The sequence below is a fragment of the Macrotis lagotis genome, chromosome 1 (assembly GCF_037893015.1).
Source record: "Macrotis lagotis isolate mMagLag1 chromosome 1, bilby.v1.9.chrom.fasta, whole genome shotgun sequence".
Lineage (NCBI taxonomy): Eukaryota > Metazoa > Chordata > Mammalia > Peramelemorphia > Peramelidae > Macrotis > Macrotis lagotis.
The window spans coordinates 679251830-679540187 of NC_133658.1; the positions used below are offsets into that span (position 1 = coordinate 679251830).

At 35.4% G+C, this 288358-nt stretch overlaps 1 protein-coding gene, 1 long non-coding RNA gene and 1 other non-coding gene across 4 annotated transcripts; all 3 read right to left on the reverse strand.

Annotated features, from left to right (window-relative positions):
* Positions 1–3330: 3330 nt before the first annotated feature.
* LOC141507683 (uncharacterized) lies at positions 3331–30968 on the reverse strand. The gene is made up of 4 exons (XR_012474239.1): positions 30920–30968; positions 30494–30656; positions 5246–5341; positions 3331–4636 (listed from the first exon to the last, which is right to left on the reverse strand). It is a non-coding gene; the product is annotated as an uncharacterized LOC141507683 (long non-coding RNA).
* On the reverse strand, positions 25378–25540 carry LOC141510592 (U1 spliceosomal RNA). The gene has a single exon (XR_012475047.1). It is a non-coding gene; the product is annotated as a U1 spliceosomal RNA (small nuclear RNA).
* A 90813-nt stretch (positions 30969–121781) lies between the features above and the next one.
* Positions 121782–220052, reverse strand: UBE2E3 (ubiquitin conjugating enzyme E2 E3). Of its 2 annotated transcripts, none has more exons than XM_074215574.1 (6): positions 219947–220052; positions 218014–218232; positions 216075–216125; positions 127000–127132; positions 123749–123896; positions 121782–122419 (listed from the first exon to the last, which is right to left on the reverse strand). In XM_074215574.1, the coding sequence occupies exons 2-6, from the start codon at positions 218205–218207 to the stop codon at positions 122322–122324; spliced, it is 624 nt and encodes a 207-aa protein (XP_074071675.1). In that variant the 5' UTR covers positions 218208–218232; positions 219947–220052; the 3' UTR covers positions 121782–122321. The 2 variants fall into 2 exon arrangements, with proteins under 2 accessions (XP_074071675.1, XP_074071674.1); XM_074215573.1 differs by lacking the exon at positions 219947–220052 and adding an exon at positions 219477–219722.
* Positions 220053–288358: the final 68306 nt, after the last annotated feature.

The following is a 288358-nucleotide window of genomic DNA, read 5'->3' on the forward strand; positions in this document are numbered from 1 at the left end:
GCAATAGACTCTCTACCTAACTGAAGATCTATAGAGCCATTGACTGGACAGTCTACCAGCACCAAGTCAGGAAAATGAGTCACTTCCATTTAAATTGTCTTCTGAAAATCACCTGGCAGGAGAAGATACCAGACACTGAGGTCCTTTCTAAAGCTTAACTACCTAGCATTCCAACATTACTACAGAGAGTGTAACTTTGATAGGCTAGTCATGTTGTTAGAATGGCATATGTACACTTGCCAAAAAAACTACTTTATGGAGAACTCCCAGAGGGCAAGCATTCACAAGGAGGTCAGAAGAAGCAATACCAAGACACCCTGAAAGTCTCAATGAAGAACTTTATAATTAATTATCCAGAATGGGAAACAATGGTACAGGACCACCCAGCATGGGATGCCCTCATCAGTGAGGGTGCTGCACTCTACGAGGAAGGCAGAATTGAAGCAACTCAAAGGAAACATGACATCCCACCTCAGGTGTTCACATGGACTATTTGTGCCCAACCTGTGGTAGAGCATTCCAAGCTTGTATTGTTCTGATCAGCCACAGTAGGATGCGCTGTAATTTGTCTCAAACATAGTGATGCCATTTTGGTCTTCTTCAATAACGATGGACAAGAATCAACCAATGCCAAGGAGACAGATGATAACCTTAGAGGGTTACAGTGGAATAGTTCTATAAAGCATACCACTAAGAAGTCTCACTGAGAAGACTGAGAAAGATAGCCAAAGAAGGCAGCATTTGAGATGGTAATTTAAGTGATTCTGAAATGCAGACAAGACAGAGGAAAAGTCAGTGTAAAAAGCCACAAAATGGAAATTTCGATTGTGTGTATGTGTTTGTGTTTGTGTGTGAATGCATATAAAGGCAAGAAATCTAGCAGAGCCGGATTACTGAGTGCATGCAAGAGGAATAAATAATATATAAATCAAAAGAAAAATAGGAAGGAGTTGTGTACTACAGCAATTTAAAATGCCAAACAAAGGATTTTATATTTTAGTCTGGAGATAATAGGCAATCCTAGAATTTATTCAGTAGGGAGAATGGTAGGATCAGCCTTGCTTTAGGAAAATTACTTCAACAGCTGAGTGGAGGATAAGGATGCATCAGAGTAAGGAGAAACTTGAGACCAGGACATCAATTAGAAGATAATTTTCATAGTCCAGTTAAGAGGAGATGAGGAGGGGCAACTGGGTGGTGCAGTGGATAGATCACCAGCCCTGGAGTCAGGTGTACCTGAGTTCAAATCCGACCTCAGACACTTAATAATTACCTAGCTGTATGGCCTTGGGCAAGCCACTTAACCCCATTTGCCTTGCAAAAACCTAAAAAAAGGGGAGATGAGGAACTGAATTCTGGTGGTGGCTGTAGAAGAAGAGAAAAAGAGTCCCCTGTGACATGAGCTATGCTGAAAGAAATTATAAAATTTTGTAACTGACTATCCATATAGGATGTGTGAAGAAGATAGTAGAGTCAAAAGGGAAGTTCAACAGCTAGGCAAAAAATTACGAGTTCTATTTTGTACATAGTGAGAATGAGAAGTTGAAAATATATCCAAATGAAATGTTCAATAAGCAGAAAGTGTAGGACTGATACTCGGGAGAAAAACTAGGTTTAAATAACTAGATCTAGGAATCATAAGAATAGATATGATCATTGCATTTGTGGGAACTGATGAGATCACCAAATTAAAAAGTATGTAGAGAAAAGAGAAGATATAGGGCAGAGCCTTGAGGAACACCCTCATTTAAGTATGAGTAATATAGATGAAGAACCAGAATATGAGATGGAGGCAGAGAGCAGGAAGGAAGAGAACTGAACTGAGAGATAAGCATCAAAACATAAAATTCCAGAGAGGAGAATATATACAGGAAGAAAAGGCTGAGTCAAATAGAATCAAATTTTTGAATAGTGTTTAATTTTTCCAATTATATGTAAAGATGCTTTTTAACAGTCAATTTTTAAAATTCTGAGTTCCAAATTTTCTCCATCCATTATTTCCCAGGCCCCTTCCTAAATAAGTCAGAATTTTAAGTAGATTATATCTGTGCAATCACTTAAAACATATTTCCTTATTAGTCATGTTATAAAAGGAAAAATAAACCAAAAGGGAAAAATCAATAGAATTTTTCCACCATGAGCCCTTTGGAATTGTCTTGGGTCATTGTATTTCTGAAAAGTTATATTATCCATAGTTGATCATTGTGCAATGTTGCTAATAGAAAGTTAATGTCAAATTCTTCAGAGAGGTCAAGAATGATATAGATTGAGAAAGGACAATTAGATCTGTCAATTAAGAGATCTTTTTTTTTTAGGTTTTTGCAAGGCAAATGGGGTTAAGTGGCTTGCCCAAGGCCACACAGCTAGGTAATTATTAAGTGTCTGAGACTGGATTTGAACCCAGGTATTCCTGATTCCAGGGCTGCTGCTTTATCCACTGCAACACCTAGATGCCCTTTAAGAGATATTTTAAAAATAATTTTTGTAACATCATGGCCCTCTGTGACTACTGCAAAAAATCACAGAATAGTAGAGTAACAAAAGAAAGAAAAATATTTATGTTAGTATAACTGAGCAAAGAGATGTATATTTTTGTGTTTTGCAGAAAAGACTGTCTTATGACAGTTTTCAGTGAGTAACCATCATACTGAAATCAATCATATAGGTTACAACTGTATTATATTTGGAAAAGAAATGGGAGAACAAAAATATTTTACTTTATATGATAGTGGCAGCTAATAAAGGTTTATGATGCAGGTATTAACCTGGAAGTGAAAGCAAGATCTTTGTCCTGTCTTTATTCGTGGAATTGCACATCATAGATGATTTATAAAAGTCCTGCCTCTGACACCTAGGAATAGGATACCCTGGGCAAATCATCTAACCTCTCATTGTTCTTGATAACTCAAAGACCAAATTTCAGAAAAGATACTAAAGTACAGGAGAATTAGTACAGGAGAATTCCCTCACCTGGGAATTTCATTACTATTGAAATCATAGGCCAATTCCCTATCTATCCACTTGTCATTTCTTTTTGGAATTCATGTTGTAATTCAATTTCACAGACTTTTACTAACCATGTAGTTGTTGGTTATAATTCTACTCTATTGGTTTTGAGGCCAGCTCTCTGGTCATTGTCACAGGCTGTCACTCTAAGCAGGCAGATGTGTTATTCAAAAAACAAGCAAATCTCTAGCCTCTTGAGTTTTGTTCTACCACCACCCTAACTACAAATCTATTTTCATATGTACTTTATGCTTTATCAAAAATCGATGTTTATTCACAATAATGATAATGAGGATGATTGTTAAAGTGAAGAATGCCATTTTATTTCAGTGTCAAAAAGCAAAAATCATAATGCTTTACATTGGAATAGTTTTTTATATTTCTAAAAGTTTTTCAAATCTCTAATCCCATTGATTTTCACAACACTCCTATGAAGTAGGCAAAGTCCATATTATTATCTCCACTTTACAGAGGGGAGGCTTAGACTGATGTACCCAGAGACACAAATCATATAAGTGACAGACTTGGAACAAGAACTCATGTTTTCTGATGCTTAAGACTGAGCCCTTTTCATTACAACAAGTTATGTACAAAAAAAGGTCTTATACCAAAGAAATTGAGAGTTGGAGGGTAGTTGAACATATTTATTATTTGTTTTGTTTATTTTTTCACTTGGCTCAATGGTAAATACTCAGTTTAGAGAAAGGGATAATATTGGGAAAGAAAGCTGGACTAGAATGGAGGAAAAAACATGCCTCGAATATCTTGTTTAGTCATAAATTTAGTCATAAATTCCTGCCTTATTCATAGATCTGACAGATAAATGATCCCATGCCCTTCTAATTTGCTTATGGTGTCACTTGTTATGTGTACATCATGTACTGGTTTTTAGTTTATCTTGGTTCTCATTGTAAATGCTGTTCTACACCTAGTTTCTGCCATACTATTTTATAGTTTTCCCAGCAGTTTTTGTCAAATAATGAGTTTTTGTCCAAAAAAGCTTAGCTCTTTGGAATGCTCAGAGCATTATGGTCATATGGCATGCTGCCTTTTTAAAATTTTATTTTATTTTTCCAATTACATGAAAAAAATTTTTTAACATTTATCTATTTTGATCTGCTGTTTTTTACTATTTTAAAATTTTCTTTCTTTTTTTGTTCAAGTCTTTTTGTACAAAATGACTAATGTGGACATTTTTTACTTTATTGAACATGTATAACCTATAATGAATTGCTTACCATCTCAAGGAGGGTGAAGGAGAGAAAGAAAGGAACAGATAAAGTTTGGAAATCAAAACTCAAAAAAAAGTTAAATATTGTTTTAACATATGATTGAAGAAGAAAAAAGAAATAAATAAGAGATAGACTTTCTTTAACATCAAATGCTCAAATTTTCATGACATCAAAGGAAACCAATGAAGTAAACAGATTATCCATGAGTTGATTTTTGACCCTCTATGTGACAGGTCAAACTTCATTTTCTGTCATTCATTACTTTGATTTAAATCACTTCTCTTAAGAAATTCTTCTTTTGCAGTTTGCCAGTTTCCAGCACATACATCTCCATTGATGATGTCTTGAAGAGGAGGAATGGAATTAGGCCATTGAATTTCCAGCCTGAAAGGACTTATCTAAAACAGAAAGACAGAAAGAAAATAAAAAGGCAAATGGAGGAAAAGATAAGAAAATACAGGAGAGGAGAGAGGAATAATACACTTTCCTTAGTCTGGACTATAGTCTGAATGTCTTATAGTTTCTATAACTACTGCCTACAGAAAGTTAAGTCAGACTTTGGACCTGATAAAACTTTATCGGTCTCTAAAATTGGAGCTGGCTTCAGTTACTTCCTTACCATTGTCACTTAGGTGAAAATGATGTAACATCTTCCTGCTACAAGGATGTGCTCTGCCTCTCTTCTCCCCCATGGGATCATTAGTTACTCAAATAAATGAGAGATAGACTTTCTAAAGAGTAAAGCAAAATTGTGGAGAAGGGAGTTTTAGATGGTTTTAGAAGGGGATAGAAAGCATTAAATGTGATTGCAAGTATTGTGTAATTTTAACATTAAATACCCAAATTTTCCTGACATCAAGGAAAACCAATGAAGTAAACAGATCATCCACGAGTTAATTTTTCCCCACTATGTAACGAGTCCAGTTTCCTTTTCTGCCATTCATTTCTTTGATTTAAATCACTTCTAAGAAATTCTTCTTTAAAGTTTGCCAATGTCCAGCATGTACCTTTCCACTGATGTCTGGTGATCTTCAATTTCAGTTCTTCGGAGATGATATTCCTAATTCGCAGTCATAAGCATAATATTGAAAGATTATAGTCATCTAGAAGAACAATGATTTTTCAGAGAGAAGTTTAGCATCATTAAAGCATTTTTCAGTCTCCCAGAGTCAACTCAGCACACTCTCCCCCCCACCCCACCTCCAATATAATTCTCACAGCAACTGGTCCATTTGCAGTGCCTGTCCAAAATAGTCACACTAATGCATGAACTCTGCAGGTTACCTATCCACCTGCATATCTGTTCAACAATTGTGTTAATCATAAAAACAAAAAAAAATCTCACCACACAGTTAGCAACATTAGTTTCAGTTCCTGATTTACATAGGTTAAGGCAAAACAATGTTCTATATATAAAAATCTAAATGTGCTTAAAAAGACAATTTTCCCAAATGATATTCTTTAAGGGAGTCAAAACTGCTTTTGCTATTTTGAAAAATGTAAGATGGTCTAAGAACCCTGAAAAAGGACAAGGTTGATATGAAGTGATGGAAATTTTTTAAAATGTTGGAGAGAAAAATGGCTGGTCTACCCTTTTTTTTCCTGAGGGATTTGAATATTTTTAACTCAAGGAATGGGTGAGTCTTTTTTTTGTCTTGGACTAAATTTAGTTTCATCTGAACCAATATTTTTTTCTGTTCCTTTTAAAATTTATTTCTCTAATTAGCTTTGCTTAATTACAAAGGTAATGTGAAAGCCATTGACCTAGATCTATTTCTCTAACATAAATTACAGAAGCATTTAGTCCTTGAATCACAATATAGAAACAATTTCATCCCTCCACAAACATCTCTAAATCTAATTTCCTGGTTTTGCTTCTTACCTCTCTCCTCAGATCTCTGGTATATGAGACCTGCCTTTTCATAGTAAGGGATCAGTCTTACTTTTGACTTTCCTGGACATCATCAAAAATTAATTACCAGTCTGGATGTGGTGGTACATGCCTGTAAATCCATCTACCTGAGGCTGGCAGATCTCTCCAGTTCAAGAGTTATAAGCAGCATCAGCCATGGCAATTGAGTGTCTGAACCTAAGTTCAGTCTTAATATAGTGAGCCTGGGTGTTGAAGAGAAGAAGTGGAAAATTGCATTTTTAGCCTGAGAGGACTTATCTAAAAAAGAAAGACAAAAAGAAAATAAAAAGGAAAATGGAGGAGAGGATAAGAAAAGAGAGGAGAGGGGAGATGAGTAATCAGCTTTCCTTAGTCTGGGCTATATTCTGAATGTCTAATGCTTTCTATACCTACTACCACAAGAAAGTTAAATTAGATCTTGGACCTGATAAAACTTTATCAGTCTCTAAAATTGGAGCTGGCTTCAGTGATTTCCTTACCATTTCCACCTAGGTGAAAACAATGTAACATCTACCTGCTACAATGATGTCCTCTGCCTCTCTTCTCCCCCAAAAGATTATAAATTACTTAAATCTATAGATCTAGAACTAGGAAGAATCTGATAAGTCATTTACTTTAAACCCTTCCATTTGCCTATGAGGAAACTAAGATAGATCCCCAATCATACATATAGTGTCTCGATGTAGGCTATGAATCCAAAATCTCTGACTCTAAATCAATTAGCACAGAAAGGATTACTGAATAGGAAAAGCAGGTTTAATTTTATTGCTCTTCCACCATTAAATAGTTATCTTTAATCAATCTGCCATTAAGTTTTTCCATTTGAACTGCTGATTGATTTTCTTTAGACCTGAGTGAAATATTCATAATCTTCTAATATGTATTTATTGGTCTTGTAGCTTTATACCTACTTCACCTCTGGGTTCAGTCTCTACTCTTCTAAATTTGGGGATCTTTGTGAATTTAAACACCATGGAAAAACTGTTATTTGCCTCATCATGACTTCTTCAGAGCTTTTGTAGAAACTAATGACATAATGATAATGTTCTCAGACCTATATTTTCTACTTGATAAACTAGCAATTATATGATTAGAGCATTTTTTATAAAGCCACATTAAGTATATAATACACCAGGAAACCAGGCCATCATATAATTATAGAGGCAGGAGAAATGATTTGCATAACTGTAAACTATTTGAGCTCCTACTGCTCATGCTTAGAACAGGATTTTTTTAAAGACCATACATGTATTTGAAATTGAAAGCACTTCAGTGAAGATAGAAAGAGAGACAATAATTATTTTCACTCATATTCATGTGTTCAATATATATATATAATCACTTGAAACAGGTTTCTTTCTTTAGGAAAAGGTGACTCTCATGAAATCTACTGAACATGACATTCTGGACAAATTGGACAAAAGCAGCTGAAGGGAGTGATCAAACATTTTCTGAGTGTCTTCATTGGTAAGGTACTCTTATTAAATAGTTAATTGAGTCAGTTTTTTCATTTCTGATGAAGACCATTTTTGCAAATATCATCACAGGATGACTGTGAGGATCCAATGGGATGCTAATAACAGAAATTTGAAATGTGCTTTAAAGTTTGCAAAGCACATTATGTAGTAGTACATTGTCTAAGTTGATCCCCACAACAACCTTCTGAGGTAGGTACTGAAAGTATTATAATTCCTACTTTATAGATGAGGAAACTGAGACTAAGTTGTGTGCAGGGTCACACAGAAGAAAGGTTTAAAAATAATCTTCCTGACTTCCTGTCTACTTTTTTTATCATCTATTATTACAGGCCTTCTCTTTATAGGATAATGAAGGTGAAAAATCTGGGAAATTAAAAGTTGCTATAAAACTGCAAAGTGTTGCTGTTATATATCTTTAAATGGAATTTAATCTATGTGTTTCAATTTCCTTTGTATCTTGCTCTACATACATCAGCAATGGAGTAACTGGCTTCCTTGTTTTTAAGATGAAAAGGAAATTAAAATAACCTTCAAAAGTTCAGTTAGAATGAGAGAAAACCCAAAACCTAATTTTAAAAAGAATTTCATTTTCTTTTTTTTAATACAATTTGTTAAAGTATGCAAGTGTAGTTTTCGTTCAGATACATTTGTTGTTCAGTTGTATCTACCTTTTGTGAATTCAAAGTTTCTTGTCAGAGATATTGGAGTGTTTTGCCATTTCCATCTCCAGTTCATTTTAGAGATGAGGAAATTGAGGCAAATAGATTAAGTGGTTTGCCCAGGATCATACAGTTAGTATCTGAGATCAGATTTGAACTCAAAATGAGTCTTTCTGCATCCAAATATTCTATCCACTGAACTGCCTAATTACCTCCTACTCAGATGCATGAATATTTTTCATTCATGATTTTTTTTAATTTTCATGAAAAGAACTGACTTCTGAAAAATATGTAAAATTCTATCTTAAAGTACCTTCACAAGATAAATTCCCCACACTAGGTACATAATTTTGGCTACAGGTTATTACACTGAGGGAAAAATTAAAGTGTGACAAGGTAGAAGTTAGAACTAGGAGGTGAGGCTGGGGAGTGGGTAAAAGACATGAGTGTAGAAAACAAGCACTAGGGTGGAGTCAGTAGCAGCAATGCTGTGACAGTTTTACTAATTCACAACCTCAAAAGTGGAAGTGGGAAGTTCAACTCAAACTGAACTACAAATATTAATTGTCTTTAGTTTATTATTTTAATCTCTAGATATAAATAAATTTCTAATTTAGTAAAAAAGGCAAGGCAATACATCTAATTTTATGTTAATAATAGCAGTTCCCTTTATGAGGGAGCTATCCCTCACATAGAAAGGTGTTCTTCCCACCTGGGATTTCAGGCAAACTTTGTGACCAGTTGACACTATTCACAATTTTTTAGCAGTTGATTTTGTCTTTACTGTTACCCTTATCATTAGATTGTATAAAATCACTTAGTTCCAGAAAATTTGTTAACTAAAGCAATTTCTCTCATTGGATGAAGTAGAAGGAAAAGCCTTCTCCTTAGTGGCAGGAATTATGTTTGAATTTCTTCCAGTCAGATAATCAGCATTTATTAAGCACTTACTATATGCCAGGCAATGTGCTAAGTACACAGAATACAAAGAAACTGGAAATAGTCTCTTTTCTCAAGAAATTCACTTTCTACAACAATTCACCTATGCCTGCAAATAATTAATCCTTAAACTTTATTTAAGTTGTGGAAATGAATTGAACTTATCTAGGAGTACTAGATTATACTATTAATAAAAACTAGCATTTATATGATGTCTGACCTTCCTTCCTTCTCAAAGAAGACCATAATTTCAGTTAGTTGATGCCATGACAAGCACATGAATTAGATTTGAATGAGGGAGTGCCAGGCTAAGTCACCAGCCTCACTTTCTCCTCCAGAATCATATGGGTCCAGAGACCAGATATGAATCAGGAAGACTGAGGATGGCCCTGCATGCAAAGCAATCAGAGTTAAATGACCTGTCCAAGGTCACACAGCTAGTGTCAAGTGTCTGAGACTGGCTTTGAACTTCTGTCTTCCTGACTCCAAGGCCAGTACTCTATCCAATGCGCCATCTAGCTTATGGTATGCAAAGCACTCTACATTTGTTATCTCACCTGATCCTCAGAGGTGTTATTATGAGGGAACTGAGACTTGCACAAGTTGAATGACTTGCCCAGGGTAATACAGCTAGTTAACATCTGAGGCAGGATTTGAATTCAGCCTTCATGACTCCAAGTTTCAATATCTAGCTACTTAATATTAGATCTATTATAAATTAACTCTGGAAACTTGGGCAAATTATAAACTTTGGTCTGGAGTTCCTGCATGTAAAATAGGGAATTAGATAACCTCTAAGGTACCTTCTACCTCTGAGAGTCTATGAGGATGAGTTTCATTGGCAGCACCCATTCAAACCCTCTAATACTAAGATAAAAGTACTATAAGGGTATTATTCTTAGAACAGCACCTGGTTTGTGCTTTTTTCCCCACTTTTCATTCCATCAGCTTCTATGGGTTCAATCATTATTGTTTTGCAGAAGGGATCGTCCTTTCTTCTTTTCTTTCCTTCTTTCCCTTTCTTTCTTCCTTCTTTCCTGACTCCAGACCCAATTACTCACTACACTATCTAGGTGCTCAACCATAAGGAAATGGTAAATACAATGAAGAAAAACTAAGGTCTGAGAGAAACTCAAAAGATAAACTCATAATAAGAGAATAAATCCATAAATCCAAGAGATAGGATGACAGAGTCAGAGACAGAAGGACAGAAAGAGGTAGGGACAGAGAGATAGTGATAGGGAAGCAGAAACAGAGAAAGAAGAAGAAAAAGAAAAAGCACATTCATTAAGAACTTACCAAATGCTTTGTATTATGCTAGGGTAACAAATGTAGGGATATATTATGTAGGGACACAAATATAAGCAAATAAAATGGTGTCTATCTCCCATAAAAGGGAGAAGGAAAGGGGAAGGGCTGTGGGAAGTGAGCAACACCATGGTTTGAAGATTGTTAAGAAGTGGCTTTAAAGTTTGATTTTGAGAAAGACACAAAGAAAGCTGATCTATCAGAAACTAGTTTCCTGAAGGGCAGAGTACAAGATTTTAGGTGAGGGAAATGAGAATGTTGACCAGAAATAGTAAACATAGAAGTACCCTAAAACATACAAAGAGTTAGTTATGTTAAAGGAGATAATAGCTAAGGAACTTAGAACAGATCATTGAAAACTCTATCCAAAAATTGAGAATGGGTCAAACATTAAGCCACAATTATATAAAACAATGAAAAAATACTAAAACCAAATCAAAATATTGGGGAAAATAAGAAAATATAAGGTATGTAATATCATAATCATTTGAACTAGAAGATAAAGGAGAAATAACTTAAGAATCTTTATGCTTTCTGAAGGTCAAAACCAAAATGAAGTCCCTTGATAATTTGATAAGCATAATTTCAAAAAAAATCAAAAAATGAAAACAGTCCATATTTATTAGATTCACAGGTTAACATGAAAACATCAAGAATCCATCAGTCAAGGGGTGGCTAGGTGGTGCAGTAGATGGAGCACTAGCCTTGGAGTCAGGAGGATCTGAGTTCAAATCTTACCTCAGACACTTAATAATTACCTAACCATGTGACCTTGGACAAGTCGCTTCACTCCATTTGCCTTGCCAAAAAGAAAAAAGAATCCATCAATCATATCCTAAACGAAATACCAAAATAAAAATTCCCAGGAATATCAAACCAAAATCCTAAGTTTCCAGCACACATCAAAAAACAATATTCAAGTATCAAGGAAACAATTAGGATTACACAAAACTTAGAAGTTACTATATAAGAGAGAAGAGTTTGGAATAAGATATTATAAAAAGCCAAAAGGAAAACCTTACAACTAAGAACAACCTATTTGTAAAAACTGAATCTAACCATAGAAGGGTAAAAACCATTAGTGAAATAGAGAACATCTAAGCAATCTTAATTAAAAGTCCAGAATTAAATATAAAATTTGGAGTAAAAATACAAGAAACAATTTAAAAGACAATGATAAATGCATATAATGAATTGGATGGGACCATATAATAAACTCATTGCCTTCTAACAAGGAAAAACAAATTAGTATTCTTTCCCTCATAACAAATCTCTTCAAAGACATAAAGTTAAATAAGACAGAGGATCTGTGAATGTTTTTATTTTTTCTAGTATTCAAAGAAGAAAATGGGAAGGAAGAGGAATATTCTAGAGAGAAATAAAGAACAGGAGGACTCTAGCTATCTCAGAATATAGCAATTGGCATCACATGAATTTTATTTTCATCTGAACCAAAGGAAGATTTTGTGGGGTGAGAAAGGTATTAAAATGAACAGAAAATAGGTCAAGAGGGAGAGGGCTAAGAAAAAGAAATGATAGGCAAAGAAACAGTGATAAGCAAAACAAACTCCAACATCAGAAGGTGGGGCTTAAAGGGTAGATTAAAGAAAACAGAAAGCAACCTGAGTTCAGGGACAGGAAAGAAATAAGGCCAATAGAGAGGAAATAGACTGCTCTAATTATAGATCACTAAGGTTAAGCAACTTCTCTTTCATGACCTTCTTTTTAAAGCTTTAAATAATTGCAAGAGGATAAAAATGGAGAGAATTAAAAAATTAACAATCATAATTGTAATTTTTAATTTAATTAATTCACATATAAAATGGAAATGGATGGCTGAATGGATTGGAAAGTAGTCTAAAGCAATAGTTCTTTCAAGAAATGTACTTAAAACAGTTTCACACAGAGTTAAGGGACTAAATTAAGAGACTAAACTAAACTGGGGGCTTAAGTAAAATCTGTTGTTTTAGGTAAACAAACAAATAAAAATTATTATCATGATTTCAGACAAGTTAAGAGTAAAACAAAAAAATACACACAGTTACCCCTGGGAAACTATATTTTGATAAAAGAAATCAAAAACAACAAATCAAGATGAATATACGAAATGCCATAACAACTAATATGTAAAGAAAAAATGACTCACATTACAGAGGGAAAAATAATATAATTATAATAGTGGAAAACCCCAATGTACCCTTTCAATATTTAAAAGAAATCTAATAAAAGATAAATAAAAAAGAAGTCAGGGAACTGAACAGAATTTTAGGGGTTAAAAAATAAAGGTATAGAAAGTTGGTTGTTAAAGTATGGGAACTGAAAAAAAATTATATATTCCTCAGCTGTGAATGGTACTTTTACAAACATTGACCATATGTGAACCATAAAAATCTCATAAATAAATGCAAAAAAAATTTTAAACATAACTTTCTGAATATAATGAAACAAAAATTATATTAAAAGAACACTTTGAAAAAAAAGATTAAAATCAATTAGAGACTGATTGAATCCAAAGCAATCAATGAAACAACCAATAATAGAAATAATGGAAAATTTCATCAAAGAAACTGATAATAAGACAATATACCAAATTTTTTTGGATTCAACTGAGCAAGTTACAAAAATAGTCCTTAAAGAAATTTCTATCTCTAAATGTTTTGATCATTAAATGAGAAATACAATTTTAAAAACCTAAAAAAAAATCAAACAAAAAACTCCAATTTAAGATCTAAACAGAAATTTTAAATACAAATTAGACAATAACAAAAGTAAACTTATTGTTTATAACAATAAAAGGAATTCAATTAATATAACTGTGATTTTAATAAAACAACAAAACATAAACAGCTAATTTAATAAAAGATAAAAAACAAATTTTCTATATCAAAATTACAAAAGAATAGTTAATAACAATTGAAAAGGAAATAAAGAAAACTATCAGAAACTCTTTGCCAATTGCAATGCAAATAACATGTGAACTGGATAGATGTTCATAAAAGTATACACTATTTCGTTTGAGAAAAGTTGAAAAATGTTCATCTAATAACATCTGAAAAATAAATAGAACACATTCTAAGTGAATTCTCAAATGGAAAAAATCAAGATCAGATGAGATTTACAAGTATATTCTATCAAATATTCAAAGACCAGTGAATTTAAATATGAAAATAAGAAAAGATAAGAAATAAATAATAGAAAAAATAAGAAATAAGAAAAAAGCATTCTAAATTCTTTTTATGAAAAAACATTCTTGATATTGGATAGAGAAAGAAAATTATAGATCAATATCTAATAACCATCAATATAAACATATTAATAAAGTATTAGCAAGTATAATATGAAAGTTTATACAATTTGGTTAGATTGGATTTATATTAGTTATGCATGATTGTTTCAATATAAGTAAAACTATGGATATAATGACTTTAAAATTTATAGAATATAGATTAAAACCATTCAATAATGTAAGTGGATGCTGAATAGCCTTTTGGCCAGATGTGATGGCTCATGCCTGTAATCCCTGAGGAGGCTAGAGCTGGTAGATTGCATGAATTCCAAGTTAAAATAGGATTAAATATAACTAAGTATCTATATTACATCTGGTACCAATATGGTAAGCAACCAGGAGCAGTTGGCTAGATCACCATAGGTGTAACATGATTCAGATCAGAAATACAGCAAGTCAAAATTCTTGTCCCTATCAGTAAATGGATTAGACTTATAGTGCCCCCTGTGCTTTCAGGGTTGTCAAGATAGAAAGACCCAGTCTTTAAATAATAACTAATAATAGGGAGAGTGGAAAATGATGACAAGAAACATCCATTTCTGTTAAAACACTAGAAAGTATAAGAATAAAATTAACCTTTCCTCAATATGATAAATACAGTAAAGATAACATTATGATCAATGGGAAAAGGTAAAGTCCTTTCCAATGAGATCAAAAGTAAAACAAGCATGGCCATTATCACTTAGCAATATAATTTAACATGTTTTCAAATATATGTGTAATAAACATAAGACAAAAAGAATCAAATAATTAACTTTGCTGGTCATATATTGGTCTACCTAGAGAATCAAAATGATAAAACTGGATTAATTGAAAAAGTTAATAGCTTCAATAAAATTACACAGAGGGAAAATAAAACTCAAAATCATCAGCATTGCTATATCTTAATAACAAAATGCAGCTTGAAGATATGGAAATAAAAATTCCATTCAGATTATATGCATTGTATAGAATATTTAAGATTATATTAACCAAGACACATTCAGCAATTTTAACGATCATGGCTATAATATAGTTATTTAAATTAAGAAAAGCATAAATTGGAAAAATGTTAATTGATTATGGTTAAACAGTGCTAAGAAAACAAACTACTAAAAAAGCTATTTTATAGAGCTACAAAAATTAATAGCAAAATTCATATTGAGAAATAATATATTTATAATATTGAAAGAAATAATGAAAAAGGTGGGAAGGTAGGGAATCTCCTAAGACAAAATCTCAAACTATACAAAATAGTAAAATAGTAAATATAAAATATTTACAAAATAGTAAATGATATTGTTGAGAGACAGAGATACAAAGAGAGACAGACAGACAGACAGACAGAGAGATTCAGAGAGAGACAGAGACAGAGAGAGAAGGATCACTAGGTCAGATTTATAAGTATAAGAACCATTCAGAAATGATTCCCCAAAAGATAAATTGTCAAAGATTAAGAGGTAAGTCTCAAAAGAAGGAAATAGGCTATCAGTTTTATTTCATATAGCCATAAAAAATGGAACTGCCACACAGTGCTAATAAAGAAATGTAAATTGAAATAAAGTAACTCTGAGATTTTACCTTATATCTATCAAAATGGCAAGAATTGCAAAAAAGAAAAATAAAAATAATTGTTTTAGAGGCCAAAAGGAAACAAGCACATTAATATACATTAGTAGAGATGTTATTTAATTGGTCCAACCATCCTGGAAAACAGTTTGGAACTATGCTCCCCAAATCACTAAGTTAGACATTTCCTTTGACACAGTATTACAACTAGTGGACCTATATTCTAAAAAGATCAAGAAATAAGGAAAGGACTCATATATATAAAAATTATTGTAAACAGCTTTTCTATAATAGAAAAGAAATGGAAACTGAAGAGGTGCTCCTCAATTAGAGAATGAACAAACTATTGTATATCAAATTAAAAAGACTATCTTTGTACCATAAGAAATAAGAACAGGTACAGTTCCAGAGAAACTAAGGAAGACTTTATCAACCTATGGAAGAAAAATAAGTAGAAATAGAATAAAAATTTGTACAACAGCATTATAAATTTATACAACAAAAATAATTTTAATAGAAAAGAAATGGAAGACAAAGTTCTCCTCAGTTAGAGATTGATCGAACAAACTATTGTATACCAAATTAAAAAGAATATCTTTGTACCATAAGAAATAAGAAGAGGTATAGTTTCAGAGAAACTAAGGAAGACTTAATCAACCTATGGAAGAAAAATGAGTAGAAACAGAATAAAAATGTATACAACAACATTATAAAGAAAAGTAACTTTTAAAGATTTAAGAACTTTAAGTATAACGACCAACTCAATTTCCAAAAAGACTAATGATGAAGCATCCTATTCACCTCCTAACAGAGAGGTAATGGCATTCAAGATGCAGAATAAGGCCAATGTAGAAGTTTGTTTTTCTTTTTTATTCAATTGGAGATTGAAGACTAAGAAGGAAATAGGAAAATAGTAGCTTCCCTTTCTCCCTTCACAGCTGACTACAAAGAATAAATAAGTCAAAGCACAGTTCATCAAAGCCACTGGGATAGGTTGTTCCAACATAGTTCACTTTCAGGCCAATATGTATCAGAAGAGAGAGATCAAGAAAATTAAGGGAGGCTTCATCATAGCAAAATAGCATTGTTCTAGAGACCTGCTTTAAGGGGATGGCTTTGTCTATATGGTTGTGTTTCTGTCCTCCTGTGTGGTGAAGACTGGAGAAGACTGGAGAAGTGTGGACTATGTTCTGGACTTAGTGACTTGAAATCTTTCTTGCACTCTGAAAATATTGAAGGATTAAATAATGATGATTCTGTATCACTAAGTTATTAACAACTGTGTCCTTGATAATAATTTCCTAGCCTTTCTCTACTTTCTCAGAGATGATTGTACTAGATGTTATGGAAGCTTTGTAGTCAGAGGTCATAGGATACTGTTATTCTGGAACCTAAAATATTTCAGAAAATCTTGAGAAGACTATTAATAGTAGACAGGAATTTCCATATGTATTTTAATATTTGAGCAAACAAATATCATTCTTCCTGTCAATCTTAAAGTCTCTCTTCTTAAGGACAATAAATTATATAGTAAAGAGGAGAAATTAGACTTTGAAATATTTCTATTTTGAAATATGAAATATGAAAATAGATAATTTGTGACAAATCAGATAAAAAGAGTAGCAATTCCTCAGAATTAAATCCAAAAAAGGCAAATGTGTTCAGGACAGCAAAGCAGCCGAGACACCATCTGCAACCTAACAACATGGCAGACCCAACAGCAACTCCAAAGCAACCAACAGAACCATCATTGTCATTTGCCAAGAGAGCAGCTGCAGCCTAAAGAAGAATACCTTCCATATGTTGACATCTCTACTTAAAAGAGTTAAAGTGTTGTATACAATAGTCCATGCACCTGCAGTGTCCCTGACATCATCAATATAAATTTTATTAAAGCATGCAGACAATATACCCAAATATGCCTGTGTGTACATATGCACATGTACGTGCGCACATGTGTGCACACACACACACACACACACACACACACACAAACACACCCACCCACACCAGATCTATATGGAAAAATGAGCTGGTTGGTCTCAAATCAAGAACTGTTTCTCACAGAAAACAAACAAAAACAAAAAAAAAGAATCTATGTTAGATTTCTATTGCAGAGTGACATGTTTCCTCACCTTGAAATAAGCTAATCAAATCATTGGCAGCCAAGCTTCTTCCCAAGAATAAAAGTGAGACATTAATTTAGATCACTATGCCCACCAGAAGTGAAGGTGCTGCAGGGATTTTCAATTACACGCATGCAGATTTGGGACTGTGCTTAGGTGTCACTTGGCTGCCAGTATCCAAGTGTGAGCTGTGTAACACTCTTCTGTCATAGAGCTCATGTGAGAAAACTATTCTGTTGTTTAAGAAATGGCACACATCTTGGAGACCTTCCCAGTTATACAAAAGGGCATAATTTCCACATTATCACTAGGCATACCCTCTGTGGTGATAATTCTATGATCACTTCATGTGCAAATTATATATACAGTTTGACTAATGAATGGCTCATGGGCTTCTTTATTGGTGGTAGTGGTGGTGGTGATGAAATCAAATTTATTTGGCAATGTCGACAATATGACCCCTAGAGTGTACACATTAATCAAATTAGGCTGTTATGGGGTTAGATGAGACAGAGAGTAAATGCACTTGGTTATTTAGAATAATAGGAAATTTAGAATGAAGTTTTTAATCTTACTTAGGCAAATGAAGGACTTAAATTAGTCTTTTAGTTATAAGTAATAGATACATTATACTTCAAACATCAATGCTCATGAATTATACTTGTTTTGATACTTCTACAAATATTCAGAATTAAGGAATGATTTTATTTTCATTACTTATTTAAGAAATGTGATTTCCAAAGATTAAAACTATGAATTCTTTAAAAAGTATTCATTGGTTATTTATTATCATGCAGTTTTTGAGGAGGAAAAGTTTTTTGTTTGTTTCTAATGCATTCAACCATTAAAAAAATTCAATCTAGTCAAACTATTTTTGTATACTTTGCCTTAAGGTAAATATATTAAGAAAGGAAAATTAAGAAAATAATGTATAATTTAGAACTTTAAAATTTCCTTTACCTGAAAATATTTAGATATCCTAGTCTTTATTGATTTCTATTTTATTACTTGTTATGACAGACAATAAAGAATTTATTTTGTCTTCTTTTCTTGAAAGTTCCTAAGGAAAAAGAGTAAACTAATTCTGTTATGGCTTACATTTAGTCATTACTAAATATAGATTATTTATTTGACTCTTTTCCCACTTCAGCCTGGTGTTCTATTGTCAGACTTTTAAAAGGAATGGCCTACATTCACAATAAGGCTAGTCCTAAGGATCACTAAAAAAGTGATTCTCCTCATGAAAATAATCCATTGGATCTTTGTCTTTAGTTCCAAAGTTTTTACCTTTTTACTATTATATAAACTTCACTGGTTAATAAGTCCTTATTCCTTCCCAGGTCCCTGACCCTGCTTGACCCTCTTCCTTTAGTTATTTTTTGATTTTCTACTCAAAAACCTATTTAAAGGGGTGGCCAGGTGGCGCAATGGATAGAACACCAGCCCTGGAGTCAGGAGTACCTGAGTTCAAATCCAGCCTCAGACACTTAATAATTACCTAGCTGTGTGGCCTTGGGCAAGCCACTTAACCCCATTGCCTTGCAAAAACCTAAAAAAAAAAAAACGTATTTAAATCCCTATTCAGCTGCTTCCATTATCCTAGACACCCTGATCTAGCATCTTCCTCCTTCTTGCCTTTCTCTTCCCTGTACCTATGGATAAAAGACCATGTGAAAATATTTCCATGGCTTACTTACAAGGGAAATCAAAATATGTAAATCCAGAAATAACACATGAGATAATTTTGCTGTTGTAATAGGGATCTGAGAATTCATCTCTGCTAGTACAGATTGGTACTTTGTTTTTAACCTTTACTTGAACCTATCTCATTCTGACTCTGAGCCTGGACCACTATCCATTATGGCATACTGCCTCTCTGATAACTAAACAAAGAAAAGAAAGCCACTTAGTAACAGACTATATAGCACTTGTAATTCCTATGATATTCTGTCTAGCTACAGTTTCACAAACCTAGCTGTTAACTATCCTCCCTCTGTCTACGTTGAGATGCATTGATCTCCTTTGTGGACCCCATTGAAGAATGGTGTCTTATCATTCCTAGACTGATTTGAAATTTTCTTACTCAGATTCCCTGGATTAAGCTCCTCGATTTATAACACAAGTGTAGGTTTACTGTCATCCAAAACAAAAACTTCTTCACTATGATGGCATGGGATGGGGTTAGTGGCTTTCATATGTCTATGTAGTCTCAGATAAAAATAACTGTTCTTCCTTCTGTCCTTCTTTGGAAACAAGGGAAAAACAAGACAATGCAACACAAGACAAGTCTAGGTTGCCATACCTTAGATTTCCAATTTAGTCACTGACAGTTGGACACAAAAATAAACACATCACAACCTGTTTCCTCTTCTTCACCATTCACTTTCTCCTTAATCTTTATGATCGACTTTTATTTTCACTATTCTACAAAAATGGCACTCATTAGTCATTAGCCACAAAATCTGCTGGTTTTTCAATTCTTTTTTTTTTCTTGTCCCTCTCCAGCATTTATTACTGTTTATACTATTTTTTTCCTCTAAAACCAATCCTTCCATAATCTTTGTGACATTCCACTTTATTTTCTTTTTGGTCATTTTTTTCTCCTTCAATGGTTACTTCTCCTCCTTTCCATTCCTAACATTGGAAAGTACCCAGGTGTATTTCGCTGTCTATAGTCCACTCTTCCTATCACTTTTGTTCAGTTTTAACTGTCCAACTAGGAAAAGAAATGGTATAAAGACAAGTAAAAACATTATCAGTAAAAACAGGAAACTAAACTTCAAAATACTGAAAACTTTAGGTGTATATTACCCTATTTTCTGACTTTTTTCATTATTGCTTGTGGAATTATCAAAAGAATTAAAACTTACATCTTACCAAGAAGAAACAAAGATTTTCAAATAAATGCTTATCAAATACCATATTCTGTTTTGTGATAGGAACTTTTAGTAAAAAAATCAGATTTTTGGTACTGAGATACCGAAAAAAGAGATAGTGATAAAAAATGATGAAACCATCTACATACTTAAAACATAATTAACTCCATTCTTCCATTCAGGTTTGCAAGGAGATACAACGAGCAATACAAGAAAGAAATATCTCCATCTTCCAGGTACCTTCAGGTAATTCTGCAGGATTTCTTAATCTGGGGTCTATGAATTTGTTTGTTGTCTTTAAAATATTTTGTTAACAATATTTCAATATAATCTGTTTCCTTTGTAATCCTATATATCAAAGACTCCATAAATTTCACTAGTTTTCCAAAGAGTTCCATTTCCAAAAAATAAAATATTAAGAACCACCTACTTCAGTCTCCTAGTAACCTAGTTTCTGACTTAAAAGTCAGAAAGAAAAAATATTAATATTATCATTATTTAGTGAATCAAGCATAACATATGAAGTCAGAGTAGAATTTTATTTTTTGGAAATGGAACTCTTTGGAAAACTAGTGAAACTTATGGAGTCTTTGATAGAATGACATTACAAAGGAAACAGATTATATTGAAATATAGCTAACAAAATATTTTTAAAACATCAAACAAGTTCATAGACCCCAGATTAAGAAATCCTGCAGAATTACCTGGAGTAGAATTGATCTTATTAAGGTCATGTTTCCTAAATTAACTGAGAGAAAGAAAATCAGAATATTTGACATAATTTATGAAAGTATATAAGGTCCTGAAATGTTTTTACTTTTGCAGTTTAAAAGGGAAACACTGAGGTATACAAAAGATAATAAATCTTCAGATAATGAGAGAATGGATGTTTTCTAAATATAATGCATATATTCAAAAAGTTATCTAGGTATAGCTACAGACATACATAGATAAAATGGTTTCATACTTCTTTTATACTCTAATATGCTCTGTTTTGGAGTGTATTCCAAAGTGATCATACAGAAAATTATAAGTAAAAATTAACCTTTAGTTTACTGTAAATCCAGTTCACCAAGCTCCCAGGCAGCCAAGCTTCTAGCATCACATTTTACTCTTCCCCTTCATTCTTCTTCAACTACCATAGCTAATTATTTACCAAATTTCATGCATTCTACTTCCAAAATATTTTCCAAGTCTGTACCCTCCTCATCATTCACTGTTATATCACTCTAGGTCAGGTTTTCATTTTCTCACTACTGGATTACTATAACAATCCCAAACTGACCTTTCCCACTATGTTCTCTCCACTCTCTAATTCATCCATAACAAAAGTGCCAAAATAATATTTTTAATGTATAACTGTAGACATATAAATCCCAGGTCAGAAACTTTGAATGCTCCCTACTACCTAAAGATAAAATACAGAATCTTTTGTCTGTGGCTCAGAGGTCCACATGTGCATTTGAAAGCTTATTTCACATGATAATTTTTCATGCCCCAAATTACAATGATTCTGCTATTGTCTTTCCTGACTGCATGTACAGAATCAGTTTTGAACATATTAAAGATTCAATTTTCAAGTGAAGGATTACTGGATTGGTTGTAGTGGGGGGGGAAGGGAACTGATGTTGGGAGGAACAACCATTAATCTAAGTGCTTGTTAAGCTATTGTTACTTCATAAGATGAATGATTGAATTATATCCTTGAAATACAATGCTATTAAATGGATGGTTAATGACAAGATTGATTGGGTCAAGGCTACTATAGATCTAAGCTACTCCCTTGGACTCCTCTCTAAAAAGGAAGCAGATAGGTCAAACATGAAACCAAATAATGATATTAAGAAGCCTTACCACCAACCATCAACCAAAATGGAAGCTTCTCCATTCCCAGAACCTTGACTTCTGGGAGAACATATGTACTAAATATATATATACAAATACATACAAAAGACAGAAGCAAAAATAGACTGCAGAAAATGACTATAAAAGAATAGCATGTTCTTTATAAGACAAAAGTGTCAAAAAATCTAAAATTTAGAATGAGTCTAGTATGACAGCTAAGAACATCAGAAAGAGTGATCTTATTGTTTTATTTTGCTACATATTTACTGCAGTGAGAAAAAGGATGCTACAAAAAGGGGACAAAACTTTAGCTTTGAGTAGACTTTGGAGAGATATGATATTATCATAAGTATTGGAAGGATTGTCCACATGGGAGATAAACTAGAACAAAAAATTTGAAATATTTAAGAACTTTCATCAACTACATAATCAAACAAGAATGCTACTCACCTCCATGACAGATGATAGAATTACAAACAAAATATAGACATTCATTTTTGGATATGACAAACATAGGGATTTATTTTGTTTGCGCTGTGTTATACAGGGTTTTTATATTCTTTTCTTTTTTTTCCTTCCTTCCTGTCTTTTCTTTTAGAGAACAGGGACAGATAACAGGAAGGAAATGATTTTGATATATATGAAAAAAGAATAAGAAAAGCTTCTGCTTGGTCACAAGAGCAAATTCAGGAATAATAATGTGAAAGTTTCAAAGACAAGTTTGTGATTGGACAGATCAAGAAAGAAAAGATCTGAGACAGCTAGGTGGCACCAGCCCTGGAGTCAGGAAGACCTGAGTTTAAATTTGTTCTCAGACACTTAATAATTACCTAGCTGTGTGCCCTTGGGTAAATCCCTAACCCCATTGCTTTAGAAACCCCTCTCCCCCCCCCCAAAAAAGAAAAAGTCTTTGGGAAAGAATTCCCTACTGATATACATATGCCCCCAAAATTTCTTTATAAGACCAAGGACATGTCTGATTTTAGAGAGGACTACTTTTTCCTTTCTTCCTTGTATTTTGAGATGTTAAAAGTATAAAAAGTTAGAATGGTAGATGATAAGAATCCTGAGGACAGAAGCAGTCATCTTCTTTACCCCACTCCTGTCCCCACAATTCCACAGTAATTTGAACAAAGTAAATTCAAATGTAATATCAACAATATCTGTTAAAAGTGTTAAATAGGGGTGGCTAGGTGGCACAGTAGATGGAGCACTGGCCCTGGAGTCAGGAGTACCTGAGTTCAAATCCGGCCTCAGACACTTAATAATTATCTAGCTGTGTAGCCTTGGGCAAGTCACTTAACCCCATTGCATTGCAAAAAAAAAACTTTAAAAAGTGTTAAATAGATTAAATTTTGTGATCTATAAAAATGAAATTATTTTGAACTTTTTCCTTCTTAGCTTCATGTCTGTAAATGTGTCTGTAAGTGATACCAGTAAAGCAATTAAAGGAGTGGTGGGAGGTGACTTCCTACTTAACATTTTTGAAAGTACTTTCACAGACTGGAATCTCATCAAAGTTACTTTATTCTGGGGAGAGACAAATGCTAATTATACTGGAGGAAAGACAAGCAGGAGGAAAATATTTCAACTACATTTACATAAATACTGACTAAAAACAGGTGACTATTACTGAACTCTGGACAAGGAGCTTGTCAGATAACTTTTGCATTCTAGAAAACCACTTCCTAGGAGCTTTCTGAATCATCTCTTAATGGTAGAGACTCTGTGTTGGGCTCCAAATGTATATGGTGAAAGTGTATTTGAAGTCAACAAAGCTGCTTCTCTCTCTCTCTCTCTCTCCCTCCCTCCCCCCAAGATCATGCTAATTAAAATGCATCATGTATTTGTACTTTGTACTTTAAAAATCTGTAAAAGGATGAAAATTCTAAGTTTCTCTATCAAGAAAAATAATTATAAAAAAATTTGAGCATTTATCTACCTATAAGAAATACACAAGAGCTGTTGCATTGTCTTCTAATAACTTAACTGAAGGTTTATTAGAGTGTTTTTCCTAATAAAAAGTAAATATTTCAACAATAGTCCAAATTTGGACATTGAAAGCAAATTTCTCGTAACTCATATCATGTCACATACATTTGTTACAAAATATTGCACTTTCCATCTTGGAAAGGTGTCAAGTACTATCCCAGTGACAAATCATAAGTTCATTATCTGAGGACTAAGATAAATTGGAAAGTTTGGTAACCTGAATTGTTTTGGCCCCCACAATTACTTATCCCAGTTAACTATGAAGCATTGCCTTCAAGAATCTGTAGGAAAATAACAAAGAAAATATTTTTTCTTGTTGATCCCAGAAGGTAAGAAATTAGGAACAATAGGTAGGAGTTGAAAAGAGGAAAAAATTAGCCTTGAAATTAGGAAAATTTTCCTAACCATTACAAATGTTCCCATATGGAATGGACTGCTTCCAAAAGCAGTGAATTCCTCTTCAATAGAGATCTTCAGAACTTGAAAATCTGGATACCCATTGAAGTAATTACTACAAGGACAGCTTACATTTAGTTACTAAACAATCTCTGAGGTTCCTTTCTAGTCTGATATTATTTGATCTTGTGATTCTCTGACAGTTAAAACCTTCAAATAACATTGTAAATGGTTTATAATCTAAATTAGTGGAGTAAAAAGCTAGAATGGTAAAATCTCAACTCTAAAGAAGGAAGGAAAAACCTAGACAGTCAATGTCATATTTATATTAAGCAACAATACAGATCAAAAGATCTATGTGTTTTCAAAAAAACTGTAGCTTAATAAGCCTATCAAGTAAAAAAGGTAGCAGCAGCAGCAATTGTCCCGAGTTCATTAATTATATAAATCCATAATTATATAAGTTCTACCTTAGCATTTAACTAAGAATACAGAAACATACACCTGTTTTTTTAAGGATATTGCATCTGTCTTCTCCTTGTATGCATATCTTAAAACACTCAAAGAACTTGTTTTTCAGAAACATGACAAAGAGGAAGAAGCTTTGACTTAGAGAAATATAAAACTAACAGTTCAAAAAATGAGTGCCCTGCATTCTGGTTCTGATATAAAATTCTCATTTTCTTTGGTCATCTTTTTTTTTAGTTAAATGCTATTTTTTTATCAGTAATTTTTTTTTTCAAATTTTAAGTCTTTTATTTAATCAAAGAAAATCAGGGGAGAGTGTGAACACAGTCCCCCTCTACCACAGATTATGCAATCTAGTTTCCTTCATTTGGGAAATCTCAGTGGCCAGCCCATCCAGAGTGCAATGAATAAAACTCACCCTGGGGAAACCACCTTCATGATCATGAAATCACCCCTGCCAGGTAAGTATCAGTAAAGTTTTAATAATGCCTATAATATTGCTCTTGGCCCAACTGTGACATACAATGCAGTACAATTTCTTATCTTATTTGAGCAATTTTTGACACTGTTCTCAAATTATGCCAATCCTTTTCATCCTGACAAAGACATCACTAATCTGGGAACATTCTAGGGAGAGAAGTAGAAGTTTGGGAAAGTAAATAAAGTAATAATCTTCTAAAATGCTCAGGCTGCCATGAGATCTTCCTTTTTGTCATAATCAAGTTTAGGGTTAGCACCTCTGGATAATAAGTTTAAATTGGATCATTTACAATTGAGGCAGGTATGGGTGTGTGTATGGAGTTTCTATTCATGTTATACACACACACACACACACACACACACACACACACACACACACGCAGAAATACAAGAAAACATAACTCAAGTAGAACAAAAGAATCACAGAATCTGAGAACTGGAATGGACTTCAGAAGACACCTGACCAACCTTTTAAGAAACCCCTCTGTAATTAGCTAGCAGATCCTTCTATCAAGACTAGGAGGAAGATACTACTATGAGCTTCTTTTACAGATGAGGAAACTGAGGCACATAGAGGTTAAGTGGTTTACTTACGATCATACAGCTAGGATCATGAGGAAGGATTTGAATTCAGGTATTCTTGACTCCAAATCTAGCTCTCTTGAAAGAAACATTTTCTTGAGAAGTTCCAGTGACAAGAAATTGCCTACCACCTGATGAAGTCTATTGCACAACAAAAGAACTCTAATTTAAAATTTTTTCCACAAGTCTGAATTTCTTTCTTTTTAATGCCTATCTATCACTCCTGGTTTCTTTCTGGGGGTCAAACAGAGTAAGTATAATCCTTTTCTCTTCCCATGGTCCCCTACCTCCTCAGTTGTCATTCACATACTTGAGCTCCTTTCCCCAAATGAACAGTACTATTCAGATTATTCAAAGGTCACAATTGAGTGAATGTATCCCTTTTCTCAGAAAATACATTTTCTAGCTGTGAATTATACAAATGTTAAAGATATCATTCATATTTTGGACTCTGTCCACATCTTATCTTCCTAGGTTTTCCCACTCAGCACGGGTATGTTGCCAGTGTATTCTGTGACTGATTGTTTATTACCCCAAATTTCAGTCAAAAAACCTCCCCAGAGTAATATATATGTTTGTGGGAAATGTTCTCATGAATCACTTGCATTATGATGACAAGCACACTTCCCTGTGAACCTGATCTACTGCCACAGTTAACCAGGGCTTTCAATTTAATTTGATTCAGACATCTTTAACACACATTGCTTTCTTCACAACTTACTATGAGATATAGTGCATTTTTATTCCCATTTTACAGCTGAAGAAATTGAAGCTGAGAAAGGATGAGCAACTCATCCATGATAACCCAGCTGATGAAGGTTAGAGCCAGAAGAATGGTTCAGGTTACCCAAATTCCTCTGAGGCCAGTCTTCTTTCCAATACTCAACACTGCTATTGTTTCTGCTTCAGATTTTGCTCCTGGCACTAACTTGATCCAAAATCAAAACTGAATTTCAAGGAAGGTGTTATTTATGGTGGAGGGGAGATAAAGATTTCAAAATATTGAAGTTGTTACAGAAAGAAATTGAACCCTCTATCCTTCATTTAACAGATTCCTGGGCAATTCCTCTTCATTGTTAATCTGGTTTATAGTCCAAGAATTCAGTCTAAATAATACTACTAAGAAATGCATCCTGGAGTGAGTAGGACCTGGGTTCAAATCTGTCCTCAGACACTACTTGTGGGTTCCATAGCAAGTTATTTAACCCCTATTGCATTACACTACCAACCCCCCCAAAAGAAAAATAATCATTGAGGTGACTGCTACAGAATTAATGTCATAAATCTAACACTAAAAAGAAAATGATTTTATTTTATCTTCTTTGGGGTATTACCAGGGTCACTCCTCACCTCAATAACTACAAAAAATGAAATTTTATTTGCTTATAATTGAACTGATACCTATAATTTGAGAGCAAAAGTTCCTGCTTTTTTGGAGAATTGCTATCTCCCAGGTATACAATTCTGATAAAAGCACAGGAAGCAGTATGATGTGGGAGTATTGTACATAGTGATCCTAGAAATACCTAAGTTCTGAACCTTTATCATCTCTAAAGTTCCAGGGTTCCTTGAAGATCAGATCCAAAGAGACTCTAGTCATGAGGCCATGACTAGAGTTACTGCATATAGGCCATGATTAAGTTTTAAAAGAATATCTGCTTGTCATTTATTGGATCTAATTTAATGATCTTTGATTTTCGCATTGGATGATTCAAAATAATAATATGAAAACTTGCAGCATGATGAAATGGAAAAAGCACTTGATGCAATGATTAAAGATGATTCCATGATGAAGCACACACTCTACTCCTCTCAGTGGGAGGAGCATATGTTAATGTGATGAACATTGCAAATGCTGATAATAAAGAGAATTAGCAATTACTCTTCCTGAACTACTCTTCATTACAAGGGAAATTCCTTGTGTGTAGGCAAGAGGATGGGGAGGGCGAGGCAAAAGATTGATAAATGATTACAATGGGAAAAAAGACATTAAGACAAAAATCATAAAGAATATTTTACTTTGAGTCAGGAGACTCATTCAGTTCATATTCACTTAATAGCTGATTGACCATTCTCTGAGTTTTGGTTTCCTTATCCTAAAAATGGAAATAAAATCTTTGTGCTATTTATCTTATGGTATTATGGGGAAAATGTCATTATAAATCTTAGATGCTATATAGATGAGATTATTATTATTGTTATTATTATTATTATTAATAATAACCAACAGAACTGCTTAAAGGATTCAGTTGACCTTATTCAGTGAACAATTGTGAAGTATCTTCTGCTTAAACAGAGACATACTGGATGCTACAAGAGACAAGTGTTTGATCAAACATGATTGCCTTGTAGAACTTAAAGTTTGAGAAGGGTTAATCCTTACATAAATAACCAAAATAAGGTAGGATTGACTAATAAAAAAATGTCCAAGTGAATTGTTTTAAAAGACCCTATTGTAGAAATATCAACACCAACTAAAATTATTATGGAAGTTATCTGGATGGGATAGCACTTGAGTTGCTTTTTTAAAGAGATCATTTCTATAAAAACTTTACAAATTCAAGGAATTAAGATGGGTATCTACTATAGGTGACTCAATCTAAAGAGTAAGTAGGTTTGAAAACTATAGGGTTTGAAGTAGCAGGAGAGAGACTGAAGATTTGAAAGAAAAAGAGGATGATTTGGGTAACTTTCCCTCTATCTCTGCCTATTGAAACCTCTTCATTCAGATCTCCTCCATGAAGTCTTCCATTATTCTCACAAATAAAAGTGATCTCTCCTTCCCAAATTTATTATAAAATGTTATCTCTCTTCTTTGACTTTATCACATTATACTTTGTATCATTCTTACTTATTCAAGTATCATTTCTTCCCTATTTGGTTGAAAATGTCTTGAAGACAATAACAGCTTCATTTTTCATTTTCATACACCAACCCCCTGAACAATGTCTTGAACTTTGTGAAGTGGGAGGGCCTCATAGGATAGCAGGGTCCAAACTTCAGATTTCATCAGTCTAGGAAACTCCTGTTGTGAAAATAGTTTCAGTTGCTTTGGGGACTGAAAGACCATGTTACTTGCCAATGGTTATGCCACAACTACATGTCAGAGGTGATAGATGAACCCTGGTCTTCCTGACACCAAGATTAGATTTCAATCCACTTTGCCATGTTGCCTAGTAAAAATTTAATATATGTTTATAGAAATGAACTGAATTGCAATGTTGATCAATGCATAGCATAGAAACAATGTAAAGATCATCAGATCGCTTTCTGTAGGGGGAGGGAGGATGGAAGGGAGGGGAGAAAATTGTAAAATCCAAAACCTTACAAAAATGATAGAAATTACTATAATGGTATATAATTGGAAAACAAATACAATATTTCTATATTAAAAATACAATATTTCTATATTAAAAAAAGAAATGAATGAGCTTTCTCTTGCTTCTATCTCTGAAGAAACTAGGAGAAAAATGCCAATAATCATGGAAAGGGAGGGAGAGTAGAAGTAGAAGATAAAAAGTTCTGGATGAAAAAGAAAAAAATACAAGACTTCAGTGGTGAGTGAGGCAACATGAAAGAGAACCATATCTTTCCAATTTAAACGTGCTTTCTATGAATACCTAAGGACAATGTTTGACCTAATATTAATTGATATATTTTATAACTTACATTTATTAAGGAGAAAAATCACTGAAAAATCTCCTGACAAACATATTTTGCCTTAACTATGTGTTTTTTGTTCCGCTGAAGAAGGCATAATAACCAGTTTTATTCCCTACTCAAGTGAAAACTCTCAATGGGAAGAAGGTCCCAGGAGGCATGTTATTGTAGCAAGACCCCTATTATGTTGGAATCACTAATTTTAATCATGTTTTAATGACCATCTTATACTCACAAGACAGACATTAAAAAGTAACAAAGAATTTGTGTAAAACCCAAAACAGACTGTAAAGTTTCAGTTTGATTTTTCCAGCCATCATTTTGACTTTTAAAGTCCTGCTAACCTTCCCAAAGAACCCAAGTCATTTCCTCTTGTCTAGACAACATAACTTGCTTCCTTCTGTAGACAGGACATTTGGGAACTCCCTTCCCCCCTCCCTCTCCCTCTCCATTCTACAAATTAATTTTGGTTCATAGTCATTCTGAACCTGTGCTCTGTCTCATTTCACAAACATGAGGTTGAATTCAATCTAAAACAGGACTGTTTCTACAAAGCCTCCTCCCACTCACTGTCCCCTTACTCGAAAAAGTCCTCTATGCTTGGATTTATGAACATTTCTCAATCAATGCCTTACAAATTACTTTTTATCTATGGAGGTGCCTTCCACCCCCCCACCCCCCCGTTGTCTTTCTTTCTCACCAAGTGAGGTGTCATGGCCGACTGTCTGACAGTTGTTTTCCTGCAGACTACAGAGAAGCGATTGCGTGGTGGTTAGAGAGATGGTTTCCTGTGGAGCTGGGGCAATGCTGGCAATTGGATGCCGCACACCCAAGTTTTGTGTCCTTGGAGGTCAGGTCATCATCTGAAATAGTCAAAACGAGAAGTCACAAAGAAGTCAAGAGAAGGCAGTCGAATAGTCTCAATGCACCCACACAAACAAAATTCAAAGCATTTCATCTGCTCAGTTTCCCTGAAGCACAGACATTTGCTTTTTTAAAACTTTCCAATGCAGTCTCATAGAGAGTATTATTGAGAGAGAACCCCTTCTTTTCCTAAACATAATAGCAATGGGTCTCTAGAGATTAAATGCTATGTCTTATTCTCATTCAAATTTAAATCACTTACATATAAAGTAGTAGGCTTAGAGCTAGATTGAAGTCCTGCTTCTGACACAGACTGGCTACACATGACCTAGCCTAGGCAATTAAGAGGAAGGAATAGAGAAGATGCTGGTCTTCATCAGGAATGGAAGATTCCTCATCTGGGAATTCCCCATATTCATGTAATATTAGGTCTATCTGCTAGCTCTGTCTTAGCAATAAGTATACTCCAATAATCCAATGAATCTGTGATGCCCCCATCAAGGGTATATCAGTCCATTTCTCCCCTCTCATCCCAGGGGATTCTTTTCTATTTCTTCCAATAAATAGAGAGTATCCATCCTAAGTGCTAAGTGTCTCAATTAGAGGAATATACTCCTCCTACTACTACTATTCCTGCTCCTAATCCCACTACCACCATCATCACTACTGCTGCACTGCTGCTGCTACTAATGCTATTGCTACTTCTATCATACTACTAATAATAGCTAATATATATATATATATATATATATATATATATATAATATGTATATGTATATGAGCCTGCTCTGAACCTACTATGAGCCAGATACTGTGTTAAGCACTTTACAAAAATCATCTCATTAGATCATCATAACACCTCCTCTATATGTGCTAGTATTATCTTCATTTCACAGTTGAGTAAACTGAAGCACCAAGAATTTAAGGGATTTGCTCAAGTTTACACAGCCACAAGAATCTGGATTTGGACTTGGATCTTCCAGGTCCAGCAGTCTTTCCCCTGAGATACCTAGAATAATGCCTTATTGAACCAATATTCTCTATAAGTCTTTTTGAAGAAAGGGACATAGGATTGTACTTTCTGTATTGAATCAATTCAATAATCATTTATTAAATACCTGCCATGTGCCAGATTCTGTGGTAGTTGCTGAGGATAAAAGGTCAAAATGGAACAACCTTTGATACAAAGGAAAAACAACATGTATTCAAATAAAGAGCATTAAACAATATGCCTATGAGATACATTTGGAGGGAAAGAGGAGCACTAACAATTGGAAAAATCACAGAGGGTCTCTCATTAAGAAGTGGAACTTGAGTATGGATGAAGTGAGAAGTTCAAGAACTGACACTGAGGAGGGAGGACATTCTAGTTCTAGGGTCACCATGGCTTAAAGATAATAGAGTGAAATGTCAAGAAAACCAGTCTGGCAGATATGTGCAGATCAGGAAAGAGGAGTAATGGGAAATCAGCCTGGAAAGACAGATTTGAACCAGGTTGGGAAGGGCTTTGAATGCCAAGCAGAGGTCTTGATATTTATTCTAAAGGAAACAGGGAGCCCCTGAAGCTTCTTGATCAAGAAAGAGAATGATATGTTCACTTTAGAATTATCACTCTGGGAGCTACAAGAAAGATTGGAGAAGGAAGCAACTGAAGACAGCAAGTCTAATTGGGAGGCTATTACAACAGTCCAGTTAGAGGTGATGATTTTGAATTATGCTTTTGAATCTGTGAGTGAAGATGGGAACTAGAGACAGTATGAATGCCTAATTTGATTATTTTTAAATGTCCAGGCATGATGTGAAATAACTGCCAATTTTCTTTTTTTTAATCTTATTTATTTAAGGCAATGGGGTTAAGTGACTTGCCAAAGGTTACAAAACTAGGCAATTATTAAATGTCTGAGGTCAGATTTGAACTCAGGTCCTCCTGACTCCAGGGCCAGTGCTCTATTCATTGTGCCACCTAGCTGCCCCTTAACTGACAATTCTCTACAAAAAAAAGCCCTCAATGGCTTGCATTCAAAAACAATTACTTATTTGACTTATTTATTCTATTACAAGATGATAGTTTCTTAATTAGTAATTCTATACTTTTTGAAAGAAAAAAATCCTTAAAAATATTTCTTTTGTGGCAGCTAGGTATCCTTAGTGGATAGAGCACTGGCCCTGGAGTCAGGAGGACCTGACTTCAAATCTGGCCTCAGACATTTGATATTTAACTGACTGTGTGACTTTGGGCAAGTCACTTGACTCCATTGCTTCACAAAAAAAAGAAAGCAAAAACATCTTTCCATATCTCACACAGCACCTTGCAAAATAAATGCTTAGTAAGTATAGAATTGAATATTGATGTTTAAGTTTAAAAAAAAGACAAATTTCCCTTTAAAAACAATTAAAAATTAAAAATGCTATTTTTAATTACATATTATATATGAATTGTCCCAAAAGTTAAAGTGATGTTTTAAGTTTTAACAACTTAAAAATACTTGAGAATACTAGATTAGACATTATCATTCAATAACCTCATGCTAGAAAATATGTACCCAGCTTGGACCTAAATTTTGTAACCACTTATTTCAATGAATAAGTCAAAGACACTGGCTTCTTGAACTATCCAATGAATTCAGCATTGCCTCAGGATAGGCCGAATTAGTTTCCTGCTGCCCTCTCCCTCTTCTTCCCTCTTCCAATCTTGAGGACATGAGGTATCTTTGTCAAATGGGGTCATGGAGAGTTGTACACAATTGAAACAATTTAACAACATTGTTATTATTATTGGATGGAATTTATGAATATATATTTTTTATAATGTAACAAGTAATCTATAAAATTGTATACTGTAACAAGTAATTTATAAAATATAATAAATGTCATATATAATAACACATTAATAACTTTACTAATAAATTATTTATTATAGATTAACATTCAGTTAGAAAAGCAGGTAATATTATAGAACTGAAAACTTATAAATGTCCAGAAGTAGCTCTGAAAAGAGTCAAGCAAAAAACCTGAATCTTACCATCTTTCATCTGGAAGCAAAACTAACTTTAATATGAAGTGAAACATAAAGAAAACTGACAAAATGAGCAATGCAAAACAAATGAAAATATGATCATAGACGATTGTTATGGTGACAGAGAGATCAAATTCAACCTCAGAAGAAGGCAATGAAATTAAAGCAACTACATTCAAAACCTCAAGGAAAATTTAAATTGGTCTCATGTCCTAGAAAAATCTCAGAAAGGATTTTAAAAAATCAAATAAGAGATGTGGAGGGAAAATTAGAAAAAGAAATGAGAGTGTTACAAGAAAACAAATAAAAAAGAGTTAACAGTTTGATAAAGGAAGCACCAAAAAATGCTGAAGAAAATTATATCTTAAAAAACAGAATAGGTCAAATGATTAAAGGGTTATAAAAATCCACTAAAGAGAACTCCTTAAAAAGTAGAATTGACCAAATGAAAAGAGGCACAAGCACATTGAAGGATATACTGCAATTCCTTAAAAATTAGAATTTATTAAAATGGAAACTAATGACTCCATGAGACATCAAGAACAAAAATCAAAAGAATGAAAATAATTGAAGAAATGTAAAATATACCCACCAAGGTAAATTGGAAAAAACAACTGACCTGGAAAATAGAATTATTGAACTACCTGAAAGAAATCCAGGATCAAAATATAAAGAGCCTAGAAATCATATTTCAAAAAAGTTACCGAGGAAAACTAATATCCTAGAACCAGAGGATAAAATATAATTGAAAGAATCTACCCAATCCCTCCTGAAAGAGATCAAAAATATGAAAATTCTCAGCATTATAGTCAAATTTCAGAACTTACAGTGGAAAGTATTAGAAGTAGCCAGAAAGAAATGAAATTCATGAAGTTACAGTCAAGACAACACAAGATTTAGCAGTTTCTACTAAGAAACAGAGAACTTGGAAATGATAATCAGAAAAGCAAAAGGTCTAAGATTATAAACAAGAATTATCAAATAGCAAAACTGGACATAAACCATTAAGACATTTAATGAATCTGGGGACTTTCAATCATTCCTGATAAAAAGACCAGAGATGAATAGAAAATTGATTTTCGAATACAAGATTCAAAAGAAGCATAAAAAAAGATAAAGGAGAAAGAGAACTAAAGGTTCAATAAGATTAAATTGCATACATTCCTATAAGGGAAGAGGACACATGTAACTTCTAAGAACTGTAACTTTTTATGGCAATTAAGAAAATACATAGATAGAGGGCATAGGTGTAAATTAACTATAATGGAATGATATCTTTAAAAAAAGATTAAATTAAGGGGTAAGAAAGAGGAATGCACTGGAAGAAAGGGGAAAGGCAAGATAGAATGAGGCAAATTATCGCATAAGAGTTTTTATAGTGGAGGGGAAAATAAGACGTAGCAGGCAATTCTTGAACCTTAGTCTTATCAGAACTGACTCAAAGAGTTAAAACACATTCATTTGGACAGAATTCTATCTTATTTTACATTAGGGGTGGGGAACCTTTTTTTCTGCTAAGTGCTATTTGGATATTTATAATATCATTCTTGGGCATAGTAAGTCAAACAGTAAATTAATCCCCCGTAAAAATCTCTCAGATTATTAAATTTCAAGTCCTGCTTGCAGTTGCCTTGACAGTACTATGGCCACCACTGCTTTACATGGAAGTAGGGGAGGATAATTTAAAAAGGAAGAGACCAATAGAAAGGAAGGCAGATTGGGAGAGGCAATGAGAGAGGCAAGAAGCAAAGTTCTTCTGAGGAAGAACTGAGTGAAAAGAGAGTAAGAAGAATAGGGGAGGGAAAGAAGGATAAAGGGAAATATATAGTAATAATAATAATTGTGAATGTGAATGAAATGAACAAAACCATAAAATGGAAATAGATAAAAAAGTGATTAAAAACAGAATCCTACAATATACTATTTATAAGAAATACACATGAAGCAGAGAGACACAGAATAAAAGGTAAGGAAATGGAAAATAATCTGTTATATTCAGCTGAAGTTAAAAGAAAACAGGAGTAACAGTCATGATTTAAAAAAAACATAGATCTAATTAAAAGAGATGAGAAAGAAAACTACATTTTGATAAAAGGTACCATAGACATGAAGTAATATCAATATTCAATCCATATTTACCAAAAGGGTATAGTGTCCAGATTCTTAAAGGGAAAGTTAAATGAGTACAGGGAAATAATGAATAAAACTATACTAGTGGAGGGACTTCATCTGTGGAGGATCCTCTCAGAACTATATAAATCTTACTGTAGAATAAACAAGAAAGAAGTTAAGGAGATGAATAGTCTTGTAGAAGAGTTGGATATGATGAATCTGTGGAGAAAATTGAATGATAATTAAAAAAGAAATAAAGAAATATACCATGGAACCTACTCAAAAATTGACAATATTTTAGGACATAAAAACCTCATAATCAAATGCAGGAAATCAGTAATAATAAATGCATCCTTTTCAGGACAATAAAAATTACATTCAGTAAAAAGCTTTGGAAACATAGATGAAAAATGTGTTGGTTGTTGTCCTTCATTCTCAAAATGAACCAAAATGGCATTATGTAGGGGTCAAGATACAGTGAGTATAACTGTGATTGATCAGACTAATATGAGTTCAGAAGACTACCACAAATCAGGTACAAATAGTCCATATTAATATTTAGACTGGGGATGTCTCTAAATTTGTGAATTTCATGTTTCTTTTGAGTTATTACAATTGTTTTATTCATATAGAACACTACCTTCTTTGTGGTGGGCATGACATGCTGGGGGGGGAGGTTCCTTTGCTAGTGTCTCCCATATTACCCAATTGATTTTAGAGAACTTGAGAGTGCCCTTCTTCTGACCTCTATGTGAGTGCTTGCTTTATCTGAGTTCTCTGTAAAATAATCTTTTAAGCATACATACATTTGGCATTTGAACAACATGGCCAGTCCATTGAAGTTGGGCTCTCCACTATAGATTTGTTTAAGTTTTTTTTTTTTTTTTTGCAAGGCAAATGGGGTAAAGTGGCTTGCCCAAGGCCACACAGCTAGGTAATTATTAAGTGTCTGAGACCAGATTTGAACCCAGGTACTCCTGACTCCAGGGCCGGTGCTTTATCCACTGCGCCACCTAGCTGCCCTACCACTATAGATTTTTGAAGACTTGGCAGATTAGCTCAAGAAAGGATCTCATTGCCCAGTATCTTATTTTGTCAAATGATCTTCTGAAGACAATTCAAATAGAACTAATTCAATTTCCTGGCATGGCACTGGTATACTGTTCAGGTTTCCCAGGCATCCAACAATGAGGCCAGTAAAGCAGCTCTGTAGACCTTCAGTTTGGTAGATAGTCTAATATCTCTTCTCTCCCACACTTTCCTTTGGAGCCTCCCAAACACTGAGCTAGATCTTGCAATATGTGTATCAACCTCACCAGCCACATATACATATGCAGAAAGTATACTGCCAAGGTAAATTATTCAAAATTTCTCCATTTGCTATAAACCAATGGCCCCATGAATGGATGGTGTGGTGCTAGTTGATAGTTGCTTTCTTGGTGTTAATTGTTAGGTCAAAATTAGCAAAAGCATCAGAGAATTGATCCATGCTTTGTTGCATCTCAGTTTCAGAGACTGCATTGAGTACACAATCATAGGCAAGCAAAAATTATCAACTCTTCTTCCACTTTAGTCTTCTCTTATAGACTTTCAAGATACATAATTTACCATCAATATGGTAGCTGACCTTGATGACATTTTCTTCCTCATTAAAGCATTAATAAAAAGCATGGAAGGAAGCATACAGTTTTGCTTCACTCCATTAGTAATTGGGAAAGCTCAAGAACATCATCCACTATCCAGAAACCACACAAACATGCTGTCATGAAATTGATATATAATATTAATGAACTTCTCTAGGCAACCAGATTTGGATATAATTATCCTTATCCTTATGACTGAACATATTAAAAACTAAAATTGATTGATTATTAAATAATATCATTCTAAAGAATGAGTGGTTCAAAGAACAAATCATATAAAAAAAATTTATTAAAGAGGATGACAAGCCAGCATCCAGATTTATAGGATGTATAGCCAAAGCAGTACTTAAGAGGAAATACTGTTAAAATAAAGAACAGATTGATGAATAGGGCATGAACTTTAAAAAAACTAGAAATAGAACAAATTGAAAATCTCCATTTTAAAATAAATTGAAAATCCTGAAAAAATCAAAAGAGAGATTAATTTTGAAATTAAGAAAACAATTTTAATCAATAAAACTAGGAGCTGCTTTTATAAAAAAAAGATAAATTCATGGTTTATTTGATTTAAAAAGAAAAAGAAAGATCATTACCAAGATCAAAATAAAAAAGTGCTTTTGCCACTAAAATGAAAATGAAATTAAAATTATTTTGTCCAATTGTATGCCATTAAATCCAATTATCTAAATGAAATGGATGAATATTTACAAAAAATATAAATTTCCCAGATTAATAGAAGAGAAAATGGAAATTTATATATCTTATCTTAGAAAAGGAATTGAAGAAGTATTCAATGAGTTCCTTAAGAAAAAACCCCCAGGACCAGATGGTTTCACAGGCATATTCTACCAAATATTTAAAGAATTATTCATTTCAATATTATATAAATTATTTGGACAAATTGGCAATGAAAGAGTTGTACCAAATTTCTTTTATGACCCAAATATGGTGCTGATACCTAAACCATAGCATTATAAACTAATTTCCCTGAGGTATATTTAAACAAAAATTTTAAACATAATTCTAACAAGGTGATTACATCAATATATCACAAAAATCAAACAGTAAGACCAAGGTAGGATTTGTAGCAGTAATGTAGGACTTGCTGAATATTAAGAAAACCATCAGCATAATTTACCATATTAATAACAAAAAAGAAACAAAAATTATATAACTCAATAAATGAAGAAAAAACTTTTATTCCTGTTAAAATACTAGAAAACATAAGAATTAATGGAGGTTGCTTTAAAATGATTAGTATTATCTATCAAAAACCATGAGCAAGCATTATCTGTAATAGGGATAAGTTAGACACAATTCCAGTAAAATTTTAGTGAAACAAAATGACCTTTATCACAATTATTATTCAATATTGTACTAAGTCATGCTAGCCATAAGACAAGAAAAAAACTGAAGGAGTTAGAATAGTCAATGAAGAAACAAAACTATCATTCTTTGTAGATGACATGACAGTATACTTGGAAAGTCCTAGAGAATCAACTGAAAAGCTAGTTGAAATAATTAATTTATTAATAATGAATAATTATTAATAATTAATTATTAATTTCAACAAAGTTGCAGGATATAAAATAAAACTCTTATAAATCATCATGGACTCCTATCTCAATTGACTTTCATGTAGTCTTATGTGTCCCCTCCACTTTCCCAGAGGCACACAGAAACATACCAAGACTTAACCTGCCTAGGTTACAACCCTTGCTCCTCTAGCTGGTTATATTTATGGATATCAATAAGAAATTATATAACTTATCTGATTTAGTCAAATTGCTAGAGGTAATGGCCACAAATAAGAACTGGCCTGAAGGTAAGATAATTAAATTTTTTTTAAAAAATTTATTTATTTATTTTCATCAATATGCACATGTATTTTTTAAGTTGCAAAATTTCTTTCCACCCTCCCTTCCCATTCCCCTCCCCTCAGTTAGGTTAGCATTGTACATACAGATTTTGATAAACATGTTTATAGAATAGTAATTTTCTTTTTTTTTAGGTTTTTTTTTTTTGCAAGGCAATGGGGTTAAGTGGCTTTCCCAAGGCCACACAGCTAGGTAATTATTAAGTGTCTGAGGCCGGATTTGAACTCAGGTACTCCTGACTCCAGGGCCGGTGCTCTATCCACTGCACAACCTAGCCACCCCAGAATAGTAATTTTCAATATGAGGAATTGGGATTAAGGAAAAGAGATAAATAAGAGATCATTTTTATAAAGTGTTCATCAGATTCTGAAGGGTTGGGGTTTTTGTGAGTTCTGTTTTGTTTAATGATATAGCCAGTCTAATACAGTTGTTCTAGAAGCTAATTAAACTCTAATCTGGGAGTGTGAATACAAAAAGGAAAATATCTTGGCTTGTTTGTTTTCGGGGTAGAATGAGAAGAAAGTTAGAAAGCTTAATAAAATATGACCCCTGACCACGGTCACTTAAATAATTCCACAAATGATATGATTCCAGATTACTTAACCATCTTGATTATTATCTTCCAAACCAGGGATTCTGAACTATTTTATCCTCATGTTTTCACCTAGATACACTACTTTGGGGATTCTCTAACTTCTCTACTATGCCCCAGAATTAGAAAAACCTCATCATCTTGCAATAGCTCACCAGTCTTGGTACATGCCCCTCTGAACAAAGCCAGAGCCATGAGCTTCAAAACTTCAATTTAAAGAGGAAGTTCAAGGGGGCAGCTAGGTGGCACAGTGGATAGAGCACCGGCCCTGGAGTCAGGAGAACCTGAGTTCAAATGCAACCTCAGACACTTAATAATTTCCTAGCTGTGTGGCCTTGGGCAAGCCACTCAACCCCATTTGCCTTGCTAAAAATCTAAAAAAAATTAAAAAAAAGTAAAGAGGATGTTCAAGTCAGATTGAGGAGACTGGAGACACAGTGTATAAAGAGCCAAACCTAGAATCAGGAAGCTTCAAGGTAAATTTGGTCTCAAACATTTTTCCTCTTCTGTGTTGTCATCTCCAATTAGATTATAATATTCCTGAGAACAGAGACTTTTTCTTTCATATTTGTATCTCTAGTACTTAATACAGTACTAAGCTATTCTGTCATCCTTTGAAAGTGAATAGAAGAAAGCATTCATTGGACTATTTAAAGAGAAAGAAGGGCTATTTCCAAAACTAGTTTAATAACATTCGTGTCTTTATGCAATTTAAATTGCTGGTAAGACAACAATGAGACTCAAGTAAGCCTCCAGTTTTGGGGATGGAGGCTGCTGCATGGGTTAATCTGAAAAGAAATTGTCTTGATATGGGTTTTATGTTTCTTTTCCTGGTTGACAGGAAGGCAGTCAAAGAAGAGTATGTTGTCTGTTTTCCATGCCACAGGCATCTGGTTCCTATGGTAGTTTTTGAATGATTCCTAACAGCAAGGGGCAAAGGGAGTTAGGGAGAAAGTTAATCTTCCAATAAGAGCATTCTCTGAGGAGTGTACTTTCAAAAGATATATTTCTGGCATTGAAGCATCTGGAATTCTTTCCAAACACCCTAAGAATACATTTAAAAACCAAAATTTAATACCTAATTTTATAACACAGAGCTTAGAAGAGTTTTGAAGTATTCAGTGAGACAACTTAGAAAGATTTCCCCAAGATAATACTAGACCCCCCCATAGGTCCAAAACAAAGATCCCCCTAACTACAAACTCACCCACCATGGGGCAAACTCATAAAAGTAAATGCATAAAACAAGAAGACATACTTAATCCTTTCTGGAAGAGTTGAAATGAAATTTTCCTCTATAACAGAATTGAGTCCCTTTCCAATCAGAGTCACCCAGATCAGGTCTTCCCATTTTGACCTCGCACAGGATTTTTTCTAGCATCTTTGCTCACTCCACCTTTGGCACACAAAGTTCAAATGGAGCACACAATAGACATTTGCAATATAGCCCATATCCAAATTCTATTCGGATGGGAAGCTACCCCAAATCCAAACTTCCCTATTTCTCTTAACCTAGTATCCTCAGAGTCTATCACAGTTTTCAAATGTCCTATTAATGAAAGGAAAAGAATAATTTTGCCTCTCACTCACTGAATGTTACAAATTACAAAGATTTGATCAGTCATTCAGAATCTGACTACAGACTAGAAGTTTCTAAGAAAGGTAAAGTAGCAATATAAATAACTAATAATAAAATAATAAATAATAAAAATAAAATATAGCAACCTGTTTCTGAACCAGTTCAAAATGATTAACAAACTGACTTTCTCATTTTAAGATGACCAGTTACCTCCTCCTATCTTCTACATCAATTCATCTAGCTAAAGGTCACCTCAAGTTTGTTTAATGGTGAGATGAATACAAATGAAAATGTCATAATGAGGTACCTGATTTTGCTTTATGCTTTTGTTTATTTTAAACAGAGTCAAAGTAGATAGAATGCTGGTTTTGAAACTGGTATGACCTGGATTCAGATTCTACCTTTATCACATACTATGTGTTATAAAGAAGACAAATCAGCAGGCTTTTTATAAAGTACTTGTTTTGTTTCCAGCACTGTGTGAAGAAAATAAATAGAAGCAAAAAGAAAGTCATTTCCTACCCTTGAGCAACTTAGAATCTAATGGAAGGAAACAATACAATAAAAGAAACCTGAAAAGAGTGGCAGGGTACAAACTCTAGAAAAAGTGATAAAGAAATTATTCCAGAAAGTCAGGAGCTAAGGAAGAAGGGGTCAAAAATGAAGGAGTGATTAGTGGGGGGGGGGGGCTTCCTTAAAATGGAAGTACCAGGAGGTAATAGCCAACCAAAGAAAGAAGCAGCAAGGACAATGGTATCATCCAGATGAGGAGGCTATAGGGAAGAGTTACTTAATTAACATCTCACTTCCCCAGACAATTTTTTTAAGACTGAAAGTTATATGAGATGCTTATTTGCATCAATGGAAGGAGTTTCCCCATATCAATGAAATTTCAAGGAGAGAGAGCGAGAGCGAGAGCGAGAGAGAGAGAGAGAGAGAGAGAGAGAGATGGATAAGATGGATGGATGTGGATGGATGGACAGACGGATGGATGGATGGATGGCTATAGGAATAAAGAAATAAATAAATAAATACAGAAATCTATAGAAAAGACAGATAAAAATATAGAGATAGATAAATAGAGATGGATAAGTACAGAGAAAAATAGAGACAGGAAGATAACCATAAACCTACATATTATATGCTGTATTAAGCATGTATATATAAAATCCAATGCAAATAAACTTATTTTCTTTCTTTTGTGAATTTCTGGAAGAAGTAAAAGATAGGTTCATTTTCAATGCAAATCATGAAATTTCTACTCCTAGGTTTATGGAGAAGTCAGTTTTATTTTATCATTTAAAAGTACCTAACAAAAAGAATAATCAAAACCAGGGGCTTTGGAAAAGACCAAATTTAAAACACTATCTATAAATCCAGTGTACTCCTAATGGAAATTCTGTAAAATATCTTTGTGTTTTCCTGTGTTTCCTAGTGATCTTTATTAGTGTGGTTGGATAACATGACTGTACATCCCTACATATTTTTACTCAAAACTGACCTGTGTGGATTGGATTAGAAGCAGTCTTTCTCCCTTACCATTCCTGACAGCCTGAAAGGGATCTAATTAGAGTGGAATATTAGGTACTACACAGATTAGATATTCAGCCAATCAGATTTTCTACTGACATGGTGGTTATTGCCACTTATACTCATTTCTGGCAGTATTGTTAGGAATTAAATCATGGCATTAGAGGGCCCTGCTTGGCTAAGAAAACCTAATAGGTCATCATTTTATGTCCTGACCCCCTAGACGAGTGGCAGGTGGAACACGAAACATCGGCTGCTGAATGTAGAGAACTTGATGTTCAGCCTACTAGATGGGTGTTTATGCATAGTTTTTTGGAGATTTAAAAAAATCCATCATGCCATATGCTGCCAGGCTCATATGCAAATAGACAAAATTACTAATAATAAAAAAGAACCAACTGTTTTAGAGGTTGGCTATTTACTATCAGCACTGCCATATTTAATGAAAGGAATTGAAGATGCCCAAAGCTATCAACCTGAAGAGGTAAGCACTATCAAATCCAAGCTTCATTCAACCCATGTTCAACCTCTGCGTAGGGGTAATTGGATGCCAAGTGTCTATTTGGCTGAGAAGGACAGTTGCCTTCCCTTCCAGCTGGCCTGAAGGTTGGGTTAGCTTTCCTAATACTCAGTGCAGCTGAGGCCCATTGTCCACTGATTTGGTAAAAGAGAAAAGGTTAAGTCCCATTTCAATTGGGTTGAGTTAGAGTTCCTGGATTTGTCAGATTCAGACCCTTTAGACATCAGATAGCTTTCATGATAGAAGGGACCATTTAATGCTATTTGATATTTTAAATCACAAGACAATTAGCTTTTGTAAGCTGTTTGCAAACATCTAACCTTTCAATATCAAACAGGTTAAAATCAAAGCAGTCTGAAATTTCAGAAAGAATATGTACTTCTGATTTGCTATTAGAGACAATTATTAGCAGGTTTCCTAGACTATTCCAAAACAGAATTTCTCTCTCTCTCTCTCTCTCTCTCTCTCTCTCTCTCTCTCTCTCTCTCTCTCTCTCTCTCTCTCTCTCCCCCTCCCTCTCTCTCTCTCCCTCTCTCTCTCTCACACAAACACACACAAGTTAAATTCACACATTTATTTCTCATTTTGAATAATAATTTTTAAAACCATGCAACCACCAATACCACCATTGTAGAGTTGATATGTATTCATATCTCCACATGTGCATAATATAAAATTATTCCATTTTAGAAATGTTGTGCTAACATTCATTTGCACCTCAAACAGGTCATTGAGAGAACGTGATTTGCACCTTCTTAAAGGAAATTTAAAATTATTCATACTAGATGAATATGGAAGGTGCTGCAGCTTAAAGAACTGTCAAAATACAGAAGTCATCTGAAAAAATATAAATACACATATGCGGGTGCTCTGAAAAGGTTGTGATGACAGTCCCTTTCTACATTGACTGCACACGGCACGAAAATCGGAGATGATATGTTATCACAGGCAACAAGCCAAGTACTTTGCAGGTATTTGCATTAGGAAAAAAATGCATACTATTATCCTTCCTGCTTCCTCTACCTTGTCAGGAAAATCAAATGTTCCTTGGGTGTATCAATCTGGATGGTTTTGTCTCCTGGTCAATTTAGCGATTGGAAGGGGATAAAAAAGAGGCAAGTCTGTTAAGATGAACAAGGACTTGCGTTAGCTGTCAGTAAGTGGTTTTTCTCAGACAGGCCGAAGGGCAAATCATCTTGACAGGTGGAAACTGTTTGCCTCTGACAAACTGCCAGAAATGCTCCCTACCAAAGCCCAGTGGTCATGGCTCAGCTTTAAAACCAAGAATGATGTGACTACCATTCTTAGTTAGAACGAACACACAACTTATGAACATGTTTGACTATTCCTCACAAAAGAAGGATCTTTAAGAATCAGGTAGACACCAAAACATCACCTTTCATGTTTCACTTAACAAGGTGTTACTCAAGAGTCTGGGGACTCCACAAAGGAAACCAAGATCTGTTATCACTACCATTATAATTTGCAACTTCACATCTGTATTAATTGTCCCAGTTTTTAAGAGAGCAGGTTCAGTCATAAATGCCATTTCCTTACAGAGAAAAATCTAGAGTAAATGTATTCAAATCAGCCTTTACTAAAATATAAGTTGGAGCCAAGAGTAATTCAGTCAGTCCTGGAAAAATAACTGACAACTTTTGTCAAGGGTTATATGAAAGTAAATGAGGTGTGAAAGAGGGTGTGAGTTTCCAATCTCTGTGAAAGAAAACCAAGATAAACACTCCTATATTTTCTCCACTAAGATTTATTATTCACAACTGCTACTGAGGATAAGCATTCTCTCAGCTAAAAATTCATAATGCTAACAGGAAAATTCATTCACATAAAATAAGCTCATACCTAATCGACTAATCTATAAGCATTTAACAAGCACCTCCTTCTTAAAGGTACAATGTAAGTATGAAATAGTCATTGCCCTCCTGAAGCTTATATTCCATTGGGAGTGGGAGAGATAGTATACATATATATATATATATATATATATATATATATATATATATATGTGTGTGTGTGTGTGTGTGTGTGTGTGTGTGTGTGTATATGTATATATGTATATATATTTTAAGCATGTATAAAGTATTAATAAAAATTCACCATCATAAAATATATCTTAAAACAACAATTTTGTTGCTTTAATTTTGTAACCATTCAAAAATAAAGTGGGAGGGACTGTATTAAGAGATATTATGGAAGATATAATGGAAGCAAAAGAAATAAGATTTAGCTACCGAATAGATATGTGGGATGAGAGACAGTGAAGAGTCAAGGGTGGGAAACTAGAGGCATAGTGATATTCTTGATAGAAGCAGACATTTCAAAGTGCAATGGGTTTGGCAGAAAGACAATGAGTTCTACTTGAATACACTGAGTTTGAGTTGCCTGTGGGACATCTAACTGGAAAAGTCCAATGGATATTTCATGGTATGAGACTTGAACCTACAAGAGAATAAGGGGTTGAACATTTAGGTCTGAAAGTCAAATGAATACAGAGGTTAATCAAATCTAAGGAAGCTAATGACATCACTATCAGCTAATGATAAAAGAGCTCAGATTCTTGAGGGACATTTACATACACTAGTTAGGGCTGGAATATGGATGATGGAGCTCAGAAAGAATGGTCATACAGGTAGAAGGTAAACAAAGAGAATAGAATATCCAGAAAGAGAGAATGGTCAGTAGAGTCCAGTGCTACAAAGCAGTTAAGAAAGAAAATGTGCTTCGTTTGCCTCAGTGTATTTATCTGGAAAATGAGATCTGTAAGGTTCCCTTCTAGCTCTAATGCTAATATTTCTCAATTAAACTTCAATTCCAGTTTTCATGCCACAAAAGGATAAGGTAAAGTTTAGTGAAAAGCATTACTAATAGATATTCAAGGTTTAGGTAGCAGAGTGGATAAAGTGCAAAGACTGGGGTCAGGAAGATTCATTCATCTTCATGAGTTCAAATCTGGCTTCAGACAGGTAAAATCCTTTTCCTCATCTGTAAAATTTTAAGAAAATGGTAAACTCCTATATTATCATTACTAAGAAAACCAAAATAGGGGTTTTTATTATATTCAGGTGTGAGGACCTATCACTAGTACAATTGGCATAGACTAATATTGATTCACTGATCTTTATGTAAAGGAGGATTACAGTACCAGAAAAAGAGTAACGTTTAGCAACAACCAAAGGAAGCCTGGAATATAATAAATGAATCACTTTGATGGCTGAATGGAAAAAGATGGGGTGGAGAAACAGAATAACCAATAGTCAAGGGGAAGGGACATATAAGAGAAATGTTATGAAACTGAAATCTACAGGCCTTGGTGTCAGTTTGAATGGGTTTGGGGGAATGGATCCAAGAGAATGAGGCATCAAGGATGATGCCTAGGCTACAAACCTGAGTTATTGGGAGGATGATATTGTTTTCAATGGGGAAATAGGAATTTTGGGAAAAGAGGAGGTTTTTTAAAGTGAGTTGAGTGGGGGAAGATAATAGAACAGTGATGTAAAGGAAACTACCAAAAAAATATATATATATATATGGACAATAAAGAAGAAGGGAAGAAGGGCTGGTTATCTGGTGAGACCATATGGTAACCATTTTATAAATCATGCATTTCATTGTGTCAAATGAATATGAACAATCTCCTTCCTATTCCTATCATTTTGGAAGGATCTTCTGTGATATACTTATTGATTAGAGTCATACAGAATGAGCAGGCACAGATGAATTACAGTATGTATTGTATGAGAAAATATACAGAGTTGATAAGATCACAACCTCACTGGGGTGTGTGAAATAAAAAAAGAGTATGAAGTAGAAGAGATGTGGATAATTAAAATGAATCCATGTGCTTCCATGGTTAATGTAAATTCTGGCCATATAAAAGATGTAATAAATTAATAGGGAAGTATTAGATACATTTCAAAAGTATATAATTGCCTGGAAAATTTGCCCCATCAGTACAAAAATAAAAAAAACTAACAGGAAATTGGATATTCTCTCCTTAGTAGTGTTAATGTATGAGGTCATTGTAGCATGGAACCCTTCTAGCAGATGAGGCATCACTCTCCTATTGGCAACCTCAACCCCTTGTTGCACATGTGTGCAAGTCTCCAAAATATCCCATTATATCAAGTGGTTCAAAGAAATTTCATAATCCTAACTTCTATAACAAGCACAGATAATTAATAATTCTGACAGTCTCTTATTTTTACACTCAAATGCATCACATTAAAGTAACAGACAGAGGTTATGTCAAGTGTGACGTTTTTTCCACGAGTAATCATTTAAATGGATGCTGCTTATGATACCACATTCCTCTCTTCCCTCTTCAATGCATAAAATTGGAATGGCATGTCATTCTATGGCTAAAACATAAGCTCTCTGTTTTTCCTTAATTGTAGAAGTCATATATAGTCATTTTCACCAGTGGAAATTTGATATTGACGTAAAGTGGTTACAGTGGAAATAAATTTTTAGGAAAAAAAATTTTCAACAAAGTCTTAGAGCTGAAACTCTTTAAAACAAAGTATGTTCAATATTTATGATAAAAATGATGACACAAATTTGATTATGACAAAAGATGAAGGCTAGAATTATATTTTCCCCCTAAATTAAGTGTATGGCTCTATTCTCAAAGTCAAAAGAAAGTGATTGATACATTACAGTGTGTCAATCTTGAAAAACACAGATTTCAAGAAATAAAATTTTATCTTCATATATAAATTCATTTCTATGCATACCTAACATAGATATTAACACTAGATTCTTATGACAATTCTTAGTATGCATGAAAAGTCAAAAGAATTGTAACTCATTTCTAATGAAATGGAATATGTAGTGTGTATGTATGTGTTAGAACAGTTATATAAGTATATGATAAAAAATTTACATAGAAGATATAACTGATTAAAGTTTAATTATTTTTACTAATTTAGGTTATATCATTTATAACATATATGTGTAGGCAATTAAACATGTCCAAAACCAAACACATTATCTTTCCTTCTAAACCCTGCTCCTACTTCTACAATCCCTCTAGAGGGCTCCCAGATCTTCAGACTAACAGTCTAGGTTTCATCCTCTATTCTTCACCTTATTCTCTTCCCACCACTCTCATTTCCAATTTATTACCGAAGTCTACCAATTTCACTTTTTTATTTTTTAAATTTATTTTTATTAAAGATATTATTTGAGTTTTACAATTTCCCCCCAATCTTACTTCCCTAACCCCAACCCCCACAGAAAGCAATCTGTCAGTCTTTGCTTTGTTTCCATGTTGTACCTTGATCCAAACTGAGTATGATGAGAGAGAAATCATATCCTTAAAGAAGAGAAAAGAAGACTAATCGGTAACAAGATCAGAAAATAAGATATCTGTTTTTTTTTTCTAAATTAAAGGGAATAGTCCTTGAACTTTGTTCAAACTCCACATCAACTTATCTTGATACAGATGGCACTCGCCTTTGCAGACAGCCAAAAATTGTTCCTGATTGTTGCACTGATGGAATGAGCATGTCCTTCAAGGTTGAACATCACTCCCATGTTGCTGTTAGGGTATGCAGTGTTTTTCTGGTTCTGCTCATCTCATTCACCATCAGTTCATGCAAATCCCTCCAGGCTTCCCTGAAATCCCATCCCTCCTGGTTTCTAATAGAACAATAGTGTTCCATAACATACATATGCCACAGTTTGCTAAGCCATTCCCCAACTGAAGGACATTTACTTGATTTCTAATTCTTTGCCACCACAAACAGGGCTGCTATAAATATTTTTGTACAAGTGATGTTTTTACCCTTTTTCATCATCTGTTCAGGATATAGACCCAGTAATGGTATTTCTGGGTCAAAGCGTATGCACATTTTTGTTGCCCTTTGGGCGTAGTTCCAAATAGCTCTCCAGAAGGGTTGGATGAGTTCACAGCTCCACCAACAGTGTAATAGTGTCCCAGATTTCCCACATCCCTTCCAACAATGATCATTATCCTTTCTGGTCATATTGGCCAATCTGAGAGGTGTGAGGTGGTACCTCAGAGAAGCTTTAATTTGCATTTCTCTAATAATTAATGATTTAGAGCATTTTTTCATATGGCTATGGATTGCTTTGATCTCCTCATCTATAAATTGCCTTTGTATATCCTTTGACCATTTGTCAATTGGGGAATGGCTTTTTGTTTAAAAATATGACTCAGTTCTCTGTATATTTTAGAAATGAGTCCTTTGTCAGAATCATTAGTTGTAAAGATTGTATCCCAATTTACTACATTTCTTTTGATCTTGGTTACAGTGGTTTTCTCTGTGCAAAAGCTTTTTAATTTAATGTAATAGAAATAATCTAATTGGTTTTTGGTGATGTTCTCCAACTCTTCCTTAGTCATAAACTGCTCCCCCTTTCCATAGATCTGACAGGTAAACTAGTCTTTGATCTTTTAATTTGCTAATAGTATTGTTTTTTATGGCTAAGTCCTATAGCCATTTGGATCTTATCTTGGTAAAAGGTATTCGGTGTTGGTCTAATCTAAGTTTCTTCCATACTAGCTTCCAATTATCACAGCAGATTTATCAAAGAGGGAGTTTTTATCCCAATGGCTATACTCTTTTGGTTTATCAAACAGCAGCTTACTATAATCATCTCCTGCTTTGACAGCTAGTCTATTCCACTGGTCCACCACTCTATTTCTTAGCCAATACCAAACAGTTTTGATGACTGATGCTTTATAATATAATTGTAGATCAGGTAAGGCTAAGCCACCTTCTTTTGCACTTTTTATTTTCATTAAGCTCCTGGAAATTCTTAACTTTTTATTTCTCAATATAAATTTACTTATAATTTTTTCTAACTCATTAAAATAATTTTTTGGAATTTTGATTGGTAGGGCACTAAACAGATAGTTTAGTTTGGGTACAATTGTCATTTTTATTATATTAGCTCTACCTGTCCATGAGCAGTTGATATTTGCCCAGTTATTTAAATCTGATTTAATTTGTGTGAGAAGTGTTTTGTAATTGTTTGCAAAAAGATTCTGAGTCTGTCTTGGCAAATAGACTCCCAAGGATTTTATATTGGCTGAGGTTACTTTGAATGGGATTTCTCTTTCTAGCTCTTCCTGCTGTATCTTGCTAGACACATATAGAAAAGTTGAGGATTTATGAGAGTTTATTTTATATCGTGCAAGTTTGCTAAAATTGCTAATTTTTTCCAGTAGTTTTTTGGATGATTTCTTGGGATTCTCTAGGTAGACCATCATGTCATGTGCAAAGAGTGAGAGTTTTGTCTCTTCCTTCCAAATTCTAATTCCTTCAATTTCTTTTTCTTCTCTAATTGCTGATGCTAACATTTCTAATACAATATTGAATAGTAGTGGTGATAATGGGCACCCTTGTTTCATCCCTGATCTTATTGGGAATGCCTCTAACTTCTCCCCATTGAATATAATGCTTGTTGATGGTTTCAGATAGATACTGCTATTTATTCTAAGGAACAGTCTATTTATTCCTACACTCTCTAGTGTTTTTAGTGGGAATGGATGCTGTATTTTGTCAAAAGCTTTTTCAGCATCTATTGATATGATCATATAATTTCTGATAGGTTTGTTGTTGATGTAATTGAGTATAGTAACAGTTTTCCTAATATTGAACCAACCCTTCATTCCTGGAATAAATCCTACTTGATCGTAGTGTATTATCCTAGTGATAACTTGTTGTAATCATTTTGCTAAGATTTTATTTAAGATTTTCACATCTATATTCATCAGGGAAATAGGTCTATAATGTTCTTTTTCTGTTTTAACTCTTCCTGGTTTAGCACCATATTGGTTTCATAGAAAGAGTTAGGCAGAGTTCCATCTTTCCCTATTTTTCCAAAGAGTTTATATAGAATTGGAACCAATTCTTCCTTAAATGTTTGGAAGAATTTGCTTGTGAATCCATCAGGCCCTGGAGATTTTTTCTTAGGGAGTTCAATGATGGCTTGTTGAATTTCTTTTTCTGAGATAGGGTTGTTTGGGTATTTAATCTCTTCTTCATTTAACCTGGGCAATTTATATTTTTGTAAATATTCATCCATTTCACTTAGATTATCAAATTTATTGGCATAGAGTTGGGCAAAATAATTTTGAATTATTACTTTAATTTCCTTCTCATTGGTGGTGAGTTCACCTTTTTCATTTATGATACTAGAAATTTGGTTTTCTTCTTTCTTTTTTTAATCAAATTGATCAGAGATTTATCGATTTTATTGGTTTTTTCATAATAACAGCTTTTTGTTTTATTTATTAATTCAATAGTTTTTTGCTTTCAATTTCATTAATTTCTCCTTTAATATTTAGAATTTTTAATTTGGTATTTAATTGGGGATTTTTTGATTTGTTCTTTCTCTATTTTTTTAGGTGCATGTTTAGTTCATTGATTTCCTCTTTCTCCAATTTATTCATGTAAGCATTAAAGCTATAATATATCCCCTGAGAGTCACTTTGAATGAATCCCATAGGTTTTGGTATGTTGTTTCATTATTATAATTATCCAGGATAAAATGGTTAATTCTTTCTATAATTTGTTTTTTCTTCCACTCATTTTTTAAAATGAGGTTATTCAGTTTCCAATTTTTTCTGGGTCTATATCGCTTTGGGCCAATATTGCATATGACTTTTATTGCATTGTGATCTGAGAAAGATGTATTCACTATTTCTGCCTTTCTGCAATTGATCATTAGGTTTTTATGTCCTAGTACATGGTCAATTTTTGTATAAGTTCCATATACTGCAGAGAAAAAGGTATATTCCTTTCTATCCCCATTCAGTTTTCTCCATAAGTCTACCATATCTAATTTTTCTAACACTCTATTTACCTCCTTAACTTCTTTCTTATTTTATGATTCGATTTATCTAGATCTGAGAGTGGGAGGTTGAGGTCTCCCACTAGTAGAGTTTTGCTGTCTATGTTTTCCTGTAGTTCTTTCAGCTTCTCCTCTAAGACTCTGGATGCTGTCCCACTGGGTGCATAAATATTCAGTATTGAAATAACTTTATTGTCTATGTACCTTTTAGGAGGATAAAGTTTCCTTCCTTATCTCTTTTAACACTATCTACTTTTGCTGCTGCTTTGTCTAAGATAGGATTGCTACCCCTGCTTTGTTTACTTCAACTGAAGCAAAATATATTTTGCTCCAACCTTTTACCTTTACTCTATATGTATCTCTCTGTGCAGAGTGTTGTAGGATTCTGGTTTTTAATCAACTCTGCTATTTGCTTACTTTTTAAGAGAGAGTTCATCCCATTCACATTCAAAGTTATGATTACTAATTCTTTATTGCCCTCTGTGCTATCTTCCCTCTGTTTGCATTTTTCCCCTTTCCCCCCTTTTATCCATATTCCCCAGTATTTTGTTTCTAAATACCACCCCTTTCAGTGTGCTTGCCCTCCTATATCACTCCCTCCCCTTTCTTTCCCCTTTCCCTTTTACCATTCCCTTCCTTTTGTTAGTTCCCCCTTTTTCCCCACCTCCCTTCCCTTTCTCTGTCCCCCTTCCCCTTTTCCCCTTTTAATACTTGAAAGGTTAGATGTTTTATAAGTTAACTGAGTATGTGTAGGTTGACTTTAAGCCAAGTCTGATGAGAAGAAGATTCAAGTGATTCTCATCTGCTCCCTTCTTCCCCTCTATTACCATAGGTATTTTGTACCTCTTAGTGTAATGAGATTTACCCCATTCAATCCCCTCCCTCCTCCTGTCTCTTTCCTGTCCCCCTTTTTAAGGAGGTAATGTTTTTTAGATCATTCTATCTGAGTCATAGAAAATTCTTGAGTGTCTGTTACTTCTAGTTAAGTATATTCTATCTAATAGAGTTAAAATTCTTGAGAGTTATTAAAGTCTTTCTCCCAAGTGGGGTTAAAGCCAGTTACATCCCATTAGATAGCAGTCTCATGGATAGATCATGAATGTCTATCATTTCTGGCTAAGTATATTCTCTCTGTTAGGGTTACAATTCTCAAGATTTATGAAAATCTTTTTCCCCATGCTGGGATATAGCCAGTTTCAACTTACTGGATAGCAATTTTTTTTCCTTTTACAGCCCCCCCCCTTTCTAACCTTTTCATGTGTCTCTTGAACATCCTGTTTGATGTCCAAATTTTTCTATTTAGCTCTGGTCTTTTCATCAGGAATTTTTGGAATGCTTCCATTTCATTAAATGTCCATCTTTTTTCCTGGAAGAAAAGGCTCAGCTTTGTGGGATAGTAGATTCTTGGCTGCATTCCAAGCTCCCTTGCTCTTCCAAATATCTCATTCTAGGCCCTTTGATCCCTTAATGTTGATGCAGCCAGGTCCTGCGTGATCCTTACTGTGGCTCCTTCATATTTAAATTGTTTCTTTCTGGCTGCTTGCAGGATTTTCTTTTATCTGATAGTTCTGGAATTTGGCCACAACATTCCTTGGTGTTTTCATTTTAGGATCTTTTTCTGGAGGGGATCAATGTATTCTTTCAATAAGTACTTTGCCCTCTGGTTCCATGATATCAGGGCAGTTTTCCATCACTAGATCCTGTAATATTAAGTCCAGGCATTTTTTTCTCTTCATTGTTTTCAGGAAGCCCTATAATTCTCAGGTTGCCCCTCCTCAATCTATTCTTGAGGTCAGTGGTTTTGTTGATGAGGTATTTTACATTTTCTTCTATTTTTTGATTTTGTTTAACTGGCTCTTTCTGTCTCATGGAGTTATTAGTTTCTGCAGACTCCATTGCCTTTTTTAGGGAGGAGTTTTCTTCATTAAACTTTTTTTGATTTTAACTGGCTCTTTCTGTCTCATGGAGTTATTAGTTTCTGCAGACTCCATTCCTTTTTTTAGGGAGTTTTCTTCATTAACCTTTTGTAACTCCTTTTCCAGTTGGTCAATTCTACTTTTGAAAGAGCTTTCCATTTGACCAATTGAGGTTTTGAGAGAATTATTTCTTTTTTGCATTTGCCCAATTGAGAATCTGAGAGATTTATTCTCCTTTTGTATTTGTCCAATTGTATTTTCTAAGGATTTGTTTATTGTTGCAAGGTATTAATTGTCTCTCCCAAATTTTCCAGTTGATTTTTAAACTCCTTCCTCATTTCTTCAAGGATGTCTTTCTGTACTGAAGACCAGATCGTATTCTCCTCAGAGGTTCTAGGTCTTTCTGAGTTAGGGTCTTTCCCTTCCAAGAATTTTTCTATGAATCTACCTTTCTGCTGACCCTTCTTCATTTTGCTAAGACCTTGAGTTGGGGAGGGGCTGGTTCATAGGGGCTTGGGATCGCTAAAGCCTTTACTCACTGAATGCAATTTCTCTGCCTGGTCAGTAGGAGGTGGTGGTTGCTTTCTCTGGAATGTCTGTGACCTTGATTGAGGCCTTCTCCCTTTGCTTGAAGGGAGGAGTTGGAGCTATTGAATTCTTTTGCCTTCAATCAATGGTGCTCTTTACCCTGGCCTGGGGTCATTTCTCTCTCTATTGTCAGCTGGATTGGTTCTTCTACTCACACACCTGGACCTGAGCAGAAGTAGTCTGCAATTGTTTGTACCAGAAAGAGGCCTCAGCTGTAATGGAGGTGTGGACTCTGAGTTCCTCAGACAAGAGGAGCCCAGGGATGGTGTCCTCAGCTCTCCTGCATCAGAACTCTCCCCCCAGCCCTGTTGGTAAGCTCCTGAGGGACAGCACCAACACCAGTGCCTCTGCTTTCTGGTTGACTCAAGCCCTTGCCATCTAGCCCCACCACTGATCCAGCAGGTCCAGCTCTTGGGCCCTCAGACTCCTGGCTCTAATTCAGCTGCTAATCTGACTGATCTAGGGCTGATTCTCCCTCTGCGCCCAGACTCACCCACCTGATTTCCTCCAATGCTGCTGCTGGAGACAAATCCTGAGGTAGATGTTCTTTCTCCTGGCTTTCCTTTCTGGGTTTTGTGGGTTGGATTTATGTTAAGAGGTTTATTTCATATGATAGATGGGGAAAGATCAGGAGACTTTAGAACTAGAACTATGCCTGTCTTCTCTCCGACATCTTGGTCCTCAATTTCACTTTTGCAACATCCCTACAATATTCCCCTTTCTCTGACACTGCCACCACTCTGGAGAAAGCCTTCATGACCTCACACTTGGATTATTGCAAAAGGCTCTAAGTGCCTCAGGTCTCTCCCCACAACAATTCATCATTGAGCCAGTAAAGGAATTTTTCTAAAAAGTGATTCTGACAGTGTCACTTCCAATTTCCTTACTTATTAAATTCCAGGAGATCCGTATTGCTTTCAAGAACAAATATAAAATCATGTTTGACATTCAAAGCTTTTCAAAACCTAACCCCTCCTATTTTTCCAATCTTCATACACTTCATTCCCTACCATATATACTGTCCTTCTTTCTGTTCCATGAAAAAAGGGTTATTTTTTATCAGGATATTCCCCATGACTGGAATTCTCCCCTTCCTTATCTCTACCTACTGGCTTCCCTGACATCCTTTCAAGTCCCAACTAAAATTTCATCTTCTACAAGAAACCTTGTCCAACTCCTCTTAATGTAATGCCTTCCCTCTCTTAATTATTCCTAATTATCCTGTATCTAATTTACAGTCAATGACTATTTTTGCTATGTACATGGTGCATAAAAGTAATTTAATTAATATTGACTGATTGAGAACACTCATCTATGCATGTACATCCTCTACAAAGTCCTACTCTTAATGTCTTCTCACTGTGTTGAAGTGATCATAGACTCTTGAGGACAATTCTGACAAGACAATCTCAACTAAGTTACTTTGAGTATAGTACTGGTGAGAGATTAATTAATTCTGATTTCTAAGAACCAGTCTAGCTAAACATGGCACAATTCATTATTACTATATTGGTCACTTAAATGTTGAATTTTTTGACCTTGGAAATCTGTGAAAAGACTGAAATGCAAATGGACCTCATTCCTATGCAATCTCCTTCTGCTTCAGTAATGACTGTGTCACACAAGAATCAAAAAAGAAGCAAAGAAAATAGTTTTCAAATTGTCAATAACTATATACATTTTTAGTCATTTTTCAGTTGTGTCCAACTCTTTGTGATCTATTTTTAGTTTTTCTTGCTTCAGAGACTGGAATGGTTTGTCATTTCCTTCTCCAACTCACTTTAAAGATGAGGAAACTGAGACAAATAGGTTTAAATAACTTGCCCCAAATCACAAAACTAGTAAGTGTCTGAGGTCAAATTTTAACTCAGGTTTTCCTGATTTCAGATTTCAGACCCAGAACTCTATCCACTGGATCACTTAGCTGTCCTTCTGAATATGATATCCTTGTTCAATAACCAATGGGTAGTTAGATTACTGAAATAACTGAATAATATCATTATTAATGTTTCATTAATATTATCAATAATTAATATTGTTTATTAATTAAATCAAAAAGCCAAAGGAATTTATAACTATTTGGAAGGATGGTTCATAAATGAGGTTATTGTAGAGGATAACCAAATGCAAGAGATCACAGATTCATTAATTTGCATGTATGTAAATATGCATGTACAAACACATATATACACACAGACCTAAATTAGTAAAACTTTGGTTATATGTATGTAAACACATATACTCATATACACATGTCTATAATCTTGCATAGGTATCTACATGTTTCATTCTTTCAGTACTTCAATAGGCCCATGTTTCCTTCATTGTAGGAACCATTCCTTCCATTGCTGCATACTGAAATCCAGTCACATCTACCCATCCTGTGCAAATCTTTTCCTTAACTTTCTATAACTTCTTCACAGAGAATGCACTCATTTTCCTAGTGGTTTTTCTCTGCATTTAATATTTTTGGAGTAATAATGGAGTGCTCTATCTGTCCATCCTTTTGTTCTCATTCTTACCAGCCCACATTTTCTTACAGTCACACTCATCCTGGATGGTGTCTTTTTCAGATACAATTCATCATTCTCAATATGGTACAAAGGATTTATATCTACCACTTGTCTTTCCATTGCATGTAATTACAATTATCTTGAAAAGATGAAGTAGGGAAGAATATGTATTATGTATAAAGATGTATAAAGAAATCTCCACCACATATAATGCAATCTTAAAGGGGACTCTTTGAGAATAGAATAGAATACAAGTTCTTTGAGGGTCCCTGCCATATGGTTTTTTGTTTTTGTACTGTAATCCTAGAAAAGTGATTCACACATACTAGGCAAGTAATAAGGTTAGGAACTGAAGGAAATGAAATAAAGGCTATGTAACCTAACAATATGTAACAAAGTATTTCTTATTCTATTTATTATCAATAATAATAATAAAGATATTGCTTTGCTTAATGAGTGAATGATTAAAGCATTTAAAGTATTCCAATGATTGACCCAAAATGAGTGAATGATTAAAGCATTTAAAGAATCCTAATGATTGATCCAGAAAAATAAAAAATAAATAATTTTAAAGAATTGACAAGCAGATATAAAAATTACCAAGATTCATGTTTACTGATATTAAAAGAATTATAAATATGCATCAAGAGTATTCATGGCTTAAAAAAACCTCATGGGAACAGGTTTATGTTTATAAAATATTTTCTACAGTATGCTATATTTTATTAAAAGTCTCATAAATTTTTCTTCTGAATGCCTATATCACTTTCTAATGACTTCTTCTCTGTGGCCATAGTTCCCATAAGAAAAGTCTACCTGGTAATAAAAATTTCATTTAAGCAAGTATAAAGAAATATGTTAGTCATATCTAATATATTATGCATATAAAAATCATATTATATATATATATATATATATATATATATATATATATATATATATATATATATATATATACACCTCATCCTGGACCTATACTCCACCACCTCTCTGCCAAGAATTGAGACACTTGTTTCACTTTAAATTCTCTTAAGCTGATTAGTTCTGCTGTCTTTCAGTGTTGTTTTCTTTACCATGTGGTTATCATGCATATTGTGAGTTATCATGCATATTCCTTGATTGACTGAATTTGCTTGCATCATTTTATGTAAGTACCATATATCATACCTTCAAATTCTCACAATTGGGTATGAGTTGTAGAGAAAACAAATCTTGCTGATTTATTGATCATTCAAAAATCACTTGGCTAATACAACAAAAATCAAATTTAAAGATATTTCCCATGCATATATTAAAATCATTTAAAATTGCCTTATAGAAGCAACCCTGAAGATAACTATAGTAATCTGTCATATCCTTCCTTTCCTCTTCATTCACAAGACCACCAGTCTCATTCAGGTACTCATCAATTCTCACCTGTCTATTGTAATAGCCTTCTAAATGGCCTTTCTACTTCTAAACTCTTATGGTTTCTACTTATTCTTCACACAGTTGTAAACATGATATTCCTGAGACACAGATCTGACAATGTTGAAAACTTTCAGTGATGTCTTTCAAACATCCCTATATCTGTGGAGGCTTTGTTTATGCCAGAATGGTAGAAGCTAATAATTTTTTGACTTGGTTAAATGATAATTTCTTACCATAAGAGATGGAGAACAAAGGAAAAGTCTATTGTGTTCCTCACTAGTAGGGAAATCTAGTTGCCAGACGTTGTTAAACAGGAAGCCAAGAAAACCTGAGATCAAATCCTGCTTCAGATAATTGCTAGCTGGATAATTCACTTAAGCACTCTATGCCTCGGTTTCCTCATTCACAAAATGAGGAGATTGGACTCAATGGCTTCAAAAGTCCTTTACAGATCTAAACCTATGAACCAATGATTCTATGATCCTAGGAAAAGAAGAAAGGGCAGGGCAGAGGCAGGGAATAAGCATTTATATAATCCATATTATGGTCCAGCTCTCTATACACATTGCCAAAGCTAGCTCAGTATTTGGGAGGCTCTGAAAGAAAGTGTGGGAGACAAAAGTGAGTAGACTACCAGACTGAAGGTCTACAGAGATGTTGTGCTGACCTTAATCCTATATGCCTGTGAAACCTAGGCAGTCTCCCAGAGCCATGCCAGGAAACCGTATCACTTCCATTTAAATTTTCTTAGGAAGATTCTGAAGATCATCTGACAAGAGAAGATTTCAGACACTGAGGTCCTTTCTTGAGCTAAAAATGCCAAACTTTTAAATGTTACTACAAAGAACACCACTAAGATAGACTGGCCATGTTGTTGAAATAGATGTATTCTTGAAAAACAGACTATATTTTTTTTGGAGAATTCATGCAGGGCAAGTGCTCACAGTATGGTCCAGAAGATGTGATTCAGGTACAATTTCAAGGTCTCTCTTAAGAACTTTTGAATTGATTGTGCACCATTGGAGACACTGGCACAGGACCACCCAGCATGGCATGCCCTTATCAGAGAGGGTACTAAATTCTGTGAGGAAGGAAGAATCAAAGCTGCTCAGAGAAAATGGGATAAATATAAATTTGGAGTAACCACCCCAGGTGTTCAAATGAATTATCTGTGCCAGACTTGTGGTAGAGTACTCCAACTCACATTGGTTTGATCAACATTCGGACACACTGTAATCATCTCTAACATAGTGATTTCATTTTGGTCTCCTTTATAACAAAGGACAGGAACCAGCCAGCCAAACAACCAACCAACCATTATGTTCCAGACACTGTGCTAAATATCTTTTATAAATATAATTTCATTTGTTCCTCACAACCCACTGAGGCAGATGCTATTATTTCCTTATTTTATTATTAAGGAAGCTGAAGCAAAGAGAGGTTCAATGATTTGGTTAGGGTCACACAGCTAAAAAAGTAACTGAAGTCAGATTTTAACTCAAGTATTACTAATTCCAAGCCCAACATTGAAATACATTTATCCAAGAAACACAAAAAAATATATAGAAAAATATATGCAAGGCATATATTCAAGAGTGAAGAAGCTCTCCCATTCAGAGCAAGATAACTCAATTTAAGCAAAATAATACCAGAATGCGACCAAGAGGAAAATTTCCAAAGTCTCTAAAATAGCAAACTGTGGAAAGGGCCATGATGGAGACTTTTAGTCCCATCCCCAGTGTCTTATTTTCCCTTTAATTGGGATTTGGCAACACCCATCTTCTCTCTCAAAGTTGGTTGATAGAAGCATCTGAAACAATGGCAGAGCCCAAAGAAACTGAAGAGATTGCTGTGAGTCATGAGACAGAAGTTTTCCTCTCCCCCTCTTTCACTAATTCTGCCCCATCCCTCATGGAGGAACAGAACACTGAGCTCTACTAATGACAAGAAAACCCCATAGCAGTGAGATTTAGGACTTGGGGTACATAAAATTATAGTGAAAATAAAAAGTATCATCAAGATTTGTAGGATTAGAAAAGGAGGTGAGTTAAGTCAAGTGGGTCTTGCTAGAATAAAAGATAGATAATAACTGAACCATTATCCTGATGGAGTACCCACAAAGATGAAATCAAAGACCCATCTGAAGTATTCTTCCCCTAAAAAAAATGAGTCACATTTCTTTACAAACAGCTTTTCTTGAAATACAGAAGAGTTCTAACTAAATGACATCCCATTCAACCATCTACATGTAAACCCAGGGGCTACCTAAATATTGTGTCCTCTACTCTGTGACTATGTCCATAACTGCATATACTTCCTTCATATTTCCTTCTTTGCCCATCTCTCAATTCAGACACAATAATTAAGTAACTATTTGCTTCTGGAAAGGATCTGATATTTGCCTATCCTATGGCTCCAGTCACAATTCCACTCCCTTGTATGCATGGTTTCCTCCCTTAGAATGTAACCTCCTTGAGGACAGGAATTGGGTCACTTTTGTATTTTCATATACAATACCTAATGGAGAACTGGTACAGTCAATTCTTGGAGAAGACTTTTTCATTCATTCATTCATTCATTCGATCCTTTGTAAAATTATAATCTAAGAAAATTGGTGATGGTCTAAGATACAGTGGATGACCTTGGTGTCCTCAATGTCTTACCAAGCTTTAGGTACCCAATGAACAAACTGTTCTTATCTACCCATTCTATGGGAAGAAATATTCACTTGCTTGGGGTGCTTAACTCACCAATGGGTTTAAAGCCTGGTTGGCTACTCCCAACTATCTTCTTAGAGTTTACTGGACTGTGGCTGCTGTGCATGCTACAGTTTCTTGGAGGTACAAGTGACAATTGGGTAATAGATGGATACCAAAGCAGCCTTGAAAGGGGCTTGAGGTGCTAGTCCTTCCTGAACATCATATATATATATATATATCCCCCAAAGGACAAGGATAGAACTTTGAGAAACCCTCACAGTTGTGGGATAGTGGGATACAGGTGGGTGAGGTAATACAGATACATTTTCCCTGATATGCTCCCCCCTCCTCTGTAGGGGACCCAGTCTTATACACTACCTTCAGAACTGCCCTGCTCAGGATAGTCACACAGCCCTATACCCAGCTAACCTCAGAGCCTTGTAAGGAAAAGCAAGGAGACATGGGGAGCCAGGCTTGGAGCAGTGGAGGGTCTGGGGCAGTTCCCAGCACAGGTCCAGGTCCAGAAAGAAGACCAGAGGATCCTGTGAAACCTTCCCTGGGGGGGGGGGGTGCTCACTCAACCCAGGTATGTCAAGTGTGAGAAGGGGAAGGAGACCTGAGTCTGACAGGTGTGGGACACCAACCCAGATCTGCTAGGTAAAAGGGGAGCCTGGTTCTGCCATGTGAAGGGTACCAGGTCTGCCAGATGAGGGGGACAACTTAGGTTTGCTAAATGATGGGGGCTTGGGTCTGTCAAGTGAGGAGGGCCTTGCCAGGTAAGGGGGACTGACCTGGGTCTACCAGGTGGGGGGCACCCAAGTCTTCCAGGTGAGGGGGACCCAGGTCTTCAAAGTGAAGGAGACTGACCTGGGTCTGTCAGATATGGAGGTGGAAGGGTGGGAGGTGGGTTGGATCTTTCAGGTTGAGAGGGTCCTGGGGAAAGGAGTGGTGAGGCCTTGTCAGGTGTTCATTCCTCCTCACACAGACATTTACTCATTCATGCCCCTAGAGCAGGAGCAGGAAACCTTTTGTTTTTCTGCCTAGTGACATTGGGATATTTATAATATCATTCGCCTGCTATATTTGATCAAACATTTAATTAATTGACTCCTAAAAATTTCCTAGATTTGTTGATTTTCAGTTTCTGTCTGCAGTTGCCATGGCAGTGCCAGAACAAATGATTTCACCCACAGTACCAGATTTTCCCCACCTCATGCTCTTGACATTCATTCCTTTGTCTTTCCCAGGGGAATTCATTCTTTATTTTATGAGTACTCCTGCAAACATCCACACATTCATTTGTCCCAAGGAAATGGAAAAACCATTTAGATCAGGGAGAACAATAGACTATGTGAAAGGATAGAAAGGGCTCCAGATTTGGTGTCTGGAGCTCTAGATTTGAATCCCAGATTTTTTTTTGCTCATATTGGTAAGATTTTTTTTACCTTATTTGACTATTGTGGAGTTGGGGGATAGGGGGTGCAGAAGAAAGGATTTTGAAATAAATGATTCCTGAAGTGCCTCCCAGACTCAAATCTGTGAATCATAAAAATATTTAATGATAAAGTGGGAATTCTGTGAAGGCAGAATTAGTCTGACCCTAGCAGTATAATTCTATGCCAAAGAGGCTTTTTGCTTCTTTTCTTTCTACTTTAATCACTGGGAAACTGTGAAGGTCTTACCTTGCCAACTAAATTTTTTTTTGAAAGTGGTCATTCTTGACCTCTTTTTCTCATCTCTTATCTAACCTTAATCACTGAATGGGAAAGACCTAACTTTAAAAGCCCAAACCCTCCTACTGTATCAAGGGCCATTTCCAATTGTCTTGATCTATAGCTGGCCACTGAACCCAGCTGAGACTCTAGTGAAGAAAGTGAGGATACAATTTGCACAGCACCCCCTTATTTAGGTTTGAGTCACTTACATGTCATGGCATCATCTCCCTGATGTCATGGTTTGGAAAGGACAACCATCATCATCTTCTACATTCTAGAAAACAGTAGCTTTCATTTTCTACATTATACTTATTAAATGCTACATTTAATGGAGTACAGAATCACCTCCTCTGGATTCATGTGATTGATTTTTAAAAATCATATATATTTATAATCCTAGGAGCCTATGATTTAACAATGTGAAATAAAAGTTTATGAAAAGTCAGACTGAATGAAATTCTAAAGAATATTAGGAAAGAAAAAAAAGCAAAAGAAGAAGAAGTAAAAAAAGAAGAAGAAAAGGAAGAAAGAGGAAGAGGAGAAAGGGAGAAGAAAAAGAAGGAGGATGAGGAAGAGGAGGAGGAGAAAATAAGGAAGAGATGGAAAAAAGGAGGAGGAGGAGGAGGAGGAGGAGGAGAAGGAGGAGGAGGAAGAGAAGAAACAGAAGGAAGAAGAAGAAAAAGAAGGATGAAGAAAAAGAAGAAGGATAAAGAAGATGAAGAAGATGAAGAAGAAAAAGGAAAAAGGAGGAGGAGGAGGAATAGGAGGGGAAGGGGGAGGAGGAGGAGGAGGAGAAGGAGAAGGAGAAGAATAGGAGAAGGAGGAGAAAAGGAAGAGGAGAAGGAAGAGCAGAAAAAGAAGGAAGAAGGAAGAAGAGGAGGAAGAAGAGGAGGAGGAGAACAAGAACAAGAAGAACAAGGACAATAACAAGGAAAAGAAGAAGCAAAATGAGAACAAGAACAAGAAGAAGGAGGAGGAGAAGAAGCAGAAGAAGAACAAGAAATTTTGGCATCATTTTCCACAATGATTTGGCTCAACATTTTGATGTACCATTTTTTCACCAAAATATTCAGAGAATCACTTTTTTTGTGGTAGCAACAGACTGGAAACAAAGTAGATGTCCATCAGTTGTGGGATGCATAAAGAAATTGTGGTACATGAATGTAATAGAATATTATTGCAACATCTATGTTTTTGCATTGTTTCACTCATGTCCAACTCTTTATGGCCCCATTTGAAGCTTTCTTGACAAAGAAGACTCCTCTTCACTTATTTTTTACAGATGAGGAAACTGAGGAAAAGAAAATTGAGTTACTTGCTCAGGATTACACAGTCAATAGGTATCAGAGGCCAGATTTGAACTCAGGAAGATAAGTCTTCCTGATTCCAGATCTGGTACTCCCCACTGCATCACCTAGCTTCCTTTTTGTAACATAAGAAACAATGAATATGCCAAGTGAAATAAGTTGAACCAAAAAACAATATGCACAATGGCTACAATATGGTAAATGGAATAAAACAAGAAAAAAGTACTGAATGATGAAAATATCACCAAGCTTATCCCCAAGAAGAGATAAGGAAATGTACATCCCTCACTTTTCTGAAGAAGTTGGGGGGGAAAGCATGATGAGGAGGGTGACTGGGGAGTGACAAATTCTGGTAAAGATTGCACTATTAATGCCCATAAACCAGATCTTTAAATGGCCTCAAAAATATTAACAATGAAGAAAGCTGAAAAGATTGAAAAGTAAGCACCGCCATCGGTACAGAATGCCCAAAAATATTTCAAAAGCTAACAGAGACAGGTAGAAAGGAAACACCAGGAAACTAATCCAAGTGAAAGTAAACATGGATACCAAAAGAAGCAGAAAAAAAGAGGCCTTACTTAGCAAGAAAAACAGCCTGATTAAAGTTATCTATGATAATATGCAAAAGTGTTCTAAATAATTATTGATAATAGAAATGCAGGTTAAAATAACTCTGAGGTACCACTTCTCACCTATTAGATTGACTAATATGACAAAAAAGGACAATGATCAATGTTTCAAGGAATGCAGTATTGGTGAAGTTGTGAACTGATCCAACTATTTTAAAGAACAATTTGGAACTATACCCAAAGGGTTATAAAACTGTGCATCCCTTTGATCCTGAAATACCACTACTAGCTCTGTAAATCATAGAGATCATTAAAAAGAGGAAAAATCCATATGCACAAAATTATTTATAGCAGCTCTTTTTGTAGTGACAAATAACTGGCATTTGAGACAATGTCCATCAATTAAGGAATGACTGAACAAATTGTGGTATATGAATGTGATGGAGTTCTACTGTTTTCTAAGAAATCACGAGCAGATGGATTTCAGAAAAATCTGAAAAGACTTTCAGAATCTGAAGCTGAGTGAAGTGAGCAGAACTAGAACATTGTATACATAAACAGCAACATTGTGTGATGAACAACTGTGATACACTTTACTCAACAATACAATGATCAAAGACAATTCCAAAAGACCTATGATAGAAAATGCCATCCAAATTCAGAGGAAAAAAACTCGAGTCTGAACAACAAAGTCCTAGACAAGAACCATGCACTGATAGACTAATGCAAAGGACTACCCTTTCAAATACATATTGTAATGTGGATGATATACATTTTTCATCCATTTTTGTTTTTTTTTTAGTGCAAGTGCTTAGCATTCCATCTATTAAATTACCTAATATTTCTGAACTCTATTTCCTCATCTGTAAAATGAAAATTCTATCTTCATCTTGATGATCCTGTGAATTTTCAGGGCCTGCTATAATAAACATGACATTATCAGAAAATAAGAGTGATTTGAAAATGTTACCATCAGTAGAGTATTCCTTTTATATGAATGACGCATCGGTTATCCTCCTGACAAACACTAACACACAGCTTAGGTACACACAAGCTTCTCTGCATTATATTTTGTTTGACACTGATAATCAATAGATCCTCCGAAAAGTTATCTCTCTAGTCATATCTATTACAGAATCTTGTATAATGTTAGCATATTTATGGGGACTTCTTGTTGGAGGAAAACAACAAAGTCTTCATTTTGTTCTAACTGTTGCTTGCTGATCCCATTTTAAAAATGCATTTTAAAAGCATTTGGCATGAATTACACACATACCCACACATATACACACACACATATATACATATACATATATATATACATATTTAAACACATATGCACACAGATACATAAATATACCACATGACTAATACTGATGTCACTCAGGCTTCTTACTATCTCACAGGACTTAAAAGCTGAGCAAATATACCACTGTTCCAAATATTAAAAAAGATTCACTGGATGAATCAAGGACAAACTAGATGAATTATGGGGAGATGTCTGCCAGCAAGAGCTCAAATAAGACCAATTTGCCAGTTCCATGGTGCAAACATTTATCAAATATTCAATATAGAGCATAAAGTAGTTTTATTTATTAGGCCCAAGAGGAAAACTATCAATTTCTCCTGGTTCAACTTCTAAATACATGCAGCTTAAATATTCCTTAGTGATATATTAGTTAGAAAAATATTTGTAGATCTTTGGTCTTCATTTTCTTTTAAATTTTGCTTTGGATTCCCAGGGACCTTAAAAATTTGCATATAACAAATCAGTAAGACAAATAAAAAGAATGCCTGTTTTAACCAATTAAATGTTAAAAACCAAATTTTCACTGATGATGATGGTCACTAATTGGATGACTCTGGATAAGCTGATCAAACCTAGATTATGGTAGGGCTACAAAGATTCACATTCAATACTACCTTTTCTACTTGAAGCTTTTCCTGATCCTCCCAGGTACTAGTGCTTTCCTTCCCCTACCAAAAGAAAAAAAAAACAAAAAAAATTTCATTTTATTTTGGCTCTATTTTGAATATATATATATATATATATTGAATATATATAATAACTATGTGTATTTATGTATATATATATATACACACATATATACCAAAAAAAGAAGAAAAAGAGGTCTTATCAAGAAAACTAACTGGATTTAATCTATGATCATATGAAAAATGTTATAAATAATTATTGATTAGAGAATTGCAAATTAAAACAACTCTGAAGTATCACCTCACATCTATCATCAGGTTGGCTAAAAAAGGAAAATGATCAATGCTGCTGGGAATGTGGGAATAGATAGACAGACAGACAGACAGATAGCTAGATAGATATAGATATAGTAAATATACGTGGATGCATATATGTGTGTACTTTGTCTCCCCCTCATAAAAAGATCCTTGAAAGAAGGAACTTGCATTTTTTTGTCTTTGTAACCCACATCTAGCACAGTACCATAGTGAGCACTTAATAAAATGTTCATTGATTAATTGATTGAAATCTGTTTCTTAGTTTCCTTATTTGTAAAAAGGGAGATTTTAATTAAATGTTCTCTAATGCTCCTTCTGAATCTAAAAATAAAATATCATGCAAAATGAACTATGCAATATTTTAAAATGTTTCACAATTAATAAAAACAAGCAGTATTATTAATTTAAAGAAATCAATTCAGAGGTGCTTTTCCTTTCTCATTTTAGTTCCCAAATCCTCTAAACTATTCATCCTTTACCCTTTTTTACTCTTTCTACATTGCCAGGTGATCCTTTTGGACAACAGATTTCTTTAATACATCCTTTCTTTGGGTTCTTTTTCATATTTTATTATTTGCCTTGTGTAGCAAATTTACCCCCACCTCATGTCTCTCAATTGTCCTCTGAGTGATTCTCAGTTTTGATTCCTCAGAAACTATAATGTCCTATGCCTTGTAACTGGTGAAATGCTGATATTTAAAGGATAACCCTTGTTTTTAGGGAGCAGTTTGGAATCAGAAGATTTTTACACTTAAAGAAAATTCATCCGATCTCCTACATTAATATTTTTTAGGGTTTTTTTTTTGTTTTGGCAAGGTAATGGGGTTAAGTGGCTTGCCTGAGGCCACAAAGCTAGGTAATTATTAAGTGTCTGAGGTCAGATTTGAACTCAGGTACTCCTGACTCCAGGGCTGGGTACTCTATCCACTGCACCACCTAGCCGACCAGCCTACATTAATTTTTGTCCACATATGTTTGCCTTGTCTGACTAAGACATGATAAAGAAAGTGTTCTAAAAAGTGCCCATTTAAATTGATTATCATAATCTGGAATAATCTGAATTGTCATAATCCACTTGCTTTTTTCCTATGTGGATGATTACATTGAATTCATTTGAATGGTTAAGGATCTTGCCCAGAAAGCTCAGGATTTGATGTGTGCAACTCAATGTATTCTATAAATAGGAATATCTGTAGGATGCAAGGCATCTTTAGGGAATCTCTCTTTCACTTGGACTCTACAGTGGGATGTTGTTCATGACAGTAGTTCACATTTCAATGTGAACATAGTTTACCCCAGGTTATCTCTATTATTATGTCTTTTGAGGAATGTTTCCATGAGTTAATGTATATATCCAATTGGGATGTTATGTTGAAAGGCAGTGATTTGCTCTAAGTTATGGTGGGATCCTGTATTTTCTATATCATTATTTTAGGTTTTTTCAAGGCAAACTGGGTTAAGTGGCTTGCCCAAAGCCACACAGCTAGGTAATTATTAAGTGTCTGAGACTGAATTTGAACCCAGGTACTCCTGACTCCAAGGCCAGTGCTTTATCCACTACGCCACCTAGCCACTCCTTTCTATATCTTTCAAACCATTTTATAGGTAAAAGTATGTTGATAAATTTGGACTGTTGAATCTCATTTTTGAATCCTGGGTAAATCACTTCATCTCAGTTTCTTCATCTGTAAAATGGAAATAATAATAATAATAATAACCGAACTCCCAAGGCTATTGTAATAATTAAGTTAGATAACATTTATAAAGTACTTTGCAAATACTCACCACTAGTATAATTTGTCCAATCAAAAATAAAAATTGTAAGGACAACAACAGTAACAAAAACTGAACTGAATACAGTGTGTCTATAATAATCAAGTCTGTCCTCCAAGTAGAATTTAGAACAGGCACTTTATAGGATCATAGACATAGTGTTAAAAGGGACCTCGATGATCTTCTAGTCCAACAGGAGGAAATTGAGGCCCACAGAAGATAAATGACTTGTTCAAGGCCATAAAGGTAATCAATGACAAGAGCAAGGTCTGAGTCCAAGTCCTCAGGCTACGTAGTTAATGTCCTATCCACTCTATAGGAAGTTCTGCCCCTTCTTTGGCAATGTGGGAGATTAGGTCTATGGAATATTTCATACACTGGCAGACATGTGTGTTAGATTGCCTTGTTTTACTGTAGGTTTTTTTCTCACTTTAAAAAAAAATCTTTGTTACAAGGGATGGATTGCTACATGAATGGGAAGAAAAGAAAATTAAGAAATAAAGATAATGTAAAAACAAAACATATCTCTAGATAATTTTTTAAATGGAGATAGTATAGCTTCAGCAGTGCAAATGAAGCATATCCCCAAGCTGATGCCCCTCTCCTGTGATGACAGACAACCCAGTCCATAAAAGCCAGTGAGATATATATATATATATATATATATATATATATATATATATATATATATATATATATATATATGTTACAGTGCAGCAGGCAATCTGACCTACACCATGGGCAGCCATTCACTTAGTCACATTGCATCAGGGAAATTGTGCAAATTTATTGACAAAAACATTTACCCCCCTTTCTCTTCCATTACAAATCTCCCCCATTCCCCACTTAAAAGAGTCCTAAAGTGTAGAAAGTATGTTTTTTTATACCTTCTGGATGTTTATGTCTTTTCCCTAGGTCCTGACCCTTACCCAGAATAGCTTTGTACCAGAAAGGGGTCTCCTATTGTTGTTTCATTCAATGACATCACAAGCATAATGTCTTGACTTGCATGTGAATTGGATTTTTGTGCCCCTAGAGAATGGAGATTCCATGGAGAATTGGGGGAGGAGCTGATAGTCTGCTAGTTTGTGATTTACTGTGGACAGCAGGAGAGAACTAAGAGTCTGACCCAGTTGGCTCAGATTGCTTAAGGGGACAACTAAGAATAAATTTAGATATATAAAATTAGAGTAATTAAACTCATGCCAGAGAATGTGTTATATTCCATCACCACCCTTCTTCCCCTATTCCACTTCTAAGAATTGCATAAAGAGAAGATGAAGTTAATTGAATAAATTGAAATTAATTGAATAAGATGAAGTTAATTGTAGAAGTAAAAACAAAAAAAAATAGGCAGATAGCAAATTGGATTTAACACTGGGTTTGGAATTAGAAAACTTACCTTCCTAAGCTCAAATCTGGTCTCAGAAACTTACTAGCTATGTGACACTGGGCAAATCATTTAAACCTATTTGCCTCATTTTCCTCAACTGTAAAATGAGTAAGAGAAAGAAATGGCAAACCACTCCAATATCTTTGCCAAGAAAATCCCAAAAGAGGTCACAAAAAGTGAGATACAACAGAAACAACTGAACAACAAATATGTATAAGCAGAGCATTTACAAATGAGATGGATATACATATGGTATTCATGTTACAAGTTGGCCCATCTTATCTTGAGAGAATAGAATGTAAAGTAATGGAAATGGACCAATAGGGAAACTGAACTATTTTAGACAAATCACATTAGAAAAAATGCTTAAGTATTGTGTTTAGGAATAAAACTGAATATTGTCATAATAGTATATGGTCTAATTTTTTCATTCAAAGCCATATGTTGATTAAATATTAATGAAACTGAACAATTAGTCTAGGATATACCAAATCTTAGTAAATGTAAGTAAGACTTTCCAGAAGTAAATAACTATACCACACTTCGAAACATTTAACCTTTTTAACTTATATCACTATTATTAGTTGTTTCTCTTATAACTTGGTTCCCATATTAGATTATAAATTCTTCAAGGGAAGGACACAATCTTATTTTATACTTAGAATAGGGTCTCAATAAATTGTGAATGAACCTATAACTAAAAGCCCCTAACCTCAACTATAACTAATAGTTGCTAAGTGGAGCTTTACCCTGGGATTCCAATGTGTATGTGGAGGGACTCTTTCTATGTTTTGTCTCAAAATTGTCAGTCAGTCTTAGCCACTTTGTGGAAATATCAGTCCAGGGTTGATAACTCCAGAATCTTGTCAACATGGTGCCTTTCTCCAGAGCTTATGTGTACTATCAAATTCCAGAAGGAGACAGACCAAACTCTCCAGGGGAGGCTACCAAAAATACTGTCAATGTCCCTATATTGTCTTATTTGTCCCCATTTCTCCATCCTAACTCACTCAACTGAATTCCACTGATATAATAATATCTAATATTTATAAAGCATTATGCTAAACTAAGTATTTCATAATTATCTCACTTGATATTTCAAATGAATTCCTAGTTACTACATGCTCACTTTTGATGAACTGAATTCATAGTTTTTGTTCAGTATTTACAGCTTCTATTTAATGCAGAAGCAAGAAACAGGAACTAGAATGTCATACTGTGCTGATTTGAGATATGAATCTAACATCTGATATATAAGAAACATAGGAGAAAGAATTGACTTAATTTAACTTACTTAATAATAATTTCCAAACTCTTTTGAATACTTTAAGCAAGAACAACAGTGAAGCCATTGGTTCCTGTAACTGACATCTTTGGTCTCTTATGCTGGAGGGTAACTTGTGAGGACCCCTCAGATCACAAATTTAAGACTTGCTAGCAAGAACCAGTAAAAAAAAAAAGTTTGATGAACTCAAGCTCAAATATTCCTCATAACAGAGAAGTATGGGCCTTTCCTATAATGGAATTAAGTTGATTAATTTTTTATTTTCACTGGCATAGTGATACAGGCCCATGCAGGGAGAGGATAAGGTTGGCAGATCTCTTAAGCTCTTTAGCTCTGAGCTGCAGTGACCACACTAAGTGAGATGTCCTCATTAAGCTCTGTATTAATATTATAAGCCTCCAGCTGTATGTCTGTTTGTGTGTGTGTGTGTGTGTGTGTGTGTGTGTGTGTGTGTGTGTGTGTGTGTTTGGGGGTGGGGAGCTGGGAAGAGGGCTTCATCAGGTTGCCTAAGGAGGGCAAACTGACCCTTGTCAAAAACAGCAGGTTCTCTGACAATCACAGAGTGTTTGAGTTGTTGAGTAGCCCTAATACTTACAATCTGAGAGATATAAAAAATAGGGGGGTAAATGAATTTTGATTTCTTTTCCCCTCTGCATGAGAAGTCCAGAATATACATTTAACTAGAATTCCATTTGATTCTAATTGAATGCCACTGTCTACAACTTGGATCTACATGGTAAAAGTTTTCATCACTTTTGTATATGGATAGAGCTGTGATAATACTGATAGGAGTATTCCTCATACAATATCCAGTATGCAGATCACAATCCATTCATGTCCACCTGTTTTGTGTAACTCTGTCCTATAAAGCCTCCAGAGAGTTCATCCATCAGGCTAGTGGCTTGCCATTGCATAGATCATTACCATGGGGGATATCCAATTATTATCCCTCAATCTTGTCTCTGACTTCCCCCCACCTCTTTTTCCAATCATATATTCCTCTATAATATACTTTATGCTGTTTCCCTTGTGTCAGTGATGATGAGGCAACCCATCAATGTTATACCACAGATCTAAATCTGCCCAGATTATAATCAAGACAGTTTATTGCTCTCTATGTTAGTAAAAAGAACTCCATTTATGGAACTAGAGGGCTTCTGTCCCTTTGGTAAATTAAGTCTAGATTAAAAAAAAATTTTAAATGTCATCCTAAGAAATACAAGGTCTAGACTGGGTTCTGACTGTTGTATGTCAGAAGGTAGTCAGTCATTCAAAAAACATTTATTAAGTTCTTATTGTGTTTCAGACACTGTACTAAACCTGGAAATAAAAAAAAAGGAAAAAGTCCCTGATCTCAAGAAACTCATGGTTTAATAAGCAACACAGACAACATGCAAACATCTTTTTACAAGCAAGATGTATAGAGAATAAACTGAAAATGAGCAACATAGACAAGGCACGGGCATAAAGGAGGATTGATAAAGGCTTCTTGTAGAATTTTTGCTGTGACTTGAAGGAAGATAGGAATCCAGGAGAGAGAAATGAGGAGGGAGAGCATTTCTGGCATGAAAGGCAGCAGTGAAAATGCAGAGGCAAGTATCTCACTCAAGGAGTATCCCTAGATTATACATCTCCTGGTAGAGTAAGGAATAAGAAGACTACAAAGGTATAAGGGTGCTGGGTTATGAAGGACTTTGAAGACCAAATAAAGAATTTTATATCTGATCCTAGAGATAACAGGCAGCCAGTGGAATTTATTAAACAAGGAAATAACATAGTCAGACCTTCGATTTAGAAAGATCATTTTGACAGTTGAGTGAAGGAGGAGAGAGAGAGAGAGAAAGACTTAAGGAAGGAATACCAACCAATAAGTCATGGCAGTATTATAGAAGGGGTGGCAATATCAGAAGAAAGAAGGGGTTATATAAAAGAGACATTGCAAAGAAAGAAACTACAGCTCTTGATAACACTTTGGATATATGCAAGTGAGATTGGAGTTGAGGACAGACAATACACCTAGGTTGTGAGTCTGAGTAGCTGAAAAGATGGTGGTGCTTTCAATAGTAATAGGAAAGTCAGGAAGAGGGAAGCTGTTTGTTTGAGGGAGGTGAAGTTGTTTTAATTATTTATTTTTTTGAGTGAGGGAAGATTTGTTTTAGACATACTGAGTTTAAGCTGTCTACTGAAAGGGGCAACTAGGTGGCCCAGTAAATAGAACACCATTCTGAAATCAGGAGAACCTGAGACATCCCAACTGAGACACTAGCTAGGTTGTGTGACTGTGGGCAAGTCACTTAGCCCCAATTACCTCAAAAAAAGATGTCTACAGTTATTAATTTCAAGATATCCAACAGGCAGAGGTACAAGAATGGATGTTGGAATAGATATTAGCGCTGGGTAAGTAGATCTAAGAAACATCAACCTAGAGATGATAATTGAATCTATAGAAGCTGATAAGATCACCAAATGAAATTGTATTGAGGAAGAATAGAAGAGGATTCAGAATAGAAGTGAGAGATCCTACAGTTCACAAGTGTGACATGGATGAAGATCCAACAAAAAGAAGGAGAGCATGGATAAATGGAAGGAGAGTTAGGAGAAAGCAGTAATCCACAGAGAAGAGAGTATCTAGAAAAAGGCTATCAATAGTGCCAAAGTCTTCTCTAAATGATGACAGAAGTCATACTATAGAGAGTTTAAAAAAAGAAAATGTAGGGAATGATTGTAGATGACCCTCTTAAAGAGTTTAGCCACAAATGAGAGGAGAGATATGGGATGATCTATAGGGGGAAGTGGGTGATCAAGCGATAATTTTTCAAGGCTAGGCAAGACTTAGGTATGTTTGTAGTAGGGAAGCAGCCAGCTGACAGGGAGAAATAAAGATAAATGAGAGAGTGGAGATAAGGAGCACTCTTCTGAAGAAGATGAGATGGAATGGGATCATGTGTGCAGGTTAGAAGGTAAGAAGGACCACTTCTTCTTGTGAGACAATGGTCAGGGAGGAGACAATTGCAGGAGGTATCTAAGCATCGTAAAATAAAGAGGGGACAAAAAAAGGGGGTGATTTTCAGCAAATAGCTTCAATTTTTCAGTGAAATAAGATGCAAGAATCTCAACTAAGATGATAGGATAAGTCATGAGAAATTTTAAGAGGAATGAAAACTTAGAAAAATCCACTGGTGAGATAATAAATCATTTAGAGAAGTATATAAAGATTTCCTTGATACATTGAGGGCCTACAGTTGAGAACAAATAACATAAATTTGTATCAGATTCAATCAACATGGTTTTGTGTTTTTCTTTAAAGTCCACGTCCACTCAAAACCACAGTTAACAGGTTTACACAGATGGTTTATTTCTACTAGTCGATCAGAGGATAAAATTGTTTCAAAACAATGGCATTTAATGAAAAAAATATAGTAAAAAAAGAAAACAAAAAAAGAGCAGAATGTTTTCTTCATAACTATAGAAACCATCAGTGGGTTTGGCTAGGGAATACATATGAAAGGACACAAACATAGGCTATGTGTGTGGCCAGGATACAAATATGGAGGGTAAATGCACAGGAAGAGTAGAGGTAGAGTGCATTTGTACAAAGCTACTAACCCCCGAGGACAGCGTCATGCTGCTTCTACTGTGCCTGCTCCTTGTTGGCCTCAAATGATAGACAGGATGCCTCGTCTGGAAGTGCTCTACTGTTCTTGTGGTTACTGCTAGGCATTGCTCAGCTGGGCATGTGGTCGTGCAGCCTCACCCGGCTACCAACTCCAGGTTTTAACTGTTGTTTTTCATTTGAACTACCTCCTTTCTTCCTCATCTCTCTTTTTAACATAGAACCAGAGGTTTAAGCTTCACATTTTTTTAGTGAGGAAAGTAGGTCCTCTCCATATCAAAACATCAGATGGAAAGATAGACCCTTAACTATTTTTATTTTTGGTTTTTTCCTCCAAAGAGATTAATTTGTCACCTCCAAGTTCTTAACTTTGTTGTATCCTTTCTCCCCAGAGATCTCAAGTATTTAGTTTGCTGTTCAACCTACTTATTCCTTCTCATCAGAAGTAATGCTTTTGTTCTGAGTCTCCACCTGATTTAGAGTAGAGAATCCCTCTTAACTCCACTCAATTTCCAATTGCCAATTTGTACCCCCCTTTAAAAGTGTTTTAGAGTCTCCCTTTCAACAAATTATTGCAAGAGCTTCCTGAGTTTTTCCATGTTTTTTTTCTCAAGATCCTTTGGTTCCTCCTAAACCAGTGAGAATAAAATAGGCTGGGGGAAAAATAGGAAAAACTCCCAAACCATAGGAAGAACCCAAGTTGAGAAACTCATTATTCCATATTCTTACCTTATTATTTATATCTGATTAAGAATCAAACAACAGTTGACCCATATATTTTCCCTAAAAGCCTAAGGAAATGAAAGGAAAAAGATGAAAAACATTAAGTAAACGAGACTCTGAAAGGTTACAACTTTCCCAAAGTCACACAGCTAAAAAATGTCAATCAGGATTTGAATCCATGTCTTCCTGACTCTGAGTTCAGCACGCTATCCCTTAAGATCAACTGCTGCCTCTGTATTTAAAAGAGAAGAAAATCAGCAATTCATAACCTAAAATTATACATAATATTTTGTTCCATTTAAAATCAGAGCACCAGAGGGAACAGACTTCCATAGCATTTTCATTATGCAGAGAAGTAAACCAATAAATAAATAAATAAGGAGTTCCTGAATATGAAATTAACATCATCATAATTGCAATATTAAATTCTCAAATAAACACTTACTTAACCTTCTTTTTCACATATGCTCATTACTTTTATCAAAAGTAGCAAACTTTGTATGCTGTCCACCTTCTAACCAGACAGACTTTAAATGAAGGTGAAATGTTATAAGAGAATCACTGAAATTCTTTTAAAATTCAGAGGGATTTTGGGGGCAAGCACTGTCCTGGAGGCTAGGAGATAACTTGGAAAACATTTTTCATACTATTATCTGTTACTATTATTATTAAATTTTAATATTCTTAATCATTCTGCAAGTTAGTCAAAAAATCTTCTCTAGATAATCTAGTCATTCTGTTAATATGTGACCTCTCCGCTGAGCCAAAACCCAATCTTTCCACTGGAATATCCCAGTTGACTAGTGTTTTAATGTTTATACAGGAAGCTGTTAAACTTTATTTCTTTGACCCCCCCCCTTTTTTCCCCCTTTTCCCAACTAGCCTCACTCCAACCCAACCTCCATCTGACCAAAACAAGTAACTAGGTTGCGTTTTTTTTTTTTAGGTATGGTAGGGTTTAAAATAACATCTTACTAAATAATACCAAAGATGCAAGTTTTCAAATACTCAACAGTCCTAATGAGATTTCCCAAATTCTTCTGACTACTTTTTCTTCCAATTTTTCATAGAGAAATCATTTTTTTCTTCTTTCACCTTTAGTCTTAAGACCTGATCATAACTGTAATTAAAGTATGTCTTACTCTCCATGTTCAGTAATGCCCTGATTTTAACCCTAGTTAACTGGTTTCTTTATATTACTCAGATTCTGAAACTGATTCATTTGGTTACTTCCTATGTAAAAGTATGGCTCTTACTGGAGTTTTCCAACTTGGGTTAAAAGGTCACTAAACTATCCTCCTATGCGTAAGGGCATAGAATTCAGCTCCCTAGTCATTCTGATATAATCTCAACCCAAATTCTAGGTACTTTCCCCCCACTTTTACCAAAAGAAGTAATGTTGGATGAACCGCACGTTTATCTTTGGGGCACAACCTCCCAAGATGAGGCATCAACTGTTTAATCTGAACTCTATAAATGACAAAGAAACAATTCTGATTTAGTAAAGGGAGTCAACCTAGTCTGCCTAAATAAGCCTCTCAAAAGTTCAGGTTTACAGTTATGGCAATGAAATGCAGTCATTGTACCCAAGAATAGGAGTATATTTTCGGAGTATAAACTTAACTGCGACATGATGGACAAAGTGAAAGCCTGGGGCTCTTCTGCCATTATCAGAGCTGTGCCAATGAGTGCTGTAACCTAATTACTTTTGATGCTGCAAATCAACAAAACCACTGCTGGTGACGACCTCTGCCAAGAGCACTAGAGATTCAGACAAATGAAGCTTAAGATGCCGTTGTTTGTTCGGTTGCAAAGTTCCAGATAAAAAATGACAGGATGTTGTTGCCTGACTTCAGCATCCGTTCTCCAGATGGCTCCCTGCACTGGCTTGTGGCAAGGCTCACAGGGAGGGAGGCTGGCACATTTTCTCTGTTAGAATGAAAGTTTTCCAATTACAAAGAGATAATGTGAGGAGATGCAAACTTAATCTCCAGAACAAAGGGTTGCAAGCTGTGTAATGGCCGATTCAGAGGGAAAAATTTCACTATAGTTCAATTGATTTAAACACTGAAGATCACGAAATTGGCTACCTTTCCTAATAAAACCAACAAATCACCCATGTTGATTCCATTTCCTGGAATTGCTTCTGTAATGGTTTCATCTTCCATGAGACAAGAAGTGCAGGTGCTTTTTCTAAGTTAGTATTTTTAGATTAAATTGAATACTACTTTTCTTATTTGAATGAATTTGAATGAAAAGGCATCCCCCCCAAATTAATTTTCTTTCAGTAAAGCAAAAAATGCTTAAAAACTGGTTCGAAGATGGCAAAGTATCATTTAAATAACCATCTTTATAAGAAGATAATACCTTTGATGATACCGTGATCTCTAGAACAATCCTACCAAAACTGCCTTTTCCCCCACACCCAAAGTTAGTGAATACTAACTACTAAATTACATTTTTTTTAAACTTGGGGCAAAAGGGGTTAGGAAGGGAAGAAGCTCCAGAGGATGATCGAGCTTTGAGTCAAGTTGCTTGGGACAGGAGACATTGCAAGATTTAGGAGCGAGAGGTACTGTGGCCATGGGGCTCTGGGGTAGGGAATATAGTCACTACTGGAAGGAATGTCATTCCCTTTGCCGCTTGGTACTCTCTGGCAAGGACCTTTTGCCCTATTCTCTGAGGAATGCTAATGGAAATGATGTTTTATAGATTTAGAATTGGAAGGGACTTTAGAAGCTGCTAACATCATTTGACAGATGAGAAACTGTAGCCTTGAGAGGGGAAGTAATTAGCCCAGGATCACAAAGCTAGCACGGTGCATAATGGTAGGTGTGTTTCTCTGGACTCTAAATCCAGAACCATCATTTTACCAATAGCTCTGCTTTCCTGTTTGCCTCCAAATAGCTGATAACTTTGGAAAGATTTTAACATATTTAACACAAAGGGGAAAGGGTATACATATATATATATATTTAGTAAGCCAACAAGGACACTGCCTCAGGAAAAGGAACTGTGATTATGATGAGAATATTACTGTCACTGCAGCTAAAACCTGGAATTTTTCTTCTCCATCAAGATCAAGTTAAACAGATTTGGGGAGATTTTAAATGCAAATGATAGCAATAAAATTCTGATAGCAGTTTAATATTTATGCCGCATTCCTTTCTTGTGATGTTTACTTATTCAACAACCTCAAGCACAGACCCAGAATATTAAACAAGTCAGGTAGACTGAAAGAAAGTAGCTAAGAAGTTAGCAAACAAGCAGAAAAAGACATTTTTATATTAAGCTATAAACCTTTCAAAATACATACTTTTCTCAATAGCTCCAGATGGAAGCTAGTGTTGCAATAAGATTTTTCAGAAGATGGGATGGTTGTTGACAGGTTGGGATCACTACACACACAAACACATAAACACACACACACACACACACACACACACAATCAATGTTCAATTTCAAATGCAGCAGCTGAAGATCAGTAAATCAGTCTGAAATAGAAATAAGCCCTTCAAAGCCCTCAGAAACCTTCAACAAATTCCTGTTGAAGAGTTAACATTTCCAAGTAACGTGCATTTTTAAAAAGTCACAACATCAACATAAAGTGGTGTCTAACAGCTGTTGTAAAACTCAACATCAATTTAATGTGGGCTCAACTACTAAACAGCAATCACAATGGTATCCCCTAGGAGGCATTTAAGGACCCAAGTGTATAGCCATTTTTAAACTGAGGGGGAGAACTAAGCAAGTTCAGAGTCTATAGAAAGAAATATTTCTGCCTGTGTACTTGTACTACCACCTAGTGGCTTCGATATCTCGAACCAAAGCTATGGATAGAAAAACAAAAACAGAAACAAAAATACGTGTAAAATGGCTTCCAAGATTTAATGCTTCTGATAAAATTTACAGATAATTAATAAAATTCATATTAAAATGAACCTAAAAATCTTAGGTTATTTTTAAAAGTCAGAAATATTTATCATTTCTCTGGAGTCTACCATTTTGGAAGAATACATTTTTAAAGTTATGAAACACCGCACACTGTTCAGTTATATATTCAATTTAAGCTACATTTATTAAATGTCAACTATCCAAGACAAAAAAAAAGGTCTCTATTTAAAAGTTTTTTCCTATAAGCTTACATTTTTATGGGGGGGGGTGGGGAGCAACATGTACAAAGTTAAGTAAATGCAAAATATAAGCATAACAATGGATAGAGAACTAGACTTGGAGTCAAGACCTCGGTTTACTATCTGTGTGATTCTGGACAAATCTTTTAACCTTTATCAATCTCGATTTCCTCATCTGAAATAGGGTAATTAAATCTCCTATCTTTTATAGGGCTGTTATGAGAATGAAAAGAGATAATGTTTGTGTGCGTGTGTGTATATATGTTGGTATTATAATGCAAAGTAATTTTTGTGGGTACAATGGGGAGCACCTTAGGACTCAGGGAACAAGCTCTATAGGAGGTAATTGTTGTTCAATCGCTTTCAGTCATGTCTGACTCTATTGTTGGGGGTTTTTTTTTTAGCAAAGATAATGGAATGGTTTATCATTTCCTTCTTCAGTACATTTTACAGATTGAGATGAACTAAAATAAATGACTTGCCCATGATCACAGACTAGGAAGTGTTTGAGATTAGATTTGAACTCAGGTCATTCTGGATTCCAGGTGGCAAAGTGAATGGAGCCCAGCCCTGGAGTCAGGAGGACCTGAGTTCAAATGTGATCCCAGACATTTGATACTTACTAGCTGGGTGATCTTGGGTAAGTTACTTAACTCTGATTACCTCACATCCAGGGCCATCTCCAGTCATCTTGATTCATATCTGGCCATTGGACACTGATGACTGGAGGAGAAAGTGAGACTGGTGATTTAGCATACCATCTCCGCAATCAAATCCAATTAAAGTGTAGTCATTGCCTTCTTCAAGAGCAAACCACAGCACAGCAGCAGCTGTAGTAGAAACTTTGATAACGATAACCCATTCATCATCATCATCATCATCATCCAGTGTTCTAGCTGCTGCACCACCTCCCTGCCATAGAAAGGGGTATTCTTGGAAAGTCGATAGACTTGCTAAAGGCAAAGATGAAGAGAGAGTGCATTCTAACACAGGAAAACAAGGGAAGAGGAGGAGAATATATGGAGATGGAGGTGGGATATCCAGGAGGATTAATAGCTAAAAGGAGAATTTAACTGAGAAGAGAAATCATCTGTGTAATCAGGTGTACCAGATAGGGCTATAAATGGTTAACACTAGAGGTAAAGCAATTATTCCCAAAGGCCTTACCTTTGTCATTCAAGTGGAAATATTCTTTTCAAACTCCTCCTTTAGTTGACCCCTAAGAGGACTTCATTTAATCTTCTTCTGCCTGCTGGATTCTGATGAAAAGTGGAGCTAGAAATAATGGTCTAAGGTTGATAAACTGTTTATCTCATTTGCAAAGGACAATGGTTGCAAAGAGAAAGATACTAGATAGGACTGATACAGAGAAGAGAGACAGAGGTCTTACTCAGTTTGTCTGAAACATTAGGGCTTCATACTAGCTAGAAGCAGTTAGGTGGCACATTGGATGGTGTACTGGGCCTAGGGTCAGTAGCTATGAGTTCAAATTCTACCTCAGACACTTACTTGCTTATGTGAACCTGGACAAGTCTGTTTCCTCAACTCTATAATGGGGATAATAATACCACCTCCCTCAAAGGGTCCTGAGTATCAAATGAGATAATAAAAGCTTGTTCCCTTCCCTTCCCTAGGTACCTCAGCTAAATTCATTTCTGTCCTTGTTATTCCAGATCTGTTCCTGAACACACAGTTCTAAAATACTGTAATTCCAAATTCAGCACTCATCTACTTTTGGACTAAGGCAGTGAGGATGAGGACCATTTTTCATTTATTTTTGTCTTTTTCCCCTAATACCTAATCTAGTTCATTGAATATAGTAGGCTCATAGTCATTAAATGCTGAATAAATAAATGCATGGGTTCAAGTTTCAGTCTCAAAAACCTCTAACCTTATTGCAAACTCCTCACAGGAAAGTACCAGGTTTTATACTTCCTTTTGATTCCTCAAAGGACACAGTTATGCTAATATATTTGAGGGAGGGTGTTAATAGTTTAACATTAAAATTGTCATTCAGTCATTTCAGTCATGTTTAACTTTTCGTGACTCCATTTAGGGATTTTCTTGACAAAACACTAGATTTGCAATTTCCTTCTCCAGCTCATTTTACAGATGAGAAAACTGAGCATACTGGGTTCATTAACTTGCCCAGGGTCACACAGCTAGTAGGTGAATTCCTGAAGATGAATCTTCCTGATTTCAAGTCCAGTGTTCTATCCAGTGCACCATCTAACTCAGCTGCCTATAATGTTAATATTACTAATAGTGATTAAGTTCTCTATGCTCACAACAACCTGTAGGAAAACTTCTTTTGACTAGACTTTTTTTTTCTTTTTTAAGTGTTTTTTTTTATGAAAAGAAATCTATTTCCCCTCCCTCCCATCTCCTATCAGTCTGGGGGAAGGGGGAGGGGAAGAGAGAGAGAGAGAGAGAGAAGAAAAACAGGAAAATATGTACTTTCAAGCAAACAAATTCTCTCATTGGATGTGTTCCTAAGACATATGTCTTATTCTCTACCCTAAATTCATCACATCTCTGTCAGCAAGCACTCAATCAATCAGTATTTATCCAGCAACTACTGTGTAACAGCACTGTTTTAAGTGCTGAGTATACAAAGAAGGAAAAGGATCTTTGATCCTTCTCTCCTCCCCAAGAGCTCATTGTCTAAGCAGAGGGTCCGAGATAAAAATCTTCAAAATAGATCATTTTAAGAACTTTAATCTCATAGCATAAATCATTCTTCGGGTCCTGCCCACTTTACTTTGCATCAAATCAAACTTGTCCTTCCATGTCTCTTTAAAATCACCAATTTCCTTGCTCTTACAAAATTGCATGATGACAAACAAAAGAGCTATAGGTTTTTGAGAAAGTTATGGGGAAATAAAGAGATAAAGGTATATATATCATTACTTTTGGTTACACTTTCAATAATGAACAATTCACACCATCAGTGACAGTATTCTTAAGTAAAACAATACAGAATAATTTTTTGCACATATCTACATGGTAACATTCAATAAAGTTTATCAAATATATAATTTACAGGAGTAGACCTAATTTCATGAGCAAATCTTTAATACAAACAAGCTCCTGATCAATTTATCCATTTCCCACTTGTGTTTGCATATGTATGACTCTCTTCTCTCCTGTAATAATGTCCAGCTCCCTCCCTCCTTCTACTCCTCACCCCCCAAATCAGGTAAGTAGAGAAGGTCCTAGGTCCTACCCATTTAATCAGTAGGTGGAGAATCCTGAAGATAAGCAAGAGAATGAATATGGGGGAGGGGAATTGTGATAAAAAAAATGTGAGTAGGGAACAAAAGGAATAGGATTAGAGAGTGTTTGATGCTGGTAAGGATGTACTGTTCAAAGTTTAAAAACCACTCTGGAAAATACAACACTTTAAAATCTTCATTATTAAAAATTTCTCCATCACTTTTTAAAGTCTAGGCAATCATCAAGATAACAAATCAAGCTTTGATTTGTCTCATTTGTACATTTCCAAGGCTGGAACTAAAAATTTATCAACTCTTGATATCATTCATTTGTAGGCATCTCCCTAATACATACTGAAAGCTTATGGTCAACAAGCACCCTATTAGACAGGAGCAGAGTGCAGAGTGTTGGACTATATATAAGCAGGAAAGGAGTAAAGGGGGGGATAAAGAAAAAATGGGTCTCAAGTATGGGGACAGGCCTTTTGCCTTGTGCATGGCTGGGTCTGTCTAACATAAAAACTGTCTTTGTGTGGCTTGTTCCTGAGTAGACAGCTTTAATCTCTCCTTCTCCAACCTCTCTCCAAAGGATTCTTTAATTCTTGCCAAGAGGGAAAACAGGAAGTTGAATCCAGGAGGCGTAACTCTACTCTCTTCAGAGAATAGGCTAGAACTACATCTATCTGCTCAAATAATGATGTGAAAACAATATGATCAAATATGCTTTTTATTTTAGAAAACCCTGATTTAATACTATGGTTCAGCATTTTGTCTAACATCTAAGTTGTAAGTCAACAAGCATTTAAATATTTCTAGGAGCCAAGCACTGTTTGTTTCAATACTTGGTTTTTAACAATTGTCTTTGTTGGGGGAAAAAATGAATAACACATTTTCAACTTTCTTAATGTCAATCAGATATTCTTTAAAACTAATTAGAAAAGGTTGCATTTTTAACACATGGGTCTAAAACCCATTGAAACGTGACATAGCCATATTGTTTCCATAGTTCCAGTTTACTGAATGAATTAAATTGACCTTTCCTTCCTCTCCTTTTTTTTTGGCCAATTCATGTTTTGACATCATGGCAACATTCAATGTATGCTTTTAATTATTGTGCAAAGATCATTTGGATCAATTATCTATGTGACTAATTTTTTCCAAAGGAGTTATTGTGAGAGAATTGAACACACATGGGACAGGGGGCTTGGGAGATATTTGACAAACATCAGTATGTATGTATAGTCAAGTCCCCTAGTATTAAGTCACAAATTGGGATGGAAAGGCATGCTAAGTACCTGGTTTTAAACTCTATGGAAAAGGAAAGGGAATGATCTGGGGGGACCAGAAGAGAAATGCCACCCAGATATGGATATGGAGAAGTTGGAGTGAACTTCAAATACAGGGAAGTTACTGAATCATAGTAGAGGAAAGATTTGAAAGTAGCAGCAAGGTACAAAAAATATTCCTCCATTTCCTCCTCCTAATACTCCGTGTGTGTGTGTGTGTGTGTGTGTGTGTGTGTGTGTGTGTGTGTGTGTGTGTGTTGGGGGTGTGGTGAAAGGGAGTGATGAGAGGTGTGCATCTAGCACTGCAGAGGATAGTCAGGGATGCATTATTTTCTGAAGGGAGTCAGATCTCTGTGAGTGACAGGATTGGGAAAAAAAATGAAAACTGGAAAGTTTACTAGTAATAGAGCAGGGGTTCCAGAGGGCTCATTGGAAGAAATTAATACAGTTTGAACTGGGATGTGGGATCAAGGAATGGTTAGAGGGGAGAAGGTAGTTGTCACTTAAGCAATAGGAATCTGTTACACCAAAATTAAGAGAGGAAGAGATGAGTTTGCTAGCCATAAAATGGGGATGCAGTGCCTTTTGCCTGGAGATTAAATTCTGTGAAAGGCAGAAGGTGGAGTCAGTTCTATTTTAAGCACTAGGGAAGAAGGGAGATGGAGTATTGTTTCAGCCACTTCTCCTGTCTCTGAGGCTATAATGGAAGAATCCTGGTATCTGAGACTTTGGTACTAAGTTTTTCCTTGTAAAATTCTGGTGCCAGAGGCTGTGGTCTTGGAGATAAGAGACCTGGCAACCAAAGCTCTGACCCTGGAAGTGAGGGGGTCTGGTGTCTGAGGGTCAGATTTGGATCCTAGAAATGAAGCACAGATATTACACAAGATCCAAATGATAAGAGGTTGGGGGCATATAAGGCTTAGGAATCTATTCCATCATCACACATACTACCTTTTCCAAAACAATTTTATTCCATCACTATATGATAAAATTTCTGGGCATTTCTATAAACCACTTACTTGTCAATTAATCAATTAATAGTTAATAAATTGAACCTAAGAAGTACACTTCCTAATTTTAACCTTCCCCATAAGAAACATTCTTCCTTTGTAAATGTACAGTTTTATTATACAGCATTCAATTTTTCCTCTGGAAAAAATTAGTCATGTAAACAATTGATTCAAATGATTTTTGCACAATAACTGAAAGCACACATTGAACGTTGTCAAGATGTCAAAACAATTGGTTGAATTGACTGAAAAAAAAGACTGGGGAGAGGAAGGAGAGGTCAGTTTCATGTAATTTCATTGTCTGGAATCGTGCAGACAAAAATGAAATATAGCCAATTGATTTTTCATTTCATAATAGGATGACACAATCTAAATTGTCATTAATTAGAATATAATAAATTGTTAATTCCCTTTTCTTCAGGAGATTTACTTGATTTCATAGGTTACAAATATTTAAACAGTCTCAAAGATTTTGCTTTTGATCCAGGTTTGGCACAACTTAATAATTACAAAAAATAAATGAGGGTGATTTTTTTCCAACAGAACTCCAGGTCCCATCAGAATGTAATCAAAAAAAAAAATACAAAAGGAAGAGTGGAGTGGGGGGGGGGGGAACTATTTAAGATGGTTTCTTATCATCACCAACTAGTTTTCTGCACACAGTAGGAACTGAATAAATGTCCTTGACTTGACTGTTTTTAATCATTAGACATGGACTCATCCAATCAAGTAATTTAATTGATGGTTCTTTTCATGTGAAAATAAATCTATCCTGGAGTCACAAAGCTGCTCACCAAGACTACAGGGAGAGCTCTGCCCTCAGGATACTTTGTGCACAGTTCCATCTTGATCATTGTTTGTTTCATTTGATGCTCCTTAAGCAGTCACAGATATTATGACATGTCTGGCTTTATATTTGTGTGCGTGTGTTTGTGATATTCAACCAGTTCCGTTGACTGAGGACAGATGGTACATAATTATCAGTTCATTTTTTAAAAAACCTTTCTATTTTTTCTGTGATATCTAATATTATGTTTCTCTCTCTCTCTCTCTCTCTGAAGAATTGACCACAGAAAATTACTTTGAAGATTCTAAAACCTCCATATATAAAATTTAGTCAATCTATGGAAACCATCCTATTACAGAAGTAAAAATTTATTAATGTAAGTAATTACTGCAGGATCTTTTTAAAATTTTGATTCCTAGCTATTCAGGCACACACATAACCATCTATTTGAACTTGTTTGAAATTTTATTTGGCTTTTTCCAATCAATGAAGAAGCAAAAAAAATGACAGATAACTTGAAAAATATTTATCAAGACACCTCCATTATTTGAAAGGAAAAAGAAAAAAAGAAAGATGCTATTTATTATTGTTTACTCTTTTCTTTTCCATTTACAAATGCTGAACTGTTCAATATTTTATGTCCATTCTCTAAATGCATCCAAAAACATCAAAGAAAGATCAATCTAGATTAACCCAAACTGCTCCCTGGTCTATTTCAATTTGACCAAAGGTCATTTGGCATTTACCATGTGTCATAATAAAGTTTTAACTTATAAAACTGCACTTTGATATGAACACTTTTGGAAACATTCGATTAAGTTTGAAAAATTCAGTCTAATACTAAGACAACCTATATACAACTAGCTATTTTTTTGGTCTAAACCTGTGATTTCAGTTCCCATTGTGGAAACTACTTTCCCTGATACAGATTAGCAATTTGTCTGCAATTTATATTCTTAGAATTTCTCCCCGGCACTGAGAGATTAAGTTCTTTGCTCATGGTCACATAGCTAGTATGTGTCACAGAGAGAAAGTGAACCTAGGTCTTACTGAATTTAAGCCCTCTATCTATTATCAGTACTGTCTCTCACAGCTAGGCAAGTTAAACAAATGGTAGTCCAAAGGATGTTCTTTTCCTCCAAGTCTTTTTTCCCCTGAAAATCTGGCAAGACTGAAAAAAGTTGGATCATAATTTTTTTTGAATGATAGAATTTTTAGCATAGGATCAATCTTCTTTATTTTCTCAAATAGCTTCTAAATATTGATGCAATAAGAACATTTTCATCTGAAACCATCTTCAGTACTGAATAAGAAAGACCTTGATTATTTATAAGGCATTCTTTTTCAATGATTCAAATAAAAGCAGTTATTTGGGAGAATCTAGGTGTGTTTACACTTATAGCAGAAGCTAAATGAAAGGATTAAATAGGAAAGGGCCTTAATCTCTCTGGGAACTAAGATTCAAAAGGTAGAAATGAAAGTGAAGAGAGAACTGCCACACAAAAATTAACATAGGAAAATACTTTTCAGTTCTATACTTATTTGGTCTAGGAATATAGTGCATTTCCCCTACATCAGGGTGACAAAACTTTTGTTTTTCACAGCTTCAGATTTAGACATTGGGTTTTGGAAAGTTATGCAATAAAGGCTTTGAATACAACCTGCTGATCAACTATATACCTATCTGAGAACCAACCTAGAGCCTTCATCATCACTGTCATCATCATCATCATCATGATCATCATGAAGTCTAGTCCTTTTTTTTCTTTTAGGGGTGGTGGTGGAAGGAAAAGCTCATGAAAATTCTGCTAAGGCATGGAAGGCTTTTTTGAATTACATTAGTGGAGGGGGGTAGCCATATTGATTTTTATAAGTATAGAACTTATAAAAACATTCAAATATGAAGAAGCTTATTCCAGTCAAACCTATTGCTTGACATAATGAAAGACTGCCCACGTAGAACATATACATTTTCTTGTTTTATTGTGAAGCTGACAGTTTTGTTTTTATAAATGTTTTAGTTGGTAAAAACTGAGATGTTGGGTTCCTAAAAAGTTTGGCATCTTGAAATCTCATTTGCAACAAAAATTTAAAACTTTTCAGAAGAAATACAAATAGGAATTTGTAATTATTTCCCAAGCAACCTAAACCTTGAAAATTAATCTGTCAAACAATTGCTTCATAATCATGCCAGTGTAAGCTGCTTAAGCTTCTCCCTGAAAGAAAGGTCTGTTTTTTAAAAACCATTATCCTTCCAGGGTTGTTGCCATGATTGTAAGGCCTGAAACATCATAGAACCCAAAAAAGTGAAACTGAAAACTGCCCCAAAGGTCCATCAGTCAATCAGTTAACTAGCATTTATCTTGAACCTATTTATGTACTAGGTTTGGGCAATACAAAGACAAGTAAAAGACTATCCTTGCTCTCAAGGACTTCACAGTCTGTAGGACAATGGAAAGACATCATTGACATGAGTAAGCTGTAACACTTTATTATCCAAGAATCTTGAAGAAGAAATGGGGGGGGGAAGAGTAATAAAGAAATGCATGATGGAAAAAGATTAGCCAGTCATATGCCCCCAGTGAGGGAAAAATTGTTAATGGAAAATGAGAAGGCTCTAAAGTCCATTGGTTGAACTCTCCATGGCAAATTTATGAGAAGATTTGTACAAATCACAAAGGAAGGATGGCTATGGATGGGATATGATCTGTATCTTCAAGGTATCAGATTCAGTTGAATATTTGAGTCAGGGGGCAAGTAAACTGTTTATTGTAAGAATGTAAAATAAACAATTGCATATATTTGAATCTCTCCTAAACTTTGTTACTTTTTTCCCCTGGGAAAATTTATTGTCACCCTCAAGTCTTCTAAATATTGACAAATCACCTTTCTGATCTTTGCAGTAACTTTTGGGTTGTCCAAAGGAGGAAACTATACCTCTAACAATATAATTAATTTTTATCCTCTGTAAAGAATAGATTTTGCTATAAATGGAGTCAAAGTGCTATATAACATATAAGTATTGGCCCTTGTAGCTGAATAAACAGATCCAATTCAACAGCTACATGTCATTCTTACACCATGAAGGTTTAATTAGTTATCTGTTCCATTCTACTGAGCATAGATCTAAAGATTTAAGAAGCAAATGAATCCTGTCATCTGGATTGCACTGGAAAAAAAGATGAAAATTAGAATGTGCAGAAGAGGAACTGATCAAGGGGAAAAAAACTATAGTTTTCCTGATATCTAAAACAAAGCTTGTACTATAATAGGATAAGGCAAATAAATCATATGTCAAAACTCTTCAGATAACTGAAAAAAAAGAATATAGCTATGCAATAATAAATTTAAAAATTTTTGTTTTTATACTACCTTCACAAAAGCCACATATATGTGTATATATATATATATATATATATATATATAATCTACATACTCACATCTATAGAATCTAGAGTTGATTGCCCAAATCATATCATGAAAGGAATTTTCACTTACCCAATTCCTTAGTGAAAAAAAAAAATTTATAAATGAAGATCAAGAATTATGCCTTTGTACTTACTAAGGAACCTTAGAGGTCCACAGACTAGAATAGTTGATATGAGAATAGTTGTCATAAATATGGGAGAAAATGTGTTTTATTACTGTGATCAATTCAAAATAGCATTACAAAGTATAATTCTACCTCCATGTCCTTTGCCCAACCCTGCACTAGACTGAAAGCAACTTAAGGACTTGTTGTTTGTCAATTTGTAATCTCCAAGGCCTTTTACTAGCAAGTGCTCCAATTGATTTGGAAAACCTCCTAGCTCTACCCCAACTCCCTCATCCCCCCCCCCCACTCACCACAGCCCAGTCAAAAAATAATATTGGACAATGCTATATAATTTTATACAATCTTATATAGAACATAGTACCATAGAATGTTGATTCTTTCATACATGACATTTCAAAGTAAAATATTCATTTTTCAAATTAAAAAAACACCAAAAACAACTTCCACAATTTGAATATCTTCTGTGACCACTCCTCAGTCTCCTTTGGTCTTGGAATGGAGAAGTAAGCACTCTCCACCTCATTCTCCAGCCTGGTTACTTCTTCCCCCATTATCCTGTTGCCACAAACATTCATATGGGTCTCATATCTCTCAAACCCTTCTTCCAATTCTTGCCTTTCTAGTTCAGAAGAATTCTTGGAAGCTCCACTTAGTGTGAGGACCTGTGACATTCAGGGTGTTAGGTGTGACAATGAAATCAGCAGAGGCAAAGATGGTAGTAAAAGTGGCACATGATCATTGCTACCTACTCCCTGATAGCAGCCTTAACCCTCCTAGTCCTTATTCTCCTCTCTACCATATTCTCTAGAATGATGATGATGATGAGGAGGAGGAGGATGAAGAAGAAGATGATGATGATGATGATGTTTGGCTTTTGTTCTCTAAGACAACCATCCATCAGGGAGATGAAGCCATGATATGCATGTGAATGTGAATTGGATTTGAGTGAGGGGACTGCTGTGCTAACTAACCACATTCACTTTCTTCTCCAGAGTCACCTGGGTCCAGTGGCCAGATATGGATCATTATTTGAGGCAATTAGGGTTAAGTAACTTGCCTAAGCTCATACAGCTAGTAAGTATCAAATGCCTGAGGTCAGATTTGAACTCAGGTGCTGCTAACTCCAGAGCTGGTGAGCTATCCCCTAAACCACCTAGCTGCCCCTTACTCTCTAGAATAGTTTTCTATTATTAACAAAACAAATTCATTGTATATCTCTTCCTTTTCTGTTCTTTAGTGTTCACTGAAATCAAATTTTCTCCAGAAGACGCCTCATTTCTTGTCATTCTTCTCTTACCGTCCAATATACAAGACCAAGTTAACATACTTCTTACTCCTTATTGCCACTTTCAGATTCCTACTTTTCCATGGTCACTTGACAATCATCTCTATTCTTTTAAAAAATCACTTTATCCTCTCTATTTCTTTGTAGCTGTCATCTGTGGATTCTAGGTCACTCTTCTCCCTCTGACTTTTTCTTCACCCCAACAATTACATCCTCTGAACATACTAGTCTTCCAATTCCTCAGATACTTTTGTTTGCAATACATTTCAACCAAACACACAGTAATATCATACCTCAAATGACTTAATTCCAGCTCCCTCTTTGTGGCCCACTGATTTTATCCCAATTATCATAATTCCTAGTTATGACTCTAGCTATGGATATGAGATAGCGATAGAAGTCTGTAAATTTCTGATAATAAGTAATAGTACATTTGGAGGAGACAAGGTGGGTCACACAAATGTTTAATTCTCTGGCATTGCATTCTGAAATCATATAGACTTCCTACTTGAGCCTCTACTGTGTAATTGGTTTTCCTATCATAGTTCTCTGGATTTTAGTATTTCATAGATATGTAAAAGGACAGGGAATAGAGCATTAAGCTTGGAATCAAAATGACTCATCTTCATTTGTTCAAATTCAATCTCAGGTGCTTCAGAGATGTGTGATCTTGGGCAAGTCATTTAACCCTGTTTGCCTCAGTTCCTTATCTTTAAAATAAGAAGGAAATGGCAACCCACTTCAGTATCTTGCCAAGAAAACCCCAAATCAGGTCAGCAACAGATGCCTAGTAACTAATAGGGCTCAGCTTTCCAAATTATTCTTGCTCTTCTCCCTCTTTGGATCTTGACCCTTCTGCCTGTGGCAAAGACTTCCCTTATTCATCCAAGAGTTTATTGTGCTTCATCCCTAAGGTACTGTTGTGGTCTCTCCTCTCTCTATATATTCTCTCTCATTAAGTGTTCTCAACCATGTCCATGACTTTATGATCACTATGTTGATGCTTTGAATATATGGGGGTGTATGTTTGGGTGCTATATAATGACTATATATTTTAACTTAGTATCCATGCCACACACTCACAAACCAATCTGGTGGTGGGGAGGTGTAGTGGGGAAGGGGTATGCCACCTGAGCTGCACTTAATCACCAGATCACTAAGGGGGAGTAATTAACAGTTGTGGACAGCTGTTTTTTCCCTACATCGCTATCACACAGACACACACACACACACACACACACACACAAACAGTCTCAGTCTCTCTCTCTCTCTCTCTCTCTCTCTCTCTCTCTCTCTCTCTCTCTCATTGGATAAGGAACAAACAGCATTCACACAGCTGTCCACAATTGCTAATTACTCCCAACACCATCGTGCTTCGGGTAATTAAGTATAGCTTGTGTGGTAGTATCTCCCAAGTGCTTTTGTGATGGAATTCAAAGTGTTTACTGAGTTTTACAGAATGGGATGGATGAGAGATTGTTGTATGTTATCAGATGAATGTTTATCAAAAGGGAGAAGAAATTTTGGGAATATGAGGGAGAGAGGGTACCTGAAGGTAGGATCAAAATCTAATCTGTTTACAGTGAATGAGAGGAAGGATATTTGGATACCTATCCTTTGAAGATTCTGCCTTGGGTCCACGATTGTACATATGTTCTAGGCCTAGGCTGTCTGACTTCCTTAGCTTTTCAGGGAGGTTCTGGACCTTGGGGCCTCAGAAGATCTTCACAGACTGCTATCCCCATCAGATAGTAGATGATAAGTAGCTGACCCACAGAGTTCCAAGTCTCAGGATTCACTTAATGGGAAAAGGAAATGTTTAGGGAAAAGTCAATGCAACCAGAGTCGGATGTGAGGGTAATTAGCAGAAGGAAGTGCTTGGGAGGGCACATATATGTATGGAGGAGGGGGAGGGCAGAGGAAGGGGATTGTCTCTTACAACCCTGGGATCCAGGCTCACATCTGCCTATTTAAAATCTCCTCACCAGAACATTCTACTAGCAAGTCCAATTCTACCTGTCCCTCTAAAACCTTCCTCTTCTCTAATTTTCCCATCTCTGATGATAGCACCATTTCCCCAGTCACCCAGGCTTGAAACCTCAGTCATACTATCCTATTGTATTCTAATCCCATTGGTCCCTTGGTCCTGTTGATGACTGAATCACCACATTGATCACATACATTTCCTTCTCTTCACTCTCCACTGCCCCTGCCTTACCTTAGGTCCTTAACATCTTTTATTTGTCATTGTAACATCAAATGAGATAATATTTATTAAACAAACAAGAATTATTTAGCAGTGTCTGGAAGATTAATACTCATTCCCTTCACTTCAGCTTCTTATTGGTCTTCCTGCCTCAGTTTTCCTGTCTTTACCAATAATAATCACCAAAGAATTCTGCTTAATGTACAGCCTTGACTCCATTACTCCCTTGTTCAAAAACCTTTAGCAGATCACTATTTTGTATAATGAAAACACAAGCTTTTTAAATTCAATGAATGAATGAAAAGTCATTTATTCAAAAATCTACTGTCAAACATTATACTAGATTCCAGAGACATGCTGCACAAAGCACTGGGTTTGCATCAGAAGGTTCTAAATTCAAATCTAGCAACAGATACTAAGAAGCTGTATAACTCTGGAGAAGTCACTCAACTTCTTTCAACCTCAGTTTCCTCAGCTGTAGAATGGGCTTACAAAGCTATTTTAGGGATCAAATGAGATATTTGTAAAGAACTAGCACAGTGACTGGAACTTTGTTCTCAAAAAAGAGCATCATGGGTCAGCTAGGTGGATAGAGTATTGGCCTTGCAGTCAGGAGGGCCTGAGTTCATATTCTGTCTCAAACACTTGATACTTACTAGCTGTGCAAACATGGGTAGCTCATTTAACCCCATTGCCTTGCAAAACAAACAAACCCAACCAAAAAAAAAAACCCAAAGAAAAAGAACATCACAAGGATAATTTCTTGACTTGATTGTGAATTGGTTTTTAAGTGAGGCAGAGCTTTGCTTTGTGAGTCAGCCTTTCTCTCTCTCTCTTCCAGAGTCATCAAAATCCATTGGCAAGACAACAATAAAGACAACTGGCCATAGTCCAGGATGAAGTGGGTGATGACCTGGGAAAGAAAGACTCTTAGCATTTCTGGCCAGAACAGAAAACAATTGTTATTTACACTCTTTCTGGAGCAAAAGAGGCTTGGATTGGGACTATTATTGGCTGTTCAATGAGAGCCAGAATGATTTAGATGTAAAGGTTTCATCAAGTAACTCCATTTGAAATACAACCAGCTTTTTTTAAAGCCTGTTTTTTCAGAGCAATATTCTTCTCTTAAGGAGTTTATATACTGATAAGGGGAAAACAATACTTAATGGGAAGTAGTGAAGGAGATTGATATCTGAGAAGTTACCAAATCCACAGGGTTGTATTGCCATGCCTTTTGGAAAGCAAAGACAATATCCATTGGATTACTATTTCAAAGTAAGAAGTGGAAATTAACTATGTCTATCATGGAGAGATTGGGGAATAGATATGGATAGTCATGAGAAAATTGTGTACATGGCAAGACATGGATGGATGTCAAGAGGATTCTGGGGCTGACTAAATATAATGAGTTAGCTGAGTTTATACCTTCACTCACCCAGGAAGGCAGTTCGGTTTCAGGGCAATTCCAAATCTGAATGAATTACCTCATGGAGAAGTATAGTCTTTAGTGGTATAGTTAAGAGGAAGAGGAAAGAACAGCAATTCAGGGTATAACTGAAATTGAGCTTTTTACCTTTCAACCATATTTATCATATTTTCTATCATATATTCTATAGTTTAGTCAAAATGGATTACTGTACCTAGTCCTACCTTCTCCAATTTGATCTTGTGTGTACCATATACATCCCACACATATCCAGAATCTGTCCACACATTCCTTTTGACATCTATAAGACCCTACTCAGATAAGAGTTTCATGAGACCTTTCAAAACCACATTGTTTTTATTTTTTGTTCTGGTTATTTTGTTTTTATTTTCACTTCTTCATTCATCCCAGTAGCTAATTTTAGTCTAAAAGGAGAGGTATTATTCCCTTTTTACAGATAAGGAAACTGAGGTTAAATTACTTGCCCAGTGTCACTTTCCCGGAAGTGTCTGATGTTGGACTGGAACTCAAGACTTTCTGAATATAGGCATAGTAGCACTCTATCCACTACATTATTTTCTAGGTTACAATCTTCTTGAAGGCAGGGACTATGTCATTTTTAATCATTGTATCCTCTCTATCTAGAATAATGTCTTTTTACCTAATTATGATGGATTTATTAAAGGTTGTGGAATTGCATTTTTAAATTGCTCTCACAAATCCCCTGTGAAATAGAACAATGTTTATTCTATGCTTTATACATGCTGGAAGCTCTACTAATCATAAAAAACAGTGGACTTGGGCTCCTGCAGGCTGGATGTAATTTAAGGCTTGATTCCAAAAAGGAGATTACGATAAGGCCTAGCTTCCTAACATTAAGCTTCTGGGACAAAGTTACTATTTCTAAAAGTGGATTGACACAAAATACAAGTAATTAAATCAAAGCCATCTTATGCAAAGGTCAAAGAACTTTAATATTCTGTCCTGAGGATATTTTTAATATACAAGGATACTGAAATAAGGGCATTACTAGTAAAGGCTTCAGAGAAAAAAGGTTTTTGTATCCTTCCGGAGGCATGTCTTTATACATTTTAGCCTCATCGTTTCCATTGATCTCTACAAAAAACTATATAACTCATGCAGGTACTTAGTTACACAATAGCATGGTAAGGAGAAGGAAATTTCACAAATTTTCTTCTTATCAGCCTAGTGGTTTTGAGTACATTTCCAAGTTTAAGAATGTTTCTATCCTAAAGTTTTGAGAGACAGATTGTGCTGACACAAGCCTGGAGCATTCAAAGCTGTAACATTCACAACTTCTAAAGCCCCAGCGGCAAGAATAGGATTTCAAATAATTCAACCTAGCATAGATTCAGGAAACCAAGATCTAGTCAAAGATTATAGGGTTCAGTGATGACTGAACTTCTCTTCCTAATCCTCTTGATAATGTACATCAAACCAGGGAGTCCTCGGCATAGCAATTGCTGCCTTCATAAGATGTAGTTTCTGAGGGTAAGTAAGGACGGGTACTTTGAGGTCACTTAAGGTCTTTTTTAAAGTGATGAGGGAACATTCGGGTAGCTTTAAATGAGGAAACTTTCAGGCTGGCAAATTGTAATTTTGGAAAAAAGTTGGCAAGGAAGATATGACCACGTTGGTACATGTCCAAGTTGTTGTGGGATCCCTAGAGCTCCTGGAGAAAGGAAAGGATACAGAGCTGATTGGGATCTGATCCAATAAACTGAAAAAGCCCCTGAAATCTAGGCTAGGCTGCAGAGTCAGCCTTAGGAAAAATGGTTAAGTAGGGCTTTGCCTATGCCTCTCCTCATTCTAGGTGCCAGACACATTACTTCAGTGTGGCTAGAGACACTAGTCTCTGAGGAAATTTAAATTCGTTTAGTGCTCTGAATTTCAGATCCAATTCTTCATTTTTTTCTGTTAACAAATACTCCACTCCTTCAGTGCCCTAGGTTTCAGCTAGCTGCTAAGGAGTAAAGCCATATCATATACATGGTAAGTACCCAATAAATGCTTGTTAGATTGGATTGGCTAAATCAAATCTTACCTACAGTGCCAGTCTGATTACAGATTAATGGGCTACATATTCAAGAAATATTTGAATTTTAAAGGGAATCTAAAGATAGCAATACTTTATTTTTAAATATATAATTTCAAGTACTTGAAGGAGTTTATTGAAGTCAATTCGACAAATATTTACTAATAAATTTATTAACTTCCATTATGTCCAAGACACTGAAAGGAAGAGACAGTTTTTGCCCATCCCCAACGAGTTTATGTTCTACAGGTGACATGAAAGCATCTCCCAAATAATGCAAACTAATTTGAAGAATACTAATAACTAGGGGATCAGGTGAAGGATATAGTACCCACACTGTACTTCAAGAGAAGCTAGTAATTCTATGATGCAAAATGAAGGATAATAATAGCTAGTATATGTACAGTACTTTAAGGTTTGAACAATACTTTATAAATATTAGCTCATTTTATCTTCATAACAACCCATTGAGGTTTGTGCTGTCTGAGGCAGACCAGTTAAGTGACTGGGCCAAGGTCATACAGCTAATAAGAGTCTGAGGCAAATTTGAACTGGGCACCTCCTGATTCCAGATACACTACTTAGTCCACAGTACCACCTAGGTGGCACTACAAGCCTATTTCATTCCAGATCTATGAAAGATGATGAGAAAGGAGTTCCTGGCACAAGGCAGTTTCTTAATTAATGTTTGTTGGCTGAATAACTGAGATAGAATCAATTACACAAGTAGAGGGATTAGTCTTGGCAAGAAGACTCAGTTGTTTATCAGAGACTACAGCAAAGGAGAGAATAGAGAAGGATGTTGAGGGTGCAGAAATATTAGAATAGGGGATAAGAGAGATCTCATGACATGTGGCTTCCATTTTTCCCAATAAGGAGATGAAATCTTCCACCAAAAAGACATTAAATGGTTGAGGAAGTTGGAGAAAGTCTTCCATTTAAGTGAATGTGATATCTATAAGGCTCTGTCCTCTTTTTACCCCCTCTCATTATTTTGGGGTAAAGTGAATTAAATCCATAGATTTAATTATCATCTCTATGCTGATGATCCTTAAATCTACTTATCCAACCTTAATCTCTCTGCTGACCTCCAGTCTTGCATCTCCAACAATCTATTAGATATTTCAAACTGGATACCCTGTAGACATCTTAAACTCAATATGTCAGGGGCAGCTAGGCAGTGTAGTGGATAGAGCACCGGCCCTGGAGTCAGGAGGACCTGAATCCACATCCAGACTCAGACACTTAATAATTACCTAGCCATGTGGCCTTGGGTAAGCCACTTAACCCCATTTGCCTTGCAAAAACCTAAAAGAAAAACAAAACCCAACTCAATATGTCCAGAACTGAATTAATTAGCTTTCCTCTCCAAAGTTCTTCCCTTGAAACTTTCCTATTATTTAGACAAGGGCATCACCATCCTCCCAGTCAGCCAGGCTTACAATCCTTCTCTCTCTCATCACTCCACCACACAAAGGCTCTGATAGAGTGCCATCTTGGTGCAGGCCTTCATCTCCTCATGTTGGACCTAATGCTAGAGCCTGCTGGTTGATCTCTGCCTGCCACAAGTCTCTCCCCACTCCAATCTGTCCCATTAAGCTGTCAAAGTGATTTTTAAAAGTGGGAATATAACCATATCATTCTTCTATTGAGTGAAATCCAGTAGCTCAGTGTCACCCTAGCATGAAATGTAAAATTCTTGACATTCAAAATCCTCATAACCTAGACAGCCTACACACACCTTCTCCAGTCTTCTTATAGCTTCCCCCACTCTCCTACCCTTTGGTCTCATGACATTGACCTCTAGGTTGTTCCTTGAACAAAACACTCCAGTCTAACTCCAAGCATTTTTATTGCCTTTTGCCTGTGTATGAAAATCTTTTATTCCTCATTGCTCTAGATTACCTGACTTCCTTTAAGTCCTAGCTAAAAATCCCAATTTTTACAAGAAGTCTTTCTCAAGTCTTCTTCAATTCTAGTAGTTTTCTCTGTTTATTATTTCCTATTTATCCTATTTGTAGCTTCTTTGAATATATTTATTTGCATGTTGTCTCCTGTACTAGACTGAGAACTCCTCCCTTTCTCTCTCTCTTTTTTTTCATTTTCTTTTTTTTCTTTTTTTAGGTTTTTGCAAGGCAGTGGAGTTAAGTGACTTGCCCAAGGCCACACGGCTAGGTAATTATTGAATGTCTGAGGTCCAATTTGAACTCAGGTACTCCTGACTCCACAGCCGGTGTTCTAGGCACTGTACCACCCCGCCCTAGACTGAGAGCTCCTTAAGAGCAGGAAATATCTTTTACCTTTCTTTGAATGCCCAGTGCTTAATAAAGTTTATTGACTGACATCAGAATCAGGGGATGAATGACAAATCAATCAAGGAAGAATAAAAGGACTGCTGTATTTTAGTGAGGGTCCAGTCAAAAAATTTATAGTCAACTTGGTCACTATTATAGAATGATTTTCACTAGTTTTTAACAGTATGTGATTAGGAAAAGAGAATGAGGAAGGTAGGGACAACTAGGATTGGACTTTAGCAAGGTGTGACTTGGTGATAAGACAAGGGGACAGAAAAGAAAGTCAACAGTAACTGAGTGTATGGTCTGAAATGATCAATCATAGTATCAACCTATGAAAGTTATGTCAGAACAGGGCTGTTAAGAGTGGGAGGAGGAAAGAGGGGGAGAGTTACTATAAGCATACTATAAGTGACAATAAATACTATATTTAAGAGACACAAGGAAAGATTGACTAGTTGATAGGATGTTGTAGACAGAGAGAGAAATTTAAGAATTTGGGATCACATAAGTATGGATGATGGTAGGGAGAAGTCAAGTTGTGAATAGCTTTAATTGCCACACAGGATTTTATATTGGGTTAAAAGGAGCTACTTCAGACATATATTGGTATATAGATAGCAGTGTAAGATTGAAAGGGAACAAGGCAAGGAGATACATTGGAAGACGACTGAAAGAGTCCTAGGAAGCAATGAGGTAGAAATGAACTAGAGTGGTAATGTGAATAGAAAAAAAAGCGGATATATAGGAGATATAGGAAAGTTTAAAACGACAAGAATTGGCAATGGAATGACTATGGGATGAGGGGTCTAAAGATGGTTATCATGCTTCCTCTAAGCCTCTTCTCCTCCAGGTTAAACACTGCAATTCCTTCAATGGATTCAATATCTCTTAGATATGTTCCAATATGTCTTTTTTCCCCCCTAAAACATAGCACCCAGAACTGTCTTGTTCTGACCTTTAGGTATCTCTTAATATATCTCTAAAATAGAATTAGCTTCCCCCCCATCTAAAGTCATGAGTTTCATGACTTTTTTCTGAAAGAGAAAAAAAATTTTTAATGAGAAAATCTGTTTTTTAAAAAAAGGTGCAACATGCTGTTCACGGAGGTAAAACTTTGTAGTCGTAAAGTCTTGTACAGGCTATATCTGTTGCATGCAAGATTTACTTTATACAAGACCTAAATTAGAACGAAGGTTGAAGCATGAAAAATCAATAACCACTTTAATCACTCAATTAAAGCTCTGAAAACTCATTCTAGCTTTGTTGGTAACACTTTTAACCTTGCACCATTTAAAATGAAAACACCAACTGAGAAGAGCATTTATTATACAATTCTTATATCAATATTTACTGAGCACCATAGCAATCCACTGAGCACTTTGTCAAACGTGTCCCTAACCTCAAACTGCTGCTGGAATTTAGGGCAATCCTCTATTTTCATAGAAAATCCAAGTGAAAGCTTGAAAATCCTACACTGTATTTCTGCCAGTTTAACTTGATTTATAGGGTTTAACTGAGAGCTCTTCAAGTAAACATTGTAAGTCAGGCATCAGGCTCATCCTCTTGAATTATAATTATTTATAGTGATTTTCAGTGATCTGAATAAGCTCTTCTAAATTTGAGAACAGTGACAAACAAGTTTCAACAACATGCAAAATGAGGGACCAACCAGCATTTAATCGGTAATGTCTATGATTATATGCAGACTCCTAATAAGAAAATTATAGGCTCTATCTTACAATATGTAATATATTTTATATCCTGAGAGAAGTGAAGACTCTAAAAAATCACAGGTCACATAACTGCATTTCTTTCCATTTCTACTTATCTAAAGAAGCTTAAGTGGAGAACATCAATCACATCAAAATAGATGCTGATTCTGTACTTGAAGTCTTGCTAAGGTATTTTTCTCCTAGGCAATTTTAATAAACCACTTTAGCAGAGTCCTTTAAAGTTTTCCTGGTGAATCTGAAAAATGAACAAATGCTGAGTTCCAAAAGGGATAGTGATAGGGACCACACTTGTGATTTCACTGATACAGGAACCTCTCAGATGAGGAAATTCCCTTTATGGTGCAGGATAAAACTTCATCTGCAATTTAAAATCTTATAGTTAGAACAGTCAGAAGTTAAGTAATTTGTCCAGAGTTTGTCGCAAGATGGAATTGAATCCAGGCTTTCTTGGCTCCAAGGCTACCTCTCAAATGAGATAATGAGTAAAGTACATAACAGTGCTGGAACATATCAGGTGTTAATGCTTCCTCCCTCTGTGTGCTACAGACATACGGTTCATGGAGTACTCCTTCCCTCCCCCAGTCAAAACAACATTGTCATAGATTGCATGCAGAGGGTGATAGGAAAATCCAGGTGACTTCAATCCAAAGTCAGACTCTAAAAAAGATTTATGAAAATATGCAAAAACAATGCTACTCTTCTCAATAGTTTTTTTTGAAAATATAGTTGCTTTTCACCAAAAATATTTATGGAATTGGTTTGCTATTGCTATTTTTTGAAATGAACTGACAAAAACAAAGTGGATAGTGTCAGGCTTGGTGTCAGAAGACCCCAGTTCAATTCTGACTGAGGCTGAATATATACTGTGTGATTTTGGACAAACCACTTGATTTCTATTTGCCTCTTAGTTTGCCTCAAATATAATATGGGAATAATAATTACTTCCCAGGGTGGTTGTAAGGATCAAATGAGATATTGGTAACAACATTTAGCATGATTCCAAGGACATAAATAGATGCTATAAAATGCCAGCTATTAGCATTTTTAAAAATATCAGCTTTAATTTCTATATAATGGATATTATTAATAATATAAATCCTAAAAATAAAAGCTATTTGGGAAATTCTAAATAATTTTTAAAATTGTAAAGGTTTCTTGAGACCAAAAAGCTTGAGAATCACTGCTCAAGAGCAAAATTTTGATATTTTTTTTTAAATTTCTGTGGCTTGCTCTTATAATTCATCAAGATATTTCTTATGTAAGTTTCCCTACCCTATTTCAATCATTACTTAAAGAGCAAGTAAATTTGCCTTGAGAGTCTCCCAATACTATGGATAAAATATTTTTACTTTCTACTTACTAGGGAATTTACTTAGCTTTCTTTATTTTATTGCATATTTTAAAGTGGACCACAAGAACAGGTCAAAATTCTAAATGAACTTATTTCTGGAAATTCTGTTGCAGAATTCTGCATGTACAAACACAAACTAACAATTTCAGATATAGTATGACTAGAGAAATATTTATTTCCTAGATAGTTTGAAGGAAAAAACATTTCATTTAGTGACACACTGACATCTAGTGGAGATTTACTGTGTACTAAGAGATATTTATAGTATCTAAAAACAGCACTATTTAATGGGTCAAAACCTCAAAAGCATCAGTGATCTTAATCCAAATACTCCCATCAAGCACAAGGAGAAAAAAAATTAAACAGAGGCAGGCATATATTTTTCATATATCAAAGTTCTGTTAGTTTAGAAGCCTTGTCCAACTCACAAGATAAAAAGTTAGAAGGGGATAAGGTAGGAGTCAAAGTGCCACCTCATAAGAGAAAAAGCAGCCCATCAAAAAAATGTGACCCCCAAACCTCCTCTAATTCAATAATTCAAAAAGCCCAACTATTTAACTGTGACAAGTGGCTCTTTTTGTTCTTTACATTTGGTGACAGTATGTTAAAATACAATGAAAAATGAAATGATTTTTCCATATCCTCAGATATCATTGCTAGGTCTCTGAAGCAGGGATTTATTGGTTCCAAAGTAACTTTCTGTAAGTAAATATCCATGGTACACTCTCTTGGCACTTCAGGAAGAACTGATTCAGACCTGCTCACTTAACACTCTTCATTGATTTAAGGATTCAAAATGTAAACCAAAATAAATGTTTCTACTATCCTGAGCTTTCCAAATTACTAAGTTCACAAAAAAATAAATTCTGGCTTCTGTTTCCTCAAAGGGCTCAATTCCAAAAGACTGGAGGATATTCTGAAGTAGCCAGAAGAGGATGCCAACATTACTCCCTTAGTCAAATTTGAATGTGCATGTACATGTGTGAAAACCATATTTGATTAAATATTCAGTAGGAATTTGTTACAGCATTTTTGTCTCTAATAGAACATAAGTAGCAAATCTATTTCATAATGTATGTGAAAAATAACAATAATAGCTGACATTGATATATTGTTTTGCAAAGTGTTTTGCATATCTCATGTGAATCCAAAAGTGAAGCTTCATACAACAGTATATTTAAACATAACATTCTCTGATATACTTTGCCAGCTGAGAATAATGAGATTTTGTAAAATAAAGTACTAATAGAATACTTATTACCAACTAAGAGTTTTTACCATTATTTCTATTATTATTTATTCCAGAAAAATTGATTAGTATTCTTATCCAACTATATTTTTAATTTCAAAGTTCTTGGCCTCAGTTTTCTTGTTTGTTAAAGAAGTAAGGATAGCTGGCTTCTGAGATTTTTTTTAAATATATAATTTTATTTTATTTTTCCCTCAATTTTATTGTTTTCTAAATACAATAATAAGTTTCAATGTTCACTTCCAAAACCTTGAGTTACAAATTCTCTCCCTTTCTCTCACCCCACTCCTCCTCATTAAGGAAGTAAATTACTTGGTATAGATTAAAAATGTGCAGTCATGAAAAACATTGCTATAATAGTTATATTGCAAAAGTAAACATAACCCCCCCACAAACGAGATTCCTCAAGAAAAATACAGTGGGGGAAAAAAAGCATTCTTCATCAACAGTTCTGTCTAAATCCTTCAGAGATCTCTGGGGTCAAAGCATTGTTGAGAAAAGGTAAGTAAGTTATTCACAGCTGATCATCCTGCAATATTACTGTTACTTTGTATAAAGTATTTTTTCTTTGCATCTGCTCAGGTAAGTTTTTTATTGAGAACACACTGTTCATCATTTCCCATAATAGAACAGCATTTCATCTCAATCACATATCACAATTTGTTCAGCTATTCCCCAATCGATGGACATCCCTTCAATCTCTAGCTCCCTGCCAACAGAAAAAAAAAAAGCTGCTATAAATATTCCTATACATATAGGTTCTTTTCTTCCTGGATTTCATCTATTATGGAATATAGAGCTGGTAGTGAGTGCCATCACTAGGTCAAAGGGTAGGCATGGTTTTATAGCCCTTTGGGAATAATTTCAAATTGTTCTATAGAATTGATGAATCATTTCACAACTCCTCCAATAGTGCATCAACGTCTCAATTTCCCTATATCCCTTCCAACATTTGTCATTTTCTCCTTCTGTCCCATGAGCCAATGCAACAGGGATAAGGTAGTACCTCAGAATTGTTCCAACCTGCTTTTCTTCTGTCAATAGTGAGTTAGAACATTTTTTCAAATTATTTAAATTGATTGCATTGATAACCTCATCTGAAATTTGTTCATATCTCTTGATCACTTATCAATTGGGAAATGGTTCTTATTTTTAGTAAATTTGACTCAGTTCTTTATGCTTGAGAAATGTCTTTATCATAGAAAGCATTTTCCCCACAGTTTCCCATTCTATTCCCTCTCACTCCCATTTATTCTATTCTATCTCCTTTCACTCCCCTGAAAGTATTTTGCATGTAACTATTCCCTCCCACAATCATCCCTCCTTCTTATCACACTGCTCTCATTCCCCCAATCCTTTCTCCCATCCCTTTTATCTCCTACTTTCCTCTGGGGTAAGATAGATTTGTATACCCAAATGTGTGTTTTGTTATTCCCTCTCTGAGCCAATTCCAATTAGAATAAGGCTCACTCACTCCTCCTCATCTTCCTTTTCTTCCACTCTACTGCAAAAGCTTTTTCTTACCTCTTTTTTGTGAAAGTTTACCCTATTCTACCTCTCCTTTCCCTTTCTCCCAATACATTCCTTTCTCATCCATTAACTCCATCTATTAATTATACCTTCAAATTCAACTACCACTTGTGCCTTGTCTATATAGGCTCCTTCTAACTGTCCTAATAAATGAAAACATTCATATGAGCTATTTCTTCCCATGGAAGAACATAAGCAGTTCAATATCATTAAGTCCTTTATGATTTGACTTTCCTCTTTACCTAATATTTGAAGAGCAAATTTTCTGTTCAACTGATTAGAGAAATGAAAATTAAAACAATGAGGTGTCATCTTGCAACCATCAGATTGGCCAAGATGAAAAAAAGGGAAAATGATCAATGTCGGATAGATTGTAGGATTGTGAATGGATCCAACCATTCTGTAAAACAATATGGAACTATGCCCAATAAAACTGTTCATACCCTTGACCCAGCAATTCCAATTCTAGGTCTATATAAAAGGGAAAAATCATATATATATATATATATATATATATATATATATATATATATATATATATATGTGTGTGTGTGTGTGTGTGTGTATATACATATATTCCAAAATATTCATAGCAGCTTTTTGTAGTGGCAAAGAATTAAAAATTGAGAGGATTCCCATCAATTGGAGAATGGCTAAGCAAGTTATGGTACCTGAATACTATGGAATATTATTGTTCTATAAGAAACCATAAAGGGTCAGACTCTAGAGAAGCATGGAATGACTTATGGGATCTGATGCTGAGCGAAGGGAGCAGAACCGAGGGAACAATGTACACATCAACAACAACATTGAGAGATGAACAACCTTGATGGAAGCAGCTCCTCTCAGTAGTTCAGAGAGCTAGGACAGCTGTATTAGACCAGCTATGGACAATGCTATCCCCATCCAGAGGAAGAAAAAAACAAAAACACACATGAGTGCATACACACACACACACACACACACACACACACACACCCCAACCCTTCAGAATTTGATGAACACTTTATAAAAATTATCTCATGTATCTCTTTATATTAATCCTAATTCCTCATACTGAAAATGACTAATCTGTAAAAATGTTTATCAAAATATGCATGTACAATTAAATCATCTTGAGATATCACCTCACACCTACCAGACTGGCCAATATGACTAGAAAGGGCAATGATCAATGTTGGAAGGGATGTGGGAAATCTGGGACACTAATACATTGTTGGTGGAGCTGTGAACTCATCCAACCTTTCTGGAGAGCAATTTGGAATTTGGAATTATGCCCAATTATGCCCAAAGGGCAACAAAAATGTGCATACCCTTTGATCCAGATCCACTACTGGATCTATACCCTGAAGAGATGATGAAGAATGGTAAAAACGTCATTTGTACAAAAATATTTATAGCAACCCCATTTGTGGTGGCAAAAAATTGAAAATTAAATGAATGTCCTTCAATTGGGAAATGGCTTAACAAACTGTGGTATGTGTATGTCATAGAACACTATTGTTCTATTAGAAACCAGGAGGGATGGGAATTAAGGGAAGCCTGTAGGGATTTGCATGAACTTATGCTGAGCAAGATGAGCAGAACCAGAAAAACACTGTATACCCTAACAGCAATATGGGGGTGATGATCAACCTTGATGGACTTGCTCATTCCACCAGTGCAACAGAGATGATATTGGGATATCTGCAATGGAGAATACCATCTGTATCCAGAGAAAGAATTATGGACTTTGAACAAAGACCAAAGACTACTACCTTCACATCAGAAAAACAAAAAACCATTATCTTATTATGTAATTTTGCTATCTCATACTTATTTTCTTAAGGATATGATTTCTCTGTCATCATATTCAACTGAGATTAATGTATAACAGGAAAACAATGTAAAGACTAACAGAATGCCTTCTGTGGTGGGTGGGGGGAAGGAAGCAAGAATGGGGGGAGAAATTGTAAAACTCAAACTAAATAAAATCTTTCTTAAATAAATATGTACAATGCTAACCTGACTGTTTACCACTGAGGGGAGGGGAATTCAGAGGGAGGATGGAAGGGAATTTTGTAACTTGAAAATATGCATGTGCAAATGGATGAAAATAAATTAAAAAAAAAATATTTTTCATTCAACTCTGGTTGAATAAACAGGAAAGTTTGAAGTTTCCCTGCTTCATGAATGTTTATCTTTTCCACTGAGAGTATGTTCAAATTTTGTTGAGTAGCTGACTTTTTTTGGCAAGACAAATGGGGTTAAGTGGCTTGCCCAAGGCCACAGCTAGGTAATTAAGTGTCTGAGGCCAGATTTTAACTCTGGTACTCCTGACTCCAGGGCTGGTGCTCTATCCACTGCATCACCTAGCTGCCCCTTGGGTAGTTGATTATTGATTATAATCCAAGCTCTTTTGTCTTCTGGAATATCACCTTCCAAGCCCTACAAACCCTTAATGAAGTCACTAATATTGTGTTATCCTGACTGTAACTCCATGATATTTGAATTGTTTCTTTCTGGCTGCTTGCAAAATTTCTCCTTGACTTGGGCATTCTGAAATTTCACTGTAATATTCCTGGCAGTTTTCATTTTGGGATGTCTTTCAGGAGGTGATCAGTGAAGTCTTCCAATTTCTATTTTACCCTCTGCTTCTAGGATACCAAGGCAGTTTTCCTGGTTAATTTCTTGAAAAATGACATCTAAGTAATTTTCCTGGTCATGGTTTTTAAAATGATCTCTCCTGCATCTGTTTTCCAGGCCACTTGTTTTTTTTCCAATGAGATATTTCACATTTTCTTCAAGTTTTTCATTCTTTGGACTTGTATTGTTTCTTGATTTCTCACAAAATCATCAGCTTCCCTTAGCTCCATACCACATTTGAAGAAATTATGCTCTTCAGAGAGCTTTTTCCATTTCATTCATCCTTTTCATTCATTTCTGCTTTTTAAGACTCCTCATTGGTCTTTTAGCCTTCTTTTTCCATTTAACCCAAACTGGTTTTTAAGATGTTATTTTCTTCAGTATTATTATGTAGCTCCTTCACTAAACTGTTCAAGATTTTCCTGCATTGTTCTCATCTCTTTCCAATTTTTCCTCTACCTCTTTTATTTGATTTTCAAAATCTGTTTTGAGCTCTTCCACAATCTGAGACCAATTCATATTTTTCTAGGAGGCTTTCAATACTATTTATAAGTGTGTATTTTGATTCTCCATAGGACAAAAGTAATCATCTATGGTTCTATTTTTTTCTGTTGTTTGTTCATTTCCCTATGACTTGATTTTTAACTCTTTGTTAAGATGGGGCCCTGCTTCCAAAGTGAGGAGACACTGTCCCAAGCTTTTGAGGGCTTTTGCAGCTGCTTTTAGAGATATCCCCAGAGACCTGCAAGTTCTCAGTTCCTCCGAGGTCTTATGAGAGGCTCCTGGGCTATGCTCTGGTCTGTTGATGACCACAGGCTCACCCCTCTGCCCTGTAGCTGTGAGGAGGGTCTCTTGATCTACCATGGCAGTAAGCTCTATTATGTTTTAGCTCCTTTTCCTGAGACTGGAGTCCCTGAGACCTGGACCTGAAGGGTGAAACAACAGATTCCAGCCTCAAGGCAGAGACCTCTGCAGTCTCTCCCAACCCCCTTACTGCCTTCTGTGGGTAGAGTTCTCTAGAAGTAGCTGCAGGTGGCTCCTGAGACCTGCTCCTGGTCCCCTGGGCCAGGTCTGTGCTGAGACTGCAATGACTATGCTCCACTCTTACTCTGGTGCAGTTTTCCTGTTGACCTTCTAAATTGTCCTTAGCAATCACTGGGCTAAGAGTTCTGGAAACAACCACTATTGCCATGGACCCAGGCACCCTAGAGGTTGTTCCTGGATGGCTGGAGCCAGTTTACTTCAGCGTGGTGGCCCAGAATACACAGTTGGTCCTTTTTAACCCTGGTGTAACACACCCTTCCTATGGATCTTCCCAGCTGTCTTAGGCTGGAAAATTGTTTCATTTAAACTTTTTTGTGGGTTCTGCCACTCTAGAATTTGTTTAGAATCATTATTTTAAAAGTATTTGGGGGTGCTTTGCAGGAGAGGGGAAGTCCCTTCCTTTACTCTACCATCTTGGTTCTACCTCTCTCTGAGATCTCTCTAGCTCTATATCAACATTCCTAAGAAAGGCCTATCACTATATTTCGATATCCTTTCCAGCTTGGCAAGATCAAAACTTTTAGTACTCGTAAAGAATTCAAATTAGGATCACTTCCAAGCCACATGAGGTGGCATCAGATAAAAATTAATGTCCAGGAAAAATATGGTACAAAGATTTGATCCTCTACCAAATCAAAAGGTAATTCTATTATAAGCTGTTTTGCTCTAAATGTTCAAATTGTCTACTGAGATCCACTGAAGACTCAGGAATTAGAATTCAAATTATTGAACTTTGCTACTTCTGTAATATCCTGCCTCACTTATAAGATTATTTTTGCTGATCAGCCAATGACCCAAAGGCTCAAATGTGTCAATAAAACCAGAAATAAAAGAAAATTGTAATGTACAGGCTTCTATCTCTTAAAGCAAAGGGCCAAGAAATTTCAGATGAATTCAAATTTCTATTAAGTTTTGCATTTGCCTGTGTTACTATGCTACTGTCTGAAGGAGAAAATCATATACCCCACTAAGTCCACTTTGAATGTCTTTATAGCTTCAACTGGATAGACACTCATAAAAGACAAACTTTTATACCTCCTACTCTACTATCCCACTCTTCAAAGTTCTCCCAGATTTTTTCATCCCTCTTCAAATGTCTTGTTGTTCCTCCTCCCCCAATCATATCAGCAGAGCACCTTGCCTCCCATTTTACGGAAAAATCAAGTTCATTTGCAAATAACTCCTCCTCTTATTTCATATAACCCAGATGTTTCCTGTTACTCTCTCTAAAGAAACGCACTGATTCGACCCCAACCTATCTTCTCTAGCAATGTCTCTCACTCTGGTCCTCACATCTTCAAGTTCTCAACATCTACTTCCTGTTGTTTATAAACATATCCATGTCTCCCCATCCTCAAAAACCCTCATTTAATTCACCCATCCTCATCATCATACCATCAGCCTTTTGTGGCTATTTTCCTTGAGAAGGCAATCTCCAATGTATTGAGGGCCAACTCCTGGGAGTGATTTAGACTTTAACTTTGGTGACCTTTTCCATCAGAGGTATGAATGTATTCTTGCTCATTAAATGGATTTCTTGGCTCTCCAGTGAACCCTGACCTGGGACAATCTGTGGCTCTGGAGGTGGTTGTAAAAATGCTTTTCTGATAAAGAAATGTGCAGATTTCTAAGAATAAATATTGTAAATTTATCCAGGAAATTTTGAAACTGGGTCTCTTCTAAGTCTAAAACTGACAAGTTTTTGTTATAAAAAAATGTTTCCAAAAATTCACCAGTAGATGTATATCACGACCTCACATGTATGTTTCTATTCAACCTGAGTCTGGAGTAATTGTCCAGACACACACACTAGAGCTATTGCGGGTGATAGCAAGGAGTGCTCCCTCTTCTCACCCAGTCTTAACTCTACTACCTGACTTCTGGGCATCATTCCATTGAAAGTGCTCTCTCGGGGCGGCTAGGTGGCGTAGTGGATAAAGCACTGGCCTTGGAGAGAGGAGTACCTGGGTTCAAATCCGGTCTCAGACACTTAATAATTACCTAGCTGTGTGGCCTTGGGCAAGCCACTTAACTCCGTTTGCCTTGCAAAAACTAAAAAAAAAAAAAAAAAGTACTCTCTCCAAAATTATCAATTCTAATTCCTGAGTCTTCAGTGGAATAATTGCCATACCTAATGGTCATTTTCAGTCCTCATCTTTAAGGACCTCTCCATAGCCTTCAACAATATCAATCACCCTCTTTTTCTATGCTCTTTTCCTCTAGCTTTTTGTGAAACTACTCTCTCTTGGTTCCTCTGAACCAAGGTGGGATACTAAGTGGGACACTGGACAGGGATCTGAGCCCAAAGTCAAGAGGTCCTGGGTTCAAATGCAGTCTCAGATACTTATTAACTGTACAACTCTGGATAAGTTACTTAACCTCTGTCTGCCTGAATACCTTCCTAGAATTGTTTTAAGGGTCAAATTAGTCATTCAACATCTTTTAAGCATCTAGAGCATTCCAGACATGGGGAGACAGAAAATGCAAGGAGCAGAGGTGGAGTGTCTTGTTTGTGAAATACCCAGGAGGCCAGCATCAATCTCACTCCTTGAAAGATCAGGGAGCTCTGAATGTCAAGCAGCATTTTATATTTTATATTTGCAAATGAGATATTTACCTAGCACATAAAGAGAGAATAAATAAAAGCTTGTTTCCTCCCTCCCTCCCTCCTATTTGTCCATTTCTCCTCAGTCTCCTTTGCTGGATCTTCCATCCAGGTCATGCTGGCTAACTGGGCCTATCCTTTAAGGTTCCATCCTAGACCTTTTCTCCCTTGACAGTATTTCTTATGATAATCTTCTCTATAATTCTCATCATTCTCAAATCTATCTTTTCTGTCGACCTCTAGACTTGCCTCTTCATTGGCCTTTTGGACATCTCATCTGGAAGTCCTGTTAGAATTAATATGAAAAAAAGTATATCCATCATCTGTCTCATTAGAGGTAACAACTACTGGGGGCCATGGAGAGTCCCAACCTGGAGTCAGGAAGACCTGAACTCAAATTTGGCCTCAGATACACACCAGGTGACAGCTGATCCTGAATAAGTCACTTAATGCTATTTGTCTCAGTTCCATATCTATAAAAAAACTCCAGAAGGAAATAGCACACCCCTCTAGAATCTTTGCCAATAGTAAAGAGGATCATGGAGTCAGACACTGCACACCAGATACCACTCTGTAGCTATGTGACCCTGGGCAAGTCACTTTACTTGTCTGACTCAATTTTCTCAAATATAAAATGAGGATAGGATCTGTCCAGGGTTGCTATTAAGGTCAAGTACCCTCTCCATGATGAGAGCACCACCACTGTCCCAGTTCCCTGGGGATTCCAACCTAGGATTCATCTTCAGTTCTTATTCAATCTCACGCTTCAAATCACTCTTATTGTTATAGGGAAACATACACAGGAGCAATGGCAGAGTTCATTGGAGTGAGGAAGGAGTTCAGCAAGAGTATGTATACCAGGGCAGCTAGGCAGTAGATAGAACACAAGCCCTGTAGTCAGGAGGACCCAAGTGCAAATCTGGCCTCAGATACTTAATAATTACCTAATTGTGTGACCCTGGGCAAGTCACTTAACACCATTGCCTTGCAAAAAAGTAAAGATTATGTATACCTGTAGCATTGAAGGGCTGGAGAGGAGAGGAAGTGAAGTATGGTTAGGGCTTGTTTGCAAGGCAAGCAATCACTAATGACGAAAGCAGGAATCTCAGTAGAAGTTCATTGATTTAGATCTTCAAAGGACCTAAGTGGTCTAGGACAACTGACTCCTTTTACAGATGAAGTGACTGTGGCCCAGGTGGGTTAAATGACTTTCCACAAAGTAATAACCTTCGGAGGCAGGATCTTAACTAAGATCTGGTACTCCTGTGGCTTAACTATGCTGCTAACTTGTTCAACAATTGCCTTATGTTCTGATTCTTGTTCTGTGGGAATTAGCTTTTAAAGTTTCCTGGTCTATTCATCCATCTTTCAGATAGTAATAATAAGGACTCTCAATCTTTAAAGGTTGTTCCTAGGGGGATGTCAAGTAAGTACTGGAGGAACTTTTTATAAGGTTAATTAGATTATATATTATACATTATATTACTGCATAATAATATTTATGCTATACTAGAAAAGAAGTGACTCTTCCAGGTTTATGGGAACTAAATGAGGAAAAAGAAATTAATGTCAGTCAGAAAGCATTTAATTATTTATTATGTTATGTGTCAGCCACTATGTTAAACCCTCAGGATACAAAAACCCAAGTTCCAATCCTCCATGAATAAATGAAAAAAGTTTATTAAGTGCTTATTATGTTCAAAAATACTTATTATGTTTAAAAAGTTAAATTATAGGGAAACAAATAGAAAAGTCAGAGTCCCTGCTCTCAAGGAGCTCACATTCTAAAATAGTGAGAAAATGCATGGAAAATTTCAGCTGCAAGTTAGGTGAAGAAGTCCAATGGTCCTTAGGGAGGAGCAGCAAGGTAATACCTTTTTAATGTCATTCCATTGAAAAAAATCATATGTTTTTGATGGTGAACCATTCAACCAAAGATTTTGGTGACAAGAACCTTCTTTTGTGGGTCTTCAACAGATGCTGGTCTAGGCCCAGCAAGAGCAGTAGGCAGATTGTATCTCATTAGAAGATGCTTCCAGGATCATGACTTGGCTCTCCAAGTACTGCTATTCCATAGGTTCTTGGGTTGAAGGTCCTGGGCTCTCTCCAGAACAGCAGGTGGCAGGTGGTGGTTTGTTTGCCTGGCATGGTTGCCACAAGGAGTGCACAATCCAAAGGGGGAAATACCATAAGATAATCAGTGTGAATGGAGGTCATCTCAATGGGAAGGTGTGGGTGTGTATGTTAGAATTTGAGGCTGGATATTCCAGGAAAACTTAATGGGGAAGGAAAAACACAGAAGAAAACCAAAGAGGACCAGTATTCCTACATTGTTGAGTATATAGAGCAAAGTATAAAGACACTGAAAAGATAAGAAGCAGCCAGATAGCGAAGGACTTTAAAAACCAAAGGAGGAATTTCTTTTTGACCTTGGACATAAGGGAGCAGCTGGAATTTATTGAGTAGGGGAATAACAAGGTCAGAGCTGTTATTTAGGAAAGTCACTTTAGCAGCAGGTTTGGAGGATGGGTTAAAACACAGAGAGCCTTCCTCATTGTCCACGTGAGGAGAAGAGAAAGGATATGTAGGATTGGTTTAAAAATGGCAAGACCTTTATTACCTAGCTGTGTGGCCTTGGGCAATCCACTTAACTCCATCTGCCTTGCAAAAAAAAAAAAAACAAAACCTAAAAATGGCAAGACCCAGTAAGACTGGATATGAGGGATGAATAGGGAGTGAGAAGTTGTGACCCTGAGTATTGTGAACCTAGGAGAAGGATTTTCTGGGGACTAAGGAAGTTTGGTTAATGTGACCATGTTGACTAAGGGCTTTTAAAATAAAGAGCCTCAGCTCAAGTCTCACCTTTTCTTTCCTCATCATCTTTAAAGCTAGTGTCTTGGAAATTATTTCCAATTTGTCCAATACTGAGTTTGGATGTCATTTTCCATATTAGTCTAATCTCCTCAGCCACTGAAAGGCTGGGGCTGGTAGATCACTTTAATTGTGTTGGGGTAACTGAATATCTGCATTAAATCCAGTAGCAATATGGTAAGTCCTTAAAGGCACCATGCTGCCTAAGGAGGAGTGTACCAGTCCAGATGAAAATAGAGCTGGTCAAAGTTTACCTGGGATTAGTAGTAAGTTTGAGTCTGGGTGTGGCTGGAAAAGATAAAGGAGATCTACTCTATAAGGCAAAAAAATGAAAAAGAATCTGATTTGTGAACAACAGTTGAAAGGAAACAAGCTATACATAACCTCATAGCTTCAGAGCTGTCAGCAATGTACAAAAGAAATACCATATATAAAGAACTGCTTCAAAATTTTCAATCAGAGTTTGCGATTTATGTCTTCAGTCCTGCAAATGGAAAAAATAATCATCCTAAACGGTTCAACCTTACAACAAAGTTCAGGTAACTAACTCTTATTTCCCACAACTGTGGTGGAATGACCAAGATAAGAAAAAGCTAGCTCAATTTACTAAGATAATTATTGTTTGTGTTAATATCTTACAACATACAAAAATTCTTACTACAAAATACAGAAGGAAATTCATGTGATCAAATAAGCTCCAAATTTCTAATATATCTTGTACTAAGAGAAAATGTTTTATAATAAGACCTTAAATACTAAAATAATTTGAACTCTTTTTCCAAGCTAATTTCAATCATACCTATAATACACAGGCAAATCAATCAACTTTTAAAAAATTAAAAGCATCGTCTTAGAAAAAGATGAGGGATTGCCACTGCTAATCTCTAAAGGTCTCTTTCATCTCTAACCCTATTGACACACTTTCAAAGCTTCTAACTTTGAAACACAAATACAAAATCTCCTAGACCATTTGACTGTAAGCTCTTTTATAAACTGAGAGTAGGGAATATTTTTTACTTCTTTTTGTATCTCAGAGCTTATCAAAGTACCTCATACTTAAATTTAATAAGTGCTTATTGACTTGAGTAAAAACTTGATAAGTTTTAATAGTAACCTGAATATTTACATTACTTACACACACACACACACACACACACACACACACAGTTTTAAGGGCCAAATTATTTATTTAAGAATGTGTCCTTTTAGGGTCCAAAGCCAAGCATTACAACCTTAGCTCGTCTTCATAAATACTACCTCTCTAACTTTATTTCTGTTGACCTCAGTTTCCTCAAATGTAAAATGAAGATATAATGGTATTAGTTTTCTAGTCCATTCTGGGACCCTTTCCAGCTTGTGTAGAACCAATACATGAATGTCATTTCCAAGATACTTACATATAATTTCTAAGGTGAGCCAAAACATTAAAATACCAAAATCCTGCAAGATTGTACTAAATTGCCCACTTGCCACTGAGTTATTTTGGTTTGAACAGAAGGCTCTCAATTTTAGCACTGCCAAATGTTCCCAGGCACAAAAGCAATACGCCATCTGTCCTGAAGTGGGAAGTGTATCAATTCACAAAATACTTGGTGAGTCCAAACCAAGTGTCTTAACTAACCCCACTCTCTGTTGTTTGAAAACTTGACATGGCCATTAACAAGGTTAACTAGATCACAACTTTGAGAAGCTAGTGATGGCTAAGAAACCTTGACTTATAGCCTTGACTCATTAATCACAACTTCTATTGCTGAGAAAATATTCACTGGTGATGGACTGAACAGAAGCAGCCCTTGAAAGTGCAATAGAAACCAATAATATACCCAAATATAAAGGGTTGTCAGGCAGAGAGCTGAGTTTTTTCACTAGCAGAGAGGACTTGATGATTACTCATAAGAGAGGTTGTAGAAGGAATTCACATTTTAAACAGCATGAAATAGATGTCCTCTAAGCCCTCTTCCAATCTGAACTTCTCTGAAAGGGTACTGAAGTGTTACTTCATTTATTCATACAGCAAACACTGAATGCCATGTACAAGATATGATGCTAGGACTGTGAGAAAATAAATGATTAAGAAATGGTCCCTATTCTAGGCAGCTAGAGCACCAGCCCTGCAGTCAGGAGGACCTGAGTCCAAATTCGGTCACAGACCCTTAACACTTAGCTGTATGACCATGGGTAAGTCAGTAACCCTATTGCCTTGCAAACCCCACTCCCCACCAAAACAAAAACCAAAAAAACTGAAATGGTCCCTTCTCAAGGTGTTTTGCAATCTAGCAAATAACCATGATGCAATACATAGAATGATACGAATTGTTGCTGCTTGATTCATGTGAAAGTTATAAAGGAAGGCCTGCAGGAAGGATGGAGACTTGAGATATACCTCAGCAGAATCTGAAATATCACCACTTGAACAACTGGGTGATTCAGGTGATTGTATATATAACCCCCTCTGTTTGATTTTCATACTTAAGCTTAAGGTCCCTTTTACTGCTGGAAGAATGAGGAAAGTAGTCATCTGTATTTCCCTTAACACATTTCCTTAGCCTTTGAATGCTTGTTTTTAGTTATTACAAAAATTAAAAATCAGGATTCTGTACCCAGGTCTAATCACTGAATTATAGTCCCAATTTAACTAAACTGACTTGTTATACAATGTGAGAAAGTCAAATTAGGACATATATATATATATATTGCCCTTCTGAGCTTGACTGCAACAATTTTTTATGGCCCCAGAAATGCATTAAATTTTCCAAGTTAACGACAATGGTGATTGAAATCTACATAGTTTAAAATATATAACTTGATTAGTTAAAAAAAAATCAAGATTCTTTCTCTTAATTTCAGACTCCTACTTACACTCTTTTAAATAAACTAGCTGTCTTCATATCGTGGATATATCGTTGTGTTAACCTGGTCGTGTAAAAGACTTTCTGTTGAAAGGACAACTGTCAATTTTAAGTTGACACATACATGCATACACCCCTAAACCCCAGTAGTATCACTGGTATTCCACAGTACACCCTTTAAGGAAATGATGGAAGCTTCAATAAGTCAAACAAGGAGAATTGTGCATGGTGTGGCTGACTTGATTTCTTTCATTGCTATAAAGGACAACAAAGCCTATTTGTCAATTCAAAAGTTCCAACATATTTTTCCTTGCAAAATTACATCAGGAGGCTCTTCCAGGATTCAAAGCTAGTACATCAGTTACTCATTCCAAGATGATTCTGAAAGAGATACTTGATACTCTGTATCTGTATCCTATTAGTTTTTGGGAAGGAAAGGGTGAACTTGGAACAATGAAGGAGACCATATAACTGGGTAAAGGATTTACATAATAAAAGGGAGATAAACTGTTGTGAAAATCTGGAGGATTCATTTCAGATTCCTCTCAGTCATGACAATAGTGTCATGAATTATTTTTTACTACTGAGAAAATGCATTACAAAATATCTTGTAATTTGTTTAGACATTAAGTAAATGGATTTGTTTACATAATCAATGCAACTATAAAAGCACTGCTAATTGAAAAATGATAATGCATAGTATAATTATCAAAGAATTATCATGTAATTTATTTTTTAATTTGCATTGGTTTAAAAAAAATCAATTCATGATGTTCCAGGTCATGTCATTAAAATTCTGTCCAGGGATACAACATAAGTATAGATTAAGTAAGTCTGTGTCACATGCCAATAGCACAGTAATTTAGTTGGAAAGCAATTAACAGTAGGATTCATACTCAAAATTTGTAGTTGAGGGATGTGTTATGATAAATAAGTCAAACATTGACAAAGTTAGAATATTAACTCAGGCCCTATAAACACCTTTAATATCAGAAAATAAATAAAACTTCAAAGTTCCTTATACCTTTGGGAATGAGGAAAACATATTTACATCCTATTATAAATGTTAAACTCACTAAAATTTTAACACTGATGTATTTTGTAAATATCATTGATTATATAACACTAGAATACCCTGATAGTTCTATGGAAAAAAAAGATTTGTTATCGAATATCTGACTTAGTCCACAATACAAAAGTCTACGGATGAATATTAAGCAGTCAGATAAACAAATTAGTGTCACTTTTAAATATTTATAACAATCTTATTCAAACCAATATTAAATACCATATAAATACTATTAAAAGGCACAAAGTTAAAAAATTATGGAAATTTATAACTAAATGGTAAACCCATTGAGCTGTCAAATAATATTATCAAATTAAAAAAAATTAAAAACCTCTGAAACCAGATAACTGTGATATAGCTTTCAGCTTTTCCTGGGGGGAAAAGTGAAGAAGATACTTTGTAACTGCTTAAAATAAGTGAGTTTGTAATTTTTAAAAAGTTTCTAAGATATTAAAATAATATTTAAAATAAAATGGATTTATTAATAGAAAAACTAATTTTTGCTTGGAAAGCTGTCAAAATACAAATTAATATAATATCAATTAAGTTTATACAAAAAATGAGACGGGAACAAAGCTTCAAAGAGTGTGTTCAATAAAAATTCGTTGAGGGACAGCTAGGTGGCACAGTGGATAGAGCACTGGCCCTGGAGTCAGGAGTACCTGAGTTCAAATCTGACCTCAGACACTTATTTACCTAGCTGTGTGGCCTTTCAGCAAGCCACTTAACCTCATTGCCTTGCGCAAAATAAAGTTGATGATGCTATAAAAGCAACTAATATATGGTACTAATTATACCTTTTGCTTAATCTAACCTTAAGTGATACTTATTAACAAAACAGCTTTATGCAGAGTCAGTCACCTGTTTGATGATCTCTTTCAAAGCTTTATCAAGATGAAAATATTGTATATAGTAATAAGTGATTTCATTGAGGTTTTGTTTTTGTTGTAATTAATAAATATTAGAACAAAAGATTAGAGACTGGGTTCAATATTCATTTAATAGAGGAAGAAACTGAGGAACAGAGAGAGATTCAGCCATTTGCCAAAAGTTCCAAAGCTAGCTAATAGTAGAACCAGGACTGGATTCTAAGTCTTTCCAACTATACCAATCTACCATTTCAAGAGGACACTTTAGACATGGGTGCAGGTTTTTCTGTATGTGACCTCATGCCACGAACACTTTGAAGAGTTTGTGAAAACTCATAAAAAAAAGCATTGCTTAAACTTATGCTTCTAGCAGGTGTCAGCAGTTTTCATGATGATTCAGTTTACCTACGACTATACCTGCTGAACACAGCTTTGGGAAGGCTTGAAGATAGAAGGAGGAATCTAAACTTTTACAAAGCTGAAGTAAAGTTGTTATCCAATTAGGTACCCACAGTTGAACTGTAAGCACCTTTATCTTGAAATCATCCCTGTCTCACTGAGTGGAACTAGATTCATCTTGCTTAAACTAGGCTGTAAGGAAAAAATCTCTACACCTCTCTAACCCCAAACTTACCTTTCTGTCTCATCTGTAAAAGTTGCATACGCCTAATGTATACACCAGATCACACTATTTTTTGGCTCCCATATTTCATGGAAGTGGGCCAGGGGTGGTAGGAATTCAGTGGATAGTAGGAATTGTTAAATACCTCATTTTCTCAGTTTGTTAAGTAAGAAAAATCCCAAGGATACCAAATGAGCAGGACCTTTAAAAGTGTATATTCACTCCCTAAACCAGCTACACCTCTAAAGGTTTTTCACAGAACCAATTTTGAGTATACAAGTGCAATAGAAATGTATTTATTTTTAAATCCATTTTCCTTAGTAAAGAAAATTTTGATGAAAACTAGACACAAAAGTATAATCCTAGCTTTTTACACCTTCCTTTAAGATTTCTTTTTTAAACAAAATTACTTACCATATAAGACTCAGAGGTACTCTTAGTGACAGTGCACACAACTAAAAAAGGACTTTTTCTGACCTTGAACCAATTTTCTTAAGAGTAACATAATAAGAAGTTTATGCCTGAGATTTCTAATCTTGAAGTTTTAGTTAATAACTGAAGAAGAAACCTTTATAAAATTATTCTGGGATTCCAACTATGTTATCAGACTGCAATACCTCAAAAGTTATCATAGTCACAAAGTAGAACTTTCTTAATTCTACCTCCTAGTTGTGAAAACTGAAACAAAAATAAAAGATCCTTATGGCTAAAAAATATAACTGAAAAATGGGTAGGATTGTGACATTTAAAAAAACAAAGTTTTTTTTTAAAAAAAAGCAGTAGGGGCGGCTAGGTGGCCTAGTGGATAAGCACCTTGGAGACAGGAGTACCTAGGTTCAAATCCGGTCTCAGACACTTAATAATTACCTAGCTGTGTGGCCTTGAGCAAGCCACTTAACCCCATTTGCCTTGCAAAAACCTAAAAATAAAAAAATAAAAAAACACAGTACTATTATGTGCTTCTCCACACTAATTCTACCAATTCATTCTACCTTAATGACTAAATCAACTTTTTTTTTGGTTTAACTTGTCCTAGGGGGTATTTCTGCTGAAATTAATTATTACAAATGTGAATGTATGCATTCTATAAAAACTGAAGTCCAGAAGCAGAAATGAAATTAGAAAAAAAATCTATTCCCAAGAAAATATGAGATAGTAATACATAATATTATTGACTTGAATTGACCAAGAGTGCATAAACATCAACTCAAAAGAACAAATTCCAAAGACAGCTAATTATAGTGGAAAAAAAGCTCTGGATTAGGACTGAGAATAAGAAGCACTGAATTCTAGCTCTGGCTCTACCACTAACTAACTACCTGTTACATCCTGAGCAAGTCACCTCAACTCTTAGAACCTCAGTTTCCCCATCTATAAAACGAAAGATTCAGAGAAGATAAGAGATCTCTGCCACACACTGTGGCTCTATTAAAGTATGTAACACTCCCAAGTGAGACCTGAATGAGATTAAACTATAATTGGGAAAATTCAACTAAATTAAATAAATATACAATAAAAAAATCAAAAATGTTAATTTGTGGTTTTCTAAGTCAATACACAGTCTACAAGGATCCATATGTACAGTTTAGTGGTCTGCTTTTCTATTTTCAGTTTGACAACCTTGGATGAAATGATCCCTTAACTTCCCTTACAGCTTTGAAATAATGTAGCTTTTATTACAAGAAACCCGAGTTATCTAAAATGTTTCATTTCTTTTAGACTTGCTTTAAGCTTTTTTTTAATATGATCCAGGATAGTCCAAAGAACCTCCAGTAATTACAAGTTAAGATCATTATAACTCAGGGGAACAGGTTTAGACTTTCAATTAATTTTAATAAAATTAAGTATTTAAGGTTTCACAATTAGCACTTAATAGTGTGCCCAGCATTTTTATCTTGACCATAAATATACCAGATATATCTACTATTGATATATAAATCCTTCATAGATTAACCTAGAACATTACGACAAGGAAACTACACCTCCGGGAACATGTTTATTGTGTTCGAGATGATACATTAGGTGCTCGCTCTCTGAGCTACAAAGGGTAAAAGGAAATCCTTTCATTACAAACTGACAAAGGTAAAAGGTAAAACATTTTCCACAACAGCATGTACCACATAATTGGAAATAGATCTGGGTTTAATACAAATGACATAATTTCTAGTCATCTACAAGCTACTTTAATAACTTCATACAGATTATGAATTAGGCTAAAATGCACTATAATATTTGGTAGACTTCAGGAACAGTATCCTTAGTACATCACAAAATACATTTTGATATCCCAAAGAAGCAAGACTTGCAAGTAGGCATTTTAAACATAACTAATCTACAGCTACAAAGTTCTACTCGTGATAGCATTTACCTTTTTGGGCAGTCTCCCAGTCTTCAAAGGATAAAAGCAGAGAGTAGAATCAGTATAACATATACACAGAAGTCCGTATTGTAAAGGCTATAAAGATTTGCTGTACAGTGTAAAGAGGCCTCCTGCTTCTTCGCACTGCACAAAAAAGACGCCATTTATGTTGCATATCTCTTGGTCCACTGTCTGGCTATCCTGTCATGTTCTGCTCTGTTGGTCAAATACTGAGTGGCTATGCTTCCAACCAGAGGATCAGCTGTAATAAGGGAAGAAGAAAGATTGGAAGAGATTTCATTAGATTTGTAGTGACTAATACACTACCACTATTCTCTCACAAATGAAAAGACTATTTTCTAGTGGTTACTTGACAGTATGGCAAGAATATTTTCTTTTCAAAGACAAAAGAAAATGATGAATGGCTAAAATCATCACATGACTGGCTGATTACTAGCCATTATCTATCCTATCCTCCATTAAAAAAAAATTCTCATTAAGAAGTTCAAATAGAATATATCATTAATAGACCTGTTCTATTTCTTTTAAAAGCCTAAAGCTCTGATATGCTATTAATAATAAAGATCACAAACACTATTTTAGTATTTGACTTTATATTCATCTATAATCAAAAAATATCAGGCATTTCCAATCTCTGAGATGAACAATTACTTTTTGTCATTTTTTTCAAGGGCCCTACATAGAAATCAGGCTATCTCCTATGGTTTAGTAGGTTCTGAACTTCAATCATTTTAGTTAATGTCTTGGATAATTATTATGCAACAAATCAAATACCAAGTAGCTCTGTTGAAACAAAGACTACCTCAATAGACTTTTTTTCTCTATTAAATTTACTTAGTATTTTATTTCCCCCCAGTTACATGTAAAAACATTTTTAACATTCATTTTACAAACTTTTGAGTTCCAAACTCTCTCTCTTCCTCTGGCCCCAACCATCTTCAATAATCAACAAATAAAAGAAAAAATGAATAAATAAATAAAAATAAGTAAATAAGTAAAAACACAAAAATAAATGAATAAGTAAAAAATAAATGAATACAGTAAGTAAAAATAGATGTGATAGTCATGTGCATTTATATATGTATTAACTTTTAAACTTAATGTAGTCTGTATTAGAATAACCAAATCCTAAATTTTAGAGTGTCAAAGGGCTTTTTACCTTAGATATTATTTCACTAGCCACAACTTTTTTTGTGTTGATTTAATATAATATAAAATTGATCATTTCTACAAAGAAAAAAGCAACGGAGAAATTCCTTTATTCCATCCATAAGTGGTTAATTTAAGACTTGGGGATCAGATATTGCTTTGGTCCTCTCAAAAGAAAGAAGAGAAATAGGCAACAAAGACCAAGAGATTATGTGAAACAGCAATACTCCAGGATATTAATGGAATTGCTTTTTCAAAAAATGTTGGCAAATTAACAACAGAAATAAAAATGATATTCAAACTAGTGTCTTCTCATTATTTCATTAAGCAGTTGTTTAATTTTCATTCAACATTTAAGATAGCTGGAGAAATTCAGAATTTGGTGGTTTGGATAATATAACTTTATACTTGTTAGGCTTACCAGGGTTGCAGTCTGTCAAGAGTGAACAAATAGACAGCAAAACCTTTGAAATAGTCAGAGCAGGGCTCCAGTTGTCTTTAAGGATATCCAGACAGATGACTCCCTGACTGTTGATGTTGCAGTGATAAATTCTGGTACGGAAAGTAACCTAAAGATAGTCAACAGTGAAAATGGAATAAAAATTCATACTTAATCACAGAAGACTCAAACTCTATTATCAGTAGCAATCAAGAAAAGTGTTATCAGAGAGATTATAAAATACCAAACAGTAGAAAATTCACCTGGGGATTTCCTTCTTGACACAGAACAGTTGGTCTATGGTTTGTCTGGTTAATTCAATCAACATGATTGATCTAAGTAGCCCCTTGTAGAGAGCACTTTGAAATAAATGACAGAAGGATTAAATAGTTTATGTAAAAAGTTGGGAGGGTAAATGAGGGAAACTGAAGAAAGAAACACTTTTTTTATTTCATCATGATATTAAAAAACCATAATGAGAGTACAACATAAGGAAGGTATTGCAATTTTCTTGATTAACAAAATCTGTCTAACTTAACAAAGTCTGTTGCCAGGTAAATCTCCCTGTGTCAATTCTTGTCACAATGAAAAAAATTATCAAAAAGCTCCATAATGGGGTTTGGCGGGTGGAAATGTTTCTAGAAGTGGCTACTTCTGCCAAATCCTCCATTTCCATTTCCCCAGTCTCTCAGATGTCTCCCTGTCATACTAGACTGAGATAGGAAAGTGCAGGAGAAGAAATGAAGCAAAGAGCCTCTGTGAGATAAAGGATCCTTTGAGAGTAAGAGTATGGGAATAAGAGAGAAGTCATAAGAAAATGTAGAAGGATGTAGACCCCAGGGGATGTGGATTATCCATGAACAGAGAATTAAGCTGATTATAAACAATGATGTAATTATCATTAATAATTGTCACTAATAATTCTCATGAATGCTGGTTTAAGAAAGGTTTTTTAATATAATATATATTTAGCAATTTGTCAGAATCCTTCTAGCAACCAAGAATCAATTGATAACTATTGACTACTGGTTCCTGAGGCAGCTAAATGGCTCAATGGATAGAGTACTGGCCTGGAATCAGGAAGACCTGAGTTCAAATGTGACCTCAGATAAAGATCAATCACTCTGTCTTAATCCACTGGAGAAGGATAGAGCAAATCACTCCAGTATCTTTAACAAAAGTACTCTGGTCCATGTGATGGACATGACTGAACTCCTGAACCAGAAAAGTGTTCCTGCATTATAAAAGAATGGTATTTTCGTTACTTCTAAGAAGTTCAAATACCTTGCTTGACTCAGATATGTATTAATATTCATCAATAAAGAAAAATGATGCTAATCAAATATATGAGAATAAGAGTAGCAAGAATTACATAAAATTTTCATTTGCCAAATCAAACTATCAGAAACTCTCATTTAAAATAATGAAGAACTTTACCAAAGGATTATAATGATTTAGAAAAGATTTGAGGAAAAAAATAACTATTCTTTAAATAACTGAAAAAGTAAAGCCCTTAATAAAAAGTGATAATTAGTGATGATATATATGACAAAACCTACATAAAATGCACAAATGATGAGAGAAGGCTAGAATTTAGAACTGGAAAAATCCTCAGAGACCATCATGTACAACCTCCTCATTTTATAGATGGGGAAAGTGAAGTCCAGGTAGGTTAACAGCTTGCCAAAAATCATACAGGCAATGTCAGTCAGGACAGCAATATCTGTAGCATACTGCTACACTTAGTCCCTTGATTTGGTGCTATAATTTTTTTGAGGGGAAAGAGGGATCTAATGGGAATGAAATACACAACCTTTTTTGAACTCTGAATGCAAGAATCATTCCTTTCAGCAAAGTATTTTTCTTCCTCACTTGTATGATTTTATTCAGCAAAAAAAATTGTTTATTGACCTTTCAACATCAATAACTCAATTTCTACTTGAAGAAACTGAGCATGTAGAAATAAAATGTCAATAATCCAGTACACATATTCTTAAGGTCTGGCTTGTTTTATATAGTATAGTACATTTACATAGTATTATTTTTGAAAGCTAATGGGCAGAAGAATGAAAGCAGTTACCATTTCAGCCAATTAAGAGACTTTATTCAGGTAAGACTAGGTTTTTATTCTATAAAGCTGAATCTTCCAGGTACACTGTGAGAAGGGCTTGTTACAACCCCAGGAAACTTGTGAGTAGTTCTCAGGGGTGTTAATTGTCTTTTTTGACAGCAGAGATCTATTTCTTCCTTGACTCAAATATAAGAAAAAATAAATTTTATTTGAAAAATAATGAGGAACACATACCCTTTATAAGAGATGTTGAATTGGACAGAAGCATGATAAGTAATAAATATCAAAAAGAAATAAATGTCAAGGCACCTACATTTATATTACCTCTTAACAATGCTACTGATTTTAAATTGGGTTTCTTCACATGGAGTAGGTTAGGTCACAAATCCTAGATCTAAACCTGTAAGAGACCTCTTATTCCCATAGGGACAATTCATATTAGGCACCACTCTGGAAGTTTTTTCTCTCTGGTTTGACTGTTTTGAGACTGGAAGTATTAAGAGTTCTGTACACTGGTTAGGTACAAACTAAATATGAAAAGGGTTCAAAAGCCATTACCTAGCCTTTTTTCTACTCTACCCTTAAAATTCAGATGGACATTAATTTCATAGATAATGAGGTAGCACGGTAACTTTTCCTATGACAATATTTTGCTTAAATAAAATAGAAAATATGCTTAAGACTCCGTGTGTGTTATGTATGTATATGTATATGCATATGTATATGCATATGCATATGCATATGCATATGCATATGTATATGTATGTTCTGAATTTTTTCTCATTAGGTCCTCTCTCTACTAGATTATAAGATTTTTGAAGGCAAGGACCATGTCTCATTTATCTTTGGATTTTTCTTGGCACCAGGCAGAGTGACTTGATCCTGGTTTGCTGGATGGATGAATAATGAATGAAGAATGCAGTTCTGAGGAATAAATATATGATGAGTGGTTTGCCAATCCCTTTGTTTCTGTCAATCATGTCTGCTTCCTTCCTCCAACCCATTTTTTAAGCTCAATAAATGCTAGCTGCCTGAATAATTTCCTGTTTCTATATTGCTTCCTTAAAATATTATATAAAACTCACCTTAATCAAATTATTCTATGATATTCTGAAATAACTTTTTTTTAGGAGGAGTGGGCAAATACAAAAAAGATCCTTACCTTTGGTGGCTTAAATGGATAATCTGATGAAAATGTGATATCCAGAAAAAACACACCACCTTCATAAACAGAACCTGGTGGGCCAAGTATAGTTGATCTCCATTCATAAATGTTATCTCCTTTAGGCCCAGCACTATTAAGAAAGAAAGGGGAGAAAAAGGTACATAAGTAAGCCATATTTTAAATGTACTCTCACATATTTAGGGAAATTAGCATTTTTGGAGGGCAAAAAAAACTGAGATTACCCTAAAAGAAGTACATTTTTCTTCTCCAATGCCTGTGTTTCTCAACATTCTTCTATTCAAAATGAATGTAATTGAGTACACACACAATCCAATCACATTTCTATATTGCCCATGATGCTTGATAGATGAATGCTGATTGTTAAAGAATACTGGAGTTAATGTAACTACTATCATTGACTGTATCACCCACATTTTCCTAGTGAGCTTTAAGTCACTCATATTTTGACGTTCTGAACATGTATGCATATTATATGTATAATCTACACTTGATCTCTGGGATCACGGATCATTTAAGAGCTGAAAGGGATTTTTGAGATCTGCTTGTCCAACTTCCCTGTCTATTTCAGAAACAAAAAACTGAGGCTCAGAGAAGTAACACGATTTATCCAAATTCATATAAATATAATATAATGTGCATATTTGATTTAAAAACAGGAGATGTCAACAGTGATATATTAATTCAAATTAATAACCAATGGCCCAAAGGCAAAAGATCAAAAAATTGGGCTACTACTAATACTAAAATCATTTGTCTGCATCTTGGTTGATTTTTAATAAAAATGTAAAATGTAAATCATGTTTAATGGGTTTGCAGGGGAAGGGCAGTATTGACATTAAGAAAAGATGAGGAAAGAAGGGTGGTAGAACACTGTGGGCAGTGTGTATATGTGTGTGTGTATACATACACACACACTCATATCTTGAGTAACTGATAGAGGTCAGTTTGAATGGTAAATATTTAAGAAAAAAAGTTATGTTTTGAAATTTCAATGACTAAGTTAAATAGTACTAATTACAAATTCCTAGTCAATTAGAACCATTAGAAGTTAGGTGTTATACATAAGTAAATTTTCTAGATGACTGAAATTTACCCTTTTAAGATTTTTAAAATATCAAATGACTGAAATTTTGAAGAAAAAAAATTACATACTTCTGTGCCTTCCTCAGCAGAGTAGAATGAATACAAATTAGTGGGTGTCCCCCCCCCCCTTCGCTGAGGGGTCGTCATTATGAACACAAATTACTCTTATTGTGCAGTAATGAAATGGAGCCCTCAGGGACTAAGGTATCTAGGAATTTCTCCCTTGAAAATCCTGGCCTGCTACAGTGTTGTTTTTACAATGGCAATTCACTGATCATAGAAACAGACCTGGATGGGACTTTAAAAGCCAACTAATTCAATCTATTCATTTTCCAAGGGAACTGAGGTGCAGGTAGGATGAGTGACTTACTTAAGACCACACAAAGAAGCAAATGTCAAAGGTGGAATTTGAACCCAGGTCCTCTTGGCCTCTGAGTCAGAAACTTTTCCTTTTAAACAATGCTGCATCACTGTATATATTCCCTCTGTTATCAAGCTGTATTTATTTGCTATTGTTTGTATGTTGGTATTGCTAACCTGATTGATTATATAAAACCCATGCAAGGTTTCACCTTTCCTATAAAATACTGCCTATAAACTTTATAGCTTGTTCAGTGGCCATTTTTGCTCACTTGAGTTCACAGATATATTTAAATCATTAAGGTTGCCAGAAGGAAAGTGGCCTGTTACAGTATAGCAAGCTGTTGACAAGTCTACATTCTGTCAGGTCTACTTTAATGAACACACACTCACACATGCTACAGTTTTTAAAAATAATTTGCTCTCTTGGGCAATTAAACAAGCCTCTTTCAAGCTTAACTACAATATTAATTTATTTGTACATCCTTTCTTCATTGACAATGAAAAAAGCAAGCCATATTAATTCTGGACCTACAATTATAGGTTTATTTGTTTTGTTCTAGATTTTTTTTAACTGCAAGGGTCTCCAAGGGTCTCTAGCCCAAACTACTCATTTTTTAGAAGAACTAAGGCCCATAAAGTGATATGCCCAAAGTCTAACATGTAATAAATAGACTAGGATTTGAACTCAGATATACATAAAGTCCAGCATTCCCTCCTATATACAACAGTGCAAATGGCTCCAAAATTGCTTTCAAAACTATCACCATGGGCTACTGCCAACAACAGGGAACAATCAATGAGAAAAATTTTTTAAAAATCATTAATTAGCATCTCCCTTATATTTCCATTATTTGTTTGAAATCTAATTATTTCTGTGAATGATTCCTTATCTTTGTCAAATGTGATGCTTAGCACTCTTAAATTTTTTTCTTATTTAGTTCTTCAGCTGCTTCTAAATACCATTTGTACCTTCTATACTGATGTAACTAATAATAATTAAAAACTGTAAAAGGCAGATAAGTAAAGTATTTGTCAAAAACAGTAACAAACGTGAACTTGGGAATTTTCAGTGAGCAGCAGCTCTTACTGTTGAAAAGTGGCATTATTTGAAATACTAACAGCATGACGACTAATGTCTTAGTGTAATCCATTTTCTCATTGCTTGAATACTGATTGGGTAATTACTCTTTGCCGGGGATCATAAACACTATTCATTTCTAACAGAGGCAACTACCACAAAGAAATTGCAAGCATTATATTTATTGGAAGCAGCAGTGATGAAGTGGAAATACTAGTTTCTCTAATCTCTAGAAGACCTGGGTTTAAATTCCAAGTCACTTACTACCTATGAGATCTTGAACAAGTTAACAACATTTCTGTGGCTCAGTTTTCTCATTTATAAAATGGGAATAGGGTTGTTTTGATGATCAAATGAGATAATAGCTGCAAAATACTATATAAACCACCAAGCTATGTAAAAACCAATTATTATCATTATTAATTCTTTCAACACAGTCAATTCATTTCTGCCCTCTAGACTTTCTATCTTACCAACTTTTTAATAAGTTGTGATGATGTGATGACCATTTTATTTTTTTTCTTTCCATGAAAAATAAACTCATAAAAATAGGTAGATGTATTAATTCTGAGTTTAACTAACCATCCGGCAAAACATTTTGGAAATATGCCCAACATCACTAAATGGCATAGCCATTTATTTACCTACTGGACATTCACTCTAAAGTTATCAAAGAAAATAGATTAGTTCCTTTGCATTAGCAAAGTAGGTTAGACACATCTATTAGAAAATAACAAAACATTATTTTGTAAAATTTTATTATGCCATAAGAAATGATGAAATAAAAGGGTTTTGATGAAATAGACCTAGGATGACCTTAAATAAACTGATGCAGAATAAAATCAAGCAGCACTAAAAGAACCACTGATATATAGTAACAACATTATTTAAAAAAATAAAACAAAACTGAAAGATCTTGAAAACTGATCAATTCCAGAAGATCAAAGATATCCAGAAAGAGATGTAATGGAAGTCAATGCAGAATGAGAAACAGGTGTTTTGAACACAACCAAAGAAGAAATCTTCTTTTTAGTTGACTATGCATATTTAATTGAGAGCTTTCCTTTTTCTTTCATTTAAATGGGGATCAGGAATAGAAAAAAGAAAATTAAAATGCTTGTCAACTGAAAAATTTAAATGGGTTGGATGGAGAATGAATAAGACATAAAATTTTAAAATCTGTTAATTCTCTAATCATGGATATTTCCTTTTGTAACTAATAAAAGAGTCAGGGGCAACCAGGTGATACAGTGGATAGAGCACCAGTCCTGGAGTCAGGAGGACCCAAGTTCAAATCCAGTCTCAGACACTTAATACTTACTTAGCTGTGTGACCTTGGGCAAGTCACTTAACCCCATTAAAAGGGTCAGTGACTATTTCCATTTTCCCAGTATATATAAATAATGTTTTGCAAACACAAAGACTTCACTATAACATTAATTTTACTCCACATGGTTGGTAAAAGTTTACTAATAGGGAATAAATTGATGCTTTATATGAAAAAATTACCAATACATTGTAGAAGAAGTAAATGTTTCTAAACTAAAGCCAAGAAGTCATGGTATTTGAAATATATACACTCTCTGAAATACAGTCTCCAGCTAAAAATTAATTTTATGACAAAAGTACATTTATAAATCAAGTACCTGGATTTCAGAATTCATTTCCACACAAAAACAATGTTATAAATGATTGGATTACTGAGCCAGTCTATAGAACCTAATTTAATTAGTACATGCAAGTGATTTTAAAAAGACCACAATGTATTCAGGCTAAACCATCCGCCCCTGACCATGAATATAGTGATAGAATTGGATTATAGCCATATATTATTTACTCAAATGTGAAATGCAAAGGAAGGATTTAGAACATAAAAACTGGGCAGGAGGGAATGGGATGGAAACTTTTTAACTTCTAGAAGGGTTGGAACTGCAGCCCCTCATACTAAAAGGAAATGAAACAAGACCAGAAATTAGAAGACTTGGCTTCCATTTCCTACTCTGCCATTAATTTGAACAAGTCTTTTCTTTTAGGGGTCTCAGTTTCTTGATATAGAAAATGAGAGGGTAGACTACAGGTATCTTCCAACTCTAATGCTGAGAAGTCTCTTTAGAATGCCTTACAAGTCAGTTGAGACAAATTCAAGGGGAATGGTGGAGAAAGAGAGGGAAAGGAAGAGAGAAGAAAGAAAAGTGAGATGGGGAAGGGGAGGAGAGGGAGAGGGAGGGAGGGAAGGAGGGAGGGAGGGAGGGAGGAAGGAAGGAAGGAAGGAAGGAAGGAAGGAAGGAAGGAAGGAAGGAAGGAAGAGGAAGGAAGGAGAAGGAAAGGCAAAGGAGAAAAAGAATACTGCTATAGCAGGAAGTAGCATGATACAAGTGATGATGACAGTGATGTGGAATTAAAGGGTCTGAGTTCAAAAACCCCAGCTGCTGTAAACTTAGAAAATCACTTAAAACATTCTGGGTCTTGGTTTCTTCATCCATAAAATAGGAGGATGGGACTAGATAAAATAGCTGTCCTTTGAGGTCCCTTCCATCTCCAAATAAATAATTTCATGATTCCTGTAGCTATGATGATGGATACAGGAAAGGGATTGAGATGAAAGAGAAAGAAAAGTTACTAATAACACTGAAGGAGAAAAAGAAAGCACCAAGTCCTAAGGAAGATGTATAAATTGGACATTTTCCTGACTGGTAAAATTATAAGCATCACCATCTTCTTGAGCTCAATAAACCTGGCTACCTCTTACAGAAGCTTCCATTTCTTGTTCCTCCTCACCAAAACCAGGGTTTCTTTCTTGCCTATTAATAGAGTGCTAGAAAGTACATATTGTATAAGTAGAAACAGAGAGTATTTAGAGTATATATAGAATATGAGAGTCTTTTAAAGGGGAAGCTAGGTGGCTCAGAGGATAGAGCACCAGCCCGGAGTCAGGAGGACCTGAGTTCAAATCTGACCTCAGAACTTAATAATTACCTAGCTGTGAGACCTTGGGCAAGTCACTTAACCCCACTGCCTTGCAAAGACCAAAAAAATAGTCATTTAAAGCTGGAAGGGACTTAAGAAGTCATTCAGTCCCCTGGGATGCAGAAAAACGAAGATCTCAGGCAGTGAACAGCAGAGGACAACAGCCATGTTGGCACCCGTTCTGTGCACTATCATACATGGTCTCCTTGTCCTCCCCACTGCCATTTTCAAACCCTCCTCAACCACCACCTTTGGAGCAATGGCTCCTTTGAAGTTACACCCAATGATACTAATGTGTCCAGATGATGTGTTACTTTGATTCTGGCCAGAAACTCTCTACTATTAATCCCACATTCCCCATCCGGGAGGTTTAGAAAAGGGGAAACTATTCTAAAGTCCTTACCCAGATAAAAATGTGTAAATGAAGAAGTGTCAACATAGGAACTTCCAACAACTAGAAATGACAGCTGACAGCTCAGGGGAAGTGAACAAACAACTACCTATTAAAAATCCCAGCAATTAGGTGCCACTATTCATGAGGATAAACACCGCCAGGACACTTTAGTAGCCTGTCAACGTCTAAGAAGGGATGTACTTAAGAACTAAAACAGTTGGATAAACAAGAAAAGTTAAAACTCATACAGGCATTGAAGTGCTTTAATTAAATTCTCAACAAAGATTCTAACTAACACAAAGTTCTACATAGCAATTCAATTTGAGAATTACTTATACTAATGGTTATTTTATCGTTTAAGCACTACATTCATTTCCTTACACTGATGTGGTTCTATCAACTACCTGAAACAAAAGATTTTTCAGTACTATGAATCAGTCACAATTAAGTCAGGTTACGTGATTTTGTCTTTGCCAAACTGTACTGAAACCCATCAGTGACCCAGAAGACAAGAGCACTGATTAAAATAAATTTAGTGAGAAGGCAGTCTCTATTCAAAATAGTTTTAAAACTCATTAATAATACATTTTCAAAATCTGACAATGATGGAGTAGCAAGAAAAATATTAAATTCAACTAAAATATCTAATTCAATCAGCAAACAATTAGAAATTATCTGCTCTGCTCAAGGATTGTTCTAAGCATTGGGGATACAGAAACAAAAAGTGAGAGCCCATATAACCAAAGTTTTGTTTAGTAATATTATGGCAATGATATTTAAAAGCATATTTGGTTAGGAGTTTTTATTGCCCCCAAACTGAGGAAAACAGAGTTTAAGTGATTCCAGTTAGTAAAAGGCTAAAGCCATATTTGCACTCGATTCTTCCCTTACTCTGTGCTCTTAAAAGTGTAGTACCACAGGGCAGTTCAATATTGATATTAGTAGTGAATAAATAAAAATACATATATATATATATATATATTTATATGTATACACACACACACACACACACACACTTTAAGGTTCACAAAAGGCTTCTTTAAATGTGTTAGCCCATTTGATCCTCACAGCAATTTTATAATGTGGATTGCATTGTTATTCCTATTTGATAGACCAGGGTGAGTCTGAAAGAAGTTAAGATACTTGTCTAGAGATCAACTACTAAGTACTTCTTGAGGTAGCATTCAAACTCAAGATTTGTCTGACTCCAGATGCAGCATTTTATCCGTTGTATCATTTCTCAGCTATAGGAATACCAAAAAAAAAAAAAAAACCTCTAAGGAACAAATACATTATGTCCCCAATCTCCCCTCAATAATTTTATCATTTTTTTTGGACAGTAGTTTTTTAGCTTTGATTTCCTTTGTATAACTGGTATTTAATTTTCTTGGATAGAATTTCTACCTTCCAAAAACTCAGAAAAATTCATATTGTAAATGTACTCAGTTCTAACTTTTGGTGAGGTTTTCATAACTTGCCTAGAGTCACATAGCTTATGTCTCAGACAGGATTAAAATTCTGATATTCCTGACTCCAAATCTAATACTTATCCCCTGAAAAACTTAGTTGCCAGGTCTAATTTGTATAATGGATTATCATAACTATATCCAGACATTTTTCCATCAATAATTTTTTTTACAATTGAATTTTTTTTTAAACAGCCACTGGAGGAGATAACCAAAAACTGTATTATTTTACAACTCATAATAGTTAACTGGGCAAAACTCACAAGAGAATTAAATATAGTTCCACAATGCATCAAAGCTTCCTCTTCTGTTATCCGTTACTAGCAACTTCCTCGGTGATGAGAAGAATAGATGAGTGGATGAGGGGAGAGTAAAAGGAACATTTTGTAAGGAGGAGAAGGAAAGGAGAATAAATGTCTAAGTTTGAGAAATGACTTACTTCCTGATTCAGACTAAGATTTAACATACAATACCTCCAAACCATTAACCTTTTGACAAGTTTACCATTATGGGTACCCCTTAGGGAAATGAAATAAATGTCATATTCATTTTTTGACATAACTAAACAAGCTACAAAATGGAATAAATTGCATATTTTTTAAAATTCAGAACAAATAAAAGATATCTGAATTCATGCACCTAAAAACTTACACAAAAGCGTTAAAAAAGTAGCTTAGTAAAATAGAACCTATAGAACTTTAACAAGACCAATAATTATGAAAGCAAGACTCTACTATATTCGATTTCTCTATTTTTATCTGAGTAAAAACTAAATTTTACTGATAATCAACATTTACTTTATCATAAAGGAAGCATTAAAAAATTTTAATATAAATGCTTTAAAATAAAAAAATCAAGCTAGCTTTTTAATTCCAACAAGAACAATTTTGTGTGTTTTTTTAAGTTTTCACAAGGCAGTGGGCTTAAGTGGCTTGACCAAGGCCACACAGCTAGGTAATTATTAAGTGTCTGAGGCTGCATTTGAACTCAGGCACTCCTGACTCCAGGGCCAGTACTCTAATATAAATGCTTTAAAATAAAAAAAAAAAATCAAGCTAGCTTTTTAATTCCAACAAGAACAATTTTGTGTGTTTTTTTAAGTTTTCGCAAGGCAGTGGGGTTAAGTGGCTTGACCAAGGCCACACAGCTAGGTAATTATTAAGTGTCTGAGGCTGCATTTGAACTCAGGCACTCCTGATTCCAGGGCCAGTACTCTATCCACTGTGCCACCTAGCCGCCCCAAGAACAATTTTTTTAAAAACTGGTTTTTGCAATGTGTTCTTTTTTATACATTGTATCTCAGGATATCTGGAAATAGTTGTCATGTATTTTTTTTTAACAAAGCAAATAAATTCTTCTACTTTAATATCTTTCTGGTCAGCAAAGTATATAAAAGGTCAGGGACCAGTTTTATTCAAGGACTAATTATTCCCACAAGGAGAGCAAAGTATTTTTAAAAAATAATTATAAAGATTTAGTAGTTTGTAGCAACTTATTTTTCAAAAGACCTTTATCTCAAATCAAAAGAAAATTTAAAAGTTTCACACCTAAAAATACATAACCTTTATTTTCCTATTAACATAAAGGAGAACACTATTCCTCGAAGATCATTGTCAAGAAATATAAAGAAGCAAATCAGCATTATTATCTGTGATTTCATTGGAGCAGGTAACTCCCCAAGGTGGAACCTATCCCGGAACCTATCCCTAATGCCCATGCTATTCACAATTTACCAGCAATTTATAACATTAGACAATTGTCTGGGGAATTGAGGTTAATGATGTGTATGCCCATGATCACAATATCATTCTGCCCTTTTTTAAATTTGTTTGAACATTGTACATCTTATAGTGCTAAAAAAAAATTAGCAGATCTAAAAATGAAAGTATTAGCCAAAAAATTTAAAAATGAATAATGAACTATTCTGAAGAAAATCTGTTTTGTCTGATATAGAATGGAAGTCCTATCACTTGTCCTATAAATCTTATTTGTTTAATAGTTATACAAGATCACTATACAAGAGATCTGTAAATTGACTAATGTTTTTGTTGTCTATTTTTTCTAACTATTCATATTTTTAATGTTTTCTTGATTTAGAAATCAGGTCTTTAGAATAATTACTATATAACTTGTTTTGTCTATCTTAAGGCATGTTATGACATTCACTGAAATGCAGCTAAACCTATTGTATTAATTCATAAGATAGTATACTGCTGAAGAACAAACTGCAATTTCGTAAATACAGGTGGAAAAATTTTGTAATTATATTATCTGACAGGAGCTGACATGATAAACAGCATACAAGTCCAAGAATACTCACATTTCTTTTGAGTTTTGACATTCAAAGCTGTAGGCACAATACAATTAGACTATTTTTTAAGACTAAAGTTGCAGTACCTTGTTATTTATGGGCACATCCATATTACAGCACTCAAATGAAAATGCCCAACCACTTCCACTTAAATGCAGTCTCTATAAAAATCTGTCTGGAGCATAAAGAGCTATCTTTCAACAATAGCAAAATAGGTATTCCTTTAACTTAGTTCTTTCTCACAAATATCTCACTGGTCTGAAATTCTCTTCCCCAGTACTGCAGGGATGCCTGAAACTGCACCATCCCCACCCACTACCTTTCTAGTGGACATAGATGCTTTAGGAGTCTCATTCTTGGGGCTGTAGCCTGATACATAATAAGATAAGGGGAGACCTATGCTCATTGAACAAAGATGTAATTCTGGGTACCCAGAAGAGATCTCAACCTAAAACTAGGAATGGACTTACCTCCAAAAAAAAAAAACAATACTTGGAACATTGTAATTTTAAAAACCAAGTTGAGAAAATTAATCTCAGTGTGGAACACTGACTATACACTCTCCCACCCCACCCTCCTTCGTTGTTTAAACATTTTTGTTACAAGGGATGTAGTTTGTTAGATTGGCAATGTTGGAAAAGATATATTCAGAAATGCAGGTAATGAAAACCAAAAGACACTAATTAGATAATTCAAATTCTTAAAAGAATGGTATGAATGGTGGGGCTTTTTAAAAAGAATGATTAACACTGTAATTCAACTGTATTATAAATAAATATGTCATATGTTGGTTAAATGAGCTTTTGAGAACCAGAGATTTGGGTCTGGAAGGGACCTTTGAAGACAACTAGGATAATTTTCTTAATTTAACACACAATTTCATAAGTGTTTCTCTATGGAAATGTGTTCTGAGAGCTAACTAGTAAGCTTTAAAAAAAGCTTTTGGACTACAAACTATTTTTAAATTCACACCTGTTTGCACTGGAATTTATTATAAAATCCATTTGCACTGTCTTCAATTCATTCTGTATAAGACATGAAGTCCAAGTGAAAGCAATGTTGATTGCATTTTAATACAATTGAATTTTTACCTCTCTAGAATGTTCTCAACTACCTTCCAGATTCTTGAGCCAAGGAGTTTCAAGTTCTAGACCTCCTCAGCCCTGCTCAGTGATTTATTTCCAGACTATACTCTGGTTCAATCAATGTTAGGATGGAGTGAAAACACATAGGACTATGTATGTTATCTTTAGGGAGTTCCTCATAGAACATGGAAACTATTATTCTAGTCCTAACAGGAAATTAAAATTATTATTATAAATCAGGAAAAAGAAGCTCTTCATGACCACAGAGTGGAGGAAAGCTGTTAATTCCAAGTGGTCAAAAGGCATTTTTTTTGATGAATTATTGTTACTCAAGAAAACAACAAGCAGAGTAACATACATCAATGACTTAAAAAATGCTTGCAGACTAACAGGGAAGCCCTAGTTAGCCTGGGAGAGTCAGGAAGACTAAAGTTAAGACCCAATGTCAAGTCCAGCTATGTGACCAATCACTTTAACCCTCTCAATTCTACAGGTCACAGTAAACTAAGGAGTAAATCACCATTGGAGGCCATTTCTACCCAGTCTCCAACATACACAGGCAAAAACAGATTGTTTAAGATATTTTCCTATTATTAGGGTACAATCTTTCAAAATAAGAAATAACTAAAGCAATAACCAATTAATTCTCTGACCTAGCCTCTGGATGTATCTCACTAGTGGGTGCTAAAGCTCTTCCATACTCCTTACAGGCACCACACATTACATTGACCATAATTTGAAAATCAAGTAGAAAGGAGCTAAAATTATTAGGACCCAGGAAAAAAAATTCTAATTGTTATCCATCCTGAACTTTATAGGAAGAATGAATGAATGAATGCATATTTATCAAATACCTAGTTTGTATCAGAAGAGCTGTTAACTCTTTGATTTGTATACTTGGAATGTTTCTAGAAGTAGTATCAAATGAATTTTTACAATTTGGCTCATTTTAGGGGGCAGCTAGGTGGCATAGTGGATAGAACACCAGCCCTGAAATCAGAAGGACCTGAATTCAAATCTGATCTCAGACACTTAATTAATAATTATATAGCTGTGACTTTGGGTAAGTCACTTAACACCCCCCCCACTGCCTTGCAAAAAACAACAAAAACCAAAACAATTCGATTCATTTTAAATGCGTTTCAGTAGCTTAATGATTAACTTCTGAAAAATTAAGAATACTTTTACAAAATGCACAAATAACCGATAATGCTTTATAAACCATATTCATATTTGCAAATATTTATAAATTAAATAATTAATATTTATTTATAAATTAAATAATCCATATCCTTTTGGGAGGTAGGGGTGGTGGTAGGTATATTACCAGCAAATTCTCTTAACACACACACACACACACTTCACTTCCTTGAATAGTTTTTCAAAACCAAATATCTATAGTGAAAATGTCACCATTTGATCCTTACAGATTTGGTTTCTAATTCTCTAAGTAAAAAGGGGATAGAGAGATGGGAAGGGTATCTTGATTTTTCCCTTTCTTCTTCCATATGAAGTCTCATACTGGATGTCTATTTTATTCTTCCGAGGTCAGCTTCATGACACTATAATACTATCAAGACTTTATAATACTAAAGAGATATTAATATACTTATTTTACAAATAAAGAAACTAGCTCACACTGTAGCTCAGTTAGTAAACGTTTATTAAGAATCTATTATATTCTACTATTGTTCTACTAGAAACCAGAAGGAATGGAAATTTAGAGAAAGCCTGGAAGGAGTTGCATGAACTGATGCTGAGCGAGATGAGTTGAACCAGAAGAACATTGTACAACATGGGGGTGATGATTAACCTAAATGGACTTGCTCATTCCAACAGTGTAACAATCAGGCACAATTCTGGGGTATATGCAATGGAGGATACCATCTGCATCCAGAGAAAGAATTGTGGAGTTTGAATAAAGACCAAAGACAATATTACCTTTAATTTAAAAAAAAGTTATCATATTATGTAATTTTGCTATTTCTTTTACTTTAATCTCTTTTACTTTATTTTTCTTCCTTAAGGATATGATTTCTCTCTCATCACATTCAACTTAGACCAATGCATACGATGGAAACAATGTAAAGACTAACAGACTGCTTCTGGTGTGAGCTGGGGGGGGGGGGCGAGATTTGGGAGGAAATTGTAAAATTCAAAATAAATAATTTTTTAAAAAAAGAATCTATTATGAGAACATTGAAGCATTAGATTAAGTGCTGAAGATAAAGGAATGGCAAAGAGTGACCTAGCCATGGTCATACAATTAGTAAATGGCAAAAATGGAATCTGAACCTGTCTTTCTCACTCTAAATCAAGCACTCGATCTAAAAAAAAAAAATGTTAATTGGATTAATTAAATTCTATGCTTACCCATAATCTCTTGACACTGACTGACAGGTCATGGATTAATGACTGCTTTTAGGAATTCTGGAATAGGACCATAGGTGTCTATTTTGTTTACTATTGTTTCCCTGCTATTCTTCTATCATGGTTAAGCTATGTGTTCATTTTAAATTCAAGACAGATGCACACACTACACATGGACTCTAAATCCTTTTTTGACAGTATTAATAGATTTGGATGATCATGGGATTGTCATAAAAATATTTAAATATGGATTTCAGCCAGGTATCTGACAAATTATCACCTGATACCCATTGTGGACAAGCTGGAGATAGGAAAGTGAGATGGGAGTAAAGACATGTGTATTAAGAAATGGATGGAAACACCCAAACAGAGCAGTCACTAATGGATTTGTGTCAAATTTGGAGGAAATGTAATTCAGTGCCCCAGGGATCTGTCCATGGACCAATTTTTGGATAACTTACTTAAATGAAGAAACAGAGGGCATGTTTCTTACTTTGGTAGATGACAAAGTTGAAAAGAATATCTAACTCAGGTATCTAATACAGCACAACTCTCTAGTACAGGCGGAATCAGGGCAAAATATAAGTGGGAACATGTTTAATAAAAATAAAATACAATTCAGATGATGTTAATTTGTAGTTTTCTGAGTCAATATAGAACAGGGATCTGTTTCTATTTCACTCTGACACCACTAAGCTAACCTGTAATATGAGAGAATCAGAATTCTAAAAATATATTTATTTTCCTTTTTGCAACCTCCCCAAAAAACACAAGTTGGGGCTTCCCTCTACTCCATGGTCTTTGGTCATTTGACATCCAACACAGCCATCGTCCTTTACACATACTGACATATACATTTGCTAGGCTCACTGCTACCAAAGTTTTGTCTTTTGCTCCCTTATTGTCCTGTTTTTCATCCATGCTCCGTCTGTCAGTCTGCCTTCCAAGGTGACAATGAAGCAACTGGGAAAACTCGCTGGACTAATTATTTAGGATCACTGTAATAATGTATGTATTGTTTGACAACCTTGGACTTTCCCCTCCAATTTCAAAACCACTCTAGAGATCATAATAATCTTACTGCTGTATTTAATTAACTTTTAACATCTAAAATAAGAAATATGTATCCTTCATACACACACACACACACACACACGCTCACACACACAAATAAGTCACAAAGGAATTTTCTTCTAAGTGTGGATAGACATGGAACAAGTCAATTATCAACTTCCTTAGAAGGAGTACTTCTCCCTCCCCCATTTTTTCCCCTCACCTTCCTTGTCTCTCCTCTCTTTAAGTATTCTTTTGGTGCTAACACTTTATAATTCATTGAAGTAGAGAGGTCACAAAGGATCAAAGATTGAGAACTGGAATGTTCTATCTAGTTTTTTGTGTCACAGGCTCCTTTGGCAATGTGGTTAAGCCTGTGAACCTTTTCTCAGAATGTTTTTAAATGCATAAAATGAAATATACATTACAAAGAAACCAGTTATAATGTAATAAATTTCTCAAATTTTCAAAAACACTCAAGTTTACAGATCCCAGGTTAAAAGTCCTTGATGATCTAGTCAAATACTCTCATTCCGTAAATTAAGAAATTAGGGTCCTGAGAGAGGAACTGGCTTAATTTTTCTTAATACCTAAGGGATACCAAGGTATTAAGTAAGATGATGGATTCATTCTCAAGTACTCTGAATTCAAATCCAGATCTTTCCACAGAATCACAATTACTAGACACAGTACATGATAAATTTATGATATTATTTTACATAGACTTCTTGTCAATTGCTACTTCTTTCATATTAACCTCTTTTGTATGAGTTTCCTTTGCCACAAAATGGCTCTCACTGTATCCCCAACTCTAAAAATCCCCTATATGTGAAACTGAAATATACACTTTTCTCAGAAAACTACGATTAAAAAATACTCTTTAACTAATAACGACCCTACCTGTTTAGATCAATGAGTTCAAAAAGAACTTAGATTCTATTAGGGGAAACTACCTTAATTTCTGGATTAAGAGGTAAGGAAAGAGATGGAAATTAGCAGCCAAGAGGATGAAAAATGCAGAAAGTGATACACCATATTACAGAGGCACTAGTACTTTTACCCTTACTTTATATTTGTTGCTTCTGAGACTGGCTGAGTCACTGGCTCCGTTAGGATCAGCAAACTTCTCTTCCCAACAGCTCTCCACTATTCTATTACCCCATCCAGCTCTGGGATATGTCTTGGAATGGAGAGCAAGTAAAGATATTAGCTAGAGGTGTGAGTATTTGACAAAACCTTATTTGGATTTCCAGCAATGGGAAGCCCTGTGCCAGACAGTTACCATAGAGACAAGCAAGGTGAACAGGCAGGTTGTTATAACCACCTTTTCTGACACCTTGAAGTCCTTCCTAAGCATCAGTGCTGAGTTATGTTGATCATCTATAAAAAATTTTCAGTTCTAAGGCTTAAACTATTGTGCTCCTTATGTGGATAAATAAAGGGCTCTGGCTCAAGTACTGTCTGTTTGACATTCTTTATGAGTCCTAAATCTACTTTAAAAAGAAAAGAAACCAAGTGAATCTCTGAAGCTTAACTTTTCATTGCAGAGAAAGGGAAAGCACTGATAGGGATGGGGAACCTTTAAGTAACTACTTTTTTAAAAGTCCAAGTTCTTTAGTTTTCTAAGGCAGAAAGGTATTTCTTTTACTTCCTAGTTCAATTCTTCTCTATTCAGTCTTAAAATAAGAAAGAAGAAGAACTGGGTGAACCACAAACTGCTTTGTTATAATGACTGTTTTGACACAGTCCTTTTCAGCTCATGTACAATGATCGTACTTCCCTAGTTCATATAATTTATGGAGAAAATTTTTGATAAAAATCCTGAGTCTGTTTAAAAGAAACTATAAAACATTTCCAATAAAAAATATTTGTATTATACACTAATTTAAAAATATTTCTGAGTATAGTTTGGTTTTAAAATTTTCAATGATTTTCAGAATTAGGATGGATTGTTCATAAAGACAAAATTAATAATTGAACATTTATGACAAAAAAAATTCAAAACTTTAAGGATCTGTAATTTTACTGGTACAAGAATTTCTTCCAACCAATCCATCTAAAACTCAGCAGTAGTCTCAGAGAGTTATTAGATGCTCAGAGATTCATCAATGGTCACCATAGTGTCTGAGGCCAAATATGAACTGGGTTCTTCCAAATACTGGATCTAGTGCTTTGCCTATATATTCAATATTCCACAGCTCCTCTTAAAGTCTAAACAGAAGTATATTAAGTTTGTACTTTAAAAAGTATGCTTGGCACACTGGAAGTGATTCGTAAATGTTGATTTTTTTTAACTCTAAAATAAATTTTATCAAATTAAATAGGTTTTATTTTCTGATAAGAAAAAGCAACATAAGGGCAGCTAGGTGGCGTAGTGAATAAAACACCAGCCCTGGAGTCAGGAGTACCTGGGTTCAAATCCGGTCTGACACTTAATAATTACCTAGCTGTGTGGCCTTGGGCAAGCCACTTAACCCCTTTTGCCTTGCTAAAAAAAAAAAAACAAACCTAAAAAAAAAAAAAAGAGAAACAGAAACATATTTAAACCACTAAATTTCTGAACCTTTTTTACCCCTGGTGGATGGAAAGGAAAGCCTGGGTATATCCCTGTCCCCCCCAACATTTAATTTGTTTTAAAAAGGTAATTAAAATGTCCATTCATGTTCAAAGGAATTGGATGATTAATATGCAGAAACACAAGGAACTCATCTCCACCAAACTCTTCTCCCAAAAGCTCACTCACTGTACCACTGGATTATTTCTCACACTGAAGTACCCCTCAGACCATAGGGCCTTACCTCCCAAAAGGCTGGATCCTCCCAGAACATCCAATTAAAAGAGACTCTGGTCAAAGATGCCTGTCCCTCTCCATGACACATTGCTGACTCTTCTTTCTCTAGCATCTTCCTCCTTTCGTTGCCCACTTTTTTTTAGCTCTCTTTTAAATATAATCTTTCTCCATTAGAATATAAACTTTCTCCCAAGGACAGAGCTTGACAAGTCCATAATATGGTGAGAGAAATGCTTGTTGATTGACAATTCCACAAGCATTTATGAAGAACTCATTAAATTATGTACCAGATGCAATTGACCTTGCACATTAATGCTTCAGTTTTCTAGTATTGTCAAAGAGGAAGGTTGTCATAGAATCACAGGAGTATAAATTTAGGATTAAATGGTACCTCAAAAGTTAACTCCTGAAATTTTTGAGGAGTAAAGAGATCATCCAAAGTTAAAACTTAGGTAGTCAGTGCCAGAGTCAAAAATCAAAACCAGATCCCAATACCCAAATCCAAAATGAGAATTCTTTTACAAACTTGTTATGCCTCAAATCTGTGTATTTTCTTGAAACCAGAGGTATGCTTATCAAATTTTTGTTTATTTTAACAAGTTTAATTCTTCTAAATACATCATAGCTTTGCCTGCCATGCAGAAGAGCCACAAGGAACATGATTTTGATAACTCAGTGTCATCACTGTGAACACAAATTATCATAGTGGGTAATAACATGGGGATGACATCAGAATTTGTCAAGGTATCTACAAGCTGCTTTTTCCCCTAGGATACTGAACCCAGACTGCTCAACTTTTAACATTTTGTCTACCTTTAAATTTAAAAATTAAAAAAAAAAGCTACCCTTCTGTGCAGACTGACTTCTGATAGGTTCCTTACTCATTCTCTAATTTGAGTTTTTGATTTATAAGAGACTAGGAAACTAGATAAAGTTTGTTAGAATGGGTAAAGGGTAATCTGAATGTGACCTGGAGAGGGAGGAAGGGTCTTCATGGGAATAAAATGCAAGATGAACTTTGTTACAGAGGCTTGCTACCTTCTATTTTAATTTCTCAGAGTTCTTTTTAACTTACTTCTAGATAGGTGTGATACTAGTCAATTACAATTTCAAGCAAAGATAAGGAAAGAACAGGAATATGTTTAAAACATGTATTTGGGGGTAGAGAATTTATAGGGCCACCTCTATTTATATATAAAGATGGGGAAGCCTATCATTTCCACTTGACTGCTGTTTGGTTCTGACTCCACCAGACCTCATGTCCATGCACAAGGCAGCCAGCCCCCTTTTCATTTTCCTTTTCTGTGTCATCTTTTTCCATTAGATTGTAAGTTCTTTGAGAGCAGGGAATATCTTATTATTTGTAATTATTAGCATAATATCTGGCACAAAGATGTTTAATAAATATTTATTAAGACTCCGATACCCCTAAACTGTGATGAATATATAATTCAGAGTTTTAACAAAAATAATAATAGCTAGTGCCTTAAGAATTGCAAAGTACAAATAATAGTTCATTTTATGTTTGCAACAATTCCTGGGAGGTAGGTGCTATTATTATCTTTATTTTACAGATGGGAGAAACTGAGGCAGTCAGCTGTTCAGGGACTCACCCAGAGTAACACAGTGAATAAATTATGAGGCTGGACTGGAACTCAGATCTTCCTGATTTCAGGTCCAGTGCTCTATCCCCTGCACGGCATTTTAAATAAAAATAAAAATAATTTTACAATAAACACACAACCATTATTTAACCACTAATAAGGCAGTGATCTGGAATTCAGGAAATGTAGACCAGAGCAGTATTTGGCAAAGTCCACAGGAAATAGCCTTAAAATTCACAAGGAGCTAACAATTTTATTTTAAATACTTTAATAGACATTGACAAATCCTGATTTATTTTATTTGAAAACAGTTAAGTATGTATTATACTGTTCTAACTGTGTAATATAAGCAGATATAGGTCCCTTGCAGTATTATCTTATTTCCTGCTTTAATTTTAAGGGGCCTTCGGATCTCCCCCTTCATTTTCTGAAGGATGACAAGGCCCTGAGTCTCTGGGTTGAGAGGCTGTTTCACTATTGAAAAGAATGTGTTCCAAAGTTCACCCCTAGAAATACATTTTTTAAAAGGAACAAAGTTACACATACTGATTAAGTTCTCACTCTGGCCTAAAGAAGAAATCTGTAACGTATCCCACAGCCTGAAGAGTAACAACAGTGACAAAGGAGATTCCAGAGAGTGACTGTTCTCAGGATCTGGGAGAGAGACTCCAAAGTTGAGTGTGGGGGGTGGGACAGCCAGGAAGGAGGTTTGTGGGGCGAGGGCTAAGGAGTGGGGGAGTGGGGGTGGGGGGCGGGAGGGGGCGGGGGGGGGGGGGGTGAGGGCCCCGGGCCAATATAAGGGAACAGACACACTCTTCAGTCAGCTCCTCAGGAACTCCCTTTCTTTTCTCCCGCAGCCCCAGGGACTGGGCTAGCCTGCCTACAATTGTACTTCTCCCACCTGCAGTGTATGACCAAGGTTTCTCTCCTTGGCTCACCGCAGAACAACATAATGGATGGTCTCTCACAGCTTCTGTCCTTGAATCAATCACACCGCCCTTTAGAGATTTTCTAAGGCATTTTCATGCATTTAAGGACTAGTAAGACTAATAATCTCCTTCCCTCTCCCTTCCTCCTCAACTATAAATAAAGTTCCCTCCCCCAGCACATATCTTCTGCCTCATTCATTTATACATAGCTATATTGATAGTTGAGGCCCACCCTTTCCCTAATATTAGAATCCCTGTGTATTTGAGAAGTTTTTCTTACTAATAGAAACACACTCCTTTTTCTCCAGAATCTAGGTGAACATTTATATGTAGAATCCAAAAGGAAAGCTGCAAGGCCCTCAAAGAACCTTTGTCCTCTCACACCAAAGGGCATCCTGAGGCCATTCTCAAGATAATAGTCAAACTTAGAGATAGAATTCCCAAGGGCACACTTAGGCCTTTAATATTGAGTATTCTGCATACTTAGGTAATTTTAATTGCTCTCTCCTCTTTTTTTTTTTCTTTTGGTTCTTTTCTCATAAAAGTACAAGAAAAGTCTTCTTCCTAGTCAACATATTCCAAAATTAGTATTTTATAAAGAAGTGTCTACCTGAGACCCCAGAAAAACCTATTTTGTGATCCCTTTGTGAATAGATCATAATGTAGGCACAGGGAAACAAGAATAGAAAGTCTACAAATTATAAATCCTATTTATTATCCAATTACAAATCTCAAAGACCCCCAAATACAGATCTATGAGCAGATGCAACAATTAACTAGTTTCTCATTCCATGGTTCTCCCCTTGCTTTGGAACCCTTGAGGTGGAATTTCTGGGTATAAAAGGGGAAACTGGGATATCAACTTTGGAGTAGCTGCCCTACCCTGTCCCCCTCTCCCCAAACAGGTTTCTCCAACTGATATTTGAAGATTTGTAGAATCACTCCACACTGCTGGTAATTAAAGAAAATCAATCAAATATTTAGGTTCTATATATTCTAGACACTGAAAATACAAAGTTAAAATTCAAACAGTTCCTGACTGGGAGGTGAAGGGAAAGTTAAAAAAAAAAACTGCCTCTGAGGCCGAGAAGTCTGGTTAGTTAGTCTGGTAAGGAACATCATCAGAACAGTCAGCAGCTGTGGATACCTGTTTAGATGGGAGATGATGGAGTGTTATGGGTAGAGAGTTGTTAGCAATTGAATGAGGATGAGAGGCCACTTTGGCTGGATCACAGAATGTGTATGAAAATATAAGTAATGTCCAATGAACCTAGATATGTAGGTCAGGGCCTGGTTGTGAAGGCTTTAAAAGTTATGTATTAAAAGCACTTCAATTTTTATCAGACTTGAGTCCTTTGAATAGGAAAGGGAAGAGGGTCAGATTTGTTCTTAAGTGAAATACTCTTGACTTCAGTGTATATGGATGGAAAAGATTTGAAGAAAGGAGATTGTTGCAATGATTTAGGTTAGAAGTAGTCCAGAAAAGAGAATGGTGGAGGATAGGAGCAGAAAGATTTGGTAGTTTTTTAGAAAAAGACTGAGAAGGGCCCAGAAAAGAGAGAACCTTGAGAATATGGTTTTATTAAAATTCGGAAGAGAGGGTTTCTAGAAGAGAGCGGTCAATTGTGTCAAATAGTACAGAGAGGTAAAGGTATATGAAGAATGACTTTAATAGCTTACATTTTGTTCCTGGATTCTGTTCTCTTCCTAGAATATATACAATTTTACCACAAAAACCATCATTCACAAAAGCATTTGCAACTAAATATAGGAATATGAAAAGAAGAGGTTGATTCTATTTTAAGAAAAAAATTCTAGGAAATTAGGGATTACACTGATTTAAATACTATGTATTATATCTCTATTACTTTTATGCCCAGCCCCTAGTGGATTCTTACTTCTTGACCTTACCATGCTTATATAAACTTTATTTCCCCCATCATCTGGCAGAGTATTGTTCACAAGTGCTTACTACTGATACTAAATATATTTTTATGTGTATTTTTAAAAATATATTCCCCCTTAGAATGAGTGTTCCATTCTTCGTATTTATAAAACTCAATGACTAATATGTCTGGCTCATAGCAGGAATTTAATATATACTTGCTGATTAATTAATAAGTGTTTATTGTAATTGTTACATTGTAACAAGAGGAATCAAACAGTGAGTTAAAAGACCTTCTCACATTCCCTCTCCAACAACAACATCAAATTTTTTCACTTAGGATCTCTCTGGGAAAAGTTAAGTTGCATTTAAATTCTAATGAATAATCTCACAAAGGACAGAAACAAGATTAGGATTTAAGAGGAAAAACACATAAACACAACTGTGAAACTTAGTTGTAGAGATTAATCCTTGCTTGCCTCCCCAGGAACAGTCAGTCCTAGGGATACCTCAGAAACTCCCATGGAGGCAAATTAAGAAATTAAGATGGGAAGCAGCTCAGTAAAATGGAACAAACACTAGTTCTAGCATATAGAAGTTCTTGTTTAAGTTGCTGTCCAACCCTTTGTGATCCCATTTGGGGTTTTATTGGCAGAGATACTGGAGTGGTTTGCCATTTCCTTCTCCAGCTCATTCTACAGAAGAGGAAACTGAAGAAGAAACATGATTAAAAGATTTGGTCAGAAAGTGCTGAGGTCAAATTTGCATCATGAAGTTTAGAAGATCTAATTAGGTTCAAATCCTTTCTATAAGACACATACCTGTATGACCCTTGGGTAAATCACTAATATTCTCTGGGCTTCATAGTCTTCATTTATAAAATGAGAAGAGGTTTCTTGAGCTCTCTAAGTTCCAGATCTATGAAGTCATGAAGGGACAAAGTGACTGAGCTAAGTAAGTGTGGCCCTAGAAGGGCTGACAAGGAAGGAAAAAAGGAAGTAGGAAAATCTCAAGTAACAGCAAGCAAAGAAAAAGAGAACATGGAGTCAGTCTGGAGAGACAACTATTCTCAGGGTCAGATATATCTAAATTAGTTTTTGATAAATGAATGCATTAATCAATAAATTCTTATTAATCTTTTCATTGATATAGGACCTGTAATCCTAACTACTTAGGATGGAGCTAGATTCACTTGCTGATTAGATTACCTCTAAGTAAGAAAGGAAGACAGGAAAGAAATTAAGAGTTTATCACAAAAAAAAATATTATCTGGAAGTCTTCAATATCCTATAAAGTGTTTGAGACCTGTGGGAATGTGTTGTACTCTATGAGCAAAGCAGAACTGCAAGTTTAAAAGAAATGTGGATTGCACAATTTAAAGACATTGCCACTCCAAATGTTCATATGTACAATTTGTGGTAGAGTCTTCTGAACTCATATCATTTTGGTCCTTTTCAAGACTGAAGGACAACGATCAACCAATCAAACAGGGAACCAATCAATGATTGAATGAAACTGGCTGATATCACTATGAAATTGAAACATATATTAAGTGTTTATTGTGTCCAAAAATTGTGCTAAGCCCTTAGACTACAAAGACAAGTCAAAGCAGTCTTTAAAACTGAATTGTTATTGGATAATAGCTTTAATATTGTGTGACATGCTCTCCTGAGTATTTAATTTAGAAATTAGTTTCACTGGTTTTGAAACTCTTCCTTATATTGTTTCAAATTTATATTATTATGATACATGCAATTTAGAGAACTGATGAAATCACAGAATGTCAAAGTCAAAGAATATCTAGTTTAAGATCTGAGGGGCAACTGGATAGAGCACCAGCCCTGGAGTCAGGAGGACCTGAGTTTAAATCCAATCTCAGATAATTAATAATTACTTAGTTGTGTAATCTTGGATAAGTCATTTAACCCCACTGCCTTGCCAAAAAAAAAAATCTATCTGAATAGGAATTTCTTTACAATTTAAAAATATTTCAGATGGATCTCATTCAGCCTCTACCTGAAGAACTATGTGGGGATGATCATTTTGGAGACAGTTCACTCCAATTCCAGATGGATCAATGTTAGGTAAAGTTTTCTCTACAACCTCAAATGGATGACTGCTCTAGTCACAGGACTTGGCAAAATGTCAAGTTGGGGAAAAGACAAATAACTAATATTCACTGAATGCTTTGTATAGGATACAAAACAGTCTGAAATACGATCTCAGACATCAAGAAGTCTATGATTGGCTGAGACATTAACTTAAAACCAGAATCAAGTTAACAGAAAATTTGATAAATACTAAAATTCAAATTATATTTTGAAAAATGAAAATTCATGGTGGTCCCAAGTAATAAGTACCACCAAGATAATTTTCCAAAATATCTAACTTTTTTCTAAGTTATTTTTTAACTTGTAAGTTTTTTTAATCTAATTTTCAAATATATCTCCTTCCTTCCTTACCTAGCTAGCCATCCCAAGTAACAGTACATTTTTTTTCAAAGGTTGCTCTACAAGTCAAAACAACAACCAAATCTTACCAGATATGCAATATTGTGTCTCCATCTCAAGAATGTCTTTTGGAAGATGGTGACAGGAGAAGACCCTCTCTTAGGTGCTCTCTCTCAAAACTTAGAAGCTAAGGACTCTAACTAAATTTTCAAGAGAGAGAGAACCCACAGAGGGATCCAGTGAGGCAGTTCTCCTGCCCAAGGGTAACCTGGAAAAGAGTGGAAAGGTTCGGCTCCACAGGATGGGAGAGATGGCCCATCAGAGGGATGGCCCCCAGAATGATGGACCTTCAGCCTCTCGGAGGCAGCCCCAGGGCACTGGGAGCTGCAGTTCATGGCAGCAGGGGCAGTTTCCTGAACTACAGCCCGGGGAGCACCGGCACAACTTGGGGGATCAGTGGGGGACCTCGGCCAGAGCAAGCACGTGAAGCCCAGCCCTCAGGGCACTCATAGAGCAGCGTGGATGGCAGCCCAGATCCAGGAAACAGAAGCAGGCGGAGCCAGTAAGCAGGAGCCCCCAAGGTGAGAGTGGTGACTCTAGGGAGGTGAGTGGAGAGAGACTGCCTAGCTCTATCCTCTGTCCCAGGATTCTGGGGCTCTGACCACATTCAGATCCTGATTGTAGTCTAGGCCCCCCATAGAATAGCAGGGCCTCCCCCACCTCAGCCCTGTGGCAGAGGCGGGGCGCTTGTGGTCTTTCACAGACCTGGAGGGAAGACAGAGCCTCACACACTGAGATCCTTGTGGGGGTGTCCCACTATAATACTCAAAAGCTTAGGAAGTACCCCAAAACCAGGCACAGGCTGGAGAAATGAGTAAACAGAGAAAGAAAGAGGAACATCATTGAGAAATACATTTTCTATAATCCCAAGAAGGATCAAAAAATGCTCAATCTGAAGATGAGGAAATACAAGCTCCTGCATCTAAAGAATCCAAGAAAAACAGAAATTGGGCTCAGGCTATGACAGAGCTCAAAAAAGACTTTGAAAATCAAGTGAGAGAAATAGAAGAAAAATTGGGAAAAGAAATGAGAGAGATGCAGGAAAAAACATGAAAAAGGTCAGCAGCTTAGTCAGCAGCTGAAGAAAATAACATGTTATAAACCAGCATAGGTCAAATGGATAAAACAGTTCAAAAAGTTATTGAGAAGAGTGCTTTAAAAAGCAGAATTGGCCAGATAGAGATAAGAAAGCTCTCTGAGGAAAACCAATAGTTCAGATATAGAATGGAGCTAAAGGAAGCTGCTGACTTTACGATACTTCAAAACCAAAGGAATGAAAAATTAGAAGAAAATGTAAAACATCTCATTGAAAAAAAACAACTGATCTGGAAAACAGATTCACGTAAGATAATTTAAAAATTATTGGGATACCTGAAACTCATGATCAGGAAAAGAGCCTTGACATCATTTTTATAGAATTCCTACAGGAAAACTGTCCTGATATCCTAGAAGCAGAGGGCAAAATAGAAATTGAGAGAATCCACCGATCTCCCCTGGAAAGAGATCCAAAAAAACAAGCCCCAGGAATATTACAGTCAACTTCCAGAACTCCCAAGTCAAAGAGAAAATATTACAAGCATCCAGAAGGGCACAATTCAAATATCATGGAGCTGCTGTCTGGATCACACAGGACTTAGCAGGAACTACATTAAAGGCTCATAGGGCTAGGAACATAATATTATTCTGGAAGGCAAAAGAGCTCGGAATGCAACCGAGAATCAACTACCCAGCAAAACTGAACGTCCTCTCTTCCAAGGAAAAAAGATGGGCTTTCAGTGAACCAGGGGAATTTCAAATGTTCCTGTTGAAATGACCAGAGCTGAACAGAAAGTCTGATCTTCAAATACAGGACTCAGGTGATGCACAGAGAGCAGAGAAGGGTAAAATATGAGGGACTTAATCAAGATGAACTACATGTATTCCTGCACAGAAAAATGATACTGATAATACTCATGAGAAACTTCTCATTTAATAGAGCAAGTAGAAGGAGGTTTCATAGATGAAGCACAGGAGAGAGCTGAATCAAAAGATATCATATATTGTAAAAATGGAGTCAATGGCTAAAAGGGAAATGTAATGGGAGTAAGAGAAAGGAGAGGTGGAATAGGCTAAGATATTTCATATAATAAGATTTTTTATTACAATGAGCTATTGCAATGATATGGAAGGGGGGGAGGCAAGGGGGAATGAGGGAACCTTCACTCTCATCAGAGGTGGCTAGGAGAGGAAACAGCATATATATATTTTCAATGGGGTATAGACATCTAGAGTAAGAAGGAGAGAAGGGGGACAGGGGGAATGGGGGTTCATGAGTGATGGAGAAGAGGGTGGACCATGGGGGAGGGTGGTCAGATATAACACATTTTCTTTTTTACTTCTTGCAAGGGCCTGGGATTGGATGGCCTGTCCAGGATCACAGGGCCAGGTGGTTACTGGGCCTTAGGAGTGGTATTTGGGCTCGGGACCTCTTGACCCCAGGGCCAGGGATCAGTCTGCTGCACCACTCAGCTACCCTACAGCACATTTAAGAAGAGGGACAGAGTGAAAGGAGAGAGAAAATATAGTATATGGTAGTGGGGAAGTACGAATTGAAGGAGTTACAATCAGCAATGCCAACAGTGGAAAAATATGGAAGTACCTTTTGTGATGGACTTATCCTAAAGAATGTGATCTACCCGCAACAGAGATGGTGGTGTTGGAATACTGACTGAAGCACATTTTATTATTGTTGTGGTTGTTGTTGTTATGTTGTTATTGGGAATTTTAGGGGTAGGTGGGGTTGGGCGACTTGCCCAGGGCCCGCACAGCTAGGTTAATGTCGAGTCTCTGGGTGCTCCTGACTCCAGGGCCGGTACTCCATCCACTGTGCCACCTAGTTGCCCCATTATTATTTTTTTTATTTTAATTTTTTTCCTCTTTATTGCTCATGAGAGCCTATTTCGGGGGGGATGGTTATTATGTTTACTCTTAAACAAAAATATTTTAGTAACATATAAAAAAACATCATTTGTACAAAAATAAAATAAATATAATTTAAAATTTTTTTTAAAAAGAATGTGTTTTGCCTTCCTCTGTATCCTCAGTGCTTAATTCAGCATAGTGTCTGGCATATAGAAGGACAATTTAAGTGAAATTTCCTCACCTCCTTTTCAGGTAAAACTTGCACATATATATATTGGCCTTGGATTCAGGAGGACTTGAGTTTAAAGCTAACCTCAGAGGTGCTAGCTGTATAACCTTGGGTAAATCACTTAACCTCTGGGTCTCAGTTTTCTCATTTGTAAAATGGGGACAAAAACAGCATCTATCTCCCTCCTCCCAAGGAAATTATGAGAAACAAATAAGAATATTAGAAGTGGCATTTTATACATGCTAACTATTATTAACTATGCAACATAAAGCTTGCTGTGGTCATTCTGTTTACATTCTGAGATTGGTGTATAAACCTTTCCATGAATCCATGAATTGTTCACATGTAGTTTCTAAAGGTAGAATAATATTGGTAAAAATACAGTCACAAAACATAATTTAATTGCTATTCCCCAATCAACAGTCACCCCTATTTTGCTTCAAGTTCTTTATTGCCATCAAAAATTTTGCTATGAATTTTTTGGAGTATATGGATCTTCCTTCTATCCTTGATCCCTAAGGTATATATTGCCTGGCTAGAGATCTTTGGGTCAAAAATGGAAGTTTAGTTACTTTCTCAGCATAATTTCAAATGGGTTTCCAAAACAAGTGAATCAACTGTTAGTTCCACTAATTATCCCTTAGTATACCTTTTTTATAATACTCTTCTAGCATTGACTATTTCCATAATTTTTTTTCAATTTTGCCAATTTATTTCCTGGGTGTGAAATTAAATATCTTTAGTTGTTTTGTTTCTTTTATTATTAGTGACTTGGAATAACCTTTCATATAGCTGCTAGTTTGTAATTCTCCTTGAGAACTTAAAACATTTAAAGAGATTACATTGAACAAGACAGATATCCAATTTATAACTGTTGGGAACCCCTTTACAGATTAATATAGATAAAAGTTATTACTAGAATTGGCTTCAGGGTTTCCCCAAGTCCTTATTCTAAATCTGGAGATTTCAAGACAATTCTAATTGTCCTGAAGCAATTCTGTTTATTACTAACTTATTAAAGCAGTGATATTTTGAAATGCTTTACTCTTCATATCCCCTTTGAAAAAAATATCCCTGAACAACAAAAAAAATTTTTGTAATAATTTCAATATTCAACATATTCAATTCATTAAACATTTATCAAATTCCTATTATGTAAAAAACAATATGCTAGGCACAAGGAGAGAGAGAAATGACAAAGAAATGATAGGGACCCTTAGGTCTTTTTATCCTGGTTGAAGAATTGACAAGTATATGCAAAACAATGGTAAAACAAATCAGAATGTGATAAATGTATATAGCTCCAAGAAAGAAAGTTTCATTTTAGGAGATGGTGGCAGAGCCAGGTCTTGTAGGAGAAAGATTTCAACTGTGGGAGAGAAGTACAGGAATGGGGGACACAGAGATTGGAAAGGACAAGAGAAGTTCAGAGTCCAAGATGAATGAACCATGAAATGCATGAAGGAAAGTAGTATGAAAGAAACAGAGAAAAGAGTGGAGGACTTTTAATGCCAGATTTAGAAGGCTGGGAAATGGTAAAGGGAGAGAGTTTAACATTTATACAGCAATAATTAGCAAAGTCAGGCACTTTGCTAAGTACTTAAAAAGTAACTCAATTTGAACCTCACAAAGATATGCATTATCCCCATTTTATAGATGAGGAAACTGAGGCTGATCAAAGGTTAAGTGATTTGTCCAGGGTCAGATCCTGACTCATGGCTCAGTTCTTTATTCATTGAACCATCAGCTGCTTAGACAGATACTGAGCAGTCCTTTTGGATTTTTATGAGCAGGGGAAATAAGAGGAATAGATCTGAATATTAAGAGGGCTTATGCCACAGAGACATATAGGATGAAATGAAGAAAGACAAGATGGAGATGGAAAGGAAGTTAGCACAACAGTATTTGAACAATTATGGTTATAATGGATGGAGGGAATAAAGGAGATACAAAGAAATATATGAAAGGATTCTATATCAGAAGGAAAATGGGGGTGGCTAGGTGGCGCAGTGAATAGAGCACCAGCCCTGAAGTCAGGAGTCCTGAGTTCAAATCCAGCCTCAGACACTTAACAATTACCTAGCTGTGTGGCCTTGGGCAAGCCACTTAACCCCATTTGCCTTGCAAAAACCTTAAAAAAAAAAGAGGAGGAGGAGGAGAAAAATGACAGGATTCAAATAAGCACTAAAGAAGACTGAGGGAAAAAACACAAAGTTTTAAAAAAACCATACTATGATGCTTAGTTACACACTCTTTCCCTCCTATTCCATGGTAACTATTTTAGACCTATAATGGAAAGTATTATCTTAAAGATTTTTTTGAATTCATTTAATTATAAAAATAAAGCAAAAAAACTTTGATCCTGAAAAAATAAAACATTTGTGACAGTATTTGCTAATATCAGTATTGCAAACTAGAGGAAATGGTTATACCTCTTATGCCTTCACAACTAATATTCCTAAAATCATAGTTCTGTAAAATTAATGTTAACCCCATCAAATTCATTCTTTTCACTATTATGAATACTTTATATTCTCTTAAATTATTTATTGGGCAATAGTAGCTTCTCTAGAAAAGAGAACACAATGTATAATAGAAATCGTCAATTCTAAACACAATGACAAGATAAAATTGTTCAAAAATAAGTATGCTCACTGATTAATAAGAAACAGTCACAGACCTAAAGGGTTTAAGGAATTGCTATCAAAGCTACAAAATGCTAAAATTGTCATTAGATATGTCTCTATAACAATTCAATAATTCTCCCACTTTACTTTGTGGCAAGATTTAACATTTATTGTAATATAAATTGAGTAAATACAGTTGTAGAGTTTTGAGAATAATCTCTTCTCATAAAAAGCCTCCCCACCATACCCCTCTCCTTCTGTCCTCTCGGCTAAAATCTCCCCTTAGGCTTCACTGCAGAAATAGAACCATTCTCCACATTGTCCTTCTCCCCAATTCCCCATCTCAAAATCTCATGATCCTCATTCTCTCCTCCTTAATCCCTGAAGAGATGATCCTCTTCCCTTATTCCTTTGCAATCTGGCTTCCAACATCACTCAGCTTAAATTACTTTGGCCAAAGTTCTCCATTTAATTACCAAATCTGACAGCATTTTCTTCTTGTCTTCCCACTAACATTTGACACCATTATCCTCTCCTCTCTGGGTTTTCATAACACTCTTCCCCCTCAATTCTCCTATATGTCTTCCTGATCCTCCTTTTACTGGATCCTTATCCATAGCCAGCCAACCTTTTTTCTTTATACTATGTGGGTGATCTTATCAGATCCCAAGAGTTGAATCATCATCTCTCTGCCCAAAACTCCCATATTTGCATATCAAGCTGTAGTCTATCACTCTCCCAAGACATATAAATAGGACATTAATTAAGTATCTATGTGCTAGACAGGATGCTAAGCACTGGGGATGCAAATGCTAGTAAACAATACAGTCCTTGTCTTCGAATAGCTTACATTCTAATGGGGGAATACAGTAAAAACTGGGGGTCATGGAGTGGGGGGGAGCATCAGCAGAGTGGACTTGACTGGGAGGTGACACAAAGCCTGGATCCAGATAAGACAAAAGTTCACCCATCAGAACCCAACCTGCCAGGTCCTGGTCACATCTTATTTACTGTTATTGAGATGTCTCAAACCCGATAAATGCATTAAAAAGATTTATTAAGTGTCTACTTTGTGCCATACACTATGGATACGAACAATATAAACCAAGCTCAAACCAAGCTTTTAGAAGATAGATAACCTTTGTTCTCCAAGTGCTCAAACATTTGATTTCCTTGTCTGGATTGAGAAGGTACCAAAGGAAGCACAATGAGGTTGACAGTGAAGGTGTCCAGAGTACCAGCAGGAGGTTCCAGAACTCATTCTCTTTTCCCAAACACAACACTCTTCTCAATTTATCTGTTTTTAAAACAAAGGTCATCATCTTTCCGGTCAGGCAGTCCCAATTTTCCATTATTCCTCAATCTACATAGAATCAGTTATCCAAACTCCATCCAGCTAAAAACATAACTCAGGACTTTATCACTCTATTTCTCTCTTAATCTCACCCCTCAAGTCTTTCCAATCAAAACTCCATATATTCCTAAAGAACAGATCAACAATACTACTTCCCTGCTCAAAAAACTAATGATTTCCTATTACCAACGCTATCTCTCCTATCCAGCAAACTATCCCTTGCAATAAAAAAAAAGAGGCAAAACTAACCAAAATGTTACAACCACATATGTCTCAAAAAGTCTTTTGCTCTGGTGTCAGTGTTCCTGGGTTCAAATTCAACTTCTGACCCTTACCCATGTGACCTTGGAAAGGTCACTTAACCTTAGTCTGTCTCAGTGTCCTCAAGCATCAAATGGGGTTAACAGCTCCTACTTTACAGTGCCTGGCCTAAGTTTTTTTTTTTTTTTAAAAAGGCTCCTTCCCTTCCCTTCTCCTTGCAATAAGCAAGAGTTAAAAACTGTACATAAAGTTCCATATCTAGTTTTTCCAAACTTTGCAAGGAAAGGAAATAGGTCATTTTTGAATATTTTTTCTTCAGGGTGAAGCACAGTCCATAAATTCTTCCACTGCTCTAAGAAGCCCATCATCTCACCACTCTACTGCTACTGCTTCCTGCCCTTTTGGCCATATTGCTCTTCACAGAGGCCATGAAGGTTCAGGCAACCAAGTCCCAGTCTCTTTGTAGTTGGGGGGGGGGGGGGGGGGGAGTCTGTCCCTCCAGTCCAGTCCTCTTTTTTAGAGGCTAAATTTAAAGACATATAGCCAGGTATTTGATTAGCTTTGTCTTCATCAAGGGGATGTTAATCACTTTGACTAAACAACATATTGTTTTTTAGTACATCTGGTATGAAGAGACAATCACATTCATTATCAAAGAGACGATATTGTATGGGGAATCTCATGAGTCAAGACTTTCATCTCATTAGAGGCCATTCCAGGCTTCTATTTTAGAAAAGAGCTCTGTAATCTATAAAACTTTCCCTTCCTTACACTGTCTCATGCTCTGTTTTCATATACTTTTATCTAGGATTTGGTCTTGATAAGTACTTTCACTTCATCATTTTTTTGAGATTTGAGATGTAAATTGAGTAATTATATGGTGTGGAGACTGGGGGTTAAAAAAGCTAAAGGCGTGGGTATGTTGAAGTATAGGCAAGAAGTGACTTCTGTCCAAAGCTACAAAGCAAAATAATGCACCTGTAAGCTTTAGGAAGCTGGGGGGACCTACTGTTCCCTCTTAATCCCTTGCTTGGCAGGGATTTTCCTCTATACCTCAAGGACTAACAGTCTGAGACTAGAGAGAAATCAGGGAAAAAGATCATCAGAATTATAGGTAACGCAAGATCAAAAAGGACGACAGAATCTTGACATGAGGCCCAGGATGAAGAGCACCTTGCTGAAGCTAACTATGGCCCAGAGACAGGCAGGAACTATACAGCTACATGTTAATGACTGTATAATGAGGTTAAACAACAGGACTAAAGATTTAAGTGGCATTTGGGGAGGAGAGTTAAGAGATGGGTTTAATGAATGTTCTATGTTCTAATGCTTAAGGGGGTAGTAGAGCTAACATGTTCAGCAAGGCTATCCTCACAGCTTCTGGCTTGAGTTATGTGGGCTGAGTGAAGTACTTAGATCATGATCATTATGGGTTTTCTCTAGGTCTTCTTACAACCTTGGGGGTCACAAGAGAGAGAAATAATAACTGTATGAAATGGTGGGCCTGGAGTCAGGAAGACTCAAGTTTATATGCTGGACAAGCAGTTTAGTCTATTTATCTCAGTTTCCTCAAATCTAAAATGGAGATTATAATAGTTGTTAAGATCAAGTAAGACTTTTTGTTAAATATTTAATCTAATATATGCTACATAGTAGGCTTTTAATAAATGCTTATCCATCTCCCTATCTTCCCTTTTTCCTTGTGTATTTCTGAATTAGTTAAAACAGACCCCTTGACTGGGATCCATTCATATGGAAAGTCTGGATTTTGATGGCTAAATGCACATTGTATAATCTGCCTCCTTTCTTCTGAAGTCAGCTTTCTGGAATCTTTACTAAAGATCCTGCTCTCCCACTATCCACCAGAGTCTAACTTTTATCTTCCCCACTCTCCTGATCACATGGGACCTCCTAACCAAGACCAAATACAATGGCCTTGTCTCAACCCTCTCTCCCCTCAGTCTCTCTGCAGACACTCCTGAACATTCTCCTCCTTTATCTCTCAAAGTAGTTGTCTCCTTCAATAGCTTTTCTTCCTCTTTCTACCTTAAAAAATATAGGCATTTCCCTTGGTTCTGGTTCTTAGCTCTCTTGATATTTTCTCCAGAAATCTCATCTACATCCTCCCACCTTCAAATATTTCATACATTCCAAAATTTGAATTTCCAGACCTGGTCTTGCTCTCAAGGTATATGTCTGCTGTAACATTTCTACCTATATTTTAAAATTGCACCATTACTATGTTGTCTAAAATATAATTATTATCCCTTAAAATCAGATCTTTTTAAGGTGTTTCTATTTCTCTTAATGATATTAATGCTCCAGACTAACACACTCAGGAGTTACCTTTGCCTGCTTCCTGACTTCCCTAAATACAGTCAACATTTTCAGACAACTCTTCTTTCATAACTTCTTGACCATCTCCTCTCTTCCTGTCTCACCACCATTAGGCCCTACTAATGTCCTCTATTCCTCTCATCAAGACTGCAGTTTTTGAGGATTTAGTCTCTCATCATATCTTGTAGGCTTTGAATTGAATCTTCCTGAATTTTTTAACATGTCATTCCCTAGCTTAAAATAATTAAATAATTTGCCAAATGCTTTTTAAATCCTTAGTCTAATATTAAAAGTCCCATGCAACAGAGCACTGAGGAGTATGAAGGACTCAATCCAATCTCATCTCCCACTGAACTCTTCAGTACTAGACATGTTCACATCCCCTCAAACCTTGACTTTTCCACATCCATAGCTTCATTCAGCTTACTTGTACAGAAGACTGTCGCCGTATTATGACTCTTCCTATTCAATGCAATTTGCAAACCACAAAGCACTATGTAATTGTGAGATGTACACTTCAAGACTCCTTTCAAAAGCCACTCCTTCCACTATTATTCCAGGTGAAAAATAACCTCCTCCTTCTCAGAACTGCTTATGTAGAAATCACGTGATAACTTCTACTCTATATCACCTTGTTTTACAGTCTTAAGTATGAGTCTTTTCTTCAATAAAGAAGCACTTATGTGTTGGGCATTGGAGATACAAAGACAAAGTCAATAAGCAGGTATTAAGTGACTAGTATGCATTAGTCATCAAAGAAAGGCAAAAGACAATCCCTACATAATCCAATTCACATTTCCCAATCTCCAAAAACTTTAATTCCATTGAGCAAGGCAACCTGTATATGAGAAAACGCAAAATAAAGACAAGGTAATTTTTGGAGGGGTGTGTGTGTGTGTGTGTGTGTGTGTGTGTGTGTGTAGAACTGGGTAAAGGCTACACATAGCACACTATTTTAGTTGAGTTTTGAAGGAAATTCCAAGTTTTAAAAAATTTAAGAAATGGGTGTATATTCCTGGTAAGGGGAATAGACAGCCAGGACAAAGGCATAAATTTGGCTTTACCACAGATTTCAGTTGGATGATAATATAGTAAGGTTGGAAGGGGAACATTAGGGCTGGGTTATGAAGAGCTTTAGATGCCAAATACAAGACTTTGTAATTGATCCCTGAGATTGGAGGGAGTTTACTGTTTAGGGTAACATCTGAGCTTAAGGAAAAACATACTGGCTGCTATGAGGAAGATAAACTAGATAAAAGTATGGCAGGGAAGAGACAAGGCAAATTAAGAGACTAGACTAGATAAGAGATTCTTTAATTTCAGGTTCATGAATTCCATTAGGTTTTACCTGATGGCCACTGCCAAAGGAGTCCATGACACACAGAAAACTAAAAACTCCTGAAGTAAAATTCTCACCAGCTTCCCTTTCTTGCCAATTTTCATCTCTTTCACCCATTTAACATGCTTAAATTATTAGGTTTATGGTTTTCCTTTGAATGGTGCCTCTCTCCCTAAAGACTATTTTTGCTTAAGTAAGTAGTCATCCTATCCTTTAATCAAGGTTCAACCAACTGACTCCACAGGGATTTAAGAAACCTAAGGCTCAAGACCTAAGTATCATCCTCTCAACCCTCCCTCATAATCAATCTCCTCCAAGTGCATTGATTTTACTTTTGTAACATCTCTGATATGCAACTCTTTATCTGCTCTGCAACTGGTACTGCCCCTGGAATAGATCTCTTGTTTAAATGCTTGCAAAAGCCAGCTGGTTGGTCTGCCTGGCACAAGTCTATTTAGTCCATCCTATACCACCCAGCTGTCAGATTTCAACCTGAATCTCATTTTGATGTAACCATGTTAGATCACTAACTTTCCAATCTACTATATAGAGAGAGTGTTTATAACAATAAGTAATAGATTTTGGCCAAACTTTCCCCAATTCTATCTTTGAATTCTTACAAAATTCTTAAGTGAGTATTTGATCTATTATTTTTCTATTAGTTTATTTCAGATACTCTACAAGCTATTCAATAGGAAAATTAGAATGGGGAGTAAAAGGGCCTCATGTTAACTAAATTGCATTAGCTTATACAAGGCTTATATTGACGTATTTAGGGAGAACTGGGTCTAATTAGTAGCTGAAGCAAGACATGCTGTCTGGATTATTGCCACTAAAAATTATACCAAGTAAATGACATATTTGTTTCATGACAGATGCAGAATATATACAGTGACTAGGTAAACAAAAGAACAGAAGACCTAGCCAACTGAAAAGACTAATGTTCTGTGAATCTAGGCTAAGATACCATACACCAGTGATTGCTCTTCAAAATATTGGGTTAAAGAGTAACATACACAGTACTTTTTAGAGAACATTAAAAATATTGCAGCAAATAATTAGTGCAGTATGTACAAATCAAGAGTCATGATAAGAGACTCAATATAATAGCAGATAAATTACGTAATTTCTATTTTCCCAACTCATTTCCCTATTTTATAATTTAGAATAGATTCACATTATAAAAAATAAAAGGCAATGATAACTCTAGATTTGGTGGTGTCTCTGGTTGACACAATATATTAAATAATGTATTTTTACATTAACCTGGCAAAGTAATGGAGGTTCATCATTTTGTCCTAGTTAGCTGTCTCAATTGAAACATTTAAAAAATACATGCTCCCTCAGCTCCATACAAAAAAGGTGATGACTGAAGCATGCATATCTATCTATCTATCTTATAAACACACCAAATATATATATATAAAAAACCACACAGAACATTTGTATATAAAACATGTATAGAGCATAACACAATATGGGAATTGGTTTTGTTTTGTTTGGCTCTGCATGTTTGCAAAATTTTTTATTTTTTTTTTCAAAAGGAGATGGAAGGGGAGGTGAAGAAAAAGAATAAAACATGAAAATAAAGTGGAATTTTATTTTTAAATGTAGAAGAGATACTGACTGACTAGAATTAAGCCCAAGAAGTCACTGAATACTGTGAACATTCTAACTAGACAATGAGTGTAAAAACCTAAAATTATAGCATCAATTTCTCTGAAATAGCTTGAACCAAAAACACACTGTGTACAGTACAATCTTAGCTGACTGGCCATTACTAAAGAAAAAAGTTTTAAATGACATGAATCAAACAATAAAGGCATCGCACTTTAGAAATGGTCAACGCTGTATTTTAAGAATTTAATGAAATGCCACTAATATAAAAGGTCCGCCTTTTAATTCTGAAGGGTTCCTAACTTTCCTGCTACTGTGGAAAGACACCAGTATTTTCTCAGTCAAGGTTGAAAACTGTAATTCTCAAATCTTCACTGTCTTCACTGCTTCCCCCGGATCCAATTTGCTGCCAGTCTTGTCTTACCATACCTAGATTATTGCAATAGCCTGCTGGCGGGTCAGTCTGTACAAGTCACTGCCTACTCCACTCAGCTTCAAATTCATCTTCAGGAAATATAGATTTGACCATTTCACACTCTCCTATTCAATAAACTCCCTGACCCCCACCACCCCTAGGAAGAAATACAAAATCTCCTGTTGGCATTCAAAGTCCTTCGTGACCTACTTCATTTCTCTATCCTGACTGCCTCCCCCCTTCCTTCTGCCTCATTTCCAGTCTTCTTAAACTTTATTCCCTTTCCTCCTTCTCCCTCCTGATCCACTGTCACCAGTCTCTACTATCTCTCAAAAATAAACTTCATCTCCAGGCATTTTCATTGGCTGTCCACTATTGAAATGTTCTCCTTCCTCAGCAGCCTCCTAGCTGCTTTCAAGGCCCAGCAAAAACCTCATCTTCTATGAGAAGATTTTCTGATTCCACCTCCCCCCCTACACACACATATACTTAATTCTAATGCCTTCCCTCTGTAGATAATCCCCCAGTTTGTCTTGTCCAGTTCATTTTACAGATGAGGTAAACAGGGTTAAGTGACTTGATCAGAGTCACACTGCTACTGAGTGCCAAATTTAAACTCAAAGAATTCCTGACTGTAGGTCCGTGCCACCTAGCAGCCCTCCTGCCTGGGTAGTGCCAGCCTATCTAATCAAACCTTTTTTTAATCAGAACAAAAGACTATCACTTGTGGAAAATGACATATATGGGGGTGCTAGATGGCGCAGTGGATAGAGCATTGGCCTTGGAGTCAGGAGTACCTGAATTCAAATCCAGCCTCAGACACTTAGTAATTACCTAGCTGTGTGGCCTTGGGAAAGCCACTTAACCCCATTGCCTTGCAAAAACTAAAGAAAAAAACAAACAAAAAACCTCCCCTAAACTAAAAAAAAAAAAGACATATGTGTAGATATGCACATACATATATACAGAGTACAACACACAGCTCCAGGATCTGCTTTTTCCTGCATCTCTGTTCTTTTATAACATGAACCTCGTGATAACGTTTTAAAAACTTTTTGCAGTTACACAGAAGTTGGAGAAGCAGGTCTTGCCTCACTGAAATGGAAATAAAAAGGAAAAGCCAAAAACATTTTAAAAGGAAGCAAGAGATCAATAACAAGTCAGTTATTTTATGACTTCTGTCATTCATAAACATTTCAACTGAATAAAAATAAAAATCGAAGTGAGATCACTTCAACCAGAAGATGGCATGCTTGTCCTGACAAAAAAATGAAACAAAACACAAAGATCATTCTTCATATTCTATTATTTGACATTTCAAAGGCTCTTACTTTGACTCTTCTCAATGGAACACAAATAAAGTTGCAGCTTCTTCTTCCTCCCATAATCCTCTTATCAGTGGCCCCCAAACCTGGCAAAGGGCACTGCTAGGAGGTGGCACAGTGAAGAAGGAAGACTGCTCTGGATTCAGAGCTGGGAGCCAGATTCAAATCCAACTTCAACCACTATATGCAAAATTCCGGGGATCTCAATTTCTCATCCACAAAATAAGGGTACATAGTAATTGTACTATCACAAGGTTATGGGAAAAGAACTTTAAAAAAAACCATTAAAAAGTATGATTATTATCATGATTAAAGAATAGCACTTAACATTTTGGCATTTCAAAAACATTTTCCATCATTCATATTTTATTTCCAAAGCTTTTTACAATTCAAAGAAAAAATGATGGTCTGCCTACTAGTATTATATACTAAAAAAGAATAATACATTTAAGTGTATGGCTCATATTATTTTCTCTGTGTTACTTAAATCTTTCACTTAACTAGAGTCTAAATACTCTTCCACTATGTCAGTCATGAATTGGACCAAAGAAATATGTTGGGGAGTCTCACCAAGTTGGATGGTACATAACATGGATTCTAATGACATCATTATGAGACTTTGGCATATTTATGACACAAATCAACAAAATGAACACTTTATATCTTGCACATAGTATTAAAAAAAAATTGTGCTTAGAGGAACCCCTTAAGAAAGATAACTATTATATTGGTATCATCTAAAATTATAAGGCCTAAAGATGCAATGGAAATTTCTGATGCCTTCTCTTTCCTTTTCTTAAATGAAAATACTATTGACTATTAAATACAAAGCCAGAAAATCCTGAAGCAATAATGTGTTTCATCTTTTTTGATAGAAAAGTTTAAAAAAAGGAAGCCTACTAAAGCCTGACATCTTCTTCCCTTAATGACAAGACAACACACACACACACACACACACACACACACACACACACACACACAATTTCCAAAAAAAATGCTTGCAAATTTGGCATTAGAAGAATAAGCCACAAAAAATAAACACATTCATATTTTTTTTTTAACAAAAATGTACATCAATTTAAGTACCTGTGAAGGATCCCCCAGGTATTTCTCTCCTGGAATAATTTTTCCAGGAGAGAAATAAACCTCAAAAATAAGTTGATGGTATTTTCCTATCAACATTTTGTTGCTTCCACTATCCTACCATCAACAGGCAAAATTCAGAAAAATTTCCTAACTAATGTTGAGGAAATGTTCATAATTTGAAAATGTTTTTACTAAGCACAATCTAACAACCATTGAGAGGAACGTTTCTCCATTTTTCAATATAGCTTCAAAATAATAAAATAAATGAGAACGAATACTACATAAACTAGATTAATGCCTTAGTTCTGAGTCAGTCCCTTAATTATATCAAAACATGCTGGCTTTTCAGAATGGCATGGAACAATACAAGATATACAAAGGGAACTTTTAGTTAATATCACGTTAATATAATCCTAAAACTTCCTATGTCTTCTACAGGTAAGAATGAAAGACAATTAATTACAATCAGCAGTCTTGAATCAGAGTGGAATAAGGAGACAACTATGAAATCTATTCAAAAATAATTTTTAAACTAGTTTATTTTCATTGCATACAGTAACAATGGTCATATATTACCTTAACATATTAACAATCTTGGAAGAAAGTATACTCCACTTTTCTTTAGAGATAGCCTTAGATAGTGACAGCAGACGGAATGCTGAGCCTTGTTCAAATCTGACATCAGTCACATTAATTATGTGACTGGAAAAGTCACTCAAACTTATGGTCTATCTTAGTGTCCTCTACTATAAGATGGAAAACATAATAGCACATACCACCAGACTGTTTTCAGGATCATTTGAGATATTAACTGTGAGGCATTTAACAACAGGTCAAATACATAGTAGGAAATTATAAAATGCTTGTTCCCTTCCTTGGAAAGACTTCAATGAGACTTGAGGTAAATAAAAGCTTAACAATAGTGAGGATCACAAAAATCTGTCCAGTTCCAAACTTTTCAACAGAAGAGTCCTAAACAATGGCAAGGCATAGAAATGATGAGTCACTAAAGATATTTCTCCCAAACCTAATTTTTCTTTGTGCCCACAGCACCCCTGGAAGAAGATCCTTTGATTAAGGCCAACTGAGTGACTGAAGCAAAGATTTCAATGGAACCCCTTTAAAACAAGAGATCATCTTACTGAATGAGGAAAAGTTGGTTCTTCTAAAGGAAAAATACAAAGCAAATTAGAATTTGGCTCTAGTTAGGTGTTATTATTTCATGACACAGTGATCTGACTCCTCAGACAAAAGGAATTCCACTTCAAACTTCTTTTATCAGAGCGGTTTCCATAAGACAACCTTCCTGAAGGAAATGAGCATGCTGAAGGTCATAACTGGAATACTACTTTGGAACCTTGGTCAGAAGAGAGATTAACTACTTTTGGGGAGAATTTGTTAACTACTTTTACAGAAGCAAAGTTTCCCAGTTCAGGAAATCATCCTGTAAGGACAACCACGAGCATTTCTAATTAGGCACTTGCAAGCTTAACAATAACTGAGAGCTGAAGCCAGTGTCACTGGTGATGCACAACTAGAATGCATTATTTTTTAAATGATTGATTACTGAAGAAAAATCATCTCTGAACTGGTCACACTATAGTCAAATCAAGTCTACCTTGAACAATGTCTGAACACAGGTGTTTGACCTTCCCTGGGGTTGACTTTTCTTTTTTTTCTCTCTCTCTGCCTATTGAGTGGTTTTTTAATTCAAATTATTTATTGTATGAGGATGATCCCAGTTCTGCCTTAGGTACAAACAGTCAAGGCTAGTGTGAGCTGACATACTGACATTTTATATTGATAGGGTCCTTTTTCTCCCTTTGAGAGGGAAAAATAAATTCTTTGAGCTAATGCAAGAGCAAGTTACTATCAAGGTAGTAAAACAATCAATCTGAAAGATCTGAAGGAACACCAGGGATGGGCAAGTCAATATGACCAAAAACAAGGTGTGTGTGTGTGGGGGTGTTTGGGGCATCCTGTTCAGTAAAGCCTAAAACTACAATCTGTGAAGGGTGACTGGTGAACTGTAAGTTATAGACAGGCTAACTCTTATTCTTTTTCTTTTTACCAAGACAATGTTCTGCTCGTTCAACTTTAAGATCTTTCCTAATATTCCCTCTCCAAAGAAAAATCTTGAAAGATTGGAAAATAATTTTTTTTTTGGAGGGGGAGGTGAAACTCAGGGAATAGGATTAGCAATAATGGTAAAGAAAGAGTAAAACTCAGCAGGAATTAATACATTTTTATAAGTAAAGTATAGAAGCAAATTTTGGCTTTGGGATATTAAAGAAAGAACTTTAAAGGAGGTAAAATGTGTTTCTACACTCTTTCACACAAAAAAAAGCGATTAGAAACTTAAATATAAGATGAAAATATTTTCTATATATCTCCTGCCCTACTACCAAGATCTTAAAATAAAAAAAAAAAATTAAAGGTTTTAAAGTTTTCTTAAAGTTAAATAGTTTTACATCTAAGATTTTTCTGGCAAAAATCTTTCCATTTAATGGGCCAAATAACTCTCCCAGAAGAGTACCTTCAAATTTAATAGGAGTTTTGGTTCCTATTAACCATTCCTTTCACTTCAAATGAAAGGTTTGGTTTACCATGAAACAGTAACTAGATCCCAGGGAGAAAAAAAAAAGCAAGGCAGGGTTTTTGTGATAATAAGATTTTTGCCATTGGTGGTGGTGGGGGAGGATGAGAAAATTAACATCTACCTCATATTTTACCATAGTAATTCTCCCAAATAATATTGACTGAATGTTTTAAAATTATTTATAGGATGTGCATGAATATAATTGTTATAATAATGCAAAAATAAAGTATTAATTTAAAATTCACATGTTATAAAAGGGAATAATTCAAAAAAGATTTGATTATTAAATTCATTGTTCCTAATCAAACCGCGAATAAAGTTTTAAATAAAGATATTGAGAATTATATTTATAAACCAGATGAAAAAAATAAAGAAAAAGTCATAGTACAATGCCCAGAGTCTATGTTTGTTGATTATTTTCAATGGCAATTACTTGTTTTCCTCATTTGTTATTGTTCAGTTGTTTCAGTCACATCTGATTCCTCATGATCCTATTTGAAATTTTCTTGGCAAAGATACTAGAGTAATTTGTCATTCCCTTCTCTACCTCATTTTACAGATGAAGCAAACAAGGTTAGGGGACTTTCCCAGGGTCACACAGCTAGTTAATGTCTGGGGTCACGTATGAACTTATATAATACTGACTCCAGATCTGGTATTCTATCCACTCTGCCACCTAGCTGCCCCAACTCCCACTGCATCCAGTGCCATATCTGATACATATCTAGCCACTGGACCCAGGTGGTGCTGAAGGAGAAAGTCAGGCTGGTGACTCAACAGAGTGGTCCCTCACTCAAATTCACATGCAAGTAATGACATCATTTCCCTGATGTTAAGGTCCTCCTCAAAAATGGAAGGGCAAACTACAACAGCTGCCTCAGCAGCACAGGTTACTTTCACTTACCAAAACAATAAGAGGGCCTATAAATGCAAGACATTTTTGACTGATTGGAAAATTTCAAATCAACCAATTTCCTGAAGGTACTATATTGCATGTAGCAAATTTTCCCTTGTAAATCTTAGATCTATCATGTTTGCATGAATCATACAACTCTTGACTATATAGCAGCACTTCAAACCACTTAAAATCAAATCACTAATGTCAAACTACTAAAGGTTTACAACACATACAAGCACACTAAAACTAGATGATTCTATTTGAAAATTAAACAACTTGTAACTGGACAAACCAAGGCCTAAAGGTACTTTAGCAATCATTAAGTTCACATGATTTAACCAGTAATACAATCCAATGGACACATAAAGGCCAAGTTCAGATAATCCTTCTTAGTTAAGTTATGGTTTGTTGAAGGCACTCTACTGTTGTTCATTAGACTTACCTTTTTTTCTTCCTCCCCCTCCCCCCCAACCAATCTCCACCATCATTGGTAACATTGGTTGAAATATTGGATGTCTTAAGGCAATGGTAACAAATGCAAATAGAGAGAGATGACTAAACCAAACAAAAGGATCCCCACATGTTAAATACTGGCAAAGAAAAACATATTAACTTGGTAACATTAACGTGTTAATATCTATGATCTATTATATTTGATTTATTTTGTTAAATATTCCTCAATTACATTTTAATCTGATTCACATCTGTTAGTGTTTACTTTGTACTCCTGAAAACTCTGTCCCAAGATCAAGTTTAGATATAAGAAAACAGAATAAACTAGCTGGATGACTATAGATAAATTAATTAATACCATAGTGCTCATTTGCACAACAGTTGCTGTGAAGATAAAATAAGGTAATACACAGAACTCTAAAAATAACACACTCTAAGGGACGGCTAGGTGGCACAGTGGATAGAGCACTGGCCCTGGAGTCAGGAAGACCCGAGTTCAAATTGGGCCACAGACACTTAATAATTACCTAGCTGTGTGGCCTTGGGCAAGCCACTTAACCCCATTGCCTTGAAAAAATAAAAAATAAAAAAATAAATAAAATAAGTTACACTCTAAAGTGTAATTTAAGGGTTCAGATATATGACTTTTGCATTGCCACACTGCTTTTGGATAAAAAGGTAATAGTAGTGATGCTAACAATTTCTTCTAGAAATTAATGTAGGATTTTTAGGGATAGAACATTGAACCTATAGTTATAAAGAATGGAAATTAAATTCAGCACAGATAGTAGCTATGTGACCCTAGAGAATTAACTTTCAATTTTCTCATTTGAAAATGAAAACAATATCACCCGTATCCTAGTGTTGTTGTTAAGGAACCAATTGTAAAGTTCTTTTAAACCTTAAAGCACTATGATCATACTAGCAATTTGTTTATTTTTATCATTATTATTATTATTGTTAAAGGATCAACTCTGAGAATCATTCCCTCCCTACACATAAAAGTTACTAGGTTTCCTGAATTTATAAAAAATAGATTTTGATGACTAATAACTATTATAAAACATTTAATTCAAATCTTGCAAGAGCCAATTCATTGTTTTTCTTACTGCCAAATCCAATGTAAACATTTCAGTTCATTTTTGACACATCTTATTAACGATGATTTTTTTTACTTCTACAATCAGTTTATTCTGATTATTTGTATGCAAAAAAAGTTGAAACTCCTTTGATGTTATTTAAGTGTTGCATCATTTATTGAAGATATTATATTATTCAATGCAATATCATTCATATCCCTTTTAGGAAAAAATCATAATTCCAGTTAAACTAACATTTTGCAAAAGTACTCTCCCCTCTGTTCTTTAGAAGATTACTTCTATATCAATTTTATCAGTCCTGAGAGACTGTATTTACTTTCTGAAATCAAAAATGAAACTGTTATATCAGAAATGATCAAAAAAAGAAGCTAAGCAGTCAAATTCTATTTCTCAACTAATGAAATCCAATAAAATCTCACTAAAATGATTCATTATTGCTCATAAATTTAAGATTGTTTCAGCCAGATTATTAATAGGCAATAATGTGATTCAAATACAGCTTTAATTTAGTATAATGACCTCATATTTCAACCATTCCAATGACAAGTTCAATAACACAAGATAGCAGCAACTTAAATTTTGAACAAAGAGAGTAGGACAAAAAGTGGGATTTGGAGTTAAAGGTATAGGAAACCATCTCTTTGAAAAGGTTTTTTTTTTTTAAAAAAAATGGTATGTTTTCATTCAATTACTCCTGCTTTCATGAGAAAAAACTACAAAAAAAATCCCACCAAATGTTGGTGATAAAACAAAATCTACACATTAAAAGACAGTTAAATCAATTCTCAAAAGAAAAAGCTATTGATAATCTTTAAATGTATTTATCAAAGATTAATCACAATACTATAAAACAATTCAGGAAAACAACAATAACAAAACCATACAAGATGATTTTAAAGAGGGAGGGTAATTCTGTCTCTCCTTAATTAAGGAAACTTAAGGGTTCTGAGAAAGATATCTGAAAGTCCTGAATTTTAACTGGCCTGGTCCAGTGGAGGCAAGCAAGCCCATTCTCAAGAATGGCCCTGAAAGGCACTTGACCAGTCTAAGCCAACTGAAGCTACAGCACACTACAGGTAAATCTCTGTATCAGGGTAGAGAATAACCTGTCTCCTGGGTGACAGAAAGAGGATATTATTCATTTCGTGCCACATATCATTGATTTCCTCTCACTGGACTGATTAAACTTAAGAAGAAACAATCAATTTTCCCTTGATCCTCCCCAACCAGCCACCTTCTCCCTCTCTCCTCTCCTTGATATCAAAGCTCAACTTCCTAAAAAAAGTGTTCTATAACAAATGACTTCATTTCTTCACTACTTACCATGACTGTAATTCCTGGAAATTGAGTTCTGCTCCAGAACAATGGAATGCTTTCTTAAGGGTCATCATTATAATCAAATGTATCACCATTGGGCCATGAGTTCTGAGTCCTGAAGACCTAGGTTCAAATCCCCACTCTGCAAACTGCTAACTATTCGACTGAACTCAAAACTCAACTTTCTAAGCTTCAGATTCATTATCTGCAAAGTGGCAGAACTGTCCCAGAAGTACCATCTTCTTATGGTTACCATCAAGTGAGATGACATGTTTTATCAAACTGAAAGGGGCTATATAAATATCAGCTATTAGGCATGATTTTGCAATGCACTGTACTCTGGAGAATACAAAAGACAAAATCAAAATCATTTTAATTCTTGAGACATTTGTGATGAGAAAAATGGTTTATCTGTTCTGAAGGATGATGAGGATTCTGAGAGGCAGAGACAAGTAGGAAGTATACTTTAGACAACACCATCCAGTGTTAGGTTTGGAAACACTAGTACAGCTTGGCTAGAATAAGTAAAGAGAAACAGGAACTGTGATAAATAAATAAAAAGTGAACTGGAGTCAGCCAGTGGATGGTCTTGAAGTGGGGAATTTATATTTTTATCCTGGGTATTAATATAGATGATTATTACATAAGGTCTCGAACCTCTGGCAGTCATGCAAAGAACTGACTAAAGAAGGAGTTGTAGAATTAGGAAGCTATTAAAAGTAGGTGAGAAATAAGGATAGCTGTATGAAAGGATCTGAATTAGGCAAGTTTGTTTAGGAGATGGTTGGCATGTTAAGAACTGATAAGACATGGCAACCAAGACTCAGCGACTGACTGGATACAGGAGTGAGGCAAAAGTAAGAGTCAAAGCTAGTTTAGGGTTTTTATGTGTTTTTCCCCCCCCCAAAAGGTAACAAAATAGTAAATTTAAGAATAATGTTGAGGTAGCTCATAATTTGTACCTGAGGTAGCTTGGGTACAAAGTCCTAGCCCAGAAGTCGGAGGTGCCTCAGATTTCTGACCAAGGATACCACAGGGGCAAAAGCAAAGGCATAGGAGCAGTTAGTAAATCAATGATTATTGTTAAGTAAAACTCTGTTTTGTTAAATATTAGATAACCCCAAACCTGAATTGCCAGATTGACTTAAATCAGATCCAACCCAGGATATTATCTTATCCCCTGAAATACCTTTTCCTTCTGTCTGAATTGACTGTTTCTCTTTGTTGCAACACAACTTATTATGCTTTCTACACTGGAAAACTGGGAAGTAACTTTGATTTTTTTCTCCTCTGCTATATGACCTCTCCAATCCAATCACTAAGTCTTATGGATTTCTAGAACATGACATATCTTCCACCAGCCCCGGCCTCTTTAGTTCCACTGCCACCACCGGGTATCAAAAGTAGGCCTTATAACTCCTTCCTGGACTACAAAAACAGTCTCACAGAACTTCCAAAACAATGGCTCCCAACCTCTAAGGCAGGCCATGGTTTGATGCCCCAATCACTTTGTAGTCTTATGTCATCTTGCTTTTCCTCCACATACTTTATGCTTCAGGCAAGCTTTGCTTTCTGAACATAATCTATGTTTCTGCCTCAATTTTTGACTCATACTTGCAGATATCCCATGCTGGGGATATATTCCCAGGTGATAACCTTTGATTTCATCAATGATTTTCTATTCAAACTTTAGAAAGTTCAATGTGAATGTCATTTATTTATTTGATGAAGTCTTCCATGATCTCCCCCTTTCACCTAGCAATTTTATATAAAATCTTGTTTTGTATCCCCCTTCAGACTATTCTGTAATAATAATAATAGCCATTACTGCTATCTATTTGTGAATCTTATTCCAACCTACACTGTAAGCTTCGTGAGGGTTAAGAAATGTGATTTATCTAACTTTACATTTCCTTCAGTGCTATATACATTGTAGGTACTTAAATATTAATTTAAAATTTGTTGCTCTTTTTTATTATAGGGTTTTCAATTTAAAAATTCTATATCTACAAGCAATTGCTTTAGGAGACACGCTAATGTTAAATGTAACTCCTTTTAGATTTAGAACCTACATTATCTGACTTACACAGACTAATAATGATGCTATCTATATGAGAACAAAATTAAAGGGCTTTATTTTATTTTTATCAATAACAGATTGCATTTCTTTTCAGAATAAATGATTTTGGCATTTGTAAAACTGTCATATCAAATAACTTACACAAAATTAAATCTCACAGAAAGATTGATTCATCTCTGTAAAGCAAAATAACACTATCATTTCATCTTTATATCATCATATACATTACACAACCAACATTACACTGAAAAACAAAGTTAGAGAGAAATTTCAAGACAATTTCTATTTTTCCAATTCTCTTTAGTTAGGAGTACCAAATGACTGGAGAAGATACTATTTTTCTGTCTTTGAACATGATAAACCCATGAAGCAAAGAAAAATAGATAATGTCCCCCAAGTTCCCAAGGTCCCTGTCTGTTCCTCCAATCACAGTGAACAAAGAAAAGGGAGTAGGGGGGTGCTAAGATTCACTTAGTTTCTACATACCTTTTATACATATGCAAGTGTAAGATGCATATCTAATGAGTTCTAATTGCTATAGAAAATTTATCAGAGTCCTAGAAAGAGTGCCATCACCCTGCATGTTGGACAGATCTTCTGTTAAAGAAATTGAGGATGAACAGAGATGATAGTCACATATAATGAAAAAACAGGGATAGAGTACCTATATCACAAAATAAATAATTGAAGTGTAAGTTATTTTTTGGAACAAAAACACGAATTTTGATCATTTTAAGGAAATATAGTTTAATGCAAAGAACCTTGGATTTAGGATCAGGAAAGCTAAGCTAAAAATCCTAGTTCTATTACTTAGTACCTCTATTGTACTGATCAAGTTCACTTTTCCAGGTCAGTTTCCTCATCTGTACAATAAGATTGGGACTATCTAAATTCCCTTCCAGCTCTAAAATCTATGACATAAGTAAGTTCATTAGTAACTTTATTTTCTCCCATATAATTTTACAGGCAAGCTCTGTCCAAACTAAAAAAAAAACTAATACTGAGATAACTTCATCAATTTTTAAAAATTCAATCAATATAAGCATATCAATGAGTAAAGTCAACAAAGCAGTCTTCTGTTTACTATATGAATAAATCTTCTAAGTTAGGCATACAAGTGAGTGAACATCTGAAATATATAAAAATCATATATCTGCTAATTTTACATTCAACAGCTCCTGATGCTCAGAATTATGAATTAAATGTATACCCTAGGAAAGATATCAGCCTTTGTATTGTGCACGACATTGAACTGGTTGATGATTACAGAACAAGAGAACTTTCTCTTACCATTATCTCCATAGAAGACTATAGGCTCTATAGGAATCATTGGCACTCATTTTCATCTAGGTATTCCTTGCCCCTAATGCTACCTTGTGCATGGTAAGGACTTTATAAATGTCTGCTGTGCTGATATTGGTGAATCAAATTGAGGACTGTTGTTCTTCCTTCCCAGAGATGAACTTTCCCATCTCACTTTCAGCAGGTCTGATCTAGCTATATAGTCTAATATGAATCACCAAACAATTTATGCCACATCACAGATCAACCCTTTCTATTATGTTGATTCTCTGGAAGAAAGCTCATGGTCTCCCCCCCCACCCCCCAGTAACACCAGCCTGCTGTCTGTAGAGTGGCTAATGCAAAAGTAAGAATGAAACATGTTTTCTTAAAATCTCTTGAAGCTCAAGTGATGGTAGCTAGATATCTTATAATCACAGAAGCAACAAGACTTCCCCAAAACAACCCAAATTATACCCATTAGAGGGGTAAAAAACAAGGCATCCTTAAGGCAACCTATGAGGTTAACCAAAAATGAAAAGGACATTTAAGTCCTTAAATATAACAAAACTCTTAAGTCAAATAATTCATAGACTTGACTTCCTGGTTCCTAGATGGGTGGCTTTGCCTATCAAATATATTCTACAAAAGTCAATTTAAGGAAAAGGGAAGATTCATCTCTGACTCCACATATTTCAATCTTCACACAGTATAGATACCAAAGGATGCCAAAGAAAGCCCAAGATCATGCAGTTTCCACTGAGGGATGTTGCTACGAGAATTTGGTGGACTCCGTTCTGTATGGAAACTTTCCAGCAATAATAAGCAAATGGAATGCAGATATCACTGGGTGATGGTCAAATGAAAATGCAATGTGAAAGTATTTTCAAAAAACTGTATGTAAATTGATATAAACAGCTAAGGAATTTTTAATGAGAGTTGCTAAAGGGGATGGTAGTTAAAAGGGAAGGTAAGTCCTGGATGACAACACCCACGCTGATGAGAGAGAGTTCCTTTGTCCCAGTTGACTCAGAGATACTGTCCTATGTCCTGTAGCAAATTCCTCACAAACACAACCAAAGCACTAAACCAGCTACATGGATAATGCAGAGATTTTATGGTATAAATATGCATCACAGGAATAAAGAAAGGAAAAAGAAAAATAGATCATGTCTCCTTTCTTCATTCTGTTCACTCTAATATAACCAATTTCTCAAATTAATATAATAAATTATTTGCCCCTGTCAAAATTTGGGATAGATTCTTGCCCAGTTCACACTCACTAAGCTTAGGTGTTCCCCAGAATTCCGCTCTGGATGCTCTTGAATTCTATTTCTTCATTTAGTGATCTCTTCAGTTTTCTGGGATTTAATTTTCATAAAACCTAGGTGGCATCCTCGATGCATCACTACCGGGTGACAAGGTCTGTGGATTTCACCTTTGCAACTTTTCTCCTCTGACTCAGCCACTACTCTGGTGCAGGTCTTCCTCACTACTCAGCTGGGGGACCTGCCTGCCTCAAGTTTCTCCAGTCCACTCTCTACTCAATCACTAACATGATTTTCTTAAAATGCAGGCACAGTCATGTGTCCTCCCTACTCAATAAACTCCACTGGTCTTTTATTGCCTTCAGAAGCAAGTACTAAATCCTCATTTTGGTACTCAAAGCTCTTCATGAACTATCCACCTCCTCTCTTTCCAATCTTCTTACACTTTTCATCCCATCACATACTCTTCAATTCAGTTATACTGGCTTCCTGGCTGCTCCGTGAACAAGACCTTCCATCTCCTGATTCAGGTTTTTCTCTGGCTGTTGTGATACTTCATATCTCTACCTATGTCCTCCCTTTAAATTTCAACTGACATCCCATCTTCTTTAGGAAGCTTCCTCCAATTAGTCTTAATCCTAATACTTGACCTCTGTTAACTATTTTCCATCTAGCCTATAAGTAAGTTTATATATACACATTTGTTTTCTCCCTCATTAGCTTGGGAGCTCCTTGAAAGCAAACTGTCTTTTTTGTCTCTTTCCTTGAGTAGTGACTGAACACAGTAGACCCTTAATAATGTTTACAGATTGAAAGACAAAATGTTAATGTATCTGAACCTCCCACTAGTCAATATAACCTTTTACAAGGATGAAATTAATTTTCATAATATTTTAGGGAGGCATTAGTAGACTATTAAACTTAAATTCCATTAAAAAAGTAGAGAATTGTTAAGGAATCTGCTGGTGGTCAAAAATAGCATTAAATATCAGAGCTGAGATGAGGATACAGTAATTAGTGGCTGCTATGCCTATGTTTGGAACTGTGAGATGGCATGATGGTTGGAGAGCCAGGTCAGTAGTCAGTAAGACTCATTCTCCTGATCTCAAATCTGGCCTTACTAAGCTGTATGATTCTAAGGAATCCACCCTGTGTGCCTCAGTTTTTCATCTGTAAACGATCTGGAGAAGAAAATGGCAAACCACTCTAGAATCTTTGCCAAGAAAACCCCAAATGGGTCACAAAGAATCAGACATGAATGATAAGTGACTGAACAATCACGAATGCTTAGATTCAGCAGAACAAATGTCAGTTAAAGAGGATCGTTTCTATATTTAATTATAATACTTTTTTAATATTCTTACTTAAATACAGAACTTGGCAGTTTTCAGTATTTTCACTGATCACATTCTGATTCTCCAGCCTGCCAGCGAAGAAGGTAAGAAGGGTATTATTATAGTCTTATAATGTCTAAACAAGAGAGGCAATATAGCAAAATACAGCACAAATTTAAGTCACCTCCGGCAATTCCTATGTTTAGGATTAAGAACAAATGACCACTGTCCCCTCATCTAGAAAATGGGAATAATTACACCTGAAACACCTACAGAAACTAGATCTTTAAAAAAGTGCCACAATGATTAAATGCTTTCATTTAAAGTGTTCATTTTATTTTAAAAACTGGGAGACTATTCATATTCAAATCTTCCTTCAAAATAAGAATCTTTAGGCTTAATGTCTAGAATTATAGCCAGATTTCCCTTTTTCTTCTTCAATTATGACTTCTATTTCAGTGAAAGCAAATTCATAAATCAAGTAAGCAGTAAAATTAGAAGTTTCCCATGTAAAACACAACTTTACCATGAATTCTGAAGATGTTACTATGCTTGGGGAATTAAAGCTTTTATTAACGTCTTTTGGCTTTCTGACCTCACCATAATTTCCCCAGGATGCTTTCTCCTTCCTCTCTCAGAGATATTTCATATAAAAATAGTACTTTTAAAGGTAAAAAATAAGAGGGGAGAAAATCATAATAACGAATCAATAAATTAACAAAGTCTGAAAAATGTGCAATATACAACATTTGTGGACTTTACTACCTCTGCCTTTTGAATTATGTTTGTTCTATACAATTTATGATATTCACTTTTGATTGTGGGGGGTTCTTTATGGTTGCATTATTATTTTAATTATGTATACTGTTTTCTTGGCTCTGTTCACTTTTCATCAGTTCCATGTTTTTCTTTATTCATCAGGTTATTTTTTTAACAGTACATTAACGTACCATCCATCACATGTCCAATTAGTCTAACCATTCCCCAATCAAAAAGCATCTATTACTTTGTTTCCAAGTTTTTCCATCATATTATAAATATTCTGGTACATAAGGGAACTTTCTTCCTTTCAACAGTCTCCTTGGAGTATTAACCTAGTAACAGCATGTCTAAGTATGGTCATTCTTTATTTGCTCATTCCACATTGTTTTCCAAATTGATTTTATATTCATTACTAGCTCTAACCAAGAATGAATTATGTATGTTCAGGGTATCTATTTTCACACAACCCACCTTATACTGACTATTCCTATTATCAACTTTGCCATTTTGCAGGTTATTACATTTTCTAATATATGGCAGAAACAATTGCTTAATTAACAGAGTACCAAAATTCTTTTATCAATAACCTTTTAAGGTTAACTTTTGAGTGTTATCTCTGAAGAGTACATATTTATTTACAAATTATGTATGTACTACTATGCCAATTATGTGCATTATAAAGCATAGAGACATTACAAAAGAAGGAAAGAAATGAAATAATATATTTGAGACCACAGTTTACTGACTAAGGGAGTGAAAAGGTTGGGAATTTTGCTTTAATAATATCATCTTGGTCATCCTATGAAGGATGGATTGAGGAAGAGATAAATTTAAGACAAAAACACAAACCAGAGGCTAATGCAAAAAAAAAAAAAAGATCAAATCAAATCAAAAAAAGATGTGAAAGAACTGTTTAGAGCATGAACTAAAGCACTGGCTGTGTGAGTAGACAGCAAGTTTGTAAAGTAGCAATCTCAAGATTAGGCAACTAGATCACAGACTCCCTGAAGTCAGGTCACAGTTTCCACTTTAGAAACCACTAGGCTATACCAAACAAATTTAATACTCTTAATGATGCAGGAGGAATATTGTCTTTCAGGCAGTAAGCACTTACTTGTTAAAATCAACCAAAAAGCTATTAAAGCACTTACTTACAAACACAAAAACGCAATTTTTGTTAAAAGAGTTTCCAGAGAAATGTAGCCATTTTATTACATGTCCACTCACTTAACCCTGCTCAACTCTGTACAAGGATCAAGGGGATCAAGAGACATCAAAGTATACTGATTTTGTTTAACTGCATCTTTGTTTAAATAATACATCCTCTACTAATAATGAAATAATAGTGTCATTTGTAAATTCAAAATCAAAATATGACAATCCCATAAATTTATAATGATTAAGATGGAGATTTTGGTTTAATTTCAAATTTAAAAAACAACAACAACCATAATTCTAAAATACATTACTCTTAGGGGGAAGGAGGGGAAATCCCACTTGATTAATCTGCTATTTTTCTATAAGAAAACCACAATATTGAATGACCTCCATAAATAGATAATAGATTCCATTCCAATGTAACATATGCAAGTCCACAAGGGTTGGCATATTGCTTTAGCAATGATCTCACACAAATTTCTTCCCCAGTAAAACCACCTTTCCAGAATTAAGCACAGTTTTTCAGATATAGCAGGCTATAAAACAGTTCAAGAGGCCTCCAATAACCCTTTCATTAGTTTCAGATGCAAATGCATTGAAAATATTGAAACATTTCCAAATAAAGTCTTAGGAGTATAGGAAGAGTAAAAAATCTCCCCTTCTTTCCCATCCTCCATACTCCCCTGAATCAGAAAACTTAATAAAGATTTTAAGCTGTATTGTCAGCTACTACTATATCTTTGGATTTTAAATCCACACTATGGAAAATCATGACACTTTTATTGGACTTTAGAGTTTTCTAATTCTTATCGCAGCATGCCAGTCTTTTTACATTTCACAGCGAGAGCTTAACCTTACTCTTACTTACACATCTAGGTCTCTTTCAGAACCTTTGCAACCTTACACATTGTCTTTTTGACCACAGTCTCAACTGACCTCTCATAAGCCAGGGGTGGTGAAATACATCTGGCAAACAGATGGGTGGGGGTGGGGTGGCACTACGAAATAAAGGGTCAAGGTGACAGCAATCCAATTTCCAATATGCTACTAGTAATTTAACAGTAAGCTTCCCCTCAATTCCTCACCCCTCCAACTTAAAATAGCAAAAATATTTATTTTAAAAACCTGATACATACTTCCTCCTCACCTAATTGAAGATTCTCTTTCCTTTGTCCCTGATCCCCCCCCCACTCCCACCCCACCTGGTCTATGCACATATTTTCTTGATAGCATTACCACTGATGCAATTTCTGAAAGGTCCTCAATTGTTGTTATTTCTTTGAACTTCAGGAAATCAAGTGAAAATAATATGCAGGTGATTTACAAACTTTAGTCTTATGTAAATGTCAACTATCAATTATTATTATTTCAAATAAGATTCATGCAGTGGAATTTCTCCAATATAGAAAGGTGAGTAAAACTATATAGTAAATTTTAATCACAAGTTTATATGCAACTTTTCAAAAATCATCTTTTTACATTTTTCTCCCTCCTTCCCTTGACAGAAAGCAATGTAATATAGGCTCTACATCTATAACCAAGCTAAATATAGATTCATATTAATTATGTATGCTCAACTTTTTAAAATTAACATGTTATGCAAACATAAATGAGTACCCTGAAGTCAATGATGCACAATTCTGCTGTCTTGTACTTCTCTGGGGCATTTTCCTTTGATTCACCATTGATCAATTATACAAGAAATTTGGATATGCTGAAGCAATTTGTTTTACCTTGATTATAAATCTCATGGACCAATTCGTCTTCAAACAAGAAGGCACAGTTCTCTCTTTAGAGAATGGAGAGACCAATACTGATAGAGAAGAAGGTGAGGTCTAGATATATGGTGATATATCTAGACCTCACCTTCTTCTCTATCAGTATTGGTCTATTATTTAGAATGTTTTTGGAGGGGGGGGCAAGAAGGGAAAGGCACTGGGTTGGAGATTAGTATAGACATCTACAAATTAATATATTCCACCATTTACTCTTAGACTTGGCAGGGGTTCTGAGAAATTAAGTGATTGCTTAAAGTCACATAATCAATGTGTCAAGATCTGACCTAGAACCCAGGTCTTACAAACTTTTAAGTATAGTTCTTTATTCCCTTAAGATGCAAAGCCACTCTTTACAATGTTACTTATTGTTATAAACTTTCCAGGAGGTATTGGATCTGTGCAAGAAGTTGCCTTAAAAAAAGGGAAATTGTCACAGATGTCATTCTTCTGACACTTTTCTCTAGTTAAGTAAATGACTATTTATAAAATGGCATGCACCAAAATATCTTTTTGACCAACAGTAACTGAGAAGGATTAAATAAATGCTTAACTACCTACTCTAACATGAGCCCCATGGCACAAAGACAAGGTCTGTGCTGAGTACAAATTGTTAAATTTTCAATGTGAACATTTACATCTCAGAGATTGGCACACACTACGAAAACAGGGCTTGATTTATTGTTTTGTTAACTGTCTAGACTCAAGAAAGTGATAGGAGGAAATGTTAATAAATGCAGTTTAAAATTAAAGCGTAAAGTGTCTACAATTCAAAGACCTGGTTATCATTTACCAGCCCATCAATGACTAGAAAGTGTTTAAATACAGTAAAAGAAACAGGACAGACAGTCCGGGCAAAGGAAGGAAAGTATAATGATTAGTGGGAGGAAAGAACATCAATGAACATTTAATTCTCCAGGCGGCCATGGTCCACCAAAACATTAAAAGGAGACATAATCTCAATACTAGGAGGGGTATTAAGTACAGTTTAAGAACTGTTTTTCCTGGGGTGGGAATAGCAGTACTCATGTCTCTGAGATTTACTAAAGGGTTAATAATTGTCCCCCCCATTCCATTCCTAATAATTCTACACCATTCAAACTCACAACTCAAATCCAGTACGGGACTTAAAAGGAATAAAAACACCCTGTTGTAATACCCTTCCATGCCCTCCAAATTCCTGGCTACCTTCAGCCCACCTCAGCCTTGGTTTGAGAGATGAATAATAATCCTCTGAGATCATAGAACTTTACAAAAGCACTAGACAGAAAGAAGTAGGCACCTAGCCAGAAAAGCATTTTGAATTTAAATACAATTTAAATTTTAAATGTTTCAAACACTGGTCTCAGGTGGGACTAGAGCAAGTACCAAACAAAGCCAAAGATCAAGTGATCTTTTTAATAAAAGGGAAAGTTAAAAATCTGATCTTAAGAGAATAATTAAACCCTTCCGTCATACAGAGGGAGATAATAAAGACTAAAGGAGATCAAAGGGCTGTAGTGTGGGTAGAAAGAACCAAGAATTGTTCCCTCCCACAATAAAGCATCTTTAATTTTTTTTTAATGTACAGAAGAAAATGAAGAATGCAGGAAACCCAGCATTTTTATTTTAAAACTATGGATGCTAGGGTCATAGGTCTACAGCTAGAAGGACTTCAACAAAGGCTACCTACTACAACCATCTCATTCTACAAATGAAGAAACTGAGGCCCAGAAGAGTAAGTGACTTGCCTACAGTTACAAAGGCAGGAAGCAGACCAGCAATTGAAAGCCAATCCTCATGCCAGTGATTTATTTCATTATACCACAACATGTATACCAGAAATTCAGTTTCTTATGTCTCTCCTGTTCTTTGAAAATTGAAATGTTTATATTCATTAATTAATAATGTCACAATAAAAAAGAAAAAATCATTTATATGTGCCAGACACTACAAATATAGTCAGCAAAAATGAAATATTCCCTGCCTTCAGGAAGTTTATAATTTATTGGAAAACCATAGATGGGGGCAGCTATGATGAGCATCAGCCCTGGAGTCAGGAGTACCTGAGTTCAAATCCGGCCTCAGACATCTAATAATTACCTAGCTGTGTGGCTTTGGGCAAGCCACTTAACCCCATTTGCCTTGCAAAAAAACAAAAACAAAAACAAAAAACAAACAAGCCATATACACATGAACATTTATAAAACACATAAAAGGTAGCATGAAGAGAGTGTCAAGAAAGGTCCCATATAGAAGAGATGGCAAGTCACTTCACCTGCTTAAACCTCAGTTTCTTCATCTCAAATTTAGAAAACTGGACTGAATTAATAATAATAACAATAACAATTTATATGATGCTTATATAGAACACTGGACTAAGTGCTTTACAATTTTTATCTCATTTGATACTCAAGATAGCCCTGGTACATAGACGCTTTTATTATCATTCTAATTTTACAGATGAGGAAACTAAGGCAAACACCTTTGAACTTAGGTCTCCCTGACTCCAAGCCTTACACAATCTATCTATCCAATATGCTGACCAGATGACCTCCAGGGTCCCATCATCTTCTTCTCAAATGTGAAAAAAAGAAGAATTTACCTATGTGACTGATCTTCCTTAGCCTCCTATTTAGGATGGAGAGATTGGAGGCACCAACCATTTTCTTCTCTTCATTACTCCTCTGCCCCTTGTGTGATTTATAGCAAAAGCTTATGGGCAAGAGCGTCCCTGTGCTAACAGGGACTTGTGAAATATGCTGCCCAGTGATTATAACACGGAACTGTGGCAACAACTCTGGTCCAACAATAGTCACTCATCTCATTTAATATGAAAGTTGCATCAGTCCACTGAGTGAAGATTCATTGAAGTGGAATTTCCTGGGATAGGGAACAGACAGACAGGAGAAGCTCTGCTTTGCTTGGTTTTGTACAGTCTGTGATGACAACGAGCTTCTGCTTGGGTATGACACAGTGACCCAGGCAGGTGGTATTAGCTGCCACTCAGGTAATTGAGAAGAAAATATTTTTTCCCTTTAATCTATAGAAAACACAGTAACATCAAATTCCTATTATCAGGCCTGCAATCTTGTTTTCAGGACCTTTCAAATTGCCTCAAAAAGTTCTGTACCAAGGTAAAAAGAAAAATTTTCCTATAAAGGTTTCAAAGGATTAGGTAGGATAAATTTGTCTTTCCCCTTTTAAAATTCATATAACCAAATAAGCCCAATTTCACTCAGGTAAACTACATATTTTCATGGTTCATCACTAATGTCAGATGGGAAGCAGCTTAATGTAGTGGATGGAAAGGTCAACTTGGAGACAGGACGACCTGGGCTGAAATTCCCTTCTGATACATAATGGTTCTATGACCCTGGGCAAGTTAATTAACTTCTCAGAACTCAAAGCATCTCTGAAAGTTGCAGAAAAGGTTAAAAAAAAAGTTTCTTATAGCAACAAAGCCATAGGACTAGTTGTATTCTCTATCTCTGTCTGAAAGTGTACAACAAAATGATCCACTGTGGTAATTTATTTGTTCTTATAGTTCAGTGGATAACGTCAGCCTGTTAATATGGAAAAACTAGGTTCAAGCAAGCCTTTAGCAGGTATTAGCTGTGAAAGCCACGGCTGTCATGGTCTCTAATCCATAAATTGTCTTTTTGTTTTTTTTCCCCCATAAGGAATTCGCTATTCTGATGAAATCAATCTTGGACAATAAAGGAATGAATGAAAAAAATACCACTACCACCAACTAAACCTGTTATTATAAGTAAGGTATGCTTCTATTGCAAACCTACAGTGTGACAGAAAAAGACCATACCTCTCTTAGAGGGCATCTTGAGGAATGAGGTGCCTAATAACAAGGGTAACTTCACATTCCTATGTTATTTTCAGGTTTAAAAGCAATTTTCACACACAACCCTGGGAGGCATCAAATAAAAATATAATCATCATTTTTACAAGTGAATATAGAATACAAAATCTCAGAGGTGAAGTGAAGTTGGAGTCACATAATCAGCCTCAAAGCTAGAACTCAAATCAAGACTCCAAGTACTCCTGGACATCATTACTTTCTACATAACCATGAATGAACAGACACTAAAATCAGCACCATCACTTCTACAATAAGAATTCAGAAAAAAATGCTGAGTTTTCAGTCAGAGGACTTGGATTTGAATCCCAGTTTTTTCATTTGAACAAAAGTCCCTTATGATGTAATGAACTTAAGGCAATCCCTCAGAAACAAGAATTTAGTAGGAAGCCAAAGGGGTTGGGACACGAGACCCTAAAATTTCGAAAGAATTTGGACCAGGAGACATCAAAAATCTGGGGAGGGGGTGTCCAGGAAATAACTATCAGCTATTGTTAGGACTACTAGTTTACACAATCCAGATGTCTCTTGCACTCCCACATCACCAGCTGCCTTTTAGACATCTGGAACTGGATGTCATGGAAGCATCTCCAATTCATTATGTCCAAAAGAGAACTCATTTTTCTCCCCTAAACCTCTTCCCAAATGTCCTATTACTATTGAATACAATTTATCCTCTCAGTCACCATGACTCACAAACCTCATGTCATCAGACTCCTCCCTATCTAATCTTTTGCCCAATCTTGTTTTAAATTTGTTTCTACCTTCACACATCTTTCATGTCCATCTCTCTTCTCTGCATTCAGAGATGCCTACATCACCTCTCCCCTAGAATTACAAAGAACCTTCAGAGTGCTCTCTTTGCCTCCCAAGACCACAATCTGCCTGCTCCAACCCAATTTACATACCCCCCTCCTTTCAATTAATCCCCAATAATTACCTAGGATCTCTAGGATCAAATATCATTTAAGGTCTTTTCACAACTGGCTTCACTGGCTGTCCCTTAAAAGTCCATGGGTAGTTTGGGACAGTTCCAACCCCCTAGAATGCCTGCTTGCACTCCCCCCCCCCCATACTCTCCCCACCCCTCAGTGACCTCCTTTAAGACTTCACTCAAGTCCCACCTTCTTCAGAAGGAGCATCCTTAGGGTTTTCTTTCCCATTAGAATATTCTCTCTTTGAAGGCAGGGTTAAGTATTTTTATTGAAGAACACACATTCTTCAACTCTCACCAGAAGAGACCTCAGGACATCTAGTCTTAGGCCTTCATTTTGCAGATAAATCAATTAATCCAAAAACATTTATTAAGCAGCTAACATGTGCCAGGCAGAAGAGAAAGAATAAGATTAAATGGCTTTGCCCAAAGACAGGGAGGTAAAAGCAAGCTAAAAATAGCTGACAAGTATATTGTACTTTACAAAGGTCTTCACACACATCATCTCATCTCTCATCATCAGCCTTTTGAAGAGGGCAGTTCAATATTTTATGAATAAAGAAAATTTAATTCCAAATGGTAAGGGGACTACCAGGTTCCAGCAAAGCCAGGACTTGAACTTAAATTCTGTCCCCAATCCAGACATTTCTATCATACTATACTGCCTCATCTTTAAATAATTAGTGAATCTGAGGGAATCACAAACTGGTTGGATTTAAGCTCCAAGCATCTTTTTAGTCGGTAAACCTAGCAGCCGACACTCTCTAACCAACTACAGACAGACCACTCCAAAGCTCCAACAGCTTTATTATTGTTTCTAAGGTTACTATCCATCATTACTGACTGAAATGCTAGCATCCATCTTACTTTTTGCAATTCTGTTCAAAATTTAAATACCTGCCATTTCTTACAAATGTCAGAAGTATCTCTTGCTACTTATTATGCTTGAGACGTTTCTTTATCCATAGAGATCAATTTTTTTGGCAATTCCAAATCTGTATTTATCACTACTATAAGTTTTCAAATGCCTCTCCACTGTTCCTTCCTGGTCTTCTAAGAATATCATATCTTTTAGTTTCTGTGATCCCCCCCCCCCCCCATGTTTTACTCTACTTGGGACTCAGATTTAAATTTAATGCAGAACTTAAAAACTGAAGTGCAATAGCCTTAATGTTAACTGTCAGGCTCTACAACATTTTTCCCCCAATAAATTCTGAATTTACAGGCAACCTTTAAAAACAATTACCAAAATAATTACCAAGTCATCAATTCTATTTAAAAGGTACATTCAAAAGCTAAATGATACAAAGCCATGCAGACTGTGAGTCCCCCATTCCCTTAAAATATAAATTAATGAGACTGCACATAGGGGTCACACTATTTGCTTGCTGTGCCATAAATGTTTTGATAGTGAGGTAGTTTCCAGTTGTTCCACTAGGCCTTCTTAACTATGTACATATTTGCACAGTACCCCTAGGAAGCTGCCCTAGGTTCTCTCTTAACCATAGGCACAGAAATGTATATATATTGAATGTGCATTTTAAAAATTCTAATTATCAGCTCTAAGTATATTCTGATTAAAAACACTACCCAGGATAACATTTCACTTTTATGCTAATATGCAATGCCACCTAGTGACTAGAGAAAAATTTAATTTATTAATCTATTACCTAGCTCTCAAATAAATAAGCACACATTATTGCTCATATATTAAATTCATTTGAAAAGCCAAATCTTCCACACTGGATACTGCCTAATAATAAAACATAATTACTTTGTGAACATTACATATAAATAGTTTATGAAGTGCTTTCCTTACAATGGATCTGTGAGTTAAGTAGTGGAAGTTATTTTTATTTTCACTTTACAGATGAAGAAACTTAAACTCACAGATTAAAGTGACCTGACCAAATTCCCTAAATTAAGGCAAAAACTTAGGGTTCTAATTACTAAATTCGCTGTTCTTTCCTTTGACTATGTAGGCTTCATTGCATACTTATCTAAGGGTTGTCATATGAATCATTTGAATTCATCTACACTTAAAAAAAGCTAACCTCATTTACAAAAAAAGGCTATTAAACTACTTAACACATATGGCAAATAACTTGGAAATGCCATAAATACAATTGTAACTTTTGTCAGTGACAGTTGGAAATAACTAGTAAATGATTCTAAGACAACTGCATATGAAAATAAAAGATTTATATAAGTTGGAATTAAAATGTGTGCTGGCCATTTTATTAGATCTGTCAAAACACTGCACTAGCAAAAAAAAATCCTTATCAGTTTTGTCACCAGAGAAAAGCCTATTTAAGTGAAAATATAATTTCTCCCCCTGCCCATGAACTGATCAAACTTGAAGTTGATGTCCTCTAGGTCAAACTGATATCGCCACACTGGACACTGCAAATGCATAGATAGGAAATGATACTTTACTGCCATCCAATTAGTCATAGAACAAGCAATTCAAGAACAAAGATACATTCAAACAACTTAGGTAAGTCATCATGTTCAAAAACAGGTTCCAGGGCAGTTAGGTGGTGCAGTGGATAAAGCACTGGCCCTGGAGTCAGGAGTACCTGAGTTCAAATCCGGTCTCAGACACTTTTAATAATTATCTAGCTGTGTGGCCTTGAGCAAATCACTTAACCCCATTTGCCTTGAAAAAAAAAACCAACAGGTTCAAAAACCAAAAAAAAAATGGTTTCGACAGATTGTCAAAGAAATTTACGATATTTAAAAAAAAAGTTATGAACCCCTGGCCTACATCAATGAAGTAGAAGTTTTGGTTGATTCTACCATGCTGGAAAAATCCTTGCAACAAAAGTCTTTCTTATGAGGTCCAATCTAGTTAACTATAGGGAAACATCATCCTGCAAAATCATACCTTGAAATACACACCTCCTCTGTACCTTGTTGCCTGGGATCCCTCCTTGCCTCTGACTGAAAGTTCTACCCAAATCTCCCATTTGAAGGGGGCTCCCTTTTCCCAACTGGCTATTTTTACTTCATGATCCCCCTAACCCACTGATTTTATGTGGTCTTCCTCCATTTAGACTTTAAACTCCTGGAAGGCAGGGACTTCTGCCTTTCTTTGTACCCCCCATTTTTAGCATAGTGACTACCACATAGTAGGAACTTGATAAGCTTTTTAAGTAATCAACAGAAAGCATGACCACTGGGTGATAATTTAGAAACTCATGAAATAAAAAAAATTAAGCAACTGAAAATTATGAAAATCAAATAATAGAAATAAATGTTAAGGAAAACTTCACTCTTCTGTTAAGGAAAACTTCACTCTTCATCGGTTGCTTTTCCTAAAAGCCTTTAGAGAAGAAAAAGAAGTAACATGATTCTTTCATTCATTTTTAATGTGGGTCAAGGGTCTATAGTATATCTACATCTAGAACAATGTCTTTCATATGACTGGCACGTGAAAAATATTTAATTCACTTCAAAAGCAGTTATAAAAACAATAAAAGAAAATAATATCACATTTTATACCTCAGCATATAATATAATCTCAGTAGTTAAATTAAGCCTCAATCTAACCCTTTGCAAGGAAGTGTTGTGTCCCCCAGAGAAAGGGAAAGGTAGAAGTGCTCAAGCCTCACATCAGGTAACCATTATTAGAACTAAGAATTTAAGTACTTTCTTTTTTTAGGGTATAGGACATAAAAACAGCACTAGACTAGATGCATTTAAAACCCTATGCATTCTTGCTCCAATCTACTTTTTTCAGGCTTATGGAACATTAAGGCACTTTTGATACAGCCTGCATTTCAAACAGCATTCTACTGACTATACTTTGAGGAAAGACTAACAAAATTAAAATTTCCACAATGTCTGATCTCTACACTCTCTTTGTCCCTTTCTAATTATGTGTATAAGAATTGTTTCTTTGCTTCTAGGAAGCTTTAACAGTGAGTCTATCTTAAAATCAGGCAAGGCCTCCATCTCTTTTCTTACTAATTTCACAGATAAGCAATTCACCTGGACCCAAAACAATCCCACAGCACCAGAAGTCATAGATAAGACCCTCCCTATATTCCCCCTTAGGTAAATCCCATAACATTCCTTTCAATCAATTACCAAGCTCAACCCCCCCCCCCCCAAAAAAACAAAGCCAGAGCACCTTTGAAAGACCCACCTTGGAACCTCCATTTTGGAAATCCTGAAAAGTAGAGTACATCCCTAGCACACTGGAGATATATGTTTGTTTCTTTGTCGTCCCCCCCCCCCCCAATACAGGAAAAGGCAAGCTGAGAAGCCATCCAAGAAGCTGCCTCCCCCACTCCAATTTGGAAGATTACAATCCTGCTTAGACCTCCAGGTATCTTGTGGTCTTGACTTTCTGTATAAAAAAATTCTTTAATAAAACTCTTTTTGGACACACAAGTCTAGTGTCAAGGTTTCCTTTCCCCCTTCCCAGGACGTTGCAAGGTGACTGAAGAAGCAGCTACTTAGAAAGGCATGTGTTTGTACAGTGATTGAAAGAACTGAAATAAATACGAGAAATCGAGTCTCATGCTCATTTTTCAACTTCTCCAACTCAAGAAAGCTCCATTACAAATACTTGCCAACAAGATTCTATCTCCTATATCAGGGCTTCTGCACAGGCTGCAAAACCCAATGTGACAGGAATGCTTCTAGCAAAGACCATTCTTTTAGGATTCTCTTAGAATCCCCTACCTAACTTTCCATCTTCTATAAGAGATATATCCTGATGTCCCAAGATGCCAGGGTTTTCTTAACTCTCCTTCCCTAAATGATCTCAACACATTTTTGTATTCCCTTTCAACCACAAACAATCCATTCCCCAATCTAAGGTCTTAAAGGGTTGGGCTAATTTTAATTTTGTTTGTATTCCTCAGATACATTAAAATGAATAAATGGTTTTGCCTCTAGCTCCACTACATAACAATACTGAACATCTGACTTTCTTGGAGCTGAATTTGTCAAATTAGATAACTTCGTTTAGGATGTTAATTCTCAATATCTTGATGACTCAGCAGCAACTAAGAATGAGCTGATGAACCCATTAATTGATAATTTGACAAACTCACTAACAATTTAAAGTGGACTCATTTTCAAACAGCACATTTCTATGTCTCACCAAAAAAAAGATGCAAAAAATGTGTATTAGCCTAGCAAAGACAGATTGGAGTGATATTTTGTACAGGGGGATGGTAAGGAAAAGTCAAAGGGGAAAAGTAATTCAATGAAGATGGATGGAGGGGATGTATAAAAACCTACACATCACACCTGCATCTGCCAAAAGCATTTTTCTCCTAAGCTATGCATGTGTACCAGTCAAGTGATGTTTTAATATTTAATGGCTGAAAGTTTGAAACACTTTGTTTACCTACATCTAAGGAAAACAAAGCATTTAGCTATTCTGGATTGAGGAGATATACAGAAAATTGGGGGACAAGGAGGGTATCATTATGAAACGTCATTTCAGAATTGTCAAGATACTATAAATTAAGACTTCCAGTGAGGAAATGTTCTCTAGTTGATGCCCTGAGAAGCATCTGCATTACTTTTACCTAAAACTTGAAGGTCCAAAGAAAAACTAAAAACGGACTCATTGTTCAACAGAAAGAAAGAGCTTGTAAAAATAATAGAAAAAAATAAGTTGCCCCCAAAAGTAACCTAGCAAGAAACCAAAAACCTAAATTCTGCAAAACAACAAATACCTATGAGCAAAAATACAGTTTACTGACACTTTGTACCAGTTCTGGTAAAGTTTTTTCCCCTCTACTTTAAAATGATAGGAAGAGACATACAGTACATAACATACTACTATACATGTAATTTTCAAATACCTGTCTTTTAAAATTGTAATAATTCTTTAAAAGACTTAATCCAGCAACTTCTGACTACTATAGAAAAGAAAGTGCTAGAAGGGGAGAGAAGAGAGCAAAATCACTGACATACCTACCACAAGACCACTTCTATCCAATCTTGTGCCAGATATAGATCCCACAAAAACAAAGAATACTAAGAAATGGGTAGCAAACTGAGCAAAATAATCTACAATTAGTATAACTAGAAAAAGTAAGCCCAGGAATAATTTTAGTGACAAGAAAGCATTGCCATGTATTGAGAGGCTAGCTGCTTTAAGGATATTTTTAAACTTCTGAAAAGGTTTGATGAGAAGGCAGGGGATGGCAATGATATTCAGAGATGTGGGGGGGGGGGGTAAGCTGCACCTCCTGCTCATATTAGTATCTTCTATCAAGTGATAGAAATGATTATTATATAAATGATTAATTCAAAATATCAACTAACTTACTAAGTTTCTATTAGATATTGGTCCAAGGGTAAGTCAGAATAAAGTCAATTAAATGTCTAGTTTCAGGAGAGTGACAACTTTAAATAAATAGATAAAGGGGGAGAAAGGGGACTCAGGGAAAACAAAGTTTGAAAGGTATTGACAGGCTAAATACTGCCTAGTTCACTAAATCTAATGTATTTGAGAACAGTAGACAAGCTTTTGAAAAAGTTTTACAGTACACATATGAATTGAAATGATGTACTATTCTTTTCAGTGTAAATGTATGGAATTCACAGACACAACATTTTATATAGTCAACAATAGAATTGGTTTGAATTTTTTTAAAGTTTAAATTCATGGATAATCATTTCCCCCCTGGGTTTCAATTCTAAATCACTTATCAATGAACATTTTGGGATACCACCTGACCTGAGGTAGAAGTCAAGGAAATAAGCATGCTTTCCCACCATAACAAAGGGTACACAATAGGCTAAATGGAATCTGACCCAATGTGATATTGAATTCAAGCTTACACAAGACAATTCAGTAAAGGTTTCATCAATATATTTAAAAGTTATATTACTGAATCATTTAAAATTGTGTTTAACATATCCCTCTTAAAAAAAAAACTGCCATTTAATAGACTAAAGATAATTTGCAAAGTCTGAAAATATTTTGAAAACATCCCAAAGGTGTTTAAAAAAAAAGTTAATACAGACCTTGAGACTGAACAGGAAATAAAATACCAACAGTCATTTTAACTGATTGTTAACAAGAAAGATGAACTCCTAGTTTATATCTGAAGTATTTTTAAATCATTTTCTGAGATAGGCTGTTTTAAAATGTGACATATAAACACTAGCCTTCGATTATATAATTGGCAAAAGGCCAAGAAGAGATAGGTCATGGCTGTCACTTCCTACTGAATATATAGATGGTTATTTTGGCAGGTAAAACTGAATTTAATATCAGTGGTTTGTGTAGTGATTTTTTTACCCCTAAAACAAAAGAAAGAATTTTTAGTCCTGAAAGCTTTAAAGAGGCCTAAAGCACCAAATTGAGTTTGGAATCAATTAATACTTGTATTACATTGTCCCCCCCCCCAAGAAATTTGGTTGCATGGCTATCAGTTAAATCTAAGCAATTAAAATTTATTTTTAGAAATAAAGATTAAAAGACAGTACTTTAGTTAATATGAGCATAGCCTACCTTGGAATCAAGAAGAACTTGTTCCAGTTCTGCCTAATACATATTGACCTCAACTACAACCTCACAGGGTTGTGAGAATCAAATGATATCTTGAACTGGATGTTCCCTAGTCAATGTGTCCAGACCATCTCATCATTTTATCTTTCTCTCAAACCCTTTCTTCCTAACTTCCCTATTTCAATTGTAGGTACCAGCATCCTGCCAAGCTCACAACCTCAGTGGCTTCCTGGACTCCTCACTCTCATAGCCCAGGTTCACTCAGCTGCAAAAAGCCCATCCTTTCTCAAACCTCCCAGATAAAAACAATCATCATCTCACACCTGAACTGGTACAACTGCATACAGACTGATCTCCCTGCCCTCTCCAGTTCCTTCTCCACTCAGCTATCAATTTGCCTTCCTAAAACAAAGGTCTGACCATATCAATCCCCCATTTAAAAAACTCCAGTGACTTTTACTTATCTCCAGGATCAGTTGCAAAATCCCGTTAGGTTTTAAAAGACCATTCTAACTTGGTCCGTTACTACTTTTGCAATTTTCTTTAACTTTTGCATGCTCACTGATCCATCTCCTACTCAGAGGATTTTTAATGACTGTGCCCAGGTCTGAAAGATTCTCTGCCTCCTAGCTTCCCCAGTTTCTTTCAAGCCTCAGCTGGAAACCTCCCTGGTTGTGAGTTTTCTAACCTTTAATGCTAGTGCTTTCCCTCTGAGACTAAGAGAAAGACAACATATACAAAAGTGCTTTAATACTATGTTAATGCTGGCTATTATTAGCTATTGAACTAGCAAAAAGATCAAAGACAAGTCACCAATTCCCAATGCTTTAGGCTGAAATCTCTCTCTTTTTTTTTTTTTTATAAATTAAAGAGTGACTGATCTACATTTGAAAAGTGCAATTGTTGGCCAGAAACTAAGTGTTCAGGGATCTGGACCCTATAAAAATAAAATAAAGCAAATTTTAAGGTAGATTATTCAATTTTATGTTAAAACATTAGCAACCTACATCATTAAGTAAAATAAGCTTGCATTTTAAACTAAAGACATCAGTGTAAAACATTAGAAACTTATGACATACTCAAAGAGAAAAACATAATTGAAGTTCAAGTTTTCCAAACTTGGATTTGGCCTATTTGGATTTGGAGTCAAAGAACATCAATTCAAATCTGACTCAGCTATTTACTAGCTTGTGATTTTAGAAATAATTTCAACTCTCTGGCTTCATTTTCCTTATCTATAAAATGAGAAGATTCAATCTGTGAATCTTTGAAAGGGGGAGGGAGTAGCAGGTCATTTAAAATGACATTTCTGCAGCACGGAATTTTTTGTACTGATTCGTTTTTTGATGCCACTACAACTGTCAACAAAAGCAAATGTGGTCAATTGTTTAGTCTTTTTTTGTTTCAGTCAAGTCTAAGCATTTCGCCCTTTTGTAAAGATAAACTGGTTTGCACTTTCCAATACATTTTATAGGTAAGTAAGAGGGTGAAGTGACTTGGTGGTAACACAATCAAATCTGAGGACAGATTTGAACTTGGGAAGAGTCGTCTTTCTGTCTCTAGACCCTGACAGTCTTATCCACTGTGCCACTCACCTAACACTCAAAAAATTTTTTGTAGGTGCCAATAAAAGGCATTAGGCATAATTCATCACAAATCTGAAACTGAAAATAAATGACTAGAAAAGTGTAACAGTAGAAATAATCTTGGGAAAATATAGTTCAATTCTTTCTAGGAAATGCTAAGAAAAAAGCAATTTTTATAAATATTAAATTTGGAGCTTGAACATAATACTAATTACATAGTATTAATAGATAATTCAGGCACAAAAAACTGACAAACATACCTACAGTATACTAAATAAAATACTATAGTAATTTATATCATGTTTACATGCTGAACCAATGATCCAATTCCTTCTGAAATTAAGTTATTGAAAAGAGGACAAACAATTTGATAAAAATTATCCATGAGGCACCCTTAAAAATGAGTGTTAGAGGTTAAGATATATTCCAGTATAATCTACTGAATTATAATTAAGACTATTACCTCCTTTTTATTTAACTAAGACTGGTAATGTAAAACAACAAGCATCATCAAATAAACAAGACAAAATAATTTTGATTCAGTAGGCAAGAAGCAGCCAAGAGGAGTGGATAGCTAGACAGCTTTAAAGACCATCTCTTACACCTATTTGACTGAGTGTCTACAGGCTAGTTACAACTTCTCAAAGGTAGAGTAGACTTACTTGTAGAGAAAATTCAAAACTTATTTAGTAAGTGACTTTCCTCACCCATGACATCACTAGTCTAGCCACCTATTGCCTCTGTGCAAGTAAATATACAACTTTTAAGGGATATATCTGAATCTATTGGCTTATTACTAAAATATTGAAGAAGATATTATATTCTGAAAACAAGATTCAGGAAGTAACTATTTCTGGGAAACGTTAATTAAACACTCAAGTATACTTCCTGTCACAAGAAAAGTTAAAGTGATGTAATAAAAAGATAGCCTCTCCAAACTCAGGGGATATATATAATTCTAGAAACAGAGATCTGCAAATCCTGTACTGTACCAAGTTATAGGCAAAGAGGAATTTATTCATTATAAAGACTTACGAGTAAAGAGGGATTTTTAACACAAAATGTGTCTACAGCTGCCAGTGGTTCATATCTTTCTTTTTAATTCTTTTGATTCAAGAAATGTGAGAGTACTTACTTCTAATGTGAGAGTACCCCACTTTTTGACTAAAAATCTCTCTCTAACACATCTTTCAAGCCTCATAGATTCTGACAGGTATCCAACTGAGGAGAACTGGTAATCAGCCTTTTAAGAGGGAGGGTGTGCCTTAGTGAACTGCCTATCTGCATCCTGAAAGCAATAACATAAGTCTAGGGGGGATAGTGTTAGAGAAATTAGAGGCAGTTGAACCCATAATGGGCTGGCAGGAGACAACATAAACATTCACAACTTTTCATCTAGAATCCAAAAGGTTTTCTATTATATGTTTCTTCTTCTAAACCTGGGCCTAATATATTTCAATAGTTCATGAAAAATGTTTTTACCAAAAAAGTACTATTTTTGATATATACGTCACCACTTTACCCAATCATACACCAACAGCAGATAATTAAATAATCTTACAGACTAAATTGGAAAAGAAAAGGGAAGCAGGAGTTACTACAATTGTTGATGATATCATGATAAAGGCATCTAGGGCTACACACCCTCTCATCTTGCTAAAATAGAAACTCAATGAAAGATCTAGAGACTGTAACTTAGGCTAAGCATGAAGTCAAATTAATCCCTAGAATTACAGTACCCATCGAGCCTTAGGTTTGCAAGGCCATCTGTGCCTCCTGTGGATACCAACCACTGGTCTGCCAGTTGGGCTTTTCTGACGACTTTATTGAAAGGCCTGCTGTTCCTGTTGTTTGGACACCTGTGTCTCCCCAGCTGGAGCAGCTGTAAAAAGTATACTATACTTATAAACTTTAACCTATTAGAGATCAAGGAGGCACAAACCTTGAGTAATATTTTTGGGACCAAAATGACACTAAGGCTACATACATGGATAGATTTCAAGGTGTCAGTGAACCTGAGTTGGGGGTGGGGTGGGGGGCTGCATAGTTATTTCAGTAAAATTGCTTTCCTTTGTTTTTTAAGCCTCAAATTTTGTGCATTTAAAAATATTATACATAAAAGGTTCTACTAAACTGCTCAAGGAGTCCATGACAAAAAAAGAAAAAAGAGGAGGAGGGGAAGGGGGTAAGAACCTCGGAACCAAAAGAAATCTTGAATTCCTTTGATGATTTTTTGGACAGTAAATAATAACCATTATTACCAAAATAATATTTTCTAAACCAGAATACAGATTATTTTTTTTTAAAACTTCCTACTTTTGAAAGCTGCAAGGTAATAGAATTGACAGACTGAATTTCTTACAGATAAGTCTTTCTAATCATCAGCCTTTGGCAGTTGTTACAATCAATCTAATCACAGAGAACTCAGTTTAAAGACTAATCTGTTTCAGCCAAATCACAATCCCTCTCCAAGACCTCCACAGTGCCTCGTGAATCAGCATCCTCACCTTCAGTTTCAAGAGCCCTCCTAGGGCCACTCTAGACTTAACCCACTTCATTTCATTTACTAGCCCTTCTTGCTTCAATCTCACTCAGGTAAACCCACTCATCCAAAGATGCATCATTCCACAGCCTTCTCTTAAAGCTTCTTGCCCAGGGCAACCAATTTCTTCCTTCAACCCCCAGCCACAGGCACTCTAATCTCCAGAAAGTCCCTCTACTTTTTGTTCTCTCTGCAATTCAAAAAAGTTGCAAAAAAGGTCACTTTCTTCAGCACTTCCCCAACTTCCTGTTAGCTGTGCAGTGATTTATTCCTGACCCTAACTGTTCTGATTAACTATTACATCTTACCTCTTCACCCTCCCCGACACTAATTTCCACTAATTGTGATAATGTATATAGAATTATAAAGTCTAAAAGTTAAAGAGAAACATCTTAAAGACCATCTAGTTCACAGAATGAAAAAATTCTGCTCAGAAGGCAGCCAAAAAATTTGGGAAGTTGTAAGTAAAATTATAATTTTGTTCCTCAGCTTTCAAGGAAATTAAAGCAAAAGTAAGCAAAAAAAAAATGCCAAAAAAAATTTTGCCTTAGGATACTAGTTTCCATCTATATCTGACTCAAAAATGGAGATAAACAAGTTCAGTCAGGGTATTTCTTACTCCTCCAAGTTATTATAGTAAGTTATGAAAGTAAAGAGGAATAAAAAGTACATCTATTATTTCAGGTAAAATCTCACAAGCAAGTGACTCACTTTATTGAAGAGCAAATTGAGACTGAGAGAGACTGAGTAGGCTACTTGTATAAGTGGCAGAACCACCTAGAAGTCAGGTCTCCTAACATAATACTGTGATGCTGCTGCTGCTGCTGCTGATAATGATAATGATGATGATGATGATGATGATGATGAGAATAACAAAATTTATTCATTTTAGTAAGTGCCAAGCAACTTTACAAATATTTTCTCATTTGAACCTCACTAGAACTCTGAGAAATAGGTAAGTAATATTGTACATCTCGGTGACATATACTATAACTAAATGCTTTTTCATTTAAAAAAATGTATGTTTTCTGATCAGATATAGTTTTAAAAAGAGATGCAAATCATCAAAAAGAATTTTTTAAAAGCTTCATATATTAATGGGGAGAGAAATTCACATTATAACTATTGCTTCAATATGCACCCAAGGAAACTGGACAAGATGACAAAAAGAGTTAATGATGGAAGAACTGAGAAGACAGGCATATTAATAGAACATTAGTCAAATTGTGAGATAGTCTGGAAAATAATTTGGAATTAGGTAAGAAAAATTATCAATTTATACTTTTTTGATCCATATGTACTTTGTTATTATTGTCTTCCTAAGCCTACTGAGTGTTTTCTTGGCAAAGATACTAAAGTTATGCCATCTGTTTCTTCAGTTCATTTTACAAATGAGATAACTGAGGCAAACAAGGTTAAGTAACTTGCTCATGGTGGCTCTGTGCTCTATCCCTAAAGCCACCTAGCTACCCACTAAGTGGTAGACAATTTAAATCACTACAGTCTTTTTAAGCATATATTCCATGTCAGGACTGTGCAAGTATTAGTACTATAAGCATTATAAAAGCATATATTCTAAAGGAAAAGTATATATGTGTGTGTGTGTGTGTGTGTGTGTGTGTGTGTGTATACACACTCTAAGTATATACATACTACATACAATATGAATGTGAAGGGGAAAATTTGAACTAGCAACAGGAGGAGGGAAACATCATCTGTACCAGTGATATCAAATTCATATAGAAATGTAAGTTACAAACACATACCTTTGGACTTTAGCTGTATGCTAAATATGCTTTATTGTATTATAGTTATGTATTTTGTTAACTATTTCCCAATAGCACTTTAATCCAGCTGCTTGAGCAGTGTTTGGGAGTGGGAGAACTAGACACCTCAGTGTTTCCAGTCCCAGGAGATAGCAAGTACCAAGACACAGGACAGGGATGAGAAACATGTGTCCCAATATCTGCCAGGATGACTTGATGTCAGAGAAGTCTTTCTTGTCTCCCAGAAGACTGGTTGAAGAGATATAAATACCAAATCCTGGTTAGCAGTGAGAATGGACTTAAAGTTTACTGAGTAAAGAAAGGTGACACGATCAGACCCACAAAAATCACTGGACTATGCCTTATGGAAGATAGGATTGGAGTAGAGAAAAGAAGACTTAATAAGAGGCTGGTGCAAAGTCCAAGACTAAAATGGGGTGGAGGCTGTGTGTGTGTGTGTGTGTGTGTGTGGTGGGGTGGCATTTGCAAAAATTGTTAAAGAGCTACAAATAACAAGCCTTCTCCACCTTCACAATTAATACCTTCTGGTTTTGTATTGGCGTTTGCACTTAAACATGCTCTTAAACATGATGCTTATCAGTAAATTATTCATTTCAGGGTCGAGGTTGCCAAAGTAGAATTCTCTGTCAAGAAGTGAGCCTACCAACCAATTCACACCCATCCCCACCAGGTTTAGTTAAGCTCAGAAATAAGTATTTACAATCTTCATCAAAGGCTGTTAGCTTATCTAATGAAGCTGTTAGATCTGGCAAAGGCCTCAAGTGCAAAAGGATGACTGTAATTTAACACAACTTTTGGTGGGCTAAGAACACCCTTTCCTTCTACCTCCAGCAGCTTTATAAACTATTAGGTTAAAACTTAAAAGTCTAATACAGCCTGCCTCTCTGCTGGTACTGTGATGGTTTGTTCTTAGGTTAAGACTAATCCAATACAGCAACAAGGAAGAACATTAGCATGTTTTCCTAATTTAAGTCTTCTCATTTCCATTGTTTTTCCATTGTATTCCATTCCATTATAGCCTATATGTAAAAACAAACATGTCCAATTTTTCTACTAGAAACCCCATTAATTTTAATTGTCATATTACATGTAATCAAAGAAACAGAGGAAATAAAACTAGAGTCAGAGGACTCTAGAGTCATAGCATATATATCTATAAGAGCCCTTATCCATGGGATTATAATTCACATGCTATAAAATGCCCTTCATAATTTACCTTCCCCCTCACCCCAGGAAATTCTATGTCTTTTCCCTTGTTGATCTCATTTTCACCATCAAACTGCAAGTCGAATTATTTGTAATCAAAGAAATACAAGGTATAGAGCAGTTTTCTCAAATCAGGGGACCAATGCTATCTGTCTATAAGAGCCCTTCCCCATGAGAATATAATTCACATGGTATAAAATGCCCTTCATGATTTAGATTCCAACCTCCCCCACAAAAACATGCAATTTTCCCCCCTTCTGATCTCATTTTCATCCTCAAACTGTAAGTCTTAAGAGGGTAAGAACTATATGTAAAATTAAGTGTTGTTTATACAGGTTGTACCCAAAGTCTTAGAGCTGCACTGAGATCTTCAGATCCTCAGAAATAAAGATATTGTATTTTGAGGGGAAAATCCAAAATGATAGCAGGCACAAATGGCACTGAAATTCACAACATCCCAAAAAATAGGTACTACAAATATAATTAATGCCATTTTAATGATGAAGAAGCTAAACTTGCTCAGAAAGGTTAACTTGGTCCTGCGTCCACCAAATCTATTAAGTTTCAGGAGCAGGATTTGAGCTCAGGTTTTTCAGAAAAACCTGACTCCAAGACTTTATGATCAATAAATGTTCAAGAAATAAGAGAAATCAATCTGAGGTGATCAGGAAAAGGAATCTGGGTTGGACAGAGAAGTACAGGCAGCACCTGAGCAGGGGGTGACAGGCTGGATCAAATCATAGAGGCAGCAAAGGACACAGGTATGTTCAAAGTGAGTGGGCTGGTTTGGCTGGTACAGAAGATTCTTATACAAGGGGATAAATGGGAGATAAGGCTGGAACACAGATGGGGCCAGAGGGTAGAAGGGCTTGATGAAGAGCCCTTGGCTCTTCTGAAGCGGAAAATGGCATGATCAAAGCTTTACTTTGGGGAAGATTAATTCGGCAACTGATAAAAATCACAGATCTAAAAACAAAAAGAAATTGGCAGCATTATAAAAGAAAAACTGGCACTGGGACAAACTAGAAGTGGGAAGACCAGTAAGATGACTATTTTAATAGACTAAGTTGTGAGGTGAAGAACCTTATTGACTTTGCAATAGATAATAATGAATGGATTTGGGGGGTCAAAAGGGAGATTTCTCCTCTTTCCACCTCCTGCCTCTCTTCTCTGGAGGAGTGGAATAAAACAGTAGAAAATCCAGTTTAAAGAGGTTTCCAAGAAAGCCAAGTAATGTTACTTAAAAAGAAGCCATCATGAATACTGATAATCAAAATGTGATGGTACATAATTTTTTCATTGATCGTCGCTGCCTCTCCTCTAGACAAGAATCTTATGATTTTAAGCTCCAATAATAAAACTTTCTACACCAAACCCAATCTTACTGAACCAATTGCAATTCCAATGATTTCCAACTCTAATTTTTAAGATAATAAAAATATAGTAAAAACCTGAATATGCAGCATGATTTGGTAACTCCCCATAAAATAGAAAAAGTCAAACATATAGCTGGTCAATCATTTTTAAGTAAGTTGCAAATGAGAATGAATAAAGAAATTTAGCCAAAAAAAAACAGAAGAAAGAAAAGATTTTGGGAAAGGGGAGAAAGAGAGGGAAATCAAACTACACCTATTCAGGATATAATAAAGAAAAATAATCTGCAGAATACAATAAACCTTACAAAAGAGAGCAAATACCAGAATAAGTCCTGATTAGTAAATGGAGATGATCCCAAAGCAACTGAAAAGCTATGAAAAATTAATGTAAAGACAACTTTCTAACTCACAAGTATGTGAAAAGGAAACTCTTATGAGTAAGACTTTATAATAGAATGGAGATGAAAAATACAGATTACAATAGATGAAATAACTACACAGTTAAAAAATGAAGACAGTAGTTAGAGAAGATGCAATGTATCTTGGAGATAAAGAAGAGAATATTGGAGGAGGTGAAGATAAAATAATTTTAATAAATTATAATTAATTATTAAATTTCAAATAATTTCATTGTTTTTACAATTGTCTAAGAAGGAAGAAGAGGTAAATAAAGTGGGAAATAGGTTACAGATAAGGACAATGAAATAAATATTTCACAATCTGATGATAGTTTAACAAGAAAAACTTGTGAGATACAGCTTTTTCTACAGGTAAGAACTACAAATGAATCTAAATGTAAGCACATGCTTCCACATATGAATGTGTTTTTAATTTCCTGTAGGATCTAGAGTTTAAGAAAAATAAGAATGAAGATAGCTTGAAGAAGAAAATGTAAGTTTTCTATATACAAAAAATTATATAAGAAGGAAATTATCAGTTTTGGAATTTGCATGCTGCTATAATATATATGCATACAGTATTTTGACATTAATAAAATAAATATTTCCATGTTTCAATCCTAGAAAAAAATTAGTTTAATCACAGAATTATGATAATCACTGCAATAGTGTACTAGATATAGACTAGACATAGGCCTATATTAGAATTTGGAACCTAACTTTAACATAAACCATAAAACAGACTTGTAGTTCTAATAAAGATATTCAACTTATTTAGTTGAGGAATACCCTGACAAACATTGAAGGTTCATGCTAGATGAACATGATGCATATAAATAGTGCTTCAGGGCTCATCTCTGACACATGGTCTGGAGGCAATGGGAAGTTTAACAGATGTAGGAATTATATTATTTTGCTAACAAATGTTCTATTTTACTTTTTTATGCATTTATGTTTTCCTAAAGCAAAATGTTTAAATTTGAAAGTCTCCTAAGGTTGAGTTAGAAGAGACCTTAACAGTGTAGCACAACCCCTGAATGGAAGTTAAGTGAAGTAGCTGTTCCCAATAAGCCTGTAGAACCTGGATCACAAGTCAAGTCTTTAGTCTCCAAATCCCACCTTTTCACTGCACCACATATATTGGAGATAAAAATCACTCTCCTTTAACTTGTTTATTTTAGATTGGGGAAAAGGATATTTGGCATACAAATTTCCTTAGCAGCTCAAGGCTTCTGAAGATGTATATTGAGGGAGATGGGGGAGAAAGTAGCATTAAATTCCTTTAAAATGACCATAACAGAATAATATCCTTGTAATTCTAAGGATCTATCTGTGTTTGTATAGCAAGACCTCCCTCAAACAATTAGTTCATAGGTGCTTTCCAATAATTGTGATTCCACACCAAATTACATGAGATGGATTTATCAAGGATGCAACAAATGTAGAAATGATCCTCAAAAATAAATGTCAACAGAAAGGACAATGATCAATGTTGGAAGGGATGTAGGAAATCTGGGACACCAATGCATTGTTGGAACTGTAAATTGATCTAACCTTTCTGGAATTACGCCCAAAAGACAATAAAAATGTGCATACCCTTTGATCCAGCACTCCTCTACCGGGTCTATACCCCGAAGAGATCATGAAAAAGGGTAAAAACATCACTTGTACAAAAATAGTCATAGCAGCCCTGTTTGTGGTGGCAAAGAATTGGAAATCAAGTAAATGTCCTTCAATTGGAATGGCTGAATAAATTGTGATAATATGTTCATTATGGAACACTATTGTTCTATTAGAAATCAAGAGGGATGGGATTTCAGAGAAGCTTGGAAAGGCTTGCATGAACTGATGCTGAGTGAGATGAGCAGAACCAGAAGAATACTGTACATCCTAACAGCAACATGGAGGTGACGATCGACCTTGATGGACTTCCTCATTCTATCAGTGCAACAATCAGGGACAATTTCAGGGTACCTGCGATGGAGAATACAATCTGTACCAGAGAAAGAACTGTGGAGTTTAAACAAGACAAAAGTCTATTGCCTCTAATTTTTTTTTATTAAAAGAGTGTCTCATGTGCTACATAATTTTCCTATCTCTAATATTTTATTTTCTCCTCAAGAATATGAGTTCTCTCCCAACACATTCAATTTCAATCAATGGAAACATGGAAACAATGTAAAGATTACCAGACCGCCTTTGGGGGGTGGTGGTGGAAGAAAGATTGTAAAATTCAAAACTTTACAGAAAATGATGGCTAGGAACTACCATTGAATATAATTGGAAAACAAAATATTAATTAAAAAATAAAATGTTGATAGTCACAAAAAATTCAAATTTTACAGGTCCTATTTCTTAATATAAGTTCTATTTCTGAAAAGACACACACACACACACACTCTCACAGAGTCTTCTGAGATCATTTTTCTTGGGTTCCTGAAATAGTTGGATCTCCTGACCTTACTGCAATTTAATGTGTAAAATAATTCATTTATAAAGAACCTAGAAAATTGTAAAAGGTAAAACTAACTACAACTACAATTACCAGCCCAGAAAACAAAGTGTTTAGAAAAATTCAGGGATGTTAGAGGTAAAGGTAGAATCGAGAAGATGATTTATAAGCAAAGAAAACAAATAAAAAGCATAAGAATCATATTTCCCTTGCCTTTCTTTCATTCAGACCAAATAATGTGGAGTTATGTTCCCAAAAAGTAATTTTGGGCTGGAGATGTCTTTATTTGCCCCCAGACAAACTGAAGTTAAACAGGATGACAAAGTATATTTGCTCTGGGACAGTGAAGGAACAAAGAAACTTTAGAATGGCATAACTGGTACATCTGGCCTGAAATACCTCCAAAACACAGAAACAGACAAAATCCCAGAAAATGAATTGAGTATCACAGTTCTATCCAAAGGTTTTACTACTAATCATAAAATCAAAACACTAGGCATACACACAAAGGGCCAAGTAGAAACAAGACAGGATCAAAATAATTTTAAAAACAAATTTTACTCCACACAGATACTATTCTTCAGGCTACAAATGCTCTTGGTCATCAGAGGCATCATCATCCTAACACCAATAGACACAGAGCAACTCAGGAGTGTTCATCTCTTTTTATAAAAGTTATGCACTGTCAGCATAAGTATAATTTGAATGCTTTTCATTTTTTCTCTTCAATCCTCTGGTCAGAATGTAGACACAACAGATTAAAAGACAACATATTCATTTGAATCTACAATACCACTATCCTTTCAAATTATTTTCACTAATCTAAAAGGCATCACATAGCCCTGACACTTAACTCTGGAATATATTAGGGGTGTTTTGCTAAGTGGACCAGTGAGCTAATGTACTAAATGTGCTAAAATACCAGATGCACTAAAGAAAACAACTTACACATATTAAAATAATAATAGCTAATGTTTATATAGCACCCTAGGAAAATCTCATCCACATTTTTAGGAAAAAAAACAGTATTTCAAATTAAAAACTCATCTAAATCAGCATGAAATTACTCTGACAACAGAAGAATCTTCTTTGAGACATCTAGACTATAATAAAATAATGTTGAGACTAAGCTGCCACCAGGCTAGAAAGGATAGGTAGATACAGTAGAAGGGTGTATGTATGTCTATGTTTCAAGACATAATCTTTAAAAACTCCAGAGAATCCCAGATGATTAGGTAATTTTTGCCTACAATATATTTTTAATCTGTAATAGTTCACCATCCTTAAAGCAACTTGCAAACAACTCCAAAACACCCCATGGAGAAAAGTAAAGACAGATAAAATTTCCCTAGCCTTTATTTGCTCAAGACAGGTCAGCCGTGTCTTAAGAATGGAAGGACTGAAGTTCTCAATACCACACCAAAATACTCCCCCAAATAAAAGACATGTCACAGAATCTCTGGGTTGGAAGAGTTCTTACATCATTATGTTAACTGAAATCTTCAATGTAACCAGACAAGTTGTCACCCAGTCCTGGGTTGGAAGACTTTGGTGGGCCTTTTGAGAGTCTTGTTTACTCTGCAGTGCCCCAAATTTCACAATTCTCTTCTATTTCACACTCCAAAGCAAATCTTATTTCTACTCTTAATATTTTTAAAGTATTTCATCTGTACCTTATGAGGGTTGCATCACTTGTGGTCTCTGTCTTATCTCACAAATTCAAAATTATATTTGCATTTATTTTATACCTTTAAAAGTATTCACATTTATCATTTCATTTGAAACTCACAAACTCTATGAGGTAGATAAGTTACATACAAGACTGAAAACTTTACAGGAAGGTATATAGAATAGCAAAACCTTGGTATACTTAGAAGGAAGTATTCTACTGCCAAAAGGTAGTCCCTAAATAATGCACACCATAGGGTAGAGTCTCAGAAAGTTATTTCGGTATTACCCCCCACCTTGCAAGTATCGGATTGTGATTCTGTCACTCACATGTGTATTACAAATAACTTTTTGTATATTTTAAATATATGAAATATATATAGAAATATATGAAATAAAAACTAAGCTCCACTCAGTTTATTTCTTTGTTAAGTATCATTTCCTTTTATTGGTATCAAATTTAAATTGATCAAATCTCAAGGGATGCTCCTCCCCCTCACCTCCAACTATCCTGGATCTGATGTTCACCAAATATGCCACAATCATGATTTTAGAGATTTCACTTAAATTTTCCCTTTCAGACTTCCTTTGAAAAGTCTAGATTTAGTATTTCCTCATACATGGTGTTCCCTTCTCTACTTTCTCCAATCCTTTTAATTTCTCTTTAGGCTTTATGAGTCCCTTGAGGGGGTGATTCTGAAATGAAAGGCTGCTTATGTTTAATGAAGCTAACACCCACCCAGGAGTGTCCCTTCTCTATTCCTCAGAGGTCAACTCCCAATTACCTGTTATAGAACTTGTGTGTACATAGTTATCATATGGTCTCCCCCATTAGAACACAAAACTCCAAAGAAGGATAGAAAACCTTGTTTGGCCTTTCTTTATGTTACCAGCATTTATGTCAGTGCCTCAAACAAGATAAGCCCTGAATGAATGTTTTTTGGCTGATGGACTGAGAGTTCTTAAAAACTAGAGATAAGGAAAAAACATAACAAACAAACCATCTTTTTGCTCTTCTACTGCCATAGTTACTAAGACCAGGTCAGGGAAGAATTAAATTCAAACCTTTACTCTGTCTTTTATGAGTTCTATGACTAAGTTAAAATACCGAAGTACTGCCCTCACAGGGGCATTGTGAGGTGTGGTTAAAATTATTCATGTTCAATTATTAAAACATTATGCAAATGTCAGTGTTATTATTATTTCTTTTCACTTGCAAACCAACAAGGCACCTGGCCAAGGAAGATATGCCCTTAACATATTTAAAAGATTGAACTACCTTTGAGTATTTTAGAGCCTCTTTTTCCCAAGTTACAAGGGATCAGTTAATTTTTTTTGAGGGTGGGCTATATTATTAGCTTTTATGAAATCCTATAAATATCCTTTGATCTGAACCAAAGACAGAATAAATTTTATACATAAAAGACTACAGTCCTGTGCTTGACCATGAAAGAACATTTTCTTCAGTTATCTGAACTTTGTGTTCTAATTCAAACTTTGTTTTCTACTTCACATGGGGGGGGAGGAATCCATGAATTTTGACCACAAGATGTTACTAGTGATTAAAAAAAAAAAACTATTCAAGTCTGGCATTCGATGGAAAGCATAATAGACCTCAATAAAAATATCATAAACTCAAAAATAAAAATGGAAATATCAGTCCCTTCAAAGGGGAAAAAATATTATTTAAAGAAATCTGTGATCAAAAAAAATCAAAAGAGTTAATATAACTTTTAATTAACAATATGTATCAAAAAAAGGCAATAATCTTGAAAATTACAAAATAACTAATCATTAAGAAATAATCAGGTTTAACAAGAACAAAAAAAGAGTAAAATAAAGCAGCAAAATACACTATTCTAGTATTAGTTAACCATCAGTAGTAAACTCTGGTGCCCTAAAATGGTCACATTAATTTAGCAATGACAAACCTCAACAGGTGCACACAACAGTCATGCCTAAGGCTTTACATATGAAAGAAACATACATATCTCTGGCAACAACAAATGTTCTCTAGTGGGCAAGGATGAAGAGAACAGCAAGACACTATCTCTGAAGGAAGCATATTCTCTGCTCAGACATAAAGATATTAACAGATAAAGAGGTCATGCAAATAACCCCCCCCCCCCCCATCAAAGCATATATAGCAACCAGGAATAGCTTAAAGGCAAAAAACAAAAACAAAAAAACAAGCCTGTCCATCCAGATTTTAATGAATTTCAAACAACAACAAAAAAAGAACTCCCTATTTTATGAAAACAATTAACACAAAACCACTTTTCATTTCTTTTATCAGATTCCAGGGCCCTTGTATCCTTGTTCTGAGTACCAACATTCTAAAATTAAAGTTTTCACTAAGGGAGCAAGAAAAGGCTGATGACTACACTGCCCAGTAAGAATAATTGGAAGAGTTCTTCCAGATCTTAAAAGGTTCTGAAAATCTTCAAGCAGAACTAGAACAGGCCACCAATTTAGTTGTCACTGGAAGGAGGCAATTCAACAAATATTTATTGAGAGTCTAATACATGCAAGGCCTTCACTATGGAATTAATTTGAAGGTTTTTAAATAGCAATGCTTTAGTGAGGTTAACAACATTACTAAAGAAGAACACAAAGTCTCAACTGCTGATAAGACTCAATTTTATTCAGTTCAATTTTTTTTCACAATAAAAATTCCAAGTATTTTTGCAACGTTTATCAGCTGTATTCAAGGAGTAGTTCATTGTTGTAAAGCAACCCTAATTCTTACTGCTATCCTCACACGTTTAGGAAATTGAAGTTTTAAAGCTTAATTTTATGATCATCACTTTCCTGTTTGTAAGAATGGAAAAGCTTAATGCACTAGTCAAATCCTACCAGATAGGTAAGATTCTCTTCTAACTATTATCATATTTTAAATAAGTATTTCAGTGAATATTTATGGCCCAGAGAACCTGAAATGGGAAGACTGCTACAGATGCATAAGTAATTACTGAAAAAAAAAAGCATTTATGTTCAGTATGATTATGGAAAAAAAACACAAAATAAAGGATGTAGGGCTTTCAAAAAGCATCCAACAAGTACAGTCTCACTCCTATGCAAGTAATTTCCATGTCCCTGGGAGTCTAATGAACTGAACATTCAGAAAAATGCAATAATTTGGGTTTAAAAATAAATTATTTCACACTAATCACATACTATTAAAAATCTTCAAGATAAAGAGGCAAGATGGTATATTTTAGAAGGCCTTGATTCTACTATATGGTCTTAGTTTCCTCATTTACAAAAATGTTGGACTAGACAATCTAGAAGGTCTCTTTCACCTCTAAATCTAATGAAATCATTAAGTTAATTCTCACTATTATAATTTTTGAAGTTTATACTTAAAAATATTGGTGAATTCATCAAAAAGTTCCCTTCAACCAAATTTGTATCCCATTTTGAAACAATAAAAAGAATTACTTAGTGACTTTGAGCAAATGAATTAACTTTTCAAAGTCTTAAATTTTCTCAAGAATAAAATAAGGAATTGCATTAGACGATCACAAAGATACCATTCTATGGAGCAATCAACAAACACTAAAATGACACTAGCTGTGTGACCCTGGGCAAATGACTTAACCTTGTTTGCCTCCATTTTTCTTTTGTAAAATGAACTAAAGAAGGAAATGGCAAACCCCTCCAGATCTTTGCCAAAAATACCCAAAATGAACTGGTACGAGTTTGACTGAAACTGAACAACAACAATATGTGGGGGAACTATAACTGAGATTTCCACAGTTCAATGAAAAGGCCATACAAAGTCATCTAACAATAAATACAAGAACTAATTAGAAAAAAATGAATAAAATAAAGCAGTCTCTTCAACTTAAACTGTACAGCCCAGCAGCAGAAGGAGAGAGAAGGAAGGAAAATTAATTCTACACAAACATCAAAAAGATACTTCTTTTCAGATCCCATATAAAAGCCCCTTTTCAGAGGCTCATCCCGATTCACTGGGAAACAGCTGTCAGGGACTAAGGTGTCACAGTTAAGACAGTTTTTAGGTAGCATATGGACTTATTACAAAGTGAAATCAATCTCTTACTGATAGGCAAGGGGAGCCAGTCAGAGGTTGGCAAGTCCATTGGAGTTTTAATTGTTTCTTTGCAAATCATCTATTACAGTAACTGCTTTCAAATCTTTCAAGTATACCCACTCTTAACATTACAGTTGAATGCTGTGAATCAGCCATGTCATTCTGATGTCAAGTAACTGACTACTTCTGAATATCCATGTTCATTTAAACACCATCTGAGTGTACAGATTTCATGATGTGAAAACTTCCATTAGTCATGTATTAAGAAGTTTTAAAAGTACATGCCTTTGCTTTTTCATGTTTTGAAACCAGTTTAATTTAGGATTAAATTATAAACACCATTCCAAACATCTGCTATGCTACAAGGCTGCCAGGGTACACTCTGATCCACCTTCCCCCGTCCCCCCAAACTGGCCCTGTGATTTCAACGGTAAAGAACTCCTTCAATCAATGTAGACTGGCACCCTGCTCAGCAACTTAAGAATCTCAGAGGCCTGGAGCACTCAGAGGTTAAATGAATTACTCAGGGTCACACTGCCAGTATGTAGCAGAGACAGGATCTGAACCCTTATCTTTTTGATACTGTGGCATCAAGGTCAAATATCACACTAATTCAAGGTTATTGGCCAGAATCCAGAAATGTCTCTTATGAAAATTGAATAATCTAAATACTCTAAAATGCTCAAGGTTAACACAAATACCATTATTCTTATATTCAAAGAATGACAGGTGTAAGAATTTAGTGTCATAATTGGATATTCACAGACTAGACTCTAAAAGAGTCATCAATGTATGTCATGAGTGGAAACATTTTACCACAAACTTGGGCAATAAAATATAACCTTATCTAAAAAATTATAGAATCATTACTTTCAGGAAGACACTTAAATCCTCACTCTGCCCAGAGATATTTTAGGATATTTATTCTATCGTTTCAAAGGTGATATGTAAATTAAAGACAAAGTCTCACTGACAAGAATCATTAAAATATTATGTACTGAAGTATTACAATTTTGGTCTGTGTTTTTCCATAATGTAATTATGAAACACAGAAATATCTGAAAGAACCTCTTTACCATATCTTCCTATTGCTCAGGAAAACAAAAATAATTTTAATATATATGGAAATAATTAAAAATACACACTTAATTCAAGAGCAAATTTATTATAGAAGAACCTTAATGAAGAGATTATACAAGAGTAGCATAACTAGAGTAAGAAACTTTTGTTAAACATCATTGGAGATGTAAGAAAATATCCTTTTGAGAGATCACTTTGTTCAGCTGGGTTTTAAAAAAAAAAATTATAGAATCTTCTCAAAGGGTGTGTAGAATGTGCATAGATTCAAATGTTCATTTCTTGGGGTGGGGTGGGGGGTCTAAGTTAAAGTATTAAGATCTGAACCAAATAATAGAATGGATAGAGGGGCTTGTCTTAGTCAGGAAGATCGGGTTGGCCTATATTAGTATGAGACTATGAATCAAGTCTTAATTTCTCCAAAACCATACGAAAACTCGCTAAGTCTGTAAATTACAATTCTGGTTGGAGTTTCCATACCCAAGTTTTCCCAATTGATGAAATCACAAGATTGGACAAAAACATTGACAGCAAACCTTTGGATCAATTCAACATACAAAATGTGGCACAGAGAATTACCAATATAGAGGAAGGCACTTTTGAAGTCACTGAACAGAAATCCTGTATTTTATAAAGGAAGACACTGATTCAGACGGATTAAGTTTCTCACACAGGTAGTAAATGGCAAAAGACTCAATCCTCCCTCCACTGCACCAAGCTATCTGCCCACAATGAAATGCAACAAGGTCAGATGACTCAAGAATAAATTCGGGTCTGCAAATCTCTCCTCTTAAAAACTGAATATTATAAGTCATCAAGCATTTAAGTCTACTGCAGGGACCAAATGTAGTCTTTTGAAACTTGTGAATTGATTACACTGAACTTCTACAAATGATAAGAGTTTATACACTGAAAGTGAAGAACCTAAGAGTTTAATATATATATATTTGAACATTCATATGTCAGGCACAACCTTAAAATAATGTTCTCTTCCCCAAATAGTCACACATTCTAGACATGATGATCCCATAGGCTTAAGTACGCTCTTCAATTTTCCCCAGAAAGATATGTGGTTATCTAAGAGTCATCAATTGATCAGTATGGACAATGTATGGGAGCAGTGTGCAATCCCTTCAAATCTGATGAGTGATTGTAAATTTCCTTGGCCAAAAAAAAGTCATCACCCAGCAACAAACTTCCTGGTAATGAGCTTCTCTGAACTTGGCCCCTGGACAAAAGATATACACCAGTTGCCTGGCCCACAATCAAAGCCTACCCAGCTTGACAGGACTACCAGAGTTTAGGTTCCGCTGACAAAACTTTCAAAAACTCAGGAGAGTATGTATACAAGTAAACAAGGGATAAATCCAAATACATAAGTGTGTAATATACATACTTGTATTTGTGTGTTACTTTTGTGTCACTCAGAAATTTATCCATTAAAAGTAATAAGGGAGAAAAACCAAGGAAATAGTTCATAGTTTGCATTAAATACATGCTAGAGTTGTGATGTGGAAGCAGAATTTAGGAAACCTGTTCTTTTTCACAAGTAAGAATATTAGTTCACTTCATCATTATGCTAGTCTAATAATTAAATGAAGCAGTAATTTCATTGTCTTGAATAAGCTCTGATCTTGAGAGAAGGGGGGCAGAGAGAGAGAGAGAGAGAGAGAGAGAGAGAAAAGATCAATGAAATCTGCACCTGCCCTCTCTCTAAAAAACTCTCATTGGACTTCTGGACATATTTCTGGTTTTATCAAGTTGCATATTTCTTAACTATTTTAGCACCTAACTATTGCTGAAGGGCAAGTCACACATTTAAGTCACACTACTATATTATACAAAGAAAACATACAAATTAGTTTATATCATTAGCAGATGGTAAGAATTATTGGGGGGGGGGAGATTTTTCCTGTCATTTTGACATCCTTAAATGGCTTGAAACAAATAGATTATTTTATAGATATAGATATATTTTTTCCTAGTAAAAAGAAAAAAACAAAGCCAATTCTAGAAATTCTAACTCTTCTAACAACTCACATACACAGTCAATGCCATGACTACAATTTGTCCCATAAAGTTATGAATTCTGATGTAAAAATTCAAAATTAGTCTCTGTATTCACTTTACCAAAAAAAGAGAGAGAAACGCCTTTTCCTTTCAGTTCACCTGAAATGTAAAGCTTAAGTGCTGAAAATAGGAATTCAAACAAAATCACTACCAGATAAGCTCTGATTGGATCACAATGATCTTAATCTCCAGTTAACACATAAAACACAAAAGTAATGGTATTGCTCTAAAGAATATGATTCACTGATTTCAAAGAACAGTCTCATCTTTAATACTATAAGTCTTTAGATGCAGCAAAGACAGAGCTAAAAACCACCAAAGCACCATGATATCAAAACTACAAAAATTTCTCCCCAGCAACCTATCATCTTTTTCTTCAATAGAAATAATAGCTGCTGAATATTTACAGCTGAATATACTTTTAAGATTTGATCAGCTGGAAATCAGTCATATTCTAAAAAGCCTAATCTAAAGAAAGACCAGTGAAATGGAAAATATCAGCGAATTTTATTTTTTGAAAACATATTCTGCTAATTTAATCTAGCTTTCTTAGGATGCACTAAAAGTAATTCTTCCCAGTACACTCATTTATTTTTAATCCACATATTTATAAATCACCTAGATCAAACACTACAAATTCTAATAACAACTAAACTCATCATTTTAGCACATAAAATGTGTGCTTCAAGCACACATCCCTGAATAGATCAAATGGGAACAGCTACACTCTATGCTTTACCTTTTTCTAACTTTAAGTCATATTTTCTGCTCCTAGGTCAGTTAAGATTTCACAAAAGTAGTAAACTTTAAAGCTTATACATTTTTCTGAAGTTTTGACAATATTCTTTTGAATTTGATATTCTCAACAGCACAAATACCACAATAAAAATAATGCCATTCATAGTGAACTCCCTCAAGAGGCGCAAAAATCAATCAATTCACAAATCAAAACTGCAAGCCGTCAACATTTTTTTTTCTCTCCCAGTTATTTCATGTGCCTTAGACAATCTTTATTTTATAGTAATCCACCTGCAAAAGCCAAAAAAGAAATGACTAGCCTGTTATGCTCGACAAGCATGCAGGCACATTTATTAATTTCTCCACATTGTTCCTAATTTAAAAAACAAACAAACATAAAGATCCCTGTTACCTACCTGCAGTTCGGGGGCGGATCAAGGGTGATTTCAGCTAGCTCTTTCTGAATTCTGTGAGTGAAATGAGAAGAGACACAAAGCATTGGAGATAGTCTATAGAATAATCAGGAATTACACTGCCCTCTACCAACATGCAGTTAAATGCAAGGCTGGCTTTGCCTTCAGTAATGCTAACATGGCTGCTTCCTCTTTGTTCTCAGAGGCATAACCCAAATCCCATAACAGAAACTTTGCAGCTTTTTTCTTACTTACTACTATAAATAAATGAGACATCGGCGCCGATTTAGGTAGTAATCCTCCACTAGCACTAACTAAAGTGAATAAAAGCCGTTTTAGAACACTTTTTAGTTAAGAGATTCTCTTTTCAAGCTTATATGCAAATGAGACAAGAAGGGAGGAGGGAATGCACTAGAATATTTGACAATGACTTTAAACGAGTTTTACTGAGGCAGAATTAACAAGCTACAGCAGGGAGCACACAAGTAGTTTTGACAATATTTTATCTGTTCTTTGTAACTTACAACGTTCACAAATCAATTGGTAGAAATGTACAGCATCATCCCAAGAACACTTTGAAGGATTTTTACTTTTAGCATTGGACTGAATCTCTTTCCCACACCCTAAAAGCACAGTACTCAAAGTGAAAAATGCATTTTCAGATTACAAACTAAGCATGTGCTGCAGTTTCTGTCAACTTTAGAAACTTGACTTTGCTTTCCATCTTTGTCTTTTAAAAATTTTAGGTGCTTTGATGACTTTAGACTTGTTTAATAAGTTCTCTGACAACAAGCAACAACATTTGAAGCATTTGTGTCAACAAATTTAACTATTTCAAGATTAAAATCAACTCCAAATGAAGGTGACAGAGAAAAGGTAAATAGGTTTAAAACCATAGAGAAAACATCCCTTGAAGCTCTGCAAAACTGATCAAGTTAAATCATTATTTTTTCCCATTTCCTATATTCTTTTACAAAGATTTGAAAAGTACTGCATATTTTAATGTTGCTTAATGATAACTACTCTGTAAGTCTTTGGAGACAACTCCTAATAATATGAATTAATGACTCTTCTGCAACTTCACTATCAACATTGATGGATTTCCATGGGTAGATATGTTTCTCACATCCATCAAAGTACATAAATCAGTAGAAAATAAATGCTTCTTTCCACCATATGAAAATATGGATTTTTTCCCCCTACTGTTGAGCTACATGAATGTGGACAGTCAAGTGCACCCATAACTCTCCTTCTGATCAGGCAAAGGGGGCAATGTAAGTTCTGCAACAAGACATTGACTTCTTAACTGGAAACTCTTACTTTCCACAATTTTATTTGCTCTTGCATAACAATATGTAGGATGATTCTACTTAAATGCAAAAAAGAATTATAAAGCATTCATTTTAAAGGCCCCTCTTTTCCAAAGTTGAAGGTGATGACTTTTTAAGTTATAATTATGCCCAATATTCTCAGACTTTACAGTTAAGAGCAAATGAATACATTTTTACATGCCAATAGTATCACACACAGAATTCCAAAAGATTCCTAAAAGTAAAGCTACTGCAGACCTGAGTCTCTATCAAGTTGGGAAGACAGAGTGGGGAGGGGGGTGATCTTAAAGCAACATCTAATTTGGAAATATGTAGTTTTTGTTCAAGAACTGTTTACTAAAATAACAACAAAGGTTGGGATAAGGGACATTACATTTCTACGTAAAGACTTTTAATCAAGTCAATACAATGGTGAAGTTTGCTTTATGGAGTCATTCTTAAAGCTATCTTATATACAGCTTAGGGGATGACAATTTTTCATTTAACTCCCCCAAAAGTTTATAACTTAGTATTTTGATTTCTGAATTTAGAGATAGCTTAAGTCCTAATTCACTTAAAATACAGTTTACAAATTGTACTTTAAAAAAAAAATCACCTCTCATAGGTATTACCTTTTAGCACTAGTGGATAACTTAGCAGTGGTTTTGCTAGAGAGTTTGGTGTTTTTCTTCTGCTGGGTGGCAGATGGTTTTCTTTCTTCTTGCTCCTCAGGTTCTGGTGCTGCTGGGTCCCTCTGATCTGCATCTGAACTACCACTGCTGGTACTTGGACTTTCATCATCTGACCTCTGCCTATCACTGGACATCTTGGTCAAGTTATTTTTCTGAAAACTTTTTAAAAAAAAAAGAAAAGAAAAGAGAAAAGGGATTAAACCTGGAGAATAAATTCTACATCATTCCTTTCTGCAAAAAAAAAAAATGTCCTAAAATGTGTCTTTTAAATGAACAGCCTTGAAAAGTGTCTATACACTTATCTCATTGTTACTGCAAGGTTACAGAGGGAGGTGATGTATATACCAGAATGCCAATATTTAAAGATTTACAGAGCTCAACTTGGAAAACCCACTCACAATTTTTTTTTTCGTCCTATGGACAATCTATCAATTGTCTACTTTCTCAGAAGGCAAGAAACAGATTTGCCAGGGAACTTGGGTGATGAACATTAATAACATATGACACACTGTAAATAACAGACCTCGCTGAAAAATGTTAAAAAGTCACTAATAACGTCTAAATATTTACACATTTACATTGGTCAGGGCTACCCAATTCCCTCTCTGAAGGAAAAACATGTCCTGTTAATCACCCATATGCTTCCTAAACGTGGCAACAACCCCTTTCTCTTTGCATTTAAGCCTTTAAGCACTGTACCTCCCCCCTCCTCCCCAAGGAAAAAAGGGGGGGGGGACTAATAAGCAGCCTCCTTCGTTTACACGGCCAGCAGCAAGGATTCATTTGGCTACCACAGGGCTGCTCCACAGTGAAAAGCAACATTCAAACTGCACCTTCTGCAAAGCTCCCAATGCCACCGTTCCTCGCTCGCTTTTTCTATTACAGACCGACATTTTGGCCAAAAATAAAAAATAAAAGGAACAAAGCCCCCCCCTCCTCCTCCACCTCTCCTCCCCCCCCCCCAAGAACTCCGAACGGAATTTGCAAAAAAAGAAAAAAAGAAAAGCTATGGCTAGGAAATTTGCAGCGGCGGCGGCGGCGGCGGCGGCGGTGGAAATGCAGCTTTGCAGCCCCCTTTGTGGGGAGGGACAGGGAGAGGGTTTGTTATGGTAGGAGGCAGCGCTCCAATATCAGCATGGTGTGTGCACCAAGTGATGCGTGAAGTCAGTCCTGGCTCCTCGGGCTCCCGGAGACCCACAGGGCGAGCGCCGAAAACAAGAACAAAGCTCCCCTGCCCCCCTCCCCCCTGCCCCCACCAACCAACCCCAGCTCGCCCCGGCGGCGGCGGCTGCTGTTGCCGCCGCCGCCGCCGCCGCCGCCGCCGCCGCTGCTGCTCCTGCCGCCGCCGCCGACCAGCCCCCCCCACCGCCCGCCGCCCCCCCCAGAAGCCCTTCCAGCTTTACCTTCACCGCCGTCCTGCCCCGCTCACACGCAGCTCCGATGTGGGGGAGGGAGGGAGGGAGGAAAAAAACCCTTCCTTAAGGAAATGGAAGCAGCCGGGAGGGGGGAAGGGGGGGGAGGAAAAAAGAAGCAGCGGAGGCTCCGGCCGGGGAGCGTGGAACATTCAGAGTCGGAGGCGCTGTGCAGTGCGGCGCTCCGGCCGGAGGGTGGCGCCGCCCAGCGCCTTTGCGAGGGAGACGCGCACAGAGAAAGAAAACGGGGTGGGGGTGGGGCGGGGGCGGCGGGGGCGGCGGGGGAGGGGCCGCGGGGCGGCGAGGGCGCGAGCTCCCCGGGAGCCCAGCCGGAACGGGGGCGCTCCGCGAGCGCCGCGGCCTCCCCCGGCCCCGCTCGCCGGCGATCGGTGCAGGCGGCAAGCTCCCCGGGGCTGGGAGGGGAGGGAGGGGGAGGGGAGGCGGCGCGCGTGCTCGCTTGCCTGGCGTGGGGCGCGCGCGGCGGCCGGGCTGGCTCCCTCCCGTCGTCCGCTCTCGCGCTCTCTCCTCTCTCCTCTCGCTCTCTCGCTGTCTCTGCCCGTCTCTCCCTCCTCCCCCTCGCTCTGGCTCGCTCGCTCTCCCCACCCCCTCCACACCCCACGCTTCCCCTCGCCCGGGGGGCGCACGCGTCCGCCCGCCTGGGCCGACCAAGGACAAAGAGTGCGCCGCCCGCCGGGGACAGGGGCGGACCGGCCCGGAGGAATGCGGCGGCCCGGCCGGCCGGCCCCGGGGAGGGCGGGGGCGCCCGCGGGGCCGCTCGGGCGGCAGCCTGGCTTCCGGCCTGCGCCGCCCCGGCCCCGGGGGGGGCCCCCAGCGCGCCCCCGCGGGCCCGCCCCGACGCCTCGGAACTTGGGCGGGGGGGGGGCGAGGCGCTGAAATGTCCGGCCCGCGGCACCTCGCGGCCCGGCCCGCCCGGCCGCCCTTCCCCGCCCCCACCCGGCCCTTCACGTCGGGCCCCGCAGCGCGCCCCGGGCCGGGCTCCGGCGGCCAGGCACACAAAAACTTCCTGTTTACGGCCCAGCCCCGCCGCCCCCCGTGCGGACAGGGGGGCCCCTGGGGTCCCATCCCCGCGGAGCCCAAGTTGGGGAGGGGGGACAGCCGCGCCGGCCCGATCTGATCCCTAAACAACGCCCCTGTGTTTCCTCAAGAACACGAGTCGAGGGGGACAGCTGTTTCTGGGAGAATAGACTTGGCCCCTCACTGAGAGTTGGGACCCGGCTCTGTCCGCGGTGGGGAGCCCTGGAAGGTCTGGGTGATCAGGGCTGCTTAGCAAGCTGGAGCGAGAAAGACCACCGGCGAGGGGACCAGACTTTTGGGGGGGGCCGACTGTGAGATAACCCACTGCACGGATTAAAACCCTGGACTTGAGTGATTGTGGAAATGGGAAGATGCAGAAAGTTAGGAAGAAAGAATTGAAGACGGGACCGGGGACAAGAGAAAAGAATGAAACGGGATTCAGGCTTTGTGCTTTCGAGATAGAAATGGGGCGGTCAGGTAAAGGATTTGGTTTAAGGGTAAAAGATAAATGAACAGAGACGGGATTTTATAGCAGAAAGGATTAGAGATCTGGACTCTCAAGGCCCACTTACTGTCCTGGCATGGTGACCTTAGGCAAGTCATCTCAGAGCCTGAGTTTTCTCCTCTATCTGCAAATCTTTTAAATATATGTGCTTATTCATGCTCTGTTTAATAGAGCTATTATTCAGAATGCAATTAGTTTACAAATTTGAAAAGACAAAAACACTTTAGAAAGTCTGAAGGGACATACAATTCACTGTAAAGTGATGGCATGATTATTTTACCCCCCATTTTACAGATTTGGACCCAGAGTTCTAGCCATTGATACTGTGAAAACCCTTAAGTGACCCAAATTCTAGTCCTTGCTCTCTCTGCCACTAACTAAAGGTAAATCATCCTTTCAGGCTCAGCTTCTTGGTCTGTAAAGTCAAGGGCTTGCACTAACTGGCATAGAAAGTCACTTCTAGCTCTAAATCCATGATTCAATCAAAACCTTGTGTCTGGGTTGCATACCCAAATTAGATTGCCTTGAACTTTTTTCTCTTCAGTTAGAATGTAAGCTCCTTGAAGGCAAGGACTTTTGTTTCTATCTTTGTAATTCCCCTTTAGCAGTGAATTCACATATCTAGTCCCTATCCCTAATCTAACCTGGGCCTCCAATGTACCAGGCACTTTTTTGTTTGTTTCTACTATCATTCTTCTAGCCTGAAATGGAATTCCTTTTTTCAGATTTCAATCATTCTTCAAGACCTAGTCAAAAGCCCTTTTTTTTTAATACTTGGATTCATAATATTCTCTTCTGAAGTCTTAGAGCACTTAGTTCTTATCCTATTCATCCAGAAATTACTCATGTTGGGACTTTTGATGATTTTTTTTATTTTTTCTTAAGGAACTTTCCCCCCTTCTTTTTGACCATTTCAAATATCAGTATCTTATATCCTCAGTCAGACTTTCAATTCTTGTAGAGCAAGAACCTTATAACTGATATCTGCAGGAAGAATTCCCCATAGTGCTCAACAAATGTTTGTTGATTGAACTCTTTTGTTGATTTGAGCTGTCTTTCTTTTCAGGTTCCTCAAGTTCTCTCACTTGTCCTTCAACTTCTTCCTTGTTCCTTTTTCTCTTTTCCCCTTATTTTTTCTTCCTTCTTCCCTTCCCTTTTTCTGCTTCCTTCTTTTTCATCCTTTTTTCCCTTCCTTCTTTCCTCCCTTCCTATCTCCATCCCTTGTTTCCTCCTTTTCTTCCTTTCTCCCTTTTCTTCCCTCCTCCCTCTTTTTTGTTCCCTCCCTTCTTCCTTTCTTCTTTCTTTGCTTTCTGTTTAGTTTTTGTAATGATCATGATGCATTCCAAATAGTTCTAGTCTAGAAATTAGGTTACCTGAATTCTGATAAGTAGCAATACTGTGTCACTTTGAGCAAGTCACTTCATTTCTCTGGGCCTGGTTTTTCTTATTTGCAGAATAAGAACATTGGACTAATTAACTAAAATCCTTGCAGCTCTAAAATATTGTAATAGAGGTATCCATTTACCCATACCCATGCTTTATACCAATAAAATGTGAAAATAGAGAAATAGAAAAATAATTTCTTTTCTTTTTTTTCCAGACAGTTTTGAAAAAGAGTGGATGAAGTAGATTTCCTCTTTCCAGGTCCTGGGGTACCTTCTGTCTTGGAAGATTTTGGCACAAAATGGAGTCTCTTCTTTTTTTGTCTTAAACCAGTGATGCTGATAAACAGTGTTATTGAAGTGGCTGGAATTGTAGGTCCTGATTAAACATTCTAATACACAACTTTAATCTTGTTACTGCCAACTGAATACTCGCTATTTAAAGTCCTCCATAATCTGTCTCTAACCTCTCCCTCCAAGATTGCCTCACATTAGTTCCTCACATATTTCTCTTCCAATTTAATGTGATTATTCACCATTGCCTGGAAACATCTATGCTGTTATTTTTGATGTTTCCTAATATTAATCAGAAAGGTGATGTTCAGCGTAGAAAATAGAATGTTCAGAATGGAGGTGGGATTGGTGAAGAAACTTGATTGTTGGCTTCAAGTATTTGAAGAATTGTCGCATGGAAAGGGCACTACCAAAGATGCAGAATCAAGGACAATGGATGGAAGTTAGAAGGAGGTCAATTTAATCTAGATGGAAGGTGGGGGGAAATCAATCAGAGCTACACAAGAGAATGGGGTGCTTTGGATTATCAGGTGTGTTATTGAGAGGATCTTTTTTTTCAGGTGTAGATTGGATTAGGTAGCCATTAGAGTTCCTCAAACTCAGAAACTGTAATTCTGTAAACTGGCTTTCAGTGAAGGGAGAAAGAATATTAAAACAGTTGAGAGTACCAACTGTTTCCTGATAAAGATTCCAACCCTTGCACACGTATATCTGTCTTTTTCCACTTGAAAATGGAGAGTGTAGCTACAGTCACATTGTTTTATATCTCTTTCTCTATCAGCCCCACCTCCCACCCTCTAACTAACTTGAGTACACTGGTATATTCACTTGTGTAGCCTAAATATAACATTTATTTGAGTAGTAAAGATCTGCATTTTCCACATCAAAAAGGCAAAGCATTAGTTTCATTCTTATTCAGTTGCTGGCCCTTCCAGGCAGTCCTCTGTTTGAGCCTAGGAAAGGAATGGATAACAAAGGGACCAATTCTCCAGAGAATAGCACCTACAGCTTTTCACAAACACACAGGAAAAGTGTGACTTACCAATCAAAAACCTTTGCACATGTACATTTTGGACATTATTAACTTTTTCTTCTGTACTCCTTCACACATTTGTCTAAATTGAGGGTACCCAATAAGAAACAATAGGTGTGCATCTAAAGTTTGAATTCATTTGATTGACATTCAGTCTTGTGGAAAAGATTGAGGATCTGAAACCATTTAGGAAAAAGAAAGAAACCGAGTTAACACAAGATGGATTAGAGAGTGTTATTGTAGCTGAAGCTGATAGGAAAATAAAGTTTAAAAATAAATAAGTCTTTCTTGGATAGAAAAGTGTTAAAAAATGGATCCTTCAGGGATCCCCAATAGGAATAACCTTTTCATAAGTATTCTAGAAGAGGGCATTTGCAGTAAAATTTCAAAGTACAAATTATATTAGCCCTTCCAGGTAGTAAAATCCCAGGTGGCCTAGGATAAAATAAAGAGTTCACCGACCTATGCAAGCCAGTGGAAAAATGGCAAATGAGCTTCATTGTGAGTAAATGTATACAGTAAAATAAATCTAACCTGCATTTAAGTGATAACCTTGGGGCCACATGATGTAGCCTTAAACTCAGAAGAACTGAGTTGAGTTTCTGATTCACTCAGTAAACTATAGCCATATAACTTGGGACAACTCAAATTATCTGAGCCAAAGTTTTCTTATCTGTGGTATTTCATGAGGTAATGTAAATTATTAGATATAGATATAGATATAAATTAATTTTATAGTATTATATAAATATAAGATTTATGACCTAGAAAAAGGGTTCTTAGAAGTCACAAGTGACCTCTATACTATTTATTTCATGAGACCAATAACTTATGGCCCAGAACCCAAGACCTTGGACTCATGCCCCCATCATTCTTATATTCCCTAGGAATATAAAAATATACCAAGTACTTCTAAAAGAGAAGCAGAGACCAAGAAAAGTAGGGAGAGAACAGGTTATAAAGTTCTTTGAATGTCCAACAGAATATTTTACCCTTCCTTCCATTGAGCCCTTAATTAACTAAACAGATTAATTCTCAAAATTTAAAGAATTTTGCGCACGCGCGCGCGCGCGTGTGTGTGTGTGTGTGTGTGTATCCCTAGAATGAGAAAGAGGTGTGTGTGTGTGTGTGTGTGTGTGTGTGTATTCCTAGAATGGTGTATGCCCTATGCCCACCAAAACATACACCTTTCTAGGGATATTATATATAATATATATATATAATAAATATAATATATATTATATATGTATGTATATGTATATATAGTCCTTCAAATTTGGAGAATTAACCTGTTTGGGCCTACCTCAAAGGTGAAAAGAATTTAAGATCAATAGATAGTCCCCAGGAGTGCTAGTGATGGGTAAGGTCTGGGTATGTATATTTTGATCAACTCTATTCCATTTGGTTCTTAGTTCCAACTGCTACATGATCCACAACTCCTCAGTTTGTATAAAAACTGTTGTCCAGAAGTTTTTTCATAATCTCCAGTGGTTCCCTATCACCTCTAGGATCAAATTAAAAAATCCACAGTCTGACATTCAAAACCCTTCCTAACCTAGGTGTCTTACTATTTCTCCCTCTATGACACTTTCTCTCTCTATGACTGTGACTCTTTGTCTCTCTCTCTCTGCCTCTGTCTCTCTCTGTCTCTGTTTTTCTGTCTCTGTCTCTGTTTCTCTCTCTCTCTCTCTCTCTCTCTCTCTCTCTCTCTCTCTCTCTCTCTCTCTCCTATAAGTCCCTTAACCACTCTGTATCTCCTGTGGAGTAAGGAGGTAGAATAGATCTTGCTCTCAGGGTTTCCTCTTAAGTTAACATATGTAAAACAAAGCTTTGCAAATCTTAAAGACTCCATGAATGCTAGCTATTAATATTCTTTACTTGTCTTATTAAAGGACAAGTAAAAGGGTGTGGCTCAGCTGCATGACTAACCCTCATTCAATCAATCATCCTCCACAGCATTAATGGGGATGTTTACCCTTATATAGGAAGCCTCTTCAGTGCCAAAATCAACCATATCAGCAAGTAGCCAAGAGTAGCTAGGACAACAATACCTATACACAAGTACACCATAGCTGCAGATAAGGAAACTAAAACCATAGATAAGTGATTCACCTAAGGTCATATACCTGATCTCAGAAAGATCCAAGGCTAGAATCCAGAACTCAGATTTCCAGGGCCTTGTTTCTTCCGTTTTACTACCATGTCTCCTAAATCCTCCTGTCTATTTCATGAAGATTTCAGATTAGGCTAGTGTCAGACTAACAAAATGCTATCAGAAAATTCTGAGAAATGAAAAAAAGAAAAATGTTCATTGTGTGAAAGTATAGTGCATTCTTAGCTGGGATACTTCAAACTTCAGTGACTGCAACTTAAGATGAACTTAAGAGCAATCAAAATGGTCTAAGGGACTAGATGGAATTCTGGGAAAATACAGACTAAAATATTTAGGACTCTGCAGGGTAAAGAATAAACATAATTTGTTCACCTAGCCCTCCTGAAATTTCTGCCAGCATTAGCCCCTTCAAGCTTGCAGAAGGTAGTTTTGTGACACTGTGTACAAATCTAAGTGCCCTAAGAAATGGTATAATACTAGAAGATAGTGAAAGTAAAAATAGATTAATTAAGTGTATAAGTAAAATTCCAGATGATAGACCTATAACACCGAAGTGTTCATCTAAGTGAAATAGATGGGGTTGGAATCCTAACTTTCCTCATCCTTTTGAGTTAATGTCAAAGAATGATCCATTGCTAAAGACTTTCTCCAATGCCTTATTGTGTTCTGAAGGTAATCCTGAGTCTTTGAAGTCTCTGCCAAAGGAGTACTTACCAAACTGGAAAAGCTTGGGATGTTGAACCCAGGGATGAAATCTACATCTGTGGTCCAAGGACCAATCTAAGTTCAAAGAGACTTATTATTAGTGATTAATTTTTCAGTCAAAGCTCATCTTAAGACTATTCCTAAGTCAGAAAGGTTGCCCTAAAGAATGAGTCTTAGAGTATAGCTAATCTGCTGTTACACATCTTTGAATCAGTTGCTGTCAAAGTATATTCAACTGAAACAATTTTAGTCCAATCTAAGAGGCAGCTAAATGGTATAATGGTTAGGACACTAGATCAAGGGGCAGAAAGTCTAAATTCAGACTTGACCTTAGTAGGTATGTCACCTCTGTCTATCTCAGAATCCTCAACTATAAAATGGGGATAATACAGCACCTGTCTCCCAGTGTTGTTGTGAGGATCATAGGAGGTGATATTTATAAAGTATACGTTGCTTGTTTCCTTACTAATGTTTCTTATTTAATTCTAAAAGAATAGATTCAGGAGAACAGCCACCTCTTAATATGTTTTTTAAAGTGTACATTAAAAATGATCATGTTATAAATTGATAAGGTCAAATGAAAGAGAAAGTTAGGGTTGAGAATCCTAGGGGAAGGAAGATTAGTTAGGTCAAAAATATATTGTACACAATTCACACAGCTGTCCTCAAACATTAATTACCCTATCTCCCCACCTTACTATGAAAAAAAAAGCATCAAGATAGTCTCCTGATGCTAGCAATCAGTATTAAGAAATTTGACCCTGGTAGTCTGTGATAAAATGTAAAATAGAATTTGAGCTTGCAGAAAATGAAGAGTCAGTGTTAATATATTTTTGTTTTTGTTTTTTTTGTATGAGATACTACTGAAAATATGAGAGTGAGAATGAGACAATGGAGCTGTTCATGAGTGAGTGGATGTGAAGTTTGGGACAGATCCTGGACAATTTGAGTTTATGTTTTAGACCACTGGGTGTAATTCCTAATGGTCAACCCAAACTCCTCCAGGAATGGACCCTCAGGTTGTTTCTTGACAGAAAAAAAGAGATCTAATTTGAGGGGAAGGAATAGGGCAAACAGACTTAGACCTAGAGTATTAGCTTATGTTGCTATAAGAGGGTAGTTAGATGGTACAAGGATTAGGGCACTGTGGGTCAGGAGGATGGGAGTTGGAATCCAGGCTTGGACATTTGATACTTACTGGCTGTTCGACTTTGGGTGAGTCATTTAACCCTGATTGCTTCACATCCAGGGTCATCTCCAGTAGTCCTGCTCCATATCTGAGTACTGGACCCTGTTAACTCTAGAGGAGAAAGTGAGGCTGGTGACTTAGCACAGCACCCCCTCACTTCAATTCATGTGCTTGGCATGGCATCACCTCCCTGATGTTATAGTCTTCTTCAAGAGTGGAGGACAAACAGCATGTTGTTATAAATTCTAGTCAATAGAAACTAGTTTGGGCAGTGAGAAGGCAAAGTGGACAGAGCACTGGGCCTGTAGTCAGAAGTTATTGTTAAATCAATTATTCATTTGTATCTAATTCTTTGTGACCACATTTGGGATTTTCTTGGCAAAGAAACTGAAGTGGTTTACCATTTCCTTCTCCAACTCATTTTACAGATGAGGAAACTGAGGCCAAAAGGGTTAAGTGACTTGACAGGGGTCATACAGCTACTAGGTATTTTAGGCTGGATTTGAACTCTACCTCTAGAGCTGGCACTTGTATCTACTGCACCATCTACCTGACCAGACTTAAGCTCAAATGGTCAGAAAGAATCAATTGAAAATGACTCAACAACAACAATCAATAAAATGCTCTCTATCAACAGGCTAAGTAGAATGGTGGCTAATTGTTATTTTCAGTGAAATCAAATGCTTTGAGGCTACTTGATTTAAAATTAACCAACCTCAATCAACTGAAACTCCCAAAACACCAAGCAGAGAGAGTTTATACAGCTACAGTATATATATAATGGTTTCAATTTTATCAATGTAAGGATAGGAGAAAGGAGCACTGTGTAAAAGTCCCTTTCAGAAAAAAAAGGCCTACCTTCCCTTTTTCCTCCTTAAGCATTAGCTAATTCTCACTTTCTTGTCTGCTCCCACTCATGGACAACTCCTTATCCTTTTTTGATCCGGCTATTGTGAATAAATCACTTGGCCTGCTTATCAGCATTAAAGGAATGTTTCCAAGAAAGTACATCTTCATCTGGTACTCTCCACTCCTCTTTACCCAAGTTAACAACCTTATCTCTTTCTCCCATGCCAAGGATGGAAAGTTCTAAGTCCATCCTGTTCTCAGCCCCAGTCCCAAGGTCAATATAAGGAAGCTTTAAACATTGGGACAACACCTTGCCAATTACCAAAGGAAATCTGGCCAGAGCTCTCAAGAGGTAAGATCTGTTAAAGACAGTGTTTTCTTTTGTTTTGCTTTTTTTTTTTCAGTAAAGCCCAGAGTGGGCTAGCAGGTACTGCATTACTTGCAAGGAATTTGGAGGGATGCAGAGTTTTATTAGTATTAGTAAATTTGACAGCTGAAACCAGTGGAAGTTCTGCTTGAGGTCTGCCCTAGAAACAGAGGACATCAAGAGTACTCTGCAACTAGCTAATAATGACCACAGGTTAAATTTTTAGTGTGAGCATTTATACCTTTGAAATCTGCAAATGCTGCAAATCAGGGTTTGACTTATTGTTTTGTTGATTGTCTAGACTTAAAAAATAATGGTTGTAAATGTCAACAAAGCAGATTAAATAAAAGAGTGAGAATTGGTATACCTTTTCCAGCATACCATTGCCCATTCAGCATAGTTTACACCAGCACAAGGCTATATACTATCTTTGCTTTTCACTTCTTTGTTCTCTATCCCTTTCTTTTCCTAACAGATTTTCTTCCCAAAAATTCTTCTCCCAAATGTCATCACTTTAAGTTCCAGTGCCTTATTGTCCTTGCCAACCCAACCATGAAACTGCTCCAAACCCTTTGGGGTAATATCAGTCCTTTACTTCAGGTGTGTGTGTATTATAGAATATAAGAGGCTACATCAGTTTATCAGACCAGGTTCACACTTTGGTATGACTGGTACAGAAATTTTGGGGAAAATACTAACATCATTACTATATCACTAAGAAGAGAGGAGCCTAAGGTAGTGGATAGAGAACAGCCCCATGAGTTCAAGTTCCATCTCTGAAATATCCTGGCTATGTGACCTAGTACAGCCTCTGTACTAGGCAGAGAAGAAGCCCAACCAAATTAATAAAAGTAGTTTCCTAATTTCCTAATTCCAGTGGGAAATTTTATCAGTGAAATAAGAGGACCACTACTCATCCTTGGCCTTAGACATTTGCCAAGTGTATAACCTCAGGCAGGTGAGTTAACTTTTTAGCCTCAGTTTCTTCATTTTTAAAATGGGAATAAGCATCCACCCCTCAGAGTTGTTACAAGAATCAAATAAAATAACACATATAAGGCCCTTCACAAATCTTAAAGTATCATATAAATGCTAGTTATCACCATGAAACCTTAATTAGATACATGTTGTTCTTTTCAGACATAGTCAACTCTTTGTGACCCAAATGGGATTTTCTAGGCAAAGATCCTGGAGTGGTTTGACATTTATTTCTCCAGCTCATTTCACCTTTTTCCTCCTCTTTTTACTCCCTCTTCCCCCAGTCCAAGGAAGTGGGGAGATGAGCCCCAAGGGACTCTTGCTTATGGTATTTGGCACTTAATAGCATGAGAATGCAATCTCCTCACCTTGGTCTCTTAGAATCCTTTAATTTCCCTCAGGAACCACCCCTCTCCCTCACCCTACTTCATTTTAAACTTCCTTTTTTTGTGTTGTCTTCTGCTATTAGAATGAAAGTTCCTTGAAGACCCGGATGATCTTTCTTCTTGAATCTTTATTTCCAGGCTCTTAGCACATAGTATATAGTAAACATTACCAAATGCTTCTTGACTTTTCTCTAATCCAGTTTGTATACCATAGTAATATGTAAGTATCTTGAGCATAAAGACTTTTGATTATTTTTCCTATGTAGTTTCATCATCCAGTATCATCTTTTTTTCAAATTTTAGTCAGTGATCCCTTAATAAATGTTGAATTGAATTAAATTATGAATCAAATATGGGGTAATGGAGGGCTGAACTTGCAGTCAGGAAGAGTTAGTTTTCAGATTCTGCCTCTCAGACTGTTAAGTAATCCTAGACAAATCACTTAGCTTTCCTATCTAGCTAGAATTTATATAGTTCTTAAGGTTTTCAAAACACTTACAAATATTATATTATTTTATTCCCACAACAGCCTTGAGAGTGGGAGGTATTATTATTAGGTACCCTGCCCTAAGTACCACAGCTAATAAATATCTAAGAGTCAGTTTCCTCATCTGTAAAGTTGGGATACTAATACTATTTGCACCTATTTCAGAAAGTAATGAGAATCAGATGAGATATGTAAACTTATTAGCAAACTTGAAAATGCTACATATGTAAATGTTTAATGTTAGTATTAACTAAGGAGAAAGAGAATTCACCTTCTCTATAAGAGCTGTAGGCCTATGCCATTGAGGAAGAAATAAATGTTGACCAAAGTGTGGATTCCTCATAGGTATAATAATAATTGTAGTACTATGACAGTTAATGTTTATATAACTCTAAGTGTTTTGTATATGAAAAATAATTATATATATATAATATACATATATGTATCATTTGATTCTCACCTCAACCCTGTAAAGTAGGTATTTTGAATATGCCAATTTTCAGGATAAAGAAAAAAAGAGGTTAAGACTCTTGCACAGGCAGTTTTCAGAAAGAAAACAAAGTTATCAATAGTCATATGAAAATATATTCTAAATCACTATTGATTAAGGATTAGTGATTAGCAAATTAAAATAACTCTGAGATATCACCTCTCACTTATCAGATTGGCTAAGATGGCAGAAAAGAAAAATGACAAATGATGGAGGAGATGTGGAAAAATCAGGATACTAATAATGCACTGTTGTGAGAAATTGTGAAACTAGTTCAATTCTGGAAAGTAATTTGAATGATGCCCAAAGGTTATAAAACTATACTTTCCCTTTGATCCAGCAATGCCACTACTAAATCTATATCCCAAAGAAATCAAAGAAAAAGGAAAAGAACTTATAAGTACAAAAATTTTTATAATAACTCTTTTCATGATGGCAAAGAATGGGGAATATGGCAGACAAATGGTGATATGTAATTGTAATGGAATATTTTTGTACTTAAGAGCAGGATGGTTTCAGAAAAACCTGGAAAGATCTATGAACTGATGCAGAATGAGGTAAGCATAATCAGGAGAACATTAAATACAGTAATAGCAATATTATAGCACAATGATCACCTATGATATAACTATTCTGATCAATGCAATTGTCTAAGACAATTCCAAAGGACTTGTGATGAAAAATTCTATCTACTTCCAGAAAGAGAACTGACTGAAACATAGACTGAAACATAATTTTTCCACTTTATTTTTCTTTGCTACATAACTAATATCGAAATGTTTTGCATGATTTCACATGTGTATTTGATATTACCTTTCTTACCTACTCAATGGATAGGATAGAAAGAAGAGTCTATAGGATTCAAAGTTTTAAAAAAGTTAATTCACATATATATATATATGCATACACACATATGTAATCACAATAAGTGTCCTCAGTCCAAATTTGAACTCAGTTTTTTCTGACTCCAAGTCCATCTTGGATACATACCCTCCATAGAAGGGGGTTTAGCTCAGAGGAAAAGGGCATTGTTTGGAAGGAGGTGGGGAAGAAGTCTGACACAAGGCAAAAAAAAAAAAAAAACCCCAAAAAACAATCCTTTTATTTCAGACCTGAAAATACTCATAACCCTCACTTTTAAAGGTTAAAGTAGTTTAGCTAACTTGTAGGATCTTGTCATACATAAATCAAATGTCCAGGTAAATGACAGAGATGGAACTGTCAGCATTAATATCAACTGAAACTGGTAATAATTGAACCCAATTTGCCTAAGGTTGGGAGAGAGACTGTGGGATGCAAAATCTATCCTAACCCAAACCTCCCAAGATTGAAATTTTGGTTAAAGTTAGGAGGGAAAGGAGTTTGAGAGAAAGCAAGAACTGACTGACCCTGAGGATTTCCACTTCTAGGAGGAAATGAAGAAACTGAAGAAGACTCGCAGTGCTGATAGTAATTTTCACAAGGTTTAAGATTAACCAGACATTACCTGGGAAGAAGTGAGATTTGGGTAGAGGAAGGAGAAGGTGGGAAATGTTGTACAACATTCCTCTCTCTCTCTCTACCTCATCTTCTTAAGCCTTTCCCCATTCTTTTTCTGTTCCTTTTTTCTTTCTTTTCACTTGTTATTGGACTTCCCTGCAATAAGATGACTATATTAATATATAACTGATATTATTGACAATTATTTGTTATATTTATTGAAACAAGTTTTTTTTTAAATGTTCCTTTGTTGTTGTTGTTCTCCTTCTTGAAGAGAACCATGCCATCATGAAAACGATGCTGACATGCAAGTGAATTGGATTTAAGTGAGGGGTACTGGGAAAAGTCAATAGCCTTACTTTCTCCTCTGGAGCCATCTGGGTCCAGTAGTCAGATATGGATTAGAATGACAGGATATGGCCCTGCACTCCATAGGAGACAGATTTTTTTATAAACTAAGGTCTTTAACAGTTCTCAGTTTGAATTTTAAAAGAAGGATGAATGAAAAAGCCTTTATTGTGTTTATGATTTGTACAGTGTTCTAAGCCCTTAGGATATAAATTCAAAAGCTAATGAAAAAGCACTTAGCACAATACAGGTACTTAGTAGGTGCTAAATCAATGTTTGTTGACTTAGCTAAAGTAATCCCTGTCCTTAAAGAGCCTATATTCTAAAATTGAAAAACTATCTAATGGAGAGTGGTAGGCCAAGGAAGGGGTAGTTTGGTTTTAAAAATTATACGTATGATGAGTGGAACCATAGGAGAGTAATTTGATACTCTTTTCCAGTAGCAGTAGCAGTATTTATTTGATTATGTTTCCAGAACTGGAAGGGGAGAGGTCTTCTCAAATGGTATGTGTGGAAGTAAACTGAAAGATGGGTGGAAGTTTCTAGTAAGTCAATTGAGACCTTCACAGACCTTACAAGAGGAAAAGGATCTGAAGGTGAAAGTGTCAGAAGTGGAAAGGGTTAGATCATTCTGGGAAAGGGCCTCTGATAGAATAAAGATAGTGCTTTCTATGCTTTATGTTTCCTCTTCTAACCTACTTTCAGAAAATTAATCAATTGATTTTTATTTGAGTATGGTCCTTAATTTTATTTTCTTGTGAATCAGTGCCCTTAAAAAGGCATACCCAATGGTACTTTGAGGTAATAGTTTGTAACTAGAAATCTTGAGAAATACATTTTGGAGAGAGTTAATAAATTCTGGCTTTAAATTTATCTGTTGAAAATAATTGCCTTAACATTTTAAAACTTTGGGTAATAATAATACTTTTTTTTTTAGGAAGCTAGGTTTCACAATAGTCAATTTAATAAGCATTCATTATGGACCAGGCATTGTCCAAAGTGTAGAAAATTCAATTCAAGTAGAAATATAGTCCTCAAGGAATTTGCTTCTTTTATTTTTCCCAGGGGAAGTTTCAGTTTATGTATTTTTCTTTTTTAAATAGGATTTTATTTTTTCCAGTTATATATAAAGACAATTATTGGCATTCATTTTAAATAAAATTTTGAGTTTCAAATTTTCTCCCCTCCCTCTTTGCTCTATCCCTTTCTAAATCTGTGAGCAATTTGATTTAGATTATATATGTGCAATAGTGTAAAACCCACTTCCACATTAGTCATGATGTAAAAGAAGAAATAGTTTGCAAAACAATTACACTTTGCAAAAGTGGAAAAAAAACAGTGAAAACAACATGCTTCCATCTGCATTTAGATGCTATCTTTCTCTGGATATGGATAAGGATAACATTTTCTAACATAAGTCCTGAGAAGTTGCTGAGAAGAACTAAGTCAATCATAATTGATCATCAAATAATGTTCCTGTTCCTGTCATTAGTGTTCAGGGAGTTTATTTCTTTTTTCAATTAATATTTTATTTCATTTTCCACTTATATACTATGAAAGTTTTTCATCATTCATCCACAGGCATGTACATATTTTTAAGTTATATAATTTCCTGCCACCTTCCCTTCCCACCCCTCCCCTCATCTTGGAACAATCTGGTGAATATTTTACATACACATTTGTGTTTAACATATTTACAGATTAGTCATTTTCTGTATGAGGAATTAGGATTAAGGGAAAAGAAAGAAAACCATGAGATAGGAAAGAAAAAATAGGTGAAAATTTTAAAAAAGTAAATGTAGTGATCATTCAGATTCTGTAGAATTTTTATTTGTTTTTCTTTTACTTTGCTTTTCTTCCTATGGATGTGGATAGCATTGTCCACAGCAGATCTCCTAGGACTGTCCTAGCTCTATGAATGTCTGAGAGGAGCTGCATCTATCAAGGCTGATTAATTCACGGTGTTGTTGATGTGTACAATGTTCTCTTGGTGTGCTCCCTTTGTGCAGCCATCAGTTCTTGTAATTCATTCCATGCTTCTCTAGTGTCTGACGATTCATAGTTTCTCATATAACAATAGTACTCCAAAACATTCTTATACCATAACTTGTGCAATCATTCCCCAATTGATGAGTAGCATCCCCTCAACTTCCAGTTCTTTACCACTACAAAAAGAGCTGCTATGAATATTTTAGAACATGTGGAACTTTCCCCTTTTTTATGATTTATTCTGGATATAGACCTCGAATTGGAATTATTGGGTCAAAGGGTATGAACATTTTTATTGCCCTTTGGGCATAGTTGCATATTGCTCTTTAGAATGGTTAGATCAGTTCACAACTCCATCAACAATGTCCTAACCCTCCCATAACCTCTCCAACATTTTCCTTTTTTGGCATCTTAGCCAATTTTATAGGTGTGAGGTGGAACTTCATAGTTGTTTTAATTTGCATTTCCCCAATCAGTAATGATTTGGAGAGTTTTTTCATATGATTATATATAACTTTAATAACTTCATTTGAAAACTGTCTTCCTATCAATGAATATATTTTTTTATTTTTATTTATTCTTTAGGTTTTTGCAAAGCAATGGGGTTAAGTGGCTTGCCCAAGGCCACACAGCTAGGTAATTATTATGTGTCTGAGGGCAGAATTGAACTCAGTTACTCCTAACTCCAGGACTGGTGCTCTAGCCACCTAACTGCACCTAATATTTATTTTTAATGGAAAGGACACATATTAAATGAGAACATATATGATAAATACAAAGTTGTTGGAAAGTAACCTTGAAAGGGTTGCCACAGGTTGCTGAGAGATGACTAGTAGATGCCCTTGAGTTGAATCTTAAAGTAAACTAGGTATTTGAAAGTTGGAAGCTGAGAAATGAAGACTCATATGTCACGAACAACAAGCAGTCTGGTATATCTGGACTGAAATAGTCAACGGGGAATAGAACATAAGAAGATTGGGAAAGTATGTAGGGTTGGGGTTAGGAAGAGTTTTAAATGCCATTCCAATCTATTCTCCATCCAACTGCCAAAATGATTCCTCTTAAACTAGGTCTGACTACAATAACTCCTTACCACAATGGCCCTGTTGAGATTGAGATGCATAAAGGACATATAGAAACAGATTTTTGAAAGCCAATTGATGGTGAGAAATAGCCTTAGAAGAGAGTTTAGGGATGGATAGCTTTTGGATTTATCTGCATAGATAACAGTGTTTAGAGAGAATGGGACTCAAGACAGAGCCTTAGGAAATACCCACAGGGTAGGTGATGAATGATGATTCAGCAGAAGAGGACTGTTCAGAGAGGTCAAAGACAATATCACTCTGAGGGAATGAGTGGAGGGTATGCTTAGACAACTATATTGAAGAAGATCAGAACATCACTGTGCTTGAGATAAATTACAGTATTTCTGACAGTGGCTGATTAATCCAGTATGAACTTGAAATGCTTTACCACAGGTTGGGCACAAATAGTTCATGTGAACACCTGGGGTGGGTCCTCTAAATGTACAGATGTCACGTTTTCTTTGAGCTGCTTCAGTTCTACCTTCCTCATGGAGTGCAGTACCCTCACCGATGAGGACACATTATGCTGGGTGGTCCTGTGCCAGTGTCTTCCATCTTGCACAATCAATTCTAAAGTTCTTCAATGAGATCTTCTGACTGTCTCAGTATCGCTTCTTCTGACCCCTTTGTGAGTGCTTGCCCTATGTGAGTTCTCCATAAATAGTTGTTTTTATTTTTGTCGAGTGTATATCTGGCATTCTAACAACGTGTCCAGTCCATTGTAGTTGCACTCTCTGTAGTAATATTAGAATGCTAGGCAGTTTCAAGAAATGACCTCAGTGTCTGGTATCTTCTCCTGCCAGGTGATCTTCAGAATCTTTCTAAGGTAATTTAAATGGAAGCAATTCAGTTTCCTAACATGGTGTGGTAGATTCTTCAGGTTTCACAGGCATTTAGCAATGAAGTCAACACAACAGCTCTAAGACCTTCAGTTTGGTAGTCTAATACCTCTTCTCTCCCACACTTTCTTTTGGAGCTTCCCAAATACTGAGCTACCTCTGGCAAAGCAAGGGTCAACCTCATTGTCAATGTGTAATTCCTTGGATAGGATACTGTCAAGGTAAGTGAAGTTGTCCACAGTACTCAAAACTTTTCCATTTGCTGTAATCAATGGTTCTACATATGGATGGTGTGGTGTTGATTGACGGAGCACTTGGTGTTAATTGTTAGACAAAATTAGTAAAACAGGAGATAATTGTTTCATACTTTGTTTCATCTCAGCTTCAGAGACTGCATTGAGTGCACAGTCATCTGCAAACAGAAGATCATGAACCAACACTCTCTCCACTTTGGCCTTTACTTGTAGCCTTTTCAAATTGAAGAATTTGCCATAAGTGTGGTAGCTGAAATTGAGGCCATGTTCACATCATCAGTGAAGGTGTTTGATAACAGCAGAAAATATCAAGCTAAAAATTATGGGAGCAAGGACACATCCTTGTTTCACTCCATTGGTGACTGGGAAATCTCAAGAGCATCATCCACTATCCAGAACCCAGACATCCGAGCCATCATGAAATTGATGTACATACAATACTGATGAACTTCTCCAGGCAACTAAGTTTTGACATAATTTTCCATAAGCCCTCATGATTGATGGTATCAAAGGTCTTGGCCAGGTCTACAAATGTTGCATACAGAGACCTCTGTTCTGTTCCTGGCATTTTTCCTGGAGTTGTTGGGTTGCAGACATAATAGTGACTGTTCCTTGACCCTTTCTGAAGCCGCACTGGCTCTCAGGGAGCTGACCATCTTCCAGGTGAAGGATCAGCCTATTGAGAAGGTCTCTGGCAAGAATCTTACCATCAGTGACTAAAAGAGAAATACCCCAGAGAACTATTTTCAAAAGCAGTATGGGACCAGTTCCTACCATCTGAGGTCATTCTACCAAAACAAAAAAAAAATGAAATTTAAATATAATCTTCATTGTATAGGTAAGCTATTTTCCAAAATCATGGAAGATAATGAGTGTAGTTAGTTTTTCATCCTCTAAGAGGACTAATAACATCAAGAGAGTGGTGTCTTGTCTTACAAAGGGAATTGGATTTAAGTGAGGTAGAGCTGTGCAAAGTCATTAACCTAACTCTCTTCTCCAAGAGTCATTGGAGTCCTGTGGTAAAACATAGATCAATACCACTGATGAAGACCCCAGATGCAGTAGGAGACCATGGTCTTTTTAAACTAAAGTTTTTACCAGATCTCAGTTTGTCTATGCTTGTTAGTATAAAGACTTTAAAAAGTGAAGATAAAATATGTAATATATTTCAAAAATTATAAAAAGCACATAGCATACATTATAAATAGACAGGAATGAAAAGATCAGTTAAAAATTTTAACATGACAGACTAGGAAGGATTGAATTCATAGAAACTTTGGTGTCTAAACTCAATACCTATTCTATGATATTTGTGTGACAATTCTGATTTAAATTCTCCATACCCACCCCACCCCCAACAATCTGTTTTAAAAGAGATTGGGGGGGTGGGAATGAAATGATAATCAGCTTTCTTGGTATCTTTTAATTTTTTCTCAATTATACGTAAAGATAGTTTTCAGCATTCATTTTTGCAAGATTTTTTTTTAGTTCCACATTTTTCTGTCTTCCTCCTCCCTATGACAGATATAATCTAACATGGATTATATGTGCACAATCATTTTTAGCCTATCTCCATATTAATCATGTTGTAAAAGAAGAATCAGAACAAAAGGGGAAAAATAATATCGGAAAGAAAAAGACACAAGAAGTTTTAAAAAGTGATAATGTATGCTTTGGTCTGCATTCAGACTCCATAATTCTTTCTCTGGATGTGAATGGCATTTTCTACCATAAATCTTTTAGAATTGACTTTGATCATTGAACTCTCAATATCTTCTTAAAACAAACTTGCTTCAGGAACTTGTCTTCAAAACAAATATGTATTTAAATGAATATTCTTTCATTAACCTGATGTTCCAGTAGATGACATTTTCCTCATAAAAAGTCATGTTTTCCTCTTACATATTGTTTTATTGCTCTGCCATTTGTCTGTTTCAAAAATATGACATTAAAGAGGTATATAAAGTATTGATGTATAATGACATTGAGTCTGAACATGAGGTAAAATGCTAATTAGAAGCAGCAAGAACACTAGATGTAACTATCATAGAGACATAATTTATCCTTCTTGAGAGTATCTTAATAGCTGTTAATCAACCAATTATATATTTTTTTCAATGACCTCATTACCATATTGCTTGTGTTTTGAAAATATTTATTTAAGAAAGAATATTTTAAAGAAGTGTGCTGATCAGATTCCCAGAGGAACCCAGGTTAACAAATCAGGATCCTAGATTTAGAACTGAAGGAACCTTAGAAACTGGTCCATCCCCTTAAATGATTACCAGGGATACCTAGGGATTCACAGGCAGTAAATGGATGATTCAAGATTTGCAATGTTGATTCTTTGATTCTGAATTAGGAACTGCTCCCATTCTTATCATTTATTTGACCAAATCTGCTCTCTCCCAGATCTATTTTTACAGAAAATACAGCAGTATCAGAAGTAGATAGCCTGTTGCAGTTATCTCTTACATAAGTTCATGCTCTCTGAATTGCACAGCCTACCTAAAGTTACTTTGGCTATGTAGAAAGTTATTTTGGCAGGAGTGTTATCAGTGGGTCAGATTGTCTTTGGAGCAACTTGGCTAGGATTACTATCCAATATTATAAGTTAAAAATTCATCTGTAGAACAAAAGTAGACACATTCCCCACACTAAATTTATTCCCAAACAGTAGAATCACTGAAATTGTTTCTGGTGCAGTGACTCCAAATGCACTTTGTTACAGAGCTCCAGAAGCAAGCAAGATAATATTATGAGTATTGCTACAATGGGATAGTAATCTGATTACAGGTCATGCTCCATAATGAGTCAGGAGAATTATCACATAACAACATAGCCAAGTCTCGATTTTCTACGGTATTGAGGTGGAGATGAGGGACAAGGCAGAAATAACATATACATTGGAATCTGTAGCTAATCCAAAAAATCTCAGTGTTAAGCCATTTGTTTCAGCATCCATCAAACTCACTGCTTTGAATTTTTCCCATTCTGTCTTCCTACTCACCCTCTGGTGGGGATGCCAAAAGGCAGCAAAATGAGAGAACTGTAGGAAGGAGGAAGCAAATTTATATATGTATGTGTGTGTGTGTGTGTGTGTATGTGTGTGTGTGTGTATACACACACATACATACATGATATCCCTTTTTAAGCATTTGCTATTTCAAACATCACTTATTACACAGTAACACAATTAATCCCCAATCACTATATTATTTTAACACAGATTACTTTTGTATGGAATTTTTAAAAGATAATTAAAAAATTGTTACTTTGAATTGATCATTGCAAAAGATTTAATGTGGTGTTTCAGGACATTCTAATACACACAGTTAAATATGTGGCTATCATTCAGATTGAATAATTTTCAAATGGCAGAAGTTTAAGAAAATGTCCTTGGAAGGAAAACAATTTGAGCCTTAGGATGAAAAAAAAATTCAAATAGATATTTTGGATTGTTTCCTAGTTTTTATTTATTTATTTATTTTCTAAGTAAGCATTACCAATAGATTTTGCCAGAAGCAAGCAAATCCTTTCTCAGGTCTGATTTAATTTAGTTTGTAACTTCTAGTTTGAGTTACATATCTTTTTATATAATCGTTAGTAAGTTCATTTTGTCAACTTAAACTGTTTCAACAGAAAATCATATTTCATTTGGACAGTGAATGCTATATTAAGCAAATTTTAAAAGAATGTATGCTTGGTAACAGCATACTATTATCATTAACAGATTTTATATTCAAAATTAATAGATATTCTAATTTATACTAATTTTGGAAATTAAAGATTGTAATCTTGGAGTCAAATAAGGATTTGGAGCTATTATGGCAATATCATTTAATCTGTACATTATTGATGTAAGAATTCACAGAGCTGTCAATTTTTATATGAACAAGATCCATAGAACATGCAAACGTACAAGAAAGTCATATTTCTTAAATTAAAAATAAAATATAGCAAACAAATGTTTATTGGAAAAAAAACACTTTTTAATGATTATTTGAAAAGAGTTCATTTTTCTCTAAAACCCCAAATCTTAATTTTGAAAGCAATGTGTTGCTTAAAGGTTAGGAATTATTCCAGTTTCAATTATCCCTTAAGTGACCTTAACTCTAGACGTTTCTATATAGGTGGTAGTTATCAGATGTCTTTATAGGAGGAACTGAGCCTTACTATGCATGTCTTATGTTCAGCTGCACTTCTCATTTTGCTGTCCTAAAGCCTTCTGCTTCACAGCACTGAAGGTTGTTGCTGTCCTCCCCAAGATGACTGTTGCCCTGCATTGACATGACACAATATTTCATTGATAGTGACACTAGACAACAGTCATAATCCACTTCCTCTGCCAGGTCTGGACCTCTCTCTATAACTTGTCAATTAGATAGATCTTTTTACCTTATTTGCAGAGTTAAGAGTATGTATGCATTGGTGCATTTCATGACTTGTAATAATGTGCTTTGCATTGAAAGGGGTTAGTGCAAGCTAAGAGAGCAGTAATTCCCAAGCCTTTCTGAGTTATAAAACTCTATCATTTCTCGTATGATTTTTTGACACATTCCCTTCCTGACACTCTCTGAATCCCACTCACATATGTCAAATGTAATGGGAAATTGAACAAGTGAATTACAAGGGCTAATTCCTATAATGAAGAATCCAATATTGCCAATAATACATCTGTGCTCTTTTTAATGTCAAGATACAAATCACAGACTCTTGTGATTTTTTGACATGTCCTGGGAAGTTTACCACAAGGAGCCCACCCGTTGCACTGGGGGTGAGGGGTCTCCCCCTCTTTGGGCATTAAGAGAATATCAGTGGAGCATATGGGACTGTCAAGTCAATTCAGCCAACATTTATTGAGCAATTACTATGTACAATGCAATGTACTAGGTGCTGGAAATACAAAGATAAAAGCCAAACAATTCCTGTCTGAGTTTAAATTCAACTGTATACACTAAAATGTAAATGCAGTACTCGTTTTTGTTTTGTTTTGAATAAAGAAAACACCCAGAGAGGAAGCTCCATCTAACAACACAGGATGGCATCTGTTCTACAAATTATAAGCTTAGAGTTTTGCTTGAGGGCAATCAGAGACTGGGAGATTGAATGGCTTGGTCAGGGTTCTCTAATGTGTTATGCAGAACTGGAACCCAGGCCTTCCTCACTACTTTATAAATGCCAAATGTAATGCAAAAAATTTCAAGAGAATGATATAGCTAATAACTGGAATGGAGGAGGGGCATTCTTGGAATCCTAGAAATGCCTCAATGTATAGGAGTTAGCACCTCAGCTGTTCTTGAAAGGAAGCTTATCATCTGGCTAAGAATTCGAGTGAGAAGTCAGTATATGTTATAGACATAAGAAACCATGTGTATAAAAGCTCGAAGGTATAAATGGAGAATAGCTAGCAATTAAACTCAAATGGAGAGTTCTGGAAGAGGAATAATATGGAGTAAGGATGAAATCATAGATGGGAACTAGACTGGGTGGTGGTGGTGGCAAAGAGGCTGGACTTTAAATAGACTGAAGATTCTGTAATTTATCCTAGAGACCACAGAAAATTATTGAAGATTTTTGAGAGGTCATTAGGGACAGTGACAAGATTAGATCTCCTTTTAGGAATATCATTTTGGTGACTGGGTAAAGTATGACTAGGACAGGGGAGAGACTAGAGACCGAAGCAATTGGAAAGTTATTGCCATATTCCATACAACAGATGGAGAGTCTGAACTACAGTGGTAGTTGTATGAGTAGAAAGAAGGAATTAGATATAGGAGATCTTTTGGAGGTAGAATTTACAAAATTTTATAACTGATTGAATATGGAGATTGAGGAGAGTAAAGAGTTAAGGATAACTCCAATTTTGCAGATCTTGGGGACTGAATCAATAGAGATGCTATCAGCAGAAATGGGCAATAAGGAGAAGAATGATTTTGGGAAAAACGAGCTCTATATTGGATAGGCTGAGTTTGAAAAGACTGCAGGACTTTCAAATGTCTGTTTTAGCCTACAGTTGGAACTAAGGGAATGTGCCACAGGGATTTAGGAGAGAGATTAGGACTAGATTTATAGATTTGATACTTATGTGCCACAGGGATTCAGGAGAGAGATTAGGACTAGATTTATAGATTTGATAGTTATGTACAAAGAGATGATAACTGAACCCATGGGGTTGAGATAGCCACAGGAGAATTATCTCCATGGGATTTCTAATTATCCCTTATTTTTGCTACATAACTAATTCATCTTTTTTTATCATACATTTCTTTAATGACATCATTTGTTTTACTTCTTATAATTTCTTTTTGTTGTTTTTTTTTTGCAAGGCAATGGGGTTAAGTGGCTTGCCCAAGGCCACACAGCTAGGTAATTATTAAGTGTCTGAGGCCAGATTTGAACTCAGGTACTCCCGACTCCAGGGCCAGTGCTCTAACCACTTGCCACCTAGCCCCCCCTTACTTCTTATAATTTCTTGTTCATAATCTGTTACCACCTTATGCCCACTTTGCTCTTCATTATTTCCTTTTATATGATTCTCAACTCTAATTTTTCAAACATTGTAATGTTCCATGACTGACATACTTCCAATATCACAAGAAGAATATTGTTGTAAAAAGAGATGATGATGAGGAGATCAAAGCAATCCATAGCCATATGAAAAAATGCTCTAAATCATTAATTATTAGAGAAATGCAAATTAAAGTTTCTCTGAGGTACCACACACCTCTCAGATTGGCCAATATGACCAGGAAGGATAATGATCATTGTTGGAAGGGTTGTGGGAAATCTGGGACACTACTACAATGTTGGTGGAGCTGTGAACTCATCCAACCCTTCTGGAGAGCTATTTGGAACTATGCCCAAAGGGCAACAAAAATGTGCCTACCCTTTGACCCAGCAATACCACTACTTGGTCTATACCCTGAAGAGATGATGAAAAAGGGTAAAAACATTACTTGTACAAAAATATTTATAGCAGCCCTGTTTGTGGTGGCAAAGAATTAGAAATCAAGTAAATGTCCTTCAATTGGGGAATGGCTTAGCAAACTGTGGTATATGTACGTCATGGAACACTATTGTTCTATTAGAAACCAGGAGGGATAGGATTTCAGGGAAGCCTGGAGGGATTTGCATGAACTGATGCTGAGTGAGATGAGCAGAACCAGAAAAACACTGTACACCATAACAGCAACATGGGAGTGATGTTCAACCTTGAAGGACTTGCTCATTCCATCGGTGCAACAATTGGGAACAATTTTGGGCTGTCTGCAAAGGAGAGTACCATCTGTATCCAGATAAGGAGCTGTGGAGTTTGAACAAAGTACAAGGACTATTCCCTTTAATTTAGAAAAAAACAGATATCTTATTGTCTGATCTTGTTACCTCTTAGACTTCTCTTCTTCAAGGATACCATCTCTCTCTCATCACACCCGATTTGAATCAAGGTACAACATGGAAACAAAGTAAAGACTGACAGATTGCTTTCCATGGGGGAGTGGGGGGGAGGGAAGGAAGATTGGGGGGAAAATTGTAAAACTCAATATCTTTAATAAAAATAAATTAAAAAAAGAGACGATGAGTCTTTGTTTCTGAGAGAAGCTTCAGGTCATTAAAAGAACTTTTCAGTTTCACAAAGGCAAAATATTAAATTCTGGGCTCACCTTACTGGTTTATTTTCAGTGCATATCCTAGACATACATAAATCTATCTATCCATCCATCCATCTATCTATTCATACATGCATACAGACATAACTATACATACTTATAGATCTATTTTATATTTGTAGATGTGCAAATATATATATATATATATATAAATGAATTATATAAGTTGTTCTTTCAACATCATAGTCTGGACAATAGGTAATATTTGTCCACTAACTTTTTCTTAAGTGGATAATTAGGTCAAACTCTTCTGAGAGATAGTGTGTCTAATTTTGGGAAGTTTTACAGTGTTCCAAGGTTTAAGGCAGTTAAAACAATGTCATCCACAAACAGAAGTATCTGGAATCAATAGGAAATTACTATTCAATTTGGACTTTCTGTTATATCTCATCCATGACAATAGCAAATACCCACAGGAAGACTATATCTCCTTGTTTTATATGTCCATCAATATTAATAATAATTGTTATCAAACAAGATCATCTCATTACCTCTTTCAAATAATCTTATATAACTTTTACATATTCATTAAAATACATTAAATATATTCATACATTACATATCTTTTTGAGGAGAACTTTGAGGCTGAGTTTTAATCTATTAAATTAAATGCTTTTAAAAAATAGTCAATAAACAATAAGCATAGTGGAAACTTGTGTTCTCTGTATCTTTCAGTCACTTTATGATGGCAAAGATCTGACCTGCTCTGGAGTATCAAGTGCAAAAAGCCTGTTTTCTTTTAAATGATTAGTGGACATATGCGATTCACATAAAAAAAGACCCATTATGTGGATGGGAACTGTCATAAGAATTGATAGTGATGTTTTTTCAGAGATTTGCTTTGATAATAATATCAGAGATTATTTTTTTAAAACCTTTGATATTTTGTCTTCTTTCAGACACCTTGAGGATTTGATTCTTTGGTGCCCTCAAATGTTTCATCTCCAGTATAGTATAGACCTCCTCTGGGCATTTCTGGACTGAGTCTAAATTGCTTTTGCCCATCTTGGTTTTCTTCTTTGTCAGTCTGTTTCCTCAAGAAGTCACTATTTGAATTTTTCAATGGACTGAATATGCTCCTTAAGGAAGATAGAGACCCTGTTTTAAATTTTAAGAGGAATTTGTTCTTCTGTGAATTCTTAGATACTGTTTAAGAGGAACGTGCAAGTCCCAAGTTGAGAGTCATCCTCCAAGAGGACAAGGAACAGATCTCTAACAGTTCATTCCGTGCTGTGCTTATTACTTCACCAAGGACAGCTCCACATGACCTTAAATGCTTTTGATGATAAAGATGTTAGTCTGTCAGTTTTGCAAAATGCTTTCCAAAGAATCATTCTCTTTTCCTCTCTTTCAAATAAAACATGTTTCTTATGAGTTTTACATGGCATTTATCAAGTTCTGTTGCAAAAACACCCCAAATTGTTAGCACAGAGAAATATTAGGGTTGTCAGAAGATTCCCTAATAGTTTGACTGCTCCTCTCCACAGTAACTTATTCCTGACACAGATATAATTTAAGGGAACTCTGTGATGTTGTTCCTCTCTCTCTTATGAGGTGGCTAGAATGCTAGACTTGGAATGAGAAATACCTGAGTTCAAATCCTGTCTGATACTTCCTGGCTAGGTGAGCAAGTAGCTTATCTTGTCCCAGACTCACTTTCTTCATCTGTAAAATGGGGATGATAACACCTATCCCTCAGGGTTGTTGAAAAGATAAAATGAAATATATATTCCAGTTATTATTGAATAGATTTCCCCAACTGTAGGAATAGTTGTTTTGGAAAAAATCAAGGAGGATAGAGTAAAAAATCCTGAGGATTGATATTTAATTCATCATTTCTACAGAGCACTATCTGGCATCCTACTGACCTATGAAACAGTTATTGTTTCTACAAAAGCACCAAAGTTACTATTGGGTACCAGGGAGCAGGTGACTCAGTAAATGCTAGTTGACAATACAGGAATTAAATGCCTAACTATATACTAAAGATTTTTTTAAAAAATTTCTAAAATATTTGTCAATTTCTTTTGTTTTTATGCCAGTTATTTTGGATAGAGTTTTATTTGAAAATTTTAGCAATATTTGGAATGATGATGATGATTGCCTTCATTCTCAAAGAAGACCATGACATGCACATGAATTGGATTTGAGTGAAAGGGTACTGTTCTAAGTCACCAAACTCATTTTCTTCTCAAGAGTCATCTGAGTCCAGTGGCCAGATATAAATCAGGATGACTGGAGGTGGTCCTGAATGTGAGACAATCAGGGTTAAGTGACTTGATCAAAGTCACACAGTTGGTAAGTGGCAAGTGTCTGAGCTTGGATTTTGGATTCCCATTCTCCTGACTCCAAGGTCAATGCAATACAGGCAGAATACAATGAGACGGAATACTATAAGGCAGAATACACTTAGATGAAATAAACATTTTAAGGAAATGTTTCTTGAAATACCTCTTCTTCCATACCAGAAAGATTCAGTGATTTTATTAGTCTCTTCATCAGTACTGATCATAGTCTCTCCACAATTTTGTAGTAAGTCTTCATGAATAGCTGTGATCAAAAATGCTCATTACTTGTTGATGAGCTAGGCTGATCCTAGAGGCATTTGAATGAAAGAATTATAGAGGTTTTATATTCATATTTTGTACTCCAGAATTAGCATGTTTCTCATTGTACCATGCTGCCTTCCAGTGAAATGCATAAATATTTATAGCAAAGCTGTTGTTCAGTCATGTCTGACTCCTTGTGACCCCATGGACCATATTGTCCAAGGGGTTTTCTTGCCAAAGATACTGGAGTGGTTTATCATTTCCTTCTCCAGTGGATTAAGGCAAACAAAGGTTACTCTGAATGACTTGCTCAAAGTCTAGTAAGTGTCTGAGGTCAGCTTTGAACTCGTCCTAGCTCCTAGGACAGCTTAAGTTACAGTGGGTACAGCACCCATCTTGAAGAATGAAGGACTCTGATTGCCTCGCATCAAGTGTTATTTCTATCCTGATTCACTGGCCACTGTATCTAGATTACTCCAGAGAACGATGTATGGTTGCTGACTTAGCAAAGAATCCCACTCATTCAAATTCAATTCTCATGCCTGTTATAGTATCATCTCCCTGATGCTGTGGTCTTCGAGAACAAAGGACAAACATCATCAGAGCTCATCAGAGGCATTTGTGTGAGGCTTGAGTGGTGGCCCATACCCATACTCAATAATTAATTCTATCTCATATGTGATCACAATCATGCTAACATTATTTTCTCTTGAAGTTCTATTTGCAGTTCTATCTTTGTTCTGTTTTAAATTGTATAGATATCATTTTGATCTGGTATGTGTAACCCTATTCATAGGTTTGTAAAAACCTGAAACCTACATTTAGGATAAATTTTCATACCACACTTATTTTGAATATCTTTTCTTACCCTGGTTCCCACTGAACCCTCCCTTGTAACAAAGAAAAAGCAAAGCAAACAAAACCAAATGCCACATCTGCAACAATCCACTTTGAGAGTCTCTCCAACTTCTTGACTGAAAGAAGAAACAAATTTTTTCATCATTTGTACTCTGAGAATATGCATATTATACATAGACTCATATATACATACATATGCATGTATATACATATTATTATATATCTCCATAATTCTTTTTATATATACATACTATATATAATAATTGCAATTAATCAGAATCTGGGATCATTTTAGAACTTTCTTTATATTATTGCAATCATTGGCTATATTGTTTTTCCTGGTTCTGCTTGTTTTCAGTGACTTAATCAGTAAGTAATTATTACACTTTTATTATATAATGGACACTGTCCTAGGGATGTGAAATATGAAGGTCCTGTTTTCATGTAGCTTACATTCTTTGTTTCAGTTTTCCCACCTTTATCTGAATTCCTCATTTGTCATTTCTAAGGTAAAGATGATAGTCATATACCACAATTTGTTTAGCCATTCCTCAAATGTTGAAGACCCCCTTCATTTACAGATTTTTTTTCTTCTTTAAAAGTACTGCATAAATGTGTGTATAAACTTTATATCTTCAATCTCCTAGGAGTATATTCCTAGAATAGTTTAAGCAAGGAAATGGTCTATATGAATTTAAGATTTCATTCCCTGTTAGTGAACACATGCACAAACCAACTAGGAGTTGTTGCTGAAACATTCCTGAAACAAAAAGTTTCATAAAACCTTTCCTGAAACATCTATAAAATAAATCTTGCATATTGAATTGTATCATCCTGTTACATTTTATTAAAAGAACTCATTAGAATGTAAGCTACTTGAAATCAGAGAACATGTTTTTGACTTTCTTTGTATCCTCAACACTGCACAGTTTCTGGCACAAAATCAGTGCTCAATGAATATTTATTGAATTGATAAAATCATGATTTTGGTTTGGTGGGTACTCCCTCAACTGAAATAGATCCCAGGCCCCCTAGAACTATTATGATTTTTCAGAATTGCCTTGGTAGAATAATTTATTAAAGTCCTGAAATAGATTGAGTTGAAAACTTTTGTCTTCCTCTAATATGCTGGACATTGAAGTATTTTATCATTGATATAATAGTATAGTTTAGATTTGGAGATAACTTTGGAGATTGCCATGTCCGGCTTTGTCATTCTGCGATGAGGACATTTTAGGTAAGGTAAGTGACTTACTCCTTGTCACACAGGTAACAAGTAACTTGGATTTGAATGGAGTTCCAAACTCAGGTCCCCTATCTTCTCTAGTTCTAGTTAGTGCTTTTTCTACTTCTAATCTGTTTTTAAATTTGAAATATCTCAATTCTTTCTCTCTCTCCCCCCTTTTTCCTTAACCTCCTTCCTTCTATTCTCCCACTCTCTCCCCTTCACCTTTCAATCTGTCCTACTTTAAAGAAAAAAAACAAAAATGAACAACAATTCTATTCCAAGAGTACTTAATCCAGGGTCTGTGAACTTAATTTTTTTTTGATAACTCTATTTCAATGGAATTTATTTCATTTGTAATCCTATATATTTTATTTTCCACATTTAACAGTTTTATTTAGAGAAAGATCACATAGGATTTACCAGACTCTTAAAGCCTCCATGACATATAGTATACCTCACAGCATAAACTAACTCTTGTTACTATGAACATGCACATAGTGTGATGGAGGCCAGAGCAAGGTGATTCCCCTGATCACTTTAAAAATGATACTTTTTAGAAATCTGTATTTTAATTTCCATTTATAAATATAGATATAAATACAAGCATAAGGAAAGATAATAGAAAGTGAACATAGCAGTCAAATTAAACAAAAAAGATTATAAATGATTGCATAATATTAATCATTAACCCCACCACAAAAGATGCATATTAACTTTTACATATTAGTACCCACAATTAAATTGTTTTATTTATTCTTTTGATCTTTTTAACTGTGTATTACATGAATTCGTTGCTCTTATAACTTTATCCAGATGACTGTAAGTTAGCATGTTACAATATTTGTGTGTGTGTGTGTGTAAGGGAGATTTGGCCAATGAGGACTAGTTCTGGGACTGGCAGAAGAAACCTACAAAGATAGTAACCTATTTGAAAACTTACTTCTGGAAGTGTCTGATATTGTAGAATTAAAAAAACCTCAGCTCTCCATTTCATAGTTTGAGTAGATTTTCTGTGACTCCTTCCTCTTTGGAAGAGGAAAGAAAGAAAATTCTTTTTTTTTTGGACTCAGGGACTGGACTAGAATATGTGTACAAAAGGCATTAACTAGTCAAATTGTCTTTTATTTTTCTTGGGGGGTAATTCATGCAAAGATTGCCAAGACTCTTAGTGAAAGAGAGAGAATTAGATCCAGTGTCCTAAGCTCCCTATGTGTTTCTGTAAGTTATATGTAAGTTACTTATATATAACCTTGCTGTGGCTTTTGTCACTGTTATATCTGTTTTTCCTTTAATTAAGTGAAAAAAGATTTAGAAACAGAACGACTCTATGAGCTTCTAAAGGTCAGAAGAACCAGTTTGTTAGCTGTTGGAGCCTCTCCCACCCCAAGGGGCAACCTGTTTGTTTGACCCTACCCAGAAGGCAATCAGACCTGGGCCTCAGTAATGAAAGTGCTGTATCCTAACTACTAAACCTCTAGGAAATAACTTGTTTTGGCAACTGAGTGCATTTCCTATGCACACTCAATCCCAAATAATCAGTCATTCACAAATTTCTCCTATGCCACAAAGTTAGCATATAGGAAAGTACAGGTAGCTAGCATAGGTGAAATGGATAGAGTACTAAGGCTAGAGTCAGAAAGAACTATGTTCAAATTTAGCCTCAGTCACTTACTAGCTATGTGACACTGGGCAAGTCACTTAACTTTTGTTTGTTACTTCATCTGTAAAATGCGGATAATAGTAGAATCTATAATGTAGGGTTATTATAAGGATCAAATGAGATAATAATTGTAAGGTGTTTAGCACATAGCACTATATAAAAGTTAGCTCTTATTAGTTATACAATAAACCTGCAGTGGTGAGTCAGGCCCCCTTCTTGAAACAGGATCACCAATATCCAGGTGAATATTGCATATATTCTTTAACTAAGGGGCCCCTTTGGCTATGCTCCCTTTAGCCAGACCTCAGTTACATTTCCTTTTATTTTTGTTGCTCTACTTTACTTCATATAAGCATACCCATATATTTTTGAATTCTTAATTTTCATTATTTCTTATGTTACAATATTATTGCATTTCATTAATGTACCACCATTTATTTAGCCAATCTCCAATTAACGTCACCATGGTTTGTTTTCAGTTTTTTTGATGTTAGAAATAGCATCACTAGGAATATTTTCTGTGCAGATAGGATCTTTCTTCTGTTTAATAATCTCTTTTAGCTATAAACTCATTGATGGGACTACTAGATCAAAGAGTATGCACATTATTATAACCCATCATATAATTCCATATTGTGCAAATGATCTTGTTAAAAATATATATTTATACAAATTGTAACTGATAATTTATAATTTATTTCCTAGTTTAAAAATCAGGATAGTTTATATCTCTTAGTATGTATCAGTTTTGATTTATTTTAAAGCTATATAAAATTTAAAATCACTGTATATAGTTTTAGAAATGTAAATTAGTAATATAAAATCTATAAAATTTAACTATTGAACCATTAGATATGCTATTTATTATATCTTAAGCTGTTTATCATGTCTAAAAATATATTCATATTTATAAAATTTCTTTTAAAGAGTACCTCTGCTCCATATATTTAAACTTTTTGTCTTAATTTACCTAGAGAAAACTCTATTTTTATATTTCACTGGTAATTTTTAGAAAGGTACTTATTAGATAATATAATGAAAAGCAGCCTGGTATAAAATAGAGAGAAGCCCAGACATGGAGTCAAGCTAGCCTTGGTTCAAATCTTGTATTTCATATATAACACACAAGTAGCCTAATCTTTTTGTGTGCAAATCAATTCTCTAAGCTTATATATTAAAAAGGAATTGTTCATCTCTATCAGTTGAGTTTCTACACTGCTGGAAATAGTCTCTTCCCAAAAGCTTGATTGAATTCAATTGCAATCTATACATACACATATATTTATAATGTTATATATATTACATGTTTACATATATAATTGATAGTACTGATGAAGATAACCAATCATTTGTAGCATAAAAATATGAAATCATGTATATGTGATATAAATCTTCTTAGGAATATGTGTATATGCAAGCATATATGTATATATCTATATATTTATTTAGATGGTGGAGAGTGTGACTTCATCAAATATGAACTATCATTTTAGCACTACTACAACTGATTGGTTATACTCATCAGTACTGCCTACCAATTATATTCATGTAGTGCAAAACTACCAAATTGCAATTATTGCCGAATATTGTAGACACCCCACACAAATTTTACTTGTACTTGCATGAACTATATTGGACAATCAGTTATTACCTAGTTCAAATGTGTATTTATTTCTAGAAAAATTCTCCTTTGTAGCTCCATAAAGTTTCACAAGGACAGACTCTAATTGTCTTCCCCTCAAGAACACTGAAGTATAACTGTCACCATGGTAAGCCACTCTAATAAATCTGCTGAAAATCAAGAAATGCACTTTTAAAATTTTCTCTCCTGAATGAATTATGTGTCAAAAGCACTATTTTCCCATCTGTTTCCATATGATAATTTTTAAACTACTCCCTAAGCTAGGGAGTCTCAAAACACAAATATATGTGTTAGTACAATATAGAAAATACAATTAAAGCACCATTAGCACCTATATGTCCAACAGTTAGAGGATATCTGAATAAATATTATTATAATAGAATATTGTGGTGCCATAAAACAATGCATTTGGAATCCAAAAAGAAATGTAGGAAGACTACATGAAGTGAGAAGAGGAAGAGCCAAATTTAAGGGAAACAGAACTCTATACACCTGCTGCCTGTCATTATATAATTAAGATAAGAAGAAAAGGACGAAGGTAACAGAATTTTGGAAGGGGATGCAAAACAAAATGATTTTATTTGTTTGTTTTCTGCCTGTTATTTTGTTGGTATTGCCTTATTAAGAACTAAGACTTTGGGTTACAATTTTATTCTGTTCATTTGATTTGATTTGGATTCCATGTTTATTTGATGACTTAAAATTTTTATAGTGAACAATTGTTAAGTTTATGATAAAAGCATTTTAAAAGTACATAGTAATATTGCTTGTATTTCTTAATTTTAAAAGCAGAAAGAATAACATTTATCTATCCTTTTCACAGAGTAGGAAGGATGGAAGCACTGAGCTCATCAGTTCCTGGCATGGAATCGTTCTCCACCCTTCAGATTTGCAACTCACCTGTAACTTATAGTCTTATAAAGTTGATTAACCACACATATCATCTATATCAGAAATAACACTAGACTATAGGTCTTCCTGATGTGAAGGCTAGCCTCTCCATTGCATAGAAATATATGAGGACAGAAGGGACCTCTGGAGCCACTAGGAATAAGGTTGTTAAAATGTGACTCATGTTCTATGAAATGAATGAAATGGATTTGTTCAGCATATACTACTTACTCAGCACTGTGCTGTGTTGCGGATACAAATAGAGTATTCACTACAATAGTTTAGATTCTAGTTTCTATAGATTTAAGCTGCAAGTCAGGTTGAAAGACTTCATAGACCTTAAGGAACAGTGGCAAAATAGATAGTAATTAATCTCATTTAATGTTATTTCTACTAATGAATCCACATAGATTTCTGATATTAAAACATGTGTCAAGGACTTTTGTGTTGACAGCTTTCTTTTCTGGCTCTTCAGTAGCCATGACTGCTGAGAAGGTGTTGCTGTAGCACCTGGAGAGGAAGTGGACAGGTCTCATTTCCACAAGGATTGCTTCCCTGGACTGGCTGTGGGGAGTAGACTGGAAGAAGAACAGGTGAACAGGGTACTTGGTCTTAGATATTCAGTAGTAGTTGCCAGTCCAGTATTGGTGCTGAGAGTTACTCCCTTCTTGCTACAAGAGACAATTTGGAAGCAAGGCTGAAGTTGTAAGTATTCCCAGGACTTTTAGGCTCAGAATCCATTAGAATTTGATGGGAGGTAAATGTTAAGTTAGAGGCTACATAAACATTTATATGTGTTTGTATCTGAAACTGTATTTGAAAAAAAGGCTAACAATCCTTATTGCACATCATTCTTGTTTATACTCTCAGAGTTCTAGTTTATTTCTTAGAAGTCATCTATTTATAGTTGAAGAAACTGAGGTACAGAGAGGCAAAATCCTTACATAGGTCCTGTGACACTGAGTTCAACATTCTTGTTATTGTTTTAACAACAAGCAAAAGAAAAAAGTCCCAGAGTCTAGTTTCAGCTTTGTTACAGTTAACCCTCTGCATTTTACTTTTCTCCTTCATAAAAAGAGATAATACCTTTATGTTATTTTCTAACCAATGAAGTTTGAAAAGGAAACACTGTGGCATAATGTTTTTCTAATTGGGTTGTTCTGTACTAACAATACCACCCCGAGTGGGGCAGCAAGTACCAACCCCTCAAAATGATGCTGTACAAAAAAGGGTAAAGACTTTCTGAATGCAGGATAGGAAAGACACTATGATTCAGAGCAAAAGGGCTCTATCAGTCAAAGCAACTTTCCTCCATAAGTCCAAAATCACAACAAAGATTGTAGTGATGCTTGAAAGTACTGAGTTCAACAGCAAATTTAAGAGGATGTGGCCACTGAGAAATGCACTTATTTTGATATTACAGTAGTTGAAAAGAAAGGGAGAAGGGTTCTGAACATCATCTTTTTTGGGGGAAAGGTAATAAAATATTCAATTGAAGCTATGATATTTATATTCCTGAGTTTCAAATATATTTTTTGACTTCTGAGGTCTCTTCTAGTTCTAGATCTATGTTCTCCCCTCTCTTTTTCTATATAGATCACATAAACTCTCTCTCTCTCTGCAGATATCTATATATGTGGGTATACATGCATGTAAGTATATATATATACATATATATAATACATATATATTTATATCCCATATGATTGATATGTACTTTAGTCTTTAATCTCCCAATATAGCAATATTAATCATAGATCTTTTTATAAATGTTATTGAGCCTTGAGGCTCTTCTTTATATTGAGACACAATTTGCCTCAGAATAATTTGTACCTATTGACCCTAGGTCTGCTGCTGAAGCTATACAAATTAGTCTGTTCTGTCTGCCATAAAAGGGCAGCTAGGTGAATAGAGCACTAGTTCTGGAGTCAGGAGGACCTGATTTCAGATCTGATCTCAGACACTTGACACTTACTACTGTGTAATCTTGGGCAAGTCACTTAATCTTGATTGCCTCACATTTAGGGCCATCTCCAGACAACTTGATTCAAATCTGGCCACTGGACCCAGATGGCTCCAGAGGAGAAAGTGAGACTGGTGACTTAACACAGCACCCCTCATTCAAATACAATTCATGTGTTTGAGATGGCATCATCTCCCTGATGTCATGGTCTTCTTTGAGATCAAAGGAAAAATATCTATTTGTTTCTTAATCTCATCGTGCTATCTTCCCTCACAGTGTATTCTTTCAAGCAGCAGACTATAATGGAAAGAGAAGTAGAAGTTCTAATCTTGCTTGCCTCTTAGTCCCTAGGTGATCTTTTTTTTTTTGACAAGGCAAATGGGGTTAAGTGGCTTGCCCAAGGCCACACAGCTAGGTAATTATTAAGTGTCTGAGGCAGATTTGAACTCAGGGACTCCTGACTCCAGGGCCGGTGCTTTATCCACTGTGCCACCTAGCTGCCCCAGTCCCTAGGTGAACTTGGATAAGCCTGCCAACATTTCTTATCCTCATTTTACTTATTTGTAAAATTAGGAAATTGAATTAGTTGGCCTTTATTCTCATTCAGTTCTAAATTTACAGTACTATCAACCCTTGACTTCCGGTATCTGCATCTCCCTGATTTCTGCCTTTTGAAATCCTTTTCTTTCTTCAAGGTTCCATTCAGTTGCCACTTGTTCCAGAAAACTTTCTCACAGAGCAGATAGAATGTTGAAGTTAGAATAAAAGAGACATGACTTTATCCAACCTCAAGTACCAGATTTATGACCATAAGTAGTCTATTAAGCTCTTTTGGCTTTAGTTTCTTTCATCTTCAAAATATGGATAATGGTAGCTGTTGTTGTTGTTGTTTGTTCTTCATTCTCAAAGAAGATCAATAATAGCACTGACCCCACTGATGACAACCTGAATTGTTAGATGATGGAGGGAATACCCTATTCCAATTAAATAATAATTCTTGTCCCTATTTTACCATTATTTTCTAACTGCTCTAACTCATTCTGAACTCTCACTTCTTTTCTTCACCTACATCTATCTCTGTCAGATATTTGCCACATATAAAACTTGACTCTTAAAGATCACATTTTTCAAAATAACTGAATGTAGCCCCCAATATCTCATTCTTTCCAGAAAGGTCTTTGGAAAGAATAGCTTATAATCTTAGTGAATTGCACTTATCACATGAGTATAATAGCATTTTATCAAAAGAAGTCTTAGACAGTACATGAACATTTTATAAATGAGGAAACTGAGGTCTATAGTGTTTATTTTACTGTCCCAAGCAATATAGCCATTTAATGATAGAAATGAATCTGGAATCCACATCTCTTTAGCCCTAAATAACTTGACAAGAAATATCTTCTTTTTTATATGAGTCATCCAATAAATAATATAAATGAACTAAATATTAACAATTCCTCTCAGTATTCTTGTACCAAAGTACTAAATCAATAAAGATTCTTGAAATAAAAGTTTCCATTTGTAGAAGCTTTGAAAATCTACTTCAAAAAACATTTCACTGTAAGCATAATAACCATAATTATGGTCAAAGGACAAATTATATGGCATTTTCAAATTTATTTGAAGTTCATCAGGCAGCATTTGGTGTTTTTTTAAAGACCCCCTTTTGAAAGTAATAACTTGGTTTATCATCTTAGTCAGAACATGTTTTTCTAACATCTTTTTCAATGGTAGAGTCTTGAGAATGGAGAGAGTATAGAATTTCCACCAGTCTCCCTAGAGATACAAATTTACCCGCATCATAATCTAGCACAAGGGGGCATCAGAGGCTATCAAGGCTGGGGACAGGGTCCAGAACTAGAGGGATTTTCCCAGAAAATGACATTGAAAGTGTGTTTTTTTTTTTTTTTTTTGCTCACAGTCCTTAAAAATTTGTGTCAATGGCCAGATAGTTCAGTGACTTCAGGAAGGACAGAAAACTGATCTGCTTATTAACTGCTCATTATAATATTCCCCATAAGATTCATAGTTCAGAAATATAGAAAATGTGACATTATTCAATTGACAAGACTATAGAGAACTGGATTCAAATTTAAGTGTAAAATGCAAATTATCAGTTAAGAGTAAGATTTTGAAATGGTAGTATTTTGTGGCAAAGTTACAATATTGTGAGTTTTAAGACTATATAGCTTATATTTACTCCATATTTCTTTTACTGAGGGCATTAGGAGTTATGTAGTGTAAATCACATTTTGCGAAGCATGGAGTATTTGAGAGGAATGCTTTTACATAAATTCTATGCAGAATTCCTATTCCTCAAACAATTCATAATCTTGAATATGTACTTTAGGGTTAATTAATATGAATGTTGTCTATACCATTTCAATGCTAATATAAGCCTCATTTGAGTTTTCTTCTTAATTGAAGGAGAAATAATATCCTCCTAATTATTGTGTTAACCACATTATGCTTATATGCTAGCTTGTCTCTAGGCAGTTCACTGTGACACCTTAAAATAATGATGCAGGTGAGTTAACATCACCTTGAAATTTTGACCTTATACTTTTTCCTGACATGCTTAAATGTGTAAACATTAATTTAGTTAACAACAACCTGTCTTTAAGTCTCATACTGTTCACAAAATCCCTCAACAATTAGATGAATTTTGCTTATGATTGAATCATGGCTGAATTTCCCAACCTTGCTTAGAAACACATGCCCATTATTGGTTCTATTCTTGCTCTATTTAACATTTCTGTGACCCAAGATACAGAAAGGGTAGTCCCAAGAACTTGGAAGGTTTTAGGATCTCCTCAATCTGATTATTTTTTTTCCAAAGATGCAAATTATTAAACATTCATGCTGGTGCATCTTGTATGTCTCTTTTCCATGTATAACATAAACTGAATAGATAAAATTTTCCTAAAATGAGGCAGGGTCAATAGGAGGATATGTATGAGGATTTCCTGTGTGCATGGATTTTTGTCTTTTTTTTGGTCTGTTGAACAGTTATATTTGTTCCCTTAAATGCAACATTTTAAAAATTGAACTCCTCATCAGAAGAGATCCACCCAACCCTCTAGATATCTTCCTTGCTTTCTTTTGACATCCCTGGGATAATGGTAGAGCTCTCAATTGTTTGTTATTTCTTGCTCTCACTATATAACCAGTTCATCTTTTAAAATCATACATTTGCCTGATTACATCCTTTATTCTAGTTCTCCTTTGAAGTAATTTAATGAATACAGTGTATTTGTAGGGGAATATTGGAAGATGGTAAAAGAAACTAAGGCCATATTTTGAAGGATATTGAATGCCAAGCTAAGGAGTTTGACTTGATTCTATAAGAAATAAGAAGTTATTAAAGATTTGTAAATAGAAGCATAGCCTTTACAAAAAATGCTTTCAGGAAAATAAGACAAGTTCTGATGTGTAGGATAAATCAGAGGCAAGTATAATTACTATTAGGGAAGCCAGTGAAGAAATTATTGCAGTAGTTCAAGGATGTGGCAGTAAGGGCCTGAACTGTGGTAGAAGCATTGGAAATAGAAGGGGAGAGACAAATGCAAGATACATTAGAAATGAAGAATTAACTTATTAAATTGACAAGCCATGATGATCTAGTCAGTAAATAAAGATTAGCAAAGGAGAAGGAGAAGTCAAAGATTAATCCAAAGTTTCAAATTTAAGAGACTTGGATAATGATGTCAGAGATAAGGAAGTTGAGGGAGAAATGCCTTTACAGGAATGATGAGTGCAATTTAAAAAATGTTGCATTTGAGGTGACAAATAGAACTATTCAGCAGACCAAAAAACAAAAGACAAAAATCCATGCACACAAGAAATCCTCATACAAATTCTCCAATTGACCCTGCCTCATTTTAGGAAAATGTTATCTATTTGGTTTATATTTTCAGAACAGCTTTTTTCACAGATAAGAATAATAATTTCCCAAACCAGAAGAACATTGTATACCCTTACAGCAACATGGAGTGATGATCAACCTTAATAGACTTGTTCATTCTACCAGTGCAATAATCAGGGACAATTTTAGGGTATCTGTGATGGAGACTATCATCTGTATTCAGAGAAAGAACTGTGGAGTTTAAACAAAGACCTAAAACTATTACCTTCAATTTTTTTAAAAAAATAGCTGTCTTATGTACTACATAATTTTGCAATCTATATTATTTTATTTTTGCCTCAAGGATATGATTTTTCTCTCAACACATTCAATTTTGATAAATGTATAGGATGGAAACAATGTAAAGATTATCAGACTGTCTTCTGTGGGGGGGGAGGGAAGGGAGGGTAGGAGAAAATATATAAAATTCAAAACCTTACCAAAAATGATAGGTAGAAACTACTCTTGCATATAATTGGAAAACAAATAAATAAAATACTTACATAATAATAAAAGAATACTAATTTCCCAGAGATGATCATTGCCAGCATAGTCATTTAAGTGTGCCCATATACCAGTGATTTTGGAATCAGGAAAGGGAATGGTGGTACATCATCCTCAATTACTAGTTTATTAAAGATGCACATTTAAGCCTTTAGGATGATGAGAGCTGGAAGAGATTTCAGAAACAAGGTAATATAATCATATTGCTAACAAGAAAAATGAGACCCAGACATGTTAAGGTACTTTCCAAGGTCAATCAGGAAGTAAATATCCAAGCCTGGATTTAAAACCAGACCTTCAACGCCAAATACACCTTTCTTTTCTACTTTATTCTCATATTGTAAGTAGTTCAGTCTATCCATGGTGAGTTAACTGTAAATGTCTTCATTTGGCATCCTAGTTTCCATCCATACCTCTCACAGTTTGTATTGAAGACAGGTCTTTGATTAGAGTGGCTGTGTCACTTTTGCTATTTTTATTCATCAGCATATTCCTGAATTCTGCTTTCATTCTTCCTCTACCAAGTCCCTTAACAACTATTATTGAAATAACAATACTACATGTAAAGTTTGTGATCAAAAGAATTCTTCACCTTCCCCATCCCCACACCCCAGACTACAATTTAGATTAAGCAAGTCAAAGCACATTTTCCTGTGGCTAAGTTCCTGTATGCAATGGTTACTATGCAACAAACTCTTAAATTTTCTTTCATCATCCATGTTTTCAGTTGGGAATGTATCTAATTAAGTAACGTTTACTGTACTTGTGACAAAATGACCTTTCTCTTATTGTAGAGAGAAATTGCCTATGTTATTACTGTATATGTAAAACCACTCAATTATTGCAAAGCTTTAAGACTAGGTTCTAAGCAAGAACTATTTCCCCTCTGAGGTAGAAGGGGTGGAGAGGGACCATCCTACCCATTGGTTTGAGAATATTGTGAAGCAAGTAAAGACAAAGCAGGCAACTGGGCCAGGACAGCAATGGGGAGATGATTGAATGAAGAGAGGTATTAGAACAACCTGTTCTTCCAATAGAGTAAAGATATGGTCTGTATAAACAATTCTGTAGTTAGACCTTGGTGGAAGGTGTCAGGGGAAGCAATAGATTTGATATTAGAAATGTTATTTTTTCTGAATGCTAATGCTAGAGGTACTTGGAGAGCTGAATTGGGGCCTTCAAAATACAAATCTCAGAATTGTAAGGGACCCCAGATGCCATCTAATCCAACCCATGGCTGAAGAGGAATCCCAGCTATATCTTGGACACTATCCTCTGAGAGAATCCATTGTGCTTATAGGCAGCTCTAATCATTAAGATTTTCTTTGAATGATCCTAAACCTTTGCAATTTTTACACATTATTCCTGGTTTTCTTCTCTGGAGTCAAGGAGAACAAATCAGTTCCCCTTCAAATGCTTGAAGACAGCTTCCATGTCTCCACAATCTTTCTCTTCTCTAGAATAAATATTCCCATTTTTTCCAACTCATTGTCATATGATAGATTTCTAGACCCTTCACCATCACGATCATCTTCATCTAGACATATTCTAGCTTGCCTTTGCAAAGTTTGTGTCTAAAATAAACAAAGTACTCCAGAAGTGGCAAAGTGCAATGGGACTATAAAACCTCTTTTATTTGTTCCTCTTAATAAAACCTGTTTGTCTTGCATTTTGGGGGGGGGGGGGTTTGGGAGGGTGAAGGGAGAAAGTATGTTGTGCTTTTGATTCATATGGAACTAAAATCCCCAGATCTTTTCATCTAACTATATTTATTATCTAACTGTATTTATCCAAACATTACTTGTGAGGTTGAATCCTTGACTTTAGACATGAAACTTTAATTTTGTCCTGATTAAATTCCATCTCATTCTATTGGGGTCATCTTTCTAAACTGTTAAAATATTTTTGTATGCTTTCTCTCTCTGGTGAGTGAACAATTCCTCCAAGCTTCCCATCTGATAAACATGTTATCTATTCCTTTATCAAAATTAACGATAAAAATATTTAATGAACAAATTCTTGGGGAATGACATTGAGAGATCTAACTCCCAGTTGACACAGATGCATCAATGGCTTTGCTATTTGAATCTGGTCATTTGAATAACTATATGTTTACTTATGTATCTAGCTTTTATTGTTCACACACAGATGGCATGAAAAATTTGTTATGTGGTAAGCTGAAATGCAAGCATATCATGACAGTCTTTTGATCTATGTTTCTAGTTAACATTGTCAAAAAGAAATGATTAGTTTATTGTATCTTCTTAAGGAAACCCTAAGTAACTTTTAGTTAACCCCTTTTGCTTTCCAAATAGAAACAATTCTTTTAATAATATATATTCTAGAATTGTTCAAGGAATTGAAAATAATCTCACCAAACCATAATTTGAAGAATCTATACTTATATTTTGCTTCATTTTGCTTCTTATCTTTCATGATCCCTTAGTAAAATTTTGTAAAGGTGACCTTTTCTCACTGGAATTAGGAAAAGGATGATTTGACTGCACATAGACCAAGAAGTCAGGGGAAATGATTAGATTTCTTCTGGGATCAAATTAGATTGATGATATTGGGGGAGAGAAAAAGAAAGACCTACTGGAAGAAATTAGGGGTTCAGTGATGGAAGCTGCTCCTAGACTCCAGGCACCAATTTCTTCATAGCAATAAAACGTATGAAAATGTTAAGTTCATAGACAGATGAGGATTTCTCATTTTCCAAAAGCAGAAGCATACATTCAAACTATAGGAAAAATTAAAGAAAATACTTCTTGTTCTTTTATATACACTTTCCCAACCAAAGTAAAGAAAAACAGAAACAAGGAGATAGAAGGGAAAAGAAAGAAAACTTCAGTTAGGAAGCAGAGTAAGGAAAGGCAAAAATATGGCATTAAACTGACAAATGCTACAGGTGCAATTTCATAACATGATTTTTAAAAACATCTTTAATTGTGTGGTCTGAAATAAAGTTTTTAACTTTTCAAAAGTCTCTCCTTTCCCTAAATTATAGTATATTATTCTCAAAATTATTTAAATGTTTTATGTAGTCTGGAATGGGTTTTTTTTCTATATATTTAGAGAAATTTGGTTTAGAAACTTGATCATTGTAAAGCTGTTTGAAAATTGCCTATGAGTAGTGCATCCGTTTCCACTTAAACACATGGTTGCCATTATATGTATTTGCAGATGTGAATCTTAAACACAGAAACTTTTGCTGTTGACACAAAGAATTCTCTTTAAACTCATGGCAAAATAAACCATGGGTTTGGATTAGCAATCATTTAGGTTGCTAGGCCCCCCATTCCCCCCAGATATTAAAAGTTCATTTATTTGATTTTAATTTCTAGCCAGCTTTCTTGGTGAACAACTCTCAACTCCTGAGGGTGAGGGAATTTTTTGATTACTACCCATCTCTGCTAGATATTTGGCCCTAATCATAGTTTAGAATTGTAAGATGTCACCTAGCTGATCAAATCTAATCCCTTCATTTTGCAGATGAGGAAACAGAGGATCAGAGAAATTAAATGATGTGCCCATCATAGTCATCCAGATGGTTAGAAGTAGGTCCTAGCTCTTACCCCACCATTTGCAGAATGACAGTCTAGGTTTTTTTTAACCACTATAGTATTCAGTTTTTCTGGTTTACTGATATTATCAGAAATAATATAATTTGTCTAATTATATTAGTCTAATAATAATGTCCTGTACATTGCACACAACAGGTACTTAATGTCTGCTGAATTAATTTTATTAATTGAATGAATATACATACATATTGAATATAGAGACTTTTTTTCACCATAATATACTTTTCCTCTTGTTTACTAAGATGATCAGGATTAATATAATTTGTAAAAGACTTTGTAAAAGCATTGCACCTTGTAGATATACTTATTTTTTGCTGAATGAATGTTCTATTAAAAGATGATTTTGCATAAAAACCCATTTAATCTGTTATTCTTAAGATTTATTTTTTCTCATTGTGAAACATTTTTATACATTTTTCCAATGTCTCATGAAAACTTTTATAAACATCTAGCCTGTTTCACTTTTTAGGTATGATTGACAAAAATAGGAAGAAATCAGTTTATTGGATTTATTACACTAAGGATTCCCTATATGTATAAATTGGATAGGATGATCTCTGAGCTTCTTTCTAAATCTTACATTTTATGATTCTCTCTTCTGGGTCTTATTCAGGTGAGTTTAAGCAGAGAAAGTCAACTGACTAGCAGGAAAACACTGTTACCTTTGTATCATCTGTGTCAAAACCCTGGATTACTTAGAGGAGTAATCTCAATCTCTCTCTCTCTCTCTCTCTCTCTCTCTCTCTCTCTCTCTCTCTCTCTCTTTCTCTCTCTCTCTCTCAAAATTAAGATTGTTTTTTTTTTTTTGGTAAACATTACAATCATTCCTCCCATCAATCTCCTAAACCCCTCCCAGAGAGTCATCCTATATAATATATATACCTATATAATACCTATATAATACATATATAATTCAATAGTATTCTCAAGACCAAAAAAGAGAAGAGAATAACAATCAGTATAGTTGAAATATTAATGGAAATAGATTCAATAAAATTAATAACAATGTACAACACTAATGGATCTTCCCTCCCCCTTTTTTAGGTTTTTTCCCAAGGCAAATGGGGTTAAGTGGCTTGCCGAAGGCCACACAGCTAGGTAATTATTAAGTGTCTGAGGATGTATCTGAACTCAGGTACTCTTGACTCCAGTTCTGGTGCTCTATCCACTGTGCCACCTAGCTGCCCCTGATCTCCCCTTTTCTTCAAAAGGGATCAGGTGGAAATGCCTTATCATTTCTCATTTATGAGCTATACTTTTTTTCATGATTTTGTAGCATTCACTTTTATGGTTGTTTTTTCCCGTTGCCTTATTGTAGTTATTGTGTATATTGTTTTCTTTACTTTGCTTATTTTACTCTGTAGAAGCCCATGTAAATCTTTCTATGTTTCTCTGAATTCATCACATTTGTCATTTCCTACAAAACTGTAATATTTCATTTTGTTCATGTACCACAATTTGTTTAGCCATTACAATTAACAAAGTTGATGGGCATCTACTTTTTTTTTTTTGTTGCAAGGCAATTATTAAGTGTCTGAGGCTGGATTTGAACTCAGGTACTCCTGACTCCAGGCCCTGTGCTCTATCCACTGCACCACCTAGCCTCCTTATCTACTTTATTTCTGATTGTCTGTTGTAACAAAAAGTGCTGATGTATAAAGGGACTTTCTTATCAATACGCTCCTTGAGATATAAACCTAATAATGGATCTCTGGGTCAAAGGTCACAGGTATTTTTTAAACAATTATAAAGATAGTTTTCAACATTTTTGGGGGGGTAAAGTTGAAGTTCCACATTTTTATTCCCCCCCCCTTACTTCTCCCCTCTCCTTGACAGGCAGTAACCTAATATAAGTCGCACATATATAACCATGTTAAACATATTTCCATATTAATCATGATGTGAAAGAAGAATCAGAATAAATAGGAAAAAAATTTCATGAAACATAAAACCAATTTAAAAAATTGGAAGTAGTAAGCTTTGGTCTGCATTCAGACTCTATGGTTTCTCCTATAATATGGATAGTATTTTCCATGAAGTTATTTAGAATTATCTTTGATTATTGTACTGCTGAAAATAACAAGTCCATTATAGTTGATCATTATACAATGTTACTGTTAATGTATACAATATTCTTCTGGTTCTGCTTCCTTCACACAGCATCAGTCTTTCTAGGATATTCTGAAGTTTGGTCACCATGATTTTTCCCCCTTTGGTTTTTGTGAGACAAAGAGGTTAAATGACTTGCCTAAGATCACACAGCTAGTAAGTAGTAAGTGTCTGAGCCTGGATTTGAATTCCTGATCCCAGACCTGGTGTTAAATACACTGCACCATCTAGCTGCTTCTCACTCATAATTTCTCACATAATAATAGTACTCCATCACATTCATATACCACAATTTGTTCAGCTATTCCCCAATTGATGAGTATCCTCTCAATTTTCAGTTCTTTGCCACTACAAAGAGTTGCTATAAACAGTTTTGTACATGTAGATTTTTTATCCTTCCTTATCCTTTCTAGTTGTGGTATTGTTGGATCAAAGAGTATACACATTTTTATTGCCCTTTGGGAGTAGTTCCAAATGGTCATGGCTATTTTAATAATTTTATTTGCATAATTTCAAATTGCTTTCCAAATGGTTATATTAATTCATAAATAATGTATTAGTGTTTATCTTTTTATCTTCTTTACCATTCTACTATATGTACAATGAAATCCCAGTTCTATTTGAATTACATTTCTCTTATTTTTAGTGTTGTCAAACATCTTTTCACATAGTTGTTAGTAATTTGTAATTTTCTGTTCATATCCCATGACCACTTATCTCTTGGGGGATGACTTTTCCTCTTCTGTTGATTGTTTATCATGGACAGCAACTCTTATCAGAGAATTTGAAATAATTATTTTCCCCATTTGATTGTTTCTTTTCTAAATCTAGATGCATTAATTTGATTTGTGTAGAATCTCTTCAGTTTGATCTTGTTTCACTGAGCAGACCAATAGATACAATCTTAGGATCATAGATTTAGAGTTTTTAGGGGACTTTAAGATTCCAGGAATTCTTTACCTTTTTCATTGTCATAGACCCCTTTGGCAGACGGTGAAACCTTTGAACCAAAATAATGTATTGCTATTATTGTTGTTTTAAGTTCATACTTAAAGTTACTGACAAATTTCAGTTATATTAAAAAAAGTAAAAAATCTATTTTTCCCATCTGAGTTTATAAACTTCAAGTTAAAAACTGAATAAATGTAACCTTTATTCTTCATATGAGAAAACTGAAGTTTAATTGATTTAGGATCACAGATTTACAACTGTAGATCTGGAAGGGCCCTCAGAAATCATCCAAATCATCTAATTCACCACTTTATTTTACAGATTAAAAAACAGCAACTTGGGGAGATTTAGTGACTTTATCAAAATCACAAAGATAGCAAAGGGCAGATTTGAACCCAAGACTTTTGACCCCAAAGTCAGTGCTCAGTCAGGATTTGAAAGCAATTGCTTGTTCTCCAAATCCAATACCCTTTCCACCTCACCACACTTGCTTTGGTGTTGGCAATTGGGCAAGAGAAGTGTGTATCATTCATTTACTCCATTCACTCATAAGTTCATTCATTCATTATCAAGGAGGTTGGCTTTAAATATACTACAATCTGACAGCCCATGTAATGGTTTTGATTACCATGAAGAAGACTTACCTGACATAAGGACAATAAAGGATGTGGTCCAGATAAACAGTCTGAGGGTTGAGGTGAGATAGATATACATGAAAAGCCTCATTTGATAAAACATTAAGATTCTTGTGCCTTAGGGTAAACCCAATACAGAAGCAGGATGTGGTCAGACTGCAATCGACTGGGACCAATTGTCTCCTGACTATTTTTCATGGACTAGCAAGATCTGCCATATCAGACTTTTATACATTTTATGGTTTACAACTAGTTTTCTTCACAATATTGTAAAAGTATTTTGATCTCCATTTTACAGATGAGGAAATTGAGGCTATGGTTAAAAACCTTTTGAATCTAAATATCCTGATTCTCTAACTAGTGAGCTTTCCACTAAGCCATGTTCTCTCTGGCAGGAATTTGATAGCTAACATGTCAGCCATAGTTTCTGAAAATAAATTTTCATTTTATTGCAAGAAAAATAAAATTGTTGACAGTTACATTGCCCCTTGCAACAGGGAAATCATAATGACAAAGTTCCACAGCTTTTCATAAGAAGTAACCACCATTAAGGTCCACTATCTGCTTCATTTCCATTGTAGGCAAAAAAAAAAAACCCCAAATGCTTATCAGTTATTAATTGCCACTGTCTTCTAGCTGGTACCCTCTTTCAGTTATTCAGGGTAGAGTATCCAGAGGTCCAAAGGGAACCCTCAATGTTAAAAGAGGAAAACTTAAAGCTTCCTTTCCTGGTTTACCAATAGAACCTCTAAATCTAAAAATAAAATGCCATATTAGGGATTCCTAGTTTGTCACTTGTGTTTAAAATTCAAAGATTGAAATAAAGGCAGTTAAGTTTCAGGACACATCTCTGTTGTGTTGTCTTTGTGCAATCCTGGGTCACTTTTGGCCCTCAATTACATATTAACCAGCTGCATTGACTCAATTTGTAAATGGATTAACCTTATACTCTCTCCCACATTCAGATTGTTCCTAACTTTATAATAGGTATGGGCAACCCCTCTCTGAGAGACTAGCAATAAATACCACTTAGGTATCTCAACTGTTCTTCAGTTTGCTCTACTGGGAAGAAATAGTCAAATTGCCCATCTGAGAATAAAATAAGATACCAGAAGCTCCTCATGTATGTATGCCTAGAGACCTGTTTAAACTTTTCCCACATCATCTTGAAAGAAGACTGAGATGAAAACTCAAAATCTTTGCTGACCTACTTCCTGTTCCTATTGATAAAGGCAGAGTGTTAGTCTAGTCTATCCTAGGATTCTTTGGAACCAGAGCATCTGTTTCACCTTGTTCTTTCTTTAAAATGATGGAAAAACAGGAGCAGAGGAGTCACCCAGTTTCATATGATGAATTTGCCATTTTTATTTTTGTGCTTCCTTTTTCTCCAGGCTCCAATACACTAAGACGATGATCCATTTTAAAGATTTTCATTTATGAGGTCTAGGCTTAGTAGACTCACACATTTTGTTTTGAAGTTTCCAGTTTGTGAATTTTGTCACCGGTGTCTCCAGAGTGAAACATTTCCATCTTCAAGGCAAGCCCAATATACACTGTCAGACTTGACACTTTGTAACACATGTGCTTTTTATGTCCAGAAGAAAAGCCAAAGTAAATTCAAGGGGAAAAGTGGCCATCTATAGATTAGATTAATTTTTTTAACACTGGTAATTCTTTAAAGGGTTGGATGAAGAAAAAAATTCACTTTTCTTTATTTTGTTTGATACTATCAATCAATTCGTAGAACCAAGGTACTCTCAAAGGAGATCAAGCACTTCGGAAGATTACATTATGCATAAGCATTAAGATTTATTCATCATTTCAAAAAAAGGAATCAAAAGTGATCTCATTGAGTTTGAATGGGGGAACATGTGAATTATGCAAACACAGATATAATTCCCAAGATACAAAATAGAAGGAACATTGAAGTTTGTAATTTCTTTGGTGGAAGGAACTCCTAAGGAGGGTCTGCCTTTCCTAATGTGGTTTGACACCTGCTCTGTATTTTCTAGATTTTGAGAATTGCCTTAGGCACTGGAAGATTGTGATTTAGTATCTGGCAGTCAATATGTGTCAGAGGTTTTCCCAACTTTAAACGTTGTTCAACTACTATTCTGTACTGCCTTTTTATAATGAAATCACAGGTCTGACCAAAACATACAAATAACAGTGACAAAAACCATCAAAACACAACAAAAATTCTGAATCATGAAACAGTATATCAAAGTATTTGTAATAAAATCTATGGAAAATATGGTTAATTCAAGTATCTTCTTAAGCAAGAACTAAATGAACATTTGTCCCATATACTCAGGCAACCTATGTTAGCTGCATCTTCTGCCTTGCTTTAGGAATCATTCAATAGGCACTGGTGTTATCAATTTCTACAGCATAGTTCAGGGAAGAAATATAAAGGTGCATTGAAACTACAGGTTCAGTCATGGACAGGTATCAATACAATAAAAAGATGAAATTTCAAGAGAAAAAAATACTCTAGACAAGCATCTAGTACATGAAGATTTCCCTGGTTTGAAGCTTTCATTTGTTTGTTTGTTTGTTTATTTATTTATTTAGGTTTTTGCAAGGCAATGTGTTTAAGTGATTTGCCCAAGGCCACACAGCTAGGTAATTATTATGTGTCTGAGATCAGATTTGAACTCAGGTACTCCTGACTCCAAGGCTGGTACTCTATCTGCTGAGCCACATAGCTGCCCCTATTTTTCTTTTTTGAGAGAGGAAGACTCAACAATCTTTTTTTATCGTTTTATCAAAGACATTCTTTTTTTTATAATTGTAATTACTTTGTTTATTTTCAATGGTATTTTATTTTTTCCAATTACAGATCATGAAAATTTCAGCATTCACTTTAACAAGATTTTGAGTACCAAATTTTTCTTCCCCATTCCTTCATCTCACCTCTTCTGAAAATGGTAGACAGTTTGATATAGTTTATACTTGTGCTATCATATAAAACACATTTCTGTATTACTTTCAATTGTGGAAGAAGAAACAGAACAAAGGAAAAAAAACATGAGAAAGAATTAAGTGAAAAAAAGTTTCAATCTGCATTCCTTCTGAATCCTTTATTCTTTTCTTGGATCATTATGTTGCTGAGAAGAACTGGGTCATTCATATTTGAACATCACACAACATTGCTGATACTGTGTGCATTGTTTTCATGGTTCTGCTCATTTCACTTTGCACCAGTTCAGGCCTTTCCGAGTTCTTCTGAAGTCTGCTTAGTCATCCTTTCCTGTTTCACAGTTGTATTCCATTACATTCACATACCACAATTTGTTCAATCATTCCCCAATTGATGGACATCCCCTCAATTTTCAGTATTTTGAATATCATGAAAGGGCTGCTATAAATATTTTGCACATGAAGTCCTTTGGTCTTTTTATGATCTCTTTGAGATACAGATCTAGCAGTGGTTGAAACCTCTCTTTAACTTCTGACTACTGTCTCATACTGTTGAACTTTGGAATTGCTGAGAACCTCTGGTTCCAGATTTGACACTCTTGTTTATGGTCCTAACTACAAGGTCAAAATGATGTTCACGATAATATTAAACTATTTTAATTTTTTAATATTGATAGATGATGGTAGATATTGATCAATATAATTCATGTAAACAGCTCTTTTCGAGGTCCCAGATAGTTTTTAAGAGTATAAAGGAGACCCCCAAGACCTTAAAACAATGTTCTTCTAGGTAAACCCCAATTTTTACCTCATCTCTCTTTCCCTGGGGTGCTGCTTTTTTCCTTAAAAACAAGCACCACCCTGCTAACTCTTGATATTAATAATTGTCTCCCCACCCCTCAAAATATTGCCCTGTATTGATTTCATATAAATCTTATGACAAAATTGTTAATATAAATGCTAATATAACAGTGAATTTTTAATACTGATTATAATATGGACTACAACCTCTTAGTTACCCTGACAATATCAAAATTCCAGTAATGTCTTTAAATTCCTACTCTTAGGATAGTAAGATTTAGTTGATCTGAGTCCAATCTAACGTCCCTTCCTTAGATCTTGCCTTGTGGGTGAACCTAACTCAAGTTAGATCTAGACCTCTGATGACCTTGCCTTCTTCCATTGGGATTCTCATGGTTTGAAGGCAAAACGACCAGAATGAAGTGGCTCTCCTTGCTTGGATTGCTGAGAGTGGCTTGGATGACTAGGCCTTGCTACCTTTTGCTTCCTCCTCCTCTTTCTCTCCTAAAGATATAAAAGACTTTTCTATGAGCCTCTTATTTGGGAAATCCATTGTGCTCTGCACTCGTGGGACATCCCCAGCTTTGCTACACTGTTATCTCAAAGACATTTTATTCCTCATCTCATAACTTTGATGTATTTCAGGGCTTGATATTTGTATTTGAACATATATTTCCTCATAGAATGTAAACTCTTTGAGATCACAAACAGTTTCATTTTTTTTCCCCTGCATTCCCCCAGTGCCTGGTACATAGTAGATGTTAAATCATTGCTCATTGATTTATTGAATGGAGGGAGGAAAGTAATTTCAAATAAAAAATAATTCCCTCCAAAGTTGGGAGGATGGATTGATTTGAGGTTGTAGTGAGGATAAAGAATAATAGTTTTAGATGAAATGAAGCTCAGGGATCCAAAGAACAACAGAAAAGTCAAGATAGAATGTGAAAAACTGAGATTGTGAAATTAAAACATTTGTGAGTGATGATGAAACCAAGGATAGGAACAGCAGATAATGGAAGTTAAGGATGATGATAAATTAGGAAATAGGGTTATTTGAGGTGGGCATCAATATATTGGTTAAAGTCCTCAAGTATAATCCTTGACTCTGAGCCAAACATAGAACTGCTTGAGAAAGTGGATAGAATAACCAGGGACCTGGTTTAGGATTATGGATTCAGAACTAGCAGAAAATTTACAGATCATCTCATTCAATCTCTTTATTTTACAAATAAAGAAACTAAAAACCAGAAAGATTCCAGGAAAGTGTATCCTAAGTGATCCAGATAGCAGGTGGCAGATCCAGACTTCAAGTGTGGAGAGGAGTTCAGGAACACCAAGGTTTAACATCTATCTTAAGCCCTTCTTGTTACATACCAGTCTATTTCTCCAAGGATAACAGCCACCAGAATCTGGATTAGTGTAGCTAGAAGCATGCCTAATTCTCTTCCTGGCCCAGGGTCTGAAGGAGGAATGTGGATGTGTAATGAGAGGTTTATTCAGTCCTAAAGAGGTTAGCCAAGGATATTGTGGCTTTTTGGGGAGAGCCAGGTTTTTATGATTGCAAGATGGAAAGAATTCAAAGGGCAGCTTGTTATTTAAAAAAATAAAAGGTGATGTGGTGGTGGATTAGGAGATTACAGAGGGCACAGAAGAAGAGGTCAGTATTGTGGTTTAGGGACCCAGAAGAAGATATAACTAACATGAATGAGAATCAGGGAGTAGAGTGTGGTAGCCAGGGGAGGGAGTTTATGCTTAATCTATGAATGAAACAGATTATAGGTAGAACCAAAGGCAGAAAAGGTGTCACACTATTCCCTTTATTAGGGACAATTTTGATTCAATTGTTAGTCAATGAACAAGAGATAGATGGGTGAGGATGTAATATACTGGCACAATCTAAACAGATGGCAAGATGCCCCTCTTGACTAGGCCTTGGTCCAGTCAGAGACTGAAGACTAGACAGAATGAGACTAGACTTTCCCTTTTTATGATATTTCAACCAAGTTATCACCTACTACTTCTTTCTTCTTTTTCTCTTTAGATTTCTTGGTAGAGACACTTAGTGGATTCCTGTTTCCTTCTTTCAGAGGCTTAAATTCTAAGTCATAATACTAAGGACTCTGCTAATTGCTTTATCTCCATCATAGATATTTCATATCTAGATGTACATTTTGAAATAATTGTCCAGAAACTTCTGGGTTTTTTTTGTGGAAAGTCTGGTTTTTGTGATTGTGAGATGAAAGGAAGTCAAAGGGCAGCTTCTTATTAAAAAAGGGGTATGGTGGTAGGTTACAGAGGGCACAATGGAAGGAGTCAGGAATGTAGTGTAGGGACCCAGAAGAAGATAGAACTAAAATGGAGGAGAATTAGGGAGTGAAAAATGGTAGCCATAATGAATGCCATAACTCCTAGTATTCTCCTATGAGGTATTACAATTTCCCTTATCTTAGAAAAATTCAAGTAGGTAATTTTGGATTTCTGGTTTTAATAACAAGAAACAGTGACAGATGCCTTTTCTAATTCAGTAGAATCATTTACACAAACAAACCAATAATATATCTTCAAGATCCTAGAATATCAAATATGGAGAAAAAGTGAACATGGACTACAGTTTCAAGTTTGAAGAGAAGGTAGAATTTTACAGTGACCCCATTAGTTATGGCAATGTTTGCATTTCTTCCATGGCCAAGTTGTCTTTAATCTATATTCAAAGTTCAGGCTGTTCTCTCTCTTAGAAAAGAAGGTAAAGGGGAGGCTAGGTGGCACAGTGAATAGATCACTGGTCTTGGAGTCAGGAGTACCTGGGTTCAGATCTGACCTAGCTGTGTGGCCTTGGGCAAGCCAATTAACCCCATTGCCTTGAAAAAAAAATCTAAAAAAAAAAAAGAAAAGAAGGTAAAAGGTTTCAAGACTGCCTTTTAAGATTTATTTTTTTTAAATGGCAGAACATGAGATTCTTTGCTTAAGCCAGAAAATTGGGTAGAAAAATGTTCTATGGAGGAGAAGAGGAGAAGGAGAATTTGGAGCAAACCCTTAGAGTAAAGCAACAGGCACAAAACTCTTCTTCAGGTAAAAGGGAACTGGATCTTCTAATGAGGAAGCAGCTACTTGTCTCCTTTTTCTTCTAACAGCTTAGGTAGGCATCCAGTGAGGGTGAACAGTGATTGCTGGTGATTGACGCCCTACTGCAAGATCCTGAACATAATAGAGAGGTTTGTGCATTTCTGGGTCAAGAATCCAAGACATGACAAAGAATCTGCCCAAATATAAATGTGCAGGAGGATTCTGATAACACCCTTTTGATGATTTATGTGGACACAAACACTACTGCCAGAAGGGATCTTGGAAGCATCATTAAAGATTATAAAGTTAGGAGCAAGAAACAAAAGCCCTAAGAACTCACATAAGTATTTTTATCAGTGCTACCTATAAAAGGGAAGAAGAAGAAGAGAAAAAAGATTCAAGAAATGAAGAGCTAGTTAAAAATGGTGTCTAAATATGTGATTTAGGTTTCTGAACCCTCTCAGAAAATAAAGGAATTATAAGCCCTTTCTCAAAGAAGTAGTACATTGAACAAGGGCTGATAAGAATATATTTGCCATGAGTATTATAATCTAACCAAAAGGGTTTTAAATTGGAAAGCCAAATGATAGGAGGAAAAACTTACCCATACATAACTATCAAACCTAGATGCCAATTACTGCAATGGAAGAAGAAGAAGATTAACTTTAGAGATAACTTGAAATTCAAAGGAAATGAAATATTAAGAAGGGAACTTTAGCAATAAAACCTCTTGCCTTAGTTACCTATATACAAACACACAAATAATGGGAAACAAGTAGGATGAACTAGAGAGCAAGATCCAAACAAGCAAATTTGACTTCACAATTATAGTTGAGACTTGGTAGAATAAGATCCATGACTGGAATATTTAAAAGAAACAAAACAGCATGAAGTGTAGAATAGGATGTTCTACTAAGAAATTATATTATACTGGAAGAAGGAAATCCAGGAACCAGAAAGGGCAAGTATGGTAGAGAGTATTTGAGTGAGGAGTAATAGGTACTGAAATAAAACTGCTATGGGAATAGACAATGTATTACTCAGACAATAAGAAAAGTTAAAATAGAGAAAAAGATTACAAATCTTTCACAGAAATATAAGTAGTGATGGGATATTTCAGTTATTCAGACCTCTGTTGAATGAAGATCTTTCTGACACAGGGAGAATAATTTATAAATTTGAAAATTGATCATGGTACTTTCATTACTCAAAATGTGAAGGAATAAATGAAGGTAATGTCAATTCTGTATCTTATTTAAAAAAACATGGAAGAATTGGTTGCTGGTATAGAAAATTATGAGAACTCAAGGAGAAAATAGTAATTTCATCTTAGAATTCATGGTGGAGAGGAAGATGACCAAACATGATTCCGTATACATTAGTTTTTACAAAAGCAGATTTCAGAGTCTTTAGGAAAATATGGTTGGGATATCATGGATGAAAATTTTGCAAAATTCTCTATATGAGAGATGGAAAGATCACACTAATGAAATATTGAAGGCACAAAGATAAAGAAATTCAATGAGGAGGAAAAGAGGAGTTGTGTGAAATTGTCAAATGTGTATGCACAGTTGTTTATTACAAGAGTTTTTCTTTTTTGTTTTCATTTTTGTTTTACAGTGGTGTGGTGAAATGGGACAGAAAAGGGGATTTAGGACTAGGGTTGCTAAAATAAAAGTAAAGAAAAAAGAAAAGAAATGCAAGAGGGTCACTGAATCTTTTTTTTATATATATGGAAGGGAATAAGAGGAAAGTCAGAATTACAAACAAGACAGCTTTGAAAGTTTACATGTCAAATTTACTGTATACTTAAAAAGAAAAACAATTGTACATAATAAGGATTTGAAGTTTCATGTATAATCTTTGTTCTGTTCTACTGTGTATATAGAGGTACTCATTTGATGCTTGTTAAGTTCAGAATAAAACAATAAATAACAGGAAACTCATCAACCAACTTAGATTTCGAAAAGGAGAGGCAAATGGAGAACAAAGAAGTGTGTGCCATAATTCTTTGTTGAAGTAAAGGGTAAATCAAGACCCATAAAGAAGACCAACAACAGCCAAATTTGTTTGTAGGTGCTGTTGTACAATAGAGGAAGCATACAGAGAACAAAGAAAAGCGACCAGTGATAGACTTAACAGAGGTAAGAAGTACAAAAATTGAGCAGACAAAATATAGACTGTAGCTGCCAGAAACCATTATGGTAGTCCCCTCCCCAATAAAAAAAAATCATTCTATTGATCATAAAGATCAACAAACATGGTTTAGAGGCCAAGTACTGTGCTAGAAGATGGGGATTCAATTCCAAGAATGAAATAGTTTCTACTCTCAGGGTGCTTACTCACTTTAAAAGTTCCCTAATGACTGCATTGGAACATAAAATAGAATAATTGATATTTAATGAAATTAATGAAAGGAAAGTTGGCTTCTATTCTTATTCTCTCACTAACTGGTTGTGTTATGTGTGACCTTAGGCAAGTTGCTTTATTTCTTTTGTTCTCAGCTTTCTCATCTATAATATTAGGGAACTGAATTAAGATGATCTCTAAAGTCTTTATTAGCTATAAAATTCTACTGTCACCTCAATTTACTAAGAAAAGGTTAAATTACATTCAATAAGACCTGTAAAAGGAAGCGTGAAATTTATTTTAGAAAGATTCTATGAAAAATTATTAAAAGTATAATAAAAAAGTTTTAGAATTTAAAATACTCACCTATGCAGCTAACTTGAGAATGGCTCATTCCCACAGGGTTCTGAATAGCTCAAGTATTCAATGTATTTTCACTTGAGTAAGATTAGAAATGTGTCTGTATATTTTTTCATTTGTTTTTATGCCCTTGTAGTTCATTTACAAGAGAGAGAGAGAGAGTGATAGAGAGAGAATGTGTGTGTGTGTGATATGATAAATAATTGGTATGATAAATAATTTTCATAAGCATTTTCCATGGGAAAATTTTTTCTCTTTGCTCCTTAGACTTTTTCTAATTTCCAAAAGAGAACTGTCTCTGCTGTTGTGTTTGCTTTTAATTCAATGAATACTGATAGTTATGAAGTTATGAAACTTTGAAGGAAGGTCAGCACAATTATTTTTCTTGCCACTGAAAAATTGTGAGATTACCTTTTTTTAAAAAAAAATGAAATTCTCTTTTACCTTTTAGGTTTTTGTGTAAGGGTATATATATTGTCCAAATACTGTTTTAAACATGTACAGAAACATTTAGATAAAACAGAATCAAAAACTTACATCTGGAGAGGACTTAAAGACCAGGCAATAAAATCTCTCTCCTTTAAAATACTATGGGGGCGGCTAGGTGTCACAGTGGATAATGTACCGGCCTTGGAGTCAGGAGTACCTGGGTTCAAATCTGTCTCAGACACTTAATAATTATTTAGCTGTGTGGCCTTGGGCAAGCCACTTAACCCCATTTGCCTTGCAAAAAACCTAAAAAAAAAATACTATGTAAATATCAGCTAATAATAATAATAATAATAATAATAATAATAATAATAATAATACAGAAATTCCCTTATATTGTCCCTGACTTGCAGTCATTCAGCTCAGCTTGAACTCTTTCAGTGACTGGGAGTTCATAATCTCACAATGTAGCCCATTTGATTTTTTGAGGTAGCTCTTAATTGTACCAAAATAGTCTTTAAATTGAAATAACTTGTGATTCCCTGTAACTTCTATCCCTTGCCCTTAGTTTTGTTCTTTGATGTGTACCTGAGAGAAAATGTATGATATTGGATATACTTGGAGCCAGGAGATGTAATTTGTGCAATCTTGGGCAAATCATTTCATCGACACTGCCTCAATTTCATTTCTGAAATGGGGACAAAAATACTTACTCTAGGGGGAGTTAGGTGGCGTAGTGGATAAAGCACTGGCCCTGGAGTCAGGAGTACCTGGGTTGAAACTGGGTCTCAGACACTATTTTAATAATTACCTAGCTGTGTGGCCTTGGGCAAGCCACTTAACCCCTTTTGCCTGCAAAAACCTAAAAAAAAAATACTTACTCTACCTATCTGACAGATTGGTTTTGGGGAAAGTACTTGGCAGATTTTAATGTGTATAGATAGCATATACATAAGAGAGATACCTTTGTGTGTACTTTGTAAATTCTTTTCCCTTAGGCTAGCCCACTAACAATTTGAAGACAATGAACATGACTTTCTCTGCTTGTCTTACCTCTTCAAGATGTTTTGTTTCTTCAAAACTTCACGTGAAATGGTTGCTAGACTCTTTGTCCTCCTGGTCATCTACTTTTGAACATACTTCCAGGTAGTTAAGGTGCCTCTCAAAACATTGAATCAACTCATTATATTCCAGATGTGTTCTGACTAGCATGTGACTTTTATCTCCTTTGACCTGGACTTTCTATTAACAAAGTCTAGTTTAGTTTCTGGCATCTACATCTGCTTACAATGCACTTGCAATCAACTGAAACCTCCTGACTTTGGTGCCCAAATGGTTGTAAAACCAGATTTCCCCCATCCTTATGGAATCTTAGAGCTACAAGGGATTTTGGAACCTAGTCTTTTTAAGGCTAAATATTCCAGTCACTTCAGCATATGGCATGATCTCCAATTCTTGCCATTTGGGTCATCACCAACTTCTGCACATTTTCTAATTTGTCCTTGTTCTTTCTAAAACATAATATCTAGAATTGAATTCAACATTTCAGAAGTAGTTTGACAAGGGCTTGGGACAGGGAGACTGTTTTATGTATTCTTTTAAAAAATTCAATTCAAGCAACATTTATTAAATGCCTACTTTGGGTCAACCACAAGGTTTAGCACTGGGAATATAAAAAGAAGCAAAAGACAATCCCTGCCCTGAACCTAATGGGGGGGGGGGGGACAACATAAAAGCAAATGTATATAAAGCTAACTACAGGATAAATAGGAAATAATTACAGAGGGGAAATTTGGAGGAGTTAGGGGAAAATTCCTGTAAAAGGTGGAATTTTAGAGAATCAGGGAGGTCACTAGTCAGAACAGAGGAGGGAGAACATTCTAAGTATAGGGAATAGCTAGAGAAATACCTGGAATCAAGAGATGGAATGTGTCCATCAAGAGATGGAATAATGTAAATGTGTGGAATATCAGGGAGGATCTAAGAGTACTTGTGGGAAGTCAAGTATAAGAAGATTGAAAGATAAGAGGGGGTTAGTTTATTATGAAGGGCTTTGAATACCAAATAGAGAAGTTGCAATTTACTTCTCAAGGCAATAAGAAACCTCTGGAGTTTATGGAGTAATTAGATCTGCATTTTTAGGAAAATCTCTTAAGTGGCTGAATGGAGAATGTATTGAAGTGGGGAAAAATTTGAGCAGGCAGACCCATAGAGAAGCTATTGACATAGCCTGAGGTGATGGGGATCTATTTGCTCTAGAGGTGTGGCAGGATTATTAGAGTGGTATCCAGAGATATTGAAAAGTTGAAATCCACAGGTCTTGGTCACAGAATGGATATGATGGTGGGAGGGGGAGATAATGAGGAATTCAGGATGACTCCCAGTTTGGGAACCTGAGGGAAAAGGGTGGATGGTATATTGTCCACTACATTAATAGGAAAGATAGGATGTGGGGAGGAGGATTCAGAGGGAAAGATAAGTTCTTTCTTGACTCATTGTTTTCTTTATATTATTTAAGATCACATTACTGACACTGCTGACTCATATTGAACTAATAGTTCCCTGAAATTTCCAGGTATTTTATTTGTTACTTTTTTATTTTTCTTTTTTAAAATTCTATATTTCCCTGTTCAAAAATCATTCTCTTTAATAGAGAAATGGATGGAGACTGAATCTGTGATTCCACTGGATTGGGAACTCCTTCTACCAAAGCTTTCGATTTCAAGGCATGTAGATGACTTAACTTCCCTCAGACTCATTTTTTTCATTTGCAAAAGGATAAAATGAGCACAAATCTCAAAGGGTTGTTGGAAGGATCAAAGAAGAGAATATATATATATATATATATATATATATGTATATATATATATGTACTTTTCTATTTTAATGTTAGTTATTATTGAAGTTTATTCCATAGCTTTATCTCACTATAATTTTTTGCACCCCAACTCTTGTTCAGTGTGTCTCAGAATTCTATCATCAGTAAATTGTGTCATTATATCTTCAGTAAAACCATTGATTAAAATGAGTCAAGCACAGATCTCAGGAACAGGCCACTAGAGACCTCTCTTAAAGTTCACAGCAAACAATGACTACACTTAGGGTCAGGTTATTCAACCAGTTCTGAAGGCACTTCACTAATCTTACATTCAAATCACAACTCTTCATCTTATCCCCAAGGATATATGAGAGATTTTTGTTAAATATATTTTTCTCCAGGTTTCCTATGACTCCAGATTTTTTTTCTCTTTTCTCACAGAAACTTTTTTGACCTCAAAGTTCACTCTGCCTCTTTCAGAGGTATCTTCCAATCCTTTCCCTCTTCTGATAGGTTGGTTCCTCTTAAAAGGTACCAGAAAAGTAAAAGAAAACACCCAAATCAGCTCTGCTATCATTCCTTTCTAGCTTCTACTTTTCACTTTTAGACTTGAATTTTTTCTACCATGCCCCATGTTTATGTATCTTTTTCCTCCTTCCCAATCTTCCTTTATTATTATCTTCCCATATTAGAAAGTAAACTCATTAAGGAAGGGGAACTGTCTTTTTTCATGTATTTATATTCTTAGCTTAACTCAGTGTCTGGCACATAGTAATGACTTCATAAGTGCTTGTTTATTTGATTCATTGATTTGCATTGTTGAGATCTTCATATATCCATCAACTACCAAACCAGTAATTCTATCAAGGAAATGAAGTTAGTTTGGCATGACCTGCTCTTGATGAAGCTATGCTAGTTTAGAGTGATAACTGCTTAGCCTTCTAAATGCTTACTAGCTAATTCTTTCATAATAAATTTTATAGTTTTTCTAGGAAGCAAAGTGAAATTCACTAGTCTAAGACTTGCAGAATCTGCCCTCATCTTTTTGAAAATAATGGCATTTTTTCTTTTCTAGTTCTTTGATAACTCTTCTGTTCTTCACAGTCTTTGAAAGATAAATAACAGTAGATCAACAGTCATGATCAGTCAGTCTTTCAGGACTTTGGTTGATAAGTGGCTGAGCAGCTTTGGTAGGAATTTCCTTGCGCAGCAGTTTCCTTATACCAATGAAATCACAGATTCAATCTCCATCTATTTCTGTACTAAAGAGAATGATTTTTGAACAGGGAAGTGTAGAATTTAAAAAAGAAAAAAAAAGAAATTGAAACTCATGATAAGTAAAGTGATAAGAGAGAACCTACCTTCTCTAAGAGTTTTTTTTTTTTATCAGACCCAAACAAACAGTATGCCACTCATCAAGTTAGGGGAACACCTGAAATATTGACAAGTTTAGTGATTGGCTTAGGGTCAAATAACGTTTATATGTGAGAGTCAGAATTTGAACCAGCTCTTCCTGGTTTTGAGATCATTTGTGGAAGACAGAATAAAATTCTTTTCAATCTTGTCAGTGATCATCATCCACTGTACTGAGAACAATGATCCTACCATTCTTTTCTTTTTTAAATTTAAGGCAATGGGTTTAAGTGACTTACCTAAGATCGCACAGCTAGGCAATTATTAAGTATTTGAGGTTAGATTTGAACTCAGGTCCTCCTGATTCCAGGGTGATCTATCCACTGTGCCACCGAGCTTCCCTCTCTTTTTCCTCTTATTGTTCCCAAAACAGTTAAAAGGAGTCTCTCTTTCATTTACCCTCCTCCCTAACTTTTTGGTACTTATCTTTTGAAACCAATCTCAGCTCATTCTAGTCTTAATTGAATCTCAATTCTATCTTCCAACTTTCATACCTTGAAGACTGGTGTCATTCATAGATTTGAGAGGTCTGCTCTGTAGGTCTTTATCAAAGTAATTTAATAAAAAAAATGGCAAATGACAAATTACATAGCTCTTCAATAGGTCAATAGAAACACAGTTTAATATTGTCAAGGATCCAATGAATAATTCTTGGGGAATTTTTTTATTTGTTAATCCAGATCTCTGTTATTATCCATTCTACATTTTTCCATCTAGTCAAAAAATGTCACAAAGGGCTTTTAAAGATGCTTTCCTGAAATAATATACTTTATGCCCATACAGTATGCTGATGGCAATCTAGTACACTAAACTAATCAAAAGAGAAATTATCAGTTATAGAAACCAGTTATAGAACTCCATAGTTATAGAAATCATTACTGAATTCCATACTCATTTCATTATATTGTCGAGTGTTGGATTTCCATAGACTGCATAATGAATGCCTCCTGGAAAAATCACTGTCACTCACTTTTTTATTTTGTTTTATACACACACACACACACATACACACACACACATATACATATATATATGTATTTTTAAATAAAACATCTAGAAGAGGGGAGAAAATGGAGGGAAAAATAACATTTTAAGACATATTAGGTAGATAAACTTGTTTGTATCACTCAGTGAGGACAATTCGGTGAGGAGATGATTGGATATTAGTTGACTTAATGAGCATTTTTAATGAGTTATAAGCCATGTCAACAAATGACTAAAATATAAAATTTCAAAGTATAAACTGAACATTTTCAAGGTCATTAGGAAAGTTATGAAAACTTAACTTGGCTAAACTTTTTTTCTTTTCACTTTTTTAGTCAGGAATTGCTGGTCTATGGAACAACTGATCTTGACTCTTAAGTGGATTGAACTCCCAAAAGATATGCAACCTACAAGCCTTGATGGCTATATAGACTTCTTAGCTAAGTACCATCCACATATGCAAGTAAACACCTTATAACACAAGTGAGTAGTATCCTAATTGCATCTTTATTGCTTTTCTTAGTCCCCAATAAATGGTTTTGAGATAGAAATCAGCATTACTTATATAAAAATTAATGTATACAAAAGGTTAGTATATTTAGGGTAAATAGGATAAGTTTTTTAGGATTGGTAAAGTAGGCTGTTTAGCCATTGTCCCAGATAGGTAACTGAAACATGAAACACTACTATTTTTTCAAAGAAAACTCATTATCAGCCCAGAATATTGTGAACAAGTTACTCATTCCTCTAAATTCTTTCCTCTAAATTCTCTCACTTATCAATTAGTAAGAACTCAAAGACTTGGGTTGGTGAAAAGTGGCAAAGAATCAGGTTCTATTTTTATTTAAGTGAGATCAAATCAGTGATTGCAGGAGGAGCTAAGTGGTACAGTAATGGCGCATTGAGCTCTTTCAGGAAGACTCATGAGTTTAAATGCCATCTCAGATACTAGTTGGTGGGCAAGTCACTTAATTCTATTTGCCTCAGTTTGTGATTTATCAAATGAGCTGGAGAAGGAAATGGTCAATTACTACAGTATCTTTGCCAAGAAAATCCCAAATGGGCTTATAAAGAGTCAGACACAAATGACACAACTGAAAAAAACACAACAAAAATCAGATATTATACATGTGTCACTTTACCTAGGGACAGTTAGCTGGCACACTGGATAGACCACTGGGCTTGGAATTAGGAAGACTCAGCTTCATGAATTCAAACACTTACTAACTGTGTGACCCTGAGCAAGTCACTTAATCCTGTTTGCCTAAATTCCTCATCTGTAAAATGAGCTGGAGAAAGAAATGACAAACCACTCGAGTAAAATGATCTGGAGAAGGAAATGGTAAATCATTTTAGTATCTTTGCCAAGAAATTCCTAAATGGAATTATGAAGAATCAGACATGACTGAAATGACTCAACAAAACCAATAAACATGATTGTATTGAAAGGAAACTTCAAATGGGGAAAATTACTCTACCAGAGGTTCCTCAGTCTTCTCTGAAGCTTATCATCTTAGAAAGTTTGCTGAAAAAAATGAAAGTTTCAATGACATGTCTATTGGTTTCATTCCTGGGTTTCATTCTTGCCTGGGTGAGCAGGAGTTTAGTATCATTTCCTGATAAAATGAATCCTAACCTCCATAGAGACTCCAAACTCCAAACCTCCATGAAGACCCCAAACAATCCACAAGTTTCATGGAAACCCCAAATGATTCTCAATTCTACGGAATTCTATCCTTCTTTCCTATAGCATATACCCTATAAAAAGTATGCTTCCTAATTGCTCTCTATCAGTCTGTTCTGACCTTCAATAAACAGCTTTACATCTCCCTCTATTCATCTCTATTGCTGTCCTTCTTATACTGCAGGTTTTCTGAACTTACATTTGACTTTTCAATGTCTAACATCAAATAGCCAGTATATACATCAGAAGTGGGACTTGAATCTGGGTGTATCTGAGCAGCTCCCTATTCTTTAGCTGCCTTTAATTTATATCATGGTCTATAAGATAGGAAAATGATTTAGTCAAACAAAAGTTTTTATATAAATAATGAATCAAAATACCAATAGTTGATGAGGATGTCTTGCTTTTATAATCAAGGGCCTTTCACCTAAAGTCCTACTCTAGTCCCTCATTATGGCATGTTTGTGAATGAACTTATGTGTGTGTGTGTATGTTTATGTGTATATATATATATATATGTATATATATATATATATATAATATGATTTTTGTTACATCTTTATTTTAAATAAGTTTTTATTGATCTCATGTTTTTGTATCACCAGTTATCATTTTTTATTTTTTTTTTGGTTTTTGCAAGGCAATGGGGTTAAGTGTCTTGCCCAAGGTCATATAACTAGGTTAATTATTAAGTGTCTGAGGACAGATTTGAACTCAGGTCCTTCTGACTCCAGGGCTGGTGCTCTATCTATTGTGCCACCTCACTGTCCCCAACAGTTATCTTAAGTATCTCTCACTTTGCTCCTTCCTAGAGAGGCATCCCAGATAGCAACAAATTCTGCACATTGGAAGAGTCTAAAAGTATGTATAAAGAGTAATATGTATCATCTGAGGACTTCCAGTTTCTACCAAAGAGTGAGTTGGGACTGTCTTCTCATAGTGACCTTTCTTTTATGAAAGCTATATCAATTGAGCAAAAATTTTAGTAAAATAGAAAGATTTCAATTAAGGGTCTGGCATGAGACTGCTTATTTGTCATAATAGGAACTTTCTATCTTAGATTGGATTGACTGCATTCAGGATTTTTTTTGTTGACCATAGAAACTTTTCAAGATTGTTGCCTCTTTCCCCAATCTATTAATTATCTTTTCATAATTTTCTTGTATTAGCCTTATTTCTTTTCCCAATTTTTCCTATATCTTCTCTTATTTCTTTAATTATTCGAGGAATTCTGGTTGGATTTGAATTCAGTTTGTCTTTGCTAGCTATTTTCACATTAGTGTCTTCTTCTGAACTTTATGTCTTGGTCTTTCCTATAGTAGCTTTTTCTAGTTAAATTCTTTTATTGTTGTTTGCTTATTTTCCAATATATTCCTTGACTTAAACTTTATATTAAACTTTACATGGACTCTGCTCACGTAGGGGTGGGAAGACCCTCTGCCAACGTTCAGGCTTTTTTGCAAAGTTCTTTGCAGAAGCAGTTCTAGGTGACTGCAAGCTTTTGTTGGTTTCAGAGTGGTGTGATGCTGGGAGAGGTAATGTCTCTATTTTTCTGGTCTTCTCCCTGGTCTTTACCCAGGAAAGGCTTCTTATCTCCTGCATCTACAAGCGCTAATACTCCTCTCTGCTTAAGAACTGCCATCAGGGTTCCTGTTCCTTTGTGATGGATCACCAGAGCTCCTTTCCACCTTGGAATTGCTATCCAGAATTGCTTATAGGCCACAGAATGGCTATATCCTGTGTCAGCAAGGGTTCCCCATAATCTCTTTCTGATGGGTTTTCTAACCATACTTACTGTCCGGGCTGAGAGTTACTGAAGCTGCTGCTGCCGCCTTAGCCTCTATAGTTGCACTCTGGTTCTGGACTCCAAAATAGTTACTATTCCAATGTCACATATTTCTCCTGAGAATCTCTCAGGTTTTCTCAGGCTAGAAAAAATGTCTCACTTAGATCTTTTGTTGACTTTGTTTGATTTGAGGCATTACCTCAAGGTTGTTTGAAGGAGAATGTAAAAGTTCATCTGGGTGGCTACCCAAATCTGCCATCTTGGTCCCCATAAATAGGTTTTTAAAAGGCAAAAGAAGAGATATAAAATTAAAAGTTTTACAAAGACAAAATCAATCAAGTTAATATCATAAGAGAAACAGTTAAAATATCTTTGTAACACATTTCTCTAATAAAAGTCTCATTTCCAAGATAACTAAGGAATCAGTTTAATTTATAAGACTATAAATCACCCCCCCCCAGCCCATCCAATACATTCTCAAAGGATAGAAGTTCTTATAGTATTGTTTATGTCTAAATCCTGGATCCATTTAGATCTTATCTTGGTATAGGGTGCCAGGTGTTGGTCTAATCTACATTTCTTCCATACTAACTTCCAATTTTACCAGCAGAGGATAGAAGTTCTAAAGAGGAAAATAAAGCTATCAACAGTCAAGTAAAAAAAAAAAATTCAAATCACTAATGATTAGAGAACTGCAGATGAAAGGAAAAAAACTACCTGAGACAACAAAGTAGGAATAATTGGATAGAGTGGTGGACATAGATTCAAAAAGAATCGAGTTCAAATTTGTCTAAGACACTTATTTGGTGTCATTTAACCTGTTTGTCTCAGTTTCCTAAATTGTAACACAAGGATAATAAATAGTACCTATTTCCCAGGGTTCTTTTGAGGGATCAAATGAAATAATATCTGTAAAGTGATTAACATGGAGCCCGGCATATGGTAGATGCTTAAGAAATGTTTCTTTCCTTTCTTCTGAGGTTCTACTTCATATTCATTAGGTGGACAAAACTGACAAAAAAAATAGCAAATGTTGGAGGAGCTACAAGGAAAAAAGCAACATAATTAAAAAAAAATGTGCTACTTATTGATCCAACCATTATGCAAAGAAAATTTGGAATTGTACTCCAGAAATCACCAAACTTTTCATGCCTTTTTGATCCAACAAAGGTACTTCTATATTTCAAGTAGATCAAAGAAAGGGGAAAAGTGTTTGTTCATTTTTTTCCCCATTGATGGCAAAGTACTGGAAACTAATTTATTAGGGAATGTCAAGTAAATCATGGTATATAAATGTAATGGAATACTGTTGTTCACAAGAAATAAATGAAAGGGTAATTTTAGAGAAATTTAGAATGCATTGTAAAATTAATGCAGAATGAAGAGAGCAGAACCAGGATATAATCTGTACAATATAACATCATTATTATAAAAACATTAATAACTTTTAAATACTTTAATATCTTGGATGATTACAAGGAATAATCATGTTTCCAGAGGAAAGAAAATGATAGATACTACCAACCTCCTGAAAGAAAAGTGATGGATTCAAGTACAGAAACACACATACATGTTTTTGGACATGGACAATGTGGACATTTGTTTTGCTTTAATATGCATATTTATTATAATAATTTTGTTTTTCTTTTTTATTGGTGAGAAAAAAAGAAAAAATAAATACCTGTTAATTAAAAATTAAAATAAAAGAGATAATAGAGCTGAGTGAGATGAGCAGAACCAGAAAAACACTGTACATCCTAACAGCAACATAGGGATGATGATCAACCTTGATGGACTTGCTCATTCCATCAGTGCAACAATCAAGGACGATTTGGGGCTGTCTGCAATGGAGAATATTATCTGCATCCAGAGAAAGAACTGTGGAGTTTGAACAAAGACCAAGGACTATTACCTTTAATTTAGGAAAAAAAATCTGATATCTTATTGTTTGAGCTTGCTATCTCTTATACTTTATGTTTATTCCTTAAGGATATGATTTCTCTCTTATCACAATCAATTTGGATCAATGTATACCATGGAAACAATGTAAAGTCTGGCAAATTGTCTTCTGTGGGGGGGGGTAGGGAGAGGGAAGTAAGATTAGGGGAAAAATTGTAAAACTCAAAATAAATAAAATTTTAATTATAAAAAATAGAAATAATGACAATAGTAGAACCAAGAGTAAATCAAGGACAAGAATAACCATTTTCAAATTTATGGTAATTAATAAATTAAAATATGGAAAAATATAATCAGTGGTTGTGCTTTATCTTACCATATTGTAAATTGATTCAGAAAGAACATTCTTC

What these genes read in the sequence shown, in the direction of transcription:
- UBE2E3 (XM_074215574.1), bottom strand. Translation starts at nt 218,207, where the DNA reads ATGTCCAGTGATAGGCAGAGGTCAGATGATGAAAGTCCAAGTACCAGC. An exon ending in TTATCCACTAGTGCTAAAAG is followed by an intron (nt 216,126 to 218,013) that starts GTAATACCTATG and finishes TTTCACTCACAG; the next exon opens with AATTCAGAAAGAGCTAGCTG. An exon ending in ATCCATTTAAGCCACCAAAG is followed by an intron (nt 123,897 to 126,999) that starts GTAAGGATCTTT and finishes GACTATCTTTAG; the next exon opens with GTTACTTTCCGTACCAGAAT.